At 46.6% G+C, this 244,328-nt stretch overlaps 26 protein-coding genes and 1 long non-coding RNA gene across 79 annotated transcripts; 16 read left to right on the forward strand and 11 right to left on the reverse strand.

Moving 5' to 3' along the window:
• Positions 1–9,450: 9,450 nt before the first annotated feature.
• On the forward strand, positions 9,451–10,694 carry rpl38 (ribosomal protein L38). The gene is made up of 5 exons (XM_037277651.1): positions 9,451–9,513; positions 9,718–9,744; positions 10,264–10,324; positions 10,420–10,542; positions 10,626–10,694. The coding sequence occupies exons 2-5, from the start codon at positions 9,742–9,744 to the stop codon at positions 10,649–10,651; spliced, it is 213 nt and encodes a 70-aa protein (XP_037133546.1). The 5' UTR covers positions 9,451–9,513; positions 9,718–9,741; the 3' UTR covers positions 10,652–10,694.
• Positions 10,695–11,163: 469 nt separating this feature from the next.
• Positions 11,164–22,296, forward strand: ttyh2 (tweety family member 2). Of its 4 annotated transcripts, none has more exons than XM_037277647.1 (14): positions 11,164–11,542; positions 15,616–15,797; positions 16,970–17,081; positions 18,475–18,797; positions 19,561–19,633; positions 19,986–20,055; positions 20,135–20,190; positions 20,255–20,347; positions 20,424–20,516; positions 20,584–20,726; positions 20,805–20,990; positions 21,053–21,131; positions 21,516–21,542; positions 22,013–22,296. In XM_037277647.1, the coding sequence occupies exons 1-14, from the start codon at positions 11,414–11,416 to the stop codon at positions 22,091–22,093; spliced, it is 1,647 nt and encodes a 548-aa protein (XP_037133542.1). In that variant the 5' UTR covers positions 11,164–11,413; the 3' UTR covers positions 22,094–22,296. The 4 variants fall into 4 exon arrangements, with proteins under 4 accessions (XP_037133542.1, XP_037133543.1, XP_037133544.1 ...); XM_037277648.1 differs by having other exon boundaries at positions 11,166–11,542; positions 18,481–18,797; XM_037277649.1 differs by lacking the exon at positions 21,516–21,542 and having other exon boundaries at positions 11,166–11,542.
• Positions 22,297–22,861: 565 nt separating this feature from the next.
• Positions 22,862–32,816, forward strand: kif19 (kinesin family member 19). Of its 2 annotated transcripts, XM_037277646.1 has the most exons (20): positions 22,862–23,289; positions 23,947–24,027; positions 28,091–28,201; positions 28,267–28,354; positions 28,452–28,588; positions 28,986–29,111; positions 29,186–29,380; positions 29,457–29,603; positions 29,688–29,810; positions 29,956–30,112; positions 30,185–30,359; positions 30,441–30,639; positions 30,724–30,994; positions 31,058–31,182; positions 31,278–31,426; positions 31,495–31,600; positions 31,672–31,795; positions 31,856–32,238; positions 32,310–32,475; positions 32,535–32,816. In XM_037277646.1, exons 1-20 carry the CDS (start codon positions 23,251–23,253, stop codon positions 32,672–32,674), a joined length of 3,042 nt encoding a protein of 1,013 aa, XP_037133541.1. In that variant the 5' UTR covers positions 22,862–23,250; the 3' UTR covers positions 32,675–32,816. The 2 variants fall into 2 exon arrangements, with proteins under 2 accessions (XP_037133541.1, XP_037133540.1); XM_037277645.1 differs by having other exon boundaries at positions 30,441–30,994.
• Positions 32,817–33,728: 912 nt separating this feature from the next.
• On the forward strand, positions 33,729–35,996 carry si:ch73-127m5.2 (uncharacterized protein LOC561202 homolog). Its single transcript, XM_037278403.1, has 5 exons — positions 33,729–33,844; positions 34,378–34,870; positions 34,936–35,136; positions 35,225–35,354; positions 35,426–35,996. The coding sequence occupies exons 2-5, from the start codon at positions 34,489–34,491 to the stop codon at positions 35,850–35,852; spliced, it is 1,140 nt and encodes a 379-aa protein (XP_037134298.1). The 5' UTR covers positions 33,729–33,844; positions 34,378–34,488; the 3' UTR covers positions 35,853–35,996.
• A 73-nt stretch (positions 35,997–36,069) lies between these two features.
• si:dkey-21e13.3 (uncharacterized protein LOC100150043 homolog) lies at positions 36,070–38,036 on the forward strand. The gene is made up of 5 exons (XM_037278404.1): positions 36,070–36,381; positions 36,501–36,608; positions 36,724–36,846; positions 37,021–37,146; positions 37,228–38,036. The coding sequence occupies exons 1-5, from the start codon at positions 36,288–36,290 to the stop codon at positions 37,683–37,685; spliced, it is 909 nt and encodes a 302-aa protein (XP_037134299.1). The 5' UTR covers positions 36,070–36,287; the 3' UTR covers positions 37,686–38,036.
• Positions 38,037–39,663: 1,627 nt separating this feature from the next.
• LOC119138387 (ORM1-like protein 3) lies at positions 39,664–41,694 on the forward strand. Of its 2 annotated transcripts, none has more exons than XM_037278397.1 (4): positions 39,664–39,881; positions 40,290–40,484; positions 40,581–40,732; positions 41,185–41,694. In XM_037278397.1, exons 2-4 carry the CDS (start codon positions 40,311–40,313, stop codon positions 41,318–41,320), a joined length of 462 nt encoding a protein of 153 aa, XP_037134292.1. In that variant the 5' UTR covers positions 39,664–39,881; positions 40,290–40,310; the 3' UTR covers positions 41,321–41,694. The 2 variants fall into 2 exon arrangements, with proteins under 2 accessions (XP_037134292.1, XP_037134293.1); XM_037278398.1 differs by lacking the exon at positions 41,185–41,694 and adding an exon at positions 40,978–41,178.
• Positions 41,695–44,792: 3,098 nt separating this feature from the next.
• LOC119137846 (thyroid hormone receptor alpha-B) lies at positions 44,793–79,386 on the forward strand. Of its 6 annotated transcripts, XM_037277377.1 has the most exons (12): positions 44,793–44,880; positions 45,756–45,806; positions 48,275–48,447; positions 62,729–62,811; positions 72,010–72,367; positions 75,471–75,532; positions 76,087–76,187; positions 76,253–76,400; positions 76,473–76,678; positions 77,230–77,376; positions 77,442–77,700; positions 77,784–79,386. In XM_037277377.1, exons 5-12 carry the CDS (start codon positions 72,312–72,314, stop codon positions 78,032–78,034), a joined length of 1,230 nt encoding a protein of 409 aa, XP_037133272.1. In that variant the 5' UTR covers positions 44,793–44,880; positions 45,756–45,806; positions 48,275–48,447; positions 62,729–62,811; positions 72,010–72,311; the 3' UTR covers positions 78,035–79,386. The 6 variants fall into 6 exon arrangements, with proteins under 6 accessions (XP_037133272.1, XP_037133273.1, XP_037133274.1 ...); XM_037277378.1 differs by lacking the exon at positions 45,756–45,806 and having other exon boundaries at positions 44,795–44,880; XM_037277379.1 differs by lacking the exons at positions 44,793–44,880; positions 45,756–45,806; positions 48,275–48,447 and adding exons at positions 50,516–50,882; positions 51,541–51,647.
• Positions 79,387–86,422: 7,036 nt separating this feature from the next.
• dhx8 (DEAH (Asp-Glu-Ala-His) box polypeptide 8) lies at positions 86,423–92,527 on the forward strand. Of its 2 annotated transcripts, none has more exons than XM_037279204.1 (22): positions 86,423–86,619; positions 86,785–86,870; positions 86,935–87,007; positions 87,115–87,203; positions 87,282–87,724; positions 87,795–87,939; positions 88,028–88,234; positions 88,373–88,460; positions 88,528–88,625; positions 88,700–88,847; positions 89,079–89,260; positions 89,335–89,529; positions 89,600–89,785; positions 89,883–90,093; positions 90,165–90,346; positions 90,510–90,650; positions 90,727–90,882; positions 90,956–91,093; positions 91,173–91,301; positions 91,377–91,573; positions 91,651–91,830; positions 92,059–92,527. In XM_037279204.1, the coding sequence occupies exons 1-22, from the start codon at positions 86,511–86,513 to the stop codon at positions 92,276–92,278; spliced, it is 3,603 nt and encodes a 1,200-aa protein (XP_037135099.1). In that variant the 5' UTR covers positions 86,423–86,510; the 3' UTR covers positions 92,279–92,527. The 2 variants fall into 2 exon arrangements, with proteins under 2 accessions (XP_037135099.1, XP_037135101.1); XM_037279206.1 differs by having other exon boundaries at positions 87,118–87,203.
• Positions 92,528–92,866: 339 nt separating this feature from the next.
• Positions 92,867–114,542, forward strand: LOC119138831 (ATP-dependent RNA helicase DHX8-like). 3 transcript variants are annotated; one of them, XR_005101239.1, is made up of 27 exons: positions 92,869–93,065; positions 93,149–93,234; positions 93,310–93,364; positions 93,453–93,537; positions 93,688–93,765; positions 93,881–94,159; positions 94,255–94,399; positions 94,466–94,669; positions 94,748–94,835; positions 94,908–95,005; positions 95,422–95,569; positions 95,640–95,821; positions 95,895–96,089; positions 96,201–96,386; positions 96,457–96,667; positions 96,742–96,923; positions 97,162–97,302; positions 97,426–97,581; positions 97,673–97,810; positions 97,889–98,017; positions 98,104–98,300; positions 98,363–98,542; positions 98,733–101,016; positions 101,115–101,220; positions 105,978–106,048; positions 107,918–108,030; positions 114,454–114,542. XR_005101239.1 is itself a non-coding variant. In XM_037279207.1 (23 exons), exons 1-23 carry the CDS (start codon positions 92,963–92,965, stop codon positions 98,950–98,952), a joined length of 3,471 nt encoding a protein of 1,156 aa, XP_037135102.1. In that variant the 5' UTR covers positions 92,867–92,962. The 3 variants fall into 3 exon arrangements, 1 of the variants encoding a protein (XP_037135102.1); XR_005101238.1 differs by having other exon boundaries at positions 98,733–101,220; XM_037279207.1 differs by lacking the exons at positions 101,115–101,220; positions 105,978–106,048; positions 107,918–108,030; positions 114,454–114,542 and having other exon boundaries at positions 92,867–93,065; positions 93,896–94,159; positions 98,733–98,952.
• Positions 99,366–114,494, reverse strand: etv4 (ETS variant transcription factor 4). 3 transcript variants are annotated; one of them, XM_037279212.1, is made up of 13 exons: positions 114,399–114,494; positions 114,022–114,141; positions 113,530–113,620; positions 113,401–113,448; positions 109,739–109,792; positions 103,605–103,734; positions 103,340–103,525; positions 102,916–103,256; positions 101,771–101,839; positions 101,579–101,626; positions 100,644–100,828; positions 99,898–99,999; positions 99,366–99,822 (listed from the first exon to the last, which is right to left on the reverse strand). In XM_037279212.1, the coding sequence occupies exons 2-13, from the start codon at positions 114,076–114,078 to the stop codon at positions 99,595–99,597; spliced, it is 1,539 nt and encodes a 512-aa protein (XP_037135107.1). In that variant the 5' UTR covers positions 114,079–114,141; positions 114,399–114,494; the 3' UTR covers positions 99,366–99,594. The 3 variants fall into 3 exon arrangements, with proteins under 3 accessions (XP_037135107.1, XP_037135105.1, XP_037135104.1); XM_037279210.1 differs by having other exon boundaries at positions 103,605–103,737; XM_037279209.1 differs by having other exon boundaries at positions 99,595–99,822; positions 103,605–103,737; positions 114,395–114,482.
• A 3,638-nt stretch (positions 114,543–118,180) lies between the features above and the next one.
• Positions 118,181–133,173, forward strand: LOC119138832 (melanopsin-A-like). Of its 6 annotated transcripts, none has more exons than XR_005101243.1 (13): positions 118,181–118,243; positions 122,480–122,673; positions 126,484–126,620; positions 126,693–126,826; positions 128,283–128,486; positions 129,125–129,296; positions 129,361–129,522; positions 129,767–129,874; positions 129,943–130,114; positions 130,212–130,316; positions 131,108–131,179; positions 131,717–132,001; positions 132,036–133,173. XR_005101243.1 is itself a non-coding variant. In XM_037279208.1 (11 exons), exons 1-11 carry the CDS (start codon positions 123,243–123,245, stop codon positions 131,912–131,914), a joined length of 1,578 nt encoding a protein of 525 aa, XP_037135103.1. In that variant the 5' UTR covers positions 122,840–123,242; the 3' UTR covers positions 131,915–133,173. The 6 variants fall into 6 exon arrangements, 1 of the variants encoding a protein (XP_037135103.1); XR_005101241.1 differs by lacking the exons at positions 118,181–118,243; positions 122,480–122,673 and adding exons at positions 122,840–123,131; positions 123,205–123,356; XR_005101242.1 differs by lacking the exons at positions 118,181–118,243; positions 122,480–122,673 and adding exons at positions 122,840–123,131; positions 123,228–123,356.
• Positions 133,174–134,435: 1,262 nt separating this feature from the next.
• On the forward strand, positions 134,436–139,254 carry ldb3b (LIM domain binding 3b). Of its 2 annotated transcripts, XM_037277696.1 has the most exons (9): positions 134,436–134,688; positions 136,118–136,269; positions 136,335–136,410; positions 137,513–137,535; positions 137,640–137,837; positions 137,974–137,997; positions 138,196–138,365; positions 138,518–138,554; positions 138,687–139,254. In XM_037277696.1, exons 1-9 carry the CDS (start codon positions 134,593–134,595, stop codon positions 138,781–138,783), a joined length of 873 nt encoding a protein of 290 aa, XP_037133591.1. In that variant the 5' UTR covers positions 134,436–134,592; the 3' UTR covers positions 138,784–139,254. The 2 variants fall into 2 exon arrangements, with proteins under 2 accessions (XP_037133591.1, XP_037133593.1); XM_037277698.1 differs by lacking the exon at positions 137,974–137,997.
• An 8,464-nt stretch (positions 139,255–147,718) lies between these two features.
• LOC119137882 lies at positions 147,719–148,924 on the reverse strand. The gene is made up of 3 exons (XR_005101003.1): positions 148,576–148,924; positions 148,402–148,406; positions 147,719–147,734 (listed from the first exon to the last, which is right to left on the reverse strand). It is a non-coding gene; the product is annotated as an uncharacterized LOC119137882 (long non-coding RNA).
• Positions 148,925–148,952: 28 nt separating this feature from the next.
• On the reverse strand, positions 148,953–155,918 carry znf646 (zinc finger protein 646). 10 transcript variants are annotated; one of them, XR_005101002.1, is made up of 5 exons: positions 155,184–155,801; positions 152,100–154,627; positions 150,942–151,919; positions 150,014–150,849; positions 148,953–149,980 (listed from the first exon to the last, which is right to left on the reverse strand). XR_005101002.1 is itself a non-coding variant. In XM_037277424.1 (5 exons), exons 3-5 carry the CDS (start codon positions 154,406–154,408, stop codon positions 150,114–150,116), a joined length of 4,023 nt encoding a protein of 1,340 aa, XP_037133319.1. In that variant the 5' UTR covers positions 154,409–154,627; positions 155,184–155,322; positions 155,808–155,918; the 3' UTR covers positions 148,953–150,113. The 10 variants fall into 10 exon arrangements, 9 of the variants coding, with proteins under 9 accessions (XP_037133319.1, XP_037133325.1, XP_037133323.1 ...); XM_037277424.1 differs by adding an exon at positions 155,808–155,918 and having other exon boundaries at positions 148,953–150,849; positions 155,184–155,322; XM_037277430.1 differs by having other exon boundaries at positions 148,953–150,849; positions 152,100–153,445; positions 153,908–154,627.
• znf668 (zinc finger protein 668) lies at positions 155,885–158,866 on the forward strand. Its single transcript, XM_037277444.1, has 2 exons — positions 155,885–155,978; positions 156,534–158,866. Exon 2 carries the CDS (start codon positions 156,542–156,544, stop codon positions 158,477–158,479), a length of 1,938 nt encoding a protein of 645 aa, XP_037133339.1. The 5' UTR covers positions 155,885–155,978; positions 156,534–156,541; the 3' UTR covers positions 158,480–158,866.
• Positions 158,573–163,513, reverse strand: si:dkey-9k7.3 (circularly permutated Ras protein 1). Of its 2 annotated transcripts, none has more exons than XM_037277434.1 (21): positions 163,343–163,513; positions 163,140–163,233; positions 162,670–162,855; positions 162,398–162,568; positions 162,213–162,227; positions 162,021–162,101; positions 161,877–161,950; positions 161,645–161,812; positions 161,536–161,577; positions 161,257–161,346; positions 160,919–161,070; positions 160,763–160,844; positions 160,564–160,694; positions 160,396–160,480; positions 160,222–160,328; positions 160,051–160,157; positions 159,682–159,781; positions 159,464–159,604; positions 159,297–159,390; positions 159,197–159,223; positions 158,573–159,117 (listed from the first exon to the last, which is right to left on the reverse strand). In XM_037277434.1, the coding sequence occupies exons 2-21, from the start codon at positions 163,216–163,218 to the stop codon at positions 159,004–159,006; spliced, it is 2,046 nt and encodes a 681-aa protein (XP_037133329.1). In that variant the 5' UTR covers positions 163,219–163,233; positions 163,343–163,513; the 3' UTR covers positions 158,573–159,003. The 2 variants fall into 2 exon arrangements, with proteins under 2 accessions (XP_037133329.1, XP_037133328.1); XM_037277433.1 differs by having other exon boundaries at positions 162,213–162,338; positions 163,343–163,512.
• An 85-nt stretch (positions 163,514–163,598) lies between these two features.
• On the reverse strand, positions 163,599–167,021 carry LOC119137877 (protein kinase C and casein kinase substrate in neurons protein 3-like). 4 transcript variants are annotated; one of them, XM_037277450.1, is made up of 10 exons: positions 166,879–167,021; positions 165,810–165,888; positions 165,554–165,710; positions 165,154–165,389; positions 164,890–165,045; positions 164,640–164,815; positions 164,452–164,572; positions 164,319–164,386; positions 164,171–164,250; positions 163,599–164,054 (listed from the first exon to the last, which is right to left on the reverse strand). In XM_037277450.1, the coding sequence occupies exons 2-10, from the start codon at positions 165,864–165,866 to the stop codon at positions 163,942–163,944; spliced, it is 1,164 nt and encodes a 387-aa protein (XP_037133345.1). In that variant the 5' UTR covers positions 165,867–165,888; positions 166,879–167,021; the 3' UTR covers positions 163,599–163,941. The 4 variants fall into 4 exon arrangements, with proteins under 4 accessions (XP_037133345.1, XP_037133344.1, XP_037133346.1 ...); XM_037277449.1 differs by lacking the exon at positions 166,879–167,021 and adding an exon at positions 166,425–166,749; XM_037277451.1 differs by lacking the exon at positions 166,879–167,021 and adding an exon at positions 166,526–166,748.
• A 2,225-nt stretch (positions 167,022–169,246) lies between these two features.
• LOC119137866 (SH3 and multiple ankyrin repeat domains protein 1-like) lies at positions 169,247–189,890 on the reverse strand. 3 transcript variants are annotated; one of them, XM_037277417.1, is made up of 26 exons: positions 188,197–189,890; positions 183,110–183,659; positions 181,644–181,847; positions 181,334–181,405; positions 181,156–181,264; positions 180,936–181,087; positions 180,697–180,864; positions 180,452–180,493; positions 179,770–179,886; positions 179,619–179,696; positions 179,482–179,548; positions 179,247–179,422; positions 179,044–179,174; positions 178,654–178,793; positions 178,481–178,594; positions 178,095–178,173; positions 175,405–175,487; positions 175,205–175,329; positions 175,007–175,142; positions 174,847–174,927; positions 174,460–174,486; positions 174,306–174,362; positions 174,118–174,239; positions 173,695–173,803; positions 170,546–173,609; positions 169,247–170,380 (listed from the first exon to the last, which is right to left on the reverse strand). In XM_037277417.1, exons 2-26 carry the CDS (start codon positions 183,656–183,658, stop codon positions 169,501–169,503), a joined length of 6,882 nt encoding a protein of 2,293 aa, XP_037133312.1. In that variant the 5' UTR covers position 183,659; positions 188,197–189,890; the 3' UTR covers positions 169,247–169,500. The 3 variants fall into 3 exon arrangements, with proteins under 3 accessions (XP_037133312.1, XP_037133310.1, XP_037133311.1); XM_037277415.1 differs by lacking the exons at positions 183,110–183,659; positions 188,197–189,890 and adding an exon at positions 174,660–174,668 and having other exon boundaries at positions 181,644–181,686; XM_037277416.1 differs by lacking the exons at positions 180,697–180,864; positions 180,936–181,087; positions 181,156–181,264; ... (2 more) ...; positions 183,110–183,659; positions 188,197–189,890 and adding an exon at positions 174,660–174,668 and having other exon boundaries at positions 169,247–169,315; positions 169,505–170,380; positions 180,452–180,509.
• Positions 189,891–189,956: 66 nt separating this feature from the next.
• LOC119137875 (vesicular glutamate transporter 1-like) lies at positions 189,957–196,682 on the reverse strand. 2 transcript variants are annotated; one of them, XM_037277446.1, is made up of 17 exons: positions 196,535–196,682; positions 196,301–196,471; positions 195,987–196,136; positions 195,039–195,887; positions 194,813–194,961; positions 193,071–193,323; positions 192,881–192,999; positions 192,685–192,799; positions 192,499–192,586; positions 192,293–192,379; positions 192,074–192,210; positions 191,853–192,002; positions 191,626–191,758; positions 191,163–191,273; positions 190,971–191,098; positions 190,832–190,901; positions 189,957–190,652 (listed from the first exon to the last, which is right to left on the reverse strand). In XM_037277446.1, the coding sequence occupies exons 5-17, from the start codon at positions 194,872–194,874 to the stop codon at positions 190,384–190,386; spliced, it is 1,722 nt and encodes a 573-aa protein (XP_037133341.1). In that variant the 5' UTR covers positions 194,875–194,961; positions 195,039–195,887; positions 195,987–196,136; positions 196,301–196,471; positions 196,535–196,682; the 3' UTR covers positions 189,957–190,383. The 2 variants fall into 2 exon arrangements, with proteins under 2 accessions (XP_037133341.1, XP_037133340.1); XM_037277445.1 differs by having other exon boundaries at positions 196,301–196,682.
• A 62-nt stretch (positions 196,683–196,744) lies between these two features.
• On the reverse strand, positions 196,745–205,018 carry LOC119137872 (sodium-dependent neutral amino acid transporter B(0)AT2-like). Of its 6 annotated transcripts, XM_037277440.1 has the most exons (14): positions 204,906–205,018; positions 204,772–204,827; positions 203,189–203,241; positions 200,013–200,193; positions 199,776–199,933; positions 199,562–199,682; positions 199,318–199,493; positions 199,105–199,215; positions 198,793–199,034; positions 198,527–198,710; positions 198,251–198,452; positions 198,019–198,178; positions 197,786–197,948; positions 196,745–197,609 (listed from the first exon to the last, which is right to left on the reverse strand). In XM_037277440.1, the coding sequence occupies exons 4-14, from the start codon at positions 200,191–200,193 to the stop codon at positions 197,364–197,366; spliced, it is 1,944 nt and encodes a 647-aa protein (XP_037133335.1). In that variant the 5' UTR covers positions 203,189–203,241; positions 204,772–204,827; positions 204,906–205,018; the 3' UTR covers positions 196,745–197,363. The 6 variants fall into 6 exon arrangements, with proteins under 6 accessions (XP_037133335.1, XP_037133336.1, XP_037133337.1 ...); XM_037277441.1 differs by lacking the exons at positions 204,772–204,827; positions 204,906–205,018 and adding an exon at positions 203,597–203,837; XM_037277442.1 differs by lacking the exons at positions 203,189–203,241; positions 204,772–204,827; positions 204,906–205,018 and adding an exon at positions 202,636–202,816.
• On the forward strand, positions 202,869–210,134 carry LOC119137871 (epidermal growth factor receptor kinase substrate 8-like protein 1). 2 transcript variants are annotated; one of them, XM_037277435.1, is made up of 19 exons: positions 202,869–203,019; positions 204,361–204,419; positions 204,496–204,654; positions 204,885–205,034; positions 205,111–205,187; positions 206,265–206,377; positions 206,473–206,519; positions 206,593–206,719; positions 206,798–206,886; positions 206,961–207,035; positions 207,515–207,663; positions 207,940–208,084; positions 208,240–208,280; positions 208,359–208,464; positions 208,539–208,664; positions 208,772–208,922; positions 208,981–209,146; positions 209,290–209,422; positions 209,508–210,134. In XM_037277435.1, the coding sequence occupies exons 2-19, from the start codon at positions 204,390–204,392 to the stop codon at positions 209,592–209,594; spliced, it is 1,971 nt and encodes a 656-aa protein (XP_037133330.1). In that variant the 5' UTR covers positions 202,869–203,019; positions 204,361–204,389; the 3' UTR covers positions 209,595–210,134. The 2 variants fall into 2 exon arrangements, with proteins under 2 accessions (XP_037133330.1, XP_037133331.1); XM_037277436.1 differs by having other exon boundaries at positions 208,243–208,280.
• Positions 210,135–210,272: 138 nt separating this feature from the next.
• luc7l (LUC7-like (S. cerevisiae)) lies at positions 210,273–214,550 on the reverse strand. Of its 4 annotated transcripts, XM_037277456.1 has the most exons (11): positions 214,344–214,497; positions 213,215–213,285; positions 212,276–212,370; positions 212,107–212,205; positions 211,891–212,001; positions 211,668–211,811; positions 211,386–211,562; positions 211,219–211,307; positions 211,103–211,132; positions 210,883–211,038; positions 210,273–210,811 (listed from the first exon to the last, which is right to left on the reverse strand). In XM_037277456.1, the coding sequence occupies exons 4-11, from the start codon at positions 212,200–212,202 to the stop codon at positions 210,697–210,699; spliced, it is 918 nt and encodes a 305-aa protein (XP_037133351.1). In that variant the 5' UTR covers positions 212,203–212,205; positions 212,276–212,370; positions 213,215–213,285; positions 214,344–214,497; the 3' UTR covers positions 210,273–210,696. The 4 variants fall into 4 exon arrangements, with proteins under 4 accessions (XP_037133351.1, XP_037133348.1, XP_037133349.1 ...); XM_037277453.1 differs by lacking the exon at positions 213,215–213,285 and having other exon boundaries at positions 214,344–214,550; XM_037277454.1 differs by having other exon boundaries at positions 212,276–213,285; positions 214,344–214,421.
• A 130-nt stretch (positions 214,551–214,680) lies between these two features.
• Positions 214,681–218,863, forward strand: fam234a (family with sequence similarity 234 member A). 2 transcript variants are annotated; one of them, XM_037277448.1, is made up of 13 exons: positions 214,882–214,971; positions 215,047–215,206; positions 215,460–215,752; positions 215,820–215,930; positions 216,022–216,204; positions 216,293–216,417; positions 216,499–216,631; positions 216,752–216,884; positions 216,951–217,091; positions 217,309–217,390; positions 217,532–217,684; positions 217,761–217,857; positions 217,924–218,863. In XM_037277448.1, exons 3-13 carry the CDS (start codon positions 215,488–215,490, stop codon positions 218,133–218,135), a joined length of 1,635 nt encoding a protein of 544 aa, XP_037133343.1. In that variant the 5' UTR covers positions 214,882–214,971; positions 215,047–215,206; positions 215,460–215,487; the 3' UTR covers positions 218,136–218,863. The 2 variants fall into 2 exon arrangements, with proteins under 2 accessions (XP_037133342.1, XP_037133343.1); XM_037277447.1 differs by lacking the exon at positions 215,047–215,206 and having other exon boundaries at positions 214,681–214,971.
• A 496-nt stretch (positions 218,864–219,359) lies between these two features.
• LOC119137881 (cytochrome c oxidase subunit 6B1) lies at positions 219,360–220,816 on the forward strand. Its single transcript, XM_037277460.1, has 4 exons — positions 219,360–219,530; positions 220,071–220,188; positions 220,283–220,383; positions 220,600–220,816. Exons 2-4 carry the CDS (start codon positions 220,083–220,085, stop codon positions 220,651–220,653), a joined length of 261 nt encoding a protein of 86 aa, XP_037133355.1. The 5' UTR covers positions 219,360–219,530; positions 220,071–220,082; the 3' UTR covers positions 220,654–220,816.
• An 898-nt stretch (positions 220,817–221,714) lies between these two features.
• Positions 221,715–232,819, reverse strand: LOC119137867 (katanin-interacting protein). Of its 5 annotated transcripts, none has more exons than XM_037277420.1 (29): positions 232,701–232,819; positions 231,807–231,991; positions 231,341–231,429; positions 230,967–231,142; positions 230,177–230,280; positions 229,992–230,096; positions 229,692–229,841; positions 229,376–229,616; positions 229,037–229,168; positions 228,814–228,956; positions 228,530–228,636; positions 228,184–228,280; positions 227,898–228,107; positions 227,617–227,754; positions 226,268–227,024; positions 225,429–226,184; positions 225,095–225,303; positions 224,935–225,010; positions 224,661–224,838; positions 224,393–224,558; positions 224,160–224,329; positions 224,024–224,088; positions 223,812–223,922; positions 223,554–223,693; positions 223,388–223,489; positions 223,157–223,317; positions 222,857–222,883; positions 222,547–222,632; positions 221,715–222,227 (listed from the first exon to the last, which is right to left on the reverse strand). In XM_037277420.1, the coding sequence occupies exons 2-29, from the start codon at positions 231,822–231,824 to the stop codon at positions 222,169–222,171; spliced, it is 4,773 nt and encodes a 1,590-aa protein (XP_037133315.1). In that variant the 5' UTR covers positions 231,825–231,991; positions 232,701–232,819; the 3' UTR covers positions 221,715–222,168. The 5 variants fall into 5 exon arrangements, with proteins under 5 accessions (XP_037133315.1, XP_037133316.1, XP_037133313.1 ...); XM_037277421.1 differs by having other exon boundaries at positions 227,898–228,104; positions 230,177–230,283; XM_037277418.1 differs by having other exon boundaries at positions 230,177–230,283.
• Positions 232,820–232,879: 60 nt separating this feature from the next.
• dcun1d3 (defective in cullin neddylation 1 domain containing 3) lies at positions 232,880–237,551 on the reverse strand. Of its 2 annotated transcripts, none has more exons than XM_037277459.1 (5): positions 237,070–237,551; positions 236,301–236,370; positions 236,165–236,214; positions 235,519–236,065; positions 232,880–234,886 (listed from the first exon to the last, which is right to left on the reverse strand). In XM_037277459.1, exons 4-5 carry the CDS (start codon positions 235,950–235,952, stop codon positions 234,346–234,348), a joined length of 975 nt encoding a protein of 324 aa, XP_037133354.1. In that variant the 5' UTR covers positions 235,953–236,065; positions 236,165–236,214; positions 236,301–236,370; positions 237,070–237,551; the 3' UTR covers positions 232,880–234,345. The 2 variants fall into 2 exon arrangements, with proteins under 2 accessions (XP_037133354.1, XP_037133353.1); XM_037277458.1 differs by having other exon boundaries at positions 236,301–236,396; positions 237,070–237,543.
• A 225-nt stretch (positions 237,552–237,776) lies between these two features.
• lyrm1 (LYR motif containing 1) lies at positions 237,777–239,355 on the forward strand. The gene is made up of 5 exons (XM_037277461.1): positions 237,777–237,866; positions 238,451–238,643; positions 238,724–238,784; positions 238,872–238,903; positions 238,994–239,355. The coding sequence occupies exons 2-5, from the start codon at positions 238,485–238,487 to the stop codon at positions 239,105–239,107; spliced, it is 366 nt and encodes a 121-aa protein (XP_037133356.1). The 5' UTR covers positions 237,777–237,866; positions 238,451–238,484; the 3' UTR covers positions 239,108–239,355.
• Positions 239,356–244,328: the final 4,973 nt, after the last annotated feature.

Consider the following 244,328-nt stretch of genomic DNA (forward strand, 5'->3'; position numbering starts at 1 on the left):
TCGGAAGTCATAATGGCGAAGGGGAAGCCTCTGAATAAATGGGGGGAAAAAAAAAATGAATTCATGTTTTGACTCTTTATGATTTCCTCGACAAGGATATGCTCGAGAAAATAACGAGATTGAAACATCTCATTGGTTGTTGTAATTGTTCGGCGGATATTATCGAGTTGTGTGTCTTTCCTTCACGCCGTCACATAGCAAAGAGGGAAACGGGCGATCGTTTGTCACGATCACATTTGCAGGTAATGCGCATGCATTTATGCATCGCGTATGACAACGTGCAAAGAGGTCATCGCTCAGCCACTCGACAGTAATGATTGGCTTTCGCGCCGTTGAATCAATCAATCGCCACATAGATGCGCTCTGGCTCTTTAATTCCGAATGAGCGGCTTCGTTTGCTTGCCGGGTCGGATGGCGGGTAATTAGCGGTGGATAATAATAGCGATTAGCTTATTTTTACACTTGTAATGCAAAGAGGACAGAAAGGAGAGATGTCAAATAACAGCGATGACTTGGAGTCCGTTCGGAAAACAAAGCCGAAAGACGCGGTCGCGTCTCGCTGCATTTATTATGTATAGATACAAAAGCGTGCATGCAAGCTAACGCGAGCGCCACCAATTTAAAGGCAGCGGAAACATCGGCAGATGTGGCGGCCTTGTAAAAAATTCAACGAGGCTCCGAGGGCGGAGTGCGAGCGGCGAGGAATCTCGAGCAGTAATGAATCCCTGAGGGTATCAAAACGTGATTGAAAAACACATGGCGCCGAGCAAATTGTCTTGGAAACGATGGAGTGCGTCACCGCGGCCAGAAAAAGACTTTTAATAATTCACACGCTTGACCTTTGTTGTAGCTTCCACGAGAGCACTTTCAGCTTAAACTCACTTACCGCAGCAAAAATAAGTTAAGGTGCTAAATTGGTTAGCTAGCTAGCTTGCTAACTTACAATTTTACATCAGGATTTTAAAGCGCACACACACGCCGATTGGTATATGTAATTATGGTGATAATTATCATCTTTTTTTGTGCGTCACTGGAATAAATGTCACCTTTGACATCAACTTCAAGCACGTCCTTGACAAATTGGATAGTCTGCACAGACTCCGTCATAACAACAAACTTGACTTCTTTGAGTTATTTATTTTCTTTGCATGCGTTATAATGTAAAGGCCAATGTTAATATGTATCCCTGAAAGACCTTGGCGCTGGAACGGCCGTTAATAAGACATCCACTTCGCCCACAGCACATGAAGTGCTGCATCTCAACTAAAAGCAGATCGATATGTCAAGGATCCGACGTCAGCGCTGCCGCCGCGCATCCACGGCCAATTTTCATAGTTTGAGAAACTGTTTATTGCTCTCTTAAGTTTTTCATTCCATAAAACCCTCTTGGGTAAATCTCGTCAAGTGACCACCAGCAAAAAAAAAAGAAAATTCTTCACCTGGGATTAAAGGCTAGCTTCATTTTGCTTTGTTGCCGCGTCAATGCGGACGGCATTTAATAGCGGCGAGGCGCATCAAATCAAAATGCGGGTCGCTAATGAAATATACATACGCTCCTATTCAACACCTGTGCCTCCCGGGCGCATCTCGCATAAAAAATAAATAAAAAAAGGAAGAAAAAAAATTCATATTCACCTCTGCAGATTAGCAGAGGTCAGTGGACGGCAAGAATGGAAATCAGCTCTTAAAAATTCATACTGTGTTTATTCCTGATGTGATTTCGCCGCTATCACACGACAATGCATATGTGATAAGATCGACTGGTTTTATTTTTCTCGTCTTGCCCCTCCGCAAAAAAAAAAATATATATATATATCCAAATCTCAGCGTGACCTTTACGCTGTAATAAATTCCTCTTGGCTTTGGCGATTAATTATACAGCTGTCTGATGATCCAAGTTTCGACGCCAGCTGAGAGTTTGCAAAAAAGTTCATTTTTCGGTTGGAGAAAACGGGTCACGCGGGTGTGCGTTTTGTTGTTGTCAGTTGGAGCTGGGTAATTAGACCATGTGGACTCGCTCGGAGACAATGGGATTTCTTTGGTTTCACAAAAGCAACACTGAATCTGATTCCGTTTTTTTTTTCTCAGTGCACATGATGTAAGAAAGAAAAAAAAAAACACATCGCCTTTCTTACTGTTTATTGCTGCCATGGCAGCGTGAAAATTTGAGTAAGTCCAAATTTGCCGGTTAATTTATCTTATCATGAATCTGTCATTTGGTCTTTTAGCTTGTCATTTTTTAATTGGATTTGTTAGTTACACGAAACCCACACTGGGTGTGATTTTTTTTTTCTTTTTTTTATTACCTTTTAGGAATTGCCTTTCCATTTCTTTACATGGAAAATATGATGAGACCAATGTTTGGATTTTGAAAGCAAACAAGCCAATAATGTATTTTGCGCATGACATTCCCTTGCCGGGTTTTTCTGACTTATGGCGTCTTTTCCACGCCGTCACTGTTGACACACGTGCGACGGCTCACTTCAGCTGTAGACGAGCGTGATACAGACGTCTGCGGCGGACCCCGTTGCACACATTCTGTGAGTTTGTCATTCCACACATACACACACACACCATCTTGGGTTTGATAAGCTGTGTGATCTGTTCACCATCAGGCCTGTCATCTTAATTTGGGGCTGTGCACATCGCAAAAATGCCCGCGGCCCCCGTTACGGAGTACAATAAAGACTGCAGCATCTTCTTTCGAGGTGGAAAATAGATGTGACTCCGACCATGAGACTACCTTCCCCGCCTTCAAAATGGAGCAAAGTTCTTACGTGAAGCCCTGGCAACACTGCTTTGATCTCACTTTTGCAAATGCTAATTTTATCAAGTTGGCCCTGGTGAAATATATCCCTCTTAGTCCGGCCTCCCAGCCCGGGGGTGCACAAGGCGGCCAAGCCTCTTATTGAAATTGCCATCTTATCAGACGCAATATCGAGAAGACATCACTTCACCAAAGCGCCGGTAATAAGTCTCGGTCAAGTGAGGTGCTTTCATACGTCAGCCCCCACGGCGTGCAATTGAGTCCTTTTTCTATTACTCGGATATTTGGGAGATAAAAATGGCGTCTGGCGGACGCCGCGGGGGGAACAACTGGCAGGGAATCGTCTGGAGAGCTAACGCGCGGCGGCGTGCCTCATGCTAATATCTATGCTTTTTATTCTCACGGAGAAATTAGTCTCAGCGGGGCATCGGTATCCGCGCAAAGAGGAAACGAGTTGTCCTGCCGATGGAACAATTTCAAGGACGGCTGGGGGACAGAGCGGCGCTGTAGCCTAGCTTACGAGCACCTGTATCGGAATACTCCAAAATTCTGTGACTGAGTTCATCTGTTGAAAAGGCCAGACGAGCGCTCTCCTCCGATTGCCTCCCAGTAAGCGCTCTGCGGGGATTCCTCAGATTGATCTAGCCGGATCACAATGGCGCCACAGAGGAGGACCCCCCCTTCTCTCTCTCGCCCACTCTATGATCTCTTCCACACTCCAGCAGCACCACGGTGCCTCCACAGTGGGCCGGGTTAATGCCGCCTGAGGATCACGAGCCGTTTCGCAACCGCGCCGTACCGACTATTTCAATTCTACCATCTCAGTGTCTCTAATCCGATTGGACCTTGGAAATATGTGCGGTCACGGGCAAGGCAAAGCAGCGCCGCTCCGGGGCGAGTATCTTAAGTAAAGCTGCCTTACCTGTAAATACGAGCTTTAGTCGACTTACAAAGTGGTCATCGTTTAGAAGTTGAGCTCGGTTGAAAATGAGAACGCTAGCGGCTCGGGGATTTAGCGTTTGTGCTCCAAACAGTTCTAGCATCAAACATGATCGATCGCGTTGAGCTTGCCTTTAAAAGCGGCCGCTGAGCTGATCGTCGGATTTGAAACGCGCCACACGGACAAATATTGACAAAGATTGTCCCCCACCAAAACAATTAAAATTCAACTAGCGACTTAGCGCGCAGAGCACGCAACACGTGTGTGTATCTTTCTTTTGTCGCCGCTAATGCAATTACAGGCGTTAATGGGAGTGAAGACAGCGAGCGCCGACGTGCAATAAGAAAAGGAGATAATGAATACTATGTGGGATTCAGGCGATAAGGCGGCAAGGCGCAGCTTGGTCGCCATTCTAATTGTCGTGAGAGTTTTTTCAATAACGTCACTGCTGAATACGTGCAAGAAATCTTGGGGCATTTTTGGAATATAATTCAAAGACGGCGAGTGAGCTGCTTGGACTCCACCTTCAAAGTCCAGAGCGAGCCAGTGAGAAGGATGTGGAATATCAAAAGTCAAAGTTATGAATTACAGCAGCTCTAATTGGCCCAGACGAGACCCTTAGAAGAAATACATAAATAAAAAATAAATAAAGGAGACAGAGAAGAAGCTCAGCCTCGGGGCTTTGAGCGATATCTGAAACAGAACGCTGCCAATTGCTCTGTGAGTTCAAGCAATTAGCTTTAAGCTAACCACTAACACTTGGGGATGAGTTTACTCTAGCTGTCGAGCTGCACTAAATTCATCATCATCTTGTATTTGATCTTTTTAACTTGTCTTGGCTTTATTCGCGTCCCTGTGCTTCTAACTACCGAGAAGTCCCGCCTCCGGTGTGTTTATTACAAACGTCGCGAAATATGGCATAACAGCGGCGTGACCGCGCGAAAGATTCCGTTGCGCCACGACGGCGTTGCACGTTTTGGCTGGCGGCCTCGTATTGTCAAACAGCGGGAGGCAATTTCCAAAGATAATGGAGCTCGGAGTGAAAGATGGAAGCAAATAAGGCGTGAATGGAAATAGATTAGAACAGAAGCAGAGATGCTGGTCAATGTAGAGTACGAATACACATTAGAAAAATCACATCAACGCAATAAGCGTCACGGCTCAAAGATTTTTTTTTTCCCCCGCCTTGCGCTCTTGTGTTATGATTCCGTTGAACGTACGAGTTTGTCGTTACGTTCCCTGCCAGGTGATACAAATGAAATCTTGGGGAATGATAGTGATTTAGCAGGAGGGGATTTTTTTGGGGGCGCACAAGCAATTTGATATAATTCCTTCCTGAGTCATTTCTTTCGCCTCTCCTGGACGCTAACTGGGTTTCTGATGACTGCTTGGTGAATTACCTGCCAGAATCATTCGGCTAATGGCTTTTTAATCACCTTCCGAGCCTGCACGTTCAACCACGACAACACCGTGTAACCAAAACTTCCCCTTTGAGCATCGCTGATCATTGCGTAGCATTCTGTTAGCATAGCTTGACTGTAAGATCTTTTCATTATAAACAGTTTCCCTCCATGTGTTGTTAAACTTTGCAGATCTTTTTTCTATTTGTTGAATGGCATACATATTTAGGGGCAAGGTCAATTTTTTTAAATGACTTGTGGGTTTATTTCGAAGTTTGTCGCCCGATGCATTCTCGATGCGGTTTTTCAAATTTGAAGACTTCGACCTTGGCAGCAAACTAACAAAGGACAGCGCGCTGTCACTCGAATTTGTATGGAATGAAGGATGTCACACGGATGAAGGCTACCGGGCCCTTCGCTGCATTTCGGACCACCGTTTGCCCCACGGGGGTGTTCCATAATTCATGGTGAAGCCATGCACCTGTCACAGCAGCTCTGAGGAGAGACTTAGATCGGGTGGGACAGCGCTCGGTTGAGGGGCAATTATAATGCCCGTCCGACATCCCAGGCTACTTCAGCCTCTCGACTCTTTAGTCGCATCTCGCTGGGGGGGTGGGAGGTGGCGTGTGGGGGGGGTCACGGCAATTGACACCATACAAAACGTCCATTTTGCCATGTCAGTGATCAAAGTAGGTCAGGTTTTCCCCACGCTAAAACTGCATATCCTTACGCTATGCTAACTAATTAGCTACAGTAAAAGTAAAGCACAAATTGTTACAGTACTCAAATCGATTTTTAGGTACTATTTGTACGTGAAAAAAGGGGGCTCAAACTTTCCGCAGCTTTTTCACACTTGGTATGTCCGAGCAGTTTCAATATCTCGCTGTTTTCGTTTCACTTGGATCATTAGCCCCCCCCCCTCCCTTTAATACCCGCGTACCTTCAAGCTTCTCTTGGTCGCTGGTAATTAGGCAACGATGAAAAAAGATGTTAATATGAATTCTTAGGGCAACGGGTGATATCACAGAGAGAGATAAGTTCTCTAAGTACCCTGATTAAGTGCCAATATGGCTGCGGGGCCCATTGGAGAAATGAGACGGAGAATCTATTTTCAACCTTGCTTATGGAGTTCATCGTTTTATTTCTCTCTTCTCGTCACGCCTTAAGTTTGTATGGAAAACATACTGACTGCAATCTCGCCAGCTCGCCAAAAATCAGACGCTTATTTGCTTTGTGCTCTTCAATGCGGGGTGCTTCAAATATTGACAAAATGAGAGGAAATCACAAGGAAGCTTCATTTCCCTTGACGGGCACATATGAGTGTTTGTTTACTTTTTATCCAAATGGAGTATTAGGACTCACTGGCCGTGCATTTTGATCTGCATTACCAAAATTGGAAGCAAAATGTCTGCTGAAGAATATCAAGTGAACTTCTTGATTGGTGTCCCCGTGCGGGGGAAGTAATGGTCATAATTATTTTCATGTTTGGCTGCAGCAGGCTGACTCATTTACTCAGCAAATGTTTGTTCAAAAATAACACTCAAAACAGGCATGGCTTGCAAAATTCACAAAATGAAGCCACAGCTCCCCCAAATGATTTCTACAAGGACTTTTTTCTATTGTAAGTTTCTATACGGACTATACTGATGCATGTCTGTTCTAAAAATTTAATTGAACTTCATACATGACGTCTAAAATTATCTCATTTGCATTTTTAAGCTTAGTTCCTGACTATTTTCATGTTTTATGACATCAGAACCTAACACTTTTGCCTCATTTGAGCTGGGGAAAAAAAATGCATTTCAATACTGCCCTCTCGTGTCAAGAAGCATAATTGCAACCTTTTAGAAAACACACCAGGGTATCTTTGAGACTTTCAAAGATGCTCTGTGATGGAACCAGCATGTGGCTAATGGGCAAGGCCTGGAAAATCAGGGTGTGCCTGATTTAATTTTATTTGTACATGTATTTATTCATTTTTTATTTCTCCTGTCCTGACATTGTATATTGAAATAATTTGACAAACTGACTAAAATTAAATGTAGCTCTTTTGTTAGACAAAAAATACTGACTTACCCTTACAGTCTTTTCAGCTTTGTGTTCAAGATTTTGATTATGTCATCATCAGAGCTGTCAATCATTTCTCAAGCATCAAATTATTGATGCATCTGTTCTGCATGGATTATCGCAGGTGGGTATGGCTCCTGTTTGTCGCAGAGAAAGGTCTCTCGACGCTGCGAGAGGTCAAAGTTTCGTGTTATAATGAGCCTCAACAGAGACTGTTGATATTTGGTAAAATGGCCGATGGGCACCTGGTCAAGTGTTTACATCAATGTGGGAAAGTTGGCACGATTCGTTGTCCTTCTGATGTGCTGAGTCAGCTCAGTATATTCAGCATCAGTTATCTCAATGTCATATGAGACAGATGCATCGTTATTTTTTCATCAATTCTTCAGTCTGTCAAGAACTTTTCAGTCATCATCTGAATCATTCTGGAAGGTCATCTTGGGTAGCTTTAAGCATTTCTATGCAATCTGTTATACGGGGTGTGGAGCTCTGAACCTCTTTGTGGCAAAATTACAACTTTCAAATAATTAGCAAACAAGCAACCAACCAACTCTCATTTTTGACAGTTATTTGTCCTCATCTGTAAGTATTGCAATATATTGTACTTGCAGCTTTTACCTTACAATGCAAGACGGATGCTGAAGCCTCCTCAAGTAGCTCATCCTGGATCAGGTGGGCTCAGCAATGTGGCATTTAGTGGCATTTCCTTCAGACGGGATTTGATTTCCGGTGAATATTTTGACACAAAATTGAAAAAAAGTTACCGTCTTCAGTCTCAATGTGGCCTCACAGTGGGATTTCAAGCTCGGCACACAGCATAGCGACGTCCAGGACAACCTTAAAGGGTACCTTTGGTCAACCTGTATAACGCAGGCACTGATTTAGTATAAAGTAAATGTACAATATCAAAAAAGAAATAACACAACACCTCTTGGGGACAAGAGATATATAGCCTGAAACGTTGACGTTTGACAGGCAGTTTTGCTGCCTGGGGAGGAAATAAGGCGCCCCGGATATGACGTCACAAGGTTGATTCCGTTTTGGGGAGCCCCAATTAGGCCTATATACTACCTTTATAAGAAATCGATTATGTTGAAATTTAAGGGTAATGTGAGTAATTATTATTATTCCGTCGAAAGTATTTTCGTAAATCGTGTAAATCCGTTGAGAAAATGATTTTTTTATATATGGGGGGGAGCGGCCGGCTAGCTGGCCGGGCAACGTTAGCCTCGGCGACTCTCGCGGGCATTCCCCCGCCCGCCGCGACAGTTTTTAATAAACTTCAGGGATTTGATTAAGCCATATTCGTAGAATAGAAAAATGTTAATATGGCTAATGACCAAAGGTACCCCTTAATGTGTTTCCGGTGACCAGAATGACCGCGATTTACAAACCTTTGACAGAACCCGGGAATCTTGTCAGTGACCAACGGCAGCAGCTGTACTCGAATTTTCTGTATGTTGTTTTGCAAAAAAAAAAAAAAAAGGGGGCTCATATACAATTGTTTTGCCATTGCTTAACGCGAGCTGCTACGCTACCATTACTACCGCCTAACTTGAGTATCGCGAGACAAATCAGAAGCGAGATTACCGTTTTGTTTGTTTTGGGTTTTGTGTCGTAGGCTCCACCCCTTACTTTGAGATCATTTACATTTTTCAAAAAAAATGTATAACTTTTTTTGTATGCTTTTCTACGGAGAGGATTAGGGCCAGTGAAGAAAAAAAAAGGGGGGGTGACAGGATTCTGACTTTTTTTCTCAGAATTTGACTTAAAGAATTCTGATTTAAAAATTAGAATTCTCACTTTAAAGTCAGAATTCTGGGGGGAAAAAGTCAGAACTCTGACTTTGAAGTGAGAATTCCCACTTTCTGACTTTAAAGTCAGAAATCTCACTTTATTCTCAGAATTCTAAATTTAAAGTGGGAATTCTGACTTTATTCTCAGAATTCTGACTTTAAAGTGGGAATCCTCACTTTAAAGTCAGAATTCTGAGAATAATTGTGATTTTAAAGTCAGAAAGTGGGAATCCTCGAGAATACACAGACAAGCAGGGATTACTAAAGCAATGGCAATAGACTAAATGGGGTTTATGCTAATGTCTATGCACAAATCCCAATATTTGTGTTGTGGTAATGTAAATTGAATATTTTTCAATTAAATAACATTGCTACAATAATATTAATTGCAGCTATTATAAGTGAAAAGGGAAAACAAATTTGTATTTATCGCCATTACCTTCATAAAGTATTTTTGACCCTCTGCGCTCGCCTTACTACGCTATTAAAACTGCGCTATACCGGAAGTACCGCCTCTTTTTCATCTTCTCTTTGCTAACACGGGTGAGAGCAACATTCTAACACAAACATCCATTTACAATCTTCATCCATCCCTTTATACCAAAACACACGACATCCCCACTTTTATATCGTATAAAAACACCTTTCCTTAGCCACATTTTGACCCATCCATTTCTTCCATAAATCAATCGTGTGCTATGTTGTGTCCGATTGTCTGACTCCGTGTCCTTTCTGTTCTTCCCCCAGCGTGCAGTCCGCTGACACGGCGCCATGGTAAGGAACCCAAAATGTCATTTTTAAACTAGTATTAGCTAAGAGTGTGGTGCATGAACGGGTATGTAATTTCAGTTTTAGGCAAGACTTTCAGCGTTTTGTCCAGCGGCAATAAACCGAAGCTAACACTCGAGCTAAGCCGTGGCGTCTTGTATGTTTTATGACGTCATATTAACGCGACAGCACAGGCTGGTCTGTCATAACCTGCCAAACACCCATTGTTACTTTCCTATTAGCTCTCACATTTTTAAAATCAGCGATAGTTATGTTTCTAGAAAAAAAAAATGTTCTAAATTACTGCCATCAATCTAATCAGGAGCAAGGCGTCCAAACATCTCAGGCTACTGTGCCCGTGATGCATTTTCATACTTGCCAGAGTAATAACGGACCAAGTGCTGACTTTCGGACTGTCACAGAAAGCTCAGTTCCACCGGTCCACTGACATCCATGACTTTACATTGTTCTGTGGGAAATCAAATGTCACAGATGTCCCCTTAATCCAATGTATTTTAATTGCAGCCTCGCAAGATTGAAGAAATCAAAGATTTCCTGCTCACAGCCAGGAGGAAGGATGCTAAGTGTATGTATAGAACACAATGTTTAGAACCCACAATTACAGGTGCTGCTTCTTTAAAGCCTGTTTGAGATTATAAACCTTTTTGTGTGTGCCCACAGCCGTAAAGATCAAGAAGAACAAAGACAATGTCAAGTTCAAGGTGCGCTGCAGCAGATATCTGTACACGCTGGTCATCACTGACAAGGAGAAGGCCGAGAAGCTCAAGCAGTCACTTCCTCCCGGTTAGTGTTAATGAGCACAAAATGACTTTGTTCCATCACATTGGTTGAGCTCACTTTTTTTTTTTTTTTTTTTTTCTTTGCAGGTCTGGCTGTCAAGGAGCTGAAGTAAATTTATGTACAGAAAATTGTAATAAACATTGGAAAACTCAAGATATTTGTGTGGTTTTGTTTATTCTGTCTGTGCTGTTATTTTATGTTGGTGTATTAAAATATAATTATTAGTTTCACACTGAGGTGATTTGCAGTCAGCAACTATACTGGATACAGAAAAAATCAAATTGGCCTGCAAGAGAATATATTTGTATTTCCACTTCTGTGCTGCTAAATATAAAAACACTAGTTCAGAAAGTGAATTAACTTGTAAATCAACGCCTCGCGGGAATGTTTTTAAATTGACTGTCATGTCCTCTTTTGTCCGCCGGAGGGCACCAAAGAATCAAGCCATACTGCCTTTTTTGAACGGTGACAATTCTCGTAGTTGGCCGCTAGATAGCAGCAAAGTAACACATTTCTTACAATTTGCCCAAATGAAGCACCTCGTCTGTAGTCTGTGAAACTCCCCTAGCGCGTCACGTGTTTCGCCTCAAAGCGTGTTACGATGCGCGCTCCTGCTGGTTGGTGGACGCGCATCGTGGATCCAAACACGAGATACAAAAGCTCATCGCTGCTCGTTATTTCCGAACAAGTGTGGGATTCAGCCGGATCAGAACATTCTCCTGTGTGTTTTGGACTCCCGTGGAGGAGAAGTGCGTGTCTTCACCACCACGCACAAAGCATGTTTACATCCCCGCCTTTGTCTCACCCGAGACAAGACTGACAAGGCGCTTTGAACTTTTTGGGGTGCTGGTTTATTATATTGCATCGCTCAGGGATGTCTTCTGCACGCGTGGATTACATCGCGCCGTGGTGGACTTACTGGCTGCACAATTTCCCGCACGTCAACCTGAGGTTGCAGTCCGTGGACAACAGCTTCAAGCCCGACGATCAGAACTACCAGCAGGTCAGTGCCGGGGTACCAGTAGAATATCCACACCCACACACCGGACACTACATTAGGTACACCTGTGCACATACTAACGCTATTTTTTCCCCAGTTCAAAATGTAATCATGTGATTTCCAACTTGCCATACATTTAACATGTTCATTGCCTGAATGTAAACTACTGGTATGAAATATGATCGTTATTCTCTGTAAAGAATCATATTTTGAGGGTATAAACATGAACAAAAACTCACCAAACTCTCATTTGAAACCTTATCCCAATAAACATAAAACAGGCCGGTGTCCCTAATATTGTGTCTCGACTGGTATAATGCACATTGTATTGTATAATTGCCAAGGCAGTGCGCCATGTGACGTTATTGTTTTTTGTTTTACTTAATAAGAGCCCTCAATTCAATTTAAGAGGGGGGAAACATAGCAGAGGGTCACATGACTGCAGGGTTGCCTACCCATTGGTGCTAAAGTTGCTGGTCTACAAAAAGAAGTGTTAGGTGGACAGGTTGGAAGTCATTTGACTTCCCATTTAGTCAAGTTCCCAACAATATGTTGTTGTTTTTTAATGCAGCTTAGCTCACAGCTAACGAGCAAGGCATGATCCCACTATTACAGTGATCCCTCGCTACTTCGCGTTTCGTTTATCGCGGCTTCACTACATCGCGGATTTTTTTGCCCAAATTAAAAAAAACATTTAAAATTCTAAATAAAACTTCTAAATTGAGGAAACAGTTGTCTAACCTTTAGGACAATGTAGTATTGCGCCAAATGTCCGTTTTCACGTGTTAGCACAATCACGAATTAGCATCTTTCCGCTAACTCGTTAGCCTGCCCAGTACTTCTTGTTGGTGACCGTACTTCGCGGATTTCACTTATCGCGGGTGGTTTTTGAAACCAATTACCCGTGATTAACGAGGGATTACTGTATATATCGTCAGATGAATATATGTATTTTTTTTAGGTCACGCCAATTGGATTTTCAGCAGAGTTTCCGACAGAGTCCATAAAATGTTGTGGGTTCTGATGTCATTTTAATTTGTTTTGGCAAGCAACACTTTGAAGTCACAATTGAATACACTTTTTAAATTCTTGATGCCTTGTGATTCCAGTTGGAAGGCCCTCGAGGAATAGGAACTAGGAATAAAATTGAAAATGAGATTTTTTTTTTAATTGTAAACTTTATTTGAAGGCCAACCACGAGCCTTAGCATCTTTGTCTGTGGTGGCTACGAGGAGCAAAACAACACACAGCCCTTCGACCTCCTGAGGCAAAACCAACAAAAAGGTCCACTCCATTGATGGGGGCTGGGTTGTATCTTTGCCTGTTCTTTTGTTGTAGACCCCCCCCCCCAGGTCACAGTGTGTGGGTCGCGGGAGATTTGTCAACGTTCCTAGAAAGAATCTCGTTCCAAAAAATCTAAATTGTTAAATTACGCTCAACAAATTGTGAGTGGCGCATTGAAGCTAACATTTCCTTCCTTTCCACTTCCTTCCTCCCCCTACTCGAGCACGCTTGCTCCACTGGGACTTAATGGCATCCCGGCCGAGCGCACTGTGCCGGAAAAAAAAGACCCTCGTACCGTCCCTCCTCCCCCGAGGCATCGAGCGGAGCGTCGCAGAGGATGACGAGAGCTGCGACTGATGATTGGAGGAAGGGCAGGGGCAGTTTTCCTTGTAATGATGGCAGTTAGAGTGCATTTGTAGTGGGAGCTTTACATCTCTTGTGGCCTGTAGTGATGATGTCATACTGCACTTTAAGAGACAAACTTACAAATGACAAAAAATGTGAGCAGATATTACCATCTAGCACTTTACTGGTGGCTACTACTGCCGAGGAAAGCAATTTTTTCCTGCCATAGTATCGGTGGCTGGTATCGGGAGTCTCCACAAGTACCCGATATTGCATGGCATTTTTAGGACAGCTAACTGCCCACTTTTATAATTACGTGAAATTGAATTTCTGGACTTTCCCGTGACTAAAAAAAAATAGCAGAGGGGAATTCCGCAGCCGTGCTTTTTCTATGACCCGCTCGCCACCCGTTTAGCTCCTGTCATAGAGAGGGAATGTCACTGTCCATACTTGCTGCTCTTCTCGTCACAGATTTAGCACTGGTGTTATTCCACTTGCAGGCGACTTAAGCGGCGTAGCAGATGGCGTGCTTATGTATTGATGATCATCGCTTCTTATGTGGGAAGTATTGATTTCACTAGCTAGCTTATTAAAGGTGTGATACTAAAACGCATGGTGTTGTGAAAGTTCACGGAAGGTCAGAATGCTTGCGAAGTAAGTCCATGCAGGATTTCGTTTACGTCTCTGCACTCTGCTTGCACATCCTTTCCTGCTACATAATTTACAAGCCATTACAAGCTGGAGAAAAGAACCGTTGCTAACATCAACGACTTGGGAATTGTCCTGCGAAAACAGGTTTTTTTTCTTCTTCTCCCGAACAACAACAAAGAGGATGTCAACTATTCTTTTGACAGCTGAGAGAGCTCCATCCCTTCCATCCCATCACATTCCCTTCTTTCTCCGCATCCCCTTGGCTGCGGGGAATCACAAGACGGCCATTGAAGCGGGCCCGTCACATGCTGCTCCATTTAAATAGACATTTCTGGTTCCCCTTTTCACTCGGCGAGCTGCGCGTTACCATGGCGATGCACTCAGTGTTTAACCCAAAGTTCTCCTTCCACACTAAATGCTTTTTTTTAACCATCTTACATTCTCGTTGGGCTGCCCTCGTGTTTGTTTTATGGGTCTATGTGACCCGTTGCATGTTTGCGTTGGGCAAAGAGAAGCAGCGGTTAGACAGGCTAAAGTCCAGATGTCAAGGCGAGAGACTAATTTTAAACTAAAAATAAAATTGAGATTTGATTATTTCCATTGAGGTGCGTGCTGTCATATTTGTTTAACGGGTCAATGTGACCCGCTGCATTGTTATGCAAATTGCAAATGCATTTTAATACATATATATTTCTATATTCTCCGCCTCACAGTTAGGAGGATGCGGGTTCGATTCCACCCTCCCTGTGTGGAGTTTGCATGTTCTCCCCGTGCCCGCGTGAGTTTTCTCCGGGCACTCCGGTTTCCTCCCACATCCCAAAAACATGCTTGGTAGGCCGATGGAGCACTCCAAATTCTCCCTAGGTGTGAGTGGTTGTTCGTCTCTGTGTGCCCTGCGATTGGCTGGCAACCAGTTCAGGGTGTCCCCCGATGACTGCTGGGATAGCCTCCAGCACACCCATGACCCCCGTGGGGACAAGAAAATGGATGCATGGATATTTATATATTCTGCACAAGGTTTTTATGGGTCAATTAGACCCACAATATAACACAAAGGGCGTTTAATTCCCTCTCATTTGCAAGACTGATTTATGTTGAAAGTCGACGGGGTCGGCACCATAGCCGTGAAATGAGACAGATGGAGCAGAAACGAGCTTCCGCGGGTCCATCTTCTGCTCTCAAATCTCCTTGTCTTTTCTTTCTCACTTTCGGGCCGGCGTAATCCAGCGGATTCTCGCTATTTGGGGGTTTTAATCCCGCCCGACTCTTATACAGGATGCATGACACTCACCATGGGAACATATGGCTCGGCAAGCAAATAATGTTAGACGCACGAGAAAGGAAATGGAAGAAGGGCGGGGTGTGGGGGGGGGGGGGTGCTCAACCCATCTGCTCGCATTGGACGATCTATTTTCGTCCCGTCTTTCACAGAAGGTGGGACGAAGAGGAAGAGGAGGGTGTGGACGGGGGGGATTTGTAGGAAGAGCAGAGCTGCTGAAGAGCAGCGACTGCTCGCCAGCTGGAGGCGAAGATGCTGGCAGGGAAGATGAGAGCCCCCCAGTAAGCACTTGGCCTTGTTTCTGGGAGCCCCCTCAGATGTGGAGATGATCACGGCTGGCTGTCTTCCTCACTGATCATTACTGTAACTCACACAAAGAAATCCCGATGGATTTTTTACTGCCGCTGTATTCTTCCAACAAAGTCAAAAAAAATAAACCCACCCTTGATGACTTCATTACAAAACTCTGTATTTCGATTTGAATGATGAACCAGGTTTGGTTTTTGGTCTCGTTCAGTCTCTGCTGTTTCTTGGCTGCGTGGCGGCGACGGCGCTGGGCGTCAACCTTCTGTGTTTGGCCGTCTACCTGAGCTGCCTGTGCTGCCGCCGCAAGGATGACGACGGCGGCGACGAGGATACCAAGAAGCCGACGTCGTGCTGCGTCACCTGGTCGGCCGTTGCCGCGGGCCTCCTCACTTGGTACTTGATTCTATTTCCTCCTCGATTTACTCTGCAAACACTTCAAATGCACGACGACGCACGGCCTTTTCTTTCCGCGCTTCTCTCTGGCCCCTCGGGGTCATCGCAATAAACAGCCCGCGTCTCCTCGGTCTGATTAAAACTGTGTTTAAACATACTGGACGCTTCATTAGGTACACCTCCGGAATCAACAATGGCAGCTGTGAGCTCACACCAGAGAATGAAAATCTGTTTTGTTTTCACACAAAAGATGAGCGGCTCCATCGTACCGCTCGTTCTTTCTCGCTCTCTCTCTTTTGTCCAAAGTAGCTAATTGAAAGTTGTGCGGCGGAGGCCCGGCTTGAAACCATGTGACGGTCATGTTGTACATGTTTGGTTCGTGCTTTGCGTTCTCAATTTTGTCGTTTAATGCCGCCCTTCTACTTTTCTCTGTGACCTTTAAAGATGTAAAAGCAGTTTTTAAAAAATGAACGGTAATAAAAAATGCTAGCAAAATCTCTATTTTTAAAAGCAATCTTAGTATTGACACATGAAGTCGATGCACAATTTGTCTTCACGGGCCACATAAAATGACGCGGCGGGCCGTAGCTGGCCCCCGGGCCTTGTGTTTGACATCTATGTTTTAAAGAGGCTCTTTATTTTGTGTCCAACTTGTAAATAAAACCAGGACAGTCTCCAAACAGCAGTAGCAGTTACGCTCCTCGTCAGTTGGGCTGCCAGTTTGGGTCAAAACTTAAATATTTCATAAAGCCTCCCGAGTCGATTCGTGTTAGCCTGTACCGAGTTTTTCCCGAAACTCTTTCTCTGCATTGTCATCCCTCGCCGTGACAGTTGTGCACTGTCTGCGATGTTCTTTCTCTTTGGCTTAGACTCCGGCTCGGAAAGCACACACGAGGCAAACAAGTGGCGGATTAAGAAAAAATCTTGAATAATGACTTTTGCCTGGAGTTAAGCCTGAGCATTTTTAGGAGGTGCATAAAAGCAGATGAACAAAAGGGGAAGCAATTCTTTATGTCTTTCATTCTCGACTCCAAAAATGTATTGATGTTACATCCGCAAGTGCAAAAGTATTTGTACATAGGTACAAATATAGTCATAATTAAAGCCATTGTGCTTGTCAATCCAAAATGACATACCAGAAATAAAAACAGATCATTGTGTTTCTCTCGCAGCGTGGCCGTGGGCGTGGGTTTCTACGGCAACAGCGAAACCAACGACGGCATCTACCAGCTGACGTACTCGCTGTACAACGCCAACAACACGCTGGGCGGCGTGGACAACTTGGTAGGTGCAGCGTAGCGCTCAAGTGTTAGCCGTAGCCATTTTTCTCCAAAAGAGAACTTGAAAGAACCAAAACCCACCGACCCCCCCGCCCCCTTTTCCTTTTTTTTTTTTATCAATGGAGCAAAAGCACAAAACAGCTTGTGTGAACTTCACCCGGCGCATAATTGGATGTGACGTTCTTTATTTGGGAATCCCATGCTCGGTGCTTCCCTGAAGGGACGGCATCGCACGCACGCGGTCCATAGACTGTTAAGAAGTTCTTCTCGAGCGAGACAAAGAGCCCAGTGTGCCGCGGTCCCCCCCAGGAAACAAGAGGGGGACCGAGGCCGGACTTCTTTGTAGACCTGCTATGAAGGAGGCAAGACCTTGATTGGCCACAGTCTGGAAGATATGCTGATGATGTGTTGATGAAGTGAAGGTGGGGGGGGGAGCATCCTTGGAAAATTAGAAAAAAATCAGCCCAGTTTCATGGATTGACTTGACGTTTCGACTTTCTTTATCTTCTTTGTTTGTTTACGGCTTCTAGAGATAAAAATCACTCCCCCTAAATTGCTTTGCGCCCGGACCTGACACGCTGCCAATTATTGCTTCAATCACCACGTTCGGATGAAATCCACTGGGAAACTTGGATCCATCTGCGAGAATACGCTTGTTGCTCTCCCTGTTTGTAATTATTTGCAATCGGACCGGCAACTATGACTGATTTGTGAACTTCGTTTCTTTTCGGGGCGGCGGAGGTATTATGGACCAGGCCGGTATAAATATAAATATAAAATCGTTAAACCGTTATAAATGCAAATACAAAATAAATACATTTATGTTTACGTTTAAGCATGTGCTTCAGACTTTCACCACGAGAGGGCGACAACGCAATTCAAAACATCAGCCCACTATTAATTGACATGGTTTCGCAGTCCAGTGTTTGCCCCCCAGCATGGCTCTTAAGAAAGTGAGCGCTGAGAAGAACGACCATTTGTGTTCATTTATATTGACATATATTTATTTTATAATTACACGATGAGAATAGCAAGAAATACCTCACACAACAATACGAGCGGCCTTTCCATTCGGCGCTAAGCACCCACAGCTGAAGGGGAGCGTTAAGTAGCCCTTTTTAATTATCGCGTCTCGCCGTTTCCTCGTAAACAAGCGCTCCCTCCAAGCAAAGTCAGGCGTAATAATTAAAGTCCGGAAAGCGCTTGGGTCGAGTAAATTTGGTAATTTGCCGTCCTCCTTGAAAGGGTCATTAGCCGCCGGCACATGCCGGTAAACATCATATCAATCTCACCGCTGCTACATGTGGCCGGATAATGATGTCTGGTGAAGCAGCATGTGGCTCCAGGCGTGGACCATCCATCTTATCGTGATGTTTTTTTTTTTTTTACGTCGTGAGCTGCAGGTGAGCACCACCATGAGCAACATGAAGAGCGGGCTACAACAGCACCTGGCCCGGCTGGACGAGATCTTCGCCACGCGCGGCGACTACGTGCAGACGCTGCAGTTCATGCAGCAGATGGCCGACAACGTCATCAAGCAGCTGGTGGGCCTGCCGGATTGGACCCAGGCCGACATGGACCTGGCGTCCGTGGCCAAACTGTCATCCAGCGTTGAGTACTACAGGTGGCTGGCCTACCTGCTGCTCCTCATCCTTGACCTCATCATCTGCTTGCTAGCTTGTCTGGGACTCGCCAAGCAGTCTCGCTGGCTGCTCACCACGTGAGTCCAACACTAGCCTAGAACTCGGATGGGCGAGTACCAGTATTGGGTTGATACCGGTATTGGGTACTTATAGAAACCGCCGATACCACTTTTGTTGTTTATAGTCTCCATCACTGTAGACAGAGGCAGCTAGCTTACACTCTTCACTTAGCCTCTAGTTAGCAGCGTGCGTAGCCGAGTCACCGATGCGCAGCGCTCGCTTCCTTTGGGGAGAGAGTTCACAAGGGCGTGAAATCCACCGGAACGTCCGTCCATCCAGCCACGCATCCCCCTGTCGCCCTCAATCGCTCAGCTACGCACGGCCTACTAACCACAACACAAACCGGCGCCACCCCACGTTTATCTCCAAGCCCCTTCGTCAAGGGATGAATTCAAACAAAGCACTCTCCAGCGAGCATCACCCAATTCCTCCTCAACAGTATCATTAGCACTACATTGACCTCGAGTTATCCTCCGACGGACTCGGGCTTCCTGTTTTAATGGGTCTTTCACTTACAATGAGCTCATCGTTTGTCCTTGAGGGTGCAGAGAACAGCTGCATTTCTCTTTTTTTTTATTATTATTATCACAACTGGCTAGTGACATCAGTGTTTCACCGCCACAGGAAATGACACTTGATTTGCTTTTGGTGGCCAAGTGCCAAATCTGAGCTTGATCTTGTAGATTTTTCTTCACTCTCATCATTTTCTCATTTTTGCTAGCTTCGTTAGTCCGTCCTACCTCGCTTTGAATCTATATATGTGTTTGAATGTCCCATCAGGATGATGCTGTCCGGGGTGCTGACGTTGATACTCAGCTGGGCCTCGCTCGGAGCCGAATTGGCCGCCGCCGTGGTGAGTTTGCCCGGCATGCCATCTGTTTGAAGTTTATTTATTAATTTTTTAAAAAATGCAAATGGTTTGACTGCTACTATTAACTGGTGCCTGCGGGCAAATGCGGGATCCACGCGTAACCACGGAAACGAGGCGCAAGAGATGAGAAAAGGTCTCGTCGGTTGAAGCGTGCACGTTTAGCGCAGCCGGCCACGTCCCCATGGGAGCGTGCTTATCTAGTCGACGTGCTAATTATCGCTTTGCATGCTAGTCATGTAGCATCGTAAGTAAGTGTCCATCCGAATACATTTTTGAAAACATGCAAAGTTGAGTAGAGGCTTTCAGTTTTGAGCGCATTTGACATTATTTTTAGGGCACGAGCGACTTTTGCGTGGCGCCCGACAAGTTCATCATGAGTCAAATCAAAGGCGTCGTCGGCACAGGTACGGATAAAAATAACGCCGAGACACCACCGGCTGCAAAACCTCAACTCGATAATGCTGACTCGTCATTTTGTTGCAGAAATCGTTCATTACTACATTTACTGCAACCAGACGCTGACCAACCCTTACCAGCAGGTACGCATCATAATAGTTCATATATGATTATTATTTTTAAACAAATACTCTGTCTTGTTTGCAGCCTCTGACACTTTTCCAGAGATCTCTGACCACCATGCAGATCCAGATCCAGGGTTTACTGCAGTTTGCCGTGCCGCTCTTCCCCACAGCGGAGGTAACACACACAGACACACACAGAGGAACACACACGCGTGCACATTTGGCATCAGCAGTGATGTTTTCCACCGCAGAGAGACCTCGTGGGCATCCAGCGTGTTCTCAACTCGTCCGAGGCCAGCCTGCACCAGCTGACAGCGTTGTTGGACTGCAGGGGGCTCAACAAGGTGCAACCATGCGAAAAACAAGGAGGGAGGGTAGCGCGGCAAACGTAACGGCACGATGTGATTGCAGGACTACCTAGACGCCATGGTGGGCGTGTGTTATGATGGCGTGGAGGGCGTGCTCTACCTGTGCCTCTTCTCCGTGCTGACGGCTTGTGCCTTCACCATCATGCTCTGCGCCATCCCCAGAGCGTGGAGACAGATTGCAAATAGGTCAGCGTGATGTCCAAAGGTCAACGAGGTCAACATAGCAATAACGGCTGTAGAAATAATCCACCCCATCGCCCTCAGCGAGCAAGACTACGACGACATGGACGAGGAGGACCCCTTCAACCCGCGGCGTAACCGAATGGGCTCGCAGAACCGGAACCACACCACCGTGCACAGCTTCTGCAGCTATAGCAGCAGCATGGGCAGCCAGAACAGCCTGCAGCCCCCCGCCCCCCCGCTGTCCGGAACCCCCATGGGCGACTACATGTGAGCACGTCCGAACCGTTGATGATGTTGATGTTCTTTGATTTGGTGTTTTTCCCCCTCAGGAACCAGACGGCTCTGTTCGGTGGGAATCCTCGCTTTGAGAACGTTCCTCTGATTGGACGAGGCTCGCCGCCACCCTCGGTAAGTCGGGTCCCTTTTTCCGTGCAAGCGGACGCTTGCAGATGGAGCGGAGGGGAAGTAACGTGGTTAAAATTTCATGGCAAGGTGAACATCGTTTAGCGTCAAACTCTCCTGGGAGACGACCACAATGTTGTTTTTTTAACTTTTCACTCAAACAGATATAGCAACATCGGTTCCGTTTTCTTATCCAGTCAAGAAAAAAAAAGTAAACATTCTTTTAATCTATTTCTTCGCAATCTGCTCTCTCTTCGCCATGCATTTTGCTTTGCTTCTCCAAACTATGCTTCTTTGTGCTTGTTGCTTTTTGGCTAACAGCTTCTTTTTTTTTTGCTTGTTCGTCCGTCATTTCTCTTCTTCTTCATTTTTTTCAATCAACTTTTGAAGATATACTCTCAGCCATGTAGAGTCCGAGTAAGTCTTGTTTACATTCTACTCTTTCATCCCTTTCCCAATACCTTCCTTCTCCCGCCCCCCCTTGCATGGCCACCGGTGGTCGCTGTACTATGCATGACGATCACACTTATTGCTATTTTGTTATTATATGAATAATATAATTTCCAGACTGATTAATTTAAGTGCTTTGTCTATGCATTATGATCGATCGTGGCTTGAGCTTCTATCGTGAGGCGCACTACATGCTTTGCAATACAAATGTCGCCACCTGGTGGACGAATATACGAATGTGAAGCGCAAATTGGAATTATTATCAAATAATTGTGTTTATTTGTATTACCTTCAGCAGGTTCAACAAAGACAAAACTATTATTTTTTTAAGCTTTCACGACTAATAATAATATGTTTTATTTTTTTTAAAAGTTCAGTTTGTACTTATATATTATAGCAAGTATATCCACTCATGGTGTCATTTTGTGTCCTGGTAGTATTCCCCCAGCATGAGGGCCACATATCTGTCCATGACCGAGGAGCAACGTCGGCATTTTGGCAACGACTTCCAAATGTGAAGTTGTAGACTTTTTCTTCAGGGAAGTGCCACCTTTGTGTTGTGAGCATGAAACTAAGGTGGGAACACAATTCATGGACGTTGAAACGTGAGGAAAGACACAAATGTGCACATTTTTGTCACCCCCCCCAAAAATAAAAGGCCAATCATGAACGGAAGCCTGAAGAGCTCAACATTTTTAATAACAAGCAAGGTGCATAAAAATAGTAACATTCTGACATGCTTTTTCTTCTCAGTTGTTAGAATATGTGTCTTTTAGTTTTCTACACTCATCATGTGTGCAACCTGCCGGACACGACGTGTAGACGCTTGTAAATGATTTGTACAACTTATTTTTTTAATGATTATCCTTGTGCCATTTTTAAATATCATTTTATTTGTTTTTACTACTCACTGAAGGGCCATTAATGTCTATTTTTCTTTGCATATCAACTAACTGCCCTTTTGTATGACATCAGAAGCTGTTGTGCTGCTGCTTCTAACCACCACGTTCAGGTAAACGGCTTCTTGAAAGCGTTGGCTAATAAGAATTAACATGAGTAATAATAATAATTAATGCAGTTTTGTTTCAGCATGTCACACTGTGTTCAGGCACGATGCCTAATTCTGTGTGGGGCCAAAAAGATTTTGAGTCCATTTGTGTGTTAAATAAATATGTTTTTAGATAATGTGTGTGTGTGCGCGTGTGAGTGTGTGTGTGCATGTATCTCAAATGTCAGTTTGTCTTCTCAAAATTCTTAATAATTAAAGGCATAATAAGCCCGCAAAAATGATGCAATATGTCTGCCACTAGGTGTCACTGTTGCTTATAATGTCCATGTCTCCAATGGCGACGTGCGCCTTCACCGAGACGCGCTCACGTGCATGCGCACGCACAGTCAGTCGTCAACACCAGTCAAGCAAAAGCAGGCAGGAGGCGAAGGTGAGCTCAACACCTGGTGCCGGGTCAACCAGTGGAGAGTCGCGTCTCTGACGACCGACCATTGGTTGCAGCAGAGGGGCCGGCGCGGGACGGACGCGAAGGAAGAAAGCTGAGTTCAAGCCAAAAGGAGGTCCGGGTGGGGCGCTGCAGGTGGAGGAGGAGGAGGGGGGTTGCATGGTGGTCGGGAATCCGGAGTGATGCACTCGAAGCTTGGCTGTGAGTGACGCGAAGTGAGCATGAAGGACACCGGAGAGTCGAAGGAGCACCAACTCACGGTGAGTGCACAACTTCATTAAGTCAAGTTTCTTTGTTTCGCCCTAAATCACAAGCATTAACAACTTAACTATTGTAAGATGTTTTTTAAGCATACTTATTGATTTTATAAAAAAAATGAATTATAAACAATACAATTAAATTGAGAAAAATGATTAGGGAAATAACTAAAAATGAAACATCTGATCTGGACCTTCTATTCATTTTAAGAAATTAATATGACGCAAAAATTTGCTCAATCTTGAGCTAATCAGAATACAACCGAATGTATTCATTTCATAATTTTGTCACTTTTGCACAGTGTACAAGATTTTATATACTTTCCTACATAGCCTTACAAAAATACAACAATAAAAAAAAATACAGCACTTTGCATGAATACCAAAAATGCTTGCACTTAAAAACGCACCCAAAAACAACAACGCAAATAAATTGGAGCACGATTAATGGTAGGCGCAGCGGGCCGTGGCACCGCTGTGAATTATTGAAGCGCTTGTGTTAGCCGTAACTGAGCCTCTCTTGTCCCAACACACTTTCTACTGACCACAAGTGGAATGACGCCACATACGTATACAAACACACCGTGAATAAATAAATAGCCGTCTAATTTTAACTAACGTCAATCTAGCTCCCATTATTGATTATTTGTGTGTGTTTAGGTGGCCTTGAGGATTCGGCCGCTCAGCGATGGCGAGCAGGAGGAGACTGCGACCATCGTGGCGCACAGGCTCGATGAACAGGTGAGAGCATTGAGTTTTGATCAATTATGTGTGTGTGTGTGTGTGGAGGTCAGGAGGGTTTCTGCATGACGAAGGAGGCGTGGAGGTCATCTTACGTCAGGGCGCAAGGATAAGATGTCAGCCAAGACCTCAAATGTCACATTTGGTGACAAGTGAAAAATCATGTAGGATGTGAGTCTTTAAAGCAAAATGGCCGACTTCCTGTGACTTTTTGGTTATGGCTTTTTAGGACTTTTTTCTGGGTCAACTTATAAAAATTAAAAAAAATGCAGTTCCTGAGTTTTCTCTTTCTAGAACTCAGGCGACGTGAACTGCTACACTGTCATCACACAAGACCGGGATGCTGCTGAAGCTGCCGTGTTGTGAATTTCACACTATCCCCTGGTGGCCCTCGTTCAGGGTGCGAGCGTGATGACTGCGGATGATGTGGCGGCGGTGCTAATAAGCATCGTGACTGGCACGAGTAGCGTAATGGCGCCGGGCATGGCAACAGTTGACATGGTGATATCATCATCAGGGGCGTTTCCAAACCACCTTAGGGGCTTTTGGCAAAAAAACAAACTTGCTAGAAGCGGGCCGATTGGTAAGATTCCTAAACTGATATAAACAAATATCAGCTGTCCCTCGGCGCCCCCTTCAGTTTAGGCCCTGAAGCTTTTGTGGAGTCTTGGATAACATCAGCATCTTGTGGCCTGGAGAGCACTTCCAAAAAGGGATAATCTCACCTCCTTCCAGGATCAGGCCTGTTTGCTTGTCTACATCCTGGATTGTAATTCAATTAGAGTCAGGCCTCCGGACAACATAAGCACCATGACATCATCATCTGTACCATCAACAAAAACAACGACACGGGGGGATAAGAGAGCCCCCGTTGGTGCTGACTCGGCTCCCGCGTGCATATTCGCTTAAGCCCTCATTAAAACCGCAAGATTTGCTTCTACAAGGAGAGGCTACTTATGATAGTAAGTGGTGCGAATTCGGGGAATCCGTCGTGGGCTTGGTATGAATGTAGAGGGGAGGGTCACGACAACAACATTCGAGATCTGTTGTGAAATGACTAAAATTGCAACGTTCACTTGTGAAGCTCTTCTTCGTCTCTGGTGGGATCATACTGCCACCAAGTGGCCGATGTGTGCCCACAAGAAGGAGCAGCACAACGTGTAGTGAATTGATGCCAAAAAAAGGCAATCGCGCGGGAAGTTTACCGATCGTTTACGATCACGAGGCGGCTCAAGGTTGTGGACTTTGTACTAAATAAAACCCGACACCTCAGGTTTGTTTACAAAGTCCACGATGACCATATGGCGTGCAGGTAGCGCTCAGACAGATTAGGGTGGGGTGTGTGAAGGGGGGTGGGGGTCGCCACTAGATCTTGCTGTCTTGGCAGAGAGCACAACGACGAGATGAGCTGATTGGAACGTCTTGCGGCTCAGGTTAATTAAGCTTCCTTGCCAGCTGCTCTCGACACTGGCTGAGCAACAGTTGAGCTCGTGAAGATGTAGTAGTCGCAAAGATTTATGAATGCGGTCATACAAAATGTATTTGTGGTGTTGAAACGTGCACAATTGTATGTTTGCGGTGACAAACCACATGCTGCTTCACCAAAGACGTGATGAACTGATCACATATGTGTTTGTAATGTTTTGGAAAGCTTGTCAAACTGGTCTTCAGGCTTTGACAGAGGCACGGCGGGGGGAGGCTTTATGGCCCGGGCCTTGTCGCCATGGAGACGGCCAGACAAGGTCAGGGCCATTGTTTGTGGGGGGTTTTCTTCTCCCTGTCTCTCTGCATGCCTCCTCACGTGAGAAAAATAGGGAGATGATGCTATTATTATTTATTATTGTTATTTTATATTTGCATCATTTTTGCCTTTTGTATCAATTATTTTTATTTATGTTACTTGTTTTTGTTATTTATTACACTTATATATCTTTTATATTTTTGTTTTATTTACCCCCTCTCTCCCAATACTGCTCATTTGATCTTTCATTCTATTTCTTGTATTATCATATTTTTTTTAAAATAACAAGAAAGAGGGAGATGATGATGCTATTATTATTTATTAGTGTTATTTTATATTTGCATCATTTTTGCATTTTTTATCAATTATTTTTAGTTATGTTACTTGTTTTTGTTATTTATTACATTTATATATTTTTGTATTGTTTTTTTATTTACCCCCTCTCCCAATACTCCTCATTTGATCTTTTATTCTATTTCTTGTATGATCATATTATTTTTTAAAATAACAAAATTTGCTCGGAATGGAACAGCCATTATGGCTGATGATCCGCCATTATCTTTTCAAAGTGCGAAGTTCATCATAGTGGATAATGGACTCTCGTTTTGACAACAAAAGAGCTTCTCAAGGCAGAGTCGTTACGAAAAGAAGAAATCTTCAGGTGGCACAACTTGACTCTTGGTGACCTAGTTAAAAAAATTCCCGTTAATGGTGAGAAAAGAAAACCTGTTCTGGCTTTTTTTTTTATTAAATGAGATGATGTGGTTGCACAAGTGTGCACACCCTCTCATGACAGAATGGATTGAAAACCTCGCCCGCTTGTTTCAAGTTAGAGTATTTTATATGGCTCAACCAGCGAGAGTGGGAGGGTGAACGAGGGGGGAGCCGAGTGGGACCCTGAAGGGGGCTCAGGAGTGTAGTGGCACTCTCATCAAACACAAACTTCGGCCCTCATCGTGACGGATGAGGAGCATGGCAATTATCACGATGAGTTCTTGCTCTCTTATGAAAAATTTCACAATGTCACCTTGGTCTCGTCGTGATCCATGAGCCATGCGTAGTGTGTGCCAAGGCAGACAGACTTCTTGTATAACAGCGGCCAGACGACACTTCACTTGTAAGAAGATCCAGGCTGGCATTGGCGGGGGCACACCGAGGGCAGATAAGCGATAACTTTCCGACGCTTTGGTTGCATTTCGGAAAAAGGCCGACGATGACGAATGTCGTGCTTTCTCCCTTTTGTTTTTGCAAATAAGCGCGGATTATCTTTCAAAATAAAAAAAAAAGCTTCTCCTAATCGTCTTATAATCGTCTTATGGGTATCGCTGCAGTTCTAACACAATTATCTTGAAATTCCATTTTTACATTTCACAGAAAACACACCGTCTCCACGGTGACAAATGGACGTGGCGTCCAGATAGATACGCGTGCGCAGATACATACAAAAGCGCTCGTCTTAATCTTGCCGGCACACGCTGGAAAAAGCCGACGACCCCGTGACCTCGGAGGCCGGTGTCATAAAGAGGACACACAAATGCGAGCAATAAATTTGATGACGTCCAGTGATTTTGTGCGTGCGTGAAAGAACGTTATCTCGGTAATTGTTGACTGAATCCACCAGGAGTCATTTTCCCTTTCAATTCCAACTTATATTTTTGTTTAGTTCGTAAATTGCAGGATTCAACCCGAGAAAAAAATGCCGGTGTTTTGTTCTGTGTGACAAAATATTGATTGTTGACATAAGGGTTCTTACCAAATAGCTGGTGTTAGGTGGGCGGAGCCTCTGCAGCTTCTGTAACTCAATAAACGGCAGATGGGAGGAGACGTGTTATCACCCCGACACCCCACTCGTCCATACAAGGAGCCTGGGAGTTAAATTTGGAAGCATTGCATCATCACTCCTCTTAGTGTGTGCGTGTGTGTGTGTGTGTGCGTGTGTGTGTGTGTGTGTGTGTGTGTGTTATCAAAACAACCGCATTACATCCTCTTGTAAAGCAAAACGGTCTATAGGAGCCATGCCTGAAGTCAGCCATTTTGTTTAAAAACATTTTGGGATCTATTGCAAGTAAACCCACACAAAAAAAAAGAATATGTCCAAAATATGTATTTTTTAATTGTTATTATATTAATATATATTAATATAAGTATCATATATTGTGTTCTTATCATTATTTATACATTTATTAAAATGTGAAACCTGTTTTAGCCACCCATTTCATTTCTCAAGTCAGCCATTTTGTTTAGAAGCATTTTGTTGTCTGTTGCGAGTCAAGTTTAAAAATGTCCGGCTCGTTTTATTTCTCCATTTACTCCTCAAATTAGATGGTAATCCTGATGGACCCCATGGAGGATCCCGATGATGTCCTGCGGGCCAACCGTTCCAGGGAAAAGACATACGTTTTTGATGTTGCCTTTGATTACTCGACCAGTCAAGTGAGTCCAAAAAATAACCAAAAAGAAAGGTTTTTGCTGCATTGAAACATTTGCTCCGCGTGCAGGAGGAGGTGTACCGCGCCACCACTAAGGGTCTGATCGAGGGCCTCATTTCAGGCTACAACGCCACCGTGTTCGCCTACGGACCCACAGGTTAGTGCTACCGTGCAAGAAAGAGGATGGATTCTTGGATAGAAAAATATTATTTCATCCAGTACCATCCAAAACTTTTTTTGTGGGTGTTGTCCAGGTTGCGGGAAAACATACACAATGCTGGGTACCGACAAGGAGCCCGGCATCTACGTCCGAACCCTCAACGACCTCTTCCGGGCCATTGAGGAAACCAGCGACGACATGATGTACAGCGTCTCCATGTCTTATCTGGAGGTGGGATTAATGTCACTTTTAATCCACACAAATTGATAAAGCGGCACGTCCCAATACTTTTGTTACTTCAGCAGAAGGCTGTGTGTCATTTTTCCGCGAACAGATGATTACTCCCATCGAGTGGAGTCTTCTCGGCATCTGACGTTTCTTTTTATTGTGCGGCTGTCATTAGGCGCCCGTTATTGAAGCTGCCGTGCGGCAAAGTGGGTTATTAAAAAAAAAAAAAACTCGGCTGGCGGATGATTCTAGATCTGCTGTTTCTAGGCAGTAAAGAGCTTGAAAGCTTTTTTACAGCCTCCACACATAAATGCAGATAATAATATATATCTATAGTCACACCATTTTCATATAGGAGAGTGAAAGAAAATTGAAAAATATGAACTACATATGATTGTAGATCTACAACGAGATGATAAGAGACCTGCTCAACCCATCTTCAGGCTTCCTGGACCTCAGAGAGGATTCCAAAGGCGAGATTCAGGTGGCGGGCATCACCGAAGTGTCCACCATTAACGCTCAGGAGGTCATTCCCGTTCTTTTCAATAGCCACACTGCACAATTTGTGCAATTTCACAAGTGTGTGTGTTTGTGTCACAGATTATGGAGCTCTTGATGAAGGGGAATAAGCAGCGTACGCAGGAGCCCACGGCGGCCAACCAGACGTCGTCGCGCTCTCACGCCGTGCTGCAGGTGGCCGTCAAGCAGCAGAGTCGCTCCCGGGACGTTCTGCAGGAGGTCCGCTTTGCTCGACTCTTCATGATCGACCTGGCCGGCTCTGAGCGAGCAGCGCAGGTGTGTGGATGGTGTACGTGCGTGTGTTTGTTATTGTTTTTTTTCCTGCGCTGACTCACATCCGCCTGTCAATCAGACCCAGAATCGAGGTCAGAGGTTAAAAGAGGGCGCCCACATCAACCGCTCCCTCTTGGCGTTGGGCAACTGCATCAACGCGCTGAGCGACAAGAACGGCAACAAGTACGTCAACTATCGAGACAGCAAGCTGACCAGACTGCTTAAGGTATTGATTATGATGGATCAATGGTGGAGGCATCTTGGAGGGAGGGGGGGGCTTCTGTTGATTGATGATGTCTTTGATTGACAGGACTCGTTGGGGGGCAATAGCCGAACCGTCATGATTGCCCACATCAGTCCCGCCTCGGTAGCTTTTGAGGAGTCCCGCAACACGCTGACATACGCCGACCGAGCCAAAAGTATTCGCACGCGGGTGAGCTGACAAAATGGAAATATAGTATTTAAAATTTTAGCAATAGCGCCCTCTATTGGTGTGCTTTGAAAAACAAGTTGATTGCACTGCTGTGAATTAAATTAAATTAAATTAAATTAAAATCTTATGGTTTTGTGTGCCCCAGGTGAAGAAGAACCTGATCAATGTGTCCTACCACATTGCTCAGTACACCAACATCATCTCGGACCTTCGTTGCGAGATCGAGAGACTCAAAAAGAAGATGGCCGACCAGGCGAGCCGCCAGCTCACCTCCGAGAGGACCGACATCCGTAACGTGCAAGGTGAAGCTGCTCAATCTCCTCTTATCAGAAAACAAGTTTGGATTTAATGTTCCAGTTATCGTCCTCTCACAGCCGAGGTCCAGGCGCACGCCTGCCAGCAGAGTCGGGCAGAAATGGACCAGCTGAGGGAGCAGCTCCTGGAGGCCTTCCGCCAGCAGATGGATATCCGCAGAAACCTAATGGAGCTGGAGACCAGCAACACGGAGATCCAGATGGACACCTCCAAGCAGCTGCTCACCATTGCAGAGTAAGATTTCCCTGAACTAAAAAAAACGCTGCAGAGAATTCCTCACCTATTCAGAATGTTCATGTGATGTCTTGTCTTCAGCTGGGAGCATGAACGCAGCAGGCGACGACGGAAGTGGAGAGCGGAAAAGCGAAAGGAAAGCGTCAGCAAGGACGACAGCGAGAAGGAGTCCGACTCACCGGAGTCTCCGCCGGATGTCACTGAGACAGAGGAGGTGGCCATAGCCAAAGAGAACCTGGTGGCCCTCATGACGGAGCAGAAGAAGCTCCACAAACAAAAGGTCTTCAAAACATCTTTTTTTCTTGCATTCAAATCAATTATTTATTTATTTAATGGCCAATTTTTTTTGTTTTTTTGTCGAAAGGCGCAGCTGGAGCGCCGCTTCCTGGAGCTCCGCGACCAGGCCCGGCAACTGGAGGAACTGCTACCCCGGCGGGTGAGCTCGGACGAGCAGCGCGAGGTGCTTGGCCTCCTGTGCAAGGTCCACGAGCTGGAGATCGAGAACGCCGAGTTACAATCGCACGCTCTGCTGAAGGACAATGTGATCCGGCAGAAGAATTTCGTGGTCCGCCGCTTTGAGATGCACCGGCACCTCTGCGACGAGCTCATCCAACAGCAGCGGCAGTTCATTGACGGTTAGTACCAACCGCTATCTCGACTGGTTAAGGTCTACTGACTGACCCGTGTTGTCTCTCTAGAGCACAGTCTGCTATTGCCGCCCCACCTACAGGAGCTCTATGATATGTATGCCAGAGAACGAGATGAGAGGAAACTGGACCGTGCTGCGGCTCTTGAGAACGTCACCGCGAGCCACACCGTTAAGGTACATCCAAAAACTGAAAAAAAAGTACGAAAAAAAAAAGGTCCTGACGCAAGAGTCACTATAATAATAATTTGAAGGATACCCCACGTCTCCAGGGGGGCTCCCTACCCAAGATCGGCCTGGCTCCTCAGGCTCGTGACACCGTTCAAGACGTGGACTCAGACCAGGATTGCGTACACCCCGACGAAAGACACGTCAAACTTCGTCGTCACACGTTGCCCCCCATTCTGCCTGAAACTGAACAGTGAGGACTTGTCGACAATGGTAACAAGTTATCGGGATTTTGACATTTTTTTTCTTTTCTGGTGTCAGGGACAGCGAGAGAGTATTCAAAAACATCGCTCATGCACGACACATGAAAATATTAGCCGTGATGACCCCTCCTCCCATACACATCAACGGGAAGGGCAACAGAGAGGTGAGTGAGAGGAGATGGGGAACAATTCAGTTGTTGTTGTTTGAACACAACGGCGCCATCTGTCCGCGCAGTTGCAGCCGCTGGTGCCGGTCAGCTCGCTGAGCTACTCTCACCTCAGCCACAGCGTTAGCAGCCAGCTGGATTCATCTCCGGAGAGCAGCGAGGCGGGTGTTGACGCCCCGCTTTCACGAAATGGTAAGTCACCTGTTGCCAGGTGAAGTTTCAAAAACAAACTTTTCTGGTTACTTTTTGAAGAGAGGCAGCAGATCCTCAAAGGTGTCCAGAACATTTCGGTGAAGGCGGCGCGGCGGCGCTGCAAAGCTCGCGAGGTGGAGGCCTTGCGCTTGCCGCCCGCCCCCTCCCCCATGGAGCGCGCCACGCAGAGGAGCAGCCTCTTTGGCGGCGACACGGCCCCCAGGGGTCTGCCGGTGCGGCGTGGCAGACAGCCCAGCCCAGAGCTCCGGCACGCCACCTCCGACGACAACCTCTCCAGCAGCACCGGCGAGGGGCCCGGCCTCCAGGCCACCTGGACACGGCACCACAAGCTCACGGGCAAAAACCAAACACCGCGAGACTCCGACTTTGAGGCGCGCCGTAAGAAGAGGCGCTCACGCTCTTTTGAGGTCACTGGACAAGCAGTGAGTGACTGCAGCACAAACATACAAATATAAATATATGACCATAAACATGATCCTGTTCTCACATTCAGGTGCCTCAATCCAAAACAAACACACCTGCAAGATTCCGCCCCTTGGACAGCACGTCAGATGCTCACCTCCACGTCAGTGGTCAGTCACAGATTCCCATGCTCCGCCCCCAGTTCAGAGTCCCGCCTCTTGCCAAAGTCAGGGTACCAAACGGCAGCCAGCAAGCAGGTACGTCGACAGTAACCATGACGTTAAAAGTGTTTTTTAAGAACGTCCTTCCTGTGCAGGCCCAAATTCGGAGATCCCTGCAGTCCAGACAAATAACCTGAAGCGCATCCCCTTTCTGCGGCAACCCCAGCCGCCCCTCTACATCACCACCACCACCAACACCGCAATAGGGAGCCAGCAGCGACCACGCCGACACTGAGCGTTATTTTCACTTGAACAATGCGAGATGCACAAACCAGGAAGTCTGGATGGTGACAGAGAGCACGCATCATCCTGCCTACAGACACCAAAGATCATTACGTGTCCATTTTGTGTCTTGTTGTCTTCATGTGTTCAAAAAAGAAAAAGATTGCTATGTGCAAGTTTTTGCAAAGTGGGCTCTCTGGGAGAGGCGTTAATTACTATTCGATTGTGCTGCCTCAGTTATTGTGTTTTCATTTTAATTTATTTATTCATTTTATTTTCATTCTTTAACAGTTGCCTTGCTGTTTTTATTTCATTTCCATTTTCTGTGCTTTCTTTTGTACATTTTTTAATGACTACCAAAATAAATTGGGGAGGAAAAAAACATTGAACATTCTACTTTATTTTATTCTTCTTTATTTAGCCTTAAGTGACAAAAGAGAAAATGTGTGACATTATAAAACAAATACTGGGTGCTGCTCGAAAAATAAGGATATGATTTTCTAATAATAATAATTTAATTTTTAAAAAATCAGCTGGTGAGGTTGTTGTTGTTTTTTTAAACATCTTCATAATAAAAAGATGTTATCTTTTCATATTCCAGGTACGTATTCCTAAAAAGAACATGTTTTTCACACAATGGATATTCATTATGTTCACATTTTTCTATGACTGTTCTAGGTAATTTTCTTTTTCAAAGAAGTTAGAAAGTTCAAAATAAAGACATTGAAATGAAATCATTTTTGTGTGGTCCTAGATATAATATCTAATATAGAAGATGCCAAAATGGCATTAAAAACACATTGATTCTAATATGGGTCATATGCATCTAAAGGTTAATTAGACATTATTTTTTAATTATTTTGTATCATGTATTAAAATGTTCTGTGATTGAATCACATTCAATTTTATTTGTACTTTTGTTTATTATATATTCAATCCAATCAATATTTATTAGTCTATATGCGTTTTAACTTTGTTTATATTTTTTGAGCCAATCGCAAGCCACTTTCTAAATGACTGACGTGTCAACCAGCCAATGAGCGTCGGGATTAAGCGTATCCGGGAGTGGAGCAGGTAGAGCTGATTTGCAACCCGCCGACGAGGCAGCAAAGAAGAAAGCAAAATGTCGCTTCACTCGACCACGACCGTTCTAGGATCAGTGGGTTCTTAAGCGAGAAAGTCGGTGAGTGGAACTACCGTCACTGACTGGTAGAGCGATGGTGCACGTCCCGTTTTTCAGACCACGTTCAGAACCACCAAACGCTGCTCAGGAGAGATTCTGTCCGTACCATAGTACCAAACAAAACAACGCGCCGGTGGCAGCCATTTTGAAATGCTTCGAAAGTGAAAATGATCAAAAGCCAGGATATGTTTTTCTGTTATTCTCGTGACATCATTCACTTTTAAACTACAGCCAGGGATGATGTGTGCCCATGTACACACATGCATGAGAGAAAGTGTGAAATAAAGTACGTTTGAGCAGCAGTAATAAGATCGTGGAACATTTGCAGGACAATTACCTGCAGAAAGTTCAGAGGGCATATTCTGCTGTTAATAGACTGTTTCCCGATGATGTCATGCACAACCATGGTGGAGGTCGATGTTTGAAAATTTGCATCCAGAGAATCCTGCCAAACACCAGCGCAAAATAACTTCTGTTGAGCGTGGGATCACCCGGGGTTGTATAATGTTTACAATATGCACTTTATCTTACAGGAAGCATCTGCTCATACCCAAATTGACGATGAACCTCCTCCAAATATAACAACAAAGTAAACAGTTAAACTGCAAGTTACTTACTACCCGATCCACTGATTCAGTGACAAGATGGAGCAATCTACAAGGGTGGTGGGCCTGGATGCTCAGGGCAACATGGTTTTCACTATGGTGAAGCCAGTCATGGGAATATTTCAAGTGTCCTCAGACCAAATGATGACCCAGGGGGGGATGAGTCTGCAGAGTTTACCTGAAAACACGCTGGTCCTGCCTCCTCCACAAGATCAGGTCCCATTGGAGACCACCCAGGTGGAGATGCATGCCATCCAGCCTCATCTCCAGACTCAGATGCAGGTGTCTGCCACATTACAGACTGAGGAAGCCATCCACAGTCAGCCACAGAACTCCAGTACCACTTCAGAGTTCTCCACACAGATGCCCTTTGCGGAGGTGTCATCACTCCTGGATCCCAACATGAAAGGATCCAAGGCTAGTGAGTGGCTCCTCAGAAAACGTTCCCATTAAAATGACCCCTTAGTCACGGTCCTCCAATTTCAGGGAAACATCTCATCTCCTACGATGAGATCAAGCGCCGTCTCCAGGCTCCGGAGAAGATGTCCCTGCGCTCGTTGGCCGCCTACACGCGAGTGAGCCGAGGTCCAGCTAGCAAGAAGACGCTGCTGGAGTCCCTGAGCGTCCTTGGCCTCACACCTAGCACGACGACCTCTGTTTCCTCATCCTTCTCCAAACTCACAGAAGGTGAAAAGATAAGCTAGATGAAATTAGTTTGGTAGATGACGTGGAGGAAACACGCCTTGTTTGTGACTCAATGTGTATTTGTGGTCAGGTGACACCAGAGCATTGTGTGACGACATGAAGGACTTCTCCCATGACTACATTGACTACGGCAACATGGCCAAACAGCTCATCCCTGAAACAAACACAGTCCAACACTGGTCCAAAATCATCGAGACCAAGTAATTATTTGCAGGCGCTGATATTTTGAAACGGAATAGGAAAGTACCAGAAGTATCTTGTCTTCATGCAGGAATCACCTGGAGGACATGCGCAATTGTTTCAAGGACCCGGTCAACAGCGGCGCCTTCGACAGCGCTACGCACGGCCTCGGTCTGGGAATGCTGGACGTTGCCCTGGACATGATCATCACCACAATCAAACATCAGATCCGCATCCTCTCCGGTGCCGCCGCCGAGCCTCCGGAGTCTGCCGCGCCGACTCACCGCATCCGCCGGCGACAACGCCGGTGTCACAAGGCGAGCCTCGCCGTCAAGGAGCAAGGGAAGGTCATCTCAAAAAGCAAAGGACGAAGCAGAGGAAAGAAGAAGGTCCAGCAGGAAAATACAGCGGAGGTGGAGCCCTGCAAGACGGAATCCATGCAAGGCAACGTGCTAACTTTGGTGTCTGTGGGCTATGAGACTGTTTCCACCGGTCTTGGTGGCTCCACACCGGCTTGACATGTCACCGTGTTTACATTTATCAGATTGTGCTCAGGAAGGACCAAAAAGATTCAAAGAATATCTGTAGTATTTGTATTTACTGTATGTTCAAATCCAGGTCTCTCTCTGGTTATTAAGAATTGCTAGCAAACCATAAAGATATTCTTGTAATAATTAATTTGCATGACATGCTTCCTCTCACGTTGCCCAGAAGTGTCCAAAGCACCATGGGGAGGTTTTAGGCCTGTCAAAATACCAGCAGCCAAGCTGCTAATACCTCAACTATACACGCACATCGTGCACAGATGGTAAAAGAGGAGCTTTGAGTGGGGCGGGGATTTGCATTAAACCCAGCAGGACTGAGCGAGCCTTCGTGGAACGCCAAACGCTTTTCAACCTTGACCAGGGCTGGAAACGTTAAAAGGGAGATTGTTGGAATAACAAAAGGCCACGATGGGACATTCCACCATGCCGCTCACATTTACGTACCAGTGTGCCAACAGGGATCAACACAAAAGCGCCCGTCTACAACCCTCCACGCCAAACGGTGAGTGTGGTCCTTAATGTTTGACACAATTTGTCTCTCAGTGGGCAAATAAATAGATGGAGGACTCCAAAGAGGTTATCATTTCTCATCCAAGCCCCTTTTTTCCTCCCCTGCCACAGAGAACCTGAACAACGCATTGGGTGCCATCAGGGTGCTGGGTTTCGAGCGGATCGAAGCTGAGCTGAAGCCTCACTTACGCACAGTGCTGGTGAACATCCAGGAGAGGAGTGAGTCTTGACACAAATGTTTGAATTTAAAAGATTCCTTCAGCCAACGTAAGTTCATTCATCAACGTTAGCCACGATAAAAACAAGATTTAACACGATGACGTCATCGGTCCAGACAAAGGCGCCGCCGAGCAAGTTGTGATCAGCGGGATTCTTCCGGTTTTGGCGCTCTTGCTGAGGGAAAGAGGGCCCCTGGCGCTGCTAACCGCGCAACTGCTAGCTGAACTTGCCAAGGAATGTAAGTGTCTATTCACGAGACTAGCACCATAATGACCAATTTATCCAGTACCACGGGAGTAACTGCCGCTGTTGTGTCTGTTTCAGTAAATGTATTATTTTAACAACAAACTCCGCATGCGTGGAGTGATTCGCATCCATGCGTGCGACAATAAAATATTTTCTTTATGTCAAGCGGTGATACGGAAAGGTTTTGGAGATGGCGGTCTGGTTACGGCTCTGCTGTCTGTGCTGACCAATCCGGACCAGGATCTGCTGAGGCATGCGGTCCAGGCCATCACTCGCATGTCTTTTGACAGCTGTGAGTATGGAAAGTAAAGAAGTACACTGAGAGGATAAATTATATAATAGTCAGCAAAATGTTTATTCTGTATCTCATCAGGTAAGCATCAGAAACTGTTACTGAGCAAAGGGGCGGTACCTCGTCTGGTCGCTGTCCTCCTGCGATTCCCCGGCAACGAGGCCTTAGAGGAGGTATGCCTCCGGGCCTTGTGCAACCTCAGTGGCATGAGCATAGCAGAGGAGGCCAGTGTTGTGTGGGAGAGAAGCACACCAGCCCAGCCGCAGGAATGCATCTTTCGTGGCGTGGCACCACCACACAAGTGCGGCTTCGTGACCTCGGTGACCGTGGTGCGTGTGTGTCAATGGGCGCCGGGGCAGTACGCCATCGGCGTGGAGCTGGTGCAACGTTGTTCCGCCTCCTTCTTGAACTTTCACAAAAACAAGAGGCCCGCTCGATGGCTCCCTTTCTTCAACTTTGGGAGATGTTCCAAAATGGCAAACAGGAACAGTCTGAGACGGTCCAGTCTGAAGACACTAGTCTTCCACACCTTCCTCTAGATTTGAACTTTGAGGTATTTTTTTGCTCAAATTGGGTTGATGCGGAAATAAAGTGGACTTTTACAACAGTTTACAATACTGTAAAGGCAGCTTATGCTCAGTAGTAGCCCACATTGTTTTTATAGGTTTCAAAAAATTAAGAATTCCTTTATTATACTAATAGTTTTTTTTTTAAAAAGTGCATGTGTCAAAGGTAGGAAATGTGGATGGTTTTGTTCAAAAAATCTTGATGAAACTGCGGCTCAGCATCCTCCTGCTGTTTGTTTTTTTGAATGTATAAATGTGTCAAGAATTTAAACGGTGTGCTTCAAGTGATTGGGTAAAAAAAAAAAAAAAGCTGTCATTTAACCGGCCAATCTTCTAGATAGAATTTTTGAAACACTTTTTTTTGCATTTTTAAACACTTTTGTAAACTTTTATTAAAGTCAAGCTGACTTTCAGAAACATTCTCGTTTACAAACTATTTAGTAAACATTGTTAGACCGACTTCTTCAGGATCATCTTCTTCGCCTTCTGCTTCGTCCTCACTCTGACCTTGTCAGCTCAGCCAGATCTTCATCCATTAGCGGTTCTCCGCGACAATCGAGGAGCCTGCAAACATCATCCTCATTCATATCAGAAAAGCCTTAAGATTTATGGATGGAATGAGAGAAGAGGATTCACAAGATAGGGTGAGATGGAAACTGTGGCCGAAAGGAAAAGAAGAAGAAGAATATAACTGTACATAAACTACAACAATAATTTAAAGAACCAAATATGTAAGAACTGAGTGTTATTCTAGCTGTAGGTTCAGAGATTTTCTAAGACAAGTTTATATTTTACAAATTTGTTGTAGAATTAGCATGTCTATTAACGTGAACTTGATTGATCTGCATCGAGGGAGTACACGATTCTTTGTGTTGTAATTATTTTATTGCGAAAAGTCGAATAAAGACAATTTCACATGCAGTGCAATATTTAACCCGAGGATGGCGCCAAAGCAACGTTTTTTGCCCAAAAGTCATTATATCGTCTTTCCTGGTGATGCGCTTAAGTCGGATGAAAACAGTCAAATGCTGTCAAGGAAAGTGGAAGGCAGTCAACTTTGTTTGCTTTTCTGCCGTTTCCTCCTCGTCATGTCCCAGTTCGACCATTACTGCTTTTGGCTGGACTTGCAGTCAGTCAGCATCATGATGCAAGCGGACTCTGTTTTCACAAATCTATTGATGTAGCAACGTATTCTTAAAGTCTTTCATTGAATAAAAAAAAAAATCTAATACAATAATATGGCAAATTTGCTTCATGTGAACCTAAAGGAAAAAAAAAAAAGAAAAAAGTTGCTTGAGGAGATACAAGTGATCACTGTAGTGTTAAAAAAAATCAAAAGATTATACATTGTCCTAACTTGTGAGGAATTGAAAGCTCAGATGTATGCCCAGGGCTCCGGGTGTCACATAACATCGCATGCCAGCAGAACACAGTCGACCTTTGGCCTTGGGCTATCTGGCCTGAATTAGTACAGGGGGCGGCGCTAATCTGGAACATGATCCTGTTGATGATGAAAGCCGCTCAGCTGTCATTCATCTTTTTTTGGGTTGTTTACTTTATTTTTGGCCCCTGGCACAGTTGTACGAGGCCTCCCATTGTTTGCTCAGATCAAGTGTGAACTTGAGAGTCAGCCATGAACACTTTTTTTTTTTTTTTTACTTAAGGGGACATATGGACAAACAGTGGATCAATCAAAAATGTGATTCATTCTGGAAAATATTCTCAAATGTATTAATGTTAGTGTAATTAGTCGATATAAGCGCCATTGTGCACTCACAATAGTTTACAAGCAGATTTGCCACATCCAACATGGCGTTTACACTGACGTAGGAACATAACGGGTCAACCTGCTCAATGCGGAGCCTTCCGCTTGAGCCAAACCAACCAATCACAGACTAGAACGAGGCAGATGGGCGGAACCTTAGAGGCTGAACTCTGACCGCGGCGCGGGGGCGATTAGAGATGACGTCAGGCCGCTAAACAGCGCCGTGTTGTCAGCTGTGCTGGGGAAAAACGACAGAAAAGAAACAGTCTTGTGTGTGTGTGTGTTCTTGGCTGTTTCGTTAACGTTTTCAAACACTTCGCTCTGGTCACCGAAAAGATGCGAGCGGTCGTTCCGTAAACTAGAGCCTCGCCGAAACCGACGCCGGGATAACGGAACCTGCTCAGGTTGGTGTCGGAGCCATTTTTGTCTGCTTTGTGAAAAGCTAAGGAGCCGTGTAGCCATTTTAGCTAGCCGACAAGTTAAGCTCTGTTGTTTACTTTTTGGTTTGATATGATACTTGAGTATCTTTTTGTCAACCACCTTAAACGCTGCCTTCTGCTTGGCTAATTACTAGTTTGGGTTTAGGGACACGCCCACCACAGTAGTCATAATAGTCATAACTACAAAGGATGGTGTATAAATAACCCACTCGGACACTATTTGTTTCGTATATTTTTGGCATTTTGAGTCATATGTTGTAGATGAGTGGTCAGCATGACCGCCTTGAAGTTCTGATGTTCTCAGCTCTTGGCCTTTGGTGTTTTGTACATTTGACTGAAGAGTAGTTCCAGCTCCTGCACTTTTCCCTGTAGGTGGCAGCAGGTGACGCCACCATGAACGTGGGTACGGCACACAGCGAGGTGAACCCCAACACGCGCGTGATGAACAGCCGCGGCATGTGGCTGTCGTACATCCTGGGCATCGGCCTGTTGCACGTCATCCTGCTCAGCATCCCTTTCGCCAGCGTGCCCGTGGTGTGGACCCTCACCAATCTGATTCACAACCTGGTAGGCCTACCTTGTCTTTCTTCAACACCAAACATTTCATATGTGTTCCCAGGCAGCAAATACCCAATGTCATTGTGTTTTTGTGAAAAACTGCAGTGCATGTACCTACTCCTGCACACCGTCAAAGGGACGCCCTTCGAGACCCCCGACCAGGGCAAGGCCCGCCTGCTCACGCACTGGGAGCAGATGGATTACGGCGTGCAGTTCACCGCCTCGCGCAAGTTCCTCACCATCACCCCCATCGTCCTGTAAGGGGAAAAAATAATCTTTACATTTCCTTTATGTCACCACTCATGTTTTCATACAGCACAGCAATGTGGAGTTCTATTTTTCCGATTAAAATACACATTATGATAATACTGGTGCCCAGCCCAAACAGTGTTGGCTCCAACACCTTTATACAATTTCCAACTCACACATGCACCAGTAGATGTGTCTCAAATTTTAGGGACAAAATGCCCATTTACATCTGTCTGTCTTATACTGCCCCCAGGTGGCCAAGGGCGGACAGCAGCGCAATGACCAGTCTGTTGATGCAAACTGTGGTCACATCTTTTTCATTCCCTTCCATTACATCATCACTCCATGTTTTTCTAACTTGAAATATTATAGTGTTATATTATCTGACAATGACACCTCCGAGTTCCGTACGCCCGGTCACTAGATAATTGATTGGTCTTTGCTGTTGTGTTTGGCGCAGGTACATCCTCACCAGCTTTTACACCAAATACGACCGCGTGCACTTTGTGGTCAACACGGTGTCGCTGCTCACCGTGCTCATTCCCAAGCTGCCGCAACTGCACGGCGTCCGCCTCTTCGGGATCAATAAGTACTGATCGGGTTGGGGCCCCAGAAGAGACGCACGCCTCCACAGAGGACAACGCGTGGCTATGTTTTTTGACTTTAAGACTGAAAAGCGTTCAGATGGGATTAGATGCTAGTTAGCGTTTCTCCGATGAGCCGGGAGAAGTTTAGGGGGGGGTCCACGTCTCAGCATGATCAGTGTGTGGGTCCGCAGCGACGGCCGCTTTTGTAGCATTTCATGTTGATACTTCATATTTATTATTCTTGTTCTTGTTTATTCCGGCGTATCCGCTGTCGCCATTAAAAGGGCTGAAATGGTTTGATTTTAAGGGAAGTTGTTAACTAGTTGTCTTGTGATCTTGTATATATAAACAAATATATATATCTACAGTATTTTTCAAACTCACTCTTGTCGAGTGTCGTATTTGTGCTCATGGGGGTCACGGATGACTCGTGGTAAGAGGTGGAGCACACCCGCGACTGGTCGCCAGCCAATCAGGTACAATTTTGAGCAATTACAATATTTGAATTTGCAGAAGCTTCTTGATTTGTTTTAATCCATGAATTCTAATTTAGGGATTAAATGCGGATCACATCCTGGACTGGCCCCCATCCAGATTTGTCCTCGTGCACTGTTCAGGTAATCCTTCTCATGACAATTGCTTCCTGTTGTGCTAATGTGTGGCCTGTGTGATAACAGCAAAATAATATTGAACACTGTAAAAAAAATATGAGACTTTGAGGATGAGGGAAAATGGGTGGGGAATTTTCCCAGGGTGTCATACAAACTACGTGGGGGGGGGCAAATTGCCCACCAGAGAGCAGCAAATATTAGTATGCGGCCATCTTTACCACCAGGCAGACGTCAAGGTCTAATCTTTTCAGTCATTGAGTTTCTTATGTTTTTTTTCCCCCTCTCGCATTTCACAAAGAAAAGCGCACTAATGTGCAAACATCATGTTCGTTACGCTTTTACATAATTCATAGTAAATTGTAAAGCCTCCTTTCCATGTTTTTGTAACCATGGCAACCAAGCAGCGATGTGACTGAATATAAATATTGTCTGTGTGTGCACGCTTGTAGTCGACACTGAAGATGAAAAAACAAAACAGGGATTTTCATTTGTGGCCAAGTCATGATGCGGAAAATCATTTAAAATTACGATGACATTATTTTAATAGTAAAAACCGAAACAAACCAAGGCACCTTCAACTCAGACCTCGTAAATGTCAAAAAGCTTTTCAATCGGACTTGGCGCCGCTTCCATCTATCCAAAGGCAACGCATCCATCTCGGAAGAAAAAAAAAAATCCTGCTGACATTTTTGGCTCGAGGGCACCCACAGACAAAAAACAAGACCTTTTCAACAGCTTGGTGCATTCCACAGTGCAGAAAGAACTTCCAGGAAGGTTTTGTTCATTCTCAAGATGAAACGTTGTCGTGGATTAAACTCGCGTTGCTGGGTGGAATGCAACAAATGATCGATAGGCAACAAATCAATTTTTCCTCTTTTTTTTTTTTTTTACCTTCAAGACGCGGGCGAATCCATCAGCGCAAACTAAATACTGTGGAGACTTCCCGATGTGCAGTATATGCACGTATTATCCTCTCCCTGGCCTCCTCTTAATGGATCATGTCATCGTTTGAATTATTCATCGACGATGACATGTCAATGATGTAAGCCAACGTGCACGGGTCATAAATAATCAGTGTGCCGAGGATTCCCAGGACACCAAACGGTCCGTTGACCTGAAATCCCCCCCGAAGGCTCGCCGGGAGTTCCGCTAACGCCCCGGGCTAAATTTAGCTCCTCCCTGATTTCGATGCCTCAATGGGGATGAATCCGCTCCCCTCGTACTTCCTTGACACCAATTACGGGATAGGCCTCTGGCTCGCCTGACCTTTGATGAAGGTCACGTGTCCTTAAAAGTGGACTTTTTTGGCAGGGCTCAGTTCGCTCCTGGTCTCTCCCAAATGGATCGATGTGACAAGATGGAGCGTCAGGGGGCCTCGCCTCAGCACTTTGCCCGAGGGCGAGGAGTCAGTCCGATGAGCTCCTTATCGATCAGTGCGAGAGGAAGCTATTTGGTCCGCCGAAGAAGGAAAAAGAATAGATGCAGGTTGCCAACTCGGACGCAACGCAAAGTCATGCTCCGAGAGAATCGTGTTGAGGAACATGTTTCTAAAAATAGGCGGCGCCTTTCATCAGATTTTGCATGGAGGCTCAAGAAGAGGCAGGAGACTCTTTGATGGGGTTTGCATTTTTTAACACCGCCGCAGCATGCAGAATGCATGCCAAAGCTTTTAGCATGCTGCTGTTTAAATTTGCTTTTATGTCACCGAGGCAGCAGGCTGCTGCATACATAAAGTATGCGGCCATAAGTATTGGGACACCGCTCTGAATCAAAAGTCAACCAAAAGAGGTCGAGTCAATAAGGCAGGAAAAAAAAAAATAGCAAGGCAGAGCAATGTAAACTGAGGGTGATTAACACTGACGGCAACATATTTGGGACTTTTTTTTTTTCTTTTCATTGATGTTGTGCCCAGCTATCAAAACAGTCGCATTTAATTTAGACTTCCGGCGGTTGATATTCTCGACACGAAGTGGTCATCAAACGCGATCATTCGTGCGTCTCCCGGCAATTCATAGGGGCCTCCGTCGTCCATCTCAAATCTTCTAATCTGTCGGCCTTCAACGGAAATGTCAGCTTTTGTGTTTTCTTGCGCTTGGAGAGGAGATTGGCTCAAGTTTCTTCCGACTGACTTGGAGACTTTGATAAAGCTTACGGCGGGCATCCTGCCTTATATCTCTTCCAGCAACCGGACAACCTTAATCCCTCTTTACCTTTAAATGAATGTTAAGGGAACATTAAAGTTGATATTTTTCCCCTGCCTCCAGATAGCCTCTGTAGGAAAAAAAAAAATCTATAGCGCAGACTTGGCTGATAAAACCTAGTTTCAGAATTCCCTGGAGTAATTTAACTACAAAGCTAAAGCTAGAAGAGAATGTCCACACGTAAAGGCCTTTGGGAACTCCAGCGGGCATCGTTGCGGCTTTTCATTTGGCTCGGCTACAGAAAGAAAAATAACTCCAGAACCAGAAGGCGTTTTTATGCAAAACCCTCCCTGGGTGTTGTGTTTAAAAAATGGCCATCTGCTGAGTAACAGCCTTGCTCTTTTTTTTTTTTTTTTACACATTTAATCCCAAAGCCTGGACAGGCCTTTTTACAAGTGCCAAATTAGTCCCTATAAATTTAAAACGTGTTCACATATCTTTATTCTCGACAATTTAGGGCAATATGTCAAAAAAAAGCCAACCTGTGGCTTAAACGGTCACTAAATTATCATAGCAGTAATTTGTTGAATAATTTCACATTTAAATATAAATGACTCATCAGAAAGTTTCTCACAAGTAATTTGATTTCTCTCATAATTTGTAGTTAATAATTTTTTTTTTTGAAGATATGGATGTTTGATGTTCATCTGTTTTCTCCAGGGGGAGCTGGCGAAGTTATTGAGAAGCCAGTACAGATCGCCAGTCTCTTCATATTCTGAACGTTGTCGCTCACATTCACACAACTGACTCAACTCAGGTGAGAAAATATTTTCAAAATAATTTTGAATTTATTGTCAAACCATAAACAATTTTACTGAAGTAGTTTACTATCAGTATAAAATGAATTTGTCATTTTACCCCTGCTTTCAACATTCTAAAAAAAAACAGACTTGATTTAAATTTTCTTTTTAATTAAGCAAAGGCAATTAAAAAAAAAGACCAATTAAAAATCAGAATTCATTTTAAGGCCTTTGCCTAGCCGTACTTTTAATTATTCATGAAGAAACTTTATTAAATTTATTATCATGTGTGCTAAATCAAAGATGTTGCCAGAAGAGAAAAGAAATAGACAAAAAGAATCCAACCCTCCGGAATAAAGCGAGTGAGTGCCAGCACGGCTTGCCTTTCCAGCCAATCACATCAGATTTGCGCACCGACGAAGGCTCGTTACAACACGCCGCACGCTCGCAAAGTGAATTCCCTTTGAAGGGCCTTTCATGTGCTTCGCCTCGGCGATGAAAGTTGACGGAAGGCGCAGTCATACATGAGCGATGTGTCTCGCTCAAGCTTGTTAGTCCGTCCGAGCCTTTCAGTCGATCTAGGATTGCCAAGGTGCTTCGAAAATTCACACAAATTTGCCCGCACAAAAAATGTCGTCGACTTTAAACGGCCTTTGCCGTTAGCCGCTAGCAGGCTAATGATACACACAGCAGTGTTAGTCCCACCTGCCAATAAATAATAAATGAGCCCAGCGGTGGCGGCGTGGCTCAATGAAGGCACACTTAACCCTTGGTGTCGTGTAAGCCGGCGGCGGAAGAGATCAATCCTTGTCGAGTTAATGGAGGTCATGTAATCATTGTTACTGATGGACCCTCGCTCACTCACTCACTGACTCGTTTGCTTCCTTCGCAGGATGACATGAGGCCAACGCCAGACTGCCGGATAAGACGTCAATGCATTCAGGTAGAATCTCACAATCACGTTCTTGGCGGGACATAGCAGCTAGCCAATACGAGCGCATCAGAAAACTGTAAACATAGTGAGACATTTTGTCCTTGATTAATTAAAGAATTTGTCATTTTGAAGAATATAATTGTGCAAAAATAATGCAAGGGGCTCTTGATAATGGCCACCCTTGTCTTTTACACAGGGGGGGGGCAGAGCCCCGTCTGCTGTCACTGCTTGCTACGGCCCTGTCGAGCATGGCTATCGTGTAAACACGTCTCGTGTGAAGTTGAGTAGAAACATTTGCGATGATCTGTGCTGTGAACGTATTCATTTATTCATCCAAGTGACGCGTGTAAGTTTTCGCCAAAGATTTCGGCAGCGCTTTTCCGTCTGATGTAATTTTACTTCTGATTTCTCTCTCTTGACGTTTGCGTGTGGGACTCGTCCAACATTCATATCGGTGTACTCCTAATATTGGAATAAGCGCTGGGATTAGCCAAGTGTCATTAAAGCAATCGCGAAGCCGCCTCGTTGTCTGGTCGCCGTCGTGCAAAGCCATCCATCACTGTAGTCATTAGCCGCCGGCTGTAATTGATGAATAACAAGCGGCTCGACCGGCCTTAATGAGCATGCGGATTTTAATTAAGTGCAAACCCAGCGCCCGCCCGCCCACGTTGCATTTGTCTCAATAACATCTCAGACTCACAAGTATCGTGTGTGGAGTCAACTCAATTCAAGCAGCAGTGAGCAAAGCTTCTTCCCCCCCCCCCCCCATTGCCGCTTGTCCGCGTCGTCCATAGCCAAAAAGAGAATTTGAGGAGAATATTTTCCGGGATTATTTGCTCAAGTCGTCATCAATTGGAGCAACAATGGATTGTGACAGCTCGCTAATCTAGACGACTTGTTTGGGTCCAATTTGTTTATTCAAACCCCCTCCCCATCTTTTTCTGAGCTTTATCGTGTTTACCCACGCCGATGCAAAACGAGCGTAGGGCCTGCCAAAGTCCCACAATTCATCGAGCCGTCTGCGCGCTTGTTGACACGCCAACAAATCATTTCCTGATATTTTTCTTTCTCTCCCTACCAGAAGATTGCGGCCCAGCTCTGCGTTTCTGTGGCAACGTGTTTGTGTTGGACACAAAGACCGATTTTTCTTTTGTCTTTTTTTTCTTTTTCTTTCTTAATGCATGCATATTTGCACATCTACCTGTCGTCGCCATCCCTCATTCATGGAAAGAAGAAACTGGTGATCACATTTTTCTCTATTTTTCCATTCTTTACTAATCATCACTAAAACCCGTGTCCGAATATGGTCCAGCATTTACATATGCAGCTGCCACCTGCTCTCAACATGCGCGCAGGTAGAAAACTCAAACTTTCTTGCATGAATACATGGCGCGCTCAACTTTTAAGAGTCGCTGACGGAAATGAAATGAAATATTCATGTCGGGGCACCAAGTGACTTCCAGTCACCCGCCCGCCTCTTTGGACCTCCGACCCCTCGCGCCCCTCTAATTCGTCCGCAAAAGTACTTTGACTACGCTCGTGAATAATGAACGTGCAAGGGGGGCGAGGGGGTCACGCGGGTTGCCGCAAAGCCGCTCGGCTTCTTCCCGACTTGACGGGACGTTTGCTTCAACCGAGTTGCAGAGGCGAGCATTTTTTCCCCCAAAATAATGCCCGCTTGAGCGTAAAAGTCACAATAGAAACATGGTCTTTGTCATCGGCGAAGAACCTCGTTCCAATTTTTCAACTGGCCCTCTCTTGGCAGGGAACCCCGTCACCATGGTTACGTGTTTTCGGCGTGAGGGGGGGGGGGGTGACGAGCCAGAACGCAGCCGAGCCGTTTTTGCGTGTCCGAGCACAACGACTCAAGGCAGGCGTTTCTTCCTGCTGAGCTGACCTTCTCCCGCTGTGTTCGGATCCCGCCGATGCGGCTGAGGTCCTGTCGCAAAAGTGTCGCCTTCACTCAAGACAAACGGGCGGCTTTTACACATTTATCCCAACGAGGGCCAAATTGCTCGGATCGTTGCCGAATGCGAAGTGTTGATAATGATGCGTCGCGCTTGCCGCCATTAAGCGGACTTCAGACTTTGCGTCTCCATCAGCGGAGATTTGCAGGCCTCATCATCCCCCCCCGCCGCCTTTTCCAAAGCAGGGCAAATCAGTCCGCGGGGCCACCGAGCAGCGCCTGTAATAAGATTGGAGACGTCTAAGTGTCTCTCCTTTTGACGAGGGGAAATGGATCTGATGGAAATGAGCCCCTAAATGCAAATGTCCTGCTGCGATGATGAGCATGGGCACAATAAGACGCCAGCGTGACAGAGACATGAGCCCTTCGCAATCAGTCTCATCTTTCTCAAAGTCATCACCCGGGTCTTTATTCGCTCCAAGTCCGAATCGCTGGGATTTCTGCAAAGGGCAAAATTGTTGAAAAGAAAATTCACCGTGATTCTAATTCACTTTTTCTTTCTGTTACCTAGGGCTTCTGCAGCTTTGCTGAAACCATGACGTAATATCCACCCCTGGAAAAGAATCAAAACAAGATGCCCAGATATTGTTTGCCAACAACTGGGCACGAGAATTGCAAAGACAAGCAACGCAAAGTAATCTCAGGAGGAATCGGAAATGAAATCCAAACTTTTCTGCTCAACAGGTACGTCAAAAAATGTGTCATTCCCCCAAATCTTCTTTGTCTTAGAAGCATTCCATTATCAATCAACCAAAGCTAACGTCGTCTGGTTTGAAATGCTAAAGCTAGCTTATACATTGCAAGCACTGCTATTTTGTTGAACCTGATTGTTTTGTCATCACAATGCAGTCTCACACTTTAATCGGGTCTGAAAGTGAATATCGTACTTTGTTCAGTGATGTTATGTCGTATAAGAGCAAAAATTCTTCCACAAGATGACAAAAGATCAAATTCACCTTCTGCCGTTTATACAACAGAATAATAGCTTTGTGTGAAACGAAACCTTTTGGTGTATGTACGTCATATTATTAGTTTTGTCCCTGTGCCTTCGACATGTTAGCTTCGACTTAATCACGGCGAGATTGGGAAGCGGCGAGATCCATTATGCAGAACCCCGGCCTCTCCGATATCAGCCATTTGTCAGATTAGCTCTGCCTCGTTTGGGACAAAAAGCCCGGGTCGCGCTGCAAACAAACTCTGAGCTAATTGGAAGCATTATCTGCGGCTGCTGCGTTCATATTCACGTTTTGGGTCGTGCGGCGAGAGACGTCGTACGGTCAGATTTCTTTTTTGTTGTTTTTAGCGAAACGGCACAATGGCAGGAGGAGCGGGGGCCATGAGTGGTCAACCTTGCTGCATTTCAGGAAAGAAAATTGACAAAATGAAAAAAGAAAACATCACTCAATACTTTTGAAAGCAGCTAACTGTTAGCACGTGCCGTCGGGGTGGTGCAAGCCTTTTAGCGATTGATAAAGGAAAACATATGTCAGGACATTTAGACCGGTGGGAAAAAAAATTTCAAGATGGCCGGTCTACAAAATGCGGAAGTGTGCGAATGTAAGCGCCGTCCACACATCCATTATTCAACGCGTGTGTGAAACGTGTTCTCTGTAAAATGGAACATTAGAGACGCTGCGCGCTTAACCTGCTTTGTATGGGGCGTTTCATTGTGCTCCGCCATGAACCCAGACCGCTTTTAAATTATACACACATTCCACAAACTATCTATTTTTAAAACCCACCATAGAGGGGGGAGAAAAAAATCATCACTGAAGAGCGCATCGAGTGAACATCTGTGATTTGAAAGAGTGCAAAACATCTTAACCTGCCACATGACTCAAATGAAACTTTTTGGAGGATTCACTCATTATTTTTGTGCCATTTCGCTCCTATTTCTCCGTAGGCTAGCAAAATTTACATAGCACAGTTATTATCCATCTGGCCGTCCCGGCGACTCATCAGACCGTCCTCCAGGCCAGATGTCCTGTCTCCTTCCGTTCACTCCCAAAAGCTGCAAAACCCGTTTAATCCCTATTAAAGTTTTCTTTTTCCGGACACTGCGTCCGATCGGGAAGCGAGAGCGAATGAGATGGCCAATTAGCAGCGGGCTCCCCGCCGCGCATCTGCCGGGTTATCGACTCACACGCCGGGGTCACGCCGAGTGCGGGCCGGAGGCTGACGGCCGCTTACGCAAGCGCGGATCATTGATGCTCGCACCTGATCTCACGGCGCACCGATGTGCGGCGACGCAGTAGATGGGAATCACTCATCCACTTTTGAGTTGGGTCCATAAATATTTATGGCCTACCGGAAATAGTGTCACTCGGTAGGGGGAGAAGCTCTACAAAGGCAAAACATTTCTGCATCGACTAAAATTGCAATTAACTTTATAGTGGAGGTTTTTGGTTTTCAATTATTCTCAGGCCTTCCTGTTATAGTTTGCATGCATTGTCATTGTGCTTTTGTGGGTTTTCCACCCACATTCCAAACATGCATCTGAGTTTAATTTAAGACCGCCTCAGCTCAGATGAAATAAACAGCCTGGAGGGCATTTTTTGGATCCAAAATTCGATCAAGTTGTTCCAATTTGTTCTGGGGGTATTGCTTGGCTTTTTTGTTTGGACGTTTGTGAAGTCAGTCTGTACTGTACTTTTTCTACTTGGGACGTGAAGATCCTGTAGAGGGCGCTAGATAGTTTTAGCCGGTACACGCACATGCAGGAGGGCGGAGCCAGCCAGCGCGTACACGAACACCTCCGTGTCTTCGTGTGCCCCTCACTGGCGTCGCAGGCAAGCCAGCGAGCAAAGCGGGCGACACGCCGGAAAAGCAGCAAAGTCCAGTGGCCCGCGCAGGAGCTCGTGTTTTTGGTTTTTTCCCCCTCCCCTCCCCTCCCCAAACCGCGTGTACGCGAGGACGCGGACCGGACAGCGCCGAGCCAGGGGAGGGCGGGCGCGCGCACGCAGCCTAACCTACACTTGGACGTGGCCGCGCCGAGTCGTGCAGTGCAGTAGCCCCGCGAGCACCCGCGACGACTTGGCCCCCAACTCATTGTCCGCCGGAGGGAGCGGAGGTGCAGCCCCCCCCGCGTCCCCCCTGGCCTGCGTCCATGCACCGCGCGGGTAAGTGGCGGCGTGCGCGTGCGTGAACCTGCGGCTTTGACAGATGAGCGGATCTTATCCCTCCTCCTCCCCCTACCGCGCCCCCTAATGACGCGCGTGTGCACATTACAGACGCGCAGAGATCGATGCGGATCACTTTGGCGTAATGAAGCGCCGATGTCCCTCGTTCGGCGTGATGAAATGCAACACTCGCATTTGGTTTCCGCGCAGGGGGCCTGATCCCAATCGACTCGCGTGTCACTGATCGCCACCGCGCGATAGTTCACGCGCACTGAGCTATCTTTGTCCGCCATGCAGCCTCCATTAGCGGCTCATCATCTGGCCACATGTTGGCCGCCTCAGCATTCCTCCGCTGAAGCAGCCATCAGGGTGGTCAGCTTCACTCCAGAGCCACACGGAGCACATCAGGAAAAACAGTGTGGGGCCTGCACGGCGCATGCGCCAACACCACACACCCCTTTTCGGAGCTCATCTGCATGCTCTTGAAGCGGAGAAGAAATGTTTGCATGTTGCCAGCAGACAAGCACAAGGATAAATGTTTCAGCATGTGCTGCAAATGTTCATCCACGACGAGTCAAGTTAAGCGGTCTTGCATAGAGTTACGTATAAGCCCAGCGTAAATCCTTCAAACTTGTTTGTTTCTCATGTGTACGTTGAGGAACCCCGCATGACCCCAGCCCGCGTCCTCTTTCCTCCCGTCCGGGCCTCCTTCAGGGGCCCCGCCTGACCTTCTTCTTACTTTCCCAACAGCCAGCACCCCAACAAGTCCTCTCACTTTCCTCTATGTGCCTTTCTTCCTGGCTTCCCCCCCTTCTTCTTTCACCACCCCTCGCCTTCCATCCCCCCCAGGTCCCCCTTGCCGGTCCAGCACCGCTCCAACGTTCTCTTATATAACCTTGACTTTCCGCTTTGGTCGGCTGCGTAATGATGTCAAAGGTGTCTCGCCGAAGCTACGCGGCATGCTGGGAAAGCGGGACGCGGCCTCCCGACTCCCTTCCACCTGCCAGACTCGGCGGATTACCGTACAGCCCGTTCGGAACTCGCCGAGCTCAGTCTCGGCATACGTGAGATCTCGCGTCCGTTGAATTATGCAAGATGGGTTTTTAGATTTACTCGTCGGCATGCCCAAACGTCCGAGCGGGCTTGTTTACAGCCAGCGGGACCTGACTTGACTGCTGCTGGCCCCAGAGGAGGCGGGCAGCCTTTTCCCACATTGTGTGTGTTTTGCCTAATTAGATTATAGCACCCATATGCTTGCTGGCTTTCGGGCGGCTTTATGGGATCCATTCAGTGCGGGAGAATGAGGCCAACAATGAAATGTCATCTGATCGTCACGGGTGGGCTGGCCGCATCCGGGTTAATAGATCGGCCGGGCCTGTATCGGCGTCTTTGACATCAAGTCAATTTTTCGGGGTATCTGTACTTGATTATATAAAGATATTTAAAAAAATGTTTGCGACGAGCGTGGTTAAGATCTTCTGGTCTGAGGGAGGGAGGGAAGTAAGGGACCAAAGTGATTTTTCTTTCACTTCCTATCCTTACCTTTCTTCTCTGCGCGTTACTTCACAATGTTAGCAAACGTTTGTTTCGATAGCGTAACAGTCCAGCAGACGTAAGATGTTTTTTCTTTTTCCTTCTCAGTCCGAGCACTACTTAATTTAATAAGAGGGTAACTATTTTTGGGTTTGGGGGGAATTTATTTTGGGGGGGGGGCATTGTATATTTTGTACTTCAGCACATTTGTGTACTTGAATCCGGACTTGCATGACGTTTTGCATGTGAGCGAGCCAATGCGCCCAGAGAGTATTGGCCTCTAAGTATCGGCCCTTTCATCCTCGCTAGCATATTTCATTTGCGTGCGCCCTGTCGGCAGCCGCAGCCCGATCTCGTTGATCGACCGATGTCATCGTTTGCCGCATCCGAGCTTTGCGACCGCACTTTTTTGACAATTCAACCCCGGCGGCTGTTTTTACTTAGCGACATGAAATAGTCTCGCACGTCTCGCACGAGTCCAACCACCAAAGAGTCTCAACAAGGAAGTCTTCCAATTTCCTTTGAAGCAGCAATTATAGGCTTCTTTTTTTATTCTCAGCAGTCCTTTGGATGTTTTTTTTATTTTTATAATTGCCTCCTAAATTCAATTCAAGCCTAATTTGACCCAACGTATTCGATTGTGCTGGAGAAATGAGGTCAAGTTGCAGCTCGGAGTTGCTGTGGTTGCATTCAGCGGGCCGACGGCTGATAAGCACGGCCTCACGCAGCCCGAGACAAGAGCTTATCAGTCCGAGAGTCCTGCTGGCCCCGGGCGATGCTCATTTGTTGTTTTAATCGTGGCGTTGACACGCAGATGTTTGCCGCCGCTCCTCCGCCGACACGCGAGCGGCGGCGTGGCCGAGAAGGGGGCCGGGGCGGGCGAAGCTCTCGAAGAGATGCTTACCACGGGGGAGAGGCGCTCCGGCCGGTTCCCAGGATCGTAAATTTGTCACATGTCATAAACACTTGGCGTTGCGGCCAAGCAAAGAATTCTCTTCATGTGGGCGGAGATTCAAGTGGGAATAACAATTTGAGGCTCTGCGGAGCCCCCCCGCCGCCACCGCAAAGCCCGCTCGTCCATTACGAAGCCTAATATAATGACACTTGAATTAATATGACCTTTTTTATGGCACTCCTTTAGCCACTCCCCCCTCGCAGAGCTCCTTTCCCCCTACTTTCAGTCGATATTTAAAATTCAGACACTCTGGCGTGAAGGAGGCCACTTCAACGTTCAATTATCTTCCAACCGCCACAATTGAGATCCTCCACTATGAAATTGTCTGAAATGTGATTTTCCGATATTACAACAAAAAAAACGACCCTTAATCGTTCAATCGGGTGTTGAGAGCAATGCTCTCCGATTTGTCGATTGGGCCAACCAGCAGACAGGACAGTTACAGTTTCCCTTTGTTAAATTACGTTAACAGATGCAGTCACGATAAAAAATCCGAAACTTGCGTCCAGGGATCCCATGACAAGCCGTAACCTGAATTTTCGATTTTCGATTTGCCTTCCTTAAACCTGCTGTTGCTTTGTCGACTGGAGATTTACTCAACAGTCAGTCCTTCAAGGGAGAAAAAAAAAAATGCGACGCTAACTTTCACTGGTGATTGTTATAAGTGACTAACAAAGTCGCTTCTTTGAACGCTCGTCTCCTTTTATGGCTAAAAGAATTTGTTGCCGCCGCAATTACGCGACGCCATCAAGCTAGATAAGCGAGGTAATAACGCAGATTGCTTTTTCATTCCAGTCATCCGTTAATAAGAAAAGCCAAAGCGCTTTTGCGGCGTCACGCTCCATTGTCGGCTGAAAAGGGGAATTTGTTTTACTGGAGGCGTGAAACAAGCAAATAATCCAAATAAAGACGACACGCCTTGCTGCCCACCCAAGAGACGGGTAAAAAAACAACAATAATAATCAAATCCCGATTTTGGTGCACAGAGCCGCCCGCCGCCTCGCAATCATTCGTTTGCTAATCAAGCCTTCCAGAGCCTGAAATTGCACTTTGCACGTAAACATGGAGGATTTTGACAATAATTAACACTCCAGATCGTGAGCTTGCCGCCATTTTTTAATCACCACCGGGTAGCGCGGTCGACGTAACACCGCTCGTGCCGAGAGATTTGCCGATCTGTTTATGGTTGTCATAGCGCCGTCAAGGTGCTGTGCAAACTGAACGCTTAATCAAACGTGCCTTTGCTGTACTGTGGACCTTGTGTGTGTGTGTGTGTGTGTGTGTGTGTGTGTGTGTGTGTGTGTGCAGCATGACTCATGTTTCCTCTCCACACACACCGTGAAACTTGATATCACTGTCAAGCTGCACACTTTAGTCCCCCAACTTGCTTTTCCTTTGCATTATCTGCCACGATTTTCCCCGAATACTTTCTAGCTGCTTTAATTTCAAAGGTGTTCTTTAACAAAATGCAAATTTGAAGACAAGGAAAGCGGGAGAATGACTCAGAAGATCACCAACTTAATTTGCTCTCAGTTTCTTATGAAGCGAGTCAATTTCCCCGATTAAATAGAAATAGAATTAGAGGAACCCCTGCTGCTATTCGCGGAGGCCTTTCGCGCATGCTAAATTTAGCTAGCTTTTCGTAAGCGTCCCGTTTTCACGCTTGCTAATATTGAGCCGCTAGCCTATGAACGGATTTGTTGTCGTCCAGCCGTTTGTTGTGACGTGTCGCGGCGGATGCCGCGTTGGTGTTTGTTTGCGCGATGGGCTTTTATGCTAGGCGCTCATTTGAAGCGGTGACTTGATGTGTACGTTTGTGCTAGCACATTGTGTGCCTCCTCCCTCGCATGTACTGTACATTTATAAATATACGCAAGCTTGTGTGGTTTGTGTCTGCTGTAGGCGTGCACATTCTTTATCTGGCACAGGGAGTCGAGTTGACCAGAGTCGACCCCCCCCCGTTCCCCTTTAACCTCGCCTGCTGCCATCCTGTGCGCCGCGCATTAGCGTTTAGCTGCTCGGAATAACTTTGCCTTCCCTTATCTTACATTTGCCACATGCGTCCCTCGCCTCGCTTTTATGATATAGTTTGAGTTTAGCAGGATTTGGGGGGGGTATTTTCTCCATTTACAAGATAGCTGCAAACATACAGGCGCTAGTTTACAAACGCTAAAGCAGTTTATAATATAATCGGTAGCTATGTTTGGCAACTTTTTCCCGACCCTTCCAGTATTTTTTATTCAATTTTAATTCCTGCAAAGAGTTATTTTCATAGTTTGTTTGTAAAAAAGGAATGCATTGTAAGTTTGTTGCTCATCGCAGTTTGTTGCTAGCATTGTTTTTCCCCCCATGATTTCAGATCAAACTCAATTTTTTTTATTTTACACAGCAGATGTTTCACATGGGATTCATTTAAGCAAATAAACAAAAAAGATGGGGGAAAGAAACTAAAACGCTCTGTTTCTGCTTGTGTTTCTGTCCCTCAAATACAATATTTGAGGGGAATTATGTTAAACGTTGCAGTGCTGGAGAATGAGGTCACTCGAATATGTTTCAAATGTAAGTTGGCAGAGGAAAACCAAGTCGGTCATGACCCAAAAGTACCGAAGATGTTATTAGAACTGCAGGAACTGAGACCGCGGGTGGTGGCTCGGGTTTTTCATTGAAAAATAAACAGTTGTATTTTTTGGATGATTCGCTTGGCCTAGTCAGCAGAAAGTGGGTCAATCACGGGAGAGGTGGCAGTCGCGTCCGTGCGGGCCAGTGCAAAAAAAAAAAAAAGCGAGGCACGGCGAGAGTTGTTATGCTTGGCGAGCCCACGGAGGAAAAGCCTCGGCCTGGACACGGTCCAGCTGATCAATCTCCACGCTGGCTCGCTTACAACGCCGAGCGAGCGTGACTTTTCAACTATGCAAACAAGCAGATTGCTGCAAGATTGCAACTTGCACCCGCCGGATTACTTTTGTACTCCTACCAGATTTTCTTTCCAAGTTTGCAAGGTGAAAAGCAAATCCCGCCGCTTTGAACCCGCAACAACGCGTCGGGCTTTTGCACTGCTAATGAACGCGTGGATTCTTCAGGAAGGATTGAAACCAAACGCAGATGTGTCACATGCCTAACGGCTGATTCAAGTGTGGACAAGATGAGCGCCTCGATTCCTTTCTCTTGTGTATAAAATAGAAATTGTCACGCACTGTTGCGCCCGCCGTCGACGTTTGTAGCAGCCTGGATCACGCATCTCTTGCTCACCCAGGTGTTGTGTTGCCGTTTAACTCGGCTGCCAAGTTCTGTCAACGCATAGCGGCAAGTGCTCGGAACTTGAAACCGTTGAAGTCAAGTACTCTAGCCGCAAATTTTTTCTTTTCTTTTTTTGGTCGATTTCAGTATTCGCTCAAAGGCCGCTTTGTCGAGCGCTTTCACAGTCAGTAGCTGTCACACGAAATCAAATAATTTTTTTTTAAAAAAGCAAGAGATCCTTTCAACAGTGTAAACCTGGCAAATGAAAGGCGGACGGGATGGTGCAAAGCGTCTCGCAGGTTTTTGCCGCTTGTGGTTTTGGAGCTGCTTCAAGAGCACGGCGTGCGTGCTAGCGCTTGGCAAGGGCCCAACCACAAAAAACAATAGTCGCAGTCTACTTAAATAGATGTACGCATACTTGTGTCACAATAAAAGACTCAAGTAGAAGTAGTGATTCAACGCCGTCGTCTAAAATCCCCGCAAAGGGGAAAATAACTGTCGAGGGGCGTCGGAAGCAACAGATCATCTTTTAACTTCATTCTGGCTCTTTGCGCTGTCAAACCTTCGCTTGTTCGGAGCCAGCCAAGCGCCGCGCAAGCTAGTCCGTCCCGCCGTGGAAGACGTTTGGGGCGCTCAATGCTTCCTTTGTGTCATTTGGAGGCTGCTCTGAGCAGATGGCCACCATGTTGCGCCACGTCTGACGCCTGTCAGGTTGCGCGTCGCCGTGCCCGGCATGCTCATTTTTGTTGTCATTGAGTGTCTCACTGCCGTCAACCTTATTCGGAATGTCAAAGAATCTTCCACTAATGTCTGGAATGAAGTTTAGCTCCTAGCCAACATACAGAGGCGGAGATTTATGATTTCAACATATTTCAGTTGTTATTTTCCGATTAGCCGAGCCTTTGTTGCCATCTTGTACCGTTTTGGGGGGGGACCAAAAAACCACCAATGAGTGAGTTGTGCGTGAATAATGAACAATGGGTTCCAGAGTAAAAAAAAAAAATTGTTCAAAGTCACGTCATTTGCAATTTTTCCATCCTCATATATGAATCCTGCCTAATTGATCAAATTAGTTGTTTCTGTCTCAGATCTTAAAATTGATCTCAATCTAAATATGATTGACGGACGCTTTTATTTTATTTTAGTTGTTCTTACCCAGTCATCTTGAAATCTTTTTTTTTTTTATGACCCATTAAATATGAGTTTCATGTCGCTTCTGACAAATTTCAACCAAGCTTCAGCCTTGACAGAGATTTCTGTTCTGTGGCTCTGGTTGTTTTTATTTTTTTTGCCTGATATCTGATCACAAATGTATCAAGTGGGATGTGTCATGTGAGCTGCTGCCCATCATCTGCTTTAAAGAGTCTCACTGCAGCCGAGTTCCAGTCAAACAGAGCTTCGCTAAATTCAATTGGTCGGCTTTGCTGTACGCTTATTGGATGTGACATTCAGGGAATGTTTATGCGCTCGTAAAAAAAATCTTTGTTGGATCCGACTGGTGCGGCGGTTTGCATGGAACCGACATGACTTGTTTGACATTTATGTACGCTATCGTTTGACAGCTGCGGCCTGACGACCGACTGGCGTAGCTCGTTAATACGTCGGCGCCGCTCGTATACGTTTTGGCCAAATCTGTCTCCATCTTTGCCGAACAGGTGCGAGATATGTACGGTTATTAAGCTCCTCTGTGATTTCGGCGGGCAGCCTCGGCCTCAGGTTGGACACTTCATTTGGCTAACGGATTAGCCTGTTGAGCCTTTTAGCGCTAAGCCGGTCTCAGGGATAATAGAGCATCGCTTTGCGTTGACGAGACAACCACGCGCCGAGAACATCCCCCCTATCATCCCCGGCCTCGCCGAGGGATTTTCCACATGGTAGCGTTCCCTCCCGCTGGGAGTCAGCTAACTGCCGTCACTATCGCTATCTAAGCCCCCCCTTACGCTCTCCCGCGCGTGGTCACGCGTCGGCTCTCGTGATCCGAAAACCTTCCTTCCGCCGAGAGCCTCCCCCACCCTCTCGTGGGAAGCGACCCAAGTCCGTCTGCGTCGTAATTGCGGCGGAGAAGGACGGCGAGTCTTATGAATGGTGGAGAGACAAGTCATGCTCCTGACTCATCAAAATTTGTGTGTAATTTCTCTCCCAGCATACTACTTAATAAAAAATGTCCTCATCTGATTTATATCATTTGGCCATTTGTTGTTTTGCCGCATCCTTTGTCAACACTGTCACGGCCGAGTATGTGGACAAGCAAGTTTTTCATGCGTGCGAACGCCGTGTACATTCACTGTGTGCATGATTATTTATATATATATATTATATATTTATTTCATACTGCCAACACCCGGCGATATTCCAGTTAAAAAGTACATGCTGTTTTAATGATTATAATTACGCTCTCCTTTTTGTGGCGGCAAATCGTCGTCGGAACAGCGCAAAGCGCTCGACGGTGTAGCCGCGCGTAAACATGCTTCACTTGATTGCTAATACTCTCGGAGCAAAAAAACACGTCAGAGCGTGCTGACGAATGCAGAGCCATTATTATAATGATGATGGCCGTGGTTAGGAGCGATGGAAAGCATCTTATGGATCCCATTTTAGACCGCAAAATGTCTGCCTTTTGGTCTTTGAGCCAGACAATGTTGTTTTGCTTCCTTAAAGCCAAATAGGTTCTGATTGTCGTTCTCCATTAGTTGGCGTGCCGTGATTCGTCCCGCTCCGTTTAGGTCCTTGCTGACCAAATCTGATGACTCGCAGCAACCCGCTTGACATAAACAAGTCTGCTTGCAACTTTAACGTCCGAGGCGAGCGAGTGTCGCCGAGGTGCTGCGGCGGCCGCTGGCCACGCCCACAAATCCTCCCGCGTGTTTGCGCAGAGGTTAAACATTTCTCTGAATTTGCACGCTTTTATCGGAGAGTCACTGTACGTTTCAGCCTTGACCTCTGACCCCTGGCGATTTGCACGCTTGTCTTCAGGTGATCGATCGGGGAGAGCGTTGCTCAGAAAAAAAAAAATGCTGACTGTTTATAGAGCAGCCCAAGCATAAGGCCTGCCTGCCGGCCTGCCAGGGTATGTAATCAGAAGAGGCTTGTGTTGTGCGGAACATACTGTACTCGACTCGGGCTGCTGCAGTGGAGCGGCTATAAATAGTTGGCGCTGATAATCAGGGAAAGCAAGAAGAACAGCGAGAAGAAGCAGCAAGCCCGTGAAGAAACGAAAAGTCAACAAACACTGAGGAGATGAGAGGGCAAAGATGTATAGGAGATAAACTAGCAAGCTCGGCGTGGATATCGCCGCACGTAAACATGTTTGCCGTCCAGCTGGCATGACGACAAACGAGAGGCTCAAATCCGATTCGACGGCACTGCGCCAAAGCCTTGCTGTGCCGCTGGACACCTTTTTTTTTTTCTCGATCATCTCCTCAAATTCACCTGCCGGCTGTCAAACTTGGCCTGGATTCGGTTCGCCTTGCACACAGCAGTCCCAATGTTCCCATTTGGAATTCTACCAAGCCCCCCCGCCACACACACACACTTCACCATAGCAACCGAGTATGCGTTCTTACACGCACACACACAGAGTCATTCCACATTTGCCACATTCCTTCTCTTTTCTCTCTCTGCGCATGCCACTCGCGGCTCCTCCTCTTACAGCGTTCCTCCAGGAATGTTGGCGGCTGTTCAAAAGTCCTAAATCAACTCCGGGCGGCGAGGCCGGTCGGACCGGGTCGGGCCCCCTCGCCGCATGTCGGTCGCCCCCGCGCGCCGACTCTCCCCCTCCCGAAAAAAACAAAAACATTAACATCCTAACGTCACGCTGGATTTCTTCTCAACATCAGCACTTTGCTATTAAACACGTTCCCGCCGACTGAAACGGAATCTGCGCTATTGACACGGCGGGAGGATTTAGTGGAGCCGTTTCTCCTGCTGCTTGTCAGCTCGCCAAGGTCTCGCTTGCCATGAGTCTGTGGTTTGCTTGTGAGCGAGGAAGGAAGGAAGGGAGACTTAGAGGAGAGAGCGAACGAAAGAGGGGAAGGTAGTAGGACAAACTTGGCCCTGATCAGCTGGGAATATTTGGCTTCATGAGATCGTGGGTGACTCCCAGCTTTTGTTTACTACCGTGTCACATTTAGCTTTGCTCGACAAGCCGTCCTCAAACTTGGTCATATTTTGCTTTTCGGTTTTGTTGACTACAATCGCAATTCAAAATGGCCGCCGTAGCAAAGCGCCATCATTAGCGGCAAACAAGAGTGACCTAGCGGCGTCCTATCTGATGGGTCTCCCGCGATTTATGAGCCCGCTTTGACCTCAGTGCCGGGAGGGAAGAGATGTCACCTTCGGTTGCCTCTAGCGACTATTTATTTAATTCCCACTACAAAGCAGACTATTAACGGAATCATCTTCCCTTTGTGCTCCGTATGGCAAGAATTGAGTCGAGTGGAAAGCAGCCAGGGTTGCGTGCAACGTTGCCAAAGACAGTGTTCCATCATATGTTGTCCACATTGGAAACTTTGGAGAAAAGGGGCACGGGAACTGGTCCGAGTGCGACCTTGAAAAATTAATTTTGCAACCCTGTTGGATCATTTCCACACAGTGGCCAGAAAATCACGACTCCAGAAGTGTCCGTGTTGTTCTTGGCTCTCCGATGTTGTTTGTCGATAAGCGTTTTGATAAGAAGAGCAAATAAGTCCTTTTTATAGCCTAAACCGTGCTTGGCGCTTTTCAAGGTAGAACATGTAACGTAAAACACGTTTCAACTTCTGCTTCGACTCTTGATGACGTCTAATTGGAAACATGTCAAGGCTTCTGAGAAAATGAGCTTCAGAGAAGGTTCTGCTCCGCGGTCGCTAATGTTTACCTCATGTCGGTAATGGCGGCATCGCGAGGCTAATGTCTACGGTTCCGTATGAGGCAAATAATCTCACTGGAAGGATTTACGCAAAGGAGTCGTCATGCCGTCGGTGTTTGGGAACGCTGCTAAGCGACACGGCTATGTCATGTGACTTTGGCCGCCGTCCGTCTATCCACCCGTGCCTTTTCCAAAGCGCATCTCCTCACGGGCAATCAAACAGGAGCCGGAACATACGTGCATGGAAAATAAAGCAGAAGTAAAGGCGAAATTACATTTGATTTCCCGCGACGCGACCGATTGAATTACTACCGCGGCACGAAACGACGCTCGGCCGCCGATTGACACGAGGGCGTACAGAAGAAGCGGCGCTCGGGAGGAATGGAGATTCCACGCAAGAACATTTCCAGGCACGCTGAAACCAGTTCTGAAACCGGTTTTTGTTTTGCCTGCTGCAAAATGATGAATGTAGTGCCAGCACATTGCTCCCAGATGTGGTGTCACGATTTTGTCCCCATATGTGAGCACGGCGTCACCGTCACTACGTTTGGCTGTTGAGACTTGACACCATCTGACTTGAAGAGTCTTTGAGTGTGATTGATAATATTTGACATCATCACTTATGAAAAACTAAATCGAGGTTTGATTGGTCAATCCGACGACGACAACTAGCACAACGCTAATGTAGTACGAGTGAGGCTCACTTACACTCATGGGTGGCTTCCTCTTGAGTTTCCTCTTGAGTTTCCTCTTTGCTTTCCTGTTGCGAAGCACTTAGAAGCTTTTAGTGGCGTCCTCTCTCTTCATCCCCCGCTTCCTTAAATGAGCATATTTCAACACTCCCCATCCATTTATCTTTCTTACGTTGTCTCGCGTGTGATTCACGGCCGTTCCGCGCACCGCGAGCAGAGCTCAAAATCGGCTGTTTGTGCACAAAACGGCTTAATGGAGTCGTTTGTCATCATATCTGAATTATTTAATATGGTTTGGTGTTAGAGAGCTTTCGCTGGCCATTCTAAGCCCGGCAAACAACATTCTCGGTTCATCAGTGCGGCATTAATATTTGTCATTCAGTGCAGAGCATGAATGACACGACTGCCTATTGTTATTTTGTCTGTCTACATGTTGCGGCACCATTTGTGTCTTGGCCTTGTTAGTTTCCTTTACACTATATGTCCCCCCCCCCCCCCCCCCCCCCCCGCCCTCGCACCAGCACTTCTTGGGCCCCTTTGTAACACCCACCCATACTCACAATGCTCTTTTCCTGGCCCGCAGGGTAGAGACGAGGCGGACTGTGCCAAGCAGGAGGCTGGAGGAAATAATTAGCCGTGCATGCAGACACACGCCTAACATGACTGGTAGGTAGACCGACAAAGACGTCTCGCTTTAATCTAATCAAATAGAAGATAAAAGACAAAACATAATTGGGTTGATTATTTTTAGTTTAATGGGTGTGTGTGGGGGGGAGCAATATACTGCACAAAATTAATTAATGTTCATTCCAGCCTGTCTGGTGTTTCCTAGCATGCGTTAGTTTTAAGCTAGCGGTCACTCGTATCTTGCTCTCTCAGATTACGCTTATCAGATTTTTTGGGCTGCTTCAGGTGTCATTACTATCAGTGTGTGTTGCTTTGCCAGAGTTAAAAAGGCCAAAGCCGTGCAAAAGAGGGGACTAGGTCACCAAATAAACAAAACACAAGCATTTTTTTCTTTTGCATCTCAGACTTTGTTCTCGCCAATGTTTGCCCTGGGAGGCCGGCACAGGACTTCTAAGCTCGCGTTGGAGCGTGGCCCGGAATGGCGCTGGCAGAAGGGGTAAAAAAAAAAAAATCCTCCTTTGGCTCTTGATGGCTCGCCAGCTGCCATTACATAATGTCGCTCGTACACTTGTGGGAATAACGTGTGGTCAGGGTGAATCATGAATGTGGATTTTGGTGCTTTCCGCAGAGCAGGGGAGCGAGCCAATTTCATGACGTCGTCGTCTGTTGTTATGAATCGAATCAAATCAAGATGGTCGGGTCCCCCTCTACTCTACCTTTCAAAAGTTTTGGGCCGCAGCCAAGCGCAACTCGGAGCCGTCGGGATTGGTTTTTCCTCCGGCAAAAACGTCGCGGTCGGCTCATCTGGCCGCACATCTGGAGGGCATAATTGTGCTTTAATCCCGCTTTAAGCGACACGCCGGTAGCAGCTATCGAGTCCGAGTCGACCGGACAGATGTTGAGGGACTCGCTGTGCTTGATTCTCGTGGAAAAAATAAACATGTCAATGTGGAGATTCACATTCTACAGTAGGTTTTTTTTTTTTTTTTTTCCTCCAAGATTCCCTGATTAGTGTTTGGGTACTTTATTAGTTCCTTTAAATAGATGAGACGATTCCGCTTAACATAAAAATGACTTCACAGTTAGCATGAGCGTGTGTGCGTGCCGATGTCAGCCGTGCTCCTGCAGCCCCAGGTGAGATTTACGAGGTGTTAAGAGAGCTCGCCTACGAGGGCGGAGGTCCGGGGGGGGGGGGGGTTCCGTGAGGCCGGCACTCATGAGTACGCTGCGCCCCTTCAAAAGCGCCTCAACCCCCAAAACCTTCAAGTGTGCGCCATCACCCGCACCCCCCCTTCCAATCGCACCTTCTCAAGTGTCCGCCCGCCCGCCTCACCATCGGCCACCATTTTGTTTACCCGCTTGGCAGCATTAAAGCCGTCTTCCACCTAAAGCCTCTCCACTCAACAAGATATTGGCCCCAGGCTCCAAAAAAAAAAAAAAAGGAAACGAGTGCAAAGTCTCTGTAATTGCTCTCGGTGCGCCTCACGTTGTTGTGAAACAAGCAGAACGTTTATGAGTTGTAACAGGACGTTCTGTACTCGCATGCGGGTCTAGCGCTATGCATAACACTCGCAGCACATCTGACGCTGTTCCTTAAACACAAGCTTGTTATTGTTCTTAGAGAAAGGAAATCAGGGTACAATAGGTGGGACTCCAAATCAACTTTATAAGTCACATAGAAGGAAAAGATCCTGCCATGGAAAACTTCTAATTGCACACGGCAGCCAAAATTGACAGGGGGATGTTTGCAAAAAAAAAAAAAAAGACTCCTGCAGAGTTTCACAACAACATTCCCATGTAAGAGTCTCTACAGCAAAATATTTATTTGTTTATTTCCCCTCAGCTGCCCACTTTAGGATACTTGTTGATTTGAGTGGCGGCCAACCCGCCGGTGATCCTGCTAAAAGCTTGCTGCCGCGTTTTTAAGTCAATATTGACATTCTTGTCCCGATTTCAAATGCAAATATCTGCTGGGGCCGTCCTAAAGTACACCCGGCCGCGCCAGAGCGCGCGTCGATTTCAAGTTAGTGTTTGTAATATTTTTAGTTTGGCGACTCGGGTGAATTGCTTTTGCCTGAACCTTAACATAACAAGGAGGAAGAGTGAAGCTAGCAGTCGTTTTCTGACCTCTCTCAGTTTTTTTTAAAAGCCACTAGCGACTTCAAGTCAAAAGTCAAGTCATGTGCTAGCAGACACAATCAAATGTGTGAAAAATTCCCAATATATAAGATTTCGTAAATGGTAGCCATTAGCGTATGATGTCGCACGAAAAGGCCTTGTTAGCGACATCCGCGATGCCTCAACGGGCACAACCCCCCGCTGGGGATCTGGCCTGAGCGATATCATTCCGGCTAACAAGCAGCCGCCCCGCTGTCCGCAGCTCATTGATCACCGCCGACTCGGCGGCCATTTGCTCGCCGAGTTGGGATTGAACGTATCATGGGCCGGAAAATGCGGCGTGACTTTTGACCGTTGCAGCTGTTGATCAGCGCTCGTGGGTATTTGCAGCTGTCGAGTACAAGGAAGCCTCTGATTTTTGGCGGCTTGAGGAGAAGACCACTTGGATTGTCCTGTGGTATTTCCGCTTCTGCTTCGTCTGAGCTCCTTGAGGCGAGCACTGCTTCGGAACTTCATTGAAATCTGTGCTAATTTCTGTTAGCATATCGATGGCGTTTCCCCTTATATGCTAGCATTGGGGTCAAGCGGACGCTCGCCTGCGCTTTCTCCCGTCCGTCAGCTCGTAAATGTCACGGCGGGGACGGATGAAACGCCCCGAGAGGACTTTCGGGACTTGCGGCGGTCTGCTTTCTTTCAGCAGTACAAGTGCTGGATTGATTGATTGCGAGATAGCGAGCACAAAGGTTTATTAGAAAATAGTCCAAATGTAATGATGTGGATTATGAGAGCCCACCCACAGCATCTGCCTGCCCGCCTGCCACTGTATTTGTTTGAAGAGTTAATTACGCGCGCACAGACATGAGCAGTACCCCGCACAATCGTTTATGAGGCGAGCCACGGGGCTTCTACTTCCTGCGTTTACCACCTCAACCCGCCCCTCACCCGTTTCCTCACCATCAACGACATTTTATCTTTATTTCAAAACTGGCCATTCCTGGCAGCGATACCCGCCGCTTTTCCACTTTGCACGACTCGGCAGAAACGACGTAAAATCTGCAAAAATGACTCGCTTTTCACGGCACATGTCACGGGTCAAAAATTAAATGTCTTGTTTTCTTTCTGATCATGCATTCTTAGCAACATTGGCCACCATGAAATATATTTTAAATAGACACCAAAAAAAACAGCTTAAGGCCTTTGACTAACGTGACTAAATGTAACGTGATGGCTTTTAATGTAGGCTAATGCGCTACGCTAGCCAGCCAGCCTCTGCTTTTAGCCTTCAACCGCTCTTGAACGGCATCTTTTATTCCTTTAGCTCTTCTATAGCACAAAAGTCTCGCTTCTTGTGTCCCATCATTTGTTCTTCTTTTTCTTCTTCTTTGACAGTTCTCGATTGCTTTTGTTGAACGCGGATGGAAGGTCCATCCAAGACTCTCGATTGTCCACGCGTGGGATTGGTTGCGTGACGTATAGATTTTTCAAAATGCAGTCTGAACTTTCATCTAAGCTCACCTAAAAAGGCCTTTTTCATTACCAAATCAATCCTGGAAATTCCTATTCCGCTTCTCCCTCGTTAGCTGCAGAAGCACTGGTTCCAATTTCCCAGCGCCGCCGCGAGCCCATTGGCCGATGCCGGTACATACCCCCGACACACCCACTCCACCCCAAAAAAAGGCTTGCTGGCACGCGTTGCGAGCTGGCCCGTGTGACTGGGCAATTAGTGGCTTGGATGTCTGTTGTGAGAGCGTCATGCCCGTCCACACACACTTTAGACATCAGCAGCGAGCGTTGCCAGGCGCAAGCAGCCGTGTTGACATGACCTGAAAGATGAAACGAGATCAGAGTGTCAAAAGTTCTCAATTATAGTGATCAAAATGATGGCAGTTGTCAGGATGCTTGTGTTTGGCACAGCGCTATGTGCACTGATTGGCTATGTGAGTTGACAAAAATGTCATTTGGTGGCTCAGGATGAACAAATAGAATCCAACAAAGCTACGCCTATTCATTATTCCACCAGTTTCCGAGGTGCTTATTGTAACGTATTGGCGGAAAAGTATCATTTTGCTTTTTGTGCACTTCCCGTAATTCTCAAGAAAATATTCCAATTTTCGACTCGGGCCCTTTCGCCGCAGTTGCCTTCGGGGTGACGCTAATGTCTCCCGTCTTGATGCGGGCCCTCCACGTCTGCTCACGTTAGAGGCCGCTCCGTCTACCCCCTGAAGAAAGCACGCTGGCTGCTAGCCAGGTTAGCGATTTAGAGCTCGTGCGGCGGCACTGAAGGCCCGCAGTGCCACCGGAGTGAGTCACGGAGTTGATGATGCTAACGCGCTAATGCATCGATTGCCCGCTTTAAGTGCATTCAGTCATGGGGTTATATTGCAGGTGTCAAACTCGAGGCCAGCGGGCCACATGTGACCCATACGTCATTTTGTAACAAAGCTTGCCACAAGGTTTCCATTGACGTCCGTTCACAACTAGCAAATGGTGGGAAGTAAATTCAAGACAATTCAATACCTTTCTGTATGTGATGCAATTCAAAAACACATATTTTCACATATATCGGCCAATGATGATCGGTCACCGATCAATCGGAATTTCCCTACACGCGCTGTGTACAGAAGGTGTGTGTGTGTGTGTGTGCTTGCATGCCTCTGCAGATTGGATGACCCAGAATGTCTTGCTCTCATGTTCTGTCAAGAGCGCTCACGTGCACCAATGCAGCGTGAGGACACACACACACACACACACACACACACTGCACTGGTGTTTACCGTCTGGGAGAGGCAGCCCATATAGAAATGTGGCCCCCTCTCGCCTGTTATCTTTCTCCTCCTCCGCCAACGTCCATCTTTCTCGTTTATCTCTGCTGCCCGATTGGACGATTGTACTGGCGGCCTGCGATTGGATGAAATCCACCCTCTGTGGTTTTATGGCCTGAACTCACTTTCCACTTTACTGATAAATATAAAAAGAAAAATCCCGCAAGGGAAGGTGGGAATTTGTAAATTATTTATGAGTTTTCTTTTGTGCATGTCTTGAAATATGTGTTTGGATAGTATCATTGGAGCGTGGATCCTGTCGACCCGCATGCCGCCACACTTGTCGTGAACCATTGATGCCATCCGCTGATGATTAATGACACTCGTTTGAACCTGATGATCACTGCCATGAGTAAGCACGGGCGTGTCAACCGTCTCCGATGTCACGCTTCCCGATGTCGCGCCGCCTTTGTCTCCAGGCGTCTCAAGTTGCTCAACTTACTGTGACAAAAGCGCATGCTAAGCGTCAAGGAAGAACATTTGGATATCTTCACATGTCTGGCATGATAATTACTCGACTCAATTGTTAATTTTTTTTTTGTTTCTTTCCATCAGTAGCTATGTCAGCTTGATCCTACATGAATTTGTCATGCTTATGGAAGTTTTTTTAAGCCGCTGATTTTTTCATGAGGACTAGCCTCGCCGTGACCTTCTGGCGAAGCCGGAACGTCGAAAATGGACTACGAGGTTGCTGTCAAAGTGTCTATATGGGCCTCACAAGAGCAACACAGATGGTGTTATGAATGCCAAGTGGTGTTCTCTCTATCCCGCTTTTGTACACATATGCGTGCATACGTGGTGTAGAGTGCACATGTAATGCGCCGGGGTCAAAGTCGTGGATAAATATTTAGCATTCCTCGGGTCCGGCGGAACCTTGCGTGGCCTCGGAAAGCCGGCGGTGCAGCCCGCCCCCACCCTGCACTCATCCGCGCATCAGTGCCCCTGCGCCGAGTTCACGCCTGTGCACTTGACTCAACGCTTGCGCTGATCTGAGCCTAAAAGGCACCGCCAGTTTATTTATACAGCAGCGTTTGTACGCAAGGCGAATCGGCCACGCTAACCGCACGATGCTCCCGTTGAGGGCTGAAGGGGATGACTGTGGGAAGGTTAACCTCTTCCCTGAATCGTCACCCCGATCCTTCCTTCCTCTTCTTCTGCTGTTTCTTATCAGCCTTGCTCTTCGTCTCCAGTCCTGAGAAGTCCTTGATGTGTTCTGACACCAAAGGGTCTCAGGGGGCCGACGACTCTGTTGCGCTTTTGGACATGCACGTGTAAGGCACATGTACGTGTGTGTGTGCATATACAGTGTGTGTGTGTGGCTGAGATGAAAACTAATCAGATCCAGGACCACACACATGCTCGCAAGGATCCGGCGGGGGCCACCGGGGCCCCTGGCCCTCGGGTGCCCCGGCCCAAGTCTCTGCCAAGAAAATCACCTTCCAGTCCATTGCCTCCACCCTTCTGAACGCCTACACACACCTCTCCCTCCCACGCCACTTTCTCATCTTTCATAGATTTTTCTGGATCCGCTCAGGGAAAAAGAAATTGCGAGGGGCCTCACGAGGCTTTCCCGTGTCCCCCCCCCCCCCCCCCCCCCCCCCCCCCCCTCATCATGACCATGCTGGTGTGTGCGGTGTGTTTGTGGTTTCTTTACAATATTTTTTTTATAGCTCATTACAGAGGTGGCTGAGATGTGGTGATGAATGGAAACACTTGGAGGGGGTCCCGAGAGGTGACGTTAACTGTGTGTGTCCGTGTGTACCGCCATCTTGACACGCGTATCTCCATTCATGGAAAGCAGTGCTCCTCAAATAGTTTGTGTGTGTGTGGCGGTGACGCCAAGGAACATGTTAATTAGGATACAATGTTTTACAGAGGTGTACTTATTGCAATTGTATCTATAAAATATAAAATATTATTTCACGTAAACACTGGTGTGGTTTGGACCATAGTTTTGAGACATGTTAAAAAAAAAAAGATTATTAATTGAGAAATGTTGCCACTTTTTCTCCTTGTCACCCCAAATTAAACGTTTGACACTTTCAGCAGCAGCCAGTTATTACAAAGTCCCTTGACAGCCATTAGGCTTTAGAGACATGAAACTTGATCTTTGGGCTTTTAACTAGAGGGGGCGCGAACAACTAACCCCCAGACATCCCCCTGGGGTCTGATGAGTGGTATAAATCTAGGGCCACGTGCAAAAAAAAAAAAAAAAAATCCTTTTTGATTCAAACTCACTTGTTGCCATGAGAAAGGATTAGAGGAGTTGCTAAAAATAGCTACTAAATGGCTGAGTTGGCAAGTGTATTTGTAAACACTCGCCCCGCTGTCCGTCCTCAGCACATTGAACTTCAAAAATGGCTAGAAACATCCGTTTAGAAATAAAAATCATCCTGCCAAATTAAGTCCAAAGAATCCTGATTTGAAACACGAAGCCAAGCTGTCAAGTCGTAAAGTGTCAAAGTTGCTTCTCGTAATTAGCTCGCTTGCTCGTGCTAACTTTGAAGTATTTGGAGAATGTGTGCGCAATTAAATGCTGAAGCCTGCTGCGGGCAGAATGCCTTGTTTTGTTTTTTTGTAGGCCCAATTAACCGAAAAACGTCAAGGGGAGAAGCTCCTGCGGCGTGTGAGAAAGTGAATGAAATTCCATTTGGATGCCAACACACTCGCATTGTTTCCACTTTTATTTATTTCATTCTTCATTTCGGTCAAACGCAGGCATATGATTAATTTGCGTCACAATTAGCCTGTCACTGCGTTGTATTATAATATTAGAAACAGATGTGGTCAACACATTTATCTTCATTAAATATGACGCCATGCGCGCCGCACAAATCCGTAGCACACTTTCAAATGGAGATGAGCACAAAAACATCTGCGTGTCTTCAAATCTCTCTCGGTTTTGCCTTCATCCTCGGAGTTCTCCTTTCATGCCCTCACCCGCAATGAGTTTTTATCTTCATTTCACCTCGGCACGTGTGAGCGTTCGCCTCTTCGTCCGTTATCTCGAGGCCAAACGCTTGTCTCGTTCGACCTTGGAGCGGACGAGTATGAATGGTGACTTCAGGGAATGACGTTCAAGGACTCCCTACTTGCGCTGGAAAGGAAGAGTTCTTCCAAAAATGAGCAGGGGGGAGTTTTTCCACAAAAATAGACAACCATTTTTTTTTTATTCGGTTGACGTAATAATAAATCTGAGTGGACAAAAAAAAAAGGCTCCACATGTACCATGCAGCCAAGAGAATCGCAATGACGTAAAGACCAAATAAATTTCAATTTAATTGGAACAAATTTAGCTCGTAAATGTAGGTCAGTGCTACTGTCTGTTTCATTCCATTGGGAGTGACGCTAGCATGCTACTAGCTACCGTCTTAAGTTATTTGTGGATATCTAAAATCCATTCCATTCAAATATAGATTTTCTTTGAGAGAAATGCCCGCCATGCCCTCTTTGCCCTCACCGCCTGCCTTTTTGTTCGCCATGACCCAACGAGAACATTAGCTCATCTATTCTGCACGAATTTCTTTCACTCACGCAAGAACAAAGACGCCTGTCCGCCGTCCCCCCGCTCTCCCGTGGCGATAAGTGACCAATTGTTGCGGCGCAAATAAACACTAGCGCGTCGCGGCGCTTTGTGCCACGCGAGACGCTCTTCAGTATGGAGCTTCTCTCGTGATATCCAACTTATCATAATAACATATTTCAATAGAGTGTGAAGAATGAAAGAGTTTGTGTGTCATGTGACTCCTTTTGGTATGTGCCACTTGGCCGGCGGGCAGCAGTATCGTACCCTCGGTCATAATACCGTTGATTGTTTCACGATCACAGAGTGATTTGGACGATGACTCCGATTGATGTCAAGTTGCGTCACGCTAGTGTGTCATTAAACGAGTTGAACAAAAGGTTGGTACAAATTGAAACCGACTCGGGCGACATCTGTACACTCATTGTCAGCATGTGGGCCGAGTGTCAGCTTCAATATAACGACGGCAGTTAAACATGGTGTTCCTCAGGGATCAATCATTGGTCCACCTAGTTTTGCATACATGGGTTATGTCGTGCCGGATTTAACAAACCATTACTGACAACACACCTTATAATTGGTCGATGTTTGTCTTGTTCTTTTTCTTCTTTGCTTCTTTCTGTTTTTTTCTTTTTTCCTGTTTTCATGCTACTTTGCTGTAATGTATTCCCTGTTTTGCATTTCGTGAATTTACATTTTTCTTTGAATCTTGTCTGGTGACGGCCAAAATAATAATAATTATTATTAATATGAACGTGTTCTGTCGTCTTGTAGGCTGGATCGCCCTTCCCCCTCCACGACTTTGAGGTCGACCTTCAACACTAACAACAACCTGCGAGGTCATTCATCAAGGCCCGAGGTCGTTCGTACCGCACGCCACGAGGGGTCTGTTCCCTCAGGGGACCACCGCCACCCCCTCCCCTTTCCCCCTCCCCACCCCAACTTGAAACCCCAGAGCCCGGACCCTGCGATCTTCCGGCGATCGACCCGTCCCGAGTGTCGAATGACAAGCGTGCATCCGAGGGCGGGGCTTGCCTCAGTCTCTCGTGATTGGCTGCTGGATGGAATTGAGGTGAATGGAACACATGCCCAAGGAGCAAGAGCCTAACCCACTCGAGGGCGAAGAGAAACGGTGAGTTCTGCGCCGGTATATCCGGTCGGGCCAGTCCAAACGCAAAGAGACACATTATTATTTCGAGATGAATAAAAACCCCGACATGAATGCTTTCTGTGCATGATTAAATATAAATATGAACTTTCGTGTAGACAAAAGGCTTTTGTCATCTACACCTTTTGAAAGGCTGCCAAGGACATTTTGTTTTTTACAATTTTATTTTGTCATTTAACAAAATGACACGTGCTTTTTTAGATGTGTTGATTTGATTGAAGAGTTTGTCCTTAATGACTAAGGGGTAAGTGATTTTTTTCTGACTTTATTTTTTTAATCGGTGGAATGACAGGAAATTGAACGCTATCTTTACTTTGAAGCAACTTTGATGAAGTGAGATCACTTCACTTGTGCACGTCTGTGTTTTCGTTCTCGTGCAAGTGTAAACAAGCTTGAGGTTTTCCTTCCCGCGAGGATGTCCTGTCACGACGCGCTAATAAGCATTGTTATGCGTCGCCTTCGCTGCGGATTGTGTGACTGATTACATCATGGCCGCTTTGTGCGCCAAGGGGGCTTGAATATCCAGTCGGGCCGTGAGCGGCGTTCGCTCCAGCCGAGCGACTGTCAGCCGTGAATAAATGTGGCGTAATTAAACGGGAAAGAGGATCTGGACATGGTCCCTGGGTGAAAATCCTTCTTCTCAGTGTGATGTGATAGCAATTACCTGGTCAAAGAAGCAATTTTGACCTCCGCTGCCAGTGGCCATTTTCTTTATCGACTCACTTAAAGCAATTTAGGAGTAAATATTCTGCCACTCCGCTTTGGGAAAATAGCTTCTAGAAATGAAATGAAGACTTTGAGAAAATTGGGAGAAGATTTGTCCTTACGTGGGTATTGAAACTGTGCTGTTGCGTGACATCTGTGCCATAGAAAATGCGTACAGTAATTGGTTGACAAGGGCGGCATTATACTTTGAATGTCACGCACCCCTCCCAGCATCAGTGACGGTCACATGTCTCGGGGTCATGATCGTGTTGATTTCTTTTACTTAGCCGGCTTTTCAAAACATCCACAAAACTGCATGATCGATCGCTCTCAGGCTTTTTTAAATAATCAATACTCTGTTCCTCTCTTGTACTTTTCCCCCCCAATCACATGAAAGCTATAAATCTATATATGGTCTGCATATTTTGCAAATTTCCACCCATTATAGCTAGATCTGGAAAGTTCCCTCTCATCGAATGTAGTCACTCCTCGGGTCAGGTGGAAAAGGTCGAGCGCAAGCCAATCAGGAGCCGGCGGTGGCGGAGCTTAGTAGGAAGCTGCGCAGGGGTGCATTTTGATGAGCAAGTTAAACTTAGACCAGACAGCGCTAAGGTTGCACGGCGGAAATAATCCGCCGCTCCACTCAGACATCGGATGGATTTGTTTATTTTGGTTTTTGGATTTTTTTTGACATGCACATTTTATCACTTTGCTGTGTCACCAGGTGAGAACTTCAATATTGTTCTTTCTTTTCTGCACATCTGCTGTGTGTGTGCGGGTTGAGCTCAGGTTACTTGGAGCAATATCACGCATATTCCAACTGCACCCCATGACGTTTGGTGTTTTGCAAAGCGCCGCCGTGACTCGACTTGCGACCACGACGCACATTCCGCTGGCAACGCTTTTGCTAGTGCGGGCCCATGCATGTTAGTCTTCAACAAGAATTTGCTATGCCCCAAACAAAAATCGCGTCGTGAGTTTCAAACAGAAGCCGCACAGACAAAAACAAACAAAAAAAAAATACAAGCACATGGCAAACAGAACGACCCCCGCCCCGCCGCCGTTGTCGGGTCACATGACCTCCGGTTGCTTAAGGACACTCCCGGGGTTGCAGTGGCCTTCCGTCATCGCTCCCCGGCTTGATTTTTAAGCTCATGCCATTCCAATTTGAGTGCCAAGAGGGTGGAAACCAAAAAAGTAGAAGTAACAGCGAATGGCTCCTTTTAATAATCTTCCATTTTTTGATGTCAACAAAAGCAGCCATGTTGAAGCTGAGGCTTGTTTTAAAATGTGGCATCCACGTTGAAGCTGAGGCTCGATTTGAAGTGTGCCTGCCTGTTGGCTGCGGCAGCGACGCTAAGCTCATGTTTGGCTAGCGGGCCCTGTTTATATTTCCATCGTGGCTATTTTGGGCTTAGGCGCTCTCCAAGGCTTTACGTCCTCGTAAAAAACACACTTCGGGTTTTCCTGCTATGTGGGGAAGTTTGGCCGTTAGATGGCGCTTTGGAATATCTTTGCATATGACTCGGATTCACCTTGACTTTTTGTGTTGCCTTTTGACACTCGAGACATTCGAAATGTCTTCAGTGTCACGTTGCCGTCACTCTGGGAGTCGGCGACGAATCGAATAGTAGTTGGAAGCTTTTGCCAGTTCCGAGCGCTCGGGCATTAGTCCGATGATGCTAAATGCCAATTAAAATATCCTTAAAAGGAAAGCCAAAGTGAGACATCATTTGATGGCTTGAATCCAAGCGGCAACTCTTAAAAAAACTGTTTTGAAGCCAAACAGAAGCCAACGTGACACCATCTAGAAATGTCACGGACATTTACGGCTCACGATAAGACGCCGTGCAAAGCGTTTCTCTCGGAGTGGCGTCAGAAACTGGGACTCTCTTTCCCCTCCACCGAGCCGCCGTTAAACGACCTTGATGTGACGGCAAGACGACGGATTCCGAGAGCCGAGCGACTCCGGGGATTGAGAATCACTTCCATCTCTGACGCATGCTGATCCTCCTCTGAGGCTTTTGTCACAAACGCTTTTTTCCCGCCGTCCTCCTCCATCTGCGCTCGCTTTGCTTCCCTGCCAGAATTTACCTCTGAATTTGACTTGGCGTCTTGTGCACGCCGGCAACTCGGAGCTCGGAATTCCCGCTACGTCCCCGCCCTGTGCTGCTAATGGGTTTATTTGTTTTGACAGTGAGGTGATTCCAAACCATAACAAAAGAGCCAAGAAGACTCGGCTAGCTTGCTAGCTATGCAAGAAAAAAACGCGCAATTGTGTGCCCGCCTTGGCCACTAGAGGACAATGTAAACAAGACGTACAAATTTATTGTCATTGATTGACTTTCTCTCACTCACCCAGGTGGCTCAATGGCCCGAAGAGGAAGAGGAAGAACAGTCAATGTTCGGTTAAGAGTATGACGGGTGAGTAAGCTGCGTTTTTCTATTTCCATACGTTCCCCGAGTATCAAGACTCATTTAATCCTACCTGGCAAAAGGCCATCTGGATGACCTTTATTGTATAAAAAAAAAAAAACTTCCACTGTAGTCTTGGAGAGCATAATGAAGGTGCCTCAAGGCATGCAGGGAAATGTTCTAACCTTGATTTACCCCTGATGGAAGCCGCTTCATCTCTGTCAAGGATGTACTCGCTGCAAGTTTTCCAGTTTTCCGAACGCACACACCGGCACCCTGATCTGCACCCTGTTTTTCTTTTTTTTCCCCTCAACTCCCCCTGCCGCGATGATGATTATCTGAGGTCTTTGTTGACTTTACTCCCGATTCGTTCTCGTCCGCTTCTCCTCGGCTTTATTTGTGATTCTTATTATTTTCTCTCGCTCCCCGAGCGGCTTCCGGTGTAATTGTCTCGTCTCTGTTTTTGTATCTGCAACGCTTTCCCAATCCGTCGTATCATATGTACCTCGCTTTTGCTTTCGTGACGCACTATGGATTATTTGTGTTTTCTCTCGCTCCGCCAGGGTACATCCCCAGCTACCTGGAGAAGGATGAGCCATGCGTGGTGTGCGCCGACAAAGCCACAGGCTACCACTACCGCTGCATTACCTGCGAGGGCTGCAAGGTAGGCCCGTACGCCACAACGTCCCTCCCGGGCTGAGAATATAACACCTCGCGCTCCCCTTGCAGGGTTTCTTCCGCAGAACCATCCAGAAGAACTTGCACCCCGCCTACTCGTGCAAGTATGAAGGCTGCTGCATCATCGACAAGATCACTCGCAACCAGTGTCAGCTGTGTCGCTTCAAGAAGTGCATCGCTGTGGGCATGGCCATGGACCGTCAGTCTTCATCGTCGTCTTGTGGATTAGCGGTACCTTGACCCGTGTAAATGCGTCGTCGTCTTCTCGCAGTGGTGCTGGACGACTCCAAGAGGGTGGCCAAGCGGCGTCTGATCGAGGAAAACCGGGAGCGCCGCAAGAAGGAGGAGATGGTCAAGACGCTGCAGAACCGGCCCGAGCCCAGCGGCTCCGAGTGGGAGCTGATCCACATGGTGACCGAGGCCCACCGGCACACCAACGCTCAGGGCGCCCAGTGGAAGCAGAAGCGCAAATTCCTGGTAGGAAAGCCTCGTCACAATACTTTGGTCCACGTGTCTGTAAAAGTGGGCCGAGAAGGGGGAGGGGATTGCCGTCAGTGAATTAATCTCGCCGCTTCCCTGGAATGTGAAGCCGAGGCCCTCAGAGATGAGCGCGCAAGCTGTTCTTCGCTCGGCGGGATAAACAAACGGCAAGAACAAAAAAGAGCGAGCTGGCGTCCCATCTTGACTTCATCTCCTCGCAGTCTTTCTTCACGCTAATCCTCCCGGGCTACTAATTCCTCTCACTTTTCCTCCTCTAATCGCTTCCCACTCTCCTCTCTTTCCCAAAGCGACGTTCCCGTTTGCTTTTCCTCCTCGCGCAGGACTGGGCAAATTCTCCTTTACTTGCGTGTCTCTGACATCACGCCACTTTGGCGAGCCCAATCTGACATTTCACCCACTGGGGGGGACCGGCGTTAGCTGGCCTTGGGTTGGCAGCTGTTGCTAGGCAACAAGAAGGAAGGAGATGTGTGTTATTCCACTTTGAAGCGTCCCGCTGACGTGGTTTGTTTACGCTTGCTCCCGCCCAGCCGGACAAAATCGGCCAGTCGCCGGTGGCGCCCACGTCGGACGGCGACAAGGTGGACCTGGAGGCCTTCGGCGAGTTCACCAAGATCATCACCCCCGCCATCACGCGAGTGGTGGACTTTGCCAAAAAACTGCACATGTTCTCCGAGGTGAGCCCTTCCCGCCCGCACGTAAACCCAATCGCCGCTACGTTGCCAACATTCTCCGTCGCCAGCTGCCCTGCGAGGACCAGATCATCCTGCTGAAGGGCTGCTGCATGGAGATCATGTCGCTGCGGGCGGCCATGCGCTACGACCCCGAGAGCGAGACGCTGACGCTGAGCGGCGAGATGGCGGTCAAGCGCGAGCAGCTCAAGAACGGCGGGCTGGGCGTGGTGTCGGACGCCATCTTCGACCTGGGCAAGAGTCTGGCGCAGTTCAACCTGGACGACAGCGAGGTGGCGCTGCTGCAGGCCGTCCTGCTCATGAGCTCAGGTTGGAGGCGCTTTGTGAATGTTGTGTTTTGGTCGCACGGCAAAGCGAGTGACCGCCGCTCGCGTCTCCTCCGCTCCCGTCAGACCGCTCAGGCCTGACGTGCGTGGACAAGATCGACAAGTGCCAGGAGACCTACCTGCTGGCCTTCGAGCACTACATCAACTACCGCAAGCACAACATTCCTCACTTCTGGCCAAAGCTGCTGATGAAGGTGACCGACCTGCGCATGATCGGCGCCTGCCACGCCAGCCGCTTCCTGCACATGAAGGTGGAGTGTCCCAACGAGCTCTTCCCGCCGCTTTTCCTGGAGGTCTTCGAGGACCAGGAGGTGTGACGGAAACGTTGAGCCCCAGGGGGGAGAAAGAAAAAAAAAAAGCTTTCTGAACTGGAAAAAGGAAGTGGAGCAAAAGAGGAAATCCAGCGGTGGCGCTGGCCCTTCTGTCTGAGCATGCTGTCTGGATTGACGCCAACACACAAACACACCACCCGCGGGAACGCCGGCCGTGGCTCCTCACAGTATTACGCTCATAGTTCTCCGTTGCGTCCTCACCGGACGCCAAGTCCTCAATTCCTCCAGTCAATCTGAGCCGTTACAGTCCATCCCAAGCGACACGGGTGCTAACCTTCTTCAGACTACTCCCTTTTTTGTTGTTGTTGTTGTTTGTTGATCATGGCTCCATATCGAACTTTTTGTTTTTTTTGTAATCGGACCGGCGCCTGTGACACACGCAAACACACGCATAGCCTCACCTCAGAGTAACGTGAATGCCTCATTGGCTGCCTTGCAAGGTGGCTGTTTTTGATTTTCTTTTTTTCTTTCTTCTGTTGGGGCCCTCACCTGCGGGGCCTTTACTGAGTCCTCCTCTAGACTTCCATACACATTTGCCTTTTTGTTTCTATTTCTTTTTTTTTTCTTCTTCATAAACACAAACGTTAAGCGCAGGCAAAACACGCCAAGAACATGGCGAGCATTTACCTCAGAAGTGGACTCATACCCCCACTGGTTCTGGGCACTACCTCACCTCAATATACATACACACACCTCAGTGATATCGGTTGCAAAGAAATGCCACTGAAGAAGACGAGAGGGCCCGCCATCTTACTGGAAGACGGAGACATTTGGATTTTTTTTTTTTTCTACAACCCCCGGAGAAAATGCGGGACCAAGAGTTGTCTCTTTGAGATTTTGAATCCACATGGAACACACACGTATACACACACATCCAAGAAGCAGTCTTAAAGGAGAGCTTGGACGCCACACAGAAGAGCGTGAACCAGGGAGTGTCTGTTCCAATCGGGAAGCTACAAAACGTCCAACTTGTGACTCGGACGCTGGGAAACGAACAGGAGCGCCGCCACCCCAAGTACCCCCCCATCACCACAGACTCCATCCTCCCCCCCCACCGACCCCACTCAGGCTGTTGCGTTGTTGTTTTTGCACTACTCACAACTGGTGCAAGTAAAAAAAAAACAAAGAGCGGCCTCTGTGCGACGGAGGCGGCGGGCTCAGCCCAAGACTCGCAACTGTCAGTATTAGCGACCAGGTCCATCCACCGAACGAGGGTGAGGAGGGGGCGCCACGCCACCTTTTGTGGAGCTGGGAAGGAGGGACCCTCCTTGTGAGACAAGGCAGTTATGAGGGTCCGTTCCGACGCCCTCAATGTTGGGATTTAAAAAAAAAAAAAAGCCAATGCAGGTTTGGAATTCCACAAGAAGAGGGGAGAAGATTGAGTGTTTGTGTGTGTGTGTGTGTGTGTGTGTGTGTGTGTGTGTGTGTGTGTGTGTGTGTGTGTGTGTGCGTGTGTGTGTGTGCGCGCAAAAATGGCAAAGCTGCTTTAGCGCAAAGGTTCTCAATCTTGTTGGGTCCAAAGGAGAAATTTTGCCCCCCTCATAATCAGAATGCCAATTCAACAGAAATACCATGTCAGACAAATTAAATAGTTGCTCAAAGTGAGGGTGGTCAAATTCTGACCGAAAAAAAATACAGAATTCTGTGAATGTTGTTTTTTTTTTTTTACTTTCAAGGAAAACCGTCATAGTTTTGTCCTCAAATGTAGTAACTTATTTTTTCAAAAGGATACGCCTTAATGATTTATTGCAAATTATTTTGCGAGGTACCGTAGTCGGTCGGTCCCTTGGGGATCCGAGGACCCCAGTTTGAGAACCACTGCTGAAGCAGGTTTGACAAAGGCAAATATAAATGTTTCTAAATCCTTCAGAGAAAGATGAGATGACTTTTCAAAGGACTGCTGAACAAAAACAGATTTATTTTTGCTTTTCCTGGTTTTCTTGTTGCTTTTTTGCGGGCTGGGAGGGGAAAACTAGGAGCTATCGTCACTTTCGGACCACGCATGCAGTGTAACCGCCATCCTGTCAGTGTGTGTGTGTGTGTGTGTGTGTGTGTGTGTGTGTGTGTGTGTGTGTGTGTGTGTGTGTGTGTGTGTGTGTGTGTGTGTGTGTGTGTGTGTGTGTGTGTGTGTGTGTGTGTGTGCGTGTGCGTGCGTGTGCGTGCGTGCGTGCGTGCGTGCGTGCGCGCGCGTGCGTGTGTGTGTGCGCGTGCAAATGTTGTCCATCCCGTCCCCCCACTCAGAATCCCGCTTTTATCAGGAGTAACTTTCAACCAACAAAACGGGAAAACCTTCTTATTATTGTTTTAATTGTTGGTGGGGTTTTTTTATGATGGAATATGTCTTTGGAAAAAAGCAAAAAAAAAAAAAAAAAGTTGAGAAAGAAAATAACGGAACTGAAACACAATCTCGTCATACCTCACAAGTACAAGTGAAAAGGAGCGCGGGAGGCGGGAATCGAACGTTTTGTGAACGCTTGGAAAACTGACAGCAGTGTGCTAACGAGAGTTGTGCGCTTTTTGCGCGTACACGTTACAAATCCACACAGCCCCCCCCCCCCCTCACTCTTCACCGCCCTCTAGTGGTGTGCTTGTGCGGAGCCTGGGGGGGGGGTCCACGGTGGTCTTGAGTTTTGTCATGGCAGTGTTTCTGGTATTGAATGTAGCTGATAGGAATGGAGGGGGGGGGCTGCACCCAAACACCTCCCCCCTCCTTCCCTCCCCACTTCCACACACCAGCAGAGAGGACGGCACAACACACACACCTGCGTTGTTGTTTGTGTGTGTTTGATAAATGTTGTCTGGTCAACACAACTAAACCGTCCAACACCTGAACTGACGTCACCTGACCCCCCCCCCTTCCTTGACCACCCACCCCTCACCCGTTATCATGCAGGCTTGTGTGTATGCGTGTGTGTCTGTTTTGTCCACATGCTTCAATGTTGATTATGCAATTTCCCTCCAAAGTGAAACTCCGTTTTTGTGGTTACCCAATCTGGATGCACAACTAAATTTACTGGTTAAAAAAAAAAAAAATCTGCACCCAAATCCAGTTTCAATTAAATACAAAATGTGTCTATCGTGGTTGGACCCACATTGTCCAACAAAAATTGATATCGAAAAATGTGTCAATTTTGTTGCCTTTTGGGTAACCACACTCCCCAAGTTGACCTTTAGCCTTTAGCTGCTAAACAGGATTTTGTCAAGTCTGCGTGTGTGTGTGTGTGTGTGTGCGCCTCAGTGTACTTGATGCTCTCATCCCTCAGTGGGCGGGGCCACCAAAAAAAGAGTCTTAGATATATTCCTCCCAAAATTCCCCCACCTCTTTGAGATATATGGGAAGCTTTAAAGTTTTCAACCCAGCGACCAAGTTAATGTAAAGGAGCGCTAACGGCTAAGTCGTATTTCGTGGCACGCTACCAATCCCCAACGAAGTCACTTAACTCACAAGCACTTTGGACGCGTACGAGCGTCTCGGCCAAGACAAAGAAAAAAAAAAAAAAAAACTGTGTGACGAGGCAAATGTGATTTGCGTCTTTTGGGATTTTGACTTTGAAATCAAACTTTGAAACGAGTGCAATAGCAAAGCAAATTGAGTTGAAAGAAGCACTTGAATAATTCGGACCCGCTCACCTGAGAGCAGCGAGGCCACGCCAACACACGCGCAAACAAATACACGCACGCACACAAACCACTTTTGTGACTTGGGAACGAAAGCTGTTGAAGGATTCTCTCAGGTATAAGAACTTTTTTTTGAATAAATGATGAAACTTAGATGGACGCAAACGTTTATTCTGTTTGTCTTCATTCATCCTCATCGCTCCCTCCATCCGCCTCCAGGTGTCAAACATGGCCGCCGAGTCGATTGTTATTATTGTATGTGTGCCATTCAATGTTATTTTCCCCCTCCCGCTCAATTCTTGTGTGCATCTGGAAAGTGTTGACAGCACTTGACTTTTTTTCATATTTGATGTTAGCCTTATTCCAAAATTGGCAAATTTTCTTTGCTCAAAATTGCAAAACACTTCATTCCGTTACGAAATAGGGTTTCAAATGTGTGGGAAAGGGCTGTTAAGGCGTTCCTGAAGCACTTGGTTCATTTTTATGATTGATGATGATATTAATTGTCCATTCTAATCATCAGACGATATTATTCCAATAAGTAATGAATCATTGATTTTTTTTTTCCCCCCCTTAATGTTACGCCAGCCTGCTTTTCTGCATGTGTGTGAGTGACATACTGGTTGTGTGACGTCAGCCCCCCCCCCCAACAACCCCCCCTCCCAACTCAAAGCCACTTTTGAGGCCCGTCTCAAGTGTGCCACACTTTGGGGGAATGTACCTAATCACGTGTCCGCCGTGATTCAAGCCAGGCGAGCGAAGGGAGTCGGTCGGTGGTGTCGATATCGAAAGCACGGGTCATATTTCATAGTCAAGATTGTTGCTGAGGAGATTAAAAGCACGCAGGAGATTTAGTGATGTCTGCATGACGTCGTCAGGTGCCCAATAATAAGAACTTAGATTTATATGCCGTCTTTCAGGGGACTCAAGGACACTCAGACTGTTGAGTATGTCAGCCGGAGCCAAACTTCATATCGTGGCGTAAATTGGACCATATTAATTTATAAACTTGTTTCCATCAGATTCAATCAAGCCAGACGTGATTTTTGATAATTTCTGAATTTTTGATCCCGCTGAGGACGGCAAAAGCCAACAAAGAGCACTTAAAGGAGCGGCTGGGAATGATCATGCCTAGACAGCAAAGAATGTACACAAATGACGGGATGAACCGGAGATGCTTTATAAGTCCGCTTTACATATGCAAATGGGAGAAAAATGATTTCACGACTGCTCAGGTTAGAAAAGACGGGCCTCCAAGAGGGTTTTCAGGCCTCACCCTCCCCTCCCTCCCCTCCCCTCCTCTCGTATCTGGTTTGTGCCCCGCCTCACGACAACACCCTCACACGACTTGTCCTCGGTTGTATGCAAAGCCAGCAACCCAAACGAAAGGATGACAAAAAGCAAACAAACACTCTGTAGCAGGTCCGAGCCGCCTCACACGACACCAGCAAAGTCCAAACACCTGTCCAGACCTCACGTCCTACCGCAATGTCTTCTTCTTTTTCTTCTTGTTGGCTTTCTCACGCCGTTCGCCACGCGGGAAAACACGACGCTCGCGCGCTCGTCATCGATGTTTGTGTGTTGCACTAACGTTGTACAAAAAAAATTAATAATGTGTGTCCGCTGTTTGCATCTGAGAAAACGGCGCCGTCTCCAATGTGCGGTCTGCTCTACGTGAATGCTGCTGTGTCGCAACGCGCTGAATTCCTTATTCGTAGATGTCGAAGCTCTTCTTTGGGAAGTTCTCGCTCCTTTTTTTTTTTATTTAAAGAATAATGTTTGAAAAAAATTCACACAAATCACCTCGCAGATATGCTCTTCAGGCCGTCCCAAAGGCCTCAGTGTGACCACGGCCTGGCCCTGCACGCACTCAGGGAGGTTAGATGGAAGGTGCCAAAGACCGTGAGGTGTGTCAGGATGACCGAAATCAGATTACAAAAATAAATAGAAATAACTGAAAAGGATTCTAGGAAGAAAAAAAAAAAAAAGATTTCACACAGAACCCAGCAAAAGGAAGATATTGCCATGTCTATGTGAAAGTTTGTCTGCCATGTGTGCAAAAAAAATCATAGCAGGAATCCTTCAAATTGGCCAATCAAGACAGAAAAATAGAAGAGGAACAAAAAAAATTGATATGCAGTGTGAAAGGGGGCCAGCGGTCCACCGGGGACCTTTCTCACCTTGACAATGTCAGATCCAGATGGCAAGGGTGCGCCAAGTCCACTATTTGTCTTTCAGGAACCGACAGAAACCTCTGCCACTTTGGACTTTTCTTTTATGCGCAAGCCGGTCGGGTGCCATCATGCAAAAAAAAAAAAGGCATTCAGGAAGGCCAAAGCACAGGAGCAAAGAAATAACAAAAACAAAATGCGCAAGAAAATGGCCGCCAATCTACTGTGATGTCTTCTCATGTAACACCCAAAAACACGCTGGACTACCACCCATCTACACCTGACCACCACACACACACACATGGTCAGGTCAGGTGTGTGTGTGGTGGTCCGCGTGTGACAATCAGCGTGTTTGTGTGCAAAATGTCCATGTGTGTGTGTGTTTTTTTTTTTTTTAAGTTTTTTGTGGGTCGGGCTTTTGAAAGGAAGATATTTTTATGGTAATTGTCGCTGGTCTATTTTAATGATATATTTATGTAATAAATATGTGACTCAAGTGACTTCTCAGCGCCTCTCTGGTCTGTTAGGTTTTTTGTTTTCAAAGATGCACTAATAAATTGAACCTCATACATCACGACTTTGGATATTTGTTTCTGTAGACTTAAACCCAATAGATCATTTATTTTTCCTATTAAAGAGGAGCTTCACTTATACTATTGTACTGAAACACTCACTTGTATTTCAGAGCTCTCTCAGTGCCAGTTTGTCTTCCGAGAACAAGCGAGAGAGGAAAAAGCAGTGTGTAACTTGTGAGCATGATATTGTCGAGCGAAGTGGGCCATGACGGATATGGGGGGGGTGCGATTGTGGGAAGGATGGGTGGGGGCTGTCGTGGGGGACATGAGCTCATTCGGCAGCTTTCTTCTCAGCCAATCCCTGTGTGGCTGCTCTGGTCGGTGCTGGCCCCGCCCTCTGCATACGCCCTTCTGTGTACCCCCCCCCCCCTCCCCCCCAACACACACACATTTCATGCTCCCTGCTCGGTCATTGCAGGAATTTTCCACTTGGTTGAGAGGGAAGGCCGCGACCAGCTGCGCTTCCATTCTTGTTGTGTTATCGTTATCATCATTATGATTATTATTTGATTATGATTATTATTCCCTTTGTCTTTGCATAAGTGTTCACAACGATGTGCTCACGTGATCGGCCAAACATCTTCAGTATTCCTCTCCCAGTTTGACTTTTTCCACTGTCTCGACTGCGGCGTCCAATAACGCATGAGCACACCGAATACTGCTGGACCATGTGCATGTGGCACGTGAGCCCCTTATGTAATCACCGCCCCCTCCCTCTTGTCCCGGTGCACATACGTGGGCCTGCAAGCAAATCAGGTCAGGTGAGGATGACGGGGCCAGACAGCTGAAGCGCTGCCTACCCCGCCTTACGTTTGTGTACAGTAAGCCTACAAAGTGTTTTGCAATAAGTATCGATGGCTGGTAACGCCAGGCTCTACGACTACCCGATAAAATAATGCCCGTATTGGCCGAATCCAGGCATCACCACACCCTTGATATAAACCACTGACACACACACACACAGCATAACAATAAGAACGATGCCAGAACGACCTTCCGACAGCCTGCTGGGTTTTAATAAATCACTGAGATTTAAGTGCAACCGGTAAACATCGCCTGTTTGTGTACATAAACCAAATTGGATTCACTCCTTTGTCTGTGCATTATTCATGGGGGGGATTTTATTGATACAGAGACAACATTGTTTCCAGTACTGCTTAGTAAATAATCATAGGAGCTTTTCACAACACGCGTCTCCTCTGGGAAAAAAAAGCATGTGTGTTTGTTGACAGGCTTTCAGCTATAAAGCACGTCTTATGCTCAGGGTACATCAGTTCATTTCATGTACGATGTATGGTGGATGAAGGTGTGTTTGAAGAGCGTATATGTGTGACTTGGAATGAGGAATGAAAATATCTGCGCTGAAAGCTTCTCATGCAATAACAGGAAAACATAAAAGTAGTGTTGGCAGTGACAAAGGTATCGCTGTCAACCACTTTTCGCCATCTTGTTTCCTGACACCTCTTTTTTGAGTCCTTTCACTCATTGCTCCCAGCTATGTGTCTTGTTTTTTTGCATCATAGCGGCAAGCTGTGACATTCTGCAGATACAGAATGAGATCACGTCAAGGAACCAAAGATTTCACGGGCCTGGTTTCATCACAGCCAGACTTGGATCGTTTGAGTGTTTGATTGTTTCCTCCCATTTCCTCCACTGGCAACACAATGGAGGGACATAATTCAAGTTTTTACAGCCTTTGCATGACAACAAACTACTAATATGCAGCCATATTGTTTGCACGGGCCTGAATGAAGAGCTCAAATGGATAAATTGCTCAAAAACTTTTTTTTAATAGATACTTTACACACGATAGTTTTATGTTTATTTGTTTTTTCTGGCGATTAATTGTTAATTTAAATGTTTCGCATGGTGCGAAAAATACAATTCGTACTCTTGAAAAAAAAAATTCCAAGCTCCTTTGGAGATAAACATGGTGCTGTTTTGTGGGTGTAATTAGTCCGCTTGTCCACAAGACGGCGATCTTGCGCATCTCAGCCCAAACCGGAAGCGGAAGTAACAGACACTTACGCCGTAACGTGCTAGCATGGATTGTTAGCTACTATTACGTCTCAGAGAGTGAACAAATCCCGAGCAAGAATGGCAGACCCCGATGTCGACGAGCTTTCCCAGCTCGAATTTTTATCTTTGGTGTCCAAAGTGTGCACGGAGCTCGACAACCATCTTGGAATCAGTGACAAAGATTTAGGTTTGACCACCGCGTCGAAGAATCGTGCTAGCTAAAGCTAACGCAGCTCCATCTTTTGTTTACTAGTGTTGTATCGCTGTGTTTCATGCTGTTAAAGATATAATTTAGCCTTATTGTGTGCGACTTGCTTATGATGGTGTTAATGTTTGCCTTCTTGTATCTTAGCTGAATTCGTCATTAGCCTCGCGGAAAAAGAACCCACCTTTGACGGGTTTAAAGCTCTTCTGCTAGAAAATGGAGCTGAATTCACAGTAAGTGCGCCTCATCGAAGAATCTGTTAGTATTGACCTCATCATGGTGTTATTTTCTTGATAGGACTCTCTCATTGGCAACTTGCTCCGGCTCATTCAGACCATGAGACCCCCGTCAAAGTCGTCCACAAGTAAAGGTGATTTATCATTTATTACCAGCGCTGTCTAGACATTCATTATATTGCTGTCTGAGATGACACTTATGAGGACAACTTGAAAAATGAATTTGTTTACGTCATTATAGCAGCTTCTGAAGTTCAGAAGCCATTGTCGGAGAAGGACAAGCTGAAGGAGCTTTTCCCTGCGCTTTGCAGACCAAATGAAGCTCCACCGGTATGAGCATGACAGCAGCCACTCAACACGTGATGTGAACCTAGAGCACTGAATGTTTTTTTTTTTGGTCTTCTTCAGAAAATCATGGACGAAGAGGACGTGAAGGTCGCGGCTGACGCCATGAAAGCACTGGAGATGTTCATGCCCAGCGTGAGCAGCACCGATTCCAAAAGCGAGCGTAGCCGCGTGGAAAAGAGCAGACGACGCAGTCGGAGCAGAAGCCGGGACCGACACAGACATCGGGACAGGGACCGCAGGAGGCGCCACCATTCACGCTCCAGGTCCAGATCTCGCTCCAGAGACCGCGATCGCCACAGAGATAGCGAACGCTCAAGACGGCGAGAGCGATCATCCCGCTGGAGCGAGCGCTCGCCGAGCCCCCGAAGAGACCAAGACCGAGACTGGAAGGACAAGCATGTGGACCGTCCGCCCCCGGAGGAACCCTCTGTGGGCGACATCTACAACGGAAAGGTCACCAGCATTATGCAGTTTGGATGCTTTGTCCAACTGGAGGGCCTCAGGTGTGTCCTGCAATAATATTTCTTGGATGAAAACTATATTGTTACTCAAGTGTCTGTTCTCTTTCTGCAGGAAACGATGGGAAGGTTTGGTGCACATTTCTGAGCTGCGCAGAGAAGGACGAGTGGCCAACGTGGCCGACGTGGTCAGCAAAGGGCAAAGAGTCAAGATCAAAGTCTTGTCCTTCACTGGCTCCAAGACCAGCCTCAGCATGAAAGTGAGCAATGGAACATCACCATTCCGTCGTCCGGCAAGAAGCCGTCGGCGTGTCAACATTCCCCGTCACTTTGGTCCTGTCTTTTTAGGATGTGGATCAGGAGACGGGCGAGGACCTGAACCCCAACAGGAGGAGGAACGTGGGGCCCGACGGCAGCGAGGAGGTGAACATGCGAAACCCCGACGGGCCCAGCAACCTCAACCTTGGCCCCGCTCGCGAAGTGGAGCAGGATGACACGCTGGAGAGGAAGAGGCTCACCAAGATATCGGATCCAGAAAAATGGGAGATCAAGCAGGTTGGTTGAAAGCTATGGAATGCAATAGAGCTGTAATGCCACCTAGTGGCAGAGAAAAACTAAAAACCGTGAGCTTGTTTTTATTTTCCAGTTACAGTTACTGTTTCTATTCCTAACCAAGGCTTTTTATTTCCCCAGATGATTGCCGCCAATGTTTTATCCAAGGAAGAATTCCCCGATTTCGATGACGAGACGGGGATCCTTCCCAAAGTTGACGACGAAGAAGGTAAGCAAGAGGTTGCAAACCGCCGAAGGACATAACGCTCAGCGGATCTTGCGCGGTGCTTTCCCAGATGAAGACTTGGAAATCGAGCTGGTGGAAGAGGAGCCGCCGTTCCTGAGAGGGCACACCAAGCAGAGCATGGACATTACCCCCGTCAAGATTGTCAAGGTGCAGCCCGTCGCAACGCATCATCGACTCACTGTTGCACAAACGCGCTGACGTATGCTAACGTGCTTGCGCAGAATCCCGACGGATCGCTGTCCCAGGCGGCCATGATGCAGAGCGCCCTGGCCAAAGAGCGACGGGAGCTGAAGCAAGCGGCACGCGAAGCGGAGATGGACTCCATCCCCATGGGCCTCAACAAACACTGGGTGGACCCGCTTCCCGACAGTAAGTGGTGCCGCTCTCTTCCCGACTTGCATACGTATGTATAATATATGAGAGCTGCTTCCCGGGAGGCGCTGCGCTTTCCAGGACATGAGAAGCCGAAAGCAGGGTTCAAATGAGAGCATTTTTTTTTAATGCATCTAAAATTGATTAAGTTGTTTTATTTTACACTTCTCTTGAGAATGTTTACTATTCGTCAATTTTAAATTTGAACAAATGTGCGTTGCCTTGCAGCCGACGGCCGGCAGATCGCGGCCAACATGCGCGGCATCGGCATGATGCCCAACGACATCCCCGAATGGAAGAAGCACGCTTTTGGCGGCAACAAGGCGTCCTACGGCAAGAAGACACAGCTCTCCATCCTGGAGCAGAGGGAGAGTTTGCCCATCTACAAGTTGAAGGAGCAACTCGTTCAGGTTCCCTTTCGTCAGCTTCACCTTCCACCCTCGCTTTGTCTGGCTTGCCGAGCTCCCGCTTTGTCTCGCCGCAGGCCGTCCACGACAACCAGATCCTGATTGTGATCGGGGAGACCGGTTCAGGGAAGACCACGCAAATTACGCAGTACCTGGCGGAGGCGGGCTACACCACCCGGGGGAAGATCGGCTGCACGCAGCCCCGCCGTGTGGCCGCCATGTCTGTCGCCAAGAGGGTCTCCGAGGAGTACGGCTGCTGTCTCGGACAGGAGGTGCGCTTCGCAGAAGCGCCGCTTGCGCTTTTGGTGTCCTCGCTCAAATTCGTGCCGTCGCTCTCCTTAGGTGGGCTACACCATCCGCTTTGAGGACTGCACCAGCCCCGAGACGGTGATCAAGTACATGACGGACGGCATGCTGCTGAGGGAATGTCTGATCGACTCGGAGCTCGGTCAGTACGCCATCATCATGCTGGACGAAGCCCACGAGAGGACCATCCACACCGACGTCCTCTTTGGTCTGCTCAAGAAGGTTTGCGCCCCTTTTTTTTGACGTACATATTGTCATTATTAGTGGGGATGTTTTGAACTTTGATTTGATTCTTTGAAAAATCCGACTTTGTGGCCAGACGGTGCAGAAGCGCACGGACATGAAGCTGATCGTGACGTCTGCCACGCTGGACGCCGTCAAATTCTCCCAATACTTCTACGAGGCGCCCATCTTCACCATCCCGGGGAGGACGTACCCAGTGGAAGTGCTCTACACCAAAGAGCCTGAGACCGACTACCTGGACGCCAGCCTCATCACCGTCATGCAGATCCACCTAACCGAACCTCCCGGTACGTAAGGCTCCATCAACTCTGCCGTCCTCCAAGCCACAACGTCAGATCCTGACCTCCTCCTCCTTCAGGTGACATCCTGGTCTTTCTGACCGGACAAGAAGAGATCGACACGGCCTGCGAGATCCTCTACGAGCGCATGAAGTCACTTGGCCCCGACGTTCCCGAACTCATCATTCTGCCCGTTTATTCCGCGCTGCCGAGCGAGATGCAGACCAGGATCTTCGATCCGGCGCCGCCTGGCAGCAGAAAAGTACGTTTAGGAACTTCAACGCACGCGTGGCTCGAGTAACCCAAAATTTGACTCAAGTTAGGGTACTGTTACTTGACAATAAATTACTTCAAAATGTAAAATATAGTCATCCAAATAATTGTTTGAGCATGAAGGTCAAAATTTGCGCTCTTGTTTCTGCCAGGTCGTCATAGCGACCAACATCGCCGAGACGTCGCTGACCATCGACGGCATCTACTACGTGGTGGACCCCGGCTTCGTCAAGCAGAAAGTCTATAACTCTAAGACTGGCATCGACCAGCTGGTGGTGACGCCCATCTCACAGGTAGCTTGCCGCCGCCATCGCCGTACTTCTTCTTGTCAGCCGAGCTTGCCAATAAAATATCTTGGATGTCTCGCAGGCTCAAGCGAAACAGAGGGCGGGCCGCGCCGGCAGGACGGGCCCCGGAAAGTGTTACCGCCTGTACACGGAGCGAGCGTACAGGGACGAGATGTTGACCACTAACGTGCCGGAGATCCAGAGGACCAATCTGGCCAGCACGGTGCTCTCGCTCAAGGTAGACGCACGGCACACGCCGACGACACATGGATGTTGCGTCGATATAATGCATTTGTGTCTTCGTCCACCAGGCCATGGGCATCAACGACCTGCTCTCCTTCGACTTCATGGACGCTCCCCCCATGGAGACGCTGATCACGGCCATGGAGCAGCTGTACACTTTGGGGGCGCTGGACGACGAGGGGCTGCTCACGCGACTGGGAAGGAGGGTGAGGATCATCGGCAGGAAGTTGCTTCTGTGATTAGATTTTTTTGGAGGTTCCTGATGTGCGCCGCCTTCCCATCCAGATGGCGGAATTTCCTCTGGAGCCCATGTTGTGCAAGATGCTGATCATGTCTGTGCACTTGGGCTGCAGCGAGGAGATGCTCACCATCGTGTCCATGTTGTCCGTGCAGAACGTCTTCTACAGGCCCAAGGTGAGACACCATCAGACCTCCTCGTTTCGTTCGTTATTTGGGCTTGTTGTGAATGTTTTTTTGCGTGTGACACAGGACAAGCAGGCCTTGGCGGACCAGAAGAAGGCCAAGTTCCATCAGCCCGAGGGCGACCATCTCACCTTGCTGGCTGTCTACAACTCGTGGAAGAACAATAAGTTCTCCAACCCTTGGTGCTACGAGAACTTTATCCAGGCTCGCTCGCTGAGGAGAGCGCAGGACATTCGCAAGCAGATGTTGGGCATCATGGACCGGTACATTGATGACATTTGATTTGAAAAAATCCATTCAACGGAATCACGTCTCATAAGCGCTAACCGTTGCTTCTCAGACACAAGTTGGATGTGGTGTCTTGCGGTAAGGCCACTGTGCGAGTCCAGAAGGCAATCTGCAGCGGTTTCTTCCGCAACACCGCCAAGAAGGACCCTCAGGAGGGCTACAGGACCCTCATAGACCCGCAGGTGGTCTACATCCACCCTTCCAGCGCTTTGTTCAACCGCCAGCCTGAATGGTAAGGGGGGGGTTGAATTGTTGTTTAAGCATTTTTTTCTCCTTAAAAATATTTGTAAGATGTTTAACTGATTAAGATTGTATTATTCAGTTCAAAATAAGAAATAAGTGGTGTAGGTATTCTAAGTATTTTTTTTCCCCAAGGCTAGCCCTATTTACTTGTTTTAAGATGCCTTGCCAAATAAAACTTTCATGTTCCAGCATGACAGCTTTTCCTTTCTGTCTTCAGGGTAGTCTACCACGAGCTGGTGCTGACCACCAAGGAGTACATGCGTGAGGTGACCACCATCGACCCGCGCTGGTTGGTGGAGTTTGCGCCCGCCTTCTTCAAGGTGTCCGACCCGACGCGCCTCAGCAAGCAGAAGAAGCAGCAGCGCCTGGAGCCTCTCTATAACCGTTACGAGGAGCCTAACGCTTGGAGGATCTCCAGAGCCTTCAGGAGACGCTGATAACTTTTTGTCAACGTGGTCGCTTGGCTGAGTTCACTTTTAGACTTGGCATTATTACTTATATAAAAACAAAAAAAACATTACATTAAAAATATCTTCTTCTTTTTTTTTTTTTTTTTTAAATAATTCTTCTCTTTACGAAAAAATGGAAACTGTTCCAAAAATAGTGTTTTTTTTTGTGCATAGAAGTTTGTTATACAGTACTTGCCCGTCAGTGTATAAAATCATTTAATTTACAGTTTTACAAAATTGATTGATTTTTTTTGGGGGGGGGTACTCAGGACTGTAGTAACTTAGTTAATGTTTGATAAGCCATAAAATCACAAAACTCTGGAGGATATCAAAGACAACAAAAACTAACAAGTTAAACTTTTAAGTGTCCAATCAGGTAAGTATACTCTGTGATAGAGAAAAGATAAGCACAAAATTATTAATACACTGAAATTTGTTTTTTTCTGAATAACATTACATCTGTTGTATTACAGCTGGTCGATAGAGGGCGATGGTTAGTGCGGCCGCTTAGTTTTAGTGCAGCGCAGAAGAAGAGTCACTTCCGGAGTGACGGTAGGTGGCGGGAATGCCCCGTTAGGTGGCGGGAATGCCCCGTTAGGTGGCTAACCTCCGGACAATCCAAAAAGAAGAAGACTAGTCACTTCCGCGTCAACACAGACTAGCACAACCAACATGGCGACGCTAGATAGTCTTAAACGTTTGGAGTATTTATCTTTGGTATCCAAAGTGTGCACCGAGTTGGAAAACCATCTTGGAATAAGCGAAAAGGATCTTGGTATACCCCAATGTCTTTTGGCTAAAAGCTATACCATTTTGTTTTTATGCCAAATGTTTTGCTAACATTTTTTTGTTCAACAGCTGAATTCATTATCAGCCTCGCAGACAGTCACCCAACATTTGGGGAGTTTAAAGCTGCCTTGACACAAAATGGAGCCGCGTTTACTGTAGGTATCATTCAAAATGGATTATTTTATTGTTTTCAATGGTAACTGACCAGTCAGTTCATTATTGTCTTTCAGGAAACACTCACGAAAAACCTATTTAGAATTATCAAAACCATGCAAGCGAGTCAAGGTAGACATTTTCTTCGTCCTGTGTGTGGTGTTTTAAAACATGAACATTGTCTTGAATGTATTGTTTGTATCCCTCTGGCTCACAACAGCACATCAGCAAAAACCCAAGAGTGAGCAAGACAAGCTGAAAGAAAAATATCCCGCTTTATGTAAACCAGATGATCCCGTGTGGAGGAGGGTAGGCTATGGAACTTCACTTAGAAAAAATACTATTTGTTTTCTGAAATGTCTTAACACTTGTAAATGGTGTGGGGGAAATGTAGAAAAAAAAATTCTGACGTTTACATTATTGTGACTTTCTGTCCATAAAATTACGTCACGTCAGCTCAGTGAAAATGATGAGCAGGTTGCCGCAGCAGCCATGAAGGAGCTGGAGATGCTCATGCCTTCCTCTGCATCTGGGTGAGTTCAGTACATTAACAATGAAAACACTTTAGACAAAACCCAATCTAGTCAGATCCAGCACAAAAATACAATAAAGTCTGTTTTATTCATTCAGTAGGTAACATTCATCAAGTTTATGTACCTTTAGAGAGGAGAGCAGTCGGAAACGTCATTGGTCCGGGTCGAGAGAGTGCGAAGGCGATACGACCGGCAAGCGGCAACGGAAACGACCGTCCCGCTGGAGCGACCGACCACCGAGCCCGCCACGAGACGCCGCAAGGGAGGAGGCGGTCCCGGAACCGAAGCCCGTCGAGCGCCCTCTGTCCGATGTTCCCGTGGTGGGCGACATCTACTGTGGCAAAGTGTCCAGTGTGATGCAGTTTGGATGCTTTGTGCAGCTAGAAGGACTTCGGTACGCCAAATGTTTGCGGAAAATATTTGAATTATCAATCAATCAGCATTGTCAAAAGAGTGAAGTTCTCCAATAATAGACTAAAATGCATGCAGGAGGCGCTGGGAAGGCCTGGTGCACGTGTCGGAGCTGCGCAAGGAAGGCCGAATAGCAGACGTGTCGTATGTGGTCAGCAGGGGACAAAAGGTCAAAGTCAAAGTGCTGTCCATGACCGGAACAAAGGCCAGCCTCAGCATGAAGGTCAGTCTTAGGAGGAGGAAAAGAAACAAACAAACACTCGTGACAGAGCTGCGAACATCATTACAGGACGTCGATCAGGAAACCGGAGAGGACCTGAACCCCAACCGCAAGAGGAACTTTGAAACCGGTACGGGTGCCGGGGACGGGGACAACGCCCTGAGGAATCCCGACTTTCCTGTGGAGGTTTGCGTGGTGGAGAGCGAGGAGAACCCAAGTGAGCAAAAGAGGATGGCCCGCATCACAGACTTGGAAAAGTGGGAGGTCAAACAGGTCAGCAGTTATCTAAAACAAATAAATTTGATTCCTCTGAAATATTCCAACTGGAACTGTCTTGCTTTCCTCATCCAGATGATTGCCGCCAATGTTCTCCCGAAGGAGGAGTACCCGGAGTTTGATGAGGAGACAGGAATCCTTCCCAACTTAGACGACGAGGAAGGTAAGCGTGTTGGTGGCTTTTTTATTTTGTGGTCACATGCCCGTGTTGACCTCGTGACGATCATGTGACCAGATATGGACATTGAGATCGACCTGGTAGATGAGGAGCCGCCCTTCCTGCAGGGTCAGACGCGGTGGAGCAACAACACGAGTCCCGCCAAGATCGTCAAGGTACATTATCATCATTAATATAATTATTATTACAAAGTGAAGTTTCCTTGCTATGACAGAAAAAAATGGACAGTCAAATGTAGTGTCAACAGTTTACCACTAGAGGGCACTAAGTGACTGTAAGAAGGGGTTCTGGACTTGCATTGGCTTAAATAGCATATCACATTCAACAAAGATAATAAAAAAATCTTTCATTGGTGATTTATATTTACTTCAGATTGTTTTCTGCTTGCTAAGCCATCGTTATTCTGTGTACAATTTATTTTTTGTTCATATTTATGGGTGTCTGGAATGGTTTAATTGGATAACCATTATTTCCTATGGGAAAAAAAAATTCTTCGGAGTATTTGTTATGCACCTCATGAGCGCGTGTACCTAACAAAGTGGACAACAATGTCTATTTTCTCTGTTTTTAGAATCCCGACGGCTCGCTATCGCGGGCGGCCATGATGCAGAGCGCCCTGGCCAAAGAGCGTCGCGAGCTCAAGCAGGCGGCTCGCAACGAAGAGATGGACCGCATCCCGACCGGTCTCCACAAGAACTGGATCGACCCCATGCCGGACTGTAAGCGTTCAAAGTTTTCAGCACTGGAAGTGACTGCGATTCTGACTCACTTTCTGTTCTCCCGTCGCAGACGAGGGTCGGCAGATCGCCGCCAACATGCGCGGCATCGGCGCCCTGCCCATCAACGTTCCAGAGTGGAAGCGGTACGCCTTCGGGGGGAACCAGGTGTCGTACGGCAAGAAGACGGAGCTGTCTATCCTGCAGCAGCGGGAGAGTCTTCCCATCTTTAAGCTCAAGGAGGAGCTGGTTCAGGTTCAAAGGGTCTCTTGCACAATCATTAACTCCAATCCTGCCCTGCTGATTTTTTTGCCTTCACTTTCCACAGGCTGTCCACGACAACCAGATCCTGATCGTGGTGGGCGAAACCGGCTCGGGGAAGACCACGCAGATCACGCAGTACCTGGCGGATGCGGGATACACGGCGCGGGGGAAGATCGGCTGCACGCAGCCCCGCCGCGTGGCCGCCATGTCGGTCGCCAAGAGGGTCTCCGAGGAGTACGGATGTCGGCTGGGCCAGGAGGTGAGGGAGAAGCCGCCTGACATGTGAGCAGTGTCCAGGAGGTGGCAGCAATCCATAAAACCATACTGTGATTTGGAGAGAAGTCCTCCATCTCACTTCCTGTTTTTTTAGGTGGGCTACACAATTCGTTTCGAGGACTGCACCAGCATGGAGACCCTGATCAAGTACATGACTCACGGAATGCTGCAGCGGGAATGTCTGATCGACCCCGACATGAGCCAGTATTCCCTCATCATGTTGGATGAGGCCCACGAGAGGACCATCCACACCGACGTCCTCTTCGGACTACTCAAGAAGGTAACCTAGCATGAGATCTTGGCGGCGTGAAGGATTCGGACTTGAATGGAGAGCGCCTTCTCTCTTGCAGACTGTGCAAAAGCGCAAGGACCTGAAGCTGATCGTGTCGTCGGCCACGTTGGACGCCGTCAAGTTTTCGCAGTACTTCTTCGAGGCACCCATCTTCACCATCCCAGGGAGGACGTTCCCTGTGGAGATCCTCTACGCCAGGGAGCCCGAGACTGACTATCTGGATGCCAGCCTCATCACAGTCATGCAGATCCACCTGACCGAACCTCCCGGTATGTAAGGCTCCATCAACCATGCTGTCCTCCAAGCCACAACATCAGATCCTGACCTCCTCCTCCTCCTTTAGGTGACATCCTGGTCTTTCTGACTGGGCAGGAGGAGATCGACACGGCCTGCGAGATCCTCTTTGAGCGCATGAGGATGCTTGGTCCTGATGTTCCCCAGCTCATCATCCTTCCCGTTTATTCAGCACTGCCCAGCGAGATGCAGACCAGGATCTTTGACCCGGCACCACTTGGCAGCAGGAAGGTAAACACCCGAACCGTGATGTAGCGTGTGATTACTGGAAAGAGAAAATACAAAATTACTTGTTTGGAGTAAATGTCAGTTTCATACTTGTGTGGGGAGAAAAATGTATTTATGTGAGGACAAAAATTGAAACAATTAAGATTTTATTTTGCTGTCATGCCATCCCAGCATTTTGTTTCAAGTTATTACACCCCGGTTCATTGATTAAAAGCTTTCAATGTTTTGGTTGTGATGCCAGGTGATCATCGCCACAAACATTGCCGAGACGTCGCTGACCATCGACGGCATCTACTACGTGGTGGACCCCGGTTTTGTCAAACAGATTGTTTACAACTCCAAGTCAGGCATCGACCAGCTGGTGGTGACGCCCATTTCGCAGGTTTGTACATTAAGATCATTATGACGTTAGGCGACTTTACCGTAGGCAAATAGCCAACATCATGCCAAATAGCTATACGTGAGCTTATGGACAAGATTGCGATGCAAATGATGTGTTACTCAGGCACAGGCCAAGCAGCGTTCGGGCCGAGCCGGCAGGACAGGTCCCGGCAAGTGTTACCGCCTGTACACGGAGCGAGCGTACAGGGACGAGATGTTGACCACCAACGTGCCGGAGATCCAGAGGACCAATCTGGCCAGCACGGTGCTCTCGCTCAAGGTACACGCACAGCACACGCTGACGTCGCATTGATGTTGCACACATTGATGTGCGTCGGTTCAACGGCTTTGGGCCCTCGTCCACCCACCAGGCCATGGGCATCAACGACCTGCTGGCCTTCGACTTCATGGACGCTCCCCCCATGGAGACGCTGATCACAGCCATGGAGCAGCTCTACGCTCTGGGTGCGCTGGACGACGAGGGGCTACTCACACGTCTGGGAAGGAGGGTGAGGACCACCGGCAGGAAGACGTTTCTGTGATCAGATTTTTTGGAGGTTCCTGATGTGCGCCGCCTTCCCATCCAGATGGCGGAATTTCCTCTGGAGCCCATGTTGTGCAAGATGCTGATCATGTCCGTGCACCTGGGCTGCAGCGACGAGATGCTCACCATCGTGTCCATGTTGTCCGTGCAGAACGTCTTCTACAGGCCCAAGGTACATGCTTAACACACGGTCTGATTAAGTGAACACGGCAGAAGATGATGAGCTGACACGCAAGCGTGCGTGACTCCCATTGGCAGGACAAGCAGATCCAGGCAGACCAGAGGAAGGCCAAGTTCTCCCAGCCGGAAGGCGACCATCTGACCCTGCTGGCCGTTTTCAACTCGTGGAAGAACAACAAGTTCTCCAACCCTTGGTGCTTTGAGAACTTCATTCAGGGCCGCTCGCTCAAAAGATCCCAGGACATCCGCAAGCAGATGTTGAGCATCATGGACAGGTGAGTGCGGCCATCTCCTTCCATGTCGAGGATGGAGAAAATGTTCAATGTCGGTTGCACAGACACAAGCTGGACGTGGTGTCTTGCGGCAAGTCGACCATGCGCGTGCAGAAAGCCATCTGCAGCGGTTTCTTCCGCAACGCTGCCAGGAAGGACCCTAAGGAGGGCTACCGGACCCTCATCGACCAGCAGGTGGTCTACCTCCACCCGTCCAGCACGCTCTTCAACCGCCAGCCCGAGTGGTGAGTTTTCATTGGGGTTACCGTAGGTTTCCATTTGTCATCAAACTTTCATTTTGACGTTTGGGTTTTTAGAGTCAGTTCATTTATTTATTTGGATTTTAAATGTTATTCAATTCCAGTTTGAGTTGTTAGTGGTTGGGACTTGTGACGCCCCAGTTTGGTGAACGCTGACAGCGGTGTCGTTCTGCAGGCTGGTCTACCACGAGCTGGTGCTGACCACCAAGGAGTACATGCGTGAGGTGACCACTATCGACCCACGCTGGTTGGTGGAGTTCGCGCCCGCCTTTTTCAAGGTGTCCGACCCGACACGCCTCAGCAGGCAGAAGAAGCAGCAGCGCCTGGAGCCTCTCTATAACCGCTACGAGGAGCCTAACGCTTGGAGGATCTCCAGAGCCTTCAGGAGACGCTGACAACTTTGACGGGGACATTGGTAAAGTGTGATGATTGGTAAAGTCTGGTGCTATGTCCTTTATTTTAGGACAAGATGAATGGTCTGACACATTTTCGCTACCTGTTTTTAATCAGAGATGCAAGTAAACCGCAAGTCAAAATGAAAATAAGACAATGTGCTCGAAGACAATTTTGAAATCAGCATAAAAAAACGACGAGTCACGCGCAAAGCCATCTCTGCCTATATTGTCAAGATAGCGTCAGCCATAGTAAGTTTGAATGACATGTATTTATTGTGCTGTACTAAAAAGAAATGTATAGGTATACAACGGTCTTAGTGTGTCATCAAAAATATACAATGTATATAAATATGTATATAAAGAAAACGTGCGTGCCTGTGGAGGCCAAGAAGGAGTCAGGACGTGCAGTCGTGTATAATTTGAAGTATTTATTAAGCAATCTCTTGATCCACAATCGTATTTCGAGGCCTCGGCGGTGACAGGGAGCCTCGGGAAACTCAGCTCCCTCGTGAGATTAATTTAGAACAGAAACACCGTAGCTGTATATACAAGTGGCGGCGGGGGAAGGGGTGCATGGAGGCGTGTATAAAGATGCTTTGGGGGTACAGCAAGGGATTCGGGGGGGCTCGGAGGGATGCGGCTTTAGTACATATAGGCTTTGGAGTAGGGCTGGGCGGCGTGGGCGGGGTGCTCGGCAGCGTTGTAGGGCGGCCCTCCCTCGTCCAGGTGAGACAGCGGCACCGTGTCCTCCTCGTTGACGTAGCGCTCAAACTCGGCCTTCAGGCTGGGCCGCTGATTGTCGGGGAAGGCCAGCGAGATCAGCGCCTCGGGCTCGCACACAAACTTGTACACGTAGCGCTCGCCCGCCACCTGAGAACGGCACGCACGCTTAGCCAAAAAGACCAAAATGGACCAGCTGACCCAGATATCTTTTTTTTTTTTTACCTTCTGCATGATTCCCTTCTCATAGTAGTAGCGCAGAGAGCGGCTCAGCTTGTCGTAGTTCATGGCGGGACGATTCTTCTGCATCCCCCACAACCGGGCCACCTGAGGAGCAGGTTGACGTCCATTATTACTTGGGATGGCAGACAATGCTATGTGCAGTACTTTTTTTTTTTTCTTCCCCAAAATGGCATGAGCACTGAATGTATTTGCGCATGATGCAAGCAGGCATCCAGCATCATGTTGGGCTGATCCCTGAGTGCTCTCAGCCACTAATTGCACTCGTACATTTTTAATGCCTTGTGAAGCCATAATAGAACCGTGCAGCAGCGTTTGGACGCTCCCCAAATGGACACGCGCCCCACTCATAACGACAACGCTAATTGGACACTTACAACTAGATCGCACTTCACCTTTTGGTAGTGGTGTTCTTTTATTTTTTTTAATAAATCATTTGCTTTGAAAGGCTGTGAATGGATTCACTGTGTTGCTTTTCCTTAGACTAGCAAAGTTGTAAGTCTTTGGCTAGCATGTGTTGGTTATTAATGTAGTTTGTGCAGTTTGATATTTGTCCTTCATATCTTTTATGTATTCATCGTTCAAAGCATACATATATAATGCAACTTGTTGAAATTGTGCCTAGTGAACCAAAAGTATGCAAAGGATGACTGAACTTCCTTGACACAAACTGGTACTATTTTCAAATTAGCCAGGGCTTTGGTGCCGTGTTGTGGAAAGTGCGCAGGTACCTCTTCGGGCTCAATGAGCTTGAACTCCATCCCGCGGCCGGTCCAGGCGATGAAGTGCGCGTTGCCGGGGTCATCCAGGAGGGCCACCAAGAATTGCCACAGTTGCAGCGAGCCTCGCCGCTGGTAAGGCGTTCCCTCGCGGAACACGCCGCCACCGCCGCCGCCTGTTTCCTGCTTTACCTCACCTGCAAAGGAGAGAGAACAGTCACCCGGACATTGTCAAGGCAAATTGGACAACGTTTGCAGCGTGACTGGCTTACCGCTCAAGAATTTATTTTCTACTTTCACAGCGACCTTGTAACTTCACAGCTCTACATAACACTGTTCCTAGCATAAAAGGAATGAGTTTGTCTCCAAATGATAAGCATATCTGGTGAGTACGATGCGGTGGTGTTTTTTTTTATTTTTTATGTTCATGTTAGGAGGTAAAGATTGTGCACTGTTATATTGTAGTGATTCTTCCACATGTAGCTCCCACATTTGTTGCTCCACGACAGACCCCGGGAATAAAGTGGATACATCATGTCATCACTATGTACATGATGTTAGTCTACAACAATCTTTATCCTCATCTTTGGTGAGTAAAGATTTCATGTTCCATATGATGTACGTTGGATGATTTTCATAATTGTGATATGATAATTAGCTGGGGTTAAAAGGTGGATTCAGTCAGGTACAATCCGAAATGCAATGGGTTCAGGTTGAAGACATACCGAAGGATGTTGACATGCATGAAATAATATCGGTAGACGCCTCGAGGGGGGTTGATCGTACGGCGTAAACAAGCATGGAAATGCAAGACGTGACAAACGAGAAGGGGCACACGTCAGCGCCCTGAGGCGCTTCGCATCTTCAGCTACAAGTTCTCACGCTGAAACTAAAACCGCTAAACGTCAACTCGGGTGTCTCGCGTTTCCTTCCGAGAGAAAACTCACCTTCAAACTTCTCTGGGACCACGCGGGAGTCATTCTCAAACCCGTAACCTAGGCAACAGGCACAGTGTGTCACAAAAACATTTTTTTATTACACTTTATGTTAAAAAGAAAAAACTTCCCGTGGCCACAGTTGACAAACATTAACAACATCCCCTGATCTTAACAAATAATTGTCAATGTTCAAATGTTTACCTTCGGGGGCTGGCTGGGGGGTGGGATAGGCTTCGCTGTGGTGGTACATGGAAGAACATCCTGACACATCTACCGAGCAAAAGAAAGAAATGTCAAATTAGCTTGCAGACTGACAGCTTCGTATTGTAAGCAAAATCATCACCACGCTGCTAAACAGATAGTCAATGAAATCATTGTAGGGGTGTCTCTGTGTGAGTCTCAGGAACAAAAACAAGCAAGCAGAAGTACAAAAGGTGCAGTAGTGAGTCACTGAGGCGGAATGCAACCCTTCCGATAAGATTCCATTCAAAGCGTTCTGGGTGCAAGCCATGCCAGTGTCTTTGTTGTCTTTCAACTGATATTCCGATTGCCAGTGTTTCAAAGCTATTTAACCAGAGTTGGCAAACACTCACATTTTGTACCTAAGTAGTAGTATATTTAATTGTACTTTGCAATGTGCAAGTCTCACATTTCTTTGTAACTGTAAGCTGGTTTTCCATAGAAGAGCTGATTTGGGCCTGCAGCTTGTTGTTCAAAACGCCCTCATACCACCACCCCCTCCCTCCCCCAAACTCGCGAGAGGTTCGAGTTACTGCCGCCACGCTCATTTTTCCATTATGAGTTGATGGGGCTGCAGCAAAAGGAAGCCACCGCTGCAACGTGAAACCCTACGGCCTCCGCCAGGGACTCTAGTCTTTCCTCTGCCCTCCATTTTCTCAATGAAATTCCTCCACCGCATCCAGGGAGGGAGGGGGGGAGTATGGCAAGGAGGGAAGGCTTCGGAGGGAGGGAAGGAGAAGGTGTGAATGCGCCAGAAAAGAACGTTTCTCCCCCCCTCACTTTTTTTTCCTTGTATGTCCGAGGAGGGGAGGAGGAGTCCACTAGTTCAGGGAGAAAAAGTTTGCTTCTTTACGGACATTCTGTTCCACAGCTGGCTGAGATGGGGGGGGGGGGCTTGCAAGTTTTACCTCACTAGGATTTATTTTACCTAGCCAATAGAACTTTGGATTATTTTTCACCTCAAACACTTGAGTGCAAATAACTCAAGATGTTCATTTTTGTTTAAAAAAAAAAAAGAAAAATCAGCCCTAACTCTCCTTGTTAGTATTTGCATGTAGTTTGTTATGACCTCTGTGGGCTACCGTCCTTGTGTCACTGCTTCTCACCTGTGTTGTAGTCCGTGGGCTCCTGCTTGACCATCATATGTGCCGGCGGAAACCTGTGCGGGTGCTGGCTTGCGTGGGGCGGCATCCCGTGCCCGCGGCCATGCCCCGGCCCTGTGCCGTGCGCCCCCACGTGACCCGCCCGCTCGTAGAGGGGATCCATATATTCTTGTTTGAAGCTCTGCTGCAGGTAGGGCATGCAGGGGTCCGAGTGCTGCCGGTGGTAGCACCCGGCCGGACCGCCCCCGCTGCCGTGTCCCGCCGGGGCGGAGGGCATTCGCTGGAAGGCCTGCGATGGTGCGGGGAATTGGGGGCACATGGGGTCTCCTGAGGGGCCCTGATATCTGTAAGTGAGCAGAAACTTGAAATACACACCGGCCCTCGAGTTTCCAGGCCAGGCCATCATGAGCGGCTAATCGAGGCTCACCTGGCATCGGGGGGGTACGCGTTGCTGGGCAGCGGCTGCGAAGTGGCGGCCGGGTTCATGTAGCCGGCGTCGGGCCGGCCGGCCGCCGCGGGTTTGACCGAGTAATGCTGCTGCATGGGTGACATGGGGGTGCCCGGGCAAGACCGCTTGGCGCCCCCTGCACCGGCCCTTTTCTGCTCATAGGCACTGCAGAAAACAAACAGATACAATTTGATGGAATTATCAACAGAGTTTGAGCGGTCAAGGGTAATGTTTTGATGCTTACCTGGCGTAAAGGCACTGCTCCCCACTGGCGGCGAAGCCAAAGTTGGGCTTGTGGCTGCACGACTGGCTTGGGTCTGAACCCGGACTCTGTGGCTCTTTCTTGATGGTGACGGGCGGGCTGTGAAAGGCCACTGCTGTCAACGCACCGAAAAGACAAAAGACTCACAATTAGCACTAAAAGAAGTTTTCTGTAGAAAGCAGTTGAGGCGTTCAAGTACTTTGACCATCTCGCATGTAACACAGTGCTTGCGTGTCTGTGTGTGTGTACATACAAAACACCAGGTCACATTCCAGGCCCCAAGTCTCCTCACTCGCTTTGAGTCTTGCAGACACAACAGTTAACTTCCTCAGTTAAACAAGTCTGCCACGAAAGCAAACGTCACACCTGCGTGCCAGCTATGCACACACAAAAGGCGATGTCGCCACGATAGGGAAGCTTCACATTTGCGCCCTCAAACCAAGCTGTCAATCAAAAGGGAAAGTTTTAGTGGGATGAGGGGGGGGTGTTCCTGGTGTAACTTTCTAACGCACCCCCCGCCCTTAAAGTAAAACATCCAAAGCGAAGCTTCAAGCTGTGCCGAGGGCTGCTGTTTATTATGTGAGGGGAGGCTTTCGGCCTGAGACGTGTACAGGATGTTTTTCTGGTCCCGGTAGGGTAAACAGCAGCAGCTGTGCACTTTCAGCTGGGGGAGGGGTGCATTCATTCATGTGTGTGTCTGGAATCTCTGTGGGCGTGTACCTGCGCCTGCGCGTGCGTGTGGGGTTGGCACGGATAATTGCACGCTGCGCTTCATTCACAAAAGAAAAAAAACGGACGACCATGTGTGGCCCGAAAGTGAAAGGGCTTGATGACTTGACTTAGTTCCACTTGGAGAAGTCGCAACCCTCGGCGTGTACACAAGTCGGCTTACAATTGGGGACAGGCTGGGGAGGGGGGGCGTACTTTTACATATGTAAATGTCTACTGCGGGAGAAAGGTGATGGTCATGGCTGAGTGCTTTAGGAAGTGAAGGGATCATTACATCATAGAAGGGAGGGGGCTCCCCATTCAACACACACACACACACCCCAGCCAAGCCACCCGGCACACAATGGCCCTCTCAGCTGAGGCACACTAGTGGGAATATATGTCCAGTGGATTCCTATGGGATTCCTAAAACACACACATACACACAGATGAGAGCGACTCACTCAAGATAAGATTCCGTGAAAGACAGCGGCCCGCAGGGACATGATGGAATTACACTTTTCATTTGGACTTGTTTTGTAATAATAGATGATGATAAATTGGAGTCATAACTCTTTGACTCCCGGCTATTCCAAGAAAATATTTCGTAATGGTGAAACGTAATCTTAGCAATGTTGACTGTTAGTCCCTAAAATTAAACTGTTCCTTCTATGGCCCACTTGTGAGAAAAAAAAAAAAAAGTGGAGACAGAACTGGCTCTGGACAGGCTTAAACGGGATGTTTATGCAAAACTTTGCCAAGTCCGCAACTCGCGGCGTCCTCGCCGGCAGTAACTCAACAGACATCGGGCCGGGTGTCAAACCTTGCGACTTAACTCCTTCTCGGGGGTTATCCGCTTCTTTGCAAACATTTACCCCCTCCTCTCGCTCACCAAATGCCTTCGATCAATAAAGCCACTGAAGACGATTCCAGCGTGCTGCTTTTGAAAGGTTAAAAAGGAAGCTATCGATTGACAAGAACGGCTAATGACATTTGCAGCGCAACAAGCCAATCATTCAATATTTCATTGGAAGTTTTTGACACCGTCAAACAGCAACAGAGACAGAATTATGCCACCAAAGAAAATCCAACACACCAAATCAATTAAAATGTAATCAATCTATTTCTGCTCCCAGGCTTTGTAAATCACAGCGAGACAGTGAGGAGGAAGCGAGGCAACAAAACGCCATCCGGGCCTGCGCTCGAGCGTGGAGCGTGCGCGAACATGTGCGCGACATGTGCGCTCTTCGCGGGTCGCCGCGTAATCAAAAAGCCGCTTGCGCTCGTCCTCGTCGTCATCCCGCCGGCGAATCCATTAGTGCTTTCCAATCCCATGTATGAATTTTTAATGGTATTGACGGGAAACGGGCCACTCGCACGGACGTCGCGCCTCGTTAAATGCAAAATGACGTATTATTAGGAGAAACACCTTGATGACATTTATTTACAATTTACCAGTGAGGGTCATTTTTTCCAACCTTACAAAATCAGCATTGTCAAGAATTGGAAAAACTGAGTCCTTGATGCTGAGGGCAAAATGGTTGGCTAACAGGATGTGACCGACGGCCGTCACAGGTTGCTGTGTTTTTCTGCAAATGTCACACTTTCACTTCCTTCTGTATGATAACCGCACTTCTTGTCTGCCAGGGTGAGAACCGACTTGTCCCGGAGTGTCGCCGGCGGCCCACATCAGTCAGCATGACAGCGAGTGGTGGGAGGTAGTTACTGTACTTGAAGTTTTTTTTTTTTGTATTGTGTGTGTCTCTTTATCATCTCTACTTTTGCCAGCTCTGATTGGACTCCGTTATAAATTCTTATTTCTTTAGTAGAAAAGGAAAAGACGGTCTTGCACTAAAGACAGCCATAAACCCCGCGAGCGCCAAAGAGCCTTGACGTGCCGCGTCAACGTTCTGACATGTTCTCCCCGCTGTCCACTTTACGTCCAAATGTGCCGCGTCGGCGCTTCTGACAAATGGTCATCGAGCCGCTGTAAATCTGCCGCTCACGTCGTAGGACGATACATCCTCGTCCCGGGACGCTCGGCGAGAGTGACATCCCGCTATAAGCGAGGGCGGGATGTAATTAATCTGACACCATATTGACTCTTCACTCCCAATCCTCCACCTTCTCAATTTAGCTTAATGTTTAATGTCGCAATCGATATCGCCACACGTTACCGAGACGATATCGTGAACTCCCGCTGCTTAGTTTTATAAATATCGCACTGTAGCCTTAACGTAAGCTAGCTAACTAGCTGATGATGTTGGTTCATCATTTCATTGAGAAGACAATAAAGTAATAATCGGGTTTGGGCCTATCCACAAATGATGTCACAATTCTTGCTCATCCTCTTAACAACGCCCCGCCCCCTCTCAATATCACGATGGACATTTCTAAATGCTTCACGACACGTTTGACCCGCACGTGTCTTAACTCTTTTTCTTGGAGCTGATTTATCTGCACTTTATCTCCATCAAGTCATCTATCAGTTGCTCTGCTGGGCGGGTGAGGATCGATACGCAACACTCTGCTACACCCCCGCCCCTCATTTCGAACCCCCACCAGCACGCCTATGGGCTTGTGTCAGCAGGTCAGCATGAATATAGAAGTTCCAGCAGGCAAATTTTCAAGAGAACATGACATAAAAAAAGCCGTAATGCCGTTTTAAAATAAAAAAATGGGCACAAAAACAAGCTAAGGTGTCGTAAATGAGGACTCGCTAACCTCAACTGGCTTTTCACAAGCGGCCCATTCATAAAACCGCTGCTCCGTGTGACTTTGTGCCTGCGACTTGAGAGAACTCGAGCGTGCCAGAGGGAGGCGTCGCTCCTTTCTGGCAGGCACCTGACTGTTTTTGCTGTTGCGTAGCACCGCCTATTTTTGTGCTCCAAAATTCCTGGTTCTGAAAAGGAGCGCAAGGGGCTGCTTCCGCTGGCCTTCCTCGCCATTCACTCCCGCGGCTCCTCGCTCGCTCTTGCGTCTTCTCCCTGAAAAGAAGCGCAAGCGGCGCTCGATGGCCGCAACTTCCTACGTAATTACTGCAAGGCACAAAACCAAACAATCGTCCCATACAGCTCAGAAATCACTGGATTAGTTCACATCTTGGAACACTCAAACTCTGTGTGTGTGCGCGCATGTACTGTATGTGTGTGTGAAGGAGCAGAGACTTGAGCACACACAGGAAGGGAGGGAGGGTTTTGGAGTATCCACTTGGAAAGAAGTAGAAGGGCTGGAAAGGGGGGGGGGTGGCTAGAGTTTTTTTTTTATGAATGGAGAGCGAAGGAGCAAGCTGCTGAGAGGCACACTTCCTCTTACGCAGGCGGGGGGGAGAAAATTTATGAATGGCTCGCATCGAGTGTAAACAAAAAAAGAAGGAGCTCTCGCCGTCTCAGTTGAATGCTGACTTGTGACCTCGGCACGCAACAATATTGACCACATGAGACTTTTTACTGCAGGAAAATATGACTGTGATTGTTTTGCCATATTTATGGACTTTGTGGCTTTAAGACAAAGATAATTAGCCCCAAGTGTTAAAACTGTCAAATATTTTTTCCGTATAACAATCACACCTTTGTTTGTGCCCACAGGGAAACAAGGCGCGGCGACATTTGGACCCGCTGTTAATGCACAAGATGCGAGACACCATTGACATTTCCCCTGTTTGGTCTTGCGGAGCAGTTGAGAACTCCTAAATGTGACGGTACACACACACACACACACACACACACACACACACACGGCAGCCCGCGGATAACATGCGCTTGTTAGCTAGGTCACAGCGAGATAAATTCAACAGATGTGCAGGTATTGCGCAATTCCTCAGCGTGACATTCCGTTGTGTTATTTAAGTGTTTTTTTTTTTTCCAAACTATGTCGGAGGCCACACCCGTGCAGGTAACAAGCCAGACGCAGTAAACCTGCTCGCCGGGGCGCCGTGTTGGTCCGCAGGCTTAATTATATACTCCAGCCAGACAGGATTAGAGTCTAGCTTGATGCTTTTATACACAAATGTATGCTAGTTTCAATAACAGGTGAGTCACCTGCACAGGTGTCTCTCAATTTCAACACTGGTTGAACTTTTAACTCCTGGCAGCGTCTCAAGACTGATCCCATTCGAAGCATTCAACATCGTAAGGCAACAATAGTAACAAAACCATCGGCCTTTTGTACTGACTGAAAAAAGTTGCTTTCAGTGCCAAAATTCCAATCTGTCAAGTCGTCAAAAACATGAGGACAAAACTCTGCGTTCGCGTCGCTATAGTTTGCCGGTCAAAGTTGAAGAGTCGGAGTGACTATGAGCAGCAGGGACGCTGTCTGTCAACACAAAGCGACCCTTCGCCTTTAAATGAAGCGTCCGTCAATGCACAGCTCCCCCCCCCTGACCTCAAAATCACGGCGGGGTCAGCCGTTAGCATCGGGTCCGCACACGATTGGCCGACCGGGTCGGAAGGGGTTAAGTAGACATGACCCCTGCGCGCCCTCGGGTTCATCTGCACTTCCTCTTGCGCTTTGTGGCCTAATGGACGGCGACAATGTTGCGGGCGGGCATCTGTCATGCGGAGATCGTGACACATGCGGCTTGTGATGGCGCCGTGTTTACACACAAAAGACGGCGGGTAGGATGTCCTCGTGACCTCCCCGTCAAAGGCTGTCACTTCTTTCAAATTCCCACCAAGCTAAAGGTGGAAGTTGGTCACATCAAATTTAAAAAAAAAAATTTGTCTCAAGCATTAACTTTGCGGTTTGAAGCAAATGCCCAAAAATTTGAGGAAGTTGAGTCAAATCATCACGTTGGTAAATTACGCAAGTCGTGAGTTGTCAAATCTTGCGTCGCCACTTACCACTTGAGTTAGCTAGCTTAGTTCCATAAAGACGCAGCATCCACATGAATGGATGTTTGCAGCCCACCTGGATCCCGAGCGCCATTGTTAATCAAAGGGAAGCGCATTCAAATAGTTCGCTTTCCCTTTTTTTTACATCTTCCCGGTTTCCTGCGACGGAACCTCTAGGCTTTTCAAAAGCATGCAAATGGCGACCAGCGCGGCACAATACCGAGGCCCTTTGGTGTCCTGGCTTTTGTCCGCCCGAGAGATTACAGTAAACCGCAGCTCACCCCGGACGATACGTTCCAGAGCCACTTGTGACAGGGAGAAAAATCCACAATCTCGAGACACCGTATAATTTCTTTTTTTCCATCATATTTATTTTAGTCACAGAGCCCCCGTTGACACCTCGGCCGGCCCGCGTGTGACCCCGCCGTCCCGACAGCGGGCCAGAAACAACACGAGCATGTCTAGCGACATCAGATCATACGAGATAAACAATCAAACCTGCGGGGCTACGAAACCGGAAAACAATCTGATGGATAAAACCAGCTCCGAGAGGACAAAGAGAGTCAAAGCACTCACAGTTCTCCGAGTGGAAATCCGGAACAAACTGCTCGTCGCTGTCCGGAACCTGAGCTGGAAGTAGAAGAGAGGAAAGTAGCGTGTCAAACTTAAAAGAGGCATTGTCAGAGAAACAGACTTTTATGTGGACTTATTTCACAAAGACTTTAAATTAAAACCACAACCCAGGCTTGAAAGCTTATTTTAAAAAGCCCCCCCCCCTCCTCCCACCTGTAAATGCAACGTAAAGTCACGTGACAAACTTTGTGACTATCTTAGCTCGTTGGTTCGAGAGCAGCAAACAACAGGCCCAGCGGGATGGTTGTGACCTCGGCAGCCCCCCCGCAGCGGCGCACTGTTGCTCATTCCCAACCTGCATGTGCACGCGTCCAGCCAGCACAATGGTGAATGGACGGGGATCCCTAACGCCAGCCCACGGCACAATAGCGCCTGTCTGAGGCCGCTTGCACCTGGGCCGCCGCCTCTGACTGGACTCATTCACGTCCACCCGAGATGAATTTCATTCACTAATCGGCCGCTTTTGAAAAGGCCAACGGCGGCGGGGCATCGCTGATCGCATCAAGATGTCACCCCGTGCAAAAGCACAATTCTAAACTTTCCAAATTTCAACAGAAACCGAAGAATTAAGCTTTGATTTTTTTTTTTTATTCAGGCCCCAGTTCTAAAAACCTCCCCCTTATGTTTTATCCTTCATCCAGCGCCGATGCGGACACAGTCCAGACCACCGCCACTTGGCTAAACAAAGTCAACGCGACAGTGACAAGTGGCATCCGAGTCGATGCTTTGTCACGGCGCCTGGCACGTTTCCTCGCTCATTGAGCCAGAACAGATTTCTGCAGGGAACATAAACGGCTTCCCATGAGCAAATTTGTATTTTGTCCCTATTTTGGCTTATCATCAGTAGCGACCCAATGTCAACCCTCATGTGAAGATTGTAGAAATCGCAAGTCTAATTTCATTTCATGGAAACTGATAACCTCACTCAAGCCTGGTTTGGGGTTTCAAATTATTGACTTGTGTTGTCTCAGTCACATTAAATCCACCGTGCGAGCGCAAGACGGACAGCAGGCAGAAAAAGAGGAAATCGGATATTTAATCGAATTATTCACTTTTTTCTTGTCATCGTACTTCCCTTTACTGTAGTACACCGAAAACCGGATGACACATTTTTTGTGGCGAGTTCCGACACACATCATTGATTTCTAATGTTATGTAGCATCCCGCGGCCTACTGCGACCTAATAATTACAACATTAGTCGCTGAGTTGCTACTGTTTTGCTTTAGGGTTGGTTTGGATTGCGTTTTTTCGCGTGTATGTGCGTATCTTGCAGAGGTGGCGAAGAAGTGCTCCTTCTGTTGCGCCTCATGGCCCCCAGGTGGCAGCATAATAGACATTGAGAAACGCGAAAAGAAAAGTTTCACCACTGAATTTTCCATAGAGGATAAAGGATATATGCCTGTGAGTATTGTCATGTTACTCAACTTTATTTATAGATCACTTTTGAAAATATCCGTTGAGGCGTATGTTGAGTTTAATTGTTAGGCCGTCTATGGCGTTAAGCATAACGCTAACTGACTGTTCGTCAAGCAAAGCCATTAGACAACAGCCAAGGTTTTAGATTTAGGTGGATACACTTGCAGGAAGTTTAAGATTCAAGTCAGCACAAGAAAGAAAGTGCGTTTTTAAATCAACACAGGCCAACAAACCTCCCCCGACCCCTCCCTCCTTGGTGGGAGTTTCTGGGCTTATAAACCCGAGGGCCTATATGACAAGACGCAACAAGCTTCCCCGACGCTCGCCATCCGCCGCTTCCGCTTTCCTCCTCATCACGGCCAAAAGGAAGAGCCAAAAATTATTTGAAAATCCCCCACCCAGCACTTGCCTTTGTGGTGTTTACAATCGGGGCAAAGTCCTGACAAGTGCAATCGCAGCCTCTCAAGTCTTTAATTAATGCGACAGGAAAAGGAGAAAGCTCAAGCCGCTATTTCAAGTTAAATAACATCTTTGCTGTGCTTCCGCTGGGATGTGACCACAAAAATAAGTCCATATGTCACATATTCGCCCAGGAAATTAACTTTATTATACATATTGACCTTGTGTTTCTATTTTTGACAAATGTCAAACTAAATTAAGTGACTTGCTGGCCTTACTTTTATTGTTTGCAACACGCAAATAATCAAACATTACGAATTCTAACGTTAAAACCAAAGCGTAAAATTAACAGTGCGTTTCCCTCAGACGTGACGTCTCAGCCACTTTTTTGTTTTTTTAAACGACCTGACAATGACGTACCCGCACCGCTGTGCGGCCTTTTCACATGCGGCGTCAAAAGCGACAAGTTCACTTCACACCGGCGTCCCGACACACACAAAAACAAAAGCACCGAGGCAATAAAAGTGCTACAATAGGTGGCTGGCTTTGTAGTTGAAGGTCCTAGTTGTCGTCACACTTAAGCATAGGAAAATAAAAGTCACCGCTCAAGAATTGAACATTTCTCATTCAGATTGAAAATTCATGACTCACTTGATTGTAGACAAATTTAAGTAGGCGTATGTACAGTAGAATTGAGATTTGGTTTGGGCTAAATTTTTTAAAGTTGGTCTCCCATTTGTAGCAACAATTATTTGATCACAAAAGGTGCAGCAACACACGTAGACAGGCAATATTAGATGATAATATTATCTGTGAACAAGTCACATTAGAGCGATGGTGAAACTCCTGTTTGCCGTGTCTGCATGACTTGGTTTTGGCTTGACTTTTCATGATTTTTAAATGTATTTTCATTGCTTTGCTAACTCTGTAAACTACCTAAAAAATAGATTGGTTAATAACTGTACTAAAAAAAAAATCCCATACAGAAGGATTTCCTGGAAGCGGTGTAGTATTTGTGTTTGGTTACTCGGCGCCACATGCGACGCAAGAAAGGCCAATCAATGTATTCCTATTCCCACCACGGGGCAACACGCTGCTTTTATTTGTGAGCCCAAAGTGGAATAATGACTCCATTAGCGCTCACGTCATCAGGAGCAGCAGCGCCTCATGCCGGCTCTCCATGTTTGCTGGCATGAGCGAAACATGCCAGCAGGACCACGATCAATAAGCCAACATGGCTCCTACCTTCCATTCTCATCCGTATATTTTCTTTAATGGTGGCAGAAAAAAAAAGACAAAATGTGCATACCTTTCATTTGGAGTCGTTTAGCAAAACGTATAGCCTGCCCGTCGTCCATTTTAGCATTAAAGGAGCGCGTCTGTCTGATGAAATCAGAGCAACAGAAAAGTCAAAGTCCCTCAATGAGCATGCAAGGGTCTCTGGTGGCCAGCCAATCATAATAAAAATAATAATCGACACACGTATGGACCATTTCCACTTTTCAATGTCGGAAACCCAGTAGAAACAAGTAACAAAGACTTATTAAACCACCATCCAAAGCACGTAAAGAGCACAAGCAAAGTTAAATTACGGCACCAAACGACAATTAAACGGCCTAAAAGACAAATAATAAACAAGAGTGACTCCTATGAGTCTGTTCCATGCTCATTATGTGTCCTTGGCCAAAAACTGCCACTTTTTCTGTCTCAAAAAGAAAACGCAGACAACTCCAATCTCGTAAATGATCATTTCACAGCTTCTCGAAAACAGATGTGAAGAAAATCTTACCTTCTGTCAGCCACGTCTCTTGCAGTTGGCTTAAATCCTGGAAGAGGTCTGCACAGAAGCAAGACACACACGTAAGGAAGGAAAACAATGACGTGCGTGTTCATTACTTTCAAATCAAGTGGACTTTACCTTCAGATTCTTGAGGGGGCAATTCTGTGTCCATGTATTTCCTTTTGGCGGCCATCAACAGTCTATTTGGGGGCCCATTTCCTTGAGATTTCTGCACAGCAACGCATTTATTGACAAATGAATAGTCGGACACATGCAAGTCAAAATTATTTCGTTTGTAACTTTAGTGAGTCGAGAGGTGCGCGAAGTGAGCACGCGTTTTTTCTTTTTAGAGGGGGGGGGGTTTAAAAAAAAAAAAAAAAGAGGAAGAGAAGTGACCATTTGGCGCACGGCGCCAACACTATGAAATCTTTGACGAGGTGCTGTTGTAAGTTGAACAAAATTAATTACAAATAAAATAAGGACGCGTGTTCGCTTGCGAGCCCGAACTCGTCGTCGTGCACGCGCGTAAGAGACCAACAACAACCCCGCAATCGGCTCCGAAAGTCTGCGGTCGAGAAAAAAAAAAAAAGAAAAAAAAAAAAAAGGAAGTGCACGCGGAAGCATACGTACGTTTGCTAAAGTGAAAGGCACTTGCTGGTCCAAGTATGCATCCATGTTACGGTCCATCCGTCAGCCGTCTGCGCTCATTTGGGCCCGAGCAGAGCGGACGGCCGCGCAGCCTGCAAAAGCCTGACGAGGGAGGGAGGGCGAGAGGGAGGAAGAAGGGTGAGGAGGAGGGAGGGTGTGGGGGAGAATGGGGGATGCATGCATAATGAGCTCCATTCACAAAAAAAAAAAGAAAATAGGGGGGGGGGGCGCCGTGGGGGAAGTTATGGCGAGTGATTGCACAGCATGCTTATCTTGCCTTTTTGTGACAGTTTTAACACAATATTACTCTTAATCTTAATCCGTTTTTAAACGATCGTTGAAAAACAAATTTTACCTACTGTTTCTTTCTTTTTGTCCAAAGGAGCTTGCTGATTGGTGCATTTCCTCTTTCAGTGGCTCCGGTTTCAAGGCTTTTGTCAATGCTGCGACTTATGAATGAAGACGAAACCCCGCCCCTCAGCCATTCACAACGCTTCACGGGGGGAAAAAAAGAGGCGGGGCCAGACTCCCAGCAGCCAATCGGCGCCGCTGCAAAAGGACTCAAGGTTCGTGCAGGACTTTCCAGTTGTTTTTCATTCACCAAAAAGAGAGGAAAAAAAATCCCATTCACAAAAAAACCTGCCTTGGCTTGTTTTTCTTCTCGCTGTTTACCTCATCGCACTCCTCCGAGAGCTGGAAAAGTGGCGCTGAATGTGACGTCAATCAGCTTGGAGCTGCGCATTTTTGTGGTTTGAAAGTCCACAAGCGCACGGCCAGGACAAAGATCTTAGCCAGTTAGCACAACTTGAGTGGAAAAACACAAAGGTGAGAGTAGTCTCTAAAGCACTTTTTACACAGAGTGACGGAAACTCATCTTTTTCAAATAAATTACCTCACATGCATATGAAGGTGTGCAGATCGCTATTGACTTGTTTTGCTTGTCAAAGTTGGCTTTGACAAGAGTTCCTCTAACACATGCCATTAAAGAATTCAAGTTGTACCCCCCCCCCCAAAAAAAACCCACGAACCTTTCTAATGTGTTGCTAATAATTAATGTATGCAAAGTTGCAAACAGTTTTTACTTTTTTTGCTTCAGTTCCATGAACATGCTGCTGTTCCTTCCTCTGTGTACACCTTGACCACCTGGGGGCAGTATAATGAAAACATATGGACATGGTCACAGCGCTGCAATAAACTGCAGTAATAGTTGTTCTTCACACTAGATGAAAATATATGCCGGTGAGTATTTTTCTATTATCTTTCTACATGTGTTACTTCACCATTTGTGTTCAAATATCCATTGCTTAAGGGGTTATGACGTTGCGACATTGATGTTTTGAAATCGATTCAAATCAGAAATGTGATTTTGTCAGAAAAAAAATATGCAAACACGCATAAACTCTCCTGAATTTATATTTCCTGTACCAAAACCTTGTCGCGTGTTCCCATTTCTAAACGTCAGCTCTTGTTTTGGCTTACAAGAAACGACACGGTAATATTTTCAAGGCGCCATCAAATATTTACACCCAAAATGAAAGCCATCACATGTGATTACAATACATGTCCGGAGGGGGAGAGAAAGAACTTTGAGTCATAGCACATGTCTTGGACGCACACGTGTTCTTCATCACGTCTCCCAATTGGAAACAAATGAGGTGGAGGCGATGTCGCGCGTCCGGCTAGCTCAGCAGAGACGTTAGCGCTCATTGGACGGACGGGCAGACAGACGAGAGACACTTTGTACTCAGAGTGCTTATTGATTCAAGCGGGATGGATGGAGCGCCATTATGTCTGTTGATGGAGATAAATACGCCAGGAGTGAGCGACACAAGAAAAACCCAGCAGCAACCAAAAGAGCGGAGCGGTGACAGCACACGCAATTCGTGAAAATTGTACAATTGTGTAATAGGCCCAAGTGTCCAAGTACAATGTAACCTAAAAATCCCTGGAAAGGGGCGCAAAGAATCACAAAATGAATTCGTTTGATTTTTTTTTTTTTTTTTTTTTCCTCCCCCTCCAGTTTCCCCTGTGGGTCTGCTGAAAGGATCCAGTGTATTCTTTTTGCCTGTCTGTGCGAGCAGGGGCTTATTCCGACAAACTTTTGTTCTCGAAACACATCCTAGAAAAACCACAATGTGTCCAGTACGCACCGGTTAACACGTTTTTTAAGCAAACACTCTCATGCGTTCGGGGAAGGTTTGTTTAGATGACGAGCCGCGGCGACTGGGAAATAATTTGCCGTGCAAACAGCGGCCGTGTGAACGGCCGAGTGGGACCGCGCATGCCCGCGAGTGCCCCGACACGCACAACTTTTCGTTCAAAATAACAACGGGCTAACCCCGAGCGCCCGTGCCGAGGCCCGAGGTGAAATGGTTCAGGTGTACCTAATATTGTGTCTGTTGCCATCGCTGTTTCACAAGTCTTACATTTAATTCCCTTCGGTCATTCCCAGAGTAGCGCCGGCGTTGCCGGGACGCCTCATTTGTGTCGAGGACAAATCAGCGCTGGCACGCTATGAGCCACCTGCGGCCCGGCCTGCTCGAACCAGCACACTGGCTCGCTTGTTCCGGGGTGCGAGTCTTCTCAATCAGGTGAGCGCAAAAGCTTCGAGCTTTTACAGGCCTGCTTTGCACCCAAGAGACGAGGCCGCCGTGCAGCTGCGTCGCTCAGCTGCCAAACGCACAAAAGCACATTGAACAATTAACTTGCTTGTTGATTTTTCGGCGGGCTGGCATGTATTTGACAGTTAGTTGTGGTTTGTGTTATGATAACAACAGTGGAAGGCTTCGGACCCGCCCACCTCTTTCTTGTTAATTGTGCAAGTAGTCACAGTGACACATATTTACGCCCTTTAAGTGGTTGTAAAAATAAAAAAGTCACTAAAGGCAACTGTTGTCGTGGGGGACATTGTCACTTTCAACAAGAAGGAGACAGAGAGGATCTTTGTTGATGTCTGCGTGTTATGCCATGACCCCCCCCTCCCTTCAATCCCCCCCCCTCCATTGTCACCCCACATGTTCTTTTAGACCTTGTTTAACGCATCATGCTAATTTGCGTGTGGATACAAAATAAGCATGTCAATTATAGAACCGTAGTTGGTTGTCCCCAACCCCCCATCTTTCAGGGGTCCCGTCCTCCATCCGGGAGGCACCATCAAACCGTCCACTGTGGAGGATGACAAAGATGTCATTCACATATCCAACACAATGGCACGCCCGGATCACGAGTTGAAAACACATAAATAGTGAGTTATTTTAGCCTTTTGGGAGCTGATCCAGGCTGGGGGGTGGAGGGATGGGGTCACACTCCTTTTTCAAAGTCTGTCCAAACAAGAGGGGGGGCTTGGACATTTAATTAGGGACTGTACTGTATCTTGGCTTGAAGGTTACAGTTAGTTGTAAAGGAATAAAATGCAAAACACAAAAATTATTTTTGTTTAAACAAACTTTTACATATTAAAACAACTTGATAAACTGTTTGCAATCAAGTTTGTAATGAACGAAATATTCTTCAGAATTTCCACAGTAACAAAACAGTTTTATTTTTAGGAAAGTGCAACATCAACAAACTCAATTCTCTCTTTTTGCTTTTGTTTGCACAAAATGCCAACTCTGTCTTGGCAGCGTGTTTGCTGCCATCTAGTGGCCACAAAGCACAGCTACAGTTTAGCGGCTGTCACCACGTTGTCCGCACTGGAATTGCAAAATTGTATTTTGATACGTGCCACTAGATGGCAGCAAACCTGTTTTACTCGTTAGTCACTCGATTGCATTGCCATTGTAATGTCACCCTTCTTTTTCTGCTAATTGGAGTGAGTTGACATTTCTTATGAGTCATCAGGGTGTTGCTAAGCGGCTTCAATGCGTTTTTGTATAATGTCACCAACACACAACAAAGCCACTTTAGTAATGGGGTGCATGTAGTGATTTGCCGGGTGCCAGGCGACCCCTGCTGCATAATTAAAATAAATGGACAAAATGAATAACAAGGGAAATGAAACTCAGCTCAAGATGCATTTTATTTCTTTACTTTACTTAACTCTTTTGTTTATTAATGCCTTTAAATGTTTTCATTCTGTGAAGCATGGAAATAAGGTTGCAAATATTTGGCAAAATATGATAAAAATATCTTTTGTGCGTTGCAAGTGTACCTAATGAAATGTCGAGAGGATTTTGCCGCGGCGTCTGCTGGGCTTTAGTGAAAGGTAAATGCACACCTTACACGTTGTAGAACTTCAAGTTAAAACCTCAACTTCAAACACCTGAAACTGTAACTCGGCTCCAAGACATCGTAGCCAAGACTGTAATTCTAACCACTACCTAGCTCTCGGAGCCCAACTTTCAAACTCGAATCTTTGTTTGAAAGCCTCATCTGGGTTGCATCCATCTCCCTTTTCGTTCATTCATAGCAGCATCCTCAGTGTCTCGCTCTTTGCTTCCGTCACGGGAAGACAGGAAGCGCACGTGCGCGGGTTCTCACGTGCGGCCAAGACAGACGCTCGCATGCTCTAAAAATAGCATCGGAGGAGGAGGAGACTACGGCGGCGTTAAATAGAAACCGCCGAGCTTTTTTTAACCCGGCGTCCCTCTGCCGCAATCTCGGACGTGATTTCCCTGTTAAAAATGTGAAAAAAAAGTCAAGGGAAATGCGTCTTCTATTTTTGTGCGCCATCCCTTGGTATGTCAACTTTGGGCTCGCTGGCGCGTGACGCTTTCTCTTCTGATGAATGAACGCGAGCATGGAACAACAAGCCAGTCCCATCACCATAACAACCCACTTCTTGCATTTCCGACATGATTACTCGCGCTCGAACGCGTTTTGGTCTTCAGTGTCCAAAAGCCAATTGAGCTTTGGTAAACCTTGAGAGAAAAAAGATTGTCATGAATAGTGTGGAACTGTCTAAACATATGACTGGCAAAACTATTTTCCAAAGTTTATTTATTTGAGCAATTAGCCAACATTGTACCGATACATCGTGAAATTAATGAAACACTGTTAGTATTTTTTTTCTGCGTTTCAAATTGTTTCTGTCTGCTGCTACCAGCACTGGGTTTTCTTTCCTCCTTCAATCAATTTTTCTATCGAATAAATCTTGTCCTCCACTTGCTGACCAAGAAAGATGGACGATGGAGATATGTGCAGGCTTACTGTATAAAAAAATCTCTGTTGCATTTTATGAAGTGGGCTTCAATCAGAGCAATTTTTGTCCTGAAAGCATTTGATTCCAACTATCAGCTGCAGCGAGCGAGGTCTTTTTTTTTTTTTTTGCTTCTTTAACACCTGCAACGCAATCTTCACTCTATTCCACGTCTGCCAATTTTTCTTTTCCTTGTATTGTCATTTCAGTAATTGCTTGCTTGTCAAGACAAAGTAGAAACCTTTCAATTCCTCTGCTCTGCTTGAACATCTCAGGGAAGAAGATTTGTCCACACGTCAGTCCTCCCTCAAACTCTTCTGCCCTCATGTCATGTCCTACAGTCCATCGCCCGGTTTCCCATATGCGGGCCACCCAAAACCTCAGCAGTGGTCTGCTCTTGTTTGTCACGAAAGGCAGTATGAATGAAATGGTTACCATGCCAACACGGCCTCAACCTGCCCGTCAGGTTACAATGTTTTGTTTGAAGAGCAACTTCCATCCTTCCTTACCTTGCCTTCTGCGTCTCTTATGTTTTATTCCCCCACCCACTTCCTTATTAATCCTTATCAAAGATTACATTAGCATTAGATTTGCATTTCTCCTGTCTCGCGCTTGCATTTGATTATAAATCCACTTTCTCCATCTCGAAAGACAACAGGGATACACCGAACGTCGCTGAGGTTGGAAAGACCCGTCGAATGTTAGATGACTCAGTGGGAATGCTTAATGTCGCCACTGTAGATCCGTCTTTCGAGTAGTTGTGATTCAAACGAAGAGCTAGAGAATCCTGCTTCGAGTCCCACTGCGGACAAAGGCAAATACTGTTTTCTGCTTTCTGGCTACTGTCAAGCAAAGCGCACTAACACCCCCCCGATCCCCCCCGTTTGAAGGATGTTTGTGCATCGCAGTCACGCCGACACCTCCTCGCACGCCTGCGTTTTGTGTGCGCACGTGGCGTGTAACCCAATACATACAGCGGGGTGTAAAATGGATTTCCCCTTGAGGGATTATAATCACGCTAATAAATAAATAACAAATCCTCATGCATGCCTGCACATGTGCGATGCAGTTGTCGTTGCGCGATGCAAAACATACAGCAGAATGTGACCTGAGTTCTAATGAGCATTGAAGAAAAGTTTGAATCGGTAAACATGGTTCGATTTGATGGACACAACAAATCATAGGTGGGATGGATGGAAATTCCCAGATAAGAAATAAAATAAAAATAATCAATAAAATACTACAAATAAAATAAAATTTGAAAAAATCCCCCAACAATATATATATATCCAAAAGTCAATTATCTGGCCTGGCACCTGCAAGGTCCAAGTATAAATGACAGTACCCCCCCCCCCCCAACTCTTCCCCAACAAACTAAACTTGTGAAGCCAGAAATGCTCACATCATCTCATCAACCCGCAATCATGAATCAAAGACAATGAATGCCATCTGTGTGGAGGAGGACAGCAGGTTGGCCACACTTGCGTCCAGGTGGCGAAAAGGCGCGAGAAGGCTAACAAGCGTCGAGACATGTGACACGGCGATGTGAATAGCGGCGATCCGCGGCTAAAGAGATTACCACCAGTGCAGACGAATGAATTAATGAATACTAATATGGGATTGAGCCCATGCCAATAATCCACAACATAAGCTATGTATGCACGGACAGCCAATCAAAACTTCTCATTGTCACCATGTGACAATTGAGCCCACTCCAAAGCCACGTTATTTATTTACATGCAGGTCTGAAAGTCGGGGCTCACTGACATGTCACCTTGCCGTTCACAAGTGTCTTTGCTTGTTTTCACGTCTCGGTGGCCTCTCATGCGGCACAAAGCTGCAGCGGGAGAGCTTGTGAAAAATATCTTTCCATGTGACCTCCACTTGCGGTGACCCAAGACACGAGGCGGTTATATTTAGTGTCTTGTCAGCGAACGACTTTTCGTGGAAAAAAACAAAAACACAAGTGTCCGATTGATCTGTAATTCCTTTATCGGCCATGTCTAATGTGTGAAGTACACAATCAGTGGATGCATCCCATGACCGGCAATGGAAAGAAGGTGAAAGTAAAAATGAGATCATTCCAATAAGTCCATTTGACAGGATTGAAAAGCAACACAATTGGGAATTGTATCACAAGGTCGCGCTGCGATTGGCCAGTCTCACATCATCTTTGAGATCTTTGTGGGAATGTCCCAATTCCCCCCCGAGAGCCGGCGGGCCCGCATTAGCAGAAAGGACGCGGCAATGCTAACATTCTGTCTTGACTGTAAAAGAAAGTGACTTGGCAGTCAGCTGAGTGGCCGCTCCGGGCTCCCGCCGCCGCTGCCGCTACCGCTAAGTGTACTGACTTTAATTCGCTGTGTTCACATGACACCTCCTGGATACATTCAACCCAAAAGTAGAGCGTTTTCAATTTGTTCCAGCCATCAACGATAGAAAACGCAAACAATCAGTGTTTTTCAATAGTTGGGTCATAAATAACCCAATTATAGGTCAGAAAGGGACCCATTGTTTTGTTCCAACTTCAATATCTATTTGTATTTTTTGGCTTGGAAAAACAAACCAAAATCAAATTCCAATATTATACGTGATGTCATTTCCGCTGCCTACCAAGAATCATTTGCGGCCTCATCGGGCAGAATTGGAAACGGCCGCTAATAAAAACGAGGGGCAATTACTCGGCCGATTAATTTATTCAGCGGGGCGGCAGAGGTTAATTGCCAAGATAATAATCTCTTTGCTGTTTAACTATCTCGTAGTCCACTTTGGTTTCATGTACCGATTTGCCAGTTAGCACGCAATCGGAATGATCGTCACCGACGATACAATCAAAGGCGAGGCATTTAAGCAGACTTGCTCGTATCACAAAGATTGTTCTTGTTCCTAACCGGCGTGAGGCCCGCCATGCCTGTTGTTTTCTTGTGAGGAGTATGAGCGTTTTTCCCACAGCTCGGGAATTTGAACTCCGATCCCGATTTCCCTCTCGTGGCTTTCCAGAGGCGCGTCGACGGTCAAGCTCGGCGAGTTAGGGCGCATTACAAAGAATTAGTCGGCATTTGGTGGCATTAGCTGCGTATTATTGAAGCAAATTGAACAGTCCGTGCGTTATGTAAACGGGAAAGTGGGTTAACAGATCGCAGCCTTTGCTCTTTTTTTTTTTCCTGTAAAAGTGTCACGATTGCATTCATCTGTTTGCATTTGTAACTTTTCTTGCGTTTTTGCAAAAATGATGAATTATTTTGTTTATTGTGGTACTTCATTTAAAGAATAATATTGTTGTGTTTCTTTTTCTCCCATTAGGTCCAATCCCATTTTTGAAAATGGCCAGCTCGGGGAACGTGGCGTTACGTAATCGGTAAAGTGGATGACGAGGTCAAGGGGTTAAGTTGTCGTTTGTGGATGTGAATCCAGATTGATGGTGGAGGTCAGATGCGATAAACGGCTGAGCGGTGATGAAGACGTTCCACGCTTCCCATCTCTCTCATCCCTCCCAGGTATTTGACACCGCCCAATTTATCTTCCTGCTGCCGGCAGCTTAAATGTCATCTTGGATCTCCTGAGCGCCAACGCTTTCCTGGCCGAGGCACATTCCCATTTAAAAAAAAAAAAAAAAAAGCAGAGTTGATGAAATTTCAGCAACGCTCAGAGTTCAGGGAAATGTGTTATTTTCTTCTTATCTAAATCCTACATTTTTTTGATTGAGTTATATCTGAGTAGCAAATGATTCGATAACTGCAGCCCTGGCGGGTGTGTGCGTGAGATGTTGTGTGGCGGACATCACCGCCGAGGATGAAAACTAGAAAGCAGACCTACTGACACACTGCTGAGAAATCTGTGAATATGTGATTAGATGTCGCACGGAGGAAAAAGAGAGAGCACGTGAGACGCGCAACTTCACCCCCCCCTCCCTCCCCTCGACCTCACCCACTTCCCGCCCCCAACATCAGCCCACGTAAGTCACACTTGGACTCCACTCCCGCTCGCTCACTATGAACGCGTAGCGCTCGCGTCGCCCGTCCTCTCAGCTGGCACTTTTACGCGCATGCAGTGAGCGAGCGGAGGAATGGACTCCCGGCTGCCGATCGGACCCGGCATGCCCACGCCGGACCCTCCGTGGAACGTGAGCTCCATCAGTCCGCCTCACCGGCTCATGGAGCTGGTCCCGCTCTCCACAGCCGTGAGTAGAACAATCGCGCGCTGGATGGATGAGATCAGTTTTTCTTTTCCCCATCCATGAATGAATGACGAAATCCCTCCATCCTCCCCTGACATCATTCACAGGCATCTTGAATAGATGCGGTGACTTGTTTCTCTTATAGCAAAGCAAAGCAGCTGTGCTGGGTGTTGGCATGTGACAAAAAAGAAAAAAAAAAAAGCCCCTCAGGATTTGAGTCTGTGAGGACGCGTGTTCTCTGACCCCTCAGCGCTGCACTCAGCGTAACTCGCTTTGCCGCTGTGTCACAGAAAAGCTGACAAGAGCGTGCATTCAAGCAGCAGCAGGGCGGATGTTTTGCTTTGTGACTCTAAAAAGAATCACCCCCCCCATGCCCCCCTCCCATCACCTCCTCCTCCTCACCCTGGAGGAAAGTCCTCTTTCTTTTTTTTTGTTGTTGTCAGGGAAGCTGACTGCTCTACATAATAGACTCACTTGAGTGAGAGCTGTCATGCTGCAAAGTTGTGCTCCAAAAGTCTGAAATTTAATTAATTCAGAGATGGTATCTCAAATTTGAGAAAAAAAAAAAAAAGTTTGCAATTTAATTTAATTCATTCAGAGAAATATTTAGTTCGGCACATGTTATCTAAAATTTAAAAAATTGTCAAATGAACCAAATATTCAGAAGCTCCTGGTTCAACAGTTTTTATTCTGTTTCATGGCATTTTTGGTCCAACAACTCGAGGATTGGTCAGCTTTTGTTGTTGGGCAGGGTGAGCGGGCTCTTGCTTCTTTTCTGCTCACCCCTACCATTCCCCGGTGGGTGGAATTGAAAACATGCATGTGTGTGTGTCTCAAAGAGACAGCGTTGGAATGCTCGTGAAGGTTTGTGGACCAAGCACTGTTGGATGATTCACATCGTGCGAGCGCAAACAAATGACGTTTGGGTCGCCGCTCAAAAAGCATCAACGTGAGTGTGAGGGGCTTGATTAATGACGTGTGACACATAATTAACTTGTGGGGGTCACCAATTTCTCAGAGCATTGCACACCCTTTTATTCTTAAAAAAAGAAAAAGCCTCTTAAGCAAGGAGCGGGCCAGAAATAGACATTAATCAAGCAGTTCTTTGAATGCCAACTCGATGCCCCGCTTTTGATTAATTGCTGAAGCAAAGCTAACAAGTAGCTTGTTAGCTTTGGCTACTATATGGCTGCATAGCCGCAATCAATATCTCATTAGTAGAAATGCACATTAGACATTTACAGATTTTTTTTAAATCTCCTTTCTTCCATCCTCAAATTTTTTCTAAACTTCCCTAAAAACGTGTTTGACAACAAAACTGTTGAAATCATCGTGGAAGCCAAACTGCTATTATATTTCAAAGTGGCTATCTTGGGACCATTTTGCAAACAAAGCGGTCAAAACAAATAGCCAATTTTACGACTTTGCAGGTGTAACCATGCTTGTGGAAATGTATCAGAGCAAAAACAAAAAAACTGCACCCTTAAGCAGCATGAAATTCGGTAGGCACGTCTTTTGTGAGTAAACCCACCAAAAAACAAAATCTCCAACAGCCATGGCTGAAAAGACACATGGTCTGCCATTTTATTTTAAATCAGCCATTTTATGCTCATTTGAGCTACTTGGAATTGTCCTACACAAACTGAGTAACCCCCGCCATCTTTTAGCCTCTTAATCAAACACCAAGTGTGACCTAAAAATTATACTTGGCAAGTACCACAATCATGATCAACATTGATTTACAGTAGCGTAGTGGGTCTAAGTGTTCATAAAAAAACATATTTGATATTATTGTAAGCCACTGCAACATTATATAATATATAATTCTACGTTTTAGCACTAACAATCTGCTTTAGGGTATAAAAAAATAAGCATGTCATGAATTTGGTCAGTGATTATTTCGCCGAGCGCTGTTTCTTTTCATCGATATGTTTCTACGATTTGTTCGTTTTGTGCGCATCATATAGTGCTTGACCTTGGATGTCTAATTACCTATAGCATCAATCCGACTCAGTGCGGGGAAAATATGTCGCGCCGCATGATTGCGCGGATGCACTATGCCCACCTGCAGAAACACAATAGTACAAGAGCCTTGTTACTTTTCCTGTATTGGACAGGCGCTCATCTTCTCTATTGTTGTATCAGTGGCAGAACGTTGCAATTGTCATCTGTTGAGTCGCTTTCTCATTTCCATGAACAATTGCCAGTAATTAAAGCAACCCTGCTCTTCTCCCATACGAGCGAGCCACCCTGCTACGGCTCGCCCCGACCAAAATTGTGTTTTATCGACAAACATTTCAATGTCACGCAAACGCGAGGGAGGCCTACATATGTCTTTTTGCTCAAGCAATGTCATGGTAAAAGTCTTCGCCATAGCAACAAGTCAAGTCAGACAAGGCTCTCGCTATGATTACAACTTCCTTTTTGTCTTGTCGTTACGCTCCATATTGCATTATTGCCGCTAATGAAATTGAGCCACTGAGTGTGCACTTTTTATACGGGAGTCCATAATAGCAAAGTGGATTTTCTTTTTGCCATTAACATGGGCCACTTGCTGGTGTTTTAGATTTTTATGTTTTTATTTCTGAAAAAAAATGTGGTTCTTTTCGTTGGAATTTTATTTTATTGATTTTACGTGATTGTATTTCTCATTAATTTTGATGTTTTGCCATGTTTTATTTTTTTTTAATCCCTGTACAGTGAAAATAATTATGAGTACTGATACTTGGATATTTTCACAATTTTGTTTTTGTCATTGTGTTAAGTGAAATTTTTAGAACTCCAATACGCCATTCTCGGTCTTTGCTGGTTTTCAACAAAGCTCTTTAAACATGTACAAATTGTTTTCAAACAAATTTCTGAACTCCTTTTACCGAGTCTTTAACCTTGGAGAACAGTTTGTAGTTTATTAGCAAGTGATGAAAACAGTGGCCACATGCAGTTTAATGAACCTTAATGGGCACCGTAGCTCCTATTTGTGAGCACAATTATATGCCACGATGAAGATGTTTATGTCACGATTAAACAGTTGGGGCAGTTTTGCTGAGCTCCCGTATGAGCACCTTTGGATTGTAATTTGGATTGATGTCGTCGTAATGTCACTTAAGTTTTGTTGTTTGGTGTCGCCCAGGGCGCCGTGGCTCCGAGCCACCCGTTTCCAACGGTGGACGTCCCAGACCACGCGCACTACACCATCGGGGTGGTCATCCTCGTTGTGGGCATCACGGGCATCCTGGGAAACTTACTGGTCATTTACGCTTTCTGCAGGTACACACACACACCTCTTGAATTCCTCAAATTTGCGAACGACAAACTGACAAAGGCCCGATTTGCTGGCAGGAGCCGTAGCCTGCGCACGCCGTCCAACATCTTCATCATCAACCTGGCCATCACCGACTTCTTCATGAGCATGACGCAGGCGCCCATCTTCTTTGTCAGCAGCATGTACAAGAGGTGGATCTTCGGCAAGAGAGGTAACCTCCCGATGGACGGCACTGTACATTGAGATTCACGCCTGCGTCGTTTTGCCCGCTGTTAAAATTCCATCGGAGTCTTGCGGGCTGTCATCATCACTTACGTCTAGCAACGCGGCTGCGGGACTCCTGATTCCAGTGCGTGTGTGCGTGTTGTCTCTTGCGGTTGTGTGTGGTTTGTGTTGGTGTCGCAGCGGGAGTGCAGATAGAGAGGATCCGCTGATCAAACAGAGATAGTCGGCAGCGGCGTTTTCCTTCAGGAGTTGTCGTGACCTTCATGAAGACGAGCCATCCCCGACACCGCCTCATCAATGTAGACTGGAGAGAGAAAAAAAGAAACAAAAGACTTTATTCAGCAAAGTAAAGGCTTGAACAGAAAGCAATGTGAGCCAAAATGAGAAAAGAAATTGAAAAAAAAAAAAAAAAAAACAACATGCCGGAAAATAATGTCCATACTCTAAATTTTTTTTCTTTTCCTTTTGTCCCGTTCGTTCTGAATTGGCAGCACACGACATTCCTGTTGCGTTGCCTTGAGATACGACTTCAATGAATTCAAAACGGAACTTTTTCAAATCCTCTTTACCTATTGAATGAATGGAAATGCCATGAATCCGATTCAGCGTAACCATAATGTAATTGTCATTGTCAATGTCATTGCTCGGAATGTTTTTTTACGATGAATTTTTATCTCCTATTTATGTGGCGCTGTTGTCCACTTTACCGCCACTGTCAAACTTCTCCCTACGGCGGGTGACGTAATGGCTCGTTCTGGTTTATGTTGCTGTTTTTATGTCAGATGCGGGTCATAAAAGTAATGTTTGTTTCTTTGAGCGGTTTGTACGGGCCGTCAAATTGGAAACCGGCCTCCCGTTTTATACTGCTGACTGTGAAGACCATTTATCTGGACCTCATGTTGGCTCGCATCTTTCTGCACACTCACCGTTTTCCAAATTCAACCCCTGTAGTCGATTTTGCCCATCAACGGGAAATTCCATCACGATTAAACCCAAGAAGGTGTCAATTTGGACATTTTGTGGGCTCCTTGAAATATTAATATCCTACACTTGCAACTAGATTTGAAGCAAGCAAACTAGACAGGTGGGTGATGTGAAATTGTCAGCCATTAGTTTTTTCTAGCGTAGGGGCAAAGTTTGCAAATGATTGTCGAGACCCAAATCCATTCAAATTTTGTTGTCATGACAAAACTGCCTCAGGACCGAACGGCTCGTTTCTGCGCCCATATGACAGTCGGGCTTCCATTAGGCACCATCCGGATGCACTTTTATACGCACCTGACGACAGATTGTGTGTGTGTTTTTGTGCGAGTCTTTCTGAGCGACTAAGTTGTGCGTGTGAGACGTTGGATCGTTTGCTCGACTAATGACGTACATTACCTGTCCCGTGTGTTTTGTGACGGTAAATCACATTTGACAGTTCTTTTTTTGTCTCGGCGTAGGCTGCGAGTTGTACGCCTTCTGCGGCGCCCTTTTCGGCATCTGCAGCATGATGACGCTGATGGTGATCGCGGTGGATCGCTACGTGGTGATCACGCGGCCGTTGGCCTCGCTGGGTTCCATGTCTCGCAGGAAAGCGCTGAGCATCGTGGCGGTGGCCTGGCTCTACTCCATGGGCTGGAGTTTGCCGCCGTTCTTCGGCTGGAGTGAGTATCAACTTCACGCGTCTGTCCGTGTGTGTGGGCGCGTCGCCGACGTGCTAGCCTCCTTTAACAGATGTCAACACGTCAGTCAAGTGCAAAAGCAATTAGATGATATGGCGCCCTGAGGGTTTACCCGACTTCACACCGCTGTTGTCTCAGGTTATTACCCCCCCCCTGCGGTTGCTTAACACGACGGGCTGTCCAACGCACACACTGAGTTGGTGAAAATTGTTCTTTTTGCGCCATCCCCATTTTCTTTGGAAATGTCACGTAAACGCAAGCACAATGTAATGGATGTTTATTAATGCTCGGAAATAATTCCCATAATTGCTGGTAATAGAGGCAATCATGCAGATGGCCAGGTTTTGAGAGATGGCGAGCAGAAAAGAAGAAAAATGTCCTTTGAGCAAAGGATACTTCTGGGTCACCAAATATTAATTCAGTCACGTGTAGTGCTGTAGAAAAATTATTATGACGAATTAAGAACAACCTCTTCAAAAAAAGGACAAAGTAATGATTTTTGTATAATCCTAAAAAGTTCTAACAGAAAACAAGAGGACCAAAGACAGAGCCTTGAGGAACCAAATTTGAATTTAGTCAGACTCTGTAGGTATATTTATTGTATGTACTGTCCAATCCAGGCGCTTACGTCCCAGAGGGTCTCATGACGTCCTGTTCGTGGGACTACATGACGTTCACGCCGGCCGTGCGCTCCTACACCATGCTGCTCTTCACCTTTGTCTTCTTCATCCCGCTGTTTGTCATCATCTTCTGCTACTGCTGCATCTTCAGGGCCATCCGACACACCACTCGGTCAGTAAAATTCCATCTCTGATAAACGCAAGTTGCTAAAGGTCAAATGCTAAACTCCGGGCAGGGCCTTCGAGAAGATCAACTGTGAGGGCTCCAGGGAGACTGCCAAGAGGTTCCGCAAGATGAAGAGCGAGTGGAAGATGGCCAAGATCGCGCTGATCGTTATTCTGCTCTTCATCATTTCCTGGGCGCCCTACTCCTGCACCGCGCTCACCGCTTTCGCCGGGTAGGTGCGAGTGTCACGCACAACACAGCGCATCGCTTTCTGATTTTTGGATACCAGCCCAAATGTGGCCCTCGAAAAAAAACATAACCACCCGTGACACGGAACATCTGAATCCATCTGTGTCAACACGCGTGTAATAGTTAGATTATAGCAGATTAACACTCGAGCTCAAACACTAAGCACCCAGCTGCCTCCTGGTAACATCTGTCTGACCCTCCCTCATTTTTGGGCTTTTTCCTTGTAGGTACGCAGACCTGCTGACCCCGTACATGACCTCCGTCCCGGCAGTGATCGCCAAAGCGTCGGCCATCCACAATCCCATCATCTACGCAATCACGCACCCCAAGTACAGGTACGCCAGGACAATAATTCCCTCTAACATCCAAATTTGCTTGATTTCATCACCTCTGAATGTGGCAGGTCTGCGCTCAGCCGCTACGTGCCCTACATGCGCGCGCTGCTGTGCGTGCGCGTGCGCGAGCGCTTCGGCAGCAGCAGCTTCCAGTCCACCCGCCGCTCCACGCTCACCAGCCAATCGGAGAGCAACCGCCACTGCAAGCGCGCCCACTCCTCGCAGTCGGACAGCGAATCAGTGAGTGTCGCTCGTGTCTCATTATGGTATGTCGTCGTCGTAGCCCTGCCCCCTCCGCCTCCGTCCCGCCTCATCGGCCGTGGCGTTTCCCCTTCAGGCCCACCTATCCGACATCGAGGACGACGGCTCCTTCCGGGCGTCTGCCAACCCTCAGGTGTCGTGTGATGTCAAACATGGGCGACGGTCCAGCCAGAGGTTAAAGGTAAGGGCTTCGAAGTGGCAGCCAATGAATTCCCAAGATGGACGATGATCAAAGTGAAATATGACGCAATCCCCTGTCCTGAATCCAATTGAGCACGCTGAATTGACAAAAGAGCGGCTGACTCAAGACAGAAAGGTCTTGTCATCAAGTAGGTCACATTGCTTTGCAGCACCATCACATGTTTGAACCAGGGCTGCAAGCTTTGCAGGTCAGCTCACACTTTTGTTTTCTATGCGTCATAGTTGATTCCATTTAACTTGATTTTTTTATTTCTGTTTTGATTCATTTTTTGGTTGCTTATAGTTTTAATCAGCAACCTGTCAGGGCCTCACATGTTTCTTGCAATGTGGGCCATCTGCCATATGGAGCATTTCCGTCTCTTCACGTAATCATCTTAGTTCACCCAAAGCACACACACACACTCATAGAGGGGCCAGGTTCCCCGAGGCCTCCATTACACCGGGTCCAAAGACTAATCCAGTAATCTGGGAGTTTCAGATTTAATCCACAGGTCGGATGACGCCTTTCCACCCAGCTCGCTTATTGGTCCAAGCAAGACGGCGACGGCGACATTTAATGTTTTCTGTCTGACCTTTGATTTATTTTTCTTTGGGTCTTATATTCAACCATCTGTAATATTCAAGAGCATTCCCTAATCTCTGCTCTCGGCACATTCACTTTCATGTGATAATCCCGCCTGGCAACTCCCCTTTCTGACACTTCCTTTTATTTTTAGACTTTTTTTTTTGTTTGTTTCAAAGAAGAGTAACATTCTGTTTGCCTGTGCACAGAGCGTGATGGAAGCGGAGGACATCTCCATGTCGGACCTCTGTTTCCTGCCAAAGAGTCACCTCCCTGCCAGTGTAAGCGTCAAGTCACGCGCAACTTTTCTTGCAAAAGTGTGATTTGAAGTTTGGAAATGAAAAAAAAATAGGGGGATGTTTGCATTTGTCAAGGATTCCACTTTTGATATACATTGTATTGTGATGTCCTGTTTTTTTTTTTTTACCTGTACTTCAAATACTGTACAGTTCATTCTAATTTCTTTTCTTCTCGTTCCCTCAAAAGGCAGACCATTCTCAATTTCCGTGACAATATGCGTCTGGCTGATAAAATCAAAATTCAAAACTCTTAACACTCAGCGAGGGGCCCCCAGCCAAACTTTGGACCCCCTGCGGCTATTTTACTTTGCACCTCTAGGCGACTTTGACCTTTGCAATGAATGAAATCACAAGCTTTTGTCCCAATAGTCTAATTAAAAGCCCCTTTATTCCTCATGTAGAAAGGACTTGAAGAGGTTTTTTTGTTTTAGATAAAAGAAGATGAAGTAAACAACATTTAAAAAAAATATATATTGTTTTCGTATTTCGGAATACTCATGGTGTTTTTTTGTTTCTCAGCTATGCCAAGCAGCGGACGAATTTGGCCCTCGGCTCATCCACAAGCCGACGCCCGCCGTCATTGTCACCTCCATTTCCAGCCCGTCCATACTTCACAGCCCCCCAGGTTTCCATGGCAACCACAGCAAAGGCTTCAGCCCCGTCGCTAAGGCGTCGCTGGACATCGCCCGACTGGACGCGCCCTCTGCGACGGCGTGAGCATCATTGGACGGGTAGACGTGTGTGATCCTTTTTTTCCACAAGCAGTATGCCAACTGTTAGCAGTGCTAATTTAAAGCGCCAGCATGCACTCGTGTTCCAAAAATGAGGCCTCATCTAGCACATCCTGGATGAGTAGATGACTTAAATGTAGTTGGCGCACAAAAGGTTTTTGCACAGACCAATTACAAATAAGTCAGCCACAACCCATTGGGGTGATATTAGCGCTTTTACAATCTGCAAACTGCCAATTTTTGGGGAGATTTGGGGCTGATTTTTGCCTTTTTCCTCCTATACATATCAACACAAAAGAAAAATGACATTCAAACCTCCCCCACCAAAATTATAAATGTTTTACCTATTTTTAAGCAAATCCTAAAGGACAAATGTCCTGCCTGTAAATTATTTCTTTATTGTTAAATTATTGTTTATTGTTAAGATAACCCCCCCCCCCCCCCTTACAAAAAAAAACTGGTCATAAGGACTAAATATTTGAATTGACATCTGCCTCAAAAAATCCATGTTGGTTGGACCCTATAAATAAACCAGCAATTGGGGAAAAAAAATCCAGAGCAAGCACAGGTGCACGGAGTGTACATGTCCTGTGATGCATGTGTGAAAAATTCCATCAGCCATACATGATGATCGCTTCTGGCACAGTTGAAAGAAACAGAAGGACTAAAAATAATCCAGTCTTTAAAAAAAAACAAAAAAAACAATGTACATGCACAATTAATATAATTGCTCCTCTTTCCCCTTTGTGATGCCACGGAAGCACAGTGTTCTGATTTTTTGAATTTTTTACTAGATTTATTGCATCCAAAATAATTTTGAAAAATGCTCTCATTCATAATGCTGACAAAAACATCCGCTTCATAAGATATTGTCACCAAGTGGGCTTTTCGCCAATTTTAGTGACATTCACAACTGTCAAGAAAGAGCAAGGTTTCTATGATTTGCATTTGAATGGCTCACACCTCTTTGCTCTTTCCGCATTAGTTCCCAATTTACGCACAGTGGCTGCTGTCTCAAGCCTGGAAGGAAGTACGTATATGCATAGCATTAACAAAAAATGCACAAGAGAGGGAAGATGGCCCAACAGGTATATTTATTTTTCAGGTCATTATTTAGAATCAATTGCAATTAATTAAGTCAAAAAAAAGTGTTTATACATTTCTGAATGTTAACAATAAATCAACCAATAATTTTATGAGATGAATAACTAAAAATTACAGAAAATTATAAATACATTCAGGGAAGAAGAAAAGAAGCTAAATTAATGTGCCTGTAAATACTCACTAGGCCCGTCATCCTTTGCCCAAGTCTGCACTATATGGACAAAAATATTGGGACACGGTGGCTATTGCTTCAACACTACATGCATTGTTTACATCAAGAGAGCTATAGTTTTGGTGTCCCCATAGTCCTTGAGGAGGGGACTGTAAATATCGTAAAGGATCACGGAAGGCTAAGCCCCATTTTGTTTATTCTTTGTACAAAAAAAATGTCTCCGATGGTAGTTTTTATTTATTTTTCTAAATAAACTGGTTGCTTCACTGTGTGAGAAGACGTGATGCTGATGTTGTCGTGTGTGAGTGCGTCTGTGTCGAGAGCGTGCCCGCCATTGAGACAAGCGACGATGATGATGACGTCGTGGAAGACACAAAGTTGCACACAGCAAACATCTGCACATGAGACACAGGTGATCTGCTTAACCTTTCCAGTCTGCCTGTGGAACTGTGGCGCCCTCTACAGGTAAGACACTACACAAAACACCCGCATTAAAAAAAATCTTGATCAAGGGATTGATCACTATTAATATTAATATTTGTTTCGTTCTTATTTGCCGTTACATGTTGTGTGTCTCTTTAATGCTAAAGTCCCTTAAAGAGAACAAACTCCGTCGTCATCCACATGGGCTGCAATAATGCAAAGTCCAATCTCGTCACCACCTCGCACACACATTTGATCTTCCAGCCTATTGTTATGGTTATTTTTAACCCCACAGGTGGTCACATGGCACCCACACATCATATTGATCTTTTCATCTTCTGATGCCACTGCGTGCCAAATCCTCTTAGTGCTTTGTATTCATTTTCGACTTTTATTTTCTGTACTTGCGATCATGCAGATCAAAGTTAAAGCAAGCCGTCGGCGGCTTACATAAAATGTGTTGCAGTAAGACGGCAGGTCTATATTGGCCGCATGTGCTTGGGCACCAAAGCATTCAGGAGCTTCTGGTTACAAGCCTTTTAAGGGGCCACAGGCCCCCCCCCCCCCCCCCACGTACCCCTTGTTGCTATTCTTAGGCTTGTTGCTTGCAGCCAGCCTGAAGGCCACCAGTGCATCCACATTGTTCATATTTAAATCCATATTATAATCACCCCCCCAAAAAAGACTCAATTGTGTTGTTTTGATGGTAAAATTAATATTAGGTGAGGTTGGGGTGTGGTCTGTCTCTTCTTGTGTGTATTTGTTTGTCCTGACAGCGCCTGAACACACCCCCTAGCAGCCCCCCCACCCCCTCCCGCAACTGCGCGTCCAGGCCCTTGACGTGAGGATCAGCGGCAGAGGTCCGAAGCGGGGGGTGCTGCACACGACACCAGCAGGATAGCAGGGCCAACGAGGAGAGCCAGGACTCCCAAAAACCAGGCAAGCGAGCACTTCCAGAAGCCGACATGAGCACGTACACGGTGACGCTGAACGGCCCGGCGCCGTGGGGCTTCCGGCTGCAGGGCGGGAAGGACTTCAACATGCCCCTCACCATCTCCAGGGTAAGAGCGCCGTGAGAAGAATACTGATGAAAACAACATAACACGGCAGGAAGATGACAACGGAGGACTGATTTTGTGCACTTTGACCCCTTGTCTGTGCTTGTGGATGTGTTCTGTCATTTTGCAATCCACAGCTCAAAATAGTCCAATTTTTTTTTTTTAAATCGAATCACATCATAAAGATTCCAGTCGAATCAAAAATTGGAATTGATAAACCCAGTGAATCAAATAGTGACAACAACAGAATCCACTGCTATGAAATCAAACCGATTGGAATTAGAGACCATCCCAAAAGAGTTGATCGCTTGGAGAGAAAATTAGTGACGTAAGTAAATATTACACCTCAGCTCTGTTTACATTTCTATGCGGGTGCACCCCACAGTTTATGGATACCAAACTGTGTAAGCACATGTGGAAGGCAACCGATGTTGGACCCACATGGTTATCATTGATAACCAAAACATTTTTATAATAAATTAAAGTAAATGAAAAGCGCATTTTACTAATTATAGTAAACATGTCCTTCATTTTTGTCTTTGTGGATTAATATCATACATTCGGGATTCATTTGAAATGTTTTTATTTTAGTATTGGGGAGGTCTTTGGTCCTTGGCAGGCACTTTGGTTTATTTACAGCTTCCCCTTTAAATAGCGAGGTGGGCATGGGGCGGGGGGGGGCTCTCACCTATCCCGGGGCCTTTTGGCTCCTCGATAAGTGGAAAAGTTTGCATGTAAATTCCCCGAATGACGGCACGTGTATTGTTCCCTGATCCGGTCTGGTATTTCGGGTTCCCGTCTCGATGGAGATAAAAAGAGGCGCCATTGATGCAACATTGACCGGCCTAGGCGGCTCCCGTTTCAGACCCGCTTTTGCCAACTTCTAAGAAAAGAAAGCCGAGAGCGAGAGAGAATGCCTTGTTCGCATCTTGTTAGCCAACTTGAGGCCAATGACATTTTACAACTCGACTCAATTTTATTTATAGAACGCTTCAAAACCAACCTGTAATAGTTAGAGCCACCTCAGATTGTGTTTGTCTGTAGTGCTCAAAAGTCTTCACGCAAAAAACTAAAGAAATTGAAGTATTCTAAGAAAAAAATAATAATAATGTCAATATTATTAAGCTGATCATGTAAAATGTTGACGCAAGAAGGAAGTCAGATTGCGGAACGTAAACAGAAACTTCAGACGAGTGAATGTCAGTGACAGGTGCGGATGCGCGCACGTGCATGTGCGCGTGCTCGTGTGTGCCTCTGCATCGGGTCACTCGTCGGCAGGCATCAACAGCTTGGCATATTTTTAACTCTTTTTAACGAGTTGACTGTAAATTTAGACCTGATGCTGTATGTAGCAGTCGTGTCTTAAAGGGCCAGCAAGTCAATCAAAACACAAACCCAAAGCATTCTTGACTTTGCCACACTTGTTTGACAGATAATGCCCGGCAGCAAGGCGTCGGGTGGCAGCTTGGCGCAGGGTGACATCATCTCGGCCATCGACGGCATCAGCACTGATGGCCTGACGCACTTGGAGGCCCAGAACAAGATCAAGTTGGCCACCAGCAGACTCGTGCTCAGCATGCAGAAGTAAGCAAACACACGCCTTTATTAAAAAAATATTAATTATAATAAATGTATTTTTGAATGATCAGGTCGAGACGTCCTGCACCCGTCCCCATAGCCACCCCCAGAATGGACTCCCCCATGCCTGTCATCCCCCACCAGAAGGTACGGACACACTGCTGTTATTTTTATGACGCATACAAACCAGCGTTATTCGCCTTATAGCTCGTGTTGCATTTTGCTGCCCTCTTGTGATATGTTTTTGAAGTGTGGCTGCTTGAATTTTAACAATGAGGGGGAATAAAACCACATTTGGCCTCATGGATAAAGTGGTTCCATCAATTTCACAAACAATTTTTCAAAAGTCTAAGAGCTTTGAGAGATGACTAAATGACTAAAACCAGTTTCATTGGTGCAAAATAAAAAATGTGTAGGCACATAACATTGTGGCTGACTAGTTCCCCTCTGCAATTTTAGAGAATTTCAGTTGACATTGTTTGCCAGATAGCGATGACGTATACTCGGCTTTGATTCATTCATAACTGGAAATCTGTTGCGAAAGCTCATGCGATTGCGGAAGGCCATTTTTGATTGGCTTTTTTCTTTTATTTGAATTGTGGCAGACGGTCAGCCACTTCTGAAAACTATTCTGCAGTGCTAAGGTATGGCAGCGTTAGTAAAAGAGGGTCAGGAAATGAATGATGCTTGCCATTTCGGGGTTGGCCGTTGCCACGGCAACCTTCAAAAGCATCTTCAAGGTTGCTCTGCATCCTGAGCTGTCTTTGCCTCCTAGCCTCCGCCGATAAGTCAGGTGTCACGGGCATGTGCCGGCCGGACCTGACGCCGAGGCCTCGTTGGACCGCGTCAGCTGTCCGACATGCTGGCGGAATGTTCTGAGCCTGTCGCACATTATCTGCTGCGAGTGCAGATAGGGTGTCCCGGACTGTGTGTGAGATAGGTACACTCATGACATAAGTGGATCAGGTGGTACGTGTTGGTCCAGGTATTTGAAGCTCGTCCAGGCTATTTATGGCCTTCTCTGTCCATGTCATCTGAAAGAGAACCCCTTGCTCTTGTCGCTCACACTCGGGGTTGTCAGAGGGGAGGTTCCATCTGCATGTGTGTGTTGGCGACAATGATGATGATGATGATGGAGGTTACGGCCATTGGAGAGTTTCCTAGCAGCGTACATTGTGCCATTGTTGTGAGCACATGATGTCACCAGTGTCTCTAATTTCTCTTCCTTTGTGTGTTTTGTATGATGTAGGTCATCGCCAACACACCTGCAAAGTCAGTATCCGTTCTTGCGTAACTGTGCATGAAGTGTGCAGTGCGAGTGATGCTGTAAAAAGGTGACTTGCGTAACGAGCGCCCCGTGTCTTTTTGCGGGACAGCCTGGAGTACACTCCCAGATTCAACCCGATCGCCCTGAAAGACTCGGCCCTGTCCACCCACAAGCCCATCGAAGTGCGCGGCCCCGGCGGCAAGGCCACCATCGTGCACGCGCAGTACAACACGCCCATCAGCATGTACTCGCAGGATGCCATCATGGATGCTATCGCCGGGCAGTCGCAGGCCAAAGGTCACGAAGGGTGAGCTCGCCATACCCGCCCCATCCCACCCCTCGCCGAAGTCGTCACTATGTGTGGTTTCGCCCACTTTGCTCTTGCTCATTTCATCCCTCCCTCGCTCCTCATCCTCCCCGCCGCCGCCTGGTCGTGACCTCAGTGAGGAGGCGGGATCTTCCCTGGCGTGAGTACCACCCATCCTGCATCATGATAACACTTAAAAGGGGACATTTTATAATTGCGCTTTTTTGTTTTAAATCCTGCAGACGCGTTATACATTGGGGGGCTACACTGTCCGGCTCCATACATTGCTGCTTGCTCCTACACCTGCTTGTCTCCAAAGTGCAAATACTTTTTGTGTGTGTGTCTGTGTGTGTGTCAGCGGGGTGCTGCCCATGAAGGACCCAGTGGTGGACTGCGCCTCGCCCGTGTATCAGGCGGTCATCAGGCCCACTGACAACTCACTGGACTTGTCCGAGTGGGCTCGCCGCGCCGCCAACCTGCAGTCCAAAAGCTTCAAGATGCTGGCGCACATCACTGGAACCGAATACAGTCAGTCGCCACTCTTTAGGCAACTATTTGAGAAGGACTGCCCTAAAAAGAATACAACTTGATAACTTCATTGAAACCACATGATTGCATCTGTGTAGTGTAAATGCGTGTTCATGCACCATCTTAACGAATCCTCTTGTCTGCCCAAAAAGTGCAAGATCCAGATGAGGAAGCTCTGCAGAAGTCGAGGTAAACCCAACTTTCAGGAGTGGGCGGATTACCCACACCCCATTTCGACCCACCACCACCACCTGTTTTGCAAACTCGATCGCTTACTTGTTTTGCCCCCGCTCCAACATGACCTCTGGCCACATCCCACAGAGAGAAGTTTGAGTCGGAGATGCGAGGTCCTCGTTTCGCCAAGCTGAGGAAATGGCACCACGGATTGTCTGCACAAATCCTCAACGTACAGAACTGAAGTCAACATGGAGGACCCGGAAAGCAAGCAAGCAAGCAAGGAAAGAAAGAAAGAAAGGGACACGGAGCAACTAAAAAAACACACAGCAAATCAATGAATAAGCCAACGCTGGAGAAACGTGAGATCTTGTCGCTTGTAGACCAGTAGAATATGCAAGTGTTTAGTGTGAGAGATAGACTGAATACCGCATATACTGCAAACAGTATATATAGCTTAGGTACAGTAAATATATGTACGTGTGTGTGTCATGAGTCTGCTGCTGAGATCTGCATATTGTGTTTCCCCTGTGCTCCAGAGAAGTGTACAAAAATAACACACATACGTTCAGTCCTCATTTGCAAACGTGACGAGATGTTTGGACATGCGCACAAAGGCAGTTATGTAACAATGCACTCAAAAGCACGCTCATGTCAATGTGAATACATAAATGATTTCCTTAAAATGACATCTCGAATATAATTTGCAATAATATTGTGGAGTGTTGTGCTTTTTATTCCCACAGAAAAAACCCCACTTAACTCCATAGGTGTCACAGTGTCCCTGAGGCAAAAGGGTCACCTGGTGGTTTTACAATGCATTACAGCACAAACGTCTTCAGCTTGTTTGACTTCCAGAAATAGGAACTCAGTGGACATAAATATGAGTCCGTGTCTGGAGTGAGTGAGTAAAAGTCCAAATGACATGCATATGACATGGGTGGAGAAGATAGTTCCTAACCATTTGTGAATGAACGGAAGACGAAAATGATGAAAGATGTCACCAAAGTTTGAATCCATCGAAGCAGAGTGAAGAATTATTTCTCCAAATCAGGTTGAAGTTGGTTGTCAACAGGTTGATGTCAAAGAGTGTCGCGAAAGAGTGACATTTGGAAGGTCAAACTGAAAAAGGTCATTAGGATTGGCAAACGTCACATCCGACATGCATTTCTCAAGTAGAGCAATGCCGAACCCAAGACTGCGGGTGCCCGTCTATGCGCCCAGCTGCTCGGCCATCCATTGGTGCTTCGAAATAACTTCGTTCTATGGCTCCACTTGTCCTCAGCACTGCAAACTTGTGCAGGTCCACCATATGAAGTAAATGATGGGATTTTTTTTACCTTATCTAATAGGTATCAAGTAGGGGTGTAACGATTCATCGATACACATCGATTAATCGATATAATGCTCTACGATTTGTTGGCATCGATGCTAAACGTAAACATCGATCTATATCGCCTGTTTTTGACCTCTGACATTAGACGCGACTTTATTTTGAAATCCAGTTCATTGTTGCTTGCTTCCTCTTTCCGGGAGCAGTGCGCGACGTGTTGTGTTGTGAGCAGAGCAGGCACGTGAAAGGGGAGACGACGACTACGCGGCTCCTGGGCTGGTGCTATGGCTAGTGTCTGTCCAAGAAGACGAGGAAATTCGCTCCCCTTTGGGCTTCAAGTCATTCGTTTGGAAGCACTTTGTAATTTCCTAAATAAAGAGTTTGCAGTACCTTGTTGATTTTGCGTATGAATTGTTATAAATCAGGATATTGTTCTATATCGATCGTAGAGCACTATATCGTGATGTATCGTGAATGAATCACAGCAGGCTTTAAGATGTCGGCAAATATCGTATCGTGATTCTTTGTATCGATATGATATCGTATCGTTACAAAACCCGTGATTTACACCCCTAGTTTGTAACCCTAACCTTGATTTAAAACCCTAGTCGGAAACCCTAACCCTAGCTTGAAACCCTAATTAGCAATGGAAAAACTCCTTGGAAACCCTTGTCGGAAACCCTAACCCTAGTTTTGAAAGCCTAGTTAGAAACCCTAATCTTAGAAACCCTAAAAGTAGTTTGAAACCCTCGTTGGAAACCCTAACCTTAGCTTTAAAACCTAGTTTGTAACCCTAAACTTGGTTTAAAACCCTAGTCGGAAACCCTACCCCTTGTTTGAAACTTTAATTAGCGATGGCAAAACTCCATGGAAACCCTGGTCGGAAACCCTAACCCTAGTTTTGAAAGCCTAGTTAGAAACCCTGATCTTAGAAACCATAAAAGTAGTTTGAAACCCTCGTTGGAAACCCTAACCCTAGCATTAAAATCAAGTTTGTAACCCTAACCTTTGTTTAAAACCCTAGTCGGAAACCCTAACCCTAGTTTGAAACCCTAAATAGCAATGGCAAAACTCCTTGGAAACCCTGGTCGGAAACCCTAACCCTCGTTTTGAAAGCCTAGTTAGAAACCCTAATCTTAGAAACTCTAAAAGTATTTTGAAACCCTCGTTGGAAACCCTAACCCTAGCTTTAAAACCTAGTTTGAAACCCTAACCTTGGTTTAAAACCGTAGTCGGAAACCCTGAGCCTAGTTTGAAACCCTAATTAGCGATGGCAAAACTCCTTGTAAACCCTAGTCGGAAACCCTAACCCTAGTTTTGAAAGCCTAGTTAGAAACCCTAACCCTAACCCTAACTCTAGTTTTGAAAGCCTAGTTAGTAACCCTAACCCTAACTCTAACTCTAACCCTAACCCTAACTCTAACCCTAACCCTAACCCTAGTTTTGAAAGCCTAGTTAGAAACCCTAACCCCAACCCTAACCCTAACTTTGGAAACCCTAGTCAAAAACCCTAACCCTCGTTTTGAAAGCCTAGTTAGAAACCCTAATCTTAGAAACTCTAAAAGTATTTTGAAACCCTCGTTGGAAACCCTAACCCTAGCTTTAAAACCTAGTTTGAAACCCTAACCTTGGTTTAAAACCCTAGTCGGAAACCCTGAGCCTAGTTTGAAACCCTAATTAGCGATGGCAAAACTCCTTGTAAACCCTAGTCGGAAACCCTAACCCTAGTTTTGAAAGCCTAGTTAGAAACCCTAACCCTAACCCTAACTCTAGTTTTGAAAGCCTAGTTAGTAACCCTAACCCTAACTCTAACTCTAACCCTAACCCTAACTCTAACCCTAACCCTAACCCTAGTTTTGAAAGCCTAGTTAGAAACCCTAACCCCAACCCTAACCCTAACTTTGGAAACCCTAGTCAAAAACCCTAACCCTCGTTTTGAAAGCCTAGTTAGAAACCCTAATCTTAGAAACCCTAAAAGTAGTTTGAAACCCTCGTTGTAAACCCTAACCCTAGCTTTAAAACCTAGTTTGAAACCCTAACCTTGGTTTAAAACCCTAGTCGGAAACCCTGAGCCTAGTTTGAAACCCTAATTAGCGATGGCAAAACTCCTTGGAAACCCTAGTCGGAAACCCTAACCCTAGTTTTGAAAGCCTAGTTAGAAACCCTAACCCTAACCCTAACTCTAGTTTTGAAAGCCTAGTTAGTAACCCTAACCCTAACTCTAACTCTAACCCTAACCCTAACTCTAACCCTAACCCTAACCCTAGTTTTGAAAGCCTAGTTAGAAACCCTAACCCCAACCCTAACCCTAACTTTGGAAACCCTAGTCAAAAACCCTAACCCTCGTTTTGAAAGCCTAGTTAGAAACCCTAATCTTAGAAACCCTAAAAGTAGTTTGAAACCCTCGTTGTAAACCCTAACCCTAGCTTTAAAACCTAGTTTGAAACCCTAACCTTGGTTAAAAACCCTAGTCGGAAACCCTGAGCCTAGTTTGAAACCCTAATTAGCAATGGCAAAACTCCTTGGAAACCCTAGTCGGAAACCCTAACCCTAGTTTTGAAAGCCTAGTTAGAAACCCTAACCCTAACCCTAACTCTAGTTTTGAAAGCCTAGTTAGTAACCCTAACCCTAACTCTAACTCTAACCCTAACCCTAACTCTAACCCTAACCCTAACCCTAACCCTAGTTTTGAAAGCCTAGTTAGAAACCCTAACCCCAACCCTAACCCTAACTTTGGAAACCCTAGTCAAAAACCCTAACCCTCGTTTTGAAAGCCTAGTTAGAAACCCTAATCTTAGAAACCCTAAAAGTAGTTTGAAACCCTCGTTGTAAACCCTAACCCTAGCTTTAAAACCTAGTTTGAAACCCTAACCTTGGTTTAAAACCCTAGTCGGAAACCCTGAGCCTAGTTTGAAACCCTAATTAGCGATGGCAAAACTCCTTGGAAACCCTAGTCGGAAACCCTAACCCTAGTTTTGAAAGCCTAGTTAGAAACCCTAACCCTAACCCTAACTCTAGTTTTGAAAGCCTAGTTAGTAACCCTAACCCTAACTCTAACTCTAACCCTAACCCTAACCCTAACCCTAACCCTAACCCTAACCCTAACCCTAACTCTAACCCTAACCCTAACCCTAGTTTTGAAAGCCTAGTTAGAAACCCTAACCCCAACCCTAACCCTAACTTTGGAAACCCTAGTCAAAAACCCTAACCCTCGTTTTGAAAGTCTAGTTAGAAACCCTAATCTTAGAAACCCTAAAAGTAGTTTGAAACCCTCGTTGTAAACCCTAACCCTAGCTTTAAAACCTAGTTTGAAACCCTAACCTTGGTTTAAAACCCTAGTCGGAAACCCTGAGCCTAGTTTGAAACCCTAATTAGCGATGGCAAAACTCCTTGGAAACCCTAGTCGGAAACCCTAACCCTAGTTTTGAAAGCCTAGTTAGAAACCCTAACCCTAACCCTAACTCTAGTTTTGAAAGCCTAGTTAGTAACCCTAACCCTAACTCTAACTCTAACCCTAACCCTAACCCTAACCCTAACTCTAACCCTAACCCTAACCCTAGTTTTGAAAGCCTAGTTAGAAACCCTAACCCCAACCCTAACCCTAACTTTGGAAACCCTAGTCAAAAACCCTAACCCTCGTTTTGAAAGTCTAGTTAGAAACCCTAATCTTAGAAACCCTAAAAGTAGTTTGAAACCCTCGTTGTAAACCCTAACCCTAGCTTTAAAACCTAGTTTGAAACCCTAACCTTGGTTTAAAACCCTAGTCGGAAACCCTGAGCCTAGTTTGAAACCCTAATTAGCAATGGCAAAACTCCTTGGAAACCCTAGTCGGAAACCCTAACCCTAGTTTTGAAAGCCTAGTTAGAAACCCTAACCCTAACCCTAACTCTAGTTTTGAAAGCCTAGTTAGTAACCCTAACCCTAACTCTAACTCTAACCCTAACCCTAACTCTAACCCTAACCCTAACCCTAGTTTTGAAAGCCTAGTTAGAAACCCTAACCCTAACCCTAACTTTGGAAACCCTAGTCAAAAACCCTAACCCTCGTTTTGAAAGCCTAGTTAGAAACCCTAATCTTAGAAACCCTAAAAGTAGTTTGAAACCCTCGTTGTAAACCCTAACCCTAGCTTTAAAACCTAGTTTGAAACCCTAACCTTGGTTTAAAACCCTAGTCGGAAACCCTGAGCCTAGTTTGAAACCCTAATTAGCAATGGCAAAACTCCTTGGAAACCCTAGTCGGAAACCCTAACCCTAGTTTTGAAAGCCTAGTTAGAAACCCTAACCCTAACCCTAACTCTAGTTTTGAAAGCCTAGTTAGTAACCCTAACCCTAACTCTAACTCTAACCCTAACCCTAACCCTAACTCTAACCCTAACCCTAACCCTAGTTTTGAAAGCCTAGTTAGAAACCCTAACCCCAACCCTAACCCTAACTTTGGAAACCCTAGTCAAAAACCCTAACCCTCGTTTTGAAAGCCTAGTTAGAAACCCTAATCTTAGAAACCCTAAAAGTAGTTTGAAACCCTCGTTGTAAACCCTAACCCTAGCTTTAAAACCTAGTTTGAAACCCTAACCTTGGTTTAAAACCCTAGTCGGAAACCCTGAGCCTAGTTTGAAACCCTAATTAGCGATGGCAAAACTCCTTGGAAACCCTAGTCGGAAACCCTAACCCTAGTTTTGAAAGCCTAGTTAGAAACCCTAACCCTAACCCTAGTTTTGAAAGCCTAGTTAGTAACCCTAACCCTAGTTTTGAAAGCATAGTTAGTAACCCTAACCCTAACCCTAACTCTAACTCTAACTCTAACTCTAACTCTAACTTTAACTCTAACCCTAACTCTAACCTTAACCCTAACCCTAGTTTTGAAAGCCTAGTTAGAAACCCTAACCTCAACCCTAATCCTAACCCTAAATTTGGAAACCCTAGTCGAAAACCCTAACCCTAATTTTGAAAGCCTAGTTAGAAACCCCAATCTTAGAAACCCTAAAAGTAGTTTGAAACCCTCGTTGGACGATATGATATCGTATCGTTACAAAACCCGCGATTTACACCCCTAGTATCATGCATACGAGCAGGTGTTTTTGAACAGCCTAGAAAAGTAAATAACAAAAAAGAAAAAAAACTTGCTAAAAAGTTACTACTGCCTTATTGTTGAGAGAAGCGCGCAATGCAATGCAGATAGTGCTGCGGGGAGAAGTTTGACAAGCGTTAATACATTTGTACTAAGCACATATCGCAGAGGTGGGGAGCCGAACCCTGCTACCTCGCCGTAAAACAAAACGAAGAAGAAAATGACGTCACTTCCCCTTCGCGAACGAGTCAACAAGTGAACTGCCTTCCTCCCCCCCGTGCATCAACGGATCAGTCAGGGAAGGTGTTGCGTCTCCCTCCTGGCGTGAACTATGGAAGCCAGAATGTCGATTTACGATTTGCCAAGGAAAGAAACAACCACCACTTCTTTTATGCACGTTTTCTCCAAGCTAACGGCTAACTTTATTGCATGAAGGGATGCGCCGTTTTGCAACAACGGGGAGATTATGCTTCTCTTTGGGTAATCTTGATTTGATAACACTCATAGTAGTTTTAAATAACGTGTATGCATATATACGCCTAAATATTGTTATCCAATATATCTACTGCAATTTCACATTAGATTGCTGGCTTGAAATGTACTTTTATTATTATTGTTTTTTTAAATAAACATGTTAAAACATGTCTGGTGTTTTATTCCTTGTTTTTATATTCGCCAATAAAAAAAAATGTCAACCTTTTATTCAAACACAATCACATTCGGTATAATAACACCATCAACTACAATCCAACAAATACATTAAAACATCAATGTCGGCATAACGTGTCAACACACTGGCATAGCAGCAACTGTCACTGTCTGTCACTCTGAATCATCGGAAAGGAACCTGTATTTAATGGAGTGTCTGTGTGACGTCACAGATCAACCAGCCAATCACAAAGTGGGGGTGAGGGTGGGTGTGGCACTTGTTTAGGTACACCTAAAAATGTCGGTGTACCTAATGGAGTGTCCGAGTGACGTCACAGGTCAACCAGCCAATCAGAAAGTGCCTTCTTGGGAGCTCGTTAAACACACCTGCGTGAAAAGTTTTAGCTTCTTTCACGTTCTGCAGGAGCTAAAACTTTTCACGCAGGTGCGCTTAACGAGGGTCACTTGGAAAACATGTTGGAACGCGGCCCCGAGGACTGGAGCTTGACACCTGTGACCTTTGACCATGATATTTCCCTAATAAAGTGGCCTGTTATTAGGTACACTTGAAAATGGCGGTGTACCTAATGGAGTGTCTGTGTGATTCCCTCGTTAAGTGCACCTGCGTGAAAACTTTTAGCTCCTGCAGAACGTGAAAGAAGCTAAAACTTTTCACGCAGGTGCGCTTAACGAGGGTCACTTGGAAAACATGTTGGAACGTGGCCCCGAGGACTGGAGCTTGACACCTGTGACCTTTGACCATGATATTTCCCTAATAAAGTGGCCTGTTATTAGGTACACTTGAAAATGGCGGTGTACCTAATGGAGTGTCTGTGTGATTCCCTCGTTAAGTGCACCTGCGTGAAAACTTTTAGCTCCTGCAGCACGTGAAAGAAGCTAAAAGTTTTCACGCAGGTGCGCTTAACGAGGGTCACTTGGAAAACATGTTGGAACGTGGCCCCGAGGACTAGAGCTTGACACCTGTGACCTTTGACCATGATATTTCCCTAATAAAGTGACCTGTTATTAGGTACACTTGAAAATGGCGGTGTACCTAATGGAGTGTCCGTGTGATTCCCTCGTTAAGTGCACCTGCGTGAAAAGTTTTAGCTCCTGCGGAACGTGAAAGAAGCTAAAAGTTTTCACGCAGGTGCGCTTAACGAGGGTCACTTGGAAAACATGTTGCAACGCGGCCCGAGGACTAGAGCTTGACACCTGTGACCTTTGACCATGATATTTCCCTAATAAAGTGGCCTGTGATTAGGTACACTTGAAAATGGCGGTGTACCTAATGGAGTGTCCGTGTGATTCCCTCGTTAAGTGCACCTGCGTGAAAACTTTTAGCTCCTGCAGAACGTGAAAGAAGCTAAAAGTTTTCACGCACCTGCACTTAACGAGGGTCACTTGGAAAACATGTTGGAACGTGGCCCCGAGGACTGGAGCTTGACACCTGACCTTTGACCATGATATTTCCCTAATAAAGTGGCCTGTGATTAGGTACACTTGAAAATGGCGGTGTACCTAATGGAGTGTCTGTGTGATTCCCTCGTTAAGTGCACCTGCGTGAAAACTTTTAGCTCCTGCAGAACGTGAAAGAAGCTAAAAGTTTTCACGCACCTGCACTTAACGAGGGTCACTTGGAAAACATGTTGGAACGCGGCCCCGAGGACTGGAGCTTGACACCTGTGACCTTTGACCATGATATTTCCCTAATAAAGTGACCTGTTATTAGGTACACTTGAAAATGGCGGTGTACCTAATGGAGTGTCCGTGTGATTCCCTCGTTAAGTGCACCTGCGTGAAAACTTTTAGCTCCTGCGGAACGTGAAAGAAGCTAAAACTTTTCACGCAGGTGCGCTTAACGAGGGTCACTTGGAAAACATGTTGGAACGCGGCCCCGAGGACTAGAGCTTGACACCTGTGACCTTTGACCATGATATTTCCCTAATAAAGTGGCCTGTGATTAGGTACACTCTAAAATGGCGGTGTACCTAATGGAGTGTCTGTGTGATTCCCTCGTTAAGCGCACCTGCGTGAAAACTTTTAGCTCCTGCAGAACGTGAAAAAAGCTAAAACTTTTCACGCAGGTGTGTTTAACGAGCTCCCAAGAGGGCACTTTCTGATTGGCTGGTTGATCTGTGACGTCACTCGGACACTCCATTAGGTACACCGACATTTTTAGGTGTACCTAAACAAGTGCCACACCCGCCCTCACCCCCACTTCGTGATTGGCTGGTTGATCTGTGACGTCACACAGACACTCCATTAAATACAGGTTCCTTTCCGATGATTCAGAGTGACAGACAGTGACAGTTGCTGCTATGCCAGTGTGTCGACACGTTATGCCGACATTGATGTTTTAATGTATTTGTTGGATTGTAGTTGATGGTGTTATTATACCGAATGTGATTGTGTTTGAATAAAAGGTTGAAAATTTTTTTTATTGGCGAATATAAAAACAAGGAACACCAGACATGTTTTAACATGTTTATTTAAAAAAACAATAATAATAAAAGTACATTTCAAGCCAGCAATCTAATGTGAAATTGCAGTAGATATATTGGATAACAATATTTAGGCGTATATATGCATACACGTTATTTAAAACTACTATGAGTGTTATCAAATCAAGATTACCCAAAGAGAAGCATAATCTCCCCGTTGTTGCATAACGGCGCATCCCTTCATGCAATAAAGTTAGCCGTTAGCTTGGAGAAAACGTGCATGAAAGAAGTGGTGGTTGTTTCTTTCCTTGGCAAATCGTAAATCGACATTCTGGCTTCCATAGTTCACGCCAGGAGGGAGACGCAACACCTTCCCTGACTGATCCGTTGATGCACGGGGGGGAGGAAGGCAGTCACTCGTTGACTCGTTCGCGAACGGGAAAGTCCGAATTCGTTCACTCACTGATCCGTTCTCGCGATGAACTGGAAATGCAAATCACTCACTCACATGTTCGGTCGTTGGTGAACGGGAAATGCAATTCACGTCAATTTAAACCGATCTTCTTCTCCTGCTTGCCGGACGGCGCTTTGCACGCTAACGCCGCCTGGTGACCCGCCATGACGGCTCTGGTGTACCCTGGAAATTGTTGTTTCAATTTCACACTACAAAAATGAAAAGTGAATTGGCAACCATGCCATCAATGCACAATACAGTACGTCGTTTTTAGGCACCGTGCTGTCGCCTTCCGCTGGTCACTATGTGAAATGCGGGCGGTTACAATTTAGGGAACTGGTTTTCTGTTTGTAAAGATGCGTGAAGCTGTCAAGGTGGAGAAAAATATTTGGAAGACACGTTCTAACGTAATCGCCCAAATGTTCAATTATTCTTTTATATTATTATTTTCAAATAATGTGGATGAATATTTTGATTAAATAATGACAGTTTATTAATAATTTAATGATGCATTTACTTTCTGTAATTCCATATCTAGTTAATTAAACCACTAATGACATTTTAATATTTGATACTATATCAATTTAACTGTGGCACTTTTGCATGCAAATTACAGCTGGGGTAAAGTCAACATCGATATACTCGTGAGATAAAATCATGACACTACAGTGTGTGTGTATTGAACAGGGGACGGCAGCTGACTGAGCAGTAGGCGGGATACACCCTGAACTGGTTGCCAGCCAATCGCAGGGCACACAGACAGACAAACAACCAGTCACACTCACAAACTTAGCTACAGACAATTACGAGTGTCCAATTGGCCCACCTTGCATGTTTTTGAAATGTGGGAGGAAACTGGAGGCACGTGGGCACGAGGGGATGAGGGGGGGGGGGGGGGCATGCATACGCTGCACAAGACCAGAGCCGGAATGGAACCAGCACCTCCCAACAGTGAGGCGGACGTGCTATCCGGTGCTCTGCCTTATGCGAGAGCATTAGTAGGTTTCAGCATACAATGTCACTTAACAAAAACTTAAATTAGTAAGTAGACTAGTAGTAACTAGATTCAAGTCTCACTTTGAGTGAGCTTTGCACAAACTACAATGAGGTATTTGACGGTTTTCACACAAGAGGTGTGTGATGTGAGCAGTCTTTCAGCACTCACAAACACAACATACACCACCCCTAAAAAAGTTCAGGTTGTTTGGCTTTTGGAAATGCATTTCAGGAATCTGTTCTATCGTTTACAAAAAGCGGTTAATCCTCAACTATCATTTACAAAAAGCAGTTGATCCGATCCACTCCGGCACCACAAACCGTTCGGCTCATTGTTTGGGAAGAGTAACTTGCACACAAAGCACTGAAAAACGGAACCGTTAGATTTCGCTCACTTGAAAAGGTTCGCTTGCCCCCAAGTGTCCAATTTTTTGGGAGTGGAGTATACATTTTATGTTTCTTGATACAGGCACTGAAGAGTCGCTGGAAAAGCGGGCCGCGCTATACGGATCACTTTGGTTGTTTCTCCGTGAGGAAGGTGAAGTGACGCGCGGCGTGACTCGAGAACAACGTTTAGAAGATGCGAGGAAATCACGAGTCGGAGGTACGAGCGGTACGAGTGAGAGGCGACCTTAAAGGAACGAGCCCATGTCCAAGCCCATGAAGCCGTTAGCATCCAAGTTAAACGCGGAGGTGTCGTCGTAAGCGTGATGGTTCTGGTGCAACTTCTCGTGGTGCCTCAGGTTGGACTTGTTGGAGAAGCTTCTGGCGCACAGCGCACAGGAGAAGGGCTTCTCTTTGCTGTGGATCCTCCGGTGACATATGAGCTGCGTGGACACGCGGAAGGCCTTGCCGCACTCCAGGCACTGGTAGCGCTTGGGTTCCGTGTGAATGCGCCGGTGGTTCTTGAGGGCCATCAGGTTGGAGAATTCCTTGTGGCAAGCGCTGCAGGTGAAGGAGCCCGTCTTGTGGCTGTTCTTGTGGTTGAGGAGAGAGCCGGCGTGGCGGTAAGTGCGGCCGCAGTGCTCGCACACATGGCTCTTCTCCGCCTGGTCGCCGGCGCTTTCGGGAGAACGGGACAAAGGCTCGGTCCAGCTCAGGCCGTTAGCCTCGAGTTCACCCGAGCTGCCAACGTTGGAGCGATCCTTGGAGTGAACCTCCATGTGGCTCTGCAAGTGTGCGATGAGGCAGAAGGTCTTGCCGCATTCCGGGCAGCAATGGCGCCTCATCTGGGAGTGGATCTGGAGAGCCAGGGGGTCCGGGAAGGTCTGCAGACAAAGGCCGCAGTGGTGGAGGTTTTCAGAGTGAGTTTTCTTGTGGTTGAGGAGGGAGCCGGCGTGGCGGTACGAGCGCCCGCAAAGGTCGCACCTGCGGTGGCGGCAACAGACGGATATCACGCTCACAACCTGGTGCAGGTGACATTTGCGAGCAGGCTTGCTCATTGTAATGGAACAACTCACCTGAAGCACTTGTCCTGGCTCTCTTCTGGCTGCGTCCCGTCCTCTCCACAACCCCTTCGGCAGCGGTGCCTCTTGAGTCCGGACCTTCCCCGGAAGCTCTTGCCGCACGCCGGACAGCCGAAGCGGGCGCTGGCGCGGTTGTGGACCTTCTGATGGTTGTGCAGGATGCTGGCGAGGCGGAAGGCCTTCCCGCACGTCAGACACGCATATTTCTTCTGCTGCGTGTGGATGCGAGTGTGGTTGCGCAGCGCCATGGGGTTGCTGAAGGGCTTGGCGCAGAAGGTGCAGGAGAAGTGTCCCGTCTTGTGCGTGTTCTTGTGGTTGAGGAGGCTGCCCGCGTGCCGATAGCTACGGTGGCAAATGTTGCAGGAGAACGCACGCTCTTCGTCGTGGCTCGCCGGCGAGCGGTCGCAGGCGTGGGCTGCCAATTGGTCACGGGACGGAAACGTCTCTTTACATCGTTTGCACTTTGGAGCTCGAGACCTCGAGCTCCGCCCGCCGCCCTTCTGGGAGTCCGCGCAGATGTGAGCCGATAGCTGCCATTTTCCACGGAAGCCTTTCCCGCACTTTTGGCAAGAATGCTTCCGACTGGCAAAGTGCGTGCGCAAGTGGTTCTTGACGGCCAGTTGATTGGTGTAAGCTTTGTTGCAGATAGAACAATAATAGTGGCCTGTCTTGTGGGATTTTTTGTGGTTGACCAGACTGCCGGCGTGGCGATATGTGCGCCCGCACCGCTCGCATGCAAAGGGTCGCCTGTCGCCCGTGCGCTCCGATGTGACCGCGGCGGCGGCGGCCGCTCGCGTCGTTCGTTCCGGCGCTTCACAGGCAGCCTCGGCCTCAGAATTGTTCATCTGCATCAGGGCCTGGATCTGGTTGTTCAGCTCTTTGATCTTGGCTCGGTTCTCCTTGTGCCTCCGGAGGTGGATCAAAAGCTGCTTCTGGATTTTGAAGGCTTTGCCGCACTCGTCGCAAGTATGCCTGAGGGGGGGGAGATGAAATTAGACTCGTTTACATCTCAAAGTAAAACAAACACATTTGGTTACCACACCGAGTATGGAACAAGCGCTGCACAATAGAACATAACTTAAACCTTGTCGGAAATGATAAAAGCCCACACGAACGTTAAGGTGGAGTGTCTGAGTTGCACATGTACTTTACCGCTTAATGTCAAAGTGGGACCTCTGGTGGTTCTTAAGAGCCAACAGGTTGTAAAAGCGTTTCTGACACACGCTGCACTTGAACACTCCCGTTTTGTGAGACTTCTTGTGGTTGAGGAGGGAACCCGAGTGTCTGTACGAGCGGCCGCACTGATCGCATCTGTACTGACGGTCCTCAAATTGGTCTCTGACGTGGCGCCGGGCTTGGTGCTGCAAGTTCTTTGCTTTTACTTCCACTTCCTCGCCGCTTTCTGCCGCTGCCGATTCCTCTTCTTTCTTCTCCGCCGCGCAGTTGTGGCTTTCCAGATGATGGTCGTCGGCGCAGAAGGTTCCACAGCGACCGCAGATGACGCTTTGCGTCTCCTCCTCGCACGCTTGGCCCTCACTCGCGCCGACGCCGTCTTCGTCTCGGTGCTTGACGTGCTCGAGCTGATGGGCGAGCAAGTCCTGCCTGCTGGCGAAACTTTCGCCGCAGGAACTGCAGATCATCATCTCCTCCGGTTCCTCGTCTCTGGCCTCCTCCTGGGAGGACAAGGACGAGGGTCCCGAGCTGGCGGTGGCGCACCGGGACTGCGCGTGACCTCGGAGATGGCTCCTGAGGGCCTGCATGCTGCTGTAGCTGTTTCCGCAAATGGAACACTGAAAAAGGTCGCCATCGTCTTCTTCGGCGATGCCGCTCAGCTGCTCGCCGCTCAGATTTTCTTTGAAGCTCTGCTCAAAGTAACTCTGACGAGCGGTCTCGTTCAGTCCTTGAAACTGCGCGACGGTGCCCTCAAAGTTCCCCTCGGCGTCCCCGCTCGAGCGCTGCTGTTGAAGCAGGGGGCACGAGTGCGCCACGATCCCGGCGATGTCCGCAAAAGAGTCCCCGCAGTCGGCGCACATGTGCCTCTGTGTGGAATGCTCGGCGTGAGGTGGCCGCACGCTCGCATCTGGAGCCGAGTCCTGACGATCGAGGTACGTGCCGAGTCCAAGATGAGGATCGTTGTTGTCCTCCGCATCCTGTGTTGAGAAGAAAAGCCCCTGGTCGCTGACTGGAGAAAATTGTTCAGAAGCGAGCCAGTCCCCCGCTCCGTTGGGCTTGAATGAGGATTTGTGACCTTTGTGTAGGCGGAGGTGACTCTTGAGCGCAGCCAGGTGAGGGTACTTCTTCCTGCAAACGGAGCACTGGTAAATCCCCACCTGATGTGAGCGCTTGTGGTTGATAAGGCTTCCGGAGTGGCGGTAGCTCTTGCCGCAGATCTGACACCTGAAGGGACGCTCGTCGGAATCGGCGGCGGAAGCGTCGTCCCTTCCGGACGCGTTCGGAAGCGGATTGAGAATTCCGGGGTCCACGGGCGGGGGTTGTCCCTGAGAGCAGTCGGAAGACGGTGTTTGATTACTGTTTGAATACACGTGACCGCGCGGCTGATCAAAACCTTGACAATTATCGACCGATGGCAAGGGAGCGAGATCGTTAGGAGCTGCGTAAAAGCTGGATTGAGGCGAGGTAATGTTGTTGTATGTCATATGGGGGCTCTCTGCTGTGTTGTCCTCCAGGCCAAAGGTTGCCGACGAAGAGTTGTGCATTTGGATGTGCTCCTGGAACTCCTCCTCACTAGGGAACACAACCTGACACAAATGGCAGAAGTTGACAGGACCGTCCGGACTCTTTGGGGAAAACTGCTCCTGTGTGGAGTTAGCGTAGAAGCCGGACGCTGAGCTACTGCCTCCGCCGCGGCCGCTTCGGATTTTGTGTGTCCTCTGGTGGCTGTAGAGCGCGGCCATGTTGTTGAAGAGTTTGAAGCAGACGGTGCACTCAAATATTCCCACCTGGTGAGTCTTCTTGTGGTTGTTCAAGCTTCGGAGGTGAATGTAAGTCTTGTCACACAGGTCGCACTTGAACGGTCGGCCGTCGGCGTCGTCGGACGAGTCACACTGCGGTTGGTTGTGATCGACGAGGCCGTTCTCCGCCTGGTTGTTCCAATGATTATTTGCCATGTCTTCATCCTCCTCGTCCTCAGTCTTTGATTGCGAGACACGGTGAGCCCGCTCGTGCGTAGCGAGTTGCGTAGCCAGGCGGAAAGCCTTGCCGCATCGCGAACAGGAGTACTTTTTGTGAGCCGTGTGACTCCGCATATGACTTTTCAAAGCCAAAGCGTTTGAGTTCTCTTTGCCGCACAAATGGCACTCAAACAATCCCACGTCGTGAGCCTTTTTGTGATTGGCGAGGCTGCCGGCATGTCTGTAGCCACGTCCGCATTCGTCACATTTGAACTTGCGCTCCTCGTCCTGCTCCAGGTGAGCGTCCGTGTGCTCTACAAGTGTGGCCATGTCAGGACAGAACAGCCCGCACTGTTGGCACAGGAAACCTGCCGTCCATGCGCCGTCATGCGCAGTCGTGACGATGAAGAGCGAAATAAGCGCACCAGGTTGACAGCGTATGCAGGAGGGGAATACATTAGATGCCTTTCTTGTCCATACACAATGGAGAACAGTCGTTTAGGTCAGGAGGGTGTCCAGAGTGGCCATACAGTAGAAGATAAATCCTGCCTTTGGGGGAGGAGACAAACGTATATTAACTCTTCATACAAATTTAAATGTAACAGAAGCAACCCATAAGGATTAACATAAAGTGCTTTCTTTAGATTCATTCAGTAAAATACTGTACACTCAGATTAAAACAATTATTTTAATGTAACATTTACTTTTTCACTGTAGTATGACTAAGATAGACTGTAAATTAATTGCATGGATTGCTATTTACCCCAAAAAATATAAACAGCAAGACTATATAGTGATTAGGGAGTAAGTCAACGATTCACATCCGGTAACTCTTTGCACTGTCAGGCTAATTACATTAGCCGTGTCAATAAACCAGGACTGTCTTAACCCCGCTATTAAACTAATGCAGAAAACGGTTGGACATAAATATACACTTTTCGAAAAGTGTGGAAACAAGCGTTAATTGAGTGCAGGTCAATGGGTTGCGATAGTTCGTACCAACGTTAGCGGCGCGACAGGCTAGCAGCATCTCAGCTAGCAAAACAAACATTGCAACAAAAAGAGACAGGAAGCGGAACGTCAGTAAGGGCAATAAAGCAAATACCTCCAATATCGACTCCACGCACATTCCAGGAGACATTTGCCCACTCATTATCTGATCGAAGAACTTCTTTTGAGGTGTATAACGATCCAAAGGGACTCTCTTCTTCCAATTGTCTTATTCTTCCACACCGGTCTTGTTGCTAGGGAACAGGAAATGTGCAGCCGCGAAATACTTCCGTCACTTCATCGACCACATTTTAATAACGCACGTTCCATTATTTTCAACCGTGTTTAGCACTGTTTTCGTTTTTAGTAAACAATAGTGTGATAATGGGATGCAAAGGAATCACCGAATTAACTGTTTACACGTTAGACTTTTTAAAAAAAAAATAGGTTCAGCACAGTGCATGTGCAAGTGACGTCTAAACTCCCGCATGTCAGACTTCATCAATTTGTATTAAACATTTAAGTACAAAACATTTGCATTTAATCATTTGTTTGCTTTCACTCATTTATTTAGCAACATTTTTTTATTAATGTGCAATTCCAATCACTAATGTACAGCAGCCTGCCACGCCCCCAACATTTTAAACGCCAAACATTCAACTCGGGTTGAGTATATTCAAAAATAAAGACAAAATTGTTATTATTCCATATTTTGCATTGTAAACACAAGTTACTCCACTTATGGCAGTCGAAACTGTCCGTCATCGTGGTCCTAGCGCCGTCCCACTGTCACTGTCAGCCAGTCAAAACGGTCCACCGTGGTACGACAACAACTCCAGTCGAGTGGGGACTCGTTTTTTTCTTTCTTTCTTCCGAGCACTATCAACCCACAACGAATGCCCTGCTGCAGGTGAGGCTGTCATTCGTTTGTTGAGTCCAACTAAAATAATAAAAAATCTGAAAACAAGCTGATGCCGTCGAGCGAAATGGGTGCAGGCGGTCCTAAAGCCAGCCATTTTGAGTTGAATTAAATTAGCAAGCGTGCTAACGCGGGCGAGACATGCACGTAGTATTAAGAATTTATATGCACGGTTGCATGCATTCAATACTGACACCTCACATCGCATGTTGTTGTGATCGTCAGCAGCAACAGCAAAAACAAACATTTGCGGCTTTACGTCGCCCACTTCCTGTCGTCGAGATGGTTAGCTTATTGTCCCTAAGGTCCTAATGCCAGCCATTTTGTGTATGTATGTATGCATGGATGTATTTATGCACGTATGTATATGTATTAGTCTATACTTCAAAAATTAATTTACACACACCAACATATGTGTGCAAGTTAGTTTTTGAGGAGGTTTAGACAAGATTTTGGTGATTGCATGACTGGTATATTTCTTTCTCATGTAAAATATCTGCATTGGCTCCCTAAAGGTTGGGAAATTCTCATCTAATTGATCTTCAGACAGAAAGATGGCTTCCTTGCAGGCTGGGAGCCCACCACCTTCAAATCAACAAAGCCCTCCCGCCCAAGATGAGCACAGCCAACAAGAGGAGGCGGTGGCGAGGGACACGCCCGTGAAGAAACGGGGCAGAGGCCGTCCCCCGAAATCCAAACCGTCCTTCAAATGCTCGTCCTGCGCCGAGTCCTTCCGGAGCGTGTCGGCGCTGCGCGAGCACAAGCTCTCGGCGCACGGCAAAGAGCGTTCGTCTCCTCTCCACGCGTGTCCGCAGTGTCAGAAGATCTTCTCCAGCAAGGCCCTTCTTTCCAAACACGAGAGCACGCACTCGGCCCAGCGGCCCTTCCAGTGTCCCGACTGCCACAAGGCGTACAAGACGCCCACCGAGCTGCGCAACCACAGTCGCTCACACACGGGCGAGAAGCCCTTCGTGTGCTCCGAGTGCGGCAAGGCCTTCATGCAGGCCATCTGCCTGCGCATCCACATGACGCAGCATAACGGCGAGCGGCCCCACTCCTGCCGCCAGTGCTCCAAGAGCTACCCCACTCTGTCCAAACTCAAGGTGCACATGCGCTCTCACACCGGGGAGAAGCCGTACTTTTGCGGCGAGTGCGGCAAGAGTTTCGCCGACCCCTCCGTGTTCCGCAAGCACCGACGCAACCACCAGGGCCATCGGCCGTACTCCTGCAAGGACTGCGGCAAAACCTACACGGAGGTGAAGGACCTGAAGAACCACGAGCGCTCGCACACGGGCGAGAAGCCATTCCTGTGCGCCGACTGCGGCAAAGCCTTCTCCCGCTCGTCCTCGTTGGTCTGCCACCAGCGCATCCACTCCCAGAAAAAGCCGTATCAATGCGAGCAGTGCGGGAAAAGCTTCACGCAGCTGTCCTCCTACCAGTCTCATCTTCGCACGCACTCCGGCGAGAAGCCCTACTTGTGCCCGCAGTGCGGCAAGATGTTCTCCGACCCGTCCAGTTTCCGCCGGCACCAGCGAGTCCACCTGGGTTTCAAGCCCTACCCGTGCGACAAATGCTCCAAAAGATTCCGACAGCCGGCCGATCTGGCCATGCACGAACGGGTCCACTCCGGGGAGCGACCTTACAAATGTCAGAGCTGCGACAAGGCCTTCGTGGCCTCCTGGGACCTGCGGCGGCATTTGCTGGTGCACACGGGTCTGCGGCCCTTCTCGTGCACCGAGTGCGACAAGTCTTTCGCCGAGCGCTCCAGCCTCAACAAGCACCGCCGCGTGCACTCCGGAGAGCGCCCCTTCAAGTGCGGCGAGTGCCTCAAGTCGTACGTGGTGTCCTCCAGCCTGCGCAAACACGAGAGGACTCACTTGGCTGAGCAGGCGCAACAACAGCAGCAACAGCAGCAGAGGCGAGCGCAGGACGAGACGGAGGCGGCCGGCTTCGCGACCCTGCCGCAGTTTTCCTGCGCTCACTGCGACGCCACCTTCAGCACCTGGGAGGAAGTGCAGGCGCACGAGAACCTCCACGCCGTCCAGAGGGCCCCGGGCCCGACGGCGGGCTCGCACACCTGCTCCGCCTGCCCGGCGGAGTTCGCCCTGGCGGCGGAGCTGCGGGAACATGAGAAGCAGCATCCCAAGGCCAGGCCTCACGCGTGCGACAGCTGCGGCAAAGCTTTTCTCAACCGGGCAGGCCTGCGCAAGCACCAGAAGATCCACTCCAGCAATAAACCTCACAGCTGTGACCAGTGCGGGAAAGCTTTCCTGTTCCCCGCCTACCTCCGCAAGCACTTACGGACCCACGGCAGCGCCTCGCAGTCCGACTTGAACATCATCCACACCGACCCGCTGCCTTCGCCTCCCCCTACCGATCCATCTCCTGGCCCCGCGGAGTCCAGCGGCATCTCCTTGACCGTTCCTGTCAGTGTGTCCGCTGACACTTTTCACGCTTTGCCAGAATACTTGATCAAGGAAGAAGAACTTTAAATAACATAACGAGTGGCCTTAAATTGAGTTACAGTTTTTGGGACTGAATCATTTATGGTCAAAGAAAAACTTAAATGTAAACTGAGATGTAACTGGGAATTGAGGGTTATTTAATGCAAAGGCACAATTATTTGGTTTAGTCGAAGCAGACAAGCATGCAAAAAAGACAGCTCTTCTTGGGCATCATGCTACCTTAATTGTTCAATTTTTGGTAAATGGACAGTTGGACTGACATTGTCACCAGTTTTCTCATAAAACGTGATGTGCAAAAATAAAAAAATCTAAGAAGTGACCAAAACTGACAATAAAATGAATGTTTTTCAAGCAGCTCTGAGTATGTTGTGCTACCTTTTCTTTCTCCATTACGGCTTGATTTCCTCTTTAAAATCAAGATTGTCATTTACTGGGCTAGAAAAATGCACTTTTTCCGTCAACTCACTCCTGGCAGAAAGCATTTGCTTGACGTCATCGACCACACCTGACAAGGTGTCCAAAGTGTCCTCATTGAGCCGTTAGCGTGCCTTTCAGTATTTGGACTGCTTTAAAAAGCGAAGGTTCTGATCATTCTTGATCATGACGGTCTTCCTATTGCTCTGCTTCATGGTGTACAGCAACGCTGCACCAGCATCTGTCAGAGACTGGTGGGAGGGGGGGGCGGAGTTAGAGAGGATACCTGCAGGAATTCAAACAGCATTGAGATGTTTTGATGTCGTTTACCTGTGAGTCAGAGACGACAGATTTGGCCTGGGAAATGAAAGAAACTTTTAGGTGATTAACAATGAATCCAAAAACAACATCCGCGGCGGCAAAAACAGACCCTGGTGAAGTTATGGATGTTGTTGTATATCGGCTCCATGGTGCTGACCCATTCTTTGTATGTCTGTCTGTCCTCGGCGCTGCGGTTGTGCTCTCTGGAGACACACAGGATGATCAGAGATGTCACTTGAGGTAAAACAAACTCAGCTCCCCAACTCCCATACTCACATCACTTTCTCAATGAGCTTCTTCTGCTGCTCGCTTTCCCGCCGAGCGTCCAGGAAGCGCCCTCGGACGGCCAGAGCGGCGCTGGCCTGTGAGGAGTTGAGCTGAATGATGGGCAGCGAAAGAGAGGACAGCACCACCAATCTGAGGAGGAGGAAAGCACATTGGGTTGCATTTTGGAATCGTTTGACTATCGTTCCCGGATGAAGGCGTGAGCTCACCTTTCACTCGTGACGCGTCGGGTCATGGTGAACACTCGCAGCATCATCTGGCCGTTCTTCTGCGTGTATTGGAGTTGCAGCTGGACGGACACGGAGGACGCTGGAACCCATATTGGGTTAAACAATTGGTCCAATACTTTTTTTTGCCCATCTGGTGTATTTTTATTTCCACTGACAACTTCCATCAACAACTTTTTTTTTTTTTAGCATCATAACCAGTTTTGCTACTCCAAGTATAGCACACTCTTTTGTTCTTCCCATGAGCACTTTTTAGTCTTTGTTGTTGCCTGCCGTGTTGATGTTGATATTTTCGGTCTTAAGGAACCCGCATTCCAAACCAAGCGTTATTTGACATTCGTCTTCTCTTACCTTCTGTCTCACTAGCCACGAATTGGAAAGTGATCTCTTCTTCCGGGTGCACGTTCCCCACATTTCGGAGCGCTTTGTGTGCCGCCTCCTTCTCTCCTCTCATTCGCCTGTTGCACATAAATGTTAAGGGAGGAGGAAAACAACAACAACAAGCAAGAGGTGGCATCTTACATTGGTTTGGGCAGAATCAAGGTGACGGTGCACTTGGTGGCTATGGTGGTGTTCTCAATGATCTGCTCAAACTCGGATTGGAGCATCTTGGGATTTGTGATCACCACCTGATGGAGCGAGAAGATGAGACGCTGTGGGGAACGAAAGAGAAATAATAACGGTCCAATGTGTTACTTTTCCTCCCGTTCGATCGGCGAGTCGACCCAGCTCATCCAGCCTGCACTCGGTTCCCTCTATCGAGAGCACTGACACGGTCACGCTAATCAAAGAGGCAAGGTTCGCCATTATTATCGCATTTATTGTACCCAAAGGTACCATGACTTGGATTATTTTTAAAATGACCCCTGATTGGCTGCATCTTCCCCCAGTTCTTGGTAGAAGATGGTGGATGAGAGGAGAGCGCGTGCATCGTTGTCGTCCACCTCCAGATTGCCTAACGTCGTATTGGCCTTCCCGTCTGTGCAGATGATCACCTTTTCACAAATGGAGTTTACATCATTTGTTGGATTGGATAGGAACATAAATTGTGGCTGATAGGCACCTTGGAGCCCGGGTGTCTGGAGGCCATTGTGATGGCGACGAGAGCTGCTGGGCCCAACGCTGTAGTGCCCACTGCAGACAACCTTTGGAGGAAAAACACAATAGGATCATCTTTTTGTTTTTTTGCCAAATGACTAGCAATGATGCTTCCTTGTACTCCTTGACTTGTTGTTCCAGGAAGTTCTTGGTGTATGACAGCGGCGGCGGAGTGGTGAACAAAGACGCGGCCGCTTTTAGATGCTCGCTGTCCATCAGGTCATCCCCACTCAGGACATTTGATGGGAAATCTCCGTATCCGTGTACTGTCACCTACAGTAGATAAAATACAAATAACAGTGTGTCTTAATTGCTTTATTTTCAACCCAACACTACCCAGTTATTCTTCTGCACACCACTAGAGAGAGCCCAAGACCACATTTTGAGAAACATTCAACTAAAAGTTTCTGGATTTGTTTTTTATCTGTCCATCTATGAGAAAATTGCTTTTATTTGTACCTCATAGTTGAAGGTGATGAGCCCCACGGGTGTGTCAGACTGTTGTTTGCGCAGCTTATTAACACAAAGCAAAACAGCTTCCTGGACAAACTGAAAAGAACACAATTGATTAATATTCCACAAACATATGCCATCCATTTTTTTGTACATATGGGCCTGCAAAGATATTACAAAAATAAAAAGGCTGGAAAATCAGAATTTTACAGAACGCTCCAATGCAGCATTTTCTTAAAGATAAATATAATTCCTTGATGAATATGTTTTTTGGACACATCATACCTCCAGGCGTGATCTGTGGATACACTCCTCTCCTCCCAACACCTTAACAAGACAAGAACATAATCACAATCTGTGACTGTGACAGGTTTTGATATATTTTGCTGTGTACCTGGGAGGTGATGCTCATGGAGGCCGAGATGTCGATGCAGAAGATGAGCAGAGGCTGCGAGGCGCTCTGGAGTTTATCGGCCGGGTTCAGCAAGAACAGGCCGTGCTGCAAGCCGGTGCTCGGGGTGCTGCGTTGCTCAGGCGGCTCGCAGAAGTAACAACTGTTCATCTGCAGTGAAAGGTATCATTGCCATGCCATTCGAAAAGTGACAAGACTTAGAAGCACGGCCTACCACGTTGTCGTAGATGGACTCCAGCACCGAGCCACACTGAGTGCAGGATCTGAGTTTCTCTTGGGTGTGCTCCACTGGAAAAATGACAAGCATCGTCAATGCACGCAAATCAGACCAAAACAATGAGGATAAAAGTGGACTGACCTTTTTCCGAGAGCAGCTTTCCCAAACTGACAAGGATCACGTTGGGGTTTCCCGGCAGTGAGTCGTTGTTTTCCGTGGATGCTGTGGAGCAGCGATGGAAAAGTCTTTGAGTAGAAGTAAAGATCCACTCCAATACAGGGATGGAAGTCTGTACATTGATTTCCTTGCGAAGCCACAAATTGCGATCTGTACCTGGAGGTGGGGTAACTGGCGGGGGGCACAGAAGCGGTTTTTCACTGGGGCAAGATTCAGGCAGAAGCACCAAATACTCCGGCATGTTCATGAAGGAAGGACGAGGTGGAAGACAAGGGGCGGAAGCTGCAGGAAATTTTTTTTAGTCATGTGCCCAACTCCTACAAAATGTCATGTTTGCTTACGTATCGCCAAGCCAGGGGAGTTTCCATCGAGCCCGGCACCTTCTGGTGCACTTGGCGAGCTGTCTGCGTACCGAGATGACTCTGAATCGTCTTCGTTGTCGTAAAGATGTCGCTCGCTGGGAGAAGGCGAGCGGCTGCCTGCCGCCGGTCTCAGGTGAGGTGGAAGTAAAGCTGTGGGAAAGCCGCAGACGGAGACAAATTGCTTTTTGGTCTGACGGCATGTGTTGGTGTCATCGGGAATGACATGCTAACGCTAACACTACATACAGTACCTGTCTTGCGGGTGGGCGTTATCTGCTTCGATTTTTCCCCAACATCAGCGTTGTCATAGAAAATGGACTTCGACACCGCCCGCTCCTTCGCTTTGCTCTTCTCCGGCTTCTTGCTGACCTTGACCTCGACGGGCGGCGGAGGGGGCGCTCTGAGAGGCCGAGTCCAGTTGACGGGAGGTAGAAGCGCTGTGAGGAACGCAAAAAAGAGAGATTAGGCCTTTGTGTTCCTTAAAGGCCCGTGAAGCCCGCATGACTCACATGGAAGGATTTTCGCTCATCTAAGAGGAAACATTTGTTATGAAACGATGACAGAAAATGTTGTGCATGGTAGCTCATGAACAAATGTGGCTATACTACAGACAAAGAGGAAAAAATATTTTTTTTTAGACGTGCAACCCAAATGACTCAAAATTTGATCATTTCAAAGATTTTCAGAAATCGGAGATAATTTAATTCTAATTAAATCCCACCTGAGCGTTTGAAGACTTGTTGGTTGTCCTTTGGAACCACCAATGGAGGTACGTAAACATAATCACAAGCAAATTCCATCGCGATCAAGCAGGCCTGGCCAATGAAATCACAACAGTTCAGCAAAATGGGTTCACCTTGAGGCAGTCCAACGTGACAAAGCTGACAACGTCAAGCCCCAAAACAAATAATGTATCATACTTACTCATGGAGGGGGGGAAGCAAGCAATGTGCTCGGAGACATAGAAGCTTCGAAGCCTTCCGAGTGTTGTAGCAGCGAGTGACGTTAGCTTCTCGGCGACGTGATCGTCAAGACATCTCGCCAAACCGGTCGGGCGGCCTGTCTTTCTGCAAAACTACACATGGCGCCGCGTCATCATATTTGATCAATCACGTGATGTGAATGGAAGGAAGCACAAGTGCAGAAAGGGGGGGAAAGTCAAGATCAAGAAGCTGGAGTGGATGGAAAACAGGATGCTTTTATTTGACAAATGTCAGGGTTCCTAAAACACTTCAAGACCCAAACTTGGTTTCTCAACATACATAAAGTAGAATAATATGACCTGTACATCTGCTGATGATTGCAAAAAATTTCACATTCATTGGCTCAATTTGGGAAACCCTGCTCGACGTTGTGCCACTGTCACACACGTGTATTGTTTTGAATCAAAGAATTTATTCACCTGCAGTGGCTTCCAAGTTCTCTCTTCATTTGATCGTACAAGCAGAATTTAAAAGCAAACCTATTTCTTGTGTGTGCACGCGACATTGCTTCAGGACATAATAGTTCCAGGGAGAGTGACGTCACTCGACGAGTACGGCGTAATTGGACGGGTAGAAACCTTCCTTCCCTCCGCTCAGGATCCCTCGGCACCAGCCCTGGTCGTCCTCCTCCTCCACCTTCAGGAACTCCTCACCTGGGATCACAAGCGGCATTGTATCAATAACACTCACGGGCATGAATTCTTTATCCCCCGCAAAGAACGACACTTTCTGCAGATTTCTGGAAATCTTCTTTATCCGTGTGTGTCACCTGCTTTAAAGGAGAGCTCATCCCCCTCCTCCCCCGTGTAGTCATACAGAGCTCGAACCTTCACGCCTCCGATCATCACTCTAATAATAAAGGGTCATAAGAAACGGGGAGGCATTGAGAAACCACTTTTGGGATGGCGTCGACTTACGGCTGGCCTTCTTTGCTTTTCTGCTCTCTCTTCTTTCTTTTCAGCTTCTTCACCGGTGGGACCCACTCCTGCAGAAAGACTTTTGTTATTTGTGATTCGGGGCAGGGCTTCAATACCTGTCTGGGTTCTGTACCTGGATTTTCGGCCAGTTGGTGAGCATGCCAGGCCCGTGATTGTTCTTCCACCATTTGAGATCCTCTTCCTCGTTGATGGCCATCAAGGTTTGGTGGAGGTCGTTGTACACTTCCTTTATGCTGATGTAAACAAACACGTTTGTCAAAGGCAATAAATAAAACGTCCGGAAGATGGTCGTCTCTTCACTTCTCATTGTTGGTGACGTCGAGGTGTCTGTGGATGGACAGGAAGGCCTGCTTCAAGAAGCTGATGCGTTTCCTCTCTTCCTCCTGCGACTGCTCAAAAATCACCTCCATCTCCTCCATGTAACGCGGCGTGTAGCTCGTCACGTCCTCCAGGATTTTCTCGTAGCGCTCCCGAGCCTGCGGATCGGCCACAAGAAGCACAGTGAAGTACAGTGTGTCTGAGTTTTTTTTTTTCTTTTTTAAGCAATCACCTTTTCCTTAGCGTCGGTGGCGACCTCTCTGGCCTCCGCCACCTTCTGCTTTTTCTCTGGACTGATATTTTCAACGTCGTTGACTTGTTTCTCTTTGTCCATGGCACTCTGTTCCTTCTGACAACACTTGTGGTAGGTGGCCCGGGCCTTCTCCAGCTGTTGAACGCAAACATACATTTGCAAATAAAATAATGGACCTGTCAAAAATGATAATCCATCGTTCTGTGCAAAATAAAAAAAATAAAATAAAAAAATGTCATGGACCTTGCTCAGCCTCTTGTTCCACGGTTTCTGCGCTCGTGAAAAACTAGTGTTGTTGTCGTGGCTTTCCCGGAGGCCGCAAAAGAGTTTCTTGGGGAACGTATCCCTCTGCCAGGTCTTGACCCGGACGCCTTCCTCGGCCACGAGGGACTCCGAGATGGTCAAATGGAGAGCGGACAGGCGCTCGGTAGAGGTGAAGAAGCTCTGCCAGGCCGCCATCAGCGAACCGTAGAGCGGCCCTGAGGGGAAAAAAACGGGGACAGTGACCAAGTAGGAGCGGCACAATGTCCACCGAATTGAAGCAAGATCTGAAGCTGCTTTATATGTGTATATATATATATATATATATATATAAAAAAATACATATATGGGGAAAAAAAAGCTGTGCGTCTGTCTTACTCACGAGAATCCATGATGGCCTTCCACTTGGCACTCCACTGCCTGAGCTGCTGGGCATACTGCTTTTCCACCGCGGCCCTCTCGGCAAAGCAGGCCACCAGGTCGTTGCAGGCCCGGTAGGACTGCTGGGTTCTGTGCACCGTCGGTACATAATTCCCAGGCTGGAAGAACAACACAGCGATTTGCACGGGTTGTATGCTAGCCAACACATTGCTTGAAGTTTTGTGGGTGTAGTTTTCATGGCGGATGCAAAAACTTACCATCCAGAAGCTGCGTTTGGTGAAGTCTTGAGTGGGTTCTGGGGGGAGGCTCGCCATGATGGTGGCTGTCTCGCTTTCGCTGTTGTGCGAGAGTTGCAAGGCTGTTTTTTGTCGGCTGAGGCACGCTGGTGATTATCATGCAACTGGTTGGACGCCTCGACTGTGTCATTAGTCTGTCATCAACACAGCTGATCTGAAAACTGCGTTTCGCTTTGTCTATACAAAGCTATATATTCAGTTGTGGAAATGCTAGAAGGTCAAGCCCAATTTTAAATTTAGAAAATATATTAAGGTAAACAAATGTTATTGAAACAACCAGTTACTTCGAACTTCCTGTGCTTGGATACATGTTCCAGTGCCAGACTGGAATTCAAGAGAGGAGGGGGGGGGGGCACAGTAGGAATAGAACAGCTGCTCCTGCATTCTTCCCCAAAATAAACAGCAGTGAAAGGTCATCTTTCCATTTGCTCTGATTAATACCGAAAGCCCACGTCCAGAGCGAGCCGAGCTCTTTTTAACCAAATACGGCTGTAAATGAAAGCAAATTGTGGCAAAAGCAACAGTCTTCATGCACACAGATTGTCTCATGTGTGAGTCATGCAAAAAGTGACTAACCACGCCTCAGCACCACGAGCCATGACTGCACCTATTTGTCATGCAGCCAGTCAGTCGTCACACTTGGTACTAGACGTCGTGTTTTTCTCGCTGAGACTTACTAGCCGGCTGTATCTACACCTTGAAAATGCTTTTCAGATAGTCCATTAGTTTAGGTGCTTTAGAGCGCCTCGTGGTTGGCTACAAGTGCACACGCATCTAAAGAGTGATGGGGGAACGAAGAGGCCGCTTGATCCGATCAAAGCCAGAAACAAAGTCAAGTTTGCGGCAGAGCAGTCAGTCACGGCCGTTGGCACTTATACGTTATCTGTGAATCACCACTGATTACACAAGACTGGTTACCCGAGGCTCTGCCCCTCAGGCCTAACCCCCCCCCCTCCCGGACCGCTTTACACTTACCCTATTTTCCCTCACTTAAAGTCACACACACACTAAAGAGTCACACAAGTCTTACCTTTAACTTGATGTGTCCTTTCTTCTGGTTCCCCCTCACTTGAAGTCCATCCCTGGCATCACCTCACTCCTCTTTGACTATCATGTCTCCAGCCTTGAGGAATAACCCCTGAAACTCCAGACCCCCCCCCCCCCATTGCCCCTCCTCCTGTCACTCTCTATATGGTGCTAATGGAATGCCCAAGTGTCATTTTGACTTGTGTCGATGCGCTGCGGAGGCATGTGAGCTTATTAGACAGCGGGTGGCATCCAGAGGTGGCAAAAGTATTCACATTTTGTACATTTTCATAATTGTTGCAAAGAACAATGAGCAGAATAAAGACATGATCATTTCCGTATTTATTTCAACACAGTTTGACTTCTATGGCATTTAAAATGTCACTTTATATATTTTGTTAAACTCTGCATACGTACACTCATACTGTATGTGGTCATATTCATGATACATTTCACTAGACCTAAAATATTTTATAAATCATGTTGTAGTACGTAGTGCGTCCTACACTACTCGGCTTCAAAGAATACACCAGTCGTGTTTTTGTTACTAACATCAATAAGAGGTGTCAGCTTCACTAAGGTCGTCATTGGGTGGGTGTGGGGGGGGAGCGATAGCGTCAACACAAATCAAACAAAATAACACGCGGCCACACTATTTGGAAGACAAAGATTCTTCAGAATGGTTACGCTGACTTAAAATTTCAGGACGAGCTTTGGAATGATTCAGCGGTTCTCAAACTTTTGGGACATTTTGAGGAACCCCACATATTCTAAGCAAAAAAAAAGTACCATGTGCTATATATATAGTTTTTAAATGTCATAGAATATTTATAAAAAAGACTAATTTTGAGGCAAAAAAATGTATGATAAATTCCTATTTTGGGTGAAATGTCATAAGAATAAAGAATGACATGCGGAGATATTCCAGAATTTACCAAAGCTGTATTTTGTCAGGATAAAAAAGTCATAGCCACCTTGAGAACCATCGACAAATCGTTTGTTGCAGTTGGGCCAGATTGCGCAAAACAGGATTGTCAGCAAGTAGCAGCAACGGCAAACCCTAAAACGTTTTGAACAGATAATGAGCAGATTGAAAAAGGGGTGAAAGTTCAAGAGGTGAAGCCCTAAAAAGCCCTTTGTGATCACGGCACCTGGAGATTTTCACAATGTGGCACATGAATCATTGACTTCTGTATGGCACTCATTAAAAATGAAAAAATAGGAGGAAAAAAATAATATTGCTGTGACGCAGTCAAAATATTACAAGACACAAATGACATTAGCCGCTAAAAAATATGGCAGACAACAGCTGTTGCGTTTACGTTCGTGTGGGAATTTTGGCATCTACCCGTCAAAAGTCTTGCCTTTTTTCTCGTTGGCGTTCCGACTTATTTTCCTGGCCACCTCGCAACTTGAATTTCTTTACAATTTTCCGCCTTGCTACGAAATAAATGCAAGCGTCTTCCACAAGCGACTCCAAGTGAGCGATTTGAGTTTGCGGCTAGTACAAACCTTATCATGGCTAATAGTGAATCCTATTAAACATGAAATCTATATTTAGTGCTCGCAAGTAACACGCATACAAAGCTTATTATTAGGAAACCCTTAAAAATGGTGGATTAAAAACAACCCCAAAAATTGATTGTTTTGCACAAACCACCCAATTTATTTTTTTTGCAAAACAACTCAAAGTTAGGTCAAACTTCCTGGGTCGGTCCAATTTTTAACCCAGCACTTTTAAAAGTGAGAGAATTTTGGGGGCTTATGACAGATAGATAAAACTAATTACTATTATACTAACGACTTTCTTCATCTACAAAAAAATAATAAATCCTCTGTTGTGCTCAGACTTTGGCCTTGTAGCGCAACAAAGTAATGTCACGATGAGGTCCTCGTGTTTCTGGCAACATTTTAGTTGTGTTTACACTTTAAGCATCTTTTTCAAGTCAGACTGGCATTTACTCAGCGTTTGCAGCAGATGGTGTGAGAATCCATCTGTCCTTGCATGTGTGCGTTTTGCTGCCTATTAATAATTGCGATATACAGTGAACCCAAGCTATATCGCTTTTTTTTTTTACATAATACATTTGCTTTGTTTTGGTACAAAAGAAAGCCCCATGTAACTATTCATTTATCAGAATCAGAAATGTTCTTTTTTATATGTTCTCAGTATTGATCATGTATGTGTGTGGAACGTACCTGGTGCGATAAAGCGGGGGTTCACTGTATACTTCATTTCAGCACCGTGTTTTGAACCAGGACTCATTACGCTCACCAGACACAACCATCGCCAGCAGCCTGACAAAGTGTGCTGAAGTCCACTGTCGTCCTCTTCCAAATCTTCTGTTCATGTTGCTTTGCCAAGTCACACATTTTTTTTTGTCATCTTTCAATCACCCCGTCACTCTCAATCTGTGTCTCTGGGGGAAGGAGTGACATGCCTGGGGAGAGAAGGAGGGCAAATCAACAGCGAAGGGAAATTAAAAGTGGGCTGATAAAAGTCACGTGTAGCGGCCGTGGGATTGATGAACCATAACTATAAATTGTATACATGTGATGAAGAAAAGTGGCGACGCAGCTTTTCCTTCCTCTGTGACCTGCGACCCTGCCACGTTTTGGTCTTCCCTCACCTGTCAGTGAGTTTCTTCAGCGCCCTCTCGATGTTCATTCGATGCCCCACGCGCGTCACCCCGAGGTCCAAGAAGTCGTCCTTGGTAAGCGAAGGCAAATGAGATCCATCGATTTCATTATCGATAAAGCGCTCTATGTGTTCGCCCAGGTTCAGGTAAGCCAACCAGTCGGCCACGTCGTACTTGGTCCAGTAGGGCAGCGGCTTGAGGGCGAAGGGTTTGGTCGGCGGGGTGAGATGGGGGTAGTTGAGGCAGGACGGGCTCGGGGGCAGGCGCAACGGCGACGAGGCGCCGGAGAGGTAATGCGTGGGGGAGATGGAGTGGGAGACCAGCATCGGGTTTGGACTCGGCGCGCCCGACGGGGAGAAAAGCGGCGGGGTCGAGTAGGGGTCGCCGAGAGGGAGGCCGGGAGAGGGAGGGGTGAGGGGTCCTGGGAATTCAAAAGGGTTGCTGTAGACCGGAGTACTGGGAAAGATGGGCAGGGAGGACGGTCGGGGAGGGGTGGAGCTGGGCTGCTCGTTGTTGTAGATGAGCGGACTGGGGGCGCGGCGTCGACAAACGGCAGATCGCATCTCCTTGGACGGGCTGCACTGGAAATCGAAAGTCTGCCGCCGCATCTTGGAGCGGTGCTTGGGCGACGTCGGGTACGGGCAGTAGGTTGGCGAGTAGGGAGGGTGCGAGTGAACCGGGGAGGTGGGCATCTGCGGAGAGGGTGAACGGGTCCAGTTGCGTTGTCCTGCCACCTGCGGGGACGGGGATACGGAGGGGGAGGGCGGCAAATTGGGTTGATGGTGTTGAGGCGAGGGAGGCGGCAAGGGGGAGGTGGAGCGGCCAGTGGGGGGGCTGTGAAAGACGTCGCTGAAATCTGCAGAGTACCTAAAGGACAAGATTGAAAGTTCAAATCAGTGAGTCACACCAGCGATTGAGTGCCACACGTCAGGATAAGCCGGAAACTTTTAGCTTTCTAATATTTCCGAACAGAGTGATAATATCAAGAGATACAAAAAAAAAAAAAAAAAAAGGTTAGGAATTCCTTCTAACCTGTTCATGGTGGGTGATTTGGGGGCTTGGCTCCAGTCCTCCATGCTCCTCATGCTACTCATCTGATGAAGCTTGGAGCTCAGCTCATTGATGATGCTGGCCTTCACACCCGAGAGGGGCGAGTGAAGCCTGCGTGCGTCCAATGGCACGCCGGGTCTTTGGAGTTGCTCGTGCTCGCCCACCTCGCCCCAACCCGCCGAGCGAGCCTCCATCGGCCTGTCTAAGCAGGCTGCCAAGGTAGCGCTAAAGTCGTGCTCCACTTTGGGCCTATTTTGCAAAAGTTTGCTTTCATCAGGTAGGGCTCCTCCGTCCATCCGGATATTGTCTGGGATGTTTTGCCTGTGCAGTTGTAAAGGCGCAGGGTTGGTGCTGTTTTGCCTTCGTAGCGCAACAGGCAGGACCTTGCCCACTGCCTCCTTATAGTGAGTCATCTTTGGAAAGGCGGGGTTGGCCAATTTAGCGCTCTGTACCTCAAACGTTTGTCCACCGGAGTAAGCTGAAGGTGGATCTTTTCTTCCCTCGCAGAATGAGCCATATCCTCCGATGCCGCTCCTGTCCACTCCTTTGAGAGCCGTCAATCCCAACATGTCGATATGGTGGTCGCTGCTGCTGTGACTGTCCAGCTCTTCGATCCCGGAATCCAACACGCCGTCCTGCCATTCTCCGCCCTTGGCAGGGTGATGAATATGGTCGGCATACGGTCGGCTCCCCGCGCTGAAACCGACCTTGGTGCCTCCCGCCTTCACGCTGTAGTCGGAGGCCGCGGAGGTCGTGGCGGCCGCGCTGGCCGCGGTGGTGGTGGCGTAGGTCACGGTGGTGGCGAGGGCGGCCGTGCCTCTGTCGTGCGCGGTGGCGTCGTTGGAGCCGCTGTAATAGGAGTGAGGGAGGGACATGGGTTGGGGTCTGTGCAGGTCGGCGGAGGGCAGAGCAGGGGACGGCAGAGACGGCGAGAGAGCCGACTGCGTCAGGGTGGCCACCTCGCTGTCGTAGGAGGTGAGGCTCGAGGTGGCGGAGTCGCCGCCCTGCGAAAACGTTTGCGGAACGCTCGGGCTCTTTGGAGACGGCAGAGGGGGCGGCGGCGGAGCGGCCCATCGTTGACTCGCGTTTTGATAGTGCTGGTAATCCTTCACTCTTTCATTCTTGCCGTTGGCAAACTGCAACGGAGGCGGCAAAGGGTCAGCAAAGACAAACTCCTCGTCGACATCTATCGAGGGCGCCGGTGGGGGCAGAACCATCATTCCCGGATTTTGCTCTTTTGTCTCGGCCGTGGCGTCGGGCGCCGAGGGGACGGTGTACTGAGGGATGTAGCTGGTGCTTTCCATCTGCAGGAAGGACGGCCTGCGGGGGGCGGGCTGAGACGGGGGTGGTGGAGGCTGTGTGGGTGGAACAGCTCTGCTACCGTGGGTCTCTCTCTCTCCTTCCCCGGAGTTCGGAGGGGAATACTGACTGTTTCTCTCCTCTGAGAAACGAACTCTCAGGCCTTCTCGATGTCCTACGTCCTTGTCTCGCTCCATCTTCTCCCCTCCTCCCCCCACGCGTAAGATTCTCGGCGACTGAGGCCGGCTTTGAGATGCGGGAGAGGTGACGGTGGAGGTCAAGTGAAGGGAAACGGGTGACGTGTAAGTGGATTGTGTCTGGGTTGCGAAAATGGAAGGCGTGGGGGTCTGGGTGGGGGTGGTGAAAGCTCCCACTGTGGACAGCTGCCGACCAAAATGTCTCTCCTCTCGGCGAGTCCTGCGGTCATCCTTCAGGGCCCTTTCCCTCGCCGCCAGCGCCAGTCCAAGTGGAGAGGAGGGATCCAGAACCTTCCCGGTGAGCGGGTGGATGAAAGTCGTGGCTGGCTGCGAGCCATACATGGACGGCGCCGATTTGGGTTGTCCGTCCTGACTGAGGACGGGAGAAGAATACTCGGGCAGGCCAAAGGCCGGAGGCATGCTGCTGGAATAGTGGACATAATTGTCTCCGGAAAACATGCCCTCATCGATGGACTTGGAGGGTCGCAGCCGAGGGCTCGGTACTTCTATCTGCGAGCTCTGCAATGGCTGAAATCTCGCGTTGAGCGCTTCCCCGCCTTCGCCCCCTCCCGCCTCCCCCTGGATGTCCTCCTCGGACGAGAGAAAGAAAGACGCGCTTTTTCTTCTCATGTCACGGAAACGTTCCCTCTCCCTACGTGCGCCTCCGCCTCCATAAGTCGTTGCGAATGTTGAGGAGTGGTCTACGTACTCCACGTTTTGCTTTAGTGAAAGGGGAGGAGCGGCAGTTGACTGAGGCAAGGTGGATGAAGGCGGCTGAGCGGACGTGGAGGCGAGAGGTGACGGAAGAGTGGAGTTGGGGCTTTCCGGGGAGGCTTGAGCAGAGGCGTGGTCCTCGGCATCCTGCGGGACTTCAGCCTCCGTGCTGCTACCCTGGCTGCTTCGACCGCTGCTGCTGGTGGAAGGCGCTTTGACGATGATGGTGGGGATGGGGATGGACGTCTTCTCTTTGGCTGCGCCGCCTTTCCCACGATGCTGCCGCAGCCCCTCCTCAACTTTGGACTGTTTAGTCAGAGCGCCGCGACCTCCCCTCCGGCCCGCGCCTCTGCCGGGCCCTCCTCCGCCTTGCTCCCTCGCAGCTCCGTGTGAAGGGGGCAGGTTTTGTTGGGTTTTAGGTTTCGCGCTTGTCGGTGGTGTAGCGCTACTGTAGCCTCTTCTTAGGCCCCCCATCTTGCCGCCGCCGCCGCCACCACCACCACCTCGCCTGGGCGCCTCTTGCTGCTCCCTGGCGCACAGTACTTCTGATTGTCTGCGGAGAGTGGAGACCATCACCTGCTGGTTGATCCCGCCTCCTCTTTCCCAACTTGATTGATTAGGATGGCCCGGTTGGGACTGGAGCTGGAAGTGGGCTTGAGATACGGGCGGGATGGGCATGGCGGGCCCCCTCCCGGGATGGGGGCCGGCGGATAACGGCGGCTCCGGTGCCGATGTGTTTGGGGGTGGGGGGATTTCTTCCGGACCTGGCACCGACAAGCTACGAGCCAACTTCATCGCCGGCGGATGAAGGTACTGCCGCTCCTCTTCAGTTATACCTGAGTACAACAACGCAGGCAGTCACAAAGAAAATGGAATTCATTTATTGCCATTTTAGATTTTTGTCTTGACATTTGGCCTTACCGATGGATTTCTGCCGAATCATGACTGCATGCTGGGCTGGTTGAAAGTGGGCTTGGTTGTAGGTAAAACCAGGTCTGGCGTTTACTCCGGATTGCAGCTCATACGTTGCCTTCGGGTACATAAGAAGAAAATAGAATAGTGGAAGGCCAAACAATTTCAAGACATTAAAAAACATTCAGCCAGTCTACTGCTGCACCAGGCAACAGAATGGATGAATGGACAGAGCCTGACTCAGACTTTAGCAAATGTGTGGGTGGCTCATTGTCAATCATTTTCAAGCGCCGTGAGGGCAGCGGAGCATCCCCACACAACTAAAAGACAAAGAAAGGCCGCATGATTAAATCTGAGCAGAGCAGAAACTCGCTCCGCAGGAAGAGGAAGACGCGCCAGATGCCCAATTGGAGGAAAAGCGGCAGAAAATACCTCATTGGCGACATTGGGAGCGATACTCTTGCTCCGGTCCCTCTTGCCTCCGTGACCTCTCTGGCCTTGGTTGTCAGATGTAATGGTGTGTTGGGCAGCGGCCAAGATTTCATCCAGTTTATCTTATTTGAAAAACAAAAAGCACTTCTTGATGTCAAAAGACTCCATGACCAAAGAATGTTTCTTACTCAGTGCCATCTGATAGACTGTCCTCTTCCTATCAGGACCCTGCGAGGAATCGTAATCTGCGAGAAAAAAAAAAAAAAAAGAGAAGCTAGCATCAAACGGCTCTTAATTAAGGCCCAGGGGCTGATGGAGTCAACGATAAAGCCCGATGTTCACCTGCTTTCTTTTTCCACGGAGAGGCAGCTGGAGCATTCATAATCGGGGAAAATACAAATTAGGTGCAAATACATACAAGCGGCGTGTCGTTGGGTTGGTGTGGCAGATGAAGGGATGGAATACATACGCAGGAAGACACAAGATGGTGGTGATGGGGACGCGAATGACAATGAGAGCGCACGCTTTGGTGATTCTCCCACCTTTGTCCACTTTAGAGCAGCGCATTTGGTCGAGGGGGAGGAGAAAAGTGAATTAGTAAGCATCAAAAAAACAAGTAAGTGTGCTTTGATTTCTTGTCACCTTTCTTCTTTACAAGGAAATTGCTGTGAACATGTAAGAAAATAATGTCGCAATTACTATAATCTCGGACGTTCCTCGTGATCTTACCCATGTCCTCCAGCTCTGATGTCATTGACTTGGAGCGCAGGGCGATGGCGGGAGGGGTCAGCCTTTTCGACTGCTGCGGGGCTGCGTAGGGAGAAGAAGCCGGCCAAATACGCCAGCGCTTTGATGACGCGTGAACACGCAACAGAAATATGGCGCTAACCTTTCTTTCGAGCGGTGTCCTCCAGCTCGGGGTTTCTGGCAACCATGACAACCTTCACCATCAGACTGTTGCCGCCCTGCCGGATGGTGTTGACAACCTGCCGGTGTCCCACCTTCACCACATTCTGGCCATTCACCTGAAATCATCAACATTGAAATAAATAAATGAAAATATTGCCCAATTTCAAGTTGTGCACACCTCGATGAGGAAATCCCCCATCCTCAGGCCGGCCCTCCACGCCACGCCCCCCTCATCGACCGATTCCAGGTACTGCAGCGCGGGGAACGCTGGCGTCGGAGTGAATTCCTCTATGGGAGTTTGAGCTGTCGAGAATTAGGCAGAAAAGATAAGTGTGAGTAGACGCGAAACGATTGAGTGATTTTTATTTTTTTGCGCACCTTTGGCTCCCCTAAGAACGAAACCGAATCCCTCATTGTCTTTCTTCTGCAGGAGTGCTGTCTTCTCCTTAATGATGTAGTCACTGCGAGGGACACAGAGGAGTCATTTGACTTCTGCTGCGGGAGGAAAGTAATTTTGTCAATTTGAGGGAGAGAGAAAGAGGGGGGGGGGATAGTTGAACTGCATCACATTATGAAAGCGGAGTGCAGCAAAAGAAAGGTCGGTGGCAAAATAAACAGCGGCCGTGCACAATGAGAGCGTGAGTGACACGGGATGCCATTCCGTACTAATCCCGTCTCGGAGTTAAACACAAAATACGAGTGTGAGCGCCGACTTCCTAATTAGCTTTCGCAGCTTTTGCAAGGATGCAGCCTCGGCGACCGCACAGCACCGCGACCGCTCATATATACATTCGATTCGGACTCTTTGTGCTCCAAGGGTTGCTGAAGAATAGTCACAACTTGAGCACGGAACCAAAGACGATCGCTACTTTCCCTCACTGAGGTCCGTCCCTCGCGCGCCAACGCTTCGCCGCCTTCCAGCCATCTGGCTCCTCACACCTCATTCCTTTTTCTCTCACCCTGTCCTCCATCATGCGTTCCCTCTCTGAAGATCAAAGTAACATGGAGTGGGCGGACCGATGCATTGGGCTCTTTGCGCATACACTTGTACGAAGGGGGGGGGGGGACGCGGCCCGGTGACGCCGTTCCTCCAGGTGTTTCCGACGGAGACGTTTGCTCACTCGTGTGTACTTTCACCACTGGCTAATTTGGACCACAGAAAAAAAAAAAAATTTGAAAATTTTAACTGTTCATCTGCTGAGCACGACGTACAAGTGTGGGGACAGTGTGATGTCACAAGTGACACACACATACAGCGGATGGAGATGTATCAAATATTCAGCCAACGCACATAGGTGTTATTGGCATAGCATCAGAAGCACCTTGAATGCAAAGGCGCATTAAATACACATATAAAATTGAATGTCATCCTTTCGCCGAGTAACACACCTCATCAATTATACAACGGCTCTTTAAATAGCCAGCTCCCTATGAATGAGAATCGGCTTCAAGGTAATAACCAGTCAAAGAGAATGCGATACACCCACATTGTCTGACTGAAACGCATTAACGTGTGCTCTCTTCGCACGCACACACACACACACACACAATCACAGAGTTCCAAGACAAGGCAAATTGGCATGCGGCAGCGTCTAGTATCTATAGCCACTTTACATGACACGGAAAATGTCAGAGCCACGCGCAAACGGCAAAGATGACAAGCGCGCGGGCACATCAATTTCGGTGTTGGGAAAAAAAAAAAAACGACACGGCCTGTCGGTAGCGTGCTCTACCTCTCCCCTCTCTCCATTGTCCTCGCCTCACATCCATAGCCAGCCAAGGAAGGAGGAAACAGCCGCTACCTGTAAATGAACCGCAAGCTCCTGTTTCCGAGGCCCACTGACGGCCACGGAGGAGAGAGAGCGAGAGAGCGCTCTCTCTCACTGCATCCCCCCATTGCCACGTCCCCCCCCTCCCTTGCTCGTTGCACTCTCTCCTCCTCCTCCATCCTTGCATCCAACCAACGGGAGCTCAGGCAACCAGAGTGGGGGGAGAGAAAGCGGAAGAAGAGGAGTGCGCAGGTCCGCACGAGAAGCCGTTTGAGCTTTTAATAAATATCTTACGAGGGTCCACAACTGTCTACTCTTTGCCTCTACAAGTTTCACACTCTGAGATATTGATGAGGATGATGTCTCGTGAGAGTTCATGGGGAAAAAAGATTCAAACGACTAGTAGCACTTTGCTAGCAGTCTAATGTGCTGAGTTTTGTAACAGCACGAGACAATGAAGGAGTTTGACAATCTGGGATTTCGATTCGTCTGTGTGCGGGATGGGTGACGATAACGAGACAGGATGCGCAAATGTACGCTCGCTGTCACGGCTGAGTCACAGATTGGCGAAGATCTGATTCCCAGCCGAGACGTAGACACGGGCGCAAACGCACCTGCCAACCTTCGCATCGCTCACAAACACTTGTCGTTGCTATGTGGAATCATATTTGACATTCTCCCAGAGAGACAAAACATGTACCGGATCACCTCGTTCCCGATGAAGCACCACTCTACCGCCGCTCTGCACTAACACAAGTACAATAAAAAGCCACAGAGAAAAAAAATCCCAATTTGAGTTCAATTTAATCGTTCAGCCCTAACGGTGTGCAAGAGGTAAGCTCCCCGCACTGGCCCGGCCGGGGATTCTCAGCCTGCACATGACTCATCACCATGATGTACATATTTACTCACAAAGACATATTCAGACGCACGACGACTCCCATGTGCGGCCTGATGTCACTAAAATGAAAATAAAGCCGAAAACAACATGGCTGCGTACACTTGAAAAAAGAAAAACAATAGAGAGAAGGCGCCGATTGGGGATGTCGCACCGACATAACAGCACAGCGGGTGAAACAAGTGGGCTTGCTCAAACACGCCGCGTTTCCTTCCTCGCCGCTAATAACCGATAGATGGCTTGCTTATCACATCCACGGACAGACGCCATGTTCCACAGAATCGTTTCCAAGTCCTCACAAGTTCCTATTTTTTTAAACATTTGCTCAAAAAGTAACTATTACTTTTTTTGGGGGGTTTAATTGGGGGAAAAAGCAGGACCAGATGCAAAGGAAATCTTACCTGGGGCCATCATTGCCATCGTAGGCGCCGACTGTCACGTTACGGAAAAGCTTCCTCTTGGCTTTCCCGCTCTGCGTCTCTGCAAGGCACACGTGCGACCAGCGCGGAAGCTACATTTACATTTCATCACTTTGGCCACCGAAATGATAATGCGACCCAGAGGGAGCATATAACCTATATTAGCAAGCAACCCGTAGCATCCGAGAGCTATCCAATTATTTTTCATATAAGCAATGTGAACTGGCAAAATATGTCCATCCGCTTGCCTTCACACTTTAGGGGTTAGAAGCTTAACAATTATAACGTTTTTTTTTCACGGCTGGACGAATCAATTACTTGGAATGGCAATCATATTTGTTGGCGCGCTATCCAATCCGACATCTTACCTGGTCGATTGTCCTTGTTGGCAGGTGCCACTTCCTCCACGCAGTCCGAGGGGAACCACCCGGTGCGACCCTTAACCGTTCCTTCCCAATATCCTCCCTCTCCGACGCTTAACACTGCCGAGGAACACGTACGTCGGGCACATCACGACAGCTTCTTTAATCTCGATTCTCACCTTTGATTTTGTCGCCTTTGTTGAGCGGCAGGAGTCTTTCCCCGCTGGCGGCGTGCGCCCGCGTGGCTACGTAAACCCGCCCTGGCACGGCGCTGTACATTCGCTTCATTTGGCCACTCCCGCCGCCTGCAGGGGTCGCTCTGCGGACAAAACGACAATCTCTGAGATGTGTGACTATTTCTGACACTACTACAATATATCGAGGCCAGAACTAGTGGATTTATTTCTACTACTTGCTAGAACGTTCACGAGCTGCTCCATGTGACATTCTCATGGTTATAATTAGTTGGAAAATATAAGTGGGACAACTAAAGCTCAGCGCAGTTTATAAACGGAAGCAAAAGGACCTGATTAGATGGAGAAAGCCGTGGGTCTCGGCGGGCTCCTTACCCCTGCCTGCCTCGTGGCTGCCGATGCCTCTCCTCGGTGTCACTCTGGCCTCCTCTCCCTCGTGAAGGCGAGCGCGTTCGGTTTCTGGGGCTGCTCGTGCTTCGTAAGCCGACCGAGGCCCTGCGCTGGCCCTGCGGAAGCACGTCGACAAAGACGACGGTAGACTCGAGCGTTTTTGAGTCGTTAAGAGGAACTTTCGATACCTGAGCTGGGTTGGGAGTGGTTGCGGCCTTGTTGGGAACGACCACGGGGTCGGAGTGTGTCATGGTGCTGTCGCTGTTAGCTCGCAGTAACGGGTGGCACTGGAGCGAGGGAAGCGGCAGTGTAAGGGCGCTTCCTTTTCTCTTGGGGACATATTTGGGCGACTCCAAAAAGGGAACTAAAAAGAAAAAGAAGAAGATGACTGTGATGGATTGAAACCGAGAAGAAAAAACTCACCTATGTCGGAGTCTTTGTGGTTTTTGATGATTTCCCCGAGTTCAAAGTTACCGGACATTACAGCCAGCTGCAAACGGAAAGAAATGTAAAAATAAAGAACCGATCCAAGTGAGGGCAATCGGTGATTGGCAGCTTACCTGAAAAGGGGTTTGACCATGTTTGTTCTTGGCCTCCCGATTTGCTCCCCTGTACAGAAGAACCCGGACACAGCTTTCCTGGTGGAGGGACAACCTCAGCATTAGCACTTTTTTTTCTTTTTAATTAAATCAAGGGATTTGTTCTACTTACTTTGTTGTACAGGGCAGAAATGTGAAGTGCAGTATTCCCTGAGGCATTCTGAGAGGAGGTGTCTGCCCCGTAAAACAGAAGATGCTCCAAATGTTGGGCAAAGCCGTTCTGGCAAGCCTTTCCAAGTCAAAAAAAGTGGCATATAGATACACACATACACACACACACACACGGTGTTAAATTCGACAAACGCCGTATGTGAGAGGAAAGAAATAACATTTAGAAAAACACCAGGCTAGAATCTCCAAAATGTGTTTTTACAGCAGGGTCAGATTAATTAAAGTGACACAGACAAAACATTAATTAGAGAGAAATGAGCTTCCAGCACACTGAGAGGTTTCCTCCTATTTTCCCCGCAAAGACTAAAATAATCGCGCGACATGTGCAAAGTAAAGAGATGGGGAGGGGTGGAGTACGAAGCGGAGCAAACCAAAATAAAATACCATGACAACGAGCTCGCAGCACACATTCATCAGAGTGGCGCGCAGACATAATGGAAGCAAGCGATGGGGCTGCATCTAAGCGCACACGCACACACAGATGGCTGCTACACATTAGCTGGAATTAGCACGAGATGAGTCACGTTTCCAACAGCAAACAGGTCTTAAAACGTCCCTGTATTATGTCCAGGGTGAGCCTTGATTGGCTCCGCTCAGTGGTGAGCTGATGCTATGAAAGGTACCTTATGGATTTCTTCCATTCCAAACTCTTCTTCATCCCTGTGCTATTGGGAGGAAGAAGAGATTGCGGAAAGATGAGTGCGTGAAGGACAGCAGAGTAGAATGTTGACGTCTGTACCTCTGCTTTTACAAGATTTACTTAAGTACTTAAGTACAGAGTATGTAAACAAATATATAAGGCAAGATTCCACATGAAAATGGACACACAGGGTGAATATCAAGAGACAAGTTCCCCCCTGACGGATACCTGATGGGACTCATCCCAACCGTTCTCATCTCTGGTCCCCAACTTGGCCCGGTAATAAAGCAAAGTCTCGCAGCAGGAGGTGTCGCCCCCTGTCAGGACGGTGTGGTACAGCGGGGTCAGGCCATAGCGGTCTTTGCAGTCTGGTGAGCTTCCCAGTGAGAGGAGAGCCTGCCAAGCGAGGAAAACCGCAAATGAACCGGCAGGCAGACACTTTTTTGACGTCACCTCGGAGTTCTTACCAGAAGCCCGGTATGATTGTGAACCCTGACAGCTTTGTGCATGGCAGTCGTGCCATCCTTGCTTCGGAAGTCCAAATGAGCTCCGCCCTGAACCAGAGCCCTGATGCCCTCCACCGGCAGGCCCGACTGCGCGGCCACAGTCAGGGGGGTCTCTAGCTCACAGAAAATAAAGATGTAAGGGTCATCTTAACAATGAGTGGCCAATGATTGATAACCTCACCTCCGCTCTCCGGGTCGTGAAAATTGGGATCAAGGCCTCTATCGAGGACCTTGAGCATTTTGTCCAGTGCTCCGGTCTGAACGTAATCCATGAACTTTTTCAGACTGGCCTGAGAAGATGGCAAGGAACGTGAGTAGAAATAATCTTTTTTCCACAAGTCACTGACTAATTTACTAACCTTTGAGCAAAGCTTGGAAATAGCTTTTTCATCCAAATTTGTCTGCTTGTAGACTCTAGTTTTGTATCTAAACTGAGAAGCGAAAAAAAGGTTGTTGGCATTATCAGTTTCACCAGCAGAGGGCAGTGTGAGATCATTGTGTATACACGTCACAGTATTAGCTTCTTATTATTTTCACATTTAATATTTTGATAGTTTTTTGGCAGCTACTTTTTGTTTTAATCAAAAGTAAAATCCACCTTGGGAATCAAGTCTAAATTGCCAAATCATCCAACTGGAACTGGCTTAACAATGTAGACTTGTTTACTACCTCCAGGTAAGGCACGCCTTTCTCAAAGGACTGCGAGTATTCCCGCAAGGTCCTCTCTTCCTCCAAGAATTTGGCGTCGCGGCCTTCCCCGGCCGGCTGGAAGAGGCCATAGTTGTAGACGTCCCACAAGTTCTCGGAGAGGGAACCGATGATCTGCTGCTTGGCGTTCCACACCGTGCAGTCCTGGTCAAACTGGACACACCTCTGCAAGACACGTCAAAGGTCTCTCTTATGCCGCAACAATAAATAAAATGATTAAAATACTCATTTATGTTGTTAAGATCCATCTAGGGCAAACGGCAGTGAATTAGAAGAAAGCAACATTATACTGCCGAGCCAAATGAGGTCTACGTGGAATAGGAATTGCTTAACGTTCAATAATTCATTCTCTGCTACAGTAAACTAAGACAAATAAGAATCGAGGTCAAAAGTCTCCCTCACGGTGAATTTGTGCAGCAATCGAGTGGAAAAAGAGCAAATGACATCCACCTGAGACTCACTGGCCTCAAAAAGAAAAAAAAAAAAAGGTTATAACGACAAACGTGTGGAGGTGTAAACCAGCTCAAAGCGCTTGTATCGTTGTATTTGCGGGAACGGTGAGTACAAATTGCACAGCTCAGCGCAATTCACGCTCATACTGCCAACTGACCTCTGCCACCCTCAGCCGCGAACATGATCATCCCAAGCATCTCGATTGGCATGGCAACCGCTTCATTAGAGCAGGCAGGCCCCCGTTGCCGTAGCGATATCTTCACCACCACAAGGGGCTCGGACACAGGACGCATATGATTATATTGTAGGATATATTATACGTTTGTGCTTGATGTCTCTCTCTCTCGTCATGTTCCGGAGGTTTAGGTGGGTTCTGTACAGTGCATTCCATATGGGTCCCATCTCTCCCCAAACTCATTAAAATCCAATTAGATGATTAGCAATTACGGCCACATTGAGGGCAGATTAGCTGACATGTAGAACAGCCAGCGTGTAAGGGAGATAGCGGGTGGAGGAGGGGGCGAGTCGTGCTTGTCAATTCTCACCTGACACTTTGGCACAAGCGAGAAATGCTGAGTGTGAATTGGAGACAGGTTGAGGGGGGGAAAAAAAACAACAACAACATTCATACCTGACCCTTGGGCAGATGTTTACATGTCTGCCTGCCGTCACAGGCGGATGAAGTCAAGCTCATTATTTTCTCTCCTTCCCTTCTGGGAATCATCACTTGCCAGAACGGCAACACTGTCAAACCAGTTGTGGTTTCAACAAAGTGTGCAAATAGCTCGACCGACTCGAAATGTCTGCTTTGAGTCGGTCGGATTGGATTTGACGTTTCTTATTTCGGATTGCCGTTCTGTCAAGCCATTGTTGTGAGTTTCTTTTTAACAGTGCAAATGATTACGCAATAAAAAGATTCATAAGAGTTGGTTATTGCTTTGGCTCCATCAGAGTCGTTGCAATGATTGACCTACTGTTTGCTTGATGTCAGGAATGCCGATGCGGAGCAGCATCATGGTCAAGAAGGTTTCCTCCATGGGCGCCATGGTGGTCATACTGCGCTCCATCAGGGCTCTTCTCTTGTGAGTTGCGTTGGAGCCTGCGTGATGCTGATTGGCCGCCGCGCCTTGGTGCTGCGTCTTATTGGCTGTTTGATGACGAAGGGTGGCTTGATTGGCCGCGTAAGCGACCACTCGGTTCCCCGACCTGGCGGGCCGCTCCGCCTTCTGCTTTCCGACCGCGTCGCCGAGTTTGCCTTCCCGGGATTGTCGTCCTCCCGTCATCGCCTCCTCCACCGGGTCGCCTAACCCTCCGTTGTCAGGTCCACTTTCCCGTTGCCGGGTTTCTCTGCCCTGCTCCTCGTCCTCCTCCTCCTCATCCTCCGGGTCGCTGTCATCCTGAGCGGGATAAAAGCGCTGGTTATTTCCCAGCATGGTCGGCGGCGCAGGGGTCACTGCGGAGAAGGCCGAGTGACATAGCTGTCGTGACGATAAAACACGGCTGGCATCATTCTTATGAAACATGCTGTGGAGGACAAACAGAGGCATGAGTCAGTTTACAGTCATGGCAGGTCAACCTGATTGAAAAATGATGGCTTTGGTGATGACGCAGGAAATTCATCACTTCTTTAAATTGCTTTCAAATAAGTGAGGCTTAATGTATGGCTGAATTCTTTTTGAGGTCTTGCAGATGATCTAAGATAAAATGAAATGAATGATGATAAGAAATCAGCAAACAAGGATCTGGGGAAGATAAATCAAAGCTCAAGTAGAGGCTCGTTTTTCAATCTGTATTTCATTTCAAGATGAATGATTCTTTAATCACAAGGTACCATTAAGATGCTTGTTAGCACCGTCAGGGTTTGGAGGGGGGGTTGATTTATGAACAAAATCTCATCTAATATTGGATGGAGACGTTCACTCAGCGAGATAAGAGACTTAAAAAAAAGAGCCGAGAGATTCGGCAGGAGAGCTAATTGGCATGCCAAAGTGAACAGGAGAGCTGCGGTTTGCATAAAGCTGACTAATCCGATTTGGGTGCGGAAAGGCGAGGGAGAGGACAACAGAGTTGCGGGATGAATCAGAAGCCAAATTAAAATAATTCCGACGCCTCACTACATTTGTTTGGCTTCTTTGTTGGACCAAAAAATATATAAAATGGCTTCTAAAGTGCATCACGCCATCAGGAGATGGACGTTAATTGAAAATGCCAACTTGGAAGTGATTCATCACGATGACAGAGATGGATGCGCTTGTTCGGAACAGTGAGAGATTTGTGACAAGAATGACGAACGTGAGCGGATTTTTCCGCTCCTCCGAAGGTAATATTCGGTTTGATGCGATACACCGGAAAAGGATCTGTCGACATATTTCCTCATTTTTTCAATTTCTCTATCGGTTATGTAGGACAGCACGAGTGTATAGATATATTTTCAGTGTGTCAGTCCCCGGAAAGTAGAATTGGAGATCATCCAAGGAACAGATTGTCCCACTTTTTTTTTTTTTTACGTCTCTCTAAAGTAGAGCGGCCAAGTTGTGTCCTCTATATTGCTCTCCTTCTCTGGCTTCTTGCCCTTCGGCTTCCCCTCACGCCGCCAGTGATGGGGAGCAATCAAGAGCACTCCAGCCCCGATCAATCACCGCTCGGACACGATGAGTCACTCGAGTGCCTGGAGTGAGGTCCGCTGTTTTTGTTTTATCGACGATGACGTCATAAGCGCTTGAGCCAGTGACGCCACTAGGAAACGGAAGCGTGTCCATCCTTCATGTTGAGCAAATGAGAAAAGGGAGTTCTACTTATGTAACAATTAAGGGGATAAAAGCGCGTGATCACGTGTTATTTATACCTCGGCCACCAGAGGGCAGTGTAATGCTTACAAAGATGCAGTAGCAGTGGATAAAGAATATATGCCTGTTTGTATTGTTGATATAACATTTCTTATTGTCACTACACAAGCTTTGCCTATGACCAGGATCCCAAAAGACATTTTTTAATTGTCTCCACCCAAAGATGGAATAATCTATGTCATATCTAACAAAACAAAGCTAATCTTGCTTCGTGGTAATTACACGGATGATTGCATTTGTTAGCCCCGGATGTACTGATGGAAATAAACATGCGTTGCCCTCCAGCTCAGTCTTCCACATCCTCACCTTGGCAAGGAGAGTTATTTTTAGGCAAAAGGCTCACCTGCCAAGTGATACTCAGCTAGTAGCCACACGCATATGAGAGACAGAGGCTCATATGCATCTGTCTTGTCTTAAAAAAAAAAAAAAAAAAAGGACGTGTATGGCAGGCCAGTAAGTGCAAGCTTGGCTGGCCGTCTCGTGTTGATAAAAATGGGCTGTCTTTCCCTTCAGACCGGATATAATTGGGTCAGCAGGATGGGGCGCCGAGGGCCTCGTTTGGGCTAAACTTGGCTGAATCTGCTGGGGAGACCTCGATGTGGATCAAAATTGAGGGTTGAGATCCTGTTTACTATTTGTCTCAACATTTTGGTTACATTTGTGTGATCCAAATTGGAATGATGAATGGGTCAAATGAGTCTCCGCCATATCAAGCTGCCACAAGATGGCGCCGCAAAAGTGTTTTTATAATTGACAGAGTTTTGGCTTTAGTGAAAATCTCTTTTTTTTTTCCCCCCCTGAATCGACTAAAAAGCAGTCAATTTAAACAGCCACAAATCAAACGTCGCAGTGACAGATTCACTTACCTGGCCTGCCAACTCACAAAAACGTAAGCCTGAGTGACAACAATCAGCAAGATGCTAATACGAGCTGTTAGACACGGCCTCCAGACCGAGGACTGCGCCACAGTGACTGTCAGGCTCCATTACGGTCCGCACACCTAGCGTGTCATGTCACGTCATGAAATGCAAGGAAACGTTTATCAGCGTCATTTTATATTGGTAGCAGCGTTTGGCAAACTAAATACTTTGAATTTTCCACGCCTAAAAGTTGCCGTTAAAGCGAATCAAGAGAAGTGTGAATAAACAATGCGGTCGCTCTGCTTCTACATACGGCTCCTCACATGTTGAGGAAGCAGGTTGCCATGGTAACACAGGCTGAAACTCACATGAAAGTGAGGCACTGGACTGGATGCGGCCACTAACACTTATCACAACTGTGCTAACACAGTATTATCATTTCTTTCAATATTTGTACGACTCTGGTAGAAAATCTTTAAAGCCACATACGGTACACATGAAGCGTATAGTGTCTCTGCTATTGCCATGGCAACCCTGGATTACTTGTAAAGCTTCAATTGAAATTTAAAAAAAATTTTGAGCAGATAAGATAGTGAATTTATAAAATGAAGAAATATTTGTATGGTTTTTTTTTTCATAACTGTTTTTACCAATGTGGTTAAAAGAAAATGACACCAAGGAGCTGCTGCGAGCCACAGCTCGAGTAGAAATGCTCACGCGCAGGCTAACCTTATTCTTTCTTTTAATTCAATTTGCTTTTTCTTTTCTGGTGTTCCAGCCTGAAATAAGAAGCCCTTTCAAACCCCCCCCCCCAGTCAGTAAAAAGTAAAACCTGTCTGCCTCAATTTAACAGTGGATGTGCAGTTTGCCGTTTTTATGGCTGACGGCGCGTCCCCCCCCCACACCCCTGGGAAGTGGAGCCATACACGATGGACGAGGCAGAAACAGCAAGCGCCTCCTTTGCTCTTAATGCGCGCAACAAGGAGGCGCTTAATAGTTCATTAAAAATGATACTGGAGGATAATTCTTATGTTTAAAGCGCCAACCCTTTCTGTGTGAATGGGTGTTTTCCTCTGATAGTGCTTCTTTGTCGTTCCACCCAGCTGTAGCCCACTTTAATCCCTCAGTGAGAGCCAGTGTGGGAGCATCGCGGTGTGATTTTTCTTTTATATATATTTTTTAATTTGCATTTCTTCTCGACGGGGCTGCAGGTTGCCACTAATAAGACCAGACTGTTCCACAGCAGTTAGCTGTCACTGGAAATATTCGCTTGCCCGCAGCATTGCTATACCACATAGGTGGCGCTGTCGAGATGTTTTTCTTACGGAAAGACGGTACTAAGATGTTACTAAGAGTTTTTACTTTTTCAACCTATTGCTCTCTTCTGCGTCTACCCCCCAAGCTTTTTAATCTTCTGCACAATTGTGTGACAATCTCATTGTCTTTTGGCATTAGGCACAAACGTTGCATATAATCACTCAGCTCGCATTCTCGGCCGTCCCCTTCCTTCTATTTTGATCAATTGCTGCTTGTGTTTGAGGAGGCTATTAATCTCAGTGGGCAGGCTGCACTCTAAATTGCCCCATTTGTTTGGATTTTTTTCTTCTTTTCTTTCCGACTAAATCCCCAGAGAAGCGTTTCTGTGAGGGAAAAAAAAATGCTTTTTGAAGCCAATTTTGCTTGTTGTGCATTCCAGCGTGTGGTCTTAGGAGGCTTTGCAAAGTCAATTAGATTGTACAGTACAGAAACGCAGCACTCATGTTACACTTTTCTGCCTATGCATGCATGTATGTTTATTTGTTATGAGGCCGCAGTGGGCAAAAACAAAGTATAAAGTCGTACAAGGGTCATTGGAAGTTTGAAATAATACAACGATAAAGCTGGAATTTATAAGGTCACTAGGCAAAAAGCAGAACTTTTAGCTAGTTTACACAGCAGCTGAATTCTGAATCATCTATGTTTATTTTATTTTTGAATTGGTGAAAACCGGTTGGTGGAGCCAAAAATGTTGGCAAAATGTCAATGATGTCATCGATGATCATCACATTGTAGTCAACCACAAAAATGTGTCGTTTTTCAAGCCAGCAAGAAAGACCATTCATCAGTCTTGCTGCGTACGACGCGCAATTACCAAAGACTTTTCTTTAAAGTCTCTGTCCCAATTTACTTGCGGTGCCCACCTACATAAAAAATGTGAATTGGCCCCTAGAGGACTCGTTCTCCCTCCCGCTCGGTCACATGTTCTAGCGACTTACTCTCAGCAAAAAAAGAAAAATACATAGAACATGAAAACACAAGTCACACTTGATCACATTTGACATCACTTCAAAACATAAATGAGACGTAAAGAAATACCTTTCACTTTGCTTGTGCCGTAGTTCAGGTCGTATCCACAAAGATCGCCTTGACAGCAAAGACAAAAAAAAAAAAAAAGAAATTAAGAAATATATATCCACTTGATTAGTTGAGGGACAACATGAACATTTTTGAGAGCACTTATTTCACTTATTCCTTATTTCAAGCCTTCGGTGAGTAAATGTGCATCGGCGTGAAGCAAGCAGCCTGAGCTACTAGATTGTGCAGTCTGTCTCTTTTTCACTCTCCCTCACACACACTCAGATTCACACGCACGCACACACTTTCACCTCTTCATTGGCCCAGTATAGTGCTGGCTGGCGCTCTCTTTCTCTCCTCTCTGTACTGATGCCCCACCATCATACTCATTATTTATTACACATCACTGGATCAATCAAACACAAGCATTTGGTGTGTTTTCAGTCTGATCATTTCTCCGGCTGTGTTTTCCCCATCAACTCAAGGTTTTGGTTTTTTTTCTTTAATCAATGGTTTGTTCTAATTACGGATTCCTTTGGCGAGCCCTTTGACAATGTTTACCATGAAGTTAGCAAATTTTCAAGGGACGAAAGGAGCAAACCAGTTTTGAATAATGTTATAATTTGCTTTTTTTTCAAGTAAAGTGGAAGAACAGGTTCAAATCATCCTCCGCGTGTGATTTTATTTCAAGGGCATTATCAGCCAGGCGTATTTTTAAGAAGCCGGATGAAAGCCACCCTTATGATTACTTAACGCCGGCTTTTAGAGCTTCTCAACGGTAGATGGACAGCCAAAGCGGGAAGGGGAAGCTGCAGAAAATACATTAACTGGCCCCAAAGTACACTTGTGAGAACGTGGAACCTGCAATATGTGGCCTCTTAAGGGCAGAAGAACATCTCTGTGCTGACCCTTCATAAATGCACTAGTGGCTTTTCTCTTTTAATGGACTACTTATTCTTTGGGTCTATTACACATACAATTTGTTCCCGATATAAAGCAAAACATGCCCAATAGATGTGACGAGTATTTTTAAGGAAGATTAACATATATCACATTTTAATTAGTGTCTTTTAAAATAATGCTCTTGTATTTGTTTTATTTCAAAAGTTTTACTTAACTGCAGTCTTTTCTCTGATTTGGAACACTCCATCGTGGCACTTTCTGGTTCAATCGGCCAATCAGATTCAAAGCCGTGAGTGGGCTGGGAATCTGGAACATACCAAGGTACCGTTAGTACGATGCTGACCTCTGCTGGCCGTAAGGACAACCTGCAATTGAGCACAGGATTTGATTTATTATTCATAAATACAGGGGATGTAAACTTCCAAAGAAATGAAAGGGATGCCATGTTAAGTCAATGCTATGATTCTGTACTTGTATTATCAGCATCAATGGTGTGTCAAGGTTCAACTACACTCGACAGATTAAACACTGTCAACTTCCTCCTGCCAGATGGATGTGCAGGATAATCCCATTGATTTTGCTGCCCAGAGCAAGACAGTAAGGTGAGACACTGAGCCGCAGCGTAAGTGCCATCAAAATCTATCCCCCCCGCCCCCTCTCGCATATCCATGTCCTTGCACTTCAGTTTGTCGATCAGTTTGCTGTCTCGGGAGCAGATAAAACCCAGCCCATATTCCGGCCACACCTGAAAAGAAGCGGAAAGATGAGAAATGAGAGGGTCCCATCGGAGTGCATTGCTGTGCAGGACGAGTGACTTCGAATGACATATTGCAATGAATACTGTACTAAACTTAAAGGAAAACAAATGAAGCGCAAAATGGTAAAACTAACTTTTAATCGTTAATAGTGCACTCAGACCTACAAATCCAAAATGTCAAACAGGTTATATGATTAAATGTCGCTATATTGGCACAAGATGTCTTAAAATTGTGCACATGGAGGCAAATCAATCCCCTTTGTTATTATTCCTCACAGCCGTTCATTGAAACAACTTGACTTTTTTTTGTATTGCTTGAGGCATAGAAATAAAACACACCTCCCGTTTGTTCAGTTAGAAACGTCTACAATAGATAAACACAGGCCTCCTAAGGCCTAAGACACGATGCAACCACACGTAAACACACATCGTACATTGACTAATGTCCAGCGTGCAGTCTGCCTCAACCACGTGGAAGAGACCATTTGAAAGTTCCGCTTGCCACCAAGTGATGTAGTTGCTGTAAACATTACCAGCACGGTTCCTCTTTATGTCAGCTCCTCATCTCCGCCGTAAAGGTAATTGTTGCTTCCGGCCGGCTGCACATACTCCTCTGTTTTGTCCCAATCCGACACCCAGCCACCTCCAGAACCCCCGTTGGGGTCGGCCCCCTGGTCGGTGGCGCCGTAGCCGCCACTCGTACGGTATAGCTCATCGGTCTCGTTGGCCAACTCGTCCTCGTCCAGGATGCCGCACTTCTCGTCGTTCAGCTCCTCCGGCTCAGCCCAGGCTTGCTTCTCTCCGGATGCAAAGAGGCCTTGGAGACACGATAAAAACAATTCCAATGGGAAACAAAATCCTTCGAGAATCTGACCGAGGGGCAACAAAATTAAAGTGAAGATTATCAGCGCCAAAATTGAACCCCTGACTTATTTTTTAAGTATCTGTACTTTAGAATGTGACGATTGGAAGAAACAAGGTGTCGCAGGCACATACCATAAAATATAACGCCTCCGTAATGAACAAGAGAGGCGATGAGAAACACGCCTTGCCACTCTTCCCGCGTCTACAAGTAAAAAGAAAAGAGCTTGAGAAGAAATGTTAGTGCAAAGTCTGACAAATCCACGGCAATTACCTTATGTTTCGTCATGGCACCGACTATGAGCGGGCAAACCATACCGGACAGCGTGCCCACCCCATTGGAGATGCCCATGAGGATGCTGGCATAGCGCGGAGCAATGTCCAAGTGGTTGACATTGAATCCTGGACCGATTAAAAAAAAGAAATTGAATCAGTTGCTTTTATTGGAGTACTTGGATGACTTTACCTGATATTGCAAATCCTGAAAATCCCACGGCCAGAACCAAGAAGGAGATAGCCACACCCTTTGTGTGTGAGAAGCCCACCACCAGCAGCAGCGTGGCCTCCATGCCAAAGCCTGCAAGAAAAAAGAAACCTCTATATCATTGTTGACAATGACCTCAAGTTTCCTGCGCACTGAACTGTATGCACAATGCCAATGTTCTCCATTTCACCACACTATTGATTCCTTCCGCTGTTTAAAAATAACACATACCGAGTCACGGTGCTCTCAGCACACTTCCATAGAGCTAATAAACAATTGCAGTATTATTTCTGTGCTCGTGGCAAAACATTCGTCCAAAACATGGTGGACAATAAATATCCAAAGTTTTGAAAGTTACAATAATGCTGACAAAAATACCTAAATAGTCCCCCGACGTTAAAAAAAAAAAAAAAAAGACAAACTACAGTTGGTTTGCTTTCCTTACCGCCACAGTTCATGAGTTTTCTGACATTGGTTGTGGTCATGATGTGGTTGCAACGCAGGTAGTCGGCGAGCTGGCCTCCGATTGGCACAATAATGGTCATGACCAGGTGGGGAAGAGCTGACACGATTCCCACCTGCATTGACCACACACATACAAAGAAATCACCAAAGGCGGCCAAAGTACTCAGACTTTGTGCTAAAGTGAATCTTTTCACATCAAGAGCTCACCTTGCTAATCTCGAAGCCAAACACCTCCTCAAAGTAGGCAGGCTGGCTGATGAGGAGCAAATAGAAGGTCCAGCTCCTGCAGAAGTTTGCCACAATGATGGCGTACACGGGCATGGATGTGAAAAAGGCCCTCCAGGGTGTGTTGAATTTCTGGAGCACAGCGGAAGCGGATCATCCGTCGGCTGACAAGCACGAGGAGAAGAACGTTACGATATACTCACCGACACCGAATGTTGAGCTGACTCGCCGATGCTCTCCTCGATGTATTTCCTCTCCTCCTCCGTGATGGTGGGATGGGCGGCGGGACTTTCATAAGACACCATGATCCAGAAGCAGTACCACATGATACCAAAGGTTCCTGGCAGGCAGAAGGTCAAAAACAACAAAGTGTGGATTTGATTGGCCTTAAAAATATATATTGACACAATGGACTGGCTTACCGTAGACGTAGAAGACTGAGGACCATCCTGAGTACTGGACCAGGATTCCAGCCAATGGCATAGCAATCACGGCACCCGCATAAGAACCTTCAAATAGAACATTGGTGAATCAGTCCAAATACACGTCCTTAACACAAATGACTACTTTCCAATTGGCCGAGGCTTGGGCGCCATCTTATCTAACCAGAACAATGAATGAGGTGTACCACAAAAGGCTGTCGTAGCCAGGCGACTTCTTTCGAGTGGAGGCGCCCATTTGGCCCAAATGCCGTGACAGGCAGGGTAGGACACCCCCTGGAGGACGACAAGGAAAGACAGATTTAGTATGACTATGGTGATAGATGGCAAGATTGGTTGACTGCCAGTCAACGGGTAGAAAAAGAGCCCGTCACCTCCACAAGGCCTTGAAACACCCTGACAATGATGACGCAGCCAAAGTGCATGCGAGCTGCCGATGGGATGAGCATGTTGAGGAAAGAAGTGGCCACAATGGCAAATCCAAACACCCTGAAAAGGAAAGCGGGGAGGAAGGAAGAAGAAAAGCTAGCAAGACAAAGTCCTTCAGAGAAATGCCGTCGCGGGGCTGACCTGTTAGCGGCAAACTTTTGACAGATGAACCCTCCGGGAATTTGCGTCACGATGTAACCCCAGAAGAAGGAACCGTGGATCATTCCGACCGTCTCCGGATCCCAATCGAACTGCGCTTTCTGTAAAGACACAGGGGTTACTTACAAGGCCGCCGCATAGTGTTAAGATGGCATCTCCTGGCTCTGCTTACCACGATGATCTCCTTGTCGTCCCTGTAGACGGTGTGGCTGTTGACCATGCTGACGATGGCCACGCCCAGGTTGCAGCGGATGCCGAAGGAGATGCAGAAGCCGATGCCGGAGAGGATGGCGATGATGTAGCGGCGGGGCAGGCCGAAGCACGTGCAGTCCACCACCGGCAGCTCCTTCTCCTCCACCAGCTCCGGCCGACCCTCGGCCGACAGCTCGATGGTCTCGCCATTCTCCTGCTTCTTCTCCAGAGCCCTGTGAGCAAAAAAGTATATTTAATCAAATGTCCTTGTTGAAAGCAGTGACATGCAAAGCACAAAGCCAAGAGGTTCAAACGTGAGCTCTTTGAGTTCTTGCAGTCAAGTATTAATAGATTCTCTCAAGTATGAATTATTAATATCTCTGAAAGCCTTGGACTATTTTTGTCTTTTTTTTTTCCTCCATCTTGACTATTTTCTTCCCCAACGTCGCTGACACACACACACAGCTTTACAACATCCAGCTGTTTATTTCATATGTACAATGTTGTTGTTGTTTTTTTCCACTATGGCGCTTTGGCTTTACCATGAATTAAAGACAATCCGCTGTAATCCTTGCAGGTTACTTTACCTGAGCTTGTTGCTCTCCTATGAGGACACGCTTTGGAGGCTTGTCACACGCTTGCAAAAATGATACAATACTGTATTTGTGATTTATTTAAAAAAAAAAATTTGACGAGTCAAGGAACTTTCTTCCCTCAGTCCTAATCATTAGATTTTTGTGTGTGTAATTCATAATGTTTGCAAGCTACTTAAAAAAAAAAAAATAGGGGTTATTTAAGTTAATGATTCAAAACTGTGTTTAATAAAAGAGGAAGTTGAGATTCTAAACTTGTGAAAGTGTGAGTACTTTGTATAATGAGGCCTACGTTGACTTAAGACCCGGCCTGCTTCCTTCATCCGGGTGTGGCGTGCAGCTGGGAGCGCGTTACGCACGAAAGCGAGAGCGGCGGCACGTGGACCGCAGGACCAAGTGTCCACTGACCTAATCTCGAGGCCTGCTAGGGGAAGGGCTTAGGTACACCGTGACGAGTTATACCGGGGCGGGGCAAGGTGTACGGGCCCCGCGGGGGGATTTACGTGGCTCGACAGCTTGGAGAAGAGAGAGGCTATTTCTGGATAGGATTTAAGTGTTTAGACACTAGATCAAATCCCGCACAGAAAGAAAGAAAAGGGAAGTCCATCAACAACTCAGCGGAAATACTCGCTCCCGCCCGCAATGGGTCGGACGGCCATGTTCCAATATTGGATCAGAAGCGGAAAAAGTACTCACACTCTGCTTAAGTAGGTGGACAGATTTTTTTTTTTTTTGGAAAAGTATCACAAGTTAGTCTCCGCTTGATCTCAAGCGCATCCTCCTGACAACAGCGGTATTGCTAATAATAGCGAGAGCGTCGGACTTGTTGTTGGTGTCCATTGCATGAGAAGGGAGGGTTGGAGCTGTCCGAACCATTTTAAATTTGATTATTGTTCGCTCCTTTAAGCGATTGCATGACTGCTAAGTCATTAATTATTGATGGCGGTTTCCCGTGTGCTATACTTGACATTGAGCGGTCCTGCAATAGAGACTCAAGAAAACATGATCTCACTTTCCCTGTGGAAATTTTGAAATATTGTCAATGTTTCTCGGCGGTTGTTTTATTGTTTATAATTAATATCAATGCGTGGACATTATGTGTGTGTATGAATAATTTTTTGGTACCTACCCATATATTTTGCCCAGAGTTTTGGCAGCCGCAGCCTTAAACCTGTCCGGCCGGATCTCCATCCTCACTCGTCCAGCCCGTGCGCGCTTCCCAACAGCTTAGTCCTGTGCTGGTGCGCACGCTTCTTGGATGCCACTAACACATCCGAACTTCAAAAAAATAAATTAAATTGGTTTAAATTTAAAAAAAAAAAAACACACACTTTGAATGCAGATGAAGCACCCACCTCTAGCTGCCTTGGAGTAAAATTGATTTCAAAAACATTGTCCAAGTGTTGTCCTCAGTTTTGTGAAGATAGAAAATCAAAAGAAATGATTACGTTCTGGGGAGGTGGGATGCCCACAGGAGGCAACTTGGGACGGAAGTCATGGCTGATGGCTGTCTCTCTCTCTCTCGCCTTCGCCTGAGTCCAGATTACCGCAGCCTAATCTCCCCGAGTGAGTGGGACCGCTAGAGTGAGTCCCAGGTATAGCTCCCCCCTCCCCGCCTCCCCCCCACACACACACGCCATGAAGCAGCGCACCATGAATGGAAGGAGCGAAAACAAATGGGAGTGAAGCGAGGAAGCACTGGGTGGGTTGGGAAGAAATATGAGAAGAATTTAAATGCAACAGCAGACATTGTGCATTGTAAATGAAAACACTTTTTGCATTGCGTAAAAAAAAAAATCCTAATACTGGGAGCAATGAATAATCATTAAAATGTGGAAATGATCATTTGCTATGGGATCTTGTTTATTTGGACTACAAATACACAAAAATGTTCACAACATGCGTTTATGTACTGATTAAGTCAACGTGCCCCCCCCCCCCCCCGCCTCCTGAGAGTATACTCGCTATTCAGATACAACTCTGCTGCAGGTCTTTGGCCGAGATGGTTCTGAGGGAGCGCGAGGAAGAACAGGAGGAGGAAGAGGCAAAGAGGGGGGGGAAAGGCATGGAGGAAGGAGGCGGGGACAGATAAGGGGGGACAGAGATGACAGAGGGCGTGTCTGAAAGGGAACCATACCCGGTTCCGCCCCGCATGTCAGCCTCACCGGCGGCTTGGAAATACATCGAAGGCGAGCCCGTCGGATCTAGACAAATTTTGTTTTTTAATAAATGACTTTTTAAAATCTACTGTCGAAATTTGAAACATGAACTGCATTTACCAGACAATATAATTTATATTGTACCTGAGTCTTCTTCAAGTTGGGTGTGTAGGTAAGGTTGTTTGCTGTAGAACTTGCTGTAGATGCAGTACACAACAGCCATGAAGGTGCACGTTCCAGCTGCCGCCACAATGAAGATGCCCACCTTGCCGTTGCCTTGGTCTACATGGGCATCTTATCAGTGGTTTGAGGGAAGGACAAGTACCGTATAAATACCTTTGTACTACGTATTTTCTGTTATTTTCCTTAGTCCTAATTTCACTCCCGACATTTGAGATGACCTAAAAAAAATTCTACTCCAAAAACCTGAAAATGCCATCTGTTCATTCTGGACTCACGTGTTAATTTTGGGTCGACATGGCCGGCCTCCTGGTTCCTAAGTGCAGCCAGGATGTGAGCCGGCGGAGGGAGTGCCGTCGAGTCCTTGTGGGTGTGGAGGCTGCAGCTCACGGCAGGCAGCAGCAGTAAAAGCGAAAAAAGGTCTGCCATGAAGATCGACTAGAGGTGCACTGACAAGCAAGCCCTTTCAATAATATATTTGGTCTAAAAGGAATGGTGAGGATTGTGCCTACCTGAGGTGGGAGCTGCTTTCGGTCGTCGTCCTATCTGACTTGGCGAGGCAAAGCACATCCAAGACAACCGAGCTCCCAAGACACAAGCATTTCCACATGGGACACACACACACGGATGGTCTCCCACACAACAAGCACACAAACAAACATGAAAATGCACATTCTAATCTCAAAATGTTCAAAACGATGCAGGTTTGGAAGAACACAAAATTGTTATAAAACAGTTCAAAGAACCACTTTAATGAGAAACATGTTTTCATAACAATGTTACATAAAAGGCATTACTCTATTTTCTGTACATCTTTGAAAATAATTCACAGGATATGTTTAAACTGTACATGGCACTTTTTTTTTTTTTTTTCCCTGGAAAAAGGCACTTGCCATTTGGCATCAATAAATCCCTTTTGTTCACAACATTCTCACCTGTACACCGAACACCTTCCAAACAATGCCAAGGCAAAACAGACGTAGAAAATATTACAAACCTACAATTCAATACGGCACACTATGCATTGGAATTTGTCTGCTGGTCTGAAAAACAAACTCTTGACCTGTGGAATGAAACTGACTTGACAGATGCCTTGAAAAATAAATACGCTTCTTAACTTGGATGTAAGAGCAAAAAATTCCTGAAAGGTCGAAGCGGACAGGTTGATCTCGCCAACGACTGAACAGCTCACATTACTTTCCGTATAGATCCTGAAATTTAGGCTTAGAAATGTAGTACTGCAATATCAACCATTTCGTGTAATAACAATATAACATCCAAATGTTACCTTTGGGTCGGTCCTGTCGTCGTGATACAAAACACGATTGCGAATAAACGAGATCAGATTGAACCAGAATCGCGGTGCCATGGGCCGACGTCGGTCAAGTCGTTCAGGGGGGTTTCACACTTGGTGCTAACAACTCTGTACTCATTGAGTGTTACCATGCCAGAGCGAGGCTGTCTTAACTTCCTGTCCCGGTAAAGCGTGTAGAAGAAGCCGACCGGCACGGGCAGCATTGCAAAGATGATCAGCGAGGCTAAGACGGCCAGAGCCCAGCCTGGGTAGGGCACGGCAATCTCGGAAGTCTGGGAAATGAAAAAAATAAACGGCAAAGGCTTTAACTCATATTTAGTAAGCCTCATTCTGTAACCCCAATGGCTAGGATAATTTGGAAGCTTTTGGAGAACATAGACGAGAATCCTTACCAGCCATGATTGTTTGACCTAATTAATATCAAGAGGAAATCAGTGATGCTGCGTACCGTCTCTTTATTCCACACCATGTAAGTTGGCGTTTTGATGAACATGCGAATGCATGTGGCCGCCAGCAGTGTCAACATGGCCAGCTGACAAATGTACTTCCACAGATACTTGTAGACCACAGAGGGACGCCAACCCAGCATTTCCTCGATGTCGTCCAAAAACCTTTGAAGAAAGGGGAGAAAGAAAAATAGACACTGAGACGTGAAGATGACTTTTGCCGCATTTTCCTCACCTGTCCGCTCCGTACAGCCAAGACACGGTGAAATTCTCAAACACCACCACGATGATGAGCGGCAAGGTGGCCGAGTAATCGTCAAACATCATGACAAAGTAGTTCCCGCAACGCTGAGTGAAGAGCAGGCCGATCAGGAAGCCGACGAGGCAGCTCAAAACTAAACGGGAAACGGTCAAGAAGATATCAATGTGCGTTTCCGACGACGGGAGGAGGCGAAGCGCGACTTCACCTGTGAGTTTGGTCTTGTTGTTTGCCAGAGTCTTGAAGCGGTCGGTGAGCGGCGCCAGGATGCCTTCCATGGTGCCGAACATGGTGCTGAGGCCCAAGTTGAGCAGCATGAGGAAGAAGAGCGCAGACCAGAAGGGGCTGCCGGGCAACAGCGACATGGCCTCTGTGAAGACGATGAAAACCAGGCCAGTCCCCTGCACCCCCTGAAAAAACACATTGGACGTTTTATGCGTGCGAGTAAAAAACCAATCATGGCAATTAAGTTCAAAAACGGCACCTTCTCCATCTCCTTTTCCGGGTTACAGTCAGTTAAGTTGCCCGGGATGTGGCTTCCGTGTTGTTTGAACCAGTCGCGGTACGCAACCAGGCCCAAAGAGCTGAGGTCCGAGTGGTTGAAGCTTGGCAACATGTTTTGGTCCACGAGTCCGTTTTGGACCTGCGCCAACAGCAGCTTCAGGTTACTGAGGAAAGACAAAAATAAACAAACTGAACCAAAAATGTAAACACAGCACTTTTATGTATTTTGATTCGACTCGAACGTACCTCACGACGCACTCCGCGGTGATCTTATTGGCACGGAAGCCGAGCACGGCAAACACCACCAGGGTGGCCAGCACCGACGTGAAGAAGTTGATGAAAGACACGGTGTAGGCGTCACGGTGGCAGTTGTTGTTTCGGGGATTGTAGGAGGAGTAAGCGATAATGGAACCGAAACCCAGGCCCAGAGCGAAGAAGACCTGCGTGGCCGCTTGCCGCCACACCTGCATGTCTCCCCAGATCGCCAACTGGAAGCCAATGACCGCATTTAGGTTACAATGTTGAACAAAAGAAATCTTTATAGAGATCTGCCGTTACCTTGGGGTAGAACATGTAGGAGATTCCATCCAAGGCCCCTTCAAGGAGAAGACCTCGCACCAGGAAGCAGAACAGCACCACGTAGGGAAAGATGGAGGAGAAGTACATCACCTAAGAAGTTTCAAAGCAACAAGATTTAGACCAACGACATCACAAAAGCACGTTGACGTGCAGAAAATTCCAGTGATTTGCTGTTATTAAGTGTTAAAGGACCTTGACGGAGGTCTTGATCCCCTTGAACATTCCCAAGCAAACTATGACCCAGGCAGCCAGAAGACAGCCCACGATGTACGGGTTGAAGGAGCCCACATCATTGATGCTGTCCGTGATGTTTAGCGCTTTACGGTACCAGAAGTAGGACGTGGTGGAGTTGGCTTTACATTCACTATCTGAAAAGACAACAAAATGATGAGGATGTTTTTCCTCAATTATCATCCGACATGAGAACTGCATGTACCTGTTGTGTTGACCTCTTCTGGACATGCCGTCCAAGGTAAAGGTGACTGAAAGGAGTTGCCAAGGTAGAAAAGGCTCCATGCCAGGATTACGTTATAGTAGAGCGCCACAAAGAAGCACACCTGAGAGAACACAATTGTTTATCCGTGGACAAATTTGGCATGAGACATTACGTTTATCCGCGTATCAACTTGGGGTGAACGTTCTGAACCGACCACACAGCTGGAGTAGCCAATTCCCACAAGCCTGGGCGAGATGGACTTCCATACTCCGATGCTTCCCTGTCTGATGGCCTGACCGGCAGCCAGCTCCAGGAAGAACAAGGGAATACCCACAAGAAGCATCATCAGCACGTAGAGCAACAAAAAAGAACCTGTGGACATACGACGACAAAACAATAAGTCAATATTTCTAAATAATAAAATGACTTTGAAAAATGTATATATGCTCACCCCCTCCATTTTGATGGCACAAATATGGAAACCTCCAGACATTGCCAAGCCCAACGCTGAATCCTACTTGGGCCAGAAAGTACTCAATTTTACTGTTCCAGCCTGCTCGGCCGTCAGGCTCGGAAGCAACTGGGTTCTCTTCTTGGAACCTGGTCTCCACCTCAGAGAGGTGTTTCTCCATCTATGAAGACAACACAAGACTCACACTTTGAAGTTTAAAAATGCAAACTCACCATAATTATCAAACATTTAGGTGGTTATTGCTGTCAAACGTTTGACAACAAAACACTGAACTATTTTAAGACAGAAAATACTTATATGCGTCCAAGTTATTCGATAAAAGTCGGTTTTAAGCGGATTGATATTTTTCCAATTAAGAATGTGACGAAGTTAAAAAATGGCTATTGTGCGACTGACGTCATTTCGCGGTATTTACTATCTAAGCATCTTACAATACAAAACAAAAACGTCAATTCCCCCGCTACGGTGATAAAATGTACTAAAACTAACCTGAGCAGTCGGTAATGTAGTTTATGTATAAGTCCAGGAGTAGAAATGTGGAAAATACTGACGATAGAAATCTTGAAGTGGACGCACGTGCGGCTAGTTTCGAGCTCGATAGAAGAGACACCGACGTCAGTGAAATAATATACTGAATAGACCGCAACAATAACAAAAAGATAAACACTGTTGAGATGAAATACTGTACAATAATGTAAACCACGAGCGTAGTACGACTACCGCATTTTTTTTCTATCCGTGCTCACCACGTGTAGACTTCGCCTGCTTGCTGCGTTCAATGGCATTTTTGGCTGTCGGCATTTTTGTTAGAATCAAGTAAAAAAAAAAAAAAAAAAGCTCGTTTACCTGAAAGTATTTGATAGTCATCCGCCTCAAAGGCTTCCAATCTCTCTGTTTTATTATACTTACAGCAATTAGTTCGACTGTACGTTGTTGAAAGCTAACACAAAGCGTACTTGCCTAGAATCCTACGCACGCTTGGGCACTGAAGGCAACACAACTCACATGAAAGTCCTCGCCCACGTGCTGCGTTCACAGATATTAGGCTTGCGAATAGAAATCGTCATAAACGGTTAAAAAAAAAAAAAAAAGAAACAATACAAGAAAACGTGATCTGTAAAGGCGTGATTTATTGTAGTTCCCCGTCCAAACGGCATTGACTTTTTAATTGCTACGTAAACCTAGTCGCAATTAAGTTACCTCAAACCGAAAGCTCAAATCTACGTGTTTTTGAAGGCAGCACAATGCACAACATCAGACTACAATTATATTACGTAAGTGGGGAAACAAATTAATTACATTAACGCAAGTATTGGAGGGGGGAATATAGAAGAACGCATGTATCAAAACAAGATCACAAAGTATTTCACATTGACAACACATTTATTTTCTACGATTCCAAAACGTCCACTTTTTTTTTTTTTTTTATTGTTATAAGTAACGTAAAGGAAAGTTCCCTGTAACATCCTTTGAAATTCGTCAGTTTTTTAAAACAATCCAATGCTTTTTGTATACTACTTTTCTCAGGGGAAATACACTAATACGTAAACTGACGCAATAATAGGCTTCTATTACCACGTCCGATCATAGGGACTCAGAAATGCTATTGAGATTATCCATATTAAAGAAACGTCCTAAAATCGATTTTCTCGACATTGGCAGGCTGCTATGTGACGCAAAAGTGAATTTCACGGAGCGCACTGTCAACAATCGTGACACACGCTGCCACGTATGCCCCTTTTAAAGTCAAAACAGCGCACAAAAACATTAAGGCATTGCAAAAAACGCACGGCATGACGTACGTGAACTGTCATGAATACTTGCAAGTATTAACAGGTCGTAAATACCTTATTCGTTGAAAGAATTTGCGGGTAAATGTCCTTAAAAACTCAAGTTGACGCTTCTTTGCTGCTACTTGAGCCAACTCCGCCTATCTCCTTCATTGGTCCATTATGGAGGCTCGTTGTAAAAAGTGACACTTACTAAACAACAACTTGCAAAGAAAAGCGCAATACAAATCCAATGTACTATAAGTTATTATTATTTCCCTCAAGACAGTAGATGGAAGAACCGAAATGGACAGCTGAGGTCATCTAGTGCACATCACACCATATTAAAGCAAACAGAATGCAAACACGCCTCCTGAAACTTTCTGTTTTGCAATGAATTAATTTGCAAAATTATAATGCAAATGTCCCTCCGGATTGTACATTCGCTACCTCGGACGTGTTTTGCTAGTCAAATACAGGTTTTACGATGGGAAATCAAAGGACAAAAAAAGTGTGCAGTGAGGGATCATCAAGCAAATTAAGGCATTTAATTTACGCTAATATGATTATTGACAGTGATATTAGAACAATTCTGCCACTAGAGGGCAGTAGTTACAATTCACATGAGTATCTTATTAATACAGTAGTAAAAACACTGGGTTGGCTTCAAAGCATATAAACAAAATTTAAGTTCTAGGATTGGTATTACTCGTACGATTCATGCAGATGTTTTACTTTTTACTACAGATAAATGTTGGCTCTCAATAGCAGTTATCAGGCAAGGATTAGAATAAAAGAATAAAGTGAACCTATAAAGGTTTAAAGTACCTTACTGTATTTTTGATGCACCCTGAAGATCCACTTGAAAACCAAATGTGCCAAAGTTTTCATGATTTGTATTTAGATCGATAAAGTTTTGCAAAACACACTTTTCATATTCTCGTCATAGCGTCATCACTTTCCTCCCTTCTATGTCGCCCCTGGCTACAACAACCGCACGTACACATGTGTCAACACAACACACAAGATGAGGAGATAATGCCAGTGAGGGCGGGCTGGGCAGGGTTGGAAATGTAAAAGTTGACACACCTCTCCTTCTGCTCAAAGCATTCAGGGGAGTGTCATACCTGCACTCGCAGCAGGGATATTTTTCATTGAATAACAAGGACGTCGTTTTTTAAGGTCCGGAATCATGCAATAGAAGTTTGTCGGCTTTGGTAAGTTTGAGGATATATTTTTGAAATAGTCAGTTAGGCATGTTATGGTTGAGTTGAACATGTACAGTAATAACATATGGTGTGTCATTGATCTATTTCTAGCCAGAGGTGCTTTGACAGTATAGCAAAGAAAAATGGAAAACCATTCATGTCATTGTTGTCTTTGTACCTTAAGTGTTTGGCGGGTGGATTAGCTGGAATCAACCATGATGACGTCCACACCTTTAAAAGCAAAGACAAGAACGTGTTAAAATTTCAAACCGGCAAAACAATGCATGAGCCGATTGGAACCATCTACGGGAGGGATAATGTGTTTTTGTCTCATCCTTTTGGTTTGGAAACACAGAAATGTGGAATCGCAAGTACAGTGTCAATATTTTGGAACTCGTATTTTTAAAACAACAGCCTTAGGGAAGCCTGCTTAGCTTAATGCTAATAAACAATATAAAATGCTACTGACATGCTAATAGTTTAGCATAAACAATTGCAGTTTTGGAAGCAATGTGGATCTTTAAACACAAACGGTGGCGCAACACATGTTGAAGGATAATATAACTTTACTCACTGACATATAGTGTTTATGCTCGGCGAAGAAGGACTATCCTACTTGCGGCTAAAAATCTGTCAGTCTGCATTACACTGCCTCCAAGTGGCCTTTACCTTTTTTGTATCAATCAAAATGGCCTCAATTTGAACACTGTGGACTTTTAGAAGTGGACTGGAAATTGAAATGAGTCCCCCAAAATATGAGCTGAGGGTCTTGGTAATTTCACAGCAATGTCTGTGAAAGTGCCCGGAGAAGAAAGTGTGAGCGATACTAATGAGTGAGCGATACCAGCAATTCTAGTGCAGTGCTGATGATCACCAAAAATAGGGTGAGTAGGAAAATACTGTGATGCCGTCGGACCGGTTGTGGCACTCACGGCGCGCGCGGAGTCAGACCTGGTGACAGAATCATTAAGAGATGCGAGAGAAGCGACTGAGGGAATGCAGTTTGCAGCATGGAGTTTTGAAGATATGAATGACGTCGGTTAATTCAATCAATTCTTTGTAGTTGTGTATTGTTATACAAAAACCACCAGTGCCAAATACAGACGGGATTTCAAAGTGGAACACGAGATGCTTTCAAGTTCAAATTTCCCCTGCAAATCCCTCAGGACATTCATTTATTTTAGTCTTTATTAACTGTTCATTGTTTTGCCACCAAATGGAAAATGTATTGATGCTTCGAAAAAGCAGCACTTTGACGCTGTTTTGTTGATACCAAGGAATTATTTTGGCTCGGAGCCCAATTAAACAGACCCTTAAATGACTCTTACGTAACAATGTTCTCATTCTTAGCCAATGACACATGAATAGAAGGACAAAGGATGACAAACATCAAACGCTATTTTGTCAAGGTAAGTCTTATCACACAACTCTCCACGTGAGATTGTGTATGGAATGACTCATTTGTCCTTTCTGATGTTTGTCCAGCACCTGATCACCTTCTCCCTCCAGAGAGGAGATGTGAAGACCGTGGAGGAGGCCCAATCTCGTCTCCTCCAGCTAGCTCGGGGCAACAAGTTGTGGAGTCAACACATGCTACTGGATCTCGGCTCTGATGCCGTTTATCTCAGAGACATTCAGACTAAGGCGGGTAGATAAAACATTCGAGTTTGGCTGGGTTATCTTACGCTAGATGTGCGAAACCGTACTTAGAAAACAAAGCCCCGCAAGTTCTAAATCGATTAAACCGAGCACGGGGCTTACCTTTAGAAGTGTTGCAGGTGGAACTTTTTTATACAGCTTCCGAAATGGCAACGAGGCTGTAAATGAGCACAACAACAAAAATGTCTCCTTAAGATTATTATTTTGGTATGCAGGAGGAACTGGAGAAGTATTACTTGGACTCCATCTTCCGCTGCGAGTCGGTTAACGGCGAGGAGCTCTTCCCGTCGGTCCTTCTCCTGGTGTGCCAAAGCCCCAATGAGAAGAAACCAGATGTTCTCTTCTTCAACTGTGAGAACATGAAGGTGCGAAGCATTAAATGGCCAGCGTGTTTTCAGCTGAGCGGCTCAGGTTTTTATTTCTAGTTTTGCATCCGCGCAGGCAGAGCAACTCTGCGACAACATCACGAAGGCCGTTTCCAAGTCGGGCCAGAGTAAGAGCAGTTCTGATTCAATCAGGTACAGTCAATGATCTTGTCTAAATGTCCTCACGAGTGTCATCATTCTCATTTTTTTCTGGTCATGAACAGCAACAATTGGATTTAAAGGTTAATTTGACTTCCCGCAAGGTGCACGCTAGCCAAGCCTGTTTGCAAGAAGAAAAAAAAAAAAACGACCATAAAAGCCATTTTTAGACCGTACCCAATGTGATTGAGAAGACTGTTGTGGTTACGCATTGTGCTTAGGGGTCAGTGAAGAGCGAGACAAAAAGAGCCCACCTCCTGCCGCCATTATGCTGACTCAAAGCGGCGCTACAGTTACCATCGGTGCGCGTGCGCCGGAGAGGGAGGGCAGTGTAAACAGCTGTAAGAGAGCAACCTGTTCTACCGGTTCGCACATAACTGGAGAAGGTGTGACAGAGACAGCTCGGCCATTGTGGAGAAAGGCACAAGTTGCAGTGGAGGGGATGACCTCGCAGTAGTTTCAGGGTGCTTGGTTTTGGATTACCCTCTGAGATATTTTCAAAAGACAAGCAGAGGGACTCGTTAACCGGGTAAGAAAGATTGACGCGGTTACTTCCGGGTAGGGAAGTCATTCAAATGAGGGAAGTGATTGCTGGTAGTTATTTGCATCCACACTGCACGCAGACGACAAAAATAGAGCTAACTATTCTTTTGCCTTTTAAATTTTAAATAACATGCGTACTTTTGAGTTGATAATAGTGACTCCCAATCACTGTCTTGTGAGGCATTGGCCCCAATGTTATAATTGATTTACTAAAAACAAAGAGCGCCTGTTAATTAATACCAGTGGCATATAAGTACAGAGCAGAAATTCCAGATAACCTGTGTATCCACCTCTTGTCATTCAGAGAACATAAAGGTCACACTGGGTTTGTACATTTGTGAGGAAACTGAGAAGACATCAGCATTATGTTAGTTAATATACTTTTTTTTTTTAATGTCACCTATGTGCTCAGTCAAGGTTGTTGTCGGAACTCTGTGTGAATATACACAAAAATCACAGAATGCCGAGTCAGCAGCCACCACGGTTGTCAAGTTTTAATGCTTACCTTCTCCCCCCCCTCCTCCGAAGGTTTTCCCACGACGACGCAGACATGATCGACCCCTACGGCATTCCGAGCCATCCGATGGCGCACGCTCCCAATGCCCCGCCAATCAACCCCCCGCCTTACCCCGGACCAAGAGGTCAGAACGGCATCTTCCTTCATACGGGTTCAGGTGATACTGGAACGGTAAAATGGAAGCGAATGAATGACATCATCTGACCTCTCTCACGGCAGCCAACGGAGGCCCAGACGTGTCCTTGCTTCGAGCCGAGCGAGAAGTGGTACGCCTCCGCCTTTTTTCAGGACTGTCTCGTCTCGGGACACACTTTGAAAGAGCCACTTTGTCTTCTCCAGGACATCCTCAATCACTGCTTCGATGACATCGAGAGTTTCATGTCCAAGCTGCAGCAGACCGCCGAGGCCGCCATCGTGCTCAACCAGAGGAAGAAGAAGAAGAAAAGCAAAAAGCAGAGCGCTGAAGGTAAAATGACTTGGATTTGCTTCATCGGTCGCTATTTTAGTATTTTTGTTTGCCACTTCTGATTATTTGTTCAAGCAGAAGATCTGCTCACGGTGAAAGCCAGGCCGCCACCCGAAGAGGAGTTTGTCGATATCTTCCAGAAATTCAAATATTGCTTCAGTCTATTGGTCTGTATTCCACCAAGTCTATTTTTTGTTTTTGTTTTCTGCTTGCTTTTTGATCGGCGTGTTCTTCTGCGTAGGCCCGTTTGAAATCAACCATAGCCAATCCTTCCTCTGAGGACCTTGTTCATCACGTATTTAAACCTCTGGATATGGTGAGTGCATCATCCTCAAACTTGACTGTACATAACATTATTATTCATTTTAATTAGTATATATATATAATTATAATTTCATTATAATACCTATAATACCTGCAAGAGAATCATCGTTTTAATTGCCGAGTATGTGAGTGAAACACACCAGCAATTTGCCTCTGGCTGTTGCTCACGTGTTAGTGCCGCAGTAGTGAACATAGGATGTGCAGACTATATACTGTTCTGCAAACTATATAAGAGATGTAAGCGAATGAGAGAATGAGCTATGGAGATGACACATTTCATGTGCTCTGCAAAAATAACAAATTGTCGTAACCTTTGCCCGACCGTGAGTCATGCTATTATTCACTAATGCTATATATTTAGCCGCTAGTGCGTAATTGTATGAAAAGAGTGTTCGTGTGTGAACCTAGCGTGGCGCTTATCAGAGCGTGCATGTGAACAGTGGTTTGTTTGTCTTATCTGGGTGTGTCCAGATGGTGAAGACGACAGGGGGGCCGGCTCTGGCGGCCTCTGTGTCCAGCCCCGCCTTGACCGGCGCTGCCGTGTCGTTGCTGCAAGAGAACCTGAACGTGGAGGAGAGGACACTGTGGACGTCCCTGGGTCCAAATTGGACGCACGCTCGGTAGGTGCAGCCTGCCGTCCGCCGTCGGAGGCTGATAAGGGCCAAAGCAGGGAGATTATTCATTTGGAGTTTGGGGATAGAAATACAGAAGTGCCTTGAGATAAGAATTTCATTACCGCAAATCTTTTCCCATTGACTGGCAAGGGTCCTTCTGGTGTGCAACCCTTGGCCAGCTGGGGGCGGTATAACACAGGCATGCAGATAAAACAAGTATCTTTCACAATACGACAACTATAAGGTGAATTTATGATACCAATTCTCTTTGTATGCCATCAGCTCGGAGCTCAGAGGGCCCATCGCTCCATACACGCCTGTGTTCCTGGACGGCTGGAAGCCCGACAAGTTCTGGGCGGACGGGCAGGTCTGGGAGGATCCGGTGGAGTCGCAGCACACACATGAAGCCCTCCGGCTCAAACAAGAGGTACAGAATGCTGCGTAAGGCTTATGTGCACTGAGTTTAGAAGAGTTTGAGATTTGATTTGTTGTGTCCTAAATACTTTATGACCTACATGGGCATTATAAGCCTTGTCACCACCATCCATCTTTACTTTCCACAACGCCATCTGTTTTTGACAGCAGGAGCAACAGCAGCTCAACAGCCACATCGGTGATGACGTGTAAGTCCACCGAGACGTGACTTGGCGATCTGCAAAATCATTTGCAAACAAATCTCATATCATAATCCCCCCTGACAGAGACACGGGAGGCTCTCCTGAGTCTGAAAAAGTCTACAGCTGCAGTTATGACTTCATCGCCAGGAACAACACTGAGCTTTCAGTGCAACAAGGGGAGACGCTTGAGGTACTTTGAACACCGGAGCAGAGCCCACCACTCAAGTTGCTCACCATCTGGCGGTTCCGTTTTCTCTTTGACAGGTGCTGGAGTCATCCAAGCGCTGGTGGAAGTGCCGCAATCGCTTCAACCAGGTGGGCTTCGTTCCCTTCAACATCCTGGAGCCAGTTACTCACGCGGAGAGTCCCGTCACTGGCAAGCCGCCCACAGTAAGGCCTTGACGTAAACACGATGTAATCGCTCCCTAGGAATTTTAGGGAATGACACTCTCATACCTGATGGGTCAGACTGTGACGTCACACCGAATATTCCTTAGATCCCCCAGGCTCCGCCCCCGCCTCCGATGGCCAAGACTTTCACCCCAGCCGCACCCAGCCAGCCCATTGCGCGCCCGAACCTCTCCGCACGTGTTCCGCAAAGTATGCCCACCTACAGCCAGCATGCTCCTGCAGCAGAGGACGATAAAGGTAGATGTCATGTTAGGGGAAACCTTTGGCGCCCGCTGATGTGCATTGTCGTTTCCAGTTATGTTGGTGAACGACGAGCTGCTACTGAGGCTGACTAACGGAAAGGCCATCAACAGCAAGCCTCTGATCATCCCTCGATCGGCAGACACCTCCCTTCCTCTCGACTACCATTCCACACCCGAGGAAGTGACGTCTTGGCTCGCTGGGAAAGGCTTCAATGAACCGTGAGTGATTTTTTTTATACTGTTCACGAAACTAGACTCAACAGTTGGTTTTGCTTTGGCGCTATCTGGTGGCCACTTAGAACCATAGCCCTGGAAAAAAACATCAGGCATGGCAGCTCACCTGAATTCTTGTGCTCCCTCAGGACGGTGACGTGTTTGGGGGTCCTGACAGGCGCTCAACTCTTCTCGCTCAGCAAGGATGAGTTGCGCGAAGTTATTCCAGATGAAGGCGCTCGGGTGTACAGCCAGATGGCGGTGCAGCGAGCACTGCTGGAGGTGACCTGGAATTTATTCCCTGCACATTATCTACGTTACTTCTTGGTCCTAATGGCATCTGTTGTTTCTCCCACCTCATCCGCAGGATGCTCGGAGGGCCACAGAGCTGGAGGCTGTCATGGAGAAGCAGAAAATGAAGGTGGATCTGAAATTGGAGAGCAGCACATTGTGAGCGGAGGCCTCACAGATGAACTTTATAGCATAGCATCATTATTACAATGATAACATATACAGTACATACCTGAAAATAGTGCTGCCAAGCTCCTGCCTGTGAAGATCACTGTGCCACATTTCTGTTTTGTATTTAACGCAAGTATATATCGCTAACTTATATAGTTCAATGTAGATTTTACCGTTAATTGACTGTAATATTGAGCAAATTAAATGCGAGACTTTATTCAAATACAATGAAAAGTACACTCTCATGACCAACACTTTGTAAGAATAACACCAGAAGCTCTTTCTGACACAACTGACAAGATTTTACTGTCTGAACCCAATCTACTCAAATTCTAGTGTTAGGAAAGCAACCCAGCATTGTTTTGGGGCACTTAAGAAATGATCAAAATGCAATAATGACTTTAATAAGATTTCATTGAGAACATTTTATTTTTTTAATGAACCCCAGAGAAACCAGATGACACCTTTGTAAACCGACGCAGCCGTTACAACCTGTTTGCATGTAATTACAAAGCAGTTTATTTCTTTTAAATGGCGTGTACAACATTTCTGCTTCACTTGCCGACACTAACTCAAATGAGCTTTCTATAAATGGTGAATGTTTGGATTTTGAAATCAGTTAACAAATGACTAACTCGCAAACATTTCCAACAATTATTTTTTTTTTTTTAACCCCCGCTCAACCACTTTTTAATTTACTCAGTACGTACTGCCCCCCTTGAAAAGAAATTAGACTACACTGGAGGAGAAAACATGGGTGAGGTGTGAAGGGACTTAAGGGTGTTTCTAAAAATTTGAACAAAAGAACAGTAAACTAAAGCACACATTCCATAGTCAGATCCTGTATCGTAAAAGAAACAAATTAAAATAATATTGACAAATGTATGAGGTCTCTGACGTCACTGTTCATTGGATATAGGAAGGCCACCAAATTACGGAGGTGTAACAAAAGGTGGCTTGACATATGAGAGATTTAATATTGAATGGAGATTTTTTTTTTTGTGAGTCAAAGTAAAGAAAAACGAGTCTAGGGGACTATAAGAACACAAACGGACAACAAGGTGGTGGGTGTTATGTGAGATGGACGTTGGCCTTCACGGGTCTTCTCTGTCATCTGCTCTGCGAGAGTCCGACCGGCCGTTGACGCCGTCCCGCCGCTCGCGGCCTTGCGACTTGTCTCTGGACGAGTGCTCGCGGTCTCTGGATGACCTGCCAGCAAAGGATTTTAATAGTTGGCCACCAACCTCAAAAAGATCATTAAAAGTTGAGATGGGTTGTACTTGTGTCTGGAGCCGTGCTCGTGGCTGTGACGTTGGCCTCGGCTTCGGGAGCGGGACCTCTGTCGCCTCTTCCTGTCCCTGGAGCGAGAGCGCGAGCGGCGCTTGTCTCGGGACGAGGAGCGCGAGCGGCGCCTCCTCCGGTCGCGAGAACCAGACCTAAAAAAAAGTCGTTTGAGAACAAGCCATTCCTGTCCAAGCGGGATTTCTTTGAGTCGCTTACCTTTTATGTTCCCTGCTGCGGGATCTCGTCCTAGGAAGAGAACACAAAGAAGTTCAAGAAGAATAAAGTATGCAAAGAGCGCAAAGCCATTGTAACCTTGGCACACACTCCCTTACCGCTTTTTCATCTTTTCCTCCTTCTCCCTTTCTTCCCGTCTCTTGAGCCGATCCTGGTTTCGCTTTTCCTGCTTGTCCACAACGGTTTTCTGATGACGAGAAAAGTTGCGACTTCATGAAAGGAGTCTTCTTGAGTAACGTGAAGAGCTTCACGGGCACACACGCACCTTGAGCTGGTCCAGCTTCTCTCTGATCTGGATGAAGCCCAGGTGGAGCTTGCCGCCAAAGTGGTCGGCCAGACGGCGGTCATTGTCGTGGAGGCCCAGATACGCCGAGCACACCTCGCAAACGCGAAGCTTTTGCTGTTGGAAACTGGAGGCCGGCATGGAGTTTCTGTATTCCTCCTGGAAGACGACGCAAAGATGGGAACGCGGGAGCGGAAGCAGAAATTCATATCAGTTGATTTATTGCAAAACATGCATTTGATTTGAAAACCGCCACGGCCTCACCTCTGCATCCTTCTTCCTACTGCGGACCTTCTCCACTTCCTGTAGCACCTTCTGGGATTCCTCCACGTTTCCCTCCGCTCCGAGTTGCTCGGCCTTTGCCAGGAGCTTTCCAATTTCCTCGTTCAACTCGTGGACCTTCTCCGCCTGCGGCACCCATTAACAGCAGCTTGAGTAAGACTGACAAAACCTGACACCGCACTACTTTTTTTATTTCAAAACACACCTTGGCCGCCACTTCAGCACTGATCTCCTCTTGAGTCTCGGCCAGACGTTTCTTGGCCAGTTCCGTTCTGCGGTCGCAGTCGGCGATGAAGGACTCCAAGTGATCGACGGCCTTTGGAAGGAGCGGAGCCACAGGTCGGTCATATTAAAAGCAAAACGGAACAAAAGAAACAAGACGTGCGCGGAGAGTTATTTTCCTTGTGCCGACGTCACTTACATCCAGCTCAAAAAAGAGCTCTCGCTCCTTGGAGGCAATTTCATAGTCTGCTCGAAGCGCCAGGTCGTGGATCTTGGTGCACTCTCCCAGGTCCATGCGCTAAATATACAACACGCACGCTTAAGAATCAATTTAAACTGGGCATGACAACAAAAATCTCGACACTTACGGTTCCAGACAGGATGTCATGCGGACAGCAGTCGAGGAGGTGACTTTTGCAGACTCGCTCGTCCGAGTACTTGACCCTCTGCCGCGTCTCGTCCCCTGAAAGAGTCCAGAAGGCATCCTGTGAGAAAAACCTCATGTACTAATAAGGGCCAAGCTTCAGCTTATCTGACTTCCTCGTTTACAATGTATAGCACCCGCGTCACAATAGCTGCCTTTGCTCGGTCTGAGCCCAAAACTACCACAAGAACGTCGTCTTGGTCATTAGCGTGTCAAATGAGTAATTCATGAAGAAACTTTGCCTCTGTTGGCGTAAGTGTGAAGTTACACGAGGCAATGTGTGGCCTCATTGTGACTTACCCAGGCCTCAAAGATTACATCACAAGAGCAGAACCTCAAGTCTCAGTTGAGCTTGTTTTAAGGCTCTGTGTCCTCATGGGCATCATTCGGTATGTTTTACGTGGCACGTCAACACATAGGTTACAAATGCAAATCACGTATTCCCGGCCGAGCCATCCACAGACATGAAACATTGACAGAAAGTAGGTTTATACACACTGCGATCTGCACCACATACTGTACCCTTCTGCATCTTCAAGCCTTCAGCTGCAGAATTTTAAACCGGCTGTGGGAAAGTAAAAAAGGGAACAGTTTTCTTGCCAAACCTGTGGTAAGAAGTTGGGAGTCATACAAGAGTCAGAGCGAAAATGACGTGTGTAAAGTGTTTGTCTCGTCTGAGTAAAAAAATAAATAAAAAAGATGTCAACTGGTTTCTGCTGAGAAGTGTTTTTTTTAAGTGTTCATTCAGCGTGACCAGATAGCAGCTTAGCACTACACCAAATTTCATACCTTAAAAAAAAACAGGCTACAATGACTTCCGATAGGCAAACATATACTGTTTGGATATTGATCATAACAGCTTTAAAAATTATGTGTGACTCACGGCTCGATGAACATGAGGCTTTTCTGCAACTCCTTTGCAGATTGATGTAGGCTGGCAAAGATACACTGAACCTTAATGAATAAAATAAAGGGGCCACAATTGTTCAGTTTGTATGCAACATAGGCATGGGAAGAATTTGCTGATAATTTCATCACACGCACACACACACACATTCATTAACACTTATGACGACAACCCACATGTGTGACTGTTAGGGTGAATCTCCATTTTAAGAACGCAGGCCAGCAATGTGCTTTAAGCCTACTGTGAGACTCAGCAAGAAATTTCTGTGGTGATGTTTGTATCCAAATGGTGGATAATTCCATTTTTATTTCATTTCAATCTGACGCAAAATCCGATGCTACACTGGTATTCTTCATCGGCTTGATAGAAACTAACAATTTTTCTTTATGACCAACTACCAGATGTAATGGCCTCATCAAGTATCTGTAATAGCTCATCAGCAAGTACTCAAGTCAAGTGTTAGCACTTGTACTCAATTCGAAACAATTAGGTCATTCGTACATTCTACTGAAGTATCTGTGACCATCCTTTGGATGGCTTTATAGAAGAATAGACCAGACCCTCTGCTTAGTTTCTTACTTTTGTCTAGAGGTGTGCAATATAGAGTGTGTAGTCTACATATGTATTTGATAAATAAATAAATAAATGGAGAAAAAATGTCTATTAATTTCAAGGAAAAACATGATACATATCGTTATTGGAGTATAAAATCACTATAAGGAGTAAAATCGTGACACTTTGAATCTAATTTTAACTATTTTCTAATCCATACGTTCACATTTTTGTCAGTTTTACAAGTGTTCGGTCTCTCTCGCGCTCCAACGTAAGCCAATTGAAACTAGCCATAGCTGGAAAAAACAAATATATATATATAATACGGCAGGGGGTCGTTATTGATAACTCGGTTTTATTGAAAAAGACAAGCTCCATGGATACAAACATGAAACCGTGTGACGTACGCAGGTAGACATGAAGTTGAGCCCTTGTTTGCATTCACGCAGGCCTGCCCATCACAAGCCAACACAAGCCTGCCTCACCACTAGCTCCATCTTGGCTAGCGCGCTCAAGCTAACTGGGCTAGCCTAGCATGCAAACGGCGACTCACCATCCCTCGCCGTTCCCATCAGCTGGTCGAGCAAAGCTCGCATTTGAGCTTGGGCGGACATTGTTGCTGACTCTTTCGTCGAAAACTAAAAAGCGGGTAAAAAATGGTGCTTTCCAATTAATTGTAGATGTGAAAAACAGACATTCGGTCGAGCATCGCCGTTACCAGACGTTCTCGAGTTTTTTTTTTTAATAGGGGAAATCACGTCAAATCCCGTGTCCAAGTTCCGCGAGATTGACCAATAGAAGCGTGCGAGAACAGGAATATTGTCCAATCAAACTGGAGCTTGCTGTGTGTACTTTCATCCAATCAAAGCGGCGCTTTGGAACCGCCTTTTATTTTTGTCCTAATTTTGCTTTCAGGCAACATCTGTAAAACAGATCTACCGATTAATTGTGTAAGGCGTTGCCCTAGAAATTTACAATTTGGCAGTTTGAATTAATATGATTGACAAATATACATTATCATGAATCTTTAAGTTTTTATAATAACCGCAATAGCACGTCCTGCCCGATAGACAAATTCGGGGTTAAAATACAGAGTGGAGTGATTTTTTTTATGTTTTCCTGCTTGGGTTCAAGTGACAAGCCTGTCTTTGAGCTAAACATTCGCGAGACGACGCTTGAAGGTGAGTCAAAACATATCGATTTCAACTAAATTCTCGTTTATATGACGGAACCTTTCGTGGTTACTCGTATTGCAGCTGTCGTGCGGCAAAGAAGGCAGGGAAACCTTGGCGATTTTGCTCAACAAGTTAACCAACTGTAGAGACGACAACTTTTCCAAGCTAAAAACTCCACAAAACGAGTCTCGTTGCCGTGCAGTCAATGATTTATCACCAGAGCAGCTTTTCTACTAACTAGGTATTCCAAATGTGCAATATGAAACAATTGATCTCTTGTACCCCTGTGAGTATTATAAATACTGGTTGAGCTAGTCCTAGCTTGTTGTCCTTAGAAGCATCTGGAGTAACCGTTGGCTTGCATCAATAGGCTCACATTTACAAAGGTAGACGCAGCAGAAATAGCTGGAAATGCCACATAGGCCTTGGTTATTATTTAACGGCAGTGTTGATGCAATGCCACAGCTTGACGAAATTAATTTTGCTTGTCTCAGATTTGTGCAGTGATGCACCAATAGGACAATGGAGACGACGGACAGTCCCACTGAGGGTGATCCCCTGAAGAGCGGAGAAGACGGCGTGGAGACGGCAGCGCCGCCAGCGACGGAACTCAAGCGAGGCTGCAAGGAAGTGCTGGGGCTTTCCAAACTCACCCACTGGCGGACGGCCGTCTTCTTCCTCGCCTTGTTCCTCTGCCTCATAGTGGTCTTTGCCTTCTCCTTTATTATCCCCTGCCCTGTCAGACCGCAGTATCTTGCTTCCTGGAATAGGACATTTATTGACGCGGGTGTGTATATTCTCAATTATTGATGGTATAATAATTTGGGAGTCAATGATCTTCTCTTTTGCCGTAGAAACGTATGACGTTTTAGTGTTTGAAGATACGAGCAAAGACAAGGTGAAGGATGTCCTGCTCGTGGTCAAGAGCACCGAAGTTAGTCTGAACAATACATGCGGGAATGCGGGTAAGATGAGCTCTTATAGTCTAAATGATTGAAATTAACAATTCAAAGATGACAAATGAGAGAACAATAATTACTTTGGGATTTTCCGCAGGTCTGCCGTCACCATGTGTGTTCATGATGGCAGTGGATGGGACAGACGGAGAAACCCTGTGGGCGCGCCCGCTGGATCCCGACTTCCACTGGGCCCAGTGTGGCCTGGACACAAAGACGGGAGAGGAATGGGACTGTCTGCTGTTCCATTCCGACCGGCTGTCAGCGCTGGATAAATCCAAAGGTAATGGTGATCACCTTTAAATGGAGAGGTTGAGTGAAAAAACAGTGGGCACTACAGCGGCCATCCCATGATGTGTGTGTGTCATCAGGTGAGGTCAGGTGGCAGCAGCCTCAGCCTCCTGGTTTGCAAAGCAGCCTGCCCGTGCTCAGTGTTCCGGATCTGGATGGGGACAAGGTCAGCGACATAGCCTTAGTGGCATCTGATAGCACCAAGGTAAATAATATTACACTCAATGAATGTGTGTTTGTGTTCACCAACAACAGCCAACTAACTTTCTTTTTCTTATACCTGTAGACTCAGCTGGTGTTCATCTCGGGGAAGACAGGCGTCCAGATTGGATCAACGGTGGCTCTGAACACCACAGAAACATCTGCTCATCTTCTCCATAAGAGCGGGAAGGGCACTGAGTATCTGCTGCTTCAAAACGGTTTGTGAATACAGTGAACTATTATTATTTTTCCAACACACCAACAGAATGCAAAATGACTTAGCAAAGGTTTGACTTGCTGTTTGCACGCTTCTAATATTTCGGTTGTGTATTTTCCAGACACCGGCTTGTACGGACTGGCCCTGTGGAGGATTGCCAAAGAAGCCAAGGAAGGGCTTGAGGCGGGCTTCAAGGAGAAGAAACAAATGAAGAGGGAAGCCGCGGCCGCATCTGGATCGGTACCAGTTTACGAGTAAGGTGCCGCGACCGCACTTGCATGGCACGTCAGCCGTTCTCACTCGAGCGTCTTTTTATGTAGGTCTGACTTGCTGAGGCGTGTGGTGAGAACAGACACGGCGCCGTCATCCAACTTGATGCTGGTGACGGGCAGTGATGTGGTTTTAATAGATGGAAAGACACTGCAGCCTTTGTGGAAGTTCAACACCACCTCAGTCTTCAGGTGACTATTTTGTATTCAAACAATACACTTGTGCGCCCTCTGGTGGTTTGCAAAAAAAAAAACTGAATTAAATGATCACACTTCAACTTTTTTTTTTTTATTCCAGTAGTTTGGTTGCATTTAACAACTGTGTTATAATTAGTTTGACTCGGGTTTGAATTTTAGATAAAAAGTACCCCCCCCCCCCCTCCTTCCCTCTGTGATGTCATCAATTTAGGGAGCCTGGCTTTGGTCACTTCAATAAAGACGGTGTACTTGATATTGCGCTTGAGGAGGACATGGACAACTCCACCAAGAGGGCAAGTTAAAAAAAAAAAAAAATGGATGTGGTACTACTTTGTGCCCCAAAGTCTCATGACAGCTAACCTCAGAACAAATAAAATTGTACTTTACCTGTTGCAGCTTGGTCAGGAATTTAACTCCTTGCCTCTTGCACGCAGGTGGTGATCCTAGATGGGAAGTCCGGTGACGTGCTGTGGGAAGTGGAGCTCCTGCCCGGCGCCAATTCACCTGGACCCACCTCCGTACGCACCACCAACTACATTTCCATCTTTGTGTTCTGGGGGCTGCTGCCCACTCAGGCCAACTCCTCTGTAAGTCTCCTGTGACAAAAAGAATCTTCACACTGCTCACTGTTAGGAAATATTTGAACTGTACGTCTTCTTTCAGGTACCCGGCGAACGTCGTTCTTACATGCTGTATCCTCTCTACTCCAACGTGCTGCTCGAGTCTGAAAAAATGACGGACCACATTGTTACATTTAAAGGTATTGCGTTGTGTGGTGACATGTTGTCGAATGACGGTCGTCAACAGTCGTGTGTTTTTACGGCAGCAACGTTGATGGAGAGAGGACGCCACGCCGCCTTCATCCTGCTGTCGGGTCCCGACGCCAAGGACACAGAAGGCACGGTGGTTCTCAGCAAGTGGAAGCTGAAGAGCGACGTGCCTGGGAGCAAGGTGCTCCCCGTCGGCCGCAGCGAGGCCCCCGACACGGACGACAACATCAAACAGGCCTTTAACCGACTGCGCTTCAGCGATAACTGAATCAACCGTCGACAGTTTGGATTTTTTGGCGCTTTTCTGTTCATTCCTACTGTGTCAAGTGTTTGTTTTGCAGGCTGTGAATTTGAATAGATAACACTCGGTTAGCCTGATAGTGTAATTGCCTTGGCCTCTCTTCAGGAAACAGGAAAAAGCAAATGTAACCAAGTATTTTTATTACATTTGTGGCGGCAAGTTAAAAAATAACGTATTAGGCTAACGATTCTAGGTGGTCTGTGTCTAAACTGCTGTTTTCCCTGACAGTCATGCTGCCTGCTGAGAAATCATCACAACTCTTGCTGTATTTTAACTTCTTGCACTTTCTTTCAGCAATGCAATTGTTTCTTTTCCACATATAAAAAAAAAACTTGATTATTGTGCAGATATATGCAATTGTTTCACACTAGTGCTGCAAAGATTAGTGGAGGTTAATTACTGTAATATTTAATACTAGAACAGCCTTAAACGTGAATGTTTCAACTTGAACTATTCCGCCGATTGTTACAGGTCTGCTCTGTGTGGTTTGATTTTCAACATTCACTGAGGCAGTGAGTTCTTGCAGTGTGGTTGTAGCGCCTTATCAGTCAGATTTACATTATATTTGAGATTTATATTCATAGGAAAATATTTGTTTTGCTGTATATTTATATTGGAAATTGTGTTTCTTCTAAGACAAGCTGGGGTTTCTCCTAAAGTTAAAATTTGTTTACTATTAAAAGGATTTTTAAACAGCTGGAACTGTCGAGTGAGTCCACCCATCCCGCACACAGCTTAAAACAAGATAGTCATATTGTAAAAAAATAAAGTGAACTGCGATACAGGTTGACCTTAAAGGTTATTGCTGGGACACTGTACTTTACCGCACATGCGCAGTTGACCGCGAAACTTGTGCATGTTTGTTGGTTTCAGTCACGTACAACTCGGCTTCATATCAGTCTAATGAAACCTAGTACAGTATGGCATTAAATTACTCAGCTACTACAGTATGGCATTAAATTACTCAGAATTCCAATACTACATATAAATGTACTCTTTTGACAAGGAAACACACCAAATTCCTAATGCGGCGTAAATATTAACTTGTCGCGCACTTCCGTATTGGGAGACGTTCAAAGACCTGTGCGACAATATGAAATTACAGTAAAAGAGTGTAAAGGGGGGTAACCAATTTGAATTCCATGACCCCCTTGTGGGCCTTATGACGTCGCTAACGGAGCCGGCTGCCGGTAGATTGGGCTCAATGTGACCCGGTTTATCCGCCATACCGTCAGCGTGGTGCCGCACGGTCGCTCACGTCATCGTTGCGGGGACGCGCGTTTATCATTTCATTAGAACGATAAGGCTTCACCTCCGAGCGGACATAAAGTCAGCAGAGACCAAAAGACACAGACATTTTAGGTAATTTTAATGCATTTTTTAAATATATGCTATGTAAGAGAATGTATGAGAGTATACAAGATTTATTTTTTTATTTCCCGACGTGTCTTTTGTGTCCTAATGCTAATACCTTAATTATTATTTTGTAACTTTCGATTTATAATTCTATGGTTTGCATGCTGTTTATGATGAGTCATGTTGTAGTTGCAATATTTTTATTGCTACACTTTTTGATAAAGAGGAATTAGACTGGTTTGCTCTTTAGGCAGCGATTTTCCATGCTCGACAGTGTATTTATTTGGGCTATAACTGTCTGCAGTGCCAAATACAAATACTTTGATTTTGGGGACTTTTTCTGGCCCTCCAAGAATTTACAGGTGCATCCGCATTTATCAGAATAGTGTCTAAAGCTGCTGAAATATTTCACAATGTTTTATTTTTGTACTGTTAAAAAAGCTCAGACTTTGATAAAAAGTACTTAAAAGTATCTAAACACCAGAGTGCAAATTTTTGGCACTTTTGGCATGTTGATGGATTTCACAAAAATGGTGTTGTTTAAAGACAAACGTGAAGATGGCTGAGGACATCAAGAAAAAACTAGAGAACTATCGCACCGCTCCATTTGATGCCAGGTTCCCCAACCAGAACCAGACCAGGAACTGCTGGTCCAACTATCTAGGTAAGGCTTCAAGGTCACAAATATATTTACAAATATTCTTGTCATGAGTCTTATTAATAGCCACGCTGTATTGTTGTTAAATGTCTATTAATAGACTTCCATCGCTGCCAGAAAGCTCTGGATGCAAAAGGTGTAGACAATGCCCCGTGCGAGTGGTACCGGAGGGTCTACGAGTCTCTCTGCCCTATGTCCTGGGTAAAGAACATTTTTATAATAAAGTAGAGAAAAAGACATCAATTCAAAATTGCTTCAGAAGGCTCAGACACTGTCCAGTGAAAATCAGCCAAGTCCATTTTTTTCTATCAGATAAAAATGATGCAAAATTGAGGCCAAATCAAGGATTGTGCAATTAAACTTTACAACTGCAAAGCAAAAAAAAAAAAAAGTCATATTTGATATTGCGTCTCTTAGGTCGAGGAGTGGGACGAGCAGAGAGCAGAGGGGACATTCCCAGGAAAAATCTGAAGACCACCGTCAAAATTGATCGATGAGAATGTGTTGAACAGTAAAGTGGTTGGAGAATGTGTTGCACCATCGGCAACTTTACTGACACAAAATGCGCATTCCTTACAGTCAATATCGAAAAAATGTATAACAGAGCCTTAATAAATATATTACTACATACCTATTTCACTTTAATCATACACTGTCTGCTACCTGGGGGGGACAAAATGACATACAGTGAACATTATATACATTTTATTGGTCTTTGAAATAAGCCTACACTTCATATACAGCGCCAAGATTAGAAAAATAGCTTTATTCCCCCCCAAAAACACTAAATTCCACTCATACAATAATCATCACCCCATGCTGAGTTATGACTCACGTCACACATACCGAAATGAAATACATACGAGTGCATTTTATATACAAGGAGTGATACAATTTGTGGCTCATTTACTCAAACGTGGCTTTGTGAGACTTGCCCACATGACGGTGGCGGATTTGAAATGTATATTGTATGACAAAGTACTGATGTAAAAGTGAAGATCGTCGAAATTTGAGGTAAAAGTAGTTACTGCATATTAGAAGTTGCTGATTGAAAATCCAAGCTGAGAAATATAAAGGAAGCTGACCAAATGACTTGCGGTCACTTTAAGTCGTAGAATTGGATAGCAACTTTAGTAAAGGTCACTTGCATTTCAACTACTTCTGGACATGACGTCAAGCTAGCATTTGGCGAAACAACACTACAAAGCTACTTTTACCGTATTTCCTCAAATAGTGGGCCCAATTCAATTTGTTTTTAAAAATGTCCAGGTCGAGAAAAAAAAGAGCAACTGTAGTTTTAGACACTGTACATTTCTCCTCGAAAAAAATAAATAATATATATATATATATATATATATATATATATATATATATATGTATTTATTTATTTTTTAAAGGGACTATATTTTGTAGAATTGACATTATCCAGCATTAGCTTGAGACCTCTGGAAAGTGTTTCAAATGAACATTTCATAACGCCTCATTTGAACTTGCCACATCCACTGTATGAGGAAAGAGAGTTTTGAAGATCCAAGCATGTGCGTTTCATACTCAATACAAAGAGCCCACGTGTATAAACAACTACTAGCTACCAACAAGTGTGTGCATAGCATTACGTTTGGTTAGGCAAAAAACTAGGCATACCAGTGGATTAAAATTGGGAATAATGAATTGGACTGGCTATTTATTATACTGACGTATTTACACTGCACAGGCAGAGTACAGGCACATTAATTATAAGGCTGGCGAAAAGCAGTCTGACGGGTTTATTTAGCCTGGCACTGAGGGAGCTGCTGACCAGTTTGTAAAGAAGTAATCCAACCAGAAAGTGGAATGCACTAAACGTGTGTACGTGTGTGTGCGCAGCAAACCCGTTGTGATCAGTGCAAAACGTGTCCTCTTCAATGCGGCTCATGCAGGTCACATGGAGTGGAAAAAAAGGAGACAGCCGCTTTCACCCACTCCAAGCCTTAAGTGGGTCATAAATCAGTACCTCCTCTGTCCGTGTTTCCCAATGTCAGTCATGCAGGTTTTAGGCCGAAGAGCTGAAATGAGGCGCACACATTATTAGTGAGCCGAGTTAACCTTAATGGGGGTTTTTTTGGGATCAGACAAACACTAACAACGGTATTACTCTGGCGCCATCTAGTGGAGTCTTGATGCCAGGGAGCCAATTTGAAATTAGGCTTTTCATGAATTAAAAAACTGGGGATGCGTTCAAAATAATCACAACCCACCAACACACATCTTCCACCATTTAAAATGTCTCTGTTGAACCCCAAATAAAGTTTTGCAGCTCAGCAACATTTGCATAGGGGTGTGTCAACTTTTCCTATCCACTGTACGTGGGTGAAAACCGCTCACCTGGGTCTGCTGCCTGCTTTTTCTTGTTGTGATGGACAATCTGATTCTCATTAGTCATCTTCACATCCTGGTCCTCCACGTAATTACTGCGACAAAATTAGATGAAGGGAATCCCATTGTGAATTTGTTGTTGAAAGCTCAGCAAAATACTGACGCCAAGTAGGAGGCATGGGGGAGAGCAGGTGAGGGAACACGGATTTGGAGCGCGGTAGGAGTGGGAGATCACCAAGTGAGGGGACATTCAAAGGCACCGGGGTAATCTTCAGTGTGATGGGGTAACCACAAGGGGGCGCTCTATAGCATTACTCACTGTTTGTGGTGCCTGCTGCCATGGGGGCTGAAGTGGAGAATTACACATTTATTCAATCAAACCGCATAGGCTAACTACCAAAGGTCTGCTAGCCTAATTCTTTACATGCGTCAATAAGTAACTATTTTTTAAGTTCAATCTGCAGGAATTCTGTGAGTAGAAAATGTGCGTAAAAGGGTAACATGCGTGTTGACATGCAGCGTATACAAAATGAATTGCGCTGTCCGTTAAATCGGTAAAGAGGCCAAAATATTAGGTACACCTGCAAAATACAGCCACAAAAGTAGCGGCACCACAGACCTGATGACGGTGTTCCTTTCGCGGTGCGCGACGTACGCGTTGTCGGTGAAGAGGATGGTGTGGTAAGGCACCACCACGTCGCACGTGGGCACGATGCCGCGGCTGATGTGGCTCACGCTGTCCAAGACGCCGTTGTACACCAGGAGGTCGTCCACCAGCAGCTACACACAAACATGAAGCTCGGCGTTGTCCCGTCTGTATGATTAATAACAACAAACTTAGGAGGCTCACCCCAAATTCCTTAACTCCTCTCTGAGGGGTCTTGGAGTAGTTCCACAGTTTGATCATGGATACGGTCACCGGCTGATCAAAAATGACGTACACGCGGTTCACCTGCACGCGAACAAGAGGGACATTAGCAAAACAGTTTTTCGCGTTCTTCTAATGACACCCTCACCAGTCCAGGGAGCACTGGAGCCAGCCACATGTGTCTCCCATCCTGCGTGCTGTTGATGCCATCTATTAATTTATCCGGAGTCCTCACGTCACCGCTCACGTTGTCGAGTACGTTAACACTGTCTGGGAAAGCGGCAATGTCTGGCGGATGTTGAGGATCAGATCATAAATTTAGCAGGGGCGAGGCCGGAATTCAATTTTGAAATTAAATTAGCAGTGGAGGGGGAAACAATATCTCCAATTTGAAATGAAAGGATACTATTGTCACTGAGGCTGATCTTCTCATGATTCTGGTTGTAGAACTCCAGGCCGTTCAGGCCGATGTAGTAAGGGTCTCCCCAGGTGGTTAGCAGCTGCAGCTGAAAAATGACTGGCAGGTAAACAAAAACAAAATCAAGGAGTACAACATAGCACAGATTGAAGTTTTGCAGTCATGTGTGCCTTTACGACACCGCACGTTAAATAGGATACATCCGCATGGCATGATGGGAGCTTCGTAGTCCATGCTGGCTTGTTCTGCTTTCTTCGCGCCTCGCCTGAAGTGGATCAAGGTCAATTGTGTCAACTTCTCTTATCATAAGACAAAGACACGCGGACGCTTTCGTACTTGCTGGGGTGCTCTTCGGAAATCTTGCTGTCGGCGGGTGCCTGGAGGTAGTCCACAAAGAGGATCTCCTGGGCAAAGTCAAAGTGACAATTGCCTGGGCCTTTCCTAATAAGGAAGCCCTCAACTGGGGAGATGGCCAGGTCGTCCATGATCACGTGGACCAACTTCACCTAGGTAAAAAAAATAAATAAATAATTCATGACCTTCTGGTCTTAGATGTTATGATGTCTCACCCCTCTGTACGAGTCCTCAGCCGATTTGTTGTAGTTCCAGATGCGGAGTCCAGCGATGGTCTGCGCCTGAGGGAAGGTGATGGTCACGGTGTGAGGCTCTCCATACGAAAAAGGGATCAGCCACATGTGTTGGTCATCGGTGGTGATGTTCTGGCCGTCTATAAGCCTAGGAAGAAAAAAAACAAAGGCAATTCATGCATTGGAGTTGTGACGAGGTCCTCTGACATTTTTTAAAGGGTCTTCAGTTTTTACACAAATACAGACATACTTATCGAGGGTGCGCGAGTCATGCCCGTATTCGGTCAGGTCATTGAGGTCCCTGGGTGAGGCGGTCATGATGCCGAGGTCCAAAGGTAAGCCCTCCCCGTCTTTCCCGACCACCTCCAAGCCCGTCAGGCCCATGTAGTGCGAGTCCCCCCACGTGGATACCAGCTCCAGACAAAGGCCTGGTGGGGGTTAAAAGCGAGACGTCGTTTGGATTCGGGGAGGGCAAATGGAGAATTTGAGATGATGGAGTGAAAATGTTCAGAAGGTGCACTCACACTTTCCAGTGTACATCCCAGGAATTTGCTCCATGTTTTCCAATTCGTTCACGGTGGCGTTGAGCTGAAGTTTGATCTGGGAGAAAAGGTCATGTAAAACTCGAAAACAAGACACTCCTGATTGGAACTTTCTGGCAACTGAGTATTATGATAAACGTACGGCAAGGTCCTCCTCTCGGAAGCCGGCCTGGGTGAAAGGTCTTTCCTCTCCCTCTCCGTCGGCAGTGCGCGGCCTGTGCAGCTCCTCCTCGCGCACCGGATTCTCCGATCCTTCGCTTTCGCCGAGGAAGGTTTCGTCAAAACGGGACATGGCCTCCAGGATGTCGTCGTCGGTAGTGAACAGAATGGTGTCCCCGAATTGATCCAATCCTGAGTTCAAATTAGGTAAAAAATCAGTCCACCGAGAAATATACAGCAAGAAATTGTGACTCAATTTATAGGCAATTAAATTTGACCAATGTTTTGACTTGAAACTAAAAGACAAAATTCGATACCTCCCGAAAGAGTCCCGGAAGCTTTGGCAATCTCGCCCCTGAAGATGCACCTCCCGTCGAGCATCATCTCCACCTCCTTGACACCTCGGAAAGAGTGAATGCGCGACTTGTTGTAATTCCACACACGGATCATGGCCACCTGGTAGGTGTGTCCGAAGTCCAGGAAGATGGTGTGGCTCCGGCCGGGCGTGAACGGGGCGAGCCACAGGTGCATGTCGTCCTGTGTGCGATGGACGCCGTCCGTCAGGTTGGAGACCACGCGGGGGTCCTTGCCGTACGCGGGGAGTATGTTGATATCGGGGGGGTCGGCGCTGATGTGAGCGGGTCGGACGGGCTCGCCGCTGGAGCTGAACACTTCCAAGCCGTTCAGGCCGACGTAGTGGCGGTCCCCCCAGGTGGACAGAATGTTGATGAGCAACCTTTGGCCCTTGGGCAGCACCGGGATCTCAAATTCTTCCTCCTGCTCCAAGAAGGAATCCGCATCGTGGCTGTCGCACGGGAACCGCCGTGCGGTCGAGGAGGAAGGCGGGCTGGCGGGAGCGGCCGAGGGGTTGACGGGGGAGCCTCGGCTGCGCTGCAGCTGGAAGTCGTCAAATATGTCCCCTTCGAAGCCCATGTTGGAGATGCGGCCGCGTTGGCACTGGTTGAACTTGGTGAGGGAGTCCCACGACTCCATGAGGGTGTCATCCCGGTGGCTGTGCCCGAGGGGCCTTGGCGTGCGCTGCCTCCTGCCGGCGTTGGCCGATAGTGTCGGCTCTGCAGAGTACACATACGTTCGGACATTTTTCCACATCTGTCCCAAAAAAACAAAAAAAAAATGTCCCAATGGGCGTCCTCACCTGCATTTGATTTCATGTGTTGCTCCTCTGTCTGCCGATTTCTTAAAGAACTCCTTCGGCCGCTGAAGGGCCGCTCGTGCTTTTGCTCGCCGAGCTCGTCGAGCAGGTCGCAGTTGAGGTCCAGAGATTCGGCTTTCCACGGCGCCCCGTTGGCCGCTCTCTCGCCTCCCCTGCACACCCGACCGGGGTTACACGGCAGCTCCGGAAGCAACGACGCCGCTGTCGATGAGGCGGAGGCCGAGGATGGCGATTTGGGCTCGGCGAGCTGCTGCTGAGGCACCAGCCAGCGCGGCCGCTCCCTGCCGGCCTCGCACCCCTCCGGAGCGGCTCTCTTCAGGGGCTGCAGCCACTGGGGGGTCATCCGCAAAGACGACGGCTGCATGGTGACCGTCTGTGCCGGCTCGTCAAAGGAGTTCCTTTGCGCGGAGGAGCGCCGGGCGGAGATGGGCGGAAGGGGGGCGTGCGAGCTCTCCTGAGTGTTCATCATATCCTGACTTGACGCTTCTGACGGCGGCAGAGCAGAAGTGAGGTGCTGGCGCGCGCCGCTGTCATCATGTCGTTGGGGGCTGGCGCCCCGGAGATTGTATCCCGACGATGAAGGGCTGGAAAACAAGGACTCTGACGCTTGGAAGTCCTGGAGCTCGATGGTGTTACTGTAGTCGAAGACCTGGTTCCCGCAGCCCCTCTCCAGCTCGCCCTCGAACACCAGCGTGCTGTTGAGGTACAGCTTTATATGACGTGCACCGATGTCAACTTCCTGGAAAGAAACATAGAAAAGTGAGGGGGGGGGGGGGCGCATCATTTTAGGCGATGACAGTAACTTCTATTTATAGTGCTTTCATACACTGCAAAACTGAAATATAACCAAGACTTCGGATTTTCTCAACACACAGCACTAAATGAGTGCCACAAGCTAGCACTAAGTAGCGTCATGGATAACGCCATGGCTGACACCCAGCTTAAATCCGACTGATCCTCCTGGCAGAGAACCCACAGGCATCCAAGAACATTCCCACCGATATCTCCTTACCAGACGTGGTCACTCGGGATCTGTTCATCTTTAAGAGGAAAGAAAAAAAAAAAAAGCAAAAGCAATACCCAATACCCATACGTACCCCGGAATGAACAACAATGAGGATGAGAGGACACACGACCACGTTGCCTCTTACACTAATCTTCAGGGCTAATCTCTCTGTGCTCCACATTTGGGAGCGACTGAGTGGCAGTTCAGACAGCCACTGCTTGAAAAGAACTGCAGTCTGACGTAACGGGACCGAGCAGATAGATCATCCACCTACGCCAATCCGAAGCCCGGCAGCGCAACGACAGGAAAGCCGCAAGGTACTCACGTTAAGGCTTCTGTTGTAGTTCCAGATTTTGATGCGCGATATGCCAAAGTCTGAAGAGCGCTCCGTGTTGCGGATGATGAAGTAGAGCTGGATGGGAGGGTGGAAGGGGCACGTCCACATGTGGCGCTCCTTGGTCGTCTGGAAGCCCGCCAGAACACACCCAAATCAGTCAACGCCGTATGGTTTTCAATTTGTGGATTTATAATTTTAAAACCTACCTATAGAACGTCATAATCAATCTCTATGCTCAAACTGTTCGCACATGAGGCTGGTAGACCGACCTTCGCCTTGCCATTGACGAGCGACGCCAGATTCCCGGGATAGTCGGCGTTCCTGATGTCGAGGTCGTGCGGCGACACGTACAGCCTCTTGTTGCCGGGCCCGAAAAACTGCAGCTCGGTCAGGCCCACCTGCAACTCGTGGCCCCAGTTGGACAGGAGCTCCATCGTGACGTACACGGCAGGGAGGACGTCGGACGAGCGTCTCGGCTGCTGTGACAACACGTGCAAAGGTGGTGTCAAGGACTCCTGACTCAGCGTGATTCAAAAAGGAGGTTTGGGAACTCACCGGCGGTTTGCTGCAGTCTGTTTTGACACCCTGAGGTATGCTGAAGGTGGGTGCACTTTCCAGCTCCTCCAAGGCCTTGAGCAGTCTGTGCTGCTCCCTGAAACACAACATGGCAATCTGCTGCTTCCTTCTCTCTCAAATCATCGTCATGGTGCTCAGGAGGGAAAATAAAACACTTTTTGATTCACGTGGTTTCTATAAATAGCACACTTTTACGCTTTCAACCTTTTTTTTCCTCGGTTTTTCAAGTGGCATGGCATTTAGGAGCTTTACTAGTTAGCATCTCAACTTGCTCTTGGGACTCTGTGGGGTTTCTTGCAAAAATGTACCCCCCCGCCCCACCAACCTGGAGCCCATGAGTGTGATTCTCTGCATGGCCACATTGACACTGCTCTCTTCTTTGTTGCTGCTGTTACGATGCACTAAGCCGTTCATCATTTGCTGCCCTCTGCCCTGGATCAAGTGAAGCGGAATGAGACACACACACACACACGCAAAGCTTTTGGGTTAGTTGCCAGCCAAATCTGTCACTGGATTAAAATCATCAACATGCGTAAAGTGACTAGTATACAGTGAGAATGAGTACAAGGTCGTGAACGGGGGTGGGGGTGCGTATGGGGCAATGCTGACCATGTTGCGAGAGAAAAGATCGGGACTCGTGTTTTCTCTCTGGATGGCCTCGCACACCCCACTGGCGACCTCGTCCGGGTCTTGCTCGTCGGTGAAAGCCCTCCTGGCTGTTGAGAGGGGCCTCTCAGCTTGACTTCCTGCCCCTTAAAACACACATGTACATTTGGGTTTAACAGTGAAACCTTGAGATATAAATTGAATTTGGTGTGTCAACTTGACTTACTCGGACTCCCCCAGCTGTCTTTCGAAGGCGGCATGTCTAACGTTTTGCTCTTGACCAGCATCGGCTTGATGGGTATGAAGGCGTCACTGTTTTCCTTCCGCTTTGCAGACAATGAACGCTCAAGTTTACGACCTGGGGGGAAAAAAAAAAAAAAAAACAGGGAGAGAAAAGAATTTCAAGCTTGGTTGAAAGTCTCCAAAATGTATGTAATTAGTGGTGGTGGCCCATGTAACTTCAGTTAATAGATTTCAAATGTAATATTCCTAATTCGTCCTGCATGACATCACCATTTTTTGTTGCTCTGATTGGCTGCTGGGAGCAAAACTGCGTGAGGCCCACCTGTAGGTGCCGGTCCAAAGTCGAGGACAATGAGGTTTGCCGGGTCAAAGTGGCGATGTGTGCTGCCGGGCCGAGGATTGGAGGAAGACTTGGAGGACGACACGGCAAGTCCCAGTTCATCGAGACTCTCGGTGCTTTCGTCGCGCTCGATTTGCTCCTCCACCCACTCCTCGTCGGACTCCTCGCCCGCTGAGCCGCGGCTGCTCCGCCGCATGCTGTTCTCCAGGCTGCGCCTCAAAACCTAAATACAAGGGATTTTGGTTTTCATCAAGTATTCAAGTACAGATGGTCTACTTCAGCATATCTGTACACCGACCTTTACTTCCTCGAGATTGAGAAGCACTTTTTCGCCGTGCTCCTGGCTGGCTTGTCCTGCTTGGTTGTGTGTCCCGGAGGTGAAGGAGTGTGAAAGCGCACAGCTGTCCCTCGGGGAGCAGAGAGCGCGAGGTGAGCGTGGGCTGGAGCTCTGCGCGAGTGCCGTGGATTGGATTTGAAAAAGTGAGGGGGGGTAAGGGGGACAACAGAGATGGAGATCCGCTAAATCGTACAGACAGCTGCAGCTGACACATTGCCCCTCCCCGTAAAAAAAAAAAAAAAAAAATGGTGGACATCATACCTCCATATCTACACTTTCATAAGTCTCAAAATCATCAGGGTAGCATTTTGCTGAGCATATCTTCAAGCTCGGTCCGTTCTCTGTCCGTATTATGATTGTCTTCTCCTGCGTGGACATTGAAAAAAAATCGGGGTTGGATTTCAAAACATAAGGATCAACAGTGCAGATAAATGTCAGGCGTGTACCTGTGTCCATTCTTTCCTCTGGACTTTTCCGGGGGCGGTGTGGCTTCTCTTCTTGTGACCGGGCTCCAAATCTTCACTTAGCTGGTGGGCGCTTCGACAGACATCTGCTGATGAGTCACAGCACGAGAAAGGGAACATGAAGAGCGTGCGGCGCAGATGGAACTCTGCAATTACGCATGCAGATGGTCCGCTGCACATACGAGGGGGCATGGAAAAGCTGCTGCCGGCTATAACTGTCACTATCATTTATTCAGTGTACGCCGGGCACGTGATTGCGCCACGCTAACTGGATGGAAAATGTATAGTCATAAAGACTATGAATGATGATTACATAATATGATAACCTAATCTAAATAATTACTTAAAAACTAACGGTTGGGAAAAAAAAAAAGAAATGGAACTGCCTGTGCCTAACATGTACTGTATTAAATTTAAAAAAATCGCAGAATTTGAACATTTAATTCGGCCATTCTGTTGAGTAGCACTAGAGGGAGCCCATGTACCACTCATACTGCACGTTAATTATTAATTACTTTAACTCATTAAAACATTTTATAGAGTCTGTGAACATGCACGTGCCTCTAAAGGGCCAGGTGGAATGGCGTGAGTGTCTACTTGTGAGCTGTGGCTGACAGCAGCTTCAGCATTAGTGTGTTTACTGCTCTCCCGGTGCTACAAATGGCTGTAAAGTGCTTTGGCGACTGAGGTTCTCCTTTCCCACATGTGAGGGCATTACAGAAATCAGTCACGCCTGTTTTGATACGTTTTTGTTTGAGCAGAAACTACAAACCTGCTGTACATGGAGTCCTCCAAACAGGCGTGGAGGCGCCGGGCTTGTGGTTGGGGTTTTTGTGCTGCTTCTTGCAGGACTCGGCATTGGCTCCGTTGAAGTAAATAGAAAAGCCTTGCTCTAGTCTTTCCAGTTCAATCTCTCTGGAGCATTTGGCTTTGAGGCGGTTCAGGATCCTGTGGAACACAATAGAACTTTCCATACCACCACTATGAAATAAAATGAGGAATGATTTTAAAAAATACTTCTGATGCAAACTTTCTCAAAACAAAGGGCCAATCATTGTTTTTGCAGTTCTAATCAAAAACCGAAAGTCACGGAGGAGTTAAGCATCATCACGGTGAAATTCAATGCGCGTCTCCTTGACACTTCACCTGTTTTTGTGCTGTAGCTCGATTAAATATTCATCGGCGCTCTCGTCCGCAGCGGCAGTGAGCTTCCTTCCTTGGCATGCTTCAGTCTCCTTTAAGTGCACACACAATGCAAACATGGCAGGAAGGCTGACATCAGTTGTTGCACACACTTAACAGATAACATTGCATTTTTATGCTGCCAAAAACCTATTTTAAAATGTTATTGTGAGGAGCAGCCATTTATACTCGTGCACCACTATGCAGCATTAGAAGGAAAGAAAATCCCAAGACCCTTACTTGTGATTTACTACAGGCTACTGCATCTGTCAAAGGGCAGGGAGAAGACAAGCAAAGGAAGGAAGAGGAACATAGAACAGTGGTTAAATGCCAGCAGTTCAGACAGCAAGGGAAAGTGTTGCATAAATAAATCTGTGACAGGCTGCGAATTTGGCTCGATGAGACACTGTACCGAGGGAACGTGGCCTACCTCGTTTTTATAATCCATAGTGCAGCGGCGGACAGTCGAGAAGATGCTGTGTCCACATAACCTCGTGGTGCGTTTCGGCGCCGTCGGAAAAAGCAAACCGTCCCGTCTAACCTTGGTTACACCACGAGGGGAGACCTCCACTTTCCCGGGGGTTGCATTCAGCGCATGTTGACGTTAATGGGAAGCTGCAGTGGGGAAACTTTTAATTTAGGCATTTTTTGAAAGGTGACTTTCAGCACGATTAAAGAATTTCCGTGTTTCACTGAACACAACTACGATGTGTCATTATACAGACGCCTTTATTATAGGCCTATGTGATGATCACAGTACGTGTTCTCTTTGTTGAAGTAAGTTTAGACTGAAAAACATTACATTTTGCTGCATGACATTTTACACTTTATAAATGCATCCTGAACAAAACCATTCGTTGTTAAAACACACCTTTTTCATTGGTTTCCAGGTTGCATCTATTTTCAACCCGAGTCGAGCATTCTTCAGATTTTTTTTTCTTCCCTGCCTAGCAACAGCACACAAACATCTGCTAACAACACAATAGTGGCTAAATTGTGATATTAAATGACGTTACGCTGAAACGGACACATCTGAGTAATACGTAACTAGCAAGCTTAACTGCCCCTGTCAATAAAAGCGGCACAGCCAAATCGTAAACAGCGACACACACTAAACACGCGGAGGTTGACAGTACGATTAATTAACCTATAAAAGAACAGGGAGTATCAAAACCGACACACTCGGCAATGTAAATAAGTTAGCACATCATGCTAACAATGTACTGAGATACTAGCCGCTAGGGCTCACCGAATGAAAACCGAATGCCTTCCGGATAAAATTCCTCAACATTTCAGACAAAATGTAGTTATAGGAACAACTTACCGTCGAGGTGATAAAAAAATAAATAAAATACTAGCAGTTAGCTAAGTGCTTTTCCTCGTGCGTCCGCTATGTTGTGATGTCCAGTTACCAGGAGGCACTCGACCAATCAGGAGAGACGCATGCGTCAACGACACGCCCCCAAAAGCCATCAAATCAAAACACACGCCCAGCGTCAATAGTCAGAAGTTGAACACTGTTTATTAATTAGAAACCAATACAGTTTATATAAACGAAGGGATCGACTGAGGTCTGAAATAAAACCGTTGTGGTTGTAAACTAAACAGATCAGGTTATGGTCTCCCTCTTTCAGTACAATTGCAGACTCATTAACGCCAGAGTATGGAAAGCTGAAAATTGAGCAATGTCCTTGACTTCACCTGTAGGGTTGTTTAAAGTTGTGAATGAAAACAAAATCATTTTACTAGTGAGTACATGGTCCTTAATCTGGGGGGAAAATGCTCAAGCAGCTTTCCATACTCTAGTTTATTTATCTACTTTGTGAGGGGCTTCAATTGATTTATTGCGGCTGACAGACAGCATTGCAGTTTAGCGACATTACAGCAACCAGCATGCCATAGTTTTGTGCAATATTAGAACTTTGTGCACTCTTTGCGTGTTTGTGTACAGGCCATCAAACCCGAACCGCCTGGAGGTAAACAATATTCATCTTCCAAAAGCAACAGGGATCGAGCGAGCGTCTTCTTGACTGGAAACGGACGAGACTCGGGGTAACTTTAGCTCGTTTGGGATTTCAAGTAAAAGCCAGCGTCATTGTGTTTTGACACACTTGGCCGCTTTGTGAAAGGAACGTTGAGGTGCGAGGGGTCAACGTGAAGCGCCGCAAAAATCGGGTGTCGGAAAATGTGGGTCTCTTACCACGGAAGCTGGATTTGCAGTGAGTGAAAACGTCAAAGGAATTCCGTCCGTATAGAAAATGCCCTTGGAAAATAATTGTAGCTTTGTTTGCCAAAAGTGGCCAAGGCAAGGCAAGTGCAACTAATCCGCCGTCACAGCACTGCAAGATAGAAGCAAATAAAACCCACATTAGACTAATCGGGATGAGCCTCACGTTTCCAAACATTATTCGACGTTTCCCTTTTTTTTTTTTTCTCAAACACAAAACACGTCAGTAATCACCAGATTCAAATGACGGTGCCTTGAGATACAAATTAAAAGCAATTCTGCGACCATGCTTGGAAATCAAAATATTAGTCAATCTTTGCAGAGGATTAATTCAAATTTGGGTCAGCAAACAGCGCTCAAATTTGAAGTTTTTGCTCACGTGCAAGCTAAAAATAAAAAAAAATAATCCCAATGTCGGCTCGTGTCTCAAGGCACCAATGTAACTTCTAAAACAGGAATGAGGGATAAATGTTATAGCTCTTTGCTTTTTTTTGTTTCTGAACAAAGCCTTCAACAGACACGGTGCAAGTAAAAAGGTCACTTAAAAAAAATGCAAGGGGAAGAAGAGCAATAACTTAAATAGAAGTGCTTGAAATGTCAGTTCACAGAGCCCTTTCCAAAACCTAAAAAAAAACAAAAAAAAACTGCAAAACTGGAATCCCATCCCAAGAAAACTGCTCAGCTGTATGATGATACCAACATCCATCCGATGGTTGACTTCCAAGCCCAAGTTTCTCTCGGGTCAGCGGCACCCCCACGTCTGTGATCCGCGGCCACCGCCCGTTTCAAGCCTGTCCGCGCTGAGCGGGCACTCGTCCTCGGTGAGCGCGCCCTCTCCGCCCGGCGCCGCCGCCCGTTCCTCCTCTCGTTTCCTGCGCTCCATCTCCCACTCAACAAAAGTGTCGAAGAGGCTGGGCCAGGCCTCGTCCTCGCTGTAGTTGCTCAGGTCGGGCCCGATGGCCTGCGTGAAGTTGAGGAACATGTTCCACGTGTCCCGGGAGATGCCCCGGATGCCCGAGGGGTTCTCGGACAGGAAGTCCAGCCAGTGCTCCAAGATGGAGGGCATGTGCTGGGTGAAGACCAGGCGCCACAGCGCGATGGCGATGTCACGCTGCAGCGAGCGCTGGCCCTCGTCGGCGTCCAGGCCGAACTGGAAGGTGAAGCGGTACAGGTCCTTGAAGTTCTCCTCGCCCTGAGCCTCCAGCAGCATGCAGGGGAAGCGGGAGCAGATGCCTTCGAGGGTGTCCGCCTGGATGGCCTTGCAGCCCTCCACAAACTCTTTCCTGACACCAGACACGGGACAAGAACTCAGTCAGTCAACACAAGGAACGCAACTAAACGCTTTTTTTACTGAAACAAAGAAACAAACAGAGGAAGTGTTTGGAATCTACAAGTCTACACACCCCTGTTTAAGTGGTAGCTTATGATGTGAGCAAAAGCATTTGAAGCATTACAGTCTGCTGACTGCCTTTTACGAAATGTCTCTGGCATGAGAATTAAAACTCAAAGGGTAACAAATACAGCCTTGCTGTCCGTTTCCCAGAAATTGTGAAATGCACTTCCTTTTGAGCGGTCACTTTAGAAACAGACATTCGAGTCGGCGATTCATTTTGATGACATTTTTTCTTCTTGCTTTTACTGCAAATGTGAATGACTGCATTTGTGAAATCACTCTTTGTGCAATTCAAAGAAAATGTACATATTAACGTGCATAAGTATCAGTAAACATGTTGATGTGTGTGTTATCTTGAGGATTTGGTTACGCAAGAGCCAAGCTTAAAATCATGACTCAAGCGGAAGGCTATTCTATTCAGATGAAGCCCACACCGACATTGGCAGGATACATTTCCTGAGTTACCGTAAAACAAAACGCCAGCGAGCTCGACCCCCCCCCAACCACAAAGCGCCATCTCACCTTGTAAACTTGCACATGGTGGCCGCTTGGAACTTCCAGGCGAGAACCAGCACGCGAAACTCGGCCGGGTCCACGCACAGGTCGTTGCAGAAGCGCTCCATGCCTTCCTCCAAGATGGCGTCCTCTTGCTCGTCCTTGTAGCACAAGAAGAGCTCCTCAATGTGCTTAACGGACAGCCCGTCCCCTTCTAGACTGTCCTCCTTGCGCGGTTCTCCCATCAAGGCCGAGATAATGGGCGTCTCCACGGAAACCTCCGGGGCCTTGGTGCCATTGGGGAGCTCGCCGCCGGGTTTGCCGCCAGCCTCCTCCTTGTTGGCTCCGGCGCTACCCATGCAGCTGCTTTTCTTGTGCGACTTGGAGCCGCTCTCCTTGTCGCCACTCTTGCTGCCGAGCGAGGACGTCGGGTTCTTGCACTTGGTGATGCACTGGCCCATGTCTTTCTGCCGGCTCGCCCGTCTCTCGAACCTCCTCCACCCTTCAGTCCCCGTCCGAACCGCCTAGACACCTCTGCTCTGGCCCATCCGGATGTCTCAACATGCCCTCAAACCTTCAACGATATTAAAATGTATTTCACACAAATATTTTCCACCTCAATATATTAACTCGAGTACATCAATCCCTCTCGTGACAGCCCTATTAGCAATACCTGTGCCAAATATACCACGATCCAGTTCTTGTACTGCCAGTTGTCAAACCCTGAAAGACAAAAACAGCATGTTCATTACATCAGTGTGAAAGAAAACATGCAAATGAACACAACGGTTTGATCGTAGCTTACTTACAGACAATCCATCACACTGCATTGGCCACAAATCACAGTCGCTCTTCTCTATGCTTCCCCATCATTGTGACCTTGATGTCCGTGTCAGAAAGACAACCTAATGTCATAAACAAAAACATAAGAACCCGTATAGACTTTCCAGCTACTCAAAAATCCCATACGCATTTGAACAAGATTATACTAAGCTAATATTACACAGTTTGGTTTTGGAAGCTACACAGATACACTTGCATTGCTCTGGGCATGTACAGATATCTCCCCCCCTGAGTGCACTGATCACAACGCCACTCAACACGTTTTTGCCATAAAAAAAAACCCTGATATATTTATTATGATTTAATAATCACCCTGTAAATTAAATAAAAAGTTCAGCATAATGCAACAGAAAAATAAGTTACAACTTACAAGGTCATTTTCTATTCTCGCTGCAAGTTGTTTTGCCTCAGGCGCTGTTTTTTTTGTAAAATCAGGAACAAAAATAACTTTTGTACTATACTGCTTGTAGATATAAATGTGCATTTATTTAAGAAATTGGGTTTTTTGTTGTGCAGAAATTACCTAGCAACAAAGCGATACAGTTTCAGTTTGCCAGACACAGCGTAGCATTTTGAACAGTTTGTGTTTGTAAACAAGCAGTTTGCAAATAATATCAAGTACAGACGTAAACTATCCAGCGACCAATTGGGGCCCGAACGATTTTGCCTCGGTAGACTAAAAGTTAGCTATCGGCTAAGCTAAGTCTGTCGATTAAGACAGTGTCACAAACTTACCTTTTCTGAAGTTCCAATGGTGTGGAATCGGAAAAACATCCCACCCGTTAGATACCCGTGATAATAAAAACGATAACAAATTGGCCGATACGACCAGAAAAGAAGTGGAAGTCGTGACAAACTCGTCGCGTTAACTCAACATTAGCTCGCCTAGCTAGCAAGCAGCTAAAAAAGAACTTATAAAATGTAGCCCGCTCGTGAAAAACAGAGCCAAGTTAAACGTTTAACGTTTCAGACGTGTCATTCTATTTGCACGAAAAGTACAGTTGGGACATCGAAGGGAGTTGAGAGACTCCAACGAAATTTACGGTAGACAATTTCTTTGTGCTTCCCCCTTTTGGAGGAGCTTCTTTACGGGCATTTCAATGCATCACTTCCTCCCTGATCCAAGTGGCTGAAACAGCTGATCTTCACCCCAGCGCCAATGACGATTATCCTTTAATTCTGTGAAACGACAACGATCGTAAATATGGAATTACACCCGTAATAAAATAATAAATAAAAAACGACGATGGAACATCCAAGAGCGCCTTAAGAGATTATGTTGTGCCGTGGAATCTATCAAACATTATTTTACGCTTCGAATCTTTTGATAAAACGACAAATATTTACTCATATTTCCCCGAAATTTTCAGATGCGATTAATTTACGTAAACGGGTGCTTTAGTGCCCTCAACAGTTTTTTATGTTTGATAATTGAGGGACGACTATGACGTCATTGCTACGCGACAGCAATTTGAGCCACCCAAACCAGGCAGCTTCACCTTACAAGGAGCACTCAAGATCACTTTTCAAAGGTAATCCTATCATTTATCGGTATTTAATTGTATTCTAAATTCTATTAAATTTAATTGTGAGTGCATCAGGAAAAAAAGTGTTAGCGTGTTCTGCTGTATGTTTCTGCGACGTCAACAGCGAATTACTCGCTAGTGCATAATAAACAAAATTGAAACGTAACTTACAGAAAATAAGCAAAACGGAACATTTCCAAGGTTCTATATCAAAAGTAATATACAATAACATGTTTCACAATAACAATGTTTCACAACTCCCATCCACATATGCGCCTGATGTTATTAGTAGTCTTATAGCGACATCTAGTGTAAATTATCGGATTTGCAGGGTTTAAGGCAGACTAGTGTTAAAACGTTTTAGTAAATAATGTGATATCAGAGTTGTTACTCTCTGTAAAATTGGAACGTTTAATAAGAAAAGAATGAATTACAGTCACATATTTTACACCAAAGAAAAATGCCATAAAAAACTTTTCTACTGAAATATTGATGTGTGGTGGTAGTGGACAAACGTGTTCTGCCTGGCATAGATAGAAGGACAAAAATGATTTTTAGGACATTTGTCAATAACTCCCATTTTTATGCAGGTCCCTGTGACATTTCGTCCCAGTTTGAGTCCAGATGACAGCCTCCACTCAGAGGACCGTGTTGTCGCTCTACATGCGGGTGTTTCGCGTTGCACGAACATGGCAAGCCCAAAGCGGAGTGGCAAGTGACACGCTAGCTGAGAGAAATTATATCCTTCAGGAGGCACGCACGTTATTCAGACAGAACCAGCAGGTGAGAGCGTCCTGTGCGGCGTATGCATTGCAGTAGTCGTTGGGACAAATCGCTGATTGTTGTGTTTTGCACCTTTGCAGATGACCGATCAAGAAGCAATAAAGAAATGTATCAATGAATGTGAAGCGAGGATAGAAATCGGTAAAAGGCATATTCACAGTTTGCACATTTTAGCTTCAATCAGTACTAAAGTGTATCTAATCCACAGTGCTTTGTTTTATCTCACAGGCCTACATTACAGAATCCCATATCCAAGAGCTGTAAGTAAAGTTTTTTTTTTTTTTCCGTCTTCCTGCACTGATGCACATAACTGAACTTGTGATGGATTGTGTTTTCTTTCCACCTCGCAGACGTACCTGCCCCAAATGGGACTGGCCACTCAGAAGGGGAGGAAGCTGCGAGCACAGCAGCGCCTAAGAAAGCAGGCCAAGCCGATTTATTTAGAGTCCCACAAGGAGACCTGACGCTCTACCCGAGCTACCGGAGAACCAAACTCTCGAGGGTGGCGTCACGAGCCCAACTCATGAGATCCATGTCTTACTGGCACCCATGGACCCTGCATTAGTCATGATTAAGACACTTCCAGTCTTTTTGTTATTTCCTTCACTTGCTGTATTCACAGTGAATTTATTATTCTGGTTTTCAAAAGAGGACAATTGCAAATGTGTTATGTGTTATTTTATTACTTTTAATAAAGTTCATGTGAGGAACTAAATGTTGAATGACAGCAATTGTCAAGAACTGTTTTTATAAATATAAATACAAATATAAATATACACATACATGTAAAATTATTATATTATCTATATTATATTAATTATATTATTTTATATTACGCAATATTTATTTTATTTATATATGTTTATTTTATATATATTTTTATTTTATTTTATTAGACTATTATATTGTATAATTTTATAATGGTTTAAGCATGTGCTTCATACTATAACCACGAGAGGGCGACAGCGCAATTCAAAATATCAATTCACTATCAATTTACATGGTTTCGCAGTCCAGTGCCTTACGTGTACGTGTATTTTTGCCCCGCAGCATGGCTCTTAAGAAGATGGGCGCTGAAAAGAACGACGTATTTATATTTATTGTGAAATATACCAAATCCGCCTTGTACGCCGAATCCTGATTTCCTGTCTGAGCCATATCATTTCTTCACCTCCATGAAAATACAACCTACCCAAAATGTTTCTAATGTCATCTCATAAATACTGATACAGTCTCAAAGGTGACAAAGAATCATGCAGGAACTATCCAGCGAATATGATAAGGTAATTAGAGACTTTTAAATAGCTAATCCGTCTCCTCCTCATCTTTCTCGGTCAACTTCCCTTAAGGATTTCCATGCAGATCACATTCTTAGTTGGCCCGACTACACTTGAAGTCATCGTTAAATGAATATCAGGTTTGCTTTCACTTTAGTGGCGACATATTGTGCTGTCCCAAATACACTTTTTATTTCCACTGCATATCCCAAATATTTCAATACAAACAATAAGGGGTCAATAATCCATGATCAAGTGGAAGGTGTGCCTATTATTTAGCATGGTGTCTGTTAGCAGAGGCCCATAATTACTTTCAGTTTTGTGAGGTCAAAGACGACAACACTTCAACACACAAAAATAGTCTTGTGCAAGAGTTATCGGACAAGGAGTGCATAATACGCACCAACCTGGGGTGTTGGGTCGCAGTAGGCGTCTCCTGTGTAACTTGAAGAAGCCATGAAATATTGAGCAATCGTCCTTTTTGTAAACAAACATATTTGCCGTGTGAGTAAGAAGCAATTTGTCGTCAGGAACGATTAGAGAATGTCATTTAAAGGAAGATTTGACAAAAAAAGTAGGTTATTTGCTATCTTGTATGCGTCAGTATATGTTGCTGGAATTGAAAGATAAAAACAATTCACAAAGCAAATCACTCTGTCTATTATTAAGTTCTGTATTTTTTTTACAGCTTGACACACAGGGAAGGATTCAGACAGAGGCTTTAGTACAAAAGTGCGATTCAATTAAAGTGATCAAGCACAATCATTTCTTTTATTGCACGAGATGCATGCGAGTTGGATGGAAAACTCATTAAAGCGGGCAGATGAATAATGGAGCAGGGCGTGTTGGGCTTAGCTTCGTTTACATTTCGGTCGGGGCCGGGTTCGGTCGGGGCCGCGAGGGGCGGAGAGGAGGGCGAGTAGAACTGCCCGTGTGTGTCAGCAGCACCACGATGTGAAAGTGAGGAGCCTTACTGAAAAGCCTCATTAGGCCAAAATGGAAAAAAGGTTCGGCGGCCAGATAGCGAACGTCTGGCAGGCACAAAATGAAAGATGACCTTTCTCATTGAAACAGAACCACGTTGATATAAAATCAAGAGACTGTAAATGTAAGCTTGTTTTGTGACACCAGCCTTTTTTTAAAGTATCGAGTCATCGCCGAGACCGCTGATGTTAGTCAACCGATACTACAGCGTCGAGTCCTCCTCGACAGTAGTTGGCGCTATACTCGTACTGGTATCGGTATCGATTATCCCACAAGTCTCATCCACACACGCAATGTTGCAATGTCACAATTTTATTTCTTTATTCTTGTTTATTTTCTGTATCCACAAAGCAGCTCATCGCAAGCCACACACACACACACACACACACAGCAGCTCATTTCGACTCATGCGGCCATGCATCTTCCTCCGAGGTGGCAGGGAGGTGTAAATTAATAATCGCAGGTCGGAAAAGTGTGATCATCTCCACATCCTTTAAATGTGCCTTGTTACAAGAGACAAGGCTATAATGTGCTGGTCTAATTTTAGCCACCGGGTCCAAAAAGATGTTGGTAATTCACTCGGCACATTAGCATTTCTATGGCGAGGTCGCGGGGCTTTAATTGCTCGGCCTGTCGAAAAGAGTCTCCTCACCTGTGGAGTCAAACGACGCCAAGCTTATTTCTTTGCTTTTGCCCGAGTCAACCTTAATAGCTGCGAGCTGTCAAATCAGTCTGAAGAGCCGTCTGACTGCAGTTCGTCCCTCTCAATAAAGGTCACGCTCAGCGGACACAACATTAGGTACACCTGTGATCTTTTTGAGTCGCCACGCACATTTGCGAGTCGGCGAGGCAGCTCGTGCGGAAGCCAAACAAATTGGTCAGCCCGCAGAGGTCACGGGGATACCGGCCTGAGCTCAAGACTAAAAATAACCTCCAGTCGCTGCTAATTAGCAAAGTAATATGATTAGATAGCTTGATTGGAAAGAAATGGACAGCAGGATTCATGCGAGAAACGGACGGGAGGATTCAGGAGCATACGGCAAGATTTTTTTTTTCCAGCTAGTATTAGATTAATTTTCATGCTAATTATGAACTAAGAGACGCCGAGTCAAGGTTAGCATAAATAATGGCCGCCAAGTCGAACTGTTCGTTCCACCCACGGGAGCCATCTTTAATTCACCGCCGCAAACGAGGAAGTCCCTCCCGCTGCACTCGGGGACTCTCACTTCCTTCACAGCACAGTGGTCAGCTCAATAAAAGCACTTTGTCATTCCTCGGGGAGGACGCTTGAGCAAACGCAAAAGTGACGCCTTCGTTTTGCACCAAAAAAAAGAAGCTAAGCGGGGTAGAAACGACATTCGTCTGACACAGTTAAGTGAAATTGGTCGATTGTCTCAGTGGGTACTTGGCTGATGCTTGATTGCTCCGAAATGAATCCAAAAGTTCCTCAGAGGCCTCAACCGCCAAACTCATTCCAGCTTAAATTATCTATCGATCACTATCCCGATTAGATAAAATGCTCGCCGGCTTCTTCATTAGGTCCACTTGCACAATGGAGAAACCGCCTACGTGGCAAAACTGACATCAAATTCTCCAGTGTCCAATGAAAGAGAGGCAGATGGAGTTACAGGTGAGGACAAAACCTCCGAGGGTGTTCTCAAGTCCTCCGCTTACTGACGAGCGTATTGTCACGTTAATAACATTTAGTGTAACGGAGAAGACGGACTGGGCGGGACGCTGTCAATTTGTGAGGTCGGCGCTGACGCGAGCGCTCAACGAGGAGGCTCTTTGGCCTAATGAAAGCGTTCATCTCCCCTGGCGGATAACGTTGAGACTGCAGAGATGAGATGAACTCGGGCAACAGGAGACGATATCACTATAAACACGACGAGTCGCGTTTAAAGCTTAAGCGTTTAGTCGGCTGCTACGAGCGGTCGGCGTTCCCACGATGAAAACGACGTTTCACACAACTACTTCTCACTTCTTTGTCCACAACGCCCACAGCCAGAGCTGTTAAAGAGGGACGGCGAGCAAAAAAAAAAAAAAAGCTTCAAGAAATCTTACAAGGTCACTACTAAACAACGTAAACACATCGTCCCCATCCCTTATCGGCCATTTTGTTTTTCCGTAGTCTTATGAATGGCTTCTTAACTGCTGCCTCCAAAAAAGCCTGGAGCTGAAGGAGAAAGTGGCATTCAACCATATGCTTGGAGAAAAAGCGCCATATGCGCCACTAGTTAATTCATGTCGTTATTGTTATGATTATTTTCGTAAGCATCTCAACATACCAGAGACATGCTCCAATGTTTTTTTTCTATTCAGCGTGACACTTACATGTGAGGGCCTGTTATTCCCCCAATCTGACAGATGAATGCGTGTTATTGTCGGAATCAAAGAGAAACACTCTTTATTATATTTATATATATATATATAAATAATGAGCGCTGCCATCGGGGGTAATAAAAGGTCCACTGCCGGGAAATTTCGGATAAAATTAGCGCTTTGCTGTGCCGAGCCGAGTGGGAACGGACAGATGGAAGACGGGCACCCCGGGAGTGGAAACCTGCTACAAATAGTTGCTCGTGCACACGTTCGGCCATGAAAAGTTTCAACGCCCACACGGACAGAAAGTATCCTGACTCCGTCCCCGGATTGGGTGGAAGATTTCATCTACAAGCAGCCGGGCTCAAGAACAAGAGGCCCGCTTCACAAGTCTCTCCGCCGGTGTGAGCGCAACCATATCACATTCCTAATCCCTGCTGACAAGATGTCGTGCAAAAAAAAAAAAAAAAAATGCAATAAAACAACACCCAAGGCTTTTGCATACCGAGACAACGAGGCGCTCTCCAGCTGCCGTCACCTTCAAACATTAAAAATGTCGGAATTGGTGACCGGCAGCCCCTCCTCTCTCGCCATTGGTCTGAAAATAGTCAGAATGTGTTATACCTGTAGCCATGGCAGCGACAGTGATTCCCACTTAGCCACCTCCGTGGGAGGCAAAACCTTCTCATTGAGACGCTAGCTTACATAAGCAGGTCCGGACTAGGGGGATGTGAGGACCTTGTGATCTCCCGTTCTCCTCATTCCGGCCGGCCTGACAATACCTGTTGCCGACACAAAGCTTTCAAGGGTCGCTTTGAGCTCCCATTAGTTGATGTCCTCAGCCCAAAACACAATGGGCGGGTGATGATCACACGCGGGCTATTGCTAAAATCAGTGGTGGAGAGAAGAAGCGAGGGCTGGGGGGGGCTACACTGATGAATCATTAGTGATAAAACTGAGGCTGAGCCACCATGGCTGGATTTAGAAAGCTCACACTCATTGTCACACTCACTATTTGACTGATGACTTGCCCTCTGAAGCTCCAAGGATGTCACACTTTGGTGGGTGTGCCATACACGAGGGAATAGGGGATTTTTTTTTT

The sequence above is a fragment of the Syngnathus acus genome, chromosome 19 (assembly GCF_901709675.1).
Source record: "Syngnathus acus chromosome 19, fSynAcu1.2, whole genome shotgun sequence".
In the NCBI taxonomy this organism is placed as follows: domain Eukaryota; kingdom Metazoa; phylum Chordata; class Actinopteri; order Syngnathiformes; family Syngnathidae; genus Syngnathus; species Syngnathus acus.

Bases quoted from the DNA above. Each gene is read 5' to 3' on its own strand.
- luc7l (XM_037277453.1), bottom strand. From the start codon at position 214,404: ATGTCCGCCCAAGCTCAAATGCGAGCTTTGCTCGACCAGCTGATGGGA. The intron at 212,371-214,343 runs GTGAGTCGCCGT...GGACTCTTTCAG, and splicing joins GATGGGAACGGCGAGGGATG to GGGACGAGACGCGGCAGAGG. The intron at 211,812-211,890 runs GTGTGTTTTGAA...TGGGTGCCGCAG, and splicing joins GTGCTGAAGTGGCGGCCAAG to GCGGAGAAGGTCCACGAGTT.
- LOC119138832 (XM_037279208.1), top strand. From the start codon at position 123,243: ATGGACTCCCGGCTGCCGATCGGACCCGGCATGCCCACGCCGGACCCT. The intron at 129,523-129,766 runs GTAGGTGCGAGT...TTTTCCTTGTAG, and splicing joins GCGCTCACCGCTTTCGCCGG to GTACGCAGACCTGCTGACCC. The intron at 131,180-131,716 runs GTAAGCGTCAAG...TTTGTTTCTCAG, and splicing joins AGAGTCACCTCCCTGCCAGT to CTATGCCAAGCAGCGGACGA.
- znf646 (XM_037277424.1), bottom strand. From the start codon at position 154,408: ATGGCCACACTTGTAGAGCACACGGACGCTCACCTGGAGCAGGACGAG. The intron at 151,920-152,099 runs GTAAAGTACATG...CCCCCCCCTCAG, and splicing joins TCCCACTTTGACATTAAGCG to GCATACTTGCGACGAGTGCG. The intron at 150,850-150,941 runs GTGAGTTGTTCC...CCGCCACCGCAG, and splicing joins AGCCAGGACAAGTGCTTCAG to GTGCGACCTTTGCGGGCGCT.
- rpl38 (XM_037277651.1), top strand. The intron at 10,325-10,419 runs GTATGTATAGAA...GTGTGCCCACAG, and splicing joins CAGGAGGAAGGATGCTAAGT to CCGTAAAGATCAAGAAGAAC. The intron at 10,543-10,625 runs GTTAGTGTTAAT...TTTTCTTTGCAG, and splicing joins CAAGCAGTCACTTCCTCCCG to GTCTGGCTGTCAAGGAGCTG.
- dcun1d3 (XM_037277459.1), bottom strand. From the start codon at position 235,952: ATGGGCCAGTGCATCACCAAGTGCAAGAACCCGACGTCCTCGCTCGGC. The intron at 234,887-235,518 runs GTGAGATGGCGC...GTCTGGTGTCAG, and splicing joins ACCATGTGCAAGTTTACAAG to GAAAGAGTTTGTGGAGGGCT.
- kif19 (XM_037277645.1), top strand. From the start codon at position 23,251: ATGAAGGACACCGGAGAGTCGAAGGAGCACCAACTCACG. The intron at 30,113-30,184 runs GTGAAGCTGCTC...GTCCTCTCACAG, and splicing joins CGACATCCGTAACGTGCAAG to CCGAGGTCCAGGCGCACGCC. The intron at 31,183-31,277 runs GTACATCCAAAA...CCACGTCTCCAG, and splicing joins CCGCGAGCCACACCGTTAAG to GGGGGCTCCCTACCCAAGAT.
- etv4 (XM_037279210.1), bottom strand. From the start codon at position 114,078: ATGGACCGTAACATGGATGCATACTTGGACCAGCAAGTGCCTTTCACT. The intron at 103,257-103,339 runs GTGAGCCTCGAT...GCTCACTTACAG, and splicing joins GCGTACCCCCCCGATGCCAG to ATATCAGGGCCCCTCAGGAG. The intron at 100,000-100,643 runs GTACCTGCGCAC...CCTGCTCCTCAG, and splicing joins AGCTCATTGAGCCCGAAGAG to GTGGCCCGGTTGTGGGGGAT.
- LOC119137872 (XM_037277437.1), bottom strand. From the start codon at position 200,900: ATGACTATCAAATACTTTCAG. The intron at 199,934-200,012 runs GTGAGCATATAT...GTATGTCCACAG, and splicing joins GTGCCATCAAAATGGAGGGG to GTTCTTTTTTGTTGCTCTAC. The intron at 198,453-198,526 runs GTGCCGTTTTTG...GTGTTTTTTCAG, and splicing joins CGGAAAAGGAGATGGAGAAG to GGGGTGCAGGGGACTGGCCT.
- si:ch73-127m5.2 (XM_037278403.1), top strand. From the start codon at position 34,489: ATGGAGCAATCTACAAGGGTGGTGGGCCTGGATGCTCAGGGCAACATG. The intron at 34,871-34,935 runs GTGAGTGGCTCC...CTCCAATTTCAG, and splicing joins CATGAAAGGATCCAAGGCTA to GGAAACATCTCATCTCCTAC. The intron at 35,137-35,224 runs GTGAAAAGATAA...ATTTGTGGTCAG, and splicing joins CTTCTCCAAACTCACAGAAG to GTGACACCAGAGCATTGTGT.
- fam234a (XM_037277447.1), top strand. From the start codon at position 215,488: ATGGAGACGACGGACAGTCCCACTGAGGGTGATCCCCTGAAGAGCGGA. The intron at 215,931-216,021 runs GTAAGATGAGCT...GATTTTCCGCAG, and splicing joins CAATACATGCGGGAATGCGG to GTCTGCCGTCACCATGTGTG. The intron at 217,858-217,923 runs GTATTGCGTTGT...TTTTTACGGCAG, and splicing joins CCACATTGTTACATTTAAAG to CAACGTTGATGGAGAGAGGA.
- si:dkey-21e13.3 (XM_037278404.1), top strand. From the start codon at position 36,288: ATGGGACATTCCACCATGCCGCTCACATTTACGTACCAGTGTGCCAAC. The intron at 36,609-36,723 runs GTGAGTCTTGAC...TCATCGGTCCAG, and splicing joins GGTGAACATCCAGGAGAGGA to ACAAAGGCGCCGCCGAGCAA. The intron at 36,847-37,020 runs GTAAGTGTCTAT...CTTTATGTCAAG, and splicing joins AGCTGAACTTGCCAAGGAAT to CGGTGATACGGAAAGGTTTT.
- LOC119137881 (XM_037277460.1), top strand. From the start codon at position 220,083: ATGGCTGAGGACATCAAGAAAAAACTAGAGAACTATCGCACCGCTCCA. The intron at 220,189-220,282 runs GTAAGGCTTCAA...GTCTATTAATAG, and splicing joins CTGCTGGTCCAACTATCTAG to ACTTCCATCGCTGCCAGAAA. The intron at 220,384-220,599 runs GTAAAGAACATT...TGCGTCTCTTAG, and splicing joins CTCTCTGCCCTATGTCCTGG to GTCGAGGAGTGGGACGAGCA.
- LOC119137867 (XM_037277418.1), bottom strand. The intron at 224,089-224,159 runs GTACGAAAGCGT...GATCCACTTCAG, and splicing joins TCCGAAGAGCACCCCAGCAA to GCGAGGCGCGAAGAAAGCAG. The intron at 222,228-222,546 runs GTGAGCGGTTTT...GCCTCATTTCAG, and splicing joins AAAGCAGGCAGCAGACCCAG to CTCTTCGGCCTAAAACCTGC.
- LOC119137866 (XM_037277417.1), bottom strand. From the start codon at position 183,658: ATGTTTCATAAGAATGATGCCAGCCGTGTTTTATCGTCACGACAGCTA. The intron at 181,848-183,109 runs GTAGGTCAATCA...CGTGTCTTGCAG, and splicing joins TTCCTGACATCAAGCAAACA to AGGTGTGTCCAGTTTGACCA. The intron at 174,240-174,305 runs GTAAGAAACATT...TTTTCAAATAAG, and splicing joins AGTCTATCAGATGGCACTGA to ATAAACTGGATGAAATCTTG.
- ttyh2 (XM_037277647.1), top strand. From the start codon at position 11,414: ATGTCTTCTGCACGCGTGGATTACATCGCGCCGTGGTGGACTTACTGG. The intron at 11,543-15,615 runs GTCAGTGCCGGG...GGTCTCGTTCAG, and splicing joins ACGATCAGAACTACCAGCAG to TCTCTGCTGTTTCTTGGCTG. The intron at 20,517-20,583 runs GTGCAACCATGC...ATGTGATTGCAG, and splicing joins ACTGCAGGGGGCTCAACAAG to GACTACCTAGACGCCATGGT.
- si:dkey-9k7.3 (XM_037277433.1), bottom strand. From the start codon at position 163,218: ATGGAATTTGCTTGTGATTATGTTTACGTACCTCCATTGGTGGTTCCA. The intron at 161,578-161,644 runs GTACACAGCAAA...TGTCTTGTTAAG, and splicing joins CCATGAGCATCACCTCCCAG to GTGTTGGGAGGAGAGGAGTG. The intron at 159,118-159,196 runs GTAAACGACATC...CCCTCCCACCAG, and splicing joins CTGTCGTCTCTGACTCACAG to TCTCTGACAGATGCTGGTGC.
- dhx8 (XM_037279204.1), top strand. From the start codon at position 86,511: ATGGCAGACCCCGATGTCGACGAGCTTTCCCAGCTCGAATTTTTATCT. The intron at 87,940-88,027 runs GTGAGCAATGGA...CTGTCTTTTTAG, and splicing joins AGACCAGCCTCAGCATGAAA to GATGTGGATCAGGAGACGGG. The intron at 91,302-91,376 runs GTGAGACACCAT...CGTGTGACACAG, and splicing joins ACGTCTTCTACAGGCCCAAG to GACAAGCAGGCCTTGGCGGA.
- LOC119138387 (XM_037278397.1), top strand. From the start codon at position 40,311: ATGAACGTGGGTACGGCACACAGCGAGGTGAACCCCAACACGCGCGTG. The intron at 40,485-40,580 runs GTAGGCCTACCT...GAAAAACTGCAG, and splicing joins CCAATCTGATTCACAACCTG to TGCATGTACCTACTCCTGCA. The intron at 40,733-41,184 runs GTAAGGGGAAAA...TGTTTGGCGCAG, and splicing joins ACCATCACCCCCATCGTCCT to GTACATCCTCACCAGCTTTT.
- ldb3b (XM_037277696.1), top strand. From the start codon at position 134,593: ATGAGCACGTACACGGTGACGCTGAACGGCCCGGCGCCGTGGGGCTTC. The intron at 134,689-136,117 runs GTAAGAGCGCCG...CTTGTTTGACAG, and splicing joins TGCCCCTCACCATCTCCAGG to ATAATGCCCGGCAGCAAGGC. The intron at 136,270-136,334 runs GTAAGCAAACAC...TTGAATGATCAG, and splicing joins CTCGTGCTCAGCATGCAGAA to GTCGAGACGTCCTGCACCCG.
- LOC119138831 (XM_037279207.1), top strand. From the start codon at position 92,963: ATGGCGACGCTAGATAGTCTTAAACGTTTGGAGTATTTATCTTTGGTA. The intron at 94,400-94,465 runs GTCAGTCTTAGG...ACATCATTACAG, and splicing joins AGGCCAGCCTCAGCATGAAG to GACGTCGATCAGGAAACCGG. The intron at 97,811-97,888 runs GTGAGGACCACC...CTTCCCATCCAG, and splicing joins TCACACGTCTGGGAAGGAGG to ATGGCGGAATTTCCTCTGGA.
- LOC119137871 (XM_037277435.1), top strand. From the start codon at position 204,390: ATGACAAACATCAAACGCTATTTTGTCAAG. The intron at 206,378-206,472 runs GTCAGAACGGCA...CTCTCACGGCAG, and splicing joins GCCTTACCCCGGACCAAGAG to CCAACGGAGGCCCAGACGTG. The intron at 208,923-208,980 runs GTAGATGTCATG...TGTCGTTTCCAG, and splicing joins TGCAGCAGAGGACGATAAAG to TTATGTTGGTGAACGACGAG.
- lyrm1 (XM_037277461.1), top strand. From the start codon at position 238,485: ATGACAGCCTCCACTCAGAGGACCGTGTTGTCGCTCTACATGCGGGTG. The intron at 238,785-238,871 runs GTAAAAGGCATA...TTTATCTCACAG, and splicing joins TGAAGCGAGGATAGAAATCG to GCCTACATTACAGAATCCCA. The intron at 238,904-238,993 runs GTAAGTAAAGTT...TCCACCTCGCAG, and splicing joins GAATCCCATATCCAAGAGCT to ACGTACCTGCCCCAAATGGG.
- LOC119137877 (XM_037277449.1), bottom strand. From the start codon at position 166,447: ATGGCTCGTGGTGCTGAGGCGTG. The intron at 165,711-165,809 runs GTAAGTTTTTGC...TTGTTCTTCCAG, and splicing joins CCAAACGCAGCTTCTGGATG to CCTGGGAATTATGTACCGAC. The intron at 164,387-164,451 runs GTACAGAACCCA...GTCTTTCTGCAG, and splicing joins CCAACTGGCCGAAAATCCAG to GAGTGGGTCCCACCGGTGAA.
- LOC119137846 (XM_037277377.1), top strand. From the start codon at position 72,312: ATGGAACACATGCCCAAGGAGCAAGAGCCTAACCCACTCGAGGGCGAA. The intron at 76,401-76,472 runs GTCAGTCTTCAT...GTCTTCTCGCAG, and splicing joins TGTGGGCATGGCCATGGACC to TGGTGCTGGACGACTCCAAG. The intron at 77,377-77,441 runs GTGAGCCCTTCC...CTCCGTCGCCAG, and splicing joins AACTGCACATGTTCTCCGAG to CTGCCCTGCGAGGACCAGAT.
- LOC119137875 (XM_037277446.1), bottom strand. From the start codon at position 194,874: ATGGAGATCCGGCCGGACAGGTTTAAGGCTGCGGCTGCCAAAACTCTG. The intron at 193,000-193,070 runs GTAAGCAGAGCC...GTGTCTTTACAG, and splicing joins ACGACAAGGAGATCATCGTG to AAAGCGCAGTTCGATTGGGA. The intron at 192,800-192,880 runs GTCAGCCCCGCG...TTTCCTTTTCAG, and splicing joins CAAAAGTTTGCCGCTAACAG to GGTGTTTGGATTTGCCATTG.
- znf668 (XM_037277444.1), top strand. From the start codon at position 156,542: ATGGCTTCCTTGCAGGCTGGGAGCCCACCACCTTCAAATCAACAAAGC.